Genomic DNA, 243,793 nt, shown 5'->3' on the forward strand with positions numbered 1-243,793 from the left:
TGTGTGTGTGGGTGTGGGTGTGGGTGTGTGCGTGTGCGTGTGCGTGTGCGTGTGTGTGTAGGTATGAGTGGATGTGGGGGAAGGCGAGGTGTATGGTTAACCATAGACTCTCTCATAGAGCGCTCTGTCTCTTTCACACACACACAAACCAACCAATCACTCGCATTGCACTGCAGGCTTGAAATCTAGGTCACGGTAACACACACACACTCAGAGACACACACACACACAGACACACACAGCATACACACACACACACAGTGTTTAAAGGCTCGACAGAAAGAGACAGAGAGAGGGAGAACAATCAGATGTGATGAAGACGAGGCTCGATCTGTCAGCTCACCACAGAACTACTTCAGACTGCTCACCAAACCCTTAAAGCAGAAACTCGCCCCTCTCTAAAAGCACCGTTAGATTTCATCAGCGTTACGCCGCTCGCAGCTTCTCACAAGTTGTTGTTGGTGCGACTTGATGCCTTTTAGTACGAGACAGTAAATGTGTGAACTTGTTGCAGTCAGCTGTGGGTTAGAAGTGTGAGCAGGCAAAGAGACGAGTTTCTCTAACTGAGAAAGAGTCGCTCATGTCTTAATGGTTACTTAATGTAATCATCATTATGCTGATGATACAGTATTGTATCTATCATTTATAAATAATAACTACTAATCAGACCAAGCTGAAGTTTAATTTCTATCAAGAATATTTTTTAGATATTTCCAATGAAACCTGGAAAATCAGTGTCACAAGTACTGTATGTGCTGCAGAAATAATCGTCATGGAAACAGAAAAGCTCGCTTCTTGTAGAGAGTATATAAAACTGTGTAAATATAGGATAATATTACTTAAATACAGACAGCTAATATAAAGCATTTGTATATTGCTTGTTTCGGGGCCCCCTAGTGGCAGCAAGTCCTCAGTTTGCACATGCCTGGGGCCGGCTTTGATGGGCTGTGTATTGGCAAGAATCTGGCGATATGATATGAATATATTACAATATATTGCGTTACTGTAAGCAAGGCGATATATTGCAATTTTTTAAAAATTTAATTTTAAGAAACTGTCTTTGTATAAAGAACACACCACCATATGCATCAAATCTGAGTAAAGAAAAGTTTACTTTTTTATGCAATCCAAGTATTTACTGAGTTAATCTTTGCATGTAAACTATTAATAAAAAATCAATACAGTGATTTTGAGCATTGATACAGTATCAGAATACTCGAAATTCAATATTTTCGTTTTTTTCTCACACCCCTAGGCTTTGATAATGATAATTTAAATTAAAGCGGGTATAATAGTGAGAAAACAACAAAGGAAATTCAATATGCTGGTAAGTAGGTACTTTCTCTCCACCTGCTTTTATGTGCATTTTCAATTTGTGCATTAAAAAGCCTGAGAAAAAGCAAAAAAAGCACAAATATTGAAGAAAAAAAGGTTTCACATTTACTTGAGGTGTGAAAGTTGTCTTATAAAAAAGAGAAATGTGATTCCACTCTACCAGAAAACCCCCGAAAAAAATAAAGAATCAGAAGACATGTGTTGTGGGGGGAGAGTTATAGTGTTCAATTACGCATGTAATCTTGTCACATCCTCTTAAATGTAACTATATAAATGTAGTTGATGGAAACATGCATTTACATTTTGTTTTGAAGAAATTAGCTTAAAACTAGTAAAATAACTAGTGTTTGAGCACAAAGCACATTATTTACCTTTGGGAACAGTATATTAAAGTAGAGAGCGGGTTGCTGTAATCTATCAATACACTTTTTGTAAAATAATTAGTGAACTCTTCTTCATAACTTGTTTTTTTTTTTAGAGTTGTGAATAAGCATAATTAATGAAACAATATTTAAAGGTTTTCTGAATCTGCTCTTTTGATTTACAGAATATGATTTTACAGGGTAAACATTTCCAGAAGAATTAAATCTTCACACGAAGGCTGTGATATATATGAATAATAAAATAATCATTTAACTAAAGCAGGTCTTCTTTTTAAGCTTTTTTGGAGGGTTATCTATATTTGAATGATAATGGTCCAAAATTATGTAAAATTGCATCGTTTTAAGTCAAAAACCTTCAAATTTTCTTGGGGGAGAATTTTCTTTGCAACCAGAGGAGTCGCCCCCTACTGGCCAATAGAAAGAATGCAAGTGTAAGGCATTTCTCTTCACTTTTCCGACCTGGAGGTTGCCACCTGGTTAAAAATCAGAGCTCCAAACGACAGCTCAAATAGGAATCCCTCGGTGTTTTTCTACTGAGGGACGAACAGTAAAAACCTCACATTTACTGCTGTTTCGCAGTAGACTGTGAGCAAGCTGCATAATTCAGTAGCTGCAATGGAAATCTCTCCATGTGATCCTCTACATTTGGCCTGTATCCACAGTCAGGAATATAAAAAAAAAATGGTCCCAGAAATTCAAAGAGCATCCCCAGCATTTTTTAAACTTCCATTCCTGCATCCCAAACTTCCCCACATTCTTGCCCTCTGGGAATAATCTGTCTTTATTTCTAATGAATTGCACCGGGAGATGCATGTATCTCCCGCATCAACAGATCGCAATCTGAATCCAGCAAGGCATGTCTCATAAATTATGCGCTCCCCGAGCTTTTGATAAGCTAATAGACGTCTGAGTGGAGGCAAATTGATGCCGCGCTCATGTGATTCAGACAGAGAGACACGATTCACTATTGATTAATGTTTAGCGGCGGCTGAACGGTGGCCTATCTTGAACATCACACCTCTGTTTATACGACGGAGCACTTTCCTCTCTATTGTTCATTATTCATTAGTCATCTGGACTGCCTGTGGGACTCCCTCCCATCTGCTACGGCTCCATTTCCATATGCCTGGCTCGACCAAGCGAGGCATACATCTGATACGTGAAGAGAGAGAGAGAGAGGGAAGCTGAGGGAGGGTATAAATTCATCTCTTTTTGCTGCCTTCATCTCTCTTTCAAAAGGTAATGCATTCATTGATGTTATCATTGGGGGAATTGATGAAATGATAAAAAACTGGAAATAAATTGCAGCTTTGAACAGAGACAGGAGAGGACTGGGACACAACAGGACTGGTGTGGGAAGAAAGAAGTGTGTTTGAGTGCCGCGGGTGGGCGGCAGGGGAAGGGAATTTAAAAAGAAAGAAAAAGAAAATGTATAATTAGGAGTTGGCCGAGTAGTCTGCCTACATGGAAATTCACATTGAATGATATGACACAGGAAATGCTAAAAAAAGATCCACGCAAGTTTTCTCAGTTTGCAATTTCAATGTTGGTTTTACACCTTTATCTCAGCTTACTGAAATGTAGGCAAAAAAACACATAAACTGGAACAATGGAGCCACTTTTGTGCTTATTTTTAGAAGCTGTAATATTTAATATATTCATGCAAAAAAATAGAAAAAACAGTAATTGAGTTTCAGTGTTCCTGCAGAGTTTGATACTTGTGCTAAATTAACTAAATTTGCACCAGAGCTTCTCAACATGGAGCAGCTGGATATGTAGATAGAGCTGGGACTTCAGTGTTTGATATCATTTGTGATAGAAAACAGATTTGATTTTCTCCTGCATGCTCTGCAAAGTCTGCAAAGACATACTCAGATTCACATGACAACTTGACAGCTACCTGAGAGCTCGGTTGTTGTTTTTGTAAATGTAAGAGATAACTAGAAGTGTTATCGCCTTGTGGTTTTATGCCTCCGGCAACCAGTCATGTTGCAGTTTACAACCGTGTCCGTCCAAAATGTCATCACTTCATCATTTTATCCTGTTAGACATTTGTGTAAAATTGTCATAATTAAATTATCTAAACAATTTCATTCAAATCCATCACAAACCTTTGTAATAATCCTGCTAACAGACAGACAGATAAACAAACAAACCAACGCTTGTGAAAACATAACCTCCTTCCTAGTCCTTCGGCCTTGGCGGAGGTAATAACTATGGTGTGATTTTTTTGTGGGTATGTATAAACAAAGATGTTTTCTTAAGTCTAGAATATGATGTGTAGGCCAGGACATCTCTGCAGCACAACAATATTTAATTTAAAATGGTATTTTGACACACATTTCACCTTTATTGCAGCAGGCCATGGTGCGATTTCAATAAAATGTTGATTAATTCAGCAGCCCAACTAATTAGCACATGAATTCTTGAGTCATGGCCAAAAACATGTTTTGTGAGGTCACAGTGACCTTTGACCACCAAAATCTAATCAGTTCATCCTTGAGTCCATCCAGGTGTTCCTGAGATATCGCATTCACGAGAAAGGTGGACACTGAAATGGACGGACAACCCAAAAACACAACACAAGGCATGAAATCTGAGTAGAAATATGTATTAAATGCTGACTTAGATTATGGGACACTGAACACTAGAGAAATCCTGAAAGATGTTTTCAAAAATAAAGTTTATAATAACCTGCCTGGGCTGGCTTGTTGACTGCCTGAAGTTATGATCATACTACTAGTGACAAAAGCAACAAAACGGCAAAGCATTGTTTCCGAGTCGCCATTGAAGTGAAGTTCAAGCACTCGTTGACGTAGTTATGTCGTTAAACAGCACCGGGAACGGCACAAGCATATGATTTGTTGACGCTTCACAGCATCATTAGAGCGCTGAAGAGTTGAAACCAGCTCAACTTTATTTGTAGCGCGTCACGCAGCGACAAGTATCTGGTGTCAGTTTGTAGCTTCAGGTCACTGACTCCCATTAAAAATGACTTGTAGCCTGTTGCTGTGTTGCCGTAGTGTGAACTCAGCATAAGGACTCATCCCTTTGCTCGGGTAGCACGTCTGCAACTTCATCCACATTCAAGTGTGAGTTGCCGGGGAAACGATCATCTTAAACTACTGTGAATTAACTTTGCTTTGTGATGACAGTGCATGAAAATGAACAGGATGTAAATGCAGATTCTACCACACACCTAATCAAAGATAACTGACATTTAAAAGACACCATTGTAAATGTGTTTGAGTTAGCTCAACAGTCTGTCTGTTTTGAAGCAACATTGCCTGTATTTGTAGTTGTATAAGGTGGAGAAATTATTGTGTTGTTAAGATGTAGAAATGCAAAATCTCATCAATGGCCTCAATAATTTTAAAGTCGGCCCTGATACTGTAACAGTTTCTGCACACTTGGGTGAAACTGCATTGACATTTCTAATGGGAATTGACTCCAGGTTACGTTTTTTTCCTTTGCCTTGCGGTGTAATATTGATCTGTATGATACATACAGCATGTAATCAATCAAACTGCCTCATATCCATCATATCAGAGGCAGATGACATTGACTGACCGACACCAGATTTTTAATCAAAGACCAAATTGATCCCACATATTGTTGTCAGTCACCCTCATCTGAATCTGACATCCTTTTTCCAAAGAGTAAATGGTAAAATGAACAACACCAAAATGGAAAAATACTGCATTACAATGGAAAATTGATCATGTGTAAATGTACTCTAGTAAAAGAAAATTTGTGTTAGCGGTTAAAGTGTACATCAATAAGGAAATTTAGAATTAGAATCAGAGACGATGACATGATACCACGAAAATCCTACAGCAGTCACATAAGTGTAGTAAAAAGTATTGGTAGAGTATTTCCCTCCATATTTGAGTAAAGTACAGTATCTAAAACTGATCAAAGCAGATGTACTTATAGTTACTTCACACCTTTGGACCTCAACAATCACCAAACCAACACAAAGTCACAGTTTGACCCATCAGCCACCTCACCGGTTTGTAAAGAACCTGAGTGGATTATCACAAATGTTAATCTCATGTCGTCCTGTCACAGTAAACTGCCCCATAGAGGGGGTTTATGTAGCGCTCAGTGTGTGTGTGTTCAGCCCTTAAGGGCCGGGCTGTCAGTAATGTGAGACCCGGCCCGTGTTGATGGTCGGGGGGTTCGCCTCTGGAAGGTCGATGAAACGCAGCTCTCCTCTTCCTCAGTGCGTCAGGGAAATTTAAACCCTCGCCGGAGTCACAGACGACACGTTAACGTGCATTAGAAACTAAGACCGGGCCGACATATCTGGCTGATCCTGGACTTTTATTCAATATCAGATATCGGACCGTCAGTGATATGATCTAAGTTTCTTTCGGCACAAAACTGCAGAAAAGTCACTTTTCTTCTTTGCACTCTTTGTGTTTTAACTCTTCATGTGGACACAGTATCTCAAACATTATCCTCAACTTTAAATAAAAAATTGAATGTGATTACCAATAGGAAGATTTTTATTTGTCCCATTACATGAGATTGAACTGCACTGGTCCCAAATTAAAATTGTCACAGCAGCACAAAGAACTACAAAGTATAGATAAGTAATCTGAACAATTTGAATATTGGATTGCATCTAATGATTATTTTCTATTCTCCAATTGCTCTGTCAATTCTTTCTAATTAAAATGTTTTTATCAATTCACCATTTATGCCCATTATCTAGTTCCTAAACCTTGAGTTGACTTTCAAATTCAAATTACTTGTTTGGTCCTATCAACAGTCCAAAACTCCAAATCATCCTTCTTCATCCCACCAGTTGTTCTCTTGAATTATATCACCCTGTATTTCACACAGCGAAGACTGTCCAGATGTTTAACGCAAGGCAATTATCATGCTCTATTTGTGTCCACATATGCACTCATACAGTCTATGCACTCAGTGTGTATTTGTGTGGTCTTAAACTGGCCTGTTCTTCACTTGACAACATTTAAATTAAATACTTATCCTCCTCCTCCAGGCAGGTAAATTTAATTTTCTACACTTTGGTGGATTTAAACGTTGCGGTTATCTTTTTGCTCTCAAATAAGCTGACTCATTTCCTGTTGTGTATCAGCGCCTGCTGCACAACCGTTGTCACAGTTCAGTTATGCATCAGCTCTGTGCACCGCAAGTGTATGCAAGGTGTGTGTTTTAGTTTCATCTCTTTTTTTTTTTACCGTAAAAACACTCATTGGTCGGCTTATAATAATCCATGTGCTGGTATGCAATATGAATGTGCAGAGAAGACGGGGGGTCGTGTGTAAAAGATGGTGGAGGAAGAGGAGTGTGTGGGGGGGGGGGTTTCTCTGGATTGTTGCAGCAGCTGGTTGGCTGCTGGGCTGGTTTCCATGGCAACGTGTGTAAAAAGAGTACAGGCTCCGTCCCTCAGTCCCGTATTGATGTTCTTGTACAAAAGAATTACGTTTTACAATTACATCTCCACTCTTCTCTGTCTCTTATTAATCCTCCTCTTAACTCAAACACCCCTTTAAAAAAAAAACATCTAATTGAAAATGTCAGATATTAAAATGTGGGTTTTATTAATAGACAATATGCAGACTCTCGTCATCAGTCTAAATCAGTGTGCAGGGATAAGAAGATTTTTCCGACTGATCTCATCATAATTCATATTCTCCACAAAAAATGGTAACTGATTAAATTTTTTTTTTATCTGGATTTACTGCTGCTCATATTCAGCGGGAGGATTAGTTTGAAATGCATGTGGAAACCCACCAAAATGACTCTTGTGGTTCTGCTCTCAAAAACAGTTCAGTAGGTGTGACAAAACCACCTACAGAGGGACTCTGCAAGGAAGTGATATCACCCACAGACCTCCAGAAGTAATATCATCTGCCTACAAAGACAGAGTTTGATGGTTTGTGTTGAAATGTTTGATTTTATCATTCAGACTTTGACGTTTCCTGCCTTAAAAACACAGAACATGAATTTAAATTCTACCAGAGAACCATAGACTGTATAAAAGAAGCGGTCGTAGTCACCATGACGTCACCCATTGGTTTGTGGACTGCCGTTTTGAAGGTTAGGATAGGTTGTCTGGCAGCGAGTCTCGCAGAAGTTTTTGCAGATTTCCGATCAAGTTTTGCAATTTGCGGGTTCCCTTCTAGACACGACCAGAACCAGCAGTTACAAGAAAGGGAAGAGCTAAGTACAACCGAACACTGAATACGACATTTTAAGGCGACCCAAATTAACTTTCATGAACTGAAAACACAACTATAACACTCCACGAACCCCTCTGGCGTCAGGTTTGCACGTGCAGGGCTGCCTCTAGTGGCTGTAGTAATTATGACAGATGTAAAGAAGGAAGTTGGGTTATGTCGGGGCGTGTGGATGGATAGACGGGTCAAGCAAACACAGGACTTTAATCCAGGAGACCGTGTTCGTGTGACATGCATAGAATGTATATAACAAGTGGACGTAGTCACAGTGACGGTAATAAATCAAGTGAGAAGCAGGGTCATTCTCTCATAGACTTCTATACAATCAGACTTCTTTATGCAACCAGAGGAGAATTTAGGTTTAAGGCACTTCAGCATTGGCTTCACTTTCTAGACGCCAGAGTTGGCCACTGCAGAGAATCCATCTTTTACAAAGATACTAAATATGCAAGCTGAAATTAAATCAGGAGTGTAAAGTGTAAAGTGGTGGAGGAAGCTCTTAAAAGAAACAAATGATTTATCTAATTGTGAACATACTGTACTAAGAGGAAAACTTGGGAGTGAACATTAAAAAGATTAAGGCTCAAATAAATTAGAGGATGTTGGGGTTAAAATGTATTTGGGATATTTTCCAACATCAAACCTGTTTTGCAGGATGGCGGTTGGCGTTCTGTATGATTAACTGAATGCAAACGCTTCTTTTAAAAAGTGCTAAACACAATAAAGGTTTAAAGGTTGAGCTGTTAAATGAATGAGACCAGTGTTGTGAAGACTGTCAGCCTTGAGCTACTTCTGCACTGCATGCAGCAGGTTGGTTTTGGCAGCAAATCTGATGGATTGTTTCACATTGTAGAAGAGAGAAAAAGGGGGACGCTGATCTTTGCAAACAAAGCAAACACCTGCAGATTTTTTTAGTCTAAGTTGGAAGGATTTAAAGGCTGAGAAAACATTGCTATTAACAGATTGTCTTCCTTGATAAAATGACAAAAAAGAAGGAGGAGAAACCAACTGGATTCAAAACAGAGACTACTAATACGGTTTCTGGAAAGTTATTCCTCTCCAAAACTATTTTACAGTTTTAGGGAAAAGAAATGCTGCCAACACGTAGATTTTTCTTGTACAGCTGCAATAAATTCACTGCCAACATTATTCATATGGTTATTCCTATAATCCCGCACATGGCTAAAACCACCAAAACAAAAAAAAAACATTATTTATTTATGATGTATTCAAAATTATTTAAATCCCAAAAGAAGTTTTCTTTCAGCTCATAGTTGAGATTTGGAAATTCAAAGCAAAACATCTAGTACACGACGGACTACGAGCCAAGAATAATATTTGGCTGCTAAAGGAACTACTGTTCTGTTCTACACGGGGAAATATAACTCCCACGAAACACTGCTGTAAGCCCACTGGTGCAGAGAATAGTACAGTAAAGTAGAAGACCGTAGAGAACAGTATAGGGCATTTTAGTGCAAGAAAGTACAGTAAAACATATTAAAGGACAGTACAGAAGCAAAAAGTACAGAAAAGTAAAGGACGGTATAGTGGAGTAGAAGACAAAACAGGACGGTAGGGCACAGTACGTGCCAGTACAGCACAGTATAGAAGACACTACAGGACAGTAAAGGACAGTAGAACACTTGCTCCCAACCTATTTGCATTGCGCCCCTTTATAGCAAAGCAATTCCTGCTGTCCTTGAGACGCCTCGTCACATGTTGCATACGTCTATGACATGTGAGCAGTAACAAGTGATGTTCCCTTCTCGGTTTGGCTCATTTGGCTCATTTAAGAGACCTGAAGTGGTAAAACTTTTCAAAAATACAATTTGTTTGTCAGAAATGTGTTATTTCTCTTATTTCCTATCCTGCGATCACCTCAAACCGTCAGGACAGTAGATGACAGTAAAGTTGAGTACAAGACAGTAGATGAAGAGTAGAGGAAGGTAGAAGATAGTTCAGTGAAGTAAATGACAGCACAGTAGGTGACAGTTCAGGACAATAAAAGACAGTAAAGGACAGTAGAAGTTAGTTCAGTACAGTAAACTACAGTAAAGGACAGTCGGTGACAGTTCAGTACAGTAAAGTAAAAGACAGTACAGTACAGCAGAAGACAGTACAGGAAAGTAAATGACAGAAGACATTTCAGTAACGTTAAAGATGATAAAATACAGTAAATACCAGTACAGGACAGTAGAAGACAGTTCAGTACTGTAAATGACAGTAAAAGGCGGTACAGGACAGTAGAAGACAGTACAGTACAGTAAAAGATGGTACAGGACAGTAAATGACAGTACAGGACAGTAGAAGACAGTACAGTATAGTAAATTCCAGTACAGGACAGTAGAAGACAGTACAGTACAAGACAATACAGGACAGTAAACAACAGTACAGGACAGTACAACACAGTACAGGACAGTAAACAACAGTACAGGACAGTAAAACACAGTACAGGACAGTAAAATATGGTACAGGACAGTAGAAGACAGTACAGTCCAGTACAGGACAGTAAAACACAGTACAGGACAGTAAAACACAGTACAAGACAGTAAACGACAGTACAGGACGGTAAAACACAGTACAGGACAGTAAACGACAGTAGAGGACAGTAGAACACAGTACAGGACAGTAAAACACAGTAAATGACAGTAAAACACAGTACAGGACGGTAGAAGACAGTACAGTACAGTAAACGACAGTACAGTACAGTAAAAGATGGTACAGGACAGTAAAACACAGTTTAGTAACAGACAGTACAGTAAATGACTTGACAGTAGAAGACAGTTCAGTACAGTAAATGACAGTAGAGTGGAGTAAAAGACAGTAAGTGACAGTACAAGACAGTAGAGGACAGTCCAGCACTATCAGCACGTGTAGAGTAAATACAATGTAACACACACCAACAGGACTAATATGGACGTCTGGTGTTTTCCTGACTGTTTATATCGAGTATATCATAACCCTTCTCAGTTTTAACTGTAACTAGTAATCAGGACGGTTTCTGTCCGTGTGTTTATGTGCAGAACTGAACAGTTACACTTGAAAAACTCACTTTAAAAAAACCCTTAAAGGTGCTCAACACTCAGCAGTTATAGGAAGTGTTACGTCAATAAAAAACACACACTTTGTTTCTTGTCCTGCGGTGAGTTTCAAATAAAACATGTAAATCAAGCTCCATTACTTAGTGAATGACACAGATGATGGATGTGATGTCCGGAGTATGGCTGAACGTGGCTGGCAGGCAGGCATCTGCTGCTGTTATCTGCACTTAAGAGCATCTAATCTCCTGATTTGTGATTGGCTGCGGAGGCCGGCTGCCTCTCTTGCTGCCTCCCAGCAGGATGGATGGATGAATAAATGGATAGATGGAGGGATATATGGATGGATGGGCTTTTAATCATGCTCGAGATAATGGCAACAGATTGGTGACAAGTCATTATGAAACATAAATGAAATATATATTACTTTAATTCTGAACATTTAATCTCAATCATTATTACTTTTCCCCAGGTTTCACTGGCATTGTTTCCCCAAATTCATCCACTTAAAAGTATTTTCCTGCAGACACAAAGGCCATTATATGAACACTGGCACCTCCTGGTGGAGAAAATACATCATATTTACATCTACTATGTCTTGAACTATGTGGTTATTACTGCAGAAAATATCCACGCTAGTACGTCAGTAATTATAACATTTTATTTTTTTTAATAAGAGAAAAAATGCCAGTGTGGTTGAGATTACTTTACCTGTTTTTTTCAAGCATTTTCCGACATTAAATGTAATTTTCTTGACACTAGTGCAGAAATATGTCTTGTTTTTTTGTTGTTCTAAGATGCAAAAAAATATTTAGTTTTATTTTTTAATGAAAAATAAGCTTTTAAAAAAATAAATACATTTTAATATAGCTCTTATCTTATTTTGACTGGCTGACTCATTAAGAACACTTGTATTTTAAAATATAACATGTCAGTTTTAATTTTATTTAGACCTAGTATATTTGGGCAGAATAATGGATTTATGGCATGTGAGATGTATTTCTCTCCATCAGCTAAATTGTATGACGCCATAAAGTTTGATTTATGTAGACAGAAATGACCATTAAAAGTGAATTTGTCCATTTGTACATGTTAAAGTTTATCAGTCTATGTGGAATTTATCCTATAATTATTATTACTGTCAATGTGAACTTAATTTTTTATTATTTATTTTATTTTAATTTATTTTTTAATCTTTTTTTTCTTCTTTTTTTGTATTTAATTTAACTTGTTTTTTATTCTTTGTCCTTTTTGCATCGGCTGTGGGTGAAAAATACCAAAATATGGAGGGACAGTCATATACATTTGTGCTCTATTTGTATATTTCTGTACACCTGATGTTACTGTTAAACAAAATAAATAAATACATAAATAAAAAAGAAGAAAAAAAGAAAGTATGATTTAAAGAAAAATAAATAAATAAATAAAAAGAAGATGAAGAAAAATTACTAAATTATTAAATTGAAATAAAGTAAACATTGACAGTAACAATAATTATAGGATAATAGGCTGATAAAATTGACCATGTACACATGGACAAATTAACTTTTAGTGATCATTTCTGTTCACATAAATCAAACTTTGTGATGTCATACAATTTAATTTTGTTATTTGATGGAGTCACAAATGTGTTTTCTTGAGAGAAAAAAAGGCAAATTTCCCCTCAAAACTGGTTTTAGAGGTAAGGTATGATATGTCATGTCAAAACTATCTTTAGCATCCAAAAGCATAACAGATCACTTTAATCACTGTGGTTAGTTGTTCTAGTTGTTCCTGTATTAGAATGGCCTACTTCTACTGGTAAATGCCACCATGTGGTTAATTATAATTATAATAATTATAATACAACACACCTGGTAAACCACAACATTTGACTTTCAACTTTTGACATCTTATTAACGACTGATGGTGAATTTTGCATCATACAGCTCTACAAAAAACCAACTATATGTCAACAAAATCTCCTATAGAGTTGTCTCACATTGCTCACTAGCACCCTCAACTTACTGGAAAAAGAAAGCAGGCAAACCTACTCTAAAAGTCAAATTGTGCAAAAATGAGTGCTATTTTTTATTTTTATGTATATGGAGAATTGAGAACACTCACACTATGACTCTCTCTCATTTAAACTCACTGAATATTTCCTATAAGGTCTACTTCTTTAGAAGTTTCACTTCGTGTGTATGTGGGTGGATAGATCAATGTCGCGTTCAATGTCTCCTCGGAAATTACAGCTGCTGAAATCAAGACTTGCTACTGCACAGAAAACAATTACTAAAACTAAATGTATGATTTACTTCTACTTATTTTCGTACATGTAAGATTTAAATCGTGTTGTTTATGATGATCATTTACTGAGTATGTGCATAGGTTGATCCTTCATTTAATTTTACTGTTATTTAGTTTTGTTTTTATCTTTTTTTTGTTTTTATTATGTTCGAAATAAAATATGAGCAAACTTCATTAAGGCAAAACAATCTTAATGCTCACTGCCTCCAAACATTCATCTTTTTTACTGACTTTGAGCAGACAATTACCAGTAGCATGGTCGTCATCTGACAACTTTTCTTGATAACATGTCTATAACATTGTCTATTTATCCTTAGAACATTTTAAAAAGGAAATTATCATCATACATTAATTATGTCTAATTATTTTTTGATAGGATTAGATATATTTTATTTTCTTCTGTACTGTTTTTTGTATGTATTTCATTGTTTTTATTGGATTGTTTTCCACTGTTTGGTTAGGTTTTTCTGCACATTTTGAGTACTTCTTGTTGTTGTTTAACTTTTGTTGTATTTTTAAAATTATGTTAGCTTAGATCTTTCTTCCTTTTTTTTTTTTTTTTTTTTTTTCTCTCCTTGGGTTTGGGGGGAGGTCCTTTGTATAAGCCTGTGGCTTCTTGACCTCTCCTGACACATTTCTTGTTTTTTTTTCATTGACTGGATTTTGTGCAGTTTTGTATGTGCAAATAAATAAAATAAAATAAAAATTCAAATATTTGCTTTTATTTGTCTTTTAGTTTTGGCCAATCCTGACTTGTTTAGCTTTATTTATTTATTCATTTATTATTTTAATTTTTTTAATTTGTTATTTTTCTTTTTCTCTGTCTTGTGTTGTTGTTTTTTTTATGATGTTGTTTTGTGTTGTTGACAACTTGAAATTCAATAAACTTTACTTCATAAAAAAAAGAAGAAAATAAAAAGCACACAGCCTCCTCAAATGTGTTGCATCTAGCTCAGATGATTATGGTAGGTAGTCACAAAATTCCAACAGTCATTGAACGTCTCATGAGATCACAGTTAAATGCACTGTCTGTGCTCCCTCCAGTCTGTCTGAGAAGTGATCTGATGCAGAGCAGCTTCTGTCTGCTAACACTAAACTTCAGTGGTGTTTTACAGGTCAGTACAACTGTTTTCAATATTTCTACAAAATTTGAACTAATTATAACTGAACTATTCCTGCTATTTACTGCATTAATGACATGCTGAGTTTGGATGTTGTATAATATAGCATGCATTTAATACTTTTTGCACTGTAATAAGAACAAAAAAAAAACAACATAAACAGCTGCATGTGACTTTGACATTTAGCCTCTGGTGTATTGTAGGCTGAGTGGTTTCTATTTTAGTTCTCTCTTTTTCTTTGAAACCTTCACTGTGAGCTTTTTATTAGCTTGTTTGGGTAAATTTAGAAACACAGAAGTCTTGTATAGTTTTATAGTTTCTGTAATAGATGACATATTTAGATCCTATATTTAAAAGTATCACATGAAAAAATACTCCATTACATGTACATGTAAAGGTCCTGCATTCAAAATCTTACTTTATTATCAGCAACGTATCAAAGTATCAAAAGTAAAAAGTACTCATTGTGCAGCAGAATGACTCCTAAAATCTGCAAAGTAACTACAGCAGTCAAATAAATGTAGTGGAGTAAAAAAAAGTGCAATATTTCCCTCTTAAATACAGTGAAGCACAGGTACAGGTATTTCCAATTTACACCAAAACTGTACAAAAGTATGGTACTTGAGTAAATGTAATTAGTTACATTCCAGTCTTGCAAATAAACTTGCTGCATGAAACTAATTTGAACTACTTTATATACATTTTGGTAGTTAAATCAATAATAATGCATTGTGTTTTATAACCTGATTACATATTTGTGTGTAAAATCTTGACAGTGCAAAGTAACTATCAAATACTGTAAATGTAGTGAACATGTTTGTCTCTCAAATGTTGTGAAGTAGAAGTAAAAAAGTAGCATATAAATGGAAATACTTGAGTAAAGTACACCAGAAATACAGTATATTAAAGTGCACGACATGAGTAAATGCAATTAATTACATTCCAGCCTTGCAAATAAACTTAGTAATGTAATGTAATTTTGTAAATTAGTAAATGTTCAACTACTCTGGAGATATTTTGGTAGTTAAATCATCAAAATGTAGTGGAGAGAACATGTTTGTTACTGAAATGTTGTGAAGTAGAAGTAAAAAGTAGCATATAAATGTATATTTGAGTAAAGTACACCAGATTTATATGCAAGTACACGACTCCTGTAAATGTAATAAGTTACATTCACAGCTTTGCGAATAAACGTAGCATGTTAGCTGTCTGAGAGGGAACTTATCTTAATAATTGTATGTATTTTTGTGAGTTTAGTCTATAATAAGGCATCATATCTCATAAATTGATTATATGTTTTGTGTGTCTGCAAAGTAAATAGTGACTATAGGTGTAAGATAAATGTAGGGGAGTAAAAAAGTACACTATTTCCCTCTCAAATGTTGTGAATTAGGAGGATAACGTAAAATACAAGTACTTAAAAAAAATTACTTTGCAGCTTATTTAAGTCGTTTTGCAACACCTGCAGTTACAGAAACAATAAGATCCAAACATCTATCCATCTTTTGAAGGAAAAGACTTTAAGCACTGCAGTTACGTTCGTTAAATGGCCTCTTTTCACTGTAAAATGTGTCCTAAATCTGAACTAATTTTACTGGCAAGATACTTCATTAATGAAGGCGGTTAAGGGTCACATCCTTTGTGTGTACTATGTTCTAAATCTGAATGAGTGACCACTTCAGGGACACTCGGAGAGCCTGTCAAAGCGGCAGCTATAGTCAAAGGCTTCTGTCACACACATGGACCTCCTGTCAATAACAACAAACATCTCCTCCTCGTCCTCTTCCTCTCTTGACTACTTCAAAAAGCTTTAGTCCACACACACAGTGCTTTGAAGGTGTCCGTTACAGAGGGGTCAGGTGGGAGGCTCGTTTGACTTTACACCCTGCCTCATGAAAGCTTTGTGAAAAGGTCTCACTGGTGCTTGACCTTCCCTGTATCTCCATCTGTGTGTTTGAGGACGGGTGGGGGTGGCATTTGAGCACCCGCGGGTGGTTTGAACCAAATCCACCGCCTCAGATGGCACCGTGATGCCTGCACACATAAAAGTGTGTGCTCAGAGAAAACACAATATAATAAAAGTCTGTAAATATCAGCCACAAGAGCAGACCGCAGAGATGTGACAGCTCCTGTTCAATATGAAATAAAAAAACGAGCTCACTACAATGAAAAATGAATAAAGAAAAGCCTGTGTTTACGTCATTATGTGTGGAAAAGCACATCATCATCAGCCGATTTACAACGTTTGAGCTGCTGTTTTACAATATAAAGCTTGTTTTAACAATGACCTCTGTGTTGCTGTGTACTTTTTAAATCCTCTTACATGTAAAGTACAGTTGCTTCATATGGAAGAAAGAGGGCATACACAGTAGATGGTGTAATCCTGTTATAGGACGTCACCACAGGTTTCATACTTTACATCACATCAGCTCAATGAGCTATACAGTATTTGGTGTCTTAACCTCACTTTATATTGTGCATTACATTAAATTATGTGAGCTTTTACTGAGCATCACATCAGCCCTCTGCTTCAGACCTGAGCCATACATATGTGCATGGAATATAACAAGTCTTAAACAAGTATATTAACTTGCAAAGAAAGCAGGAGCACTTAAGAATGATGGGTATGCAGCAGCTGATGTTTAAGCAACAGCCTGCCGTCTTCAGAGCTTGAAGGGAAAAGCCTGACGGCATCGTATTTATAGTTCTACTTCTTTATGGAGATGAGATAAGATCTTTATTGATCCCACACCGTGGGGGATTCACTTGTTACAGCTGCTCAAGAGTCAGAAAAACAAAGGAAAACGGTGCTTGAGTGCTAAATAAAAATGAATATAACAGCTTAATACTCTATATACACCTTTCGCTGTTATACACACATGGTGTGTAGCCATAGACTGTATATAAGAAGTGGACGTAGTCACTGTGACGTCACTCATTGGTTTGTGGACTGCCGTTTTGAAGCCTCGAGTTCAGCATTTTGGCCGTCGCCTTCTTGTTTTTTTGCAACCAGAAGTGACACGAGAGGGTGGAGCTAAGTACAACCAAATTTTTAGGCGACCAAAAAGGTTATAATTAGCTTTCATGAACTGAAAACACACTGTGAAAGGGTTAAAGTTGTAAGACGAAAACACGGACAACTCCCAGATCGGACAATGCTGCGGTAGCGATCTGTCAATCACGAGGTAGCCCGGCCCTAAAGCATCCGCTGCTTTATGGTCTATTTGCTACTGTAGAAACAGGCTAACGAAAACACAACAGTTCTTAGTTTCAGGAGATTATACACTAATGAAAACATAGTTAAATACTATATTACATTTCTGCTAATAGATCCCCGGAAACTCTACACACTGGACCTTTAAACCTTTGAATGAAATATTACTTTTTTAAATTGTATAAACTCCATTTCTACCCAGTTTCAACCTGAATAAATTCATTACACAGAGTTCTACGACACATTGACTTAAACATAATCATGCTTTAGTGTAACTAGTATCCCAATTACACTGAGCTAAGTTATATTTACACATGAGCCAGCCATGAAATCATATGAAGGGATATGGTCAAGGCTAAATTTAGTGCATCCAATCATGTCTCAGGCTCAGTCTATAGTTTTCTAATATGCAGTTACATACGTATGTAAGTAAAGTCACTTGAGTCAGATTGAAGTCGAGGAACTTACACTCTGCTACCACCATAAAGCACCACCCAATTTAAATAACAGGTCTTTTAATACAGAGAGAGACAGTAAATATGAATAAATCAAAGTTAATAATGTTGTTTGATGCTGATAAAGGTTTCAACTTCAAGCTTCTCGCTGCTCTCTGCCCACCTTCTCAAAATTTAGAGCAGCCGAGTTTTGTGTTGTTGTTCTATCTAGTGTTTGCGACAGCCCCACCTGTGCAGCTTCAAAAATGAAAAATAAAAACCGCCCAGAGACAGGAAGTGTGGTTACAGCGTCGTAACGTAGGCACCGGAAGTTGTACTCCTCCTGTGCATGAACGCAGCAGCGCTATACAACAGGTACAAACGGTACAGGAGGCTGCAGCGCTGCACAGTTCAAATGTTTGAATCTGTGTTGGTGGGAGGAGTGTGTGTGGGTGTGTGGGTGTGTGCGAGTTTCAATATCAAGATCAATATCAGTCTGTGACTATGTGTGACCATTACATGCAGATAAAGACATTTATATAAGTTAGATTTAATTGGAAAAAAAATAGATATTATAATTGAAAAAGGTAATAACTACTCATCGCAATTGGTCCGCACCAAAATTAACTGAAAGTGAGACGGACTATAGTTGATATGAACAGCTTCAGACTTTCTCTTTTATTCTACGTCATTACATTACAGTCAGTGCAGACTTCATGGCGAGAAAATGACACAGCAAGATAGGTGTTATTGCACGCTTTAGCCTCGCGCATTATCGGTTAATTCAAAGGCGTTTTCGTGAACACCTTTGAAAGACTTCTCTGTGGGTTCGTCTTTATGAGTTCTTATATTACACATTTGACCCATTGTCAATATAAAATATTGATCAGTACAGCTTTATACTACCCAGTAAACACAGAATATTTTAATTAAATTTAATAAAAAGATGTTTAATATCTGCCTCCACCAACTGTACTTTATATGTCTCTATGTCCATCTACTCACATGACACCACTGACTCAAGGTCAGCGAGGTTTACAGTAAAGGAGGTGACTCGCTCCTGACGATCATGACAACAAGTATTGCCGACTCAGCCGATATTCCTGAACTGCGTTTAGTATTTCAGCTCTATTAATAGTCACCACTGGGACTCGCACACACACACACACACATATTAAACACTCACAGCTCTCCGGCCTCAAATTTCACATCGACCGTCCACCAAGACTTTTTCCATCAAAACTGCTGCAGTAGAGGCAACACAAGAGATTACTACTTTGTGGTTGATCACACACAAAAAATATATTTTTATGAGGTGCTCAAAGGGTCTGCTACGTGTGACAGCCGGTGTTTACAGTCCTGAAGGTATGGGTGCTTTTATTTTAGCTGGTTTGTTGTCTTGCTTTGTGTTTCTACGTGCTCCTCAAACATTTTCCAGACACTTTTGGTTGGATTTGTCTCTCCATGTGGGGAGATGTTTAGCTGCTGATTTAGTTTGGCTTTGACAGCCAGCTGGAGCAGACAAAGTTTTGCAGGGAAAACTCGCTCAGAGTTGTGGTTACGGTGTCACGGGTGATGAAATATCTCTCTCTCTTTCTTTGTCTCTTCCTCTCACAGGTTGTTTGAAGCGTCAAGGGCGGAAAACAAAAAGGCAAAACCTCCTCCTCCTCCTCTTCTGCCTCCTCCTCCTCCCCCTGCCAGACTTATTTTTCCTCTGGAGGAAAAGGGGCAGTCGGCGTGTGCTGCGGTGGAGGAAAGGTGGTTGACAGCGACGCCGTCTCGCAAAATCTGAGAAATCTCTTGAAACTGCTCTGCAAAGAAGGCATCGTCTCAAAGGTTTCCTGGAGGTTGCTGTTTGGATATTTGCGCTGCGTTGAGAGATTAAAAACCTGCAGCCATGTCTCCCTTCCTAAGGATTGGGTTCTCCAACTTTGAGATAGATCCCGGTCTGGCCTACCATGAAGAGGTGCTGAACCCGTACTGTGCTGTTTACATGAAGGAGGCCATCGACACAGGTTAGTGACTCGAATCAATATTATATCGATATTGTGATATGAGACTAGATATCGTCTTAGATTTTGGATATTGTAATATGGCATAAGTGTCGTCTTTCCCAAGAACCCAAGGTGCCATTTTCAAATGTCCAAAACCAAATTATATTCAGTTTACAAAAATCAGCAAATCCTCACATTTGAGAAGCTGCAGCCAAAGAATATTTGGTGTTTTTGCTTGGCTTTATTTATTTTTTAAAATATATGCACACATAGAGACAGATAGGTAGATAAGTAAAGGATCAGTGGTTCTTCTGATTTAGTCTATAAAAATCCCAGAAAATAGTGAAAAATGTTTCCCAGAGCCCAAGGTACCATCTTCAACTGTCCAAAATCAAAATATGTTTAGTTTGCAATGATATAAAATAGAGAAAAAAAGCAGCAAATCCTCCCTTTTGAGAAGCTGGAACAAGAATAGTTGGTGTTTTTGCTTGACAAACGACTTCTTGTTGACCTTTTATTGAGAATCAGTTGTGGTCTAATTGGCGTCGTCCAATTCTAATGTGCTGATAATTGATTACATACATGTTTATAGTGGGATTGATCAACACGGTTAGATTGTGGCTATGTATGGGAAAACTTTAACCCACAAATTAATTGAATAGAGCATTTTGAGGTGTTGATAAGTATGTTTTAGTTGTGGTAATACCATCAAAATCATAAAGAGCTAAAAACGCTGCGTCGATAAATCAGTTAGTCAAGCCACAGAAAATTAGTCAACAACTATATTTATAATCGATTCATTGTTTGAGTCATTTTTCAACCAAAAATACCAAATGTTTAGTTTAGTCTCAGCTTTTTAGAGGTGATGATTTGCTGCTTTTCTTTGTTTTGTAGTTAGTAGTGTTTAGTGAATATCGTTGGGTTTTCAGCTGTCGCTTGAACAAAACAAACAATGTGAAACTGTCTACTTGGGCTCTGGAAAATTGTGATATAGACAAAATGATCAATCAGTTATTGAGGAAAATAATTGGTGATGAAAATAATCGTTGGCTGCAGCCTTAACTTTTCCATCCTAAAAAAAAAATACAGTTTCAAGTGGTAATACCGTAACATTTCAAAGCCTCTGTGCATTATAATGGACAAATATAAATACATTTACATGTATTTTGTACCGCCTTCAACATTAATTCCAGCTCAGGAAAGCTTGAACGTTTGCTCCTGTAAGCACCATATGTTCACTGGCTCTTTCTCAGAAAAATATTAAATCCTCTCCCACCCAGGAAGTGATGAATTTTATGTTCAGTTAAGCAACAACAGCGGGTGTTTGGAATAAATATAGAAATGTAGAAGTAGTATCTTTATTTCTAAACTATGTTTGACAGATTACAGTCTCATAGAGTCTCACAGATTATCTTTATTTCTTTAGAGGATCTGTATTTTTACTTTCAGTTTAAAAGACATATATTGTATGAGTACTGTATAATGTAACACAAGGAGATCTGAGGTATACAATACCAGGCTCCATATAGTCGGATGTGTTTAAGAACAGATAAAGAAAGCACTGTAAATGCGAGCTGGTCCACATTTTTAAAAATAACCTTCATTTTTTACTATCGTCATTGCAGTTGTTGATTCACGTTCAATGTCTCGACTTTGGGACACTTACCAGCGTGATAACGGACTCAGAGCAGATATCTTTGTTCTGCATCTGGCTATCTTTAACCGCTGGCGAATATGAGTGCAGGATGGAGCTAAAAACAGTAGAGAGTCACTGAGAGGAAAGAGGAGGGCTCTGATGTTTCTTTTCCTCTGCGAAACCACAAGACTGGTCCGATACGAGGCTGCAGAGACCAGAGAGGCCCTATGTATTTCATCTACACTACACTGACTCACTGCAGGCACCATGTCTTTTAGTTTCATTTCACTTTACATCAGATAAAAATCTTTTTTCATGCCTGTATAACACGGAATTGAGCAAGAAAACACTGGAGACTTACAGGAAATAATACTATCATATATTGATATATAGCTCGTATGGAGTGTGTACAATGAAACTGCCACAGTATTTAAAGTAACTACGAGGAACTTTCATGTTGTGTTGATCTCGGCGGTCCCTGTGGACAAAAGCAGAAGTGTTTCCAAGCACCAGATTCCCTTTAGAAAACCTCTAACTTTACTGCAGCAGGGTATTACAGTAGTCCTGGTCCCTCCAGTGGGCCTTGCAATACGGCCTGGGCCTCCAGCAGCGTGCCGTCGGTGTTGGCTCCCAGTGGGGACCGGCGGAGCACCTAGGTGAAGCTCTGCCCCTTCTGTTGAAGGCGGCAGCGAAGCTGGATCTGGGTCTGCCCGCGGTGGGCCGGTCGCTGCCGACGGCCACGCCGGAGTTTCGAGCAAACCTGCATGATTTTGTCTGATTACACGCGGACTCGGACCCGGTGGCACCGACGACAATCATTTCAAGAACTTAACTTAAAGTTAAGTTAGCAGGATAATTAGGGTTAGTCTGTTGCGACTTGTAAAGACAACATTCAAAGTTAGGTTAGGGTGTTCGCCAGCAGGTGAAACCAACCCCAGATTCACGCTTGTCTTGCAACGAGCTTTGTCTGCCATTTTCGTAGCTTCCTCTTGGATGCATGCTTACGATCTGGCACCTGGTCGGTACGTTTTCATAGAGGCTGACGTCCAGAAACGTCCCGAAAGTCATGTCAATTTGAAACCGTTTCAAATATTCATTATCGAAGAAGAAGAAAATCCAGGCAGAGGGCTTCAGGGTGCAGACACAGACAGATAGAGGGGTCATAAATTATGATTGAGAGGGATTATTTTTGAATGAGTCTATAAATTGTTTTTTAGGAAAATCCTACTCATTCCGCCTTTAAAGTACTGAAAGTAAAAGTCCCAAATATGCAGAATGGCACATTTCAGATTCAAAGCTATATATTATCTTACTAAATTATAATTAGTGGTGCATTAATGTGTACATCACTTTAGTGTAGTAGCTGGTAAAGGTGGAGCTAATTTTAATTATTTTATATACTGCTGGGTAGTTTAACCTATAATAATATATCTTAATTTATTAGTTGATTTATATTCTGTACGAATTATCTAAATCTGCAAAGTAACTATAGCTGTCAAATAAATGTAGTGGAATAAAAAGAACAATATTTGTCTCCAAAATGTAATGGAATAGAACAATAGAACGAACTAACTAAGTTGTATAAAATGGAAATACTGAAGTAAAGTACCTCAAAATTGTACTTAAGTACAATGCTTGAGGATATGTACTTTGTTACATTGCACCACTGGTTTCACTGGGGTTTTTGGGGTATTTTTGGCGGGCATGTTTGCTCGCAGGCACCATGCTGAGTTTGTGAAATGATGATGAGGCTGGCCAAAAAACAAAAACAAAACATATGTCCCATCAGGCATTCTGGCTCACAGCGACTGATTTCATCTTCAAATAAAAGTGATGGAAAGCTTCAATAAACAGCTTGTCTTTTGAAGTTGTCTACAAAGTGTTCTGGCGCTTTTAGTCTTTTTTTGACTCAGCTAAGCATACAGTTAGTCATATACAGAATGGCAGCATTAAAGGCCCCACAAGTCGTTTTGTTTTTTATGGTTTTCAAATATAAAGTAAGCGTCATGATTGGCCAAAAGCATCAGGAAGAGGAGTTGACTTGTCTCCGCATGTCTGCTGTTGTCTATTCCAGTACAATGAAGATTATTAGGGCTTTATATGATAATTATTTTAATTTTGAATAATAAATAGGCTGTTTCTTATAAATTAACTAAATGTTTAGTCTATAAAAGAATCTAATTATAAAATGACATTTATAGATTTACTGTAGGTATCAAGTAAACATAGTAGTTTTTATTAAGATGTGCCTTTTTATGCACATTGTACCTCTATAGCTGCACTTATATAATCCCACAAGCTTGTTCATAAACTCTTTTCTTAAAGAATAAGGCTGGAAACATTCTAAATGTATGTTGTTGTCAACAAATCCCATGAAAAGACCAAAAACCAATGATAAGTTAGTCTGTTTCTCAATACTTTTTGACTTCCTACGCGAGCCCATTGGTTCCTACTAAAACGTCCATTAAAAAAACAACTAACAAAAAGCTCACAAATATATAATTTAATTTTTATAAAAGGGTCAGTTATTTCCTAAAACAGCTGGTCACTGTCGTTTTTAGCAAACGTTACTCAACTGTTTCGTAAAACAGATGTAAATAGTGCATTTCTTAGGGACTATTTTCAGCGGCGGATTAATCCACATTTGGTGTTCTAGTGCAATTATTCTTAGAGTCGGGTCCATGGAATAATTAGCTATACATTATTAAATTATGCTGTCTGCATATCTACAGATGGGGACCATTTGCGCCAATATAAGATTCAAGATTCCTTTATTTGTCATTGTTATGCTCCACATAAAAACGAAATTGTGTTTCTTACATCCACCACTCAGAAATTTCAGTGCAAAACAATTGGTGAAAACTATAAAGTAATTAACTAATAATTAAGAGCACTAATAAATAAGCTAAAAGTACGCTAAAAATAGAATAGAATAAATATATAATTTAAAAATATTATTAAAGGAACAATCTCTTTAGTGCAGTTCACATACTCTATATCCATTACTACCACCCATGTCAGCTTTGGGCCAATAGAAACTCTGATATAAGTCGAGTCATGAATCAGTCACTGCTTAGCTTGGCAGCTGGCAATCATGGAGAAATATTTGAGTCAGTCCATATCCTCAAGCGACGCTAAGCCCAAACTAGCTAAACTGAGAAAATATGACGACGGTTATATTGAGCGACAGCGACGGTTGTCTCGTGTGTCTTCATGAGCTGGCGAATGAAGCTGGCTATCTGATTACAAAGCACCCACAATATCAGGGCAAAACAAAGAAGTGTTAACGTGATTCAAATTGAAATGTTTCAGTTTGTCACTATGAAACAAGTCTGAAGTATTTAGATTGGAAAGTTTTAGAATATAAATTGCTCCAATGGCATCAAGTACAAATAGCAGTAAGCATATGCTTAATCGGTATTACGATTAATTCAAATTTTCTACCCTGTAAAGGGTCTCTGGTCCCAAAAAGTTTGAGAACCCCTGAGTATTTGGGGCAGCAGGACGTGTATGTGGGATTGAGTCAGAATAAACTACAGTGAGTGTTCATGGTATTGAAGGATCATGTCACCCAGTCACACAGTGAGGCTTATTGATGTGTTTTTGGATAGCTTTTGACAACAATGGAGCTCTATTGCACAGAGGAAGAGGATATATCAGGTTTTGGATTACCAGAAACCCCCCATATGTTAATGGAAAAACTTGTTTGACAGTTTGTCGCTGTAGTCAAACAGTGTGTCATTCTGGGTTAACTTCCACTTTTACATTCAAATAAAGGCAAACCTGCATGCTGAGTCAAGGTGTTCGAGCTCAAATGCTGCCAATAAGACTAGTTAGTTTCAGATTTCAGATTTTGTTAAATTAGGATTTAGTAATCAGGAGCAGCTGTGGTGTGTATATGTCTATATTAATCATATTTGAATACACACCTACAGTGCGTAAAAAGAGGGAAATGTAAACTCCTTCAAAGCAGCAGACGCATGAGAGCACACTTAAGTCTAAATGCCACCTTGGTACGTTTTCACAGAATACCACAGGAACTGACTACCGAGTACTGGCTGACACCAAAACGTGTCACCTCTCTCAACGCCGCAAGGAAACTTTCTTTGAAAAAGTCTGGTGTAGTTATACGTGTCTGGGGAGAAACAGACATATTTTCCTCTCTGGGTGCTTTAATCGTCGCAGACAGCAGCTGGCAGAGCCGGCGGACAGACAGCTGATGAGCGGATGATGGGGAAGGCCGTGGATCAAGGAGTAAAAAGCTTAGCGGGCTTTATTGTTGAGGCAGCAGGATGGCATGTGGCGGTTATGCAAGTGTATATATGGGATGTTATTGCGGAGAAAAATGAGCAGATGTCAATTATGAAAGCCGGAGTGTTTTTGTTTTTTTATCCAGCCACATGATGTGATCAAAAATCTCTCAACACTGAGGCGATAATCATAAAGGTCTGCTGGCCAGGTGGTCAAATCCAACATGCTGCAATGAAAACTAAATGTGGCAACGTAAGAGAATAAGACTGTAAAGTTATAACATCTAACAACACTTGCACATGGCATGAGATTAACTATATGTTAATGTCAAGAAGTCACGGTTTCCAGCTGTTCAGTTTAGGACTGCAAAAGATCATAATCCCCTGAGAGTGACACGCTATACATATATCCGTTTTTCCCAGATTAATTCCTGGTGTCGGTTTTCGTCACTGGCAGGAAATCTCCTCCATCTCCCGAATGTTATTAATCAAAACTTGCGAGTTAAATCCTTGAAAGCTAAGGCTGGTGATAATCTATACTTTTGTTTTTATCAACAAATCCCAGAAAAAGTCTCCCAAAGCTTTTTTACTCTGTGAATCTCAACTCCAAGCATAGTCTTTATATAAGAAGTGAACATAGACCGAACGCTGAATAAGACATTTTCATGAATTGAAAACACACTGTGAAAGAGTTAAAGTTGTAAGACGAAAACACGGACAACTCCCAGACTGGACAACGCCGTGGTAGCGACCTGTCAATCCCAAGGTAGCCACGCCCTACAGCATCCCCTGCTTTATGGTCTATTTGACTCTAAATGGATCCATAATTTACTAAATGAACATCATGCTGTATTGAAGAAGACTTGAAACTAGCGATTGAGACCATAAACTCATGTTTACAATGTTTACTGAGGTAATAAATCAAGTGAGAAGTAGGCTCATTTTCTCATTGACTTCTATACAATCAGACTTCTTTTAGCAACCAGAGGAGTCGCCCTCTGCTGGCTGTTAGAAAGAATGCAGGTTTAAGCCACTTCCGCATTGGCTTCACTTCTCAGACCCGGAGGTTGCCCAGTGGCCCATTTGTTCATTCTGAAGACATAAATCTTAAATCATGTAATGAATTTATACTTTAATTTTTTTTTTAAATGCGAAATAATTTCCTAAATCAGCAGGGCATTGTTATTTTTAGAAGGCTTTACTTAAAGGCAGGGTTGGTAAAGATTTTCGAAAAAAAAAATTTTTTTATACGAGTTGAAATTCTCATTACATTTTGACAGCAATCAATAAATTAAATGCTCTGACAAAAAAAAGAAAACACAGTATCTGTGGCTGTCACAGGACTGTAATAAACCCGTACAAGCACTACATTTATATAATAAAATGATTGGACGTACACTCATTGCGCATCACCGGAGTCTTTCACAAGCAGCTAGTTTGACAGTTGTGAGTACTTACAGTAGCCATGTTCGCCGTTCATTATGATATGTTCATGTTCGGAATGATAATAGTGTGGGAGTGGCTTTGTAGGGAGACCTGAAGCGACGGGCTGTCAGTGTTGCAGACTCGGCGACTTTCTCTCTAGATTTAGGGACTTTTGGAGCTAGTGCTGCTATCTACTTTCATTAGAAAAGAGTTGTCAACACTGAGGTGGGTTTTTCTGTTGGAGCATTTAAAAAAAAAATCACAGACCCTGCCGTTAAACAGAAGTAAAAAGTGCATTTGTTGGGGACTATTTTCAGTTGCGGAATAATACACATTTAGTGCTCTAGTGCATATTTGGGGCAGCAGGATGATGTTTTTCCACTTAAATCTTTATGAGCAAAAGATCTGAAACATTAAACAACGACAGTAACGTAAACAAAAACTGTTTGGGAAATTCATTCACATATTTTCCATCAATTATAAAGCTCTGTTGCCATCATTTAGAGTCTTGTACAATGTTATTGTTCTTCCAGTTGTGCTTCTTGTAACCTCAAGACTTGTGTCAGTTTTTCCATTAAGAGGATTTCTTCATTGATTATCAGGCGTTTGGCGTTGGCGCGTCCTTCCCCCAGTTCCTCATAATAGCATTTTTATAGAAATACAGAACATACCCACTCATTCTTTAAGTGTCTGTCCAGAAAACAATGTGACTGCATCTTGTCACAACTTGTACCCTGCCAGTAACGAGAAGACGGTTAATTTGCTGACGCACAGGATTTCTAGGTATTGAGGTGAAACCCAGTGCAGCCTTTTTTCATCTTAGTTCCTGTCTGTTGCTGAGAAAAGGTCAAAGAGCCTTCCCATAAAGATGACTGTTGCTTTTTGCTTTTTCCAGAAAAGGGCCAAGTGTACAAGCAGAAGAAGCCCACCATGTACCCGCCGTGGAGCACCACGTTCGATGCCCACATCCACCGCGGTCGCATCATGCACGTGATGGTGAAGGACCGGACGGCGGAGCTGAAGTCGGAGGCCACGGTGGCTCTGGACTCGCTGGCGACGCGGTGCAAGAAGGAGAACGGCAAGCTGGAGATCTGGGTTAGTGCGTGGGATGGGTGTGTAATGTGTTTGTTCTCACGGAGCAGCTGTTTGGATGCAACGGGGAAAAAAATCCAGATGGGCTGACTCACTTCAGGGTCAAAAGTTTAAAACGGTAATCCCTTTAGTCATTAAAAAATTAACACACTGGCTTTTTTTTCCCCTGGAGACATTTTAACTTGAAATATTGCTTTATTTACATGTTAAAATAATAAAGAATTGGGGTGTACTGTGCCTTAGGGGTCCAGCTGGAGACCATTGTTCAATGCCTTCCCTCTCTCTGCCCTCATTTCTTGTCATCTCTCTATTGTACACCATCTAATAACTAATAAGAGCAGAAATGATGCCCCAAAAATACATATTTGGAGGAGGAGAACAGAAGTTCAGCTGTACAGAAGTTCAGTTTCACATCTTTTTCATCCCACTTTAGCCTGATTAGTTACAGCTTAATTATATCCAGGTTATGGAGGCCATCGCTGCTCATGCTAATTACCCAGTTCTTCCTCAATTTATTTTTAACTAGTCAGAAATTAGACACACATCTCTTCTCGTGCACCAGATACTTTCTTTCCCTGGAAAGACTTTGCTTTGAGTGACACCGGAGGCTTCACGCCTACTGTCTCTTAAACCAAACTAAGAAACCAAACTAACCAATAAAGTACAATAAATTAATGAAATCAAATATATTCTCCACAGTGTGGGCCTCTGTGTGCGTCATCATCCTGAATCCACATCCTTCCTTTTCATTCTCAGTGTCTTTCTCATGAATTTCTGTCCTAAAATCTGCTTTTGTTTCAGTTTCTCTTTTGACATTCGGTTTCTTTTTTTGTCTCAGCTGGACCTGAAGCCACAGGGTCGCCTGCTGATGGAGGCCAAATACTATCTGGAGAAAAGTGGTGAGTGGTTCAAACCTAAGATCAGTCATCAGTTAATACAACTACAATACATACTGCAAGACATAGTATTGCTATTAACTGCAAAAAAAAGTTCTTAGCTGTCAGCTGTAAATTGACCAAACCACATCTGTAAAACTGAAAGTGAAGAAGAGCTAATTATCTTGATGATCTGAAGTTATGAGGTAACCTCACTACTAAAAAAGGAAACGTTTTAAATGTACATGTAAAAACCAGAGGGCAACCTCGCGGTCAGAAAAGTGAAACCAATGCTGAAGTGACAGTATGTTGAACCATTATTATACCAAGAGAGCTGTAAAATACTTACAGTACTTTTTTACTTTAGCCACTTTTCCACATTTTATTATTTTAAATGCTTTAATGTGACTGTTCGTAGGGAATATTTTTGATATTTTTAGAGTTTAAATGATCAAATACTGTATAAATATAGTCAATGTGATCATAAAATACATCCAAATTGTCTGTATAGTCCTTAAAAACTCTGCATGTGTATTTTAATGAGCCTCAATCGTCGCAGCCTAATTATCTTTCCTCAAACTAAAAATAAGATCTTTGAGTCTCCGCCCGCTGCTGGTCCTTGTGGATATGTGTGTGAGCTTTGTGTTGGATCCCTTACTGACATTAACACCATGCCAAGGCCTTAGAACCACTGAGAACTAAAAGGAAGAAGCTAACTCACGTTTCTATATTTAGACCTTGTAAATAGGAAATCGTTGCTCAGAACAACAGGTGGCATAGCGGCTGGTACGCTGTGACAACCTGGTCCTTGAAACTTCCTCCTGAACTACATAGAAGCACATGAGAAATTCTCTTATAAATCTAATAAATTGCACATCTAAATAGATATTTAATCGCACCTTTTCATGCACACGGGTTGCTCAATGTTCTCGCACATAGTGCCAAAAACACTGTTTGCAAAACAAGGACAACAAAATCTAAACAAAACTTTGCAACCATAAACATATAACTATTACAATATGTACATAAAGATTTGACCAATTTATCCATCAACAAAAAGTTGCGTACTATTAAAAAAAAATCATTAAAGTTTAGAGCTGCATTTTCTCACACCCGAGTGAAACGCTGTAGCAAGAAATTTACTCGGGACGCATAAATGATTTGTGTTTTAAAGTCATTTCACAATACACTTGCAAGTGCTAATAAAAGCAGATTAAATCAATTAGACAGGAAGGCAAACCAGGCACTCCAAAATATTAAAACAAGTGACAAACGAGGAAGGAAATATATTAAAAAGCCTTTAATATAGTGGCTAAATCATTAAGAAAACGCCAAAATGGTTCGACCACTATGAGGCTTTGTCAGGGCTTTCAACGACGAATTTAAATTAAATCTATAGTCCAAACAAAATCTGTAAAAACAAAAGTGAATAAGAGCTAGTAGGCTAATCTTTATGATCTGAAGGCTGTAAAGTCTACTCAAAAAGATAAGGTGTTAAAGATGTTGTTGTTTCCTGTGCACCGTACAATGTTCTTTGACAAAAGTAAGATAATTCACACTGCCAATTTAATGTTTCTGTAAAAGATGTACAGTTTGTTGAACCACTATTATACCGAGTCATGGTAGAGAGCTGCAAAACATTTATACAGTAGTTTAGACACTTCTCCGCATTTTATTCTTTTAAATGCTTTATTAATTTGACAGTTTGGTGATTTCTGAGGGAATATTTTAGATTTTTAGGGTACAACTAGGCAAAGTTTTTATGTTAAACTGCAAAAATTAGATGACAAAGTGGGGCTGCAACAGAAAAGACTGACTCATCCGTATGAGATGGTTTACACAAAAGGAAACTCAGTCAGTAAGAAACACTTCTCGATCCACAAAAGGTGAGAACTCGAAGTCGAGGTGTGAAATCCTTTTTGCAGTAAGCAATCAATCTGCCCAGAGGAAGCTAAGTTCAACAACATTATGTCTTTTGAATCTTCTTCTTCTTTAAATAAAAGGTACTATGATGCGTTTCAGACGCTGCGGGCCAGACCGAGGGAGACCCCGACTCCGAACGAGAGAGAGAGGGTCTGTTCGCCCTCCATCATCGGCGAGGCGCCATCAAACAGGCTAAAGTTCACGTCGTCAAATGTCACGAGTTCAGCGCAACGTTCTTCCCGCAACCGACCTTCTGCTCCGTCTGCAAAGAGTTCGTCTGGTGCGTAACGAAGACCACCAAATGATCATTTTCTCCATCATCATATTAGTCATTTTAACCTGTTTTTTATCCGCCACAGGGGTCTCAACAAGCAGGGCTACCAATGCAGACGTGAGTGTTAAAGATTTTCCACTGCCGTTCTGGAAGTTTGAATGATGCCACGTGACTAACTGTCATCTTTGTGTCTTTCAGAGTGCAACGCAGCGATTCACAAAAAATGCATTGACAAAATAATCGCCAAATGCACCGGTTCAGCCATAAACAGCAAAGAAACGATGGTGAGTATTCGCCTCACACTGATTCAGACACTCCTTGTTTCACATAAATACTCTACAACATTGTCATCGTGACTTGTGAGCACAGTTAAATCTGCTGATGCAGTATGTGTAAGAGATTTGTGAACTTGTGGTTATGCTGCTTACTAATCACCTCAGACAGAGGTATCATTACACCAGATACTCTTGTCACGTCTCATATGCTGCTTTTATCTTCTCGCTCGTTTCACTTCCTCCTCAGCCACATCGTCATACCGGCTGAGTTCATGTGCATGAAACCAAAGGAAACCTCATAGTTGTAGTACGCTGTATAAACAGGACAGACCTGCCACCCACTGTTTGGATACAGGAAGTGTTTCTTCGACTGGTGCTTTAGGCGTTAAGTGTGTACTATAAGGGCCTCCATGATAAGCTTTATATGATGTTATGTTTGCAGATCCACAAGGAGCGCTTCAAGATCGACATGCCCCACCGGTTTAAAGTCTACAACTACAAAAGTCCCACTTTCTGTGAACACTGCGGTACTCTGCTGTGGGGGATCGCCAAGCAGGGGCTCAAATGTGAGGGTGAGAGGCGGGAGCTTTATGATTTCTGGGGTTTTATGTATCTTGTTCTGTTAACAAAACTGGACTTGTAAGGTTAGCGTTACACCTCGTACACACTGACTCGTTTTGTGTTAACTGATGACACTAATTGAACGCAGCGAGCCTACTGTTTTCTGGATTTTGCCGTTTTATACGACAGTACAGCTGAGCTTACTCACTACTAATCTAACTGTATTTAGACTATAATCTAACAGCCACAAACAACTACTATAATAGCAGATATTATTATGATAACATCACTGTCCTGTGAAACACAAAACAGCAACTTTTCACGAGACAAACAACCCCTTTTTCAGCTTTGCAACAACACATTCTTCAGACCAATTTCAGATCAACCCTTTAAAAATGACTGCTTCACACATTACATGTGAAAATATGTGTATAAATATACAATCAGTGACATATCGATCCTAGATACTAAACTATGTTCCGTTTATTTTATTACATGGTGGTGATGCTGTGTTTTCTATGCAGAATGCTGCATGAACGTCCATCATAAATGCCAGAAGAAAGTAGCCAACCTCTGTGGGGTCAACCAGAAACTGATGGCTGAAGCTCTGGCCATGATCGAGAGTAAACAGCAGGTCGGACTAACAAATCTTCTGCTATTTTAAAATGTTTAAATGTGTATATTTTGAGGAATTGCTATTGAGAAAAATGCTTTCACCAAGCTGCTAAGACACCTAAAATAATTGTTTTAGAATTTACTGGAGCATGGCATGTACTGGTCCATGAATTTAACGTTTAAGAAGGTGTATTATTAAGGTCTTTTGTTTCTCGTTGATGGATTCCAAGTGTTTTTAAGATGGTGTAGATGCAGTTTTCAGAGGCTTTTCCACCAAAAGTTTTGACTTTCAAACAATCAACAAAATAAATGTTGGATCAAACCCCCAAAACCAGAGTCTGATACTGGTCCTACCTTTTGCTTCTAGGCCAGAAGCGGGAGAGACACGGAAAATGAAACCATCGGTCGGGAAGGTCCGGTCGGTGTCGGCCAGCCGGGAATGGTCCGAGCCCCGTCTGGGTTAGTGCCAGATGCACCAGCCACAGCTACACCTGCAAACAAAGGTACACACACCCTCTAAAACCTCCACTCTCATCAATCAGTTCTTCTTGATCGTGTTTTAACATCATGCATTTGTTTCCCATTCCTGCTTCCTGACCTGCAGAGCCGCAGGGTGTCTCGTGGGACGGGCCGACCGACGGCGGCAGGTCGATCACGGAGGCGGTGACGGACGAAGAGCCTCTGTACGCGGTCCCCAGGAAGGATCTCCAACCCAAATTCACCGTCGATGACTTCGTCCTGCACAAGATGCTCGGGAAAGGCAGCTTCGGCAAGGTACTGGAGATGATCGTATTTAGAGAAATAAAGCAAAAGCACAGAACAGGATAGATCAGAAGATATTTTTATCCTAAATGCAGTACCTGTGAGGGTTTCTGGACAATATTTGTCATTGTTTTGTGTTGTTAATTGATTTCCAATAATGAATATATACATACATTTGCATAAAGCAGCATATTTGCCCACTCTCCATGTTGATAAGAGCATTAAATACTTGACAAATCTCCCTTTAAGGTACATTTAGAACAGACAAAAATGTGATTAATCACGATTAACTATGGACAATCATGCGATTAATCGTGATTAAATATTTGAAGCAATTGACAGCCCTATAAAAAATGCATGCAGATTATTTCAGCATTCTTATAGCTATAAGACTTTTTAATAGTTACTAGAAATAAGCATAACAGGGGAAGACTTGTTCCATTATATGGTCATCAGTGATATTCTAGTCATTCTCATCAACTTGAGGCTTTCATGCAGCACATTATGACTCTTGTGGTCAACACTTCTTGTTCTTCTGCAGCCAGTTTCCACAGAAAACCACCAATCACTTGTTGTTGCACGAGAGAGGGGGCGATATAAGTGGGTGTCAAAGAAAATATTATCTGTCAAACCGACCACTTGTTGTGGCACGAGAGAGGTGGTGTTAAAAGTGGGTGGCAAAAAAAATATTATCTGTCCAGCCACAGCAATTGTTTTTATATGTTCTTGCTGCAGGTGTTTTTAGCCGAGCTGAAAAAAAGCGGGCATTTTTACGCGGTGAAGGCTCTAAAAAAGGACGTGGTGCTGATGGACGACGACGTCGAGTGCACCATGGTGGAGAGGAGGGTCCTCTCTTTAGCCTGGGAAAACCCTTTCCTCACGCACCTTTACTGCACCTTCCAGACCAAGGTAATAATAACCATGACCACATCTGTAGACGCCCCTCCTCGGCTACAACTACAGCCCTGACCTCTCTGCATTATGTGTTGTGTCCAGGAGAACCTGTTCTTCGTGATGGAGTATCTGAACGGAGGCGATCTCATGTTCCACATCCAGAGCTGCCACAAGTTTGATCTGCATAGAGCCACGTATGTATCCCGTCAAAAGGCATGACATCTAATATGATGAATAATTGTCTGTCTGTGTGGGATGCTTCACTTCCTTCATACTTCTTGCAAATGAAACGAGCAGCAGGAAAGACAAAAGTGACCCATACCATGTTTTTTGTGTCTTCCTGCAGCTTCTATTCAGCTGAAATCATCTGTGGGCTCCAGTACCTTCACTCTAAAGGAATCATTTACAGGTAGAGTCTCAGTATAAACCAGAAACACAGAAGAAGAAGAAAACACAAGAGGCCAAACTGCTTTTCTTGCTCACATCCTCTTCTTCCTCTGCAGGGATCTGAAGCTGGATAATGTGCTGCTGGACTCGGAGGGTCATATAAAGATTGCAGACTTTGGCATGTGTAAGGAGAACATGCAGGAGGAGTCACGGACCGCCACTTTCTGTGGGACACCCGACTACATCGCACCTGAGGTGACCACACACACCACATTTTTATATTCATACAGGATTATAGATTGATGCATAAACCAACACTGCAAAATGTACCTTAAAGGTTGTACTCAACTTATTCATCAAGAAAAGAGCAATGAATATCAGACAGCATGTTGATATTAAAGGCAAATTTAGAAAAGCTACAGAGTATGTTTTAACAGTATGTGTGTGTGTGTGTGTGTGTGTGTGATTGTGTGTCAGATCCTGCTGGGTCAGAAGTACAACAGCTCAGTGGACTGGTGGTCGTTTGGCGTGCTGCTGTACGAGATGCTGATCGGTCAGTCTCCGTTCCACGGCCGCGATGAAGAGGAGCTGTTTCAATCCATACGAACAGACAACCCCGTTTATCCCCGCTGGCTCACCAAAGACGCCAAGGACATGCTGATCAAGGTCAGACGCTGGGTGTGCTGGAGAAGCACCAACAGATTATATCTACTTTTGTTAAACTCTAACTCGACTGCCTGTATGTGCACATCTAAAATCAGCCATCAGTGTGTAACCTGTGTTGTGTTTGTGCTGCAGTTGTTTGTGAGGGAGCCTGAGGAGCGTCTGGGAGTGAAGGGAAACATCAGAGAGCACAACTTCTTCAGCAGCACCGACTGGACCAACCTGGAACAACGCAAGGTGGCGCCGCCCTTCAGGCCAACTATAGTAAGTACATCCACAACTGATGCACAGCAGGGTCTCAATTTTCATTCAAATTTGAAGGGTATGATTTTTTTTGTGAGCTGCAGGTATTTATCTACAGTATATTACATGATGAAACAAATACTGCAACTTGCTCATGTACAGATGTTGCTCATCATTGCAGCTTTACATTAATTGGTGTATTACAACAGATTGTGAGACTGTTAAATTAGTAATGTTTTGTACGTATCATTGTGCGTATTGACATATTTTCCCTTCCGCCCTTGCAGACGTCACCCAGCGACTGCAGTAACTTTGACAAAGAGTTCATCAACGAGAAGCCGCGGCTGTCGTGCGCCGACCGGACGCTCATCAACAGCGTCGACCAGACGATGTTCAGAAACTTCTCCTTTGTCAATCCGGGGATGGCTGCTCGCAACGCGGCACGCTGACCGCCGGACCGACAACCTACTACCTGACAAACAAACCGCTCACTCACTCACTCACAACCAGCACTTAACTGTAACTGAAACAAACTGCAGAGACTTTAGACCGTGAATGTCACAAAACTCAACTGTGTCCGTATTAAAACATGATGATAACCACTAAGGGGGTGACCTGGGCGTTAGGCACATACTACGCAACTGTGACGGGATCTTTGACGCATGTATTTTCTATGTCTCTATTTTAAATAAAAACTAAAATATCCACAAAACTCTTTTTAAAAACAGCCAAACAATAAAAAACTTCTGGGCTGAGACGAAGACCAAGATATACAAATTTACATTTTACCTGAAGTCACATACGTAGTGGCATATAATTAATTCCATCTTAAAGTATTCAACCCCCTTTGCCTTTGTGCTCATTGGGGTGTTTATCAATAGAAAATGTGTTGTAATGAACTTATGGTGCCTCATATCAAACTTAGCTTACACCAAATTACATCTATTCTCCTGTTATCATTTTATTTCCTCTCCTATTCCATTGCTTAATGAGTCTTTTACCTCCACGTTGGGTACACGTGTTAAAAATATAATTTTTATTGTGTAAATAAATGTAATCTAATTCTGTTGATATGCTGTACTGTCAGTTGGATGTAGATGTGTTAATGTATAGCAGGTTTTTGTTTACGTTATTGTACCTCAGGAGTTTTATTGAGGCTGTAATTTGGATCAAGTACTTAGATCAGCTGTAGTTTTTATTGTTCTCTTCATTGTGAATCCTGAACCTGTACAATAAAATGTGTGTTTTTTTTAGATTGCTGTCTGTTTTGTTTCTGACTAAAACAAAACTTTACGTGTAGTATCACTCACCAGATATACAGAGAGAGTGGAGGAGGTGGAGACAGGAAGAGGAGGCAGCTCAGTTTTTCCACTTCTCGTTGCCCTTTAAAAATATATTTTCCAAAGTTAAAAGGAAATTCAAAAAGAAATTCAGAAAACATCTCAAACTGTTTCATGATGAAATAAACAGACAAATCAAGTTGCTTCATCACATTAATCATCACAACAATCCTATAAATCTTAGTGACTTGCAACTTTGCCCACAATGGCCCAATACAACCAGAGATACGGTATGAACAGCTGAGTAAAATCACTATCTGTTCACTTTTAGGCAAAAATAATAAAAAGAAATCTGTCTGGAGCCGCAAAACAGTGAGGGCCAAAAGGGCAAATGTATGACGGAGTATTAGGGCCACATTGAGGGAAAAGACATCTGAGATTTACAGAAAAATGTCATAATATTACCAGAAAAAAGTCGGAATATTACGAGAATAAAGTCAGAAGTTTACGAGAAAAAAGAAAAAATAACTCGTAAAAATACTACTTTATATTATGACTTTATTCTCGTAATATTATGACTTCATTCTCGAAATCTCAGATTTTTTTTTTTTCTCAAAGTGGCCCTAATACTCCGTTGTACTGTCGTACCATAGACCTACAACAGTGATAAGTAAAATTGAAAATGTAAACAAAAAAACAGTCATTCATTTCCACTAATTTTTTTTTATAAATCCACAGGGAGCCAATGGAGACGAGCTAAAGAGCCGCATGTGGCTCCGGAGCTGCAGGTTGCTGACCCCTGAGCTACTGGATCTGGTAACATGTTAACACTTGACATACAGTATTGCTAAAGCGAGGGAAATGCCAAAACTTGCATGTTGTCTACTGAGTTGAGTAGCTAGGAGTTGTCTCTCTGTGAACTTTGTTAGCACAATGTGTTTCCATTAACATTGGGCCAACTGCATTAGTTTAAAAATGACAATATGTAGTTTTCTGTAGCACCTGGTGGCTTAACCCCAATCAGAGCTAAATGTGTGTTTCACCTGCTAACATCATGATAAACCTCCTCTTTTACATATTCAGGTCAAATGACAACACTTACCGCGATTTAGAAGACATTTCCACCTTCATGAAACACTCTTCAGGTCAACTCGATTTTGAACTTGTTTCACAAGATGGTTGAGGCTGTTAATTAATGTAAACAAAGATGGCCACAGGAAGTGACATTCCGCCTCAGTGCGCACTTCTTCTTCTTCCCCCCCGTCTTGAGCGATGCAGGAAAAGGCGGAAAAGACTTTTGCATGAAAATTAAAATAATTATAAAGAGAATTATTGTAGACTGACTTTGATTTTAAATCAATTGAATATTAAACTTTTTTTTCACAATAATAATGCAAGCAATGATATGTCACTTCCTGCTACAATCTTTGGTTGAAACACAAATTTAGCAACTTGGAAAACAGGTTAAAGGTCCCATATTATGCTCATTTTCAGGTTCAAACTTGTATTTTGTGTTTCTACTAGAACATGTTTACATACTGTAATGTTAAAAAAAAAACGTTATGTTCCTCATACTGTTGACCTGAATATGCCTGTATTTACCCTCTGTCTGAAACGCTCCGTTTTAGTTCATTTTGACGGAATTGCAACAGAATTGTGTTGCTAGGCAACAGCTTGGGTCCATCTGACTTCCTGTCAGCTGATGACATTCACATACACCGCAACCAGGAATAAACCAGGACACGTTCAGAATGTTTACGTTTAAAATTGTGTCAAGGGTCAAAATATTGTATATTCGTGACATCACGAATGGGCAGAAATCCCGACAGCTTGTTTTAAATGCAGAGTTTCTGAATACGGGCTGTGTGTGTTTCCCTGTGGATTGAGTGTTTCGATACTTTCACAGTATTTATACAAGACTTAAGCCTGCTTTTTAATAAAAAAAACGTGAAAATCTCAATTTCTTTTATAATATGGGACCTTTAAAATGTATCTTCTTTGTGCAGCCTACTGAATATGTGTCACCGCAGCTAGGTAGTATCTTTGTGCAATCTGGAAATGTTAAAAAAGAAAACAGCAATATATGTTGTCAAAAGCCTACGCCTTCTGTTAAAGTTTGGCTCGTATTTGTCTTTTAGAAAATTTGATGTCCAAGTTTGATTTCCGTTGAGTCAAATCAATATAAAACCTTCAAATGTAAAAACAACATGACACACTGTGATTTTCCCTTGTATTACTGGACTGCATTTATAGCTCAGTGAGAAGCCGCAGCTTTGTGTTAAGTTTCCAAGTAAAAGTGCTTCGTGGTTGGACTTTACTGGGAATCATTGAGTTTTCCTTTTAAGTGTTGTGCAAGTTTATTTTATGTGAACACAGCTACTAATCCTGTTCTGCCTTTGTTTATAGATTTGCCACTTTTCATTTACACAGTATTATCATGTTCAACAGTGAAGTTCAAGACAGAGAGTAAAGTGCTTCAGGACATCAAACATTTTAAGAGCTTTTGGAGGGCACACAGACTTTTTATTATTATTATTCTTCATTTACAGCAATTCTTAGGTATCTCTTGTTTCTTGGGTTATTTATTTTTGTAATACTTGGCATAGAAACAACTGGATGGCTATTGTGTATTGTGATGTACTTCATCATGTTGCCATATATGGTCCCTACGAGTCCAGAAGGAAGCATTTGTCCAGGCCAGAGTCTCTTCATGTTTCAGTCTTTTCTCAAGGTTCACAAACCATTATTGAAGAGACACAGATGTCCGGCACAAATGCAACTCTTTAGAGAGTCTGTAAAACATAGTTCACATCTGTTTATCATGTATGCATTATGGTCAAGAAGAAAACAGCATAGGCCACTGTAAAGGGCTTGACACTTGGTCCTATAGTCCTGTGTTCCTTAGCTGTACAGTACCAATGCGGTTGAGACAATAAACAAAACATGAACAAGTTTCCTTCACACATAATAGTCAACTAATTCTTGTCTGAAATGGATTGTGAAATTTCAGGATGACATTTCTTCATCAGCTGAATCACATTCTTCACGTGACAACATCAGTGATTCAGCGATTTCTGCACATCTTTACATTTCTACAACTTTCATTCTACTTTAAATAAGATATGGGTTATTTTCTTGATATGCAGGAGGCAACACGGTGTAGTTAGAGAATGATTTTTCACATCATGTAACGACTGTTGTGTTTCTAGTATCAGTTAAGGAGTGTGGAGGTCTTCATCGGCTCCCGGTGGCGCCCGCAGCGCTACTGCGGTTGAGGTTGCGGCTGAGCTGAGGGAAGTGGACTGTGGGCGTTCTGGATGTGGGACCGTAGAGGCCGAGATTTCTGGCCGCTGTCGATTTCCTGGGCTGCTTGACGCTAGGGAACGGGGAAAAGACCTGCTGTTTGGGAGCGACGGTGGAAGACAACGCTGGGGTTGACGGGGAGGAGGATAAATGAGATTTGGAGGATGAAGAGATGGAGGAAAGTGAGGGGGTGGAGGGGGAGGATGTTTTGTAAAAGGTGGAGGATGCGGGAAGAGTGAGAGAGGAGAGGCTGTTAGCTGACGGGGATGACGGGAGGCAGCTTGGCGTTGGGGTGGAGGGTGGTGTTGGAGAGGACGAGCAGGACGGGCCGAGAGAAGTTAATGTGGGGACCGGAGAGGGGGATGGACTTAGGGTGGAGGGGGGGGAATGGTGAGGTGGAGGTAAAGCGATGGAGGGAAAGTTTCTGTCAAATCTTCTTTCTGAACCTGAGGAATCAGACTCTTTGTGTCTGTTTGAGGACGGCGGCGGAGGGAGGAGAGGGACTTGGGGTGCAGGTTTAGACTCTGGTGGTGTATCTGGGTTGGGGGAGGTCAGATCTGATTCGTCATCTAGATCCAGGGAGTCCAGCTGCACCACCACCTCTTCAACTTCTGCTTCTGTTGTCTCATCTTCCACCTGTGGAGCATCTTCATACACTGACCCTGTAGCGGAGTCACTCCCCTCTTTCTGCTCCTCATCATCTCTCTCATTTCCCTCAATCTTCTCCTCTTCACCTTCAAGTCTTGCTTCTTCCTCCTCATCTTCTTTTTCCTCTGAATCTCCAAACCCCAGCTGCGCTCGGGCCCTGGCTATATTCCTTCGATGTGCCCGGACATGAGCACGCCAGGGCGACCCCGCGCCTCCTCCACAGCTCCCCGGAGATCCGGTGCTGTTGGAGCCACAGCGCTGCCTGGCCGGGGAGCCCTGACTCTGGGACAGAGACGCAGGTCGGGACCCCGGTAGTGTGGATGTGCTAGTGGATGTGGGTCTGGAGCACCGGGGTTCTCCGCGTGGTTTCCGACCCAGAAGGAGGTGGTTGATTACTGTGCTAGAGGGGTTGAGTTGGGAGGGCAGGACACGGGTGGCGGGGCATTTCTCTGGAGGGGAGACACACAAAAACACATTAAAACAGGCAGAAAACAGTCTTTTCATGAGTGTAAGTGAATTTGTATACTGATTCTTTAACCTACAGTAAGATGGATTTGTCTTGAACTGAAGTTACAGTGACACAGTTTAGTTTTTTGTTCACTAACTACAGTAACTACCCATTAAGTTATCTTACTGTATATTACATTTAATCTAACTCCAAACTGTTTATAAACTTCTTTCCTGCTACGGTGTAAACTAGGTGATAACAACGACACAGCAATATTGTAACTAACTTAAAGTACATTAAAAATACTTTATCTAAATGCAAAATTGATCAGATATAACTGTTTAAATGATCGGTTTTGCCATAAATACTCATTGTTTCTTTATAAATTATCTTTTATAATCAATCAAATATTGATTGACTATAAAATGTAGTATATCCCGTTAGTATATTATGTATTTTGTCTTTTCTACTTGTGTGTATTGTATATTTGTATATGTTATCTATTGATTCCTGCCTAAAGACTAAGGATGGAAATTAGCATTCTTGCTAAATCCTGCATGTTTATATCCTGTATTTTATACTGATGTTCATTAACGTGATCTATCCCTATCAAATAAATCATATTTTAAAATTAAAACATTAAAAAACCATAACACATTCAATTTATAGAGATGTAATTGAAAAAATTTGGGAAGTTGTAACCAGGAAATAATTGTTATTTTACTTAATAAATGATCCATGAAAAATGTATCTATATTATAAAATTGTCAGATTGCTTCTCTTTTGATTGATAAAGAATATATTAACTGTATCGGCATTACAGTCATCACAGAAATTATTAAATATCTCTGTTTGATGGTGCAGATGCAACAGCTGAGTCACATTTAGAAACACAGTCAGCTGTTCAGAGTGCCTCCATCAGACACCAGAGGGCGCCGAAAGCTTTTACTCTTCAAGGATTTATCATCAGGCCTTTGGACCACTGGCCGAGTGCGTATTAACTTATCTCATATTGTATAATATGTACAGTAATATACCGTATTTTTTTCTGTTGTCCATAAACTATGTCAATGTAAACACATCTTTATAAAAGCTGATTGCTGAGCTTTACAGAGTGTGGTTACATGAGTGATGATTAGAGAGGAAATATAACGTGAGTGTACTTGTGCACAGATGTTTGAATCTGAAAGGGAAAAACATAGAATCTCATGGTAATACTGTTATACAATCTTCACAAGTCATATGTTGGCATGAGACGGAGGAGAGGAGCAACAAACTGAAGGAAGTAGAGCAAAGTGTAAGTGGTAGGAGGTCGCCCAAGCCAGAAATAAACATGACTCATTTGGAGTATCAAGTATAATTGGAGACATCTGTCACTACTGAAGACATCATCAGCATTGTGTTAAATTAAACATTAACTGGAGCTTTTTCCATAATTATAGATGCATCAAAGTGTTTTGTCATTATTATCAAGTGGAATGTGATAAAATGTACTTCAAAATATAATTAAAGTACCAAAAGTAAACACACATATTATGCAGAATTATATTATTGGATTATACTCATTGATGCATTAATGTGTTCATCACTTTAATATCACAGCTGGTAAATGTGGGAGTAATTTTAATTTATTTATGTATATTTTATATACAGTATTTTACTTAATAAACTGCTGGTAGCTTGTGGATTTCCCTGGGGATCAATAAAGTTGTATTAATTATATAATCATTTATTTGTTGATTATATTTTGTATTATTAATCTGAATCTGGAAAGTAATTAAAGTTATCAAATAAATGTACTGGAGTAAAAATTACAATATTTCCCTCTTAATTGTGGTGGAGTAGAAGTATAAAGTAACAGAAAATGTACTTCAAGCTAACAACATATTAACAACTGTAATTTTCTGCCATTCTAACTGATGTTTAAGTGATAAAAAAAAAGTTGATTTATGCATCTGATGGATCTGTCTAAAGTACAGTAGTGACAAGTGTCTCCAAATACATATTTAGATTATAGGTGGTTTAATGAATTTGCATATAGCACCTGCAAATAGAACAAAACCATCACCAGCAACAGTATTCCCTAAACCAAAGATTAGAAGTAATTTGTGATTTGGTACTGGACCATCCTCCTTAAATCATTCAATTACTTTAATTTAAACACGAATGAATCATTAGAGATGATCAAATCAGCCCCAGAACACCCAGTTTGAGATGATGATGACCCTTTGGTTCGACACCAGTACCGTCAGTGTGCTGGTCGGTAAGGTCGCTGTGTTTGTTGGGACGCTCCTGGAGAACCCCTGGACTTGTGGCCACTTCAGGTCCAGGTCCTATCGAGTCACACATCATCGTTAAACATCTGACTTTCTGCTGCGTTCATGTGTTTCTGTCCTTCTACCCAGGTAGAGCCTCATCTTTGTTTGATTTGTTTTTGTTTCTGTGTTTCTTAGGATATGTCTAATGGCATTAAAGCTATTCCCCACAGACATTAACGTGAAAACAATGAAGTGGTTATAGTTTGAAAAATAAATGGATGTAGTTATGATTATGACTGTCATTACTTTTCCTCCCACCTGTGCGTATGTAGAGTTGCATAGCCTGTTGCTGCTGCCGCCTTTTGATGCGTGCATATTGCTTCTTCAGGGCGTAGATGTCGGTGCTCATTCTCTCCGTCATCATGCTGTTGATTGCTGCTTGATGCTCCGCCCTGGCTCCTCCTCCTCCTCCTCCTCCTCCTCCTCCAGCTCCTACTGCTCCTGGGCTCAGCTCTCCGATGTTGCCCCCGTCTCCTCGCTGGTCTGGAGGTAGAAACATGTAGAAACAGGGATGTCAGGTTCTTTATCCCAACATTAATTTTTTTTTTTCTACTTTCCTTATGTGCCTAACCTTATTGTTACTTGTTGGATTTATTTCATGACTGTGATTTCGGCTTTCAGACACTAAGATTCAGAGATTAGAGTCGAGGGCTTTGGTTCAAAAAGCGGAAGGAAACATTCCAGCTAAACACACAAATCAGACAAAATCCAATGGGCCTTTTTAGGGACTTTTTAAGCTCCTTTTCTTACTTAATCGCTCACCCAGTTTTGCTTTCATCCCCTTTAATCAAGATCAGCTGAGACACCAAACTGTGCCACATAAAAAAGCCTCTTGGTGCTCTCTGAGGAAAATGACAAACAGAGTCTATGTATTTATTTTAGGGCTGTCAAAATTAACGTGATAATAACGCGTTAAGGTAAATGTGTTTTAACGCCAGTAGTTTATTTAACGGATTAACACAACTTGTGGTTTTTAAGTTGCAGCAGGCTCAGTTTTAGAGATTCTAGACTGAAAATACTGGTATAATATGAAACTAGAAAACTTAAAGAATCCATTGGTACCAACCATGTTATACTAGCTTTTCACAAAGGAGGCAAAATAACACTCCAAATTTAGGCAACATTTTGGCGAGGAAAAACTGGCATGTCTCCCCTTTACAGACATGCCCGCTTTATGATAATCACACGCAGTTTGGGGTCATAGTCAAGTCAGCACACTGACAGCTGTTGTCGCATGTTGGGCTGCAGTTTGCCATGTTATGATTTGAGCACATTTTTTATGCTAAATGCAGTACCTGTGAGGGTTTCTGGACAATATTTGTCATTGTTTTGTGTTGTTAATTGATTTCTAATAATAAATATATACATACATTTGCATAGAGCAGCAAATTTGTCCACTCCCAAGTTGATAAGAGTATTAAATACTTGACAAATCTCCCTTTAAGGTACATTTTGAACAGGTTAAAAAATGTGCGATTAATTTTGGGTTAACACCTAAATGTGTATTTTGGATATTTTCTAGTCTGAAAGAAGACATGTTAAAGAAGCTAAATAGACAAATCTCAAAATTTACCCGTGCATGAAAAACTCTTGTTTCTTGAAATACATACTGTACATGAGTGAGACTGTTCTGCAGACCAGAGTACTGCATTTGGTCTAAATGAAACCATTAGGTCTAAATGAAAACCATCCCACCATACTGAGTCAGTCCTTCCTGTTTTTTTCCGCCTCTGATGGCATCATCATTATGCTTTTAGACAAAATCAACCTCTGAATTTCTGTTTGTTTTCTGTTTAGCTCTACTGGAAAAGGTCAGTGTTGGGGGTTATATTTCCATCACTTTTACAGCAGCACTTCCTCATTTTGTGTTGCAATTAAAGACCAAATCAAACACGGCAGCACACAGTGTAAGATGCACTGTAGCAGCTGGCGGTTTAGTTTGTTTACTGTAATTATACTGTTGTCTCAGAGACTGTGGTGATGATTTATTAATGTTCATTTGCTGCACTTAGCTCTTAAGAATGAGCCGTGTTTCCCTTTTGAACCAGGTCAAAACGGTTCTACTGAGATCTACTGTTGAGGATAAATGAAACACTCATTTCTATCTGAAGTCATTCTTATAACTCTCTGGAGAGCGACGACTACTGCTTCAGATCTTAACCGATGTTTTTAACAAAATCCCTCCGGCTGTGTGCCTTTTTTTCATCTTTGCTGAAAGAGGAGGAAGTGAGGATTTGTCTGGAGGAAGCAGATCAGAGACAGTTTGTTCTTGGAGTCAAATCGAGGGCAGAGCATGAGGATTTAGGGCGGCAGTTTGGCTTGAGCTACTTGACTGCTGTTTCGGTACACTCTCCACTGACCTTTGAGGTGTTTATGGTATCTCTGCAGCTCGGGGGCCAGCAGGCCGCCCAGGGGACCCAGACAACCGAGCGCCGTCACCACGGAGTCTTCATCATCCATGTCGGCATCGTCATCGCTCTCCCAGCCGCCCAGACCGCCACTAAGAACAAGATAATAACGTAATCATCATCACCACCGCTGCCACTATAACATGTTCCCATCAACACCATATTCATGTAAACTATGTTTTATTTCAGATTTTTCTTGATTGTAAACAATTTTGGGGACAGAATTTGCTCCCTAGTAAATGTTGTAAAAGTCGTGTTTATTACAACCCATATCTGTTATTTGTACATATTTCATTTGTAGTAAAGATACGTGGCACATTTGCATTACCTCCTACAGTCAGCAGGAACATGCAACATGTCACCCACCTCTTTCTGTCTCCTAGAACATGATCTATAAATAAAACATTGCACCCTAGAACAAGTACAGAACAAACCTTCCACTGGATTTGACTGAGGTAGGGAACGGAGTGATGTTGTAGGTGTATTTCTCTCTCAGCTCAGCCAGTTGAGGGAAAGGAAACACTGCCATGGCGTAAACCTCCTGAAAAATAACGTCAACGGTACATAATATCAGTTTAAAAACATCTCTGAAGAGGTCGAACAGGTGTGAGCGGTTGTGTTTATCTCGTACCTGCATGAGTTCAGGAGGGTCGATGAGGTTGTGCTCCAGCATCTCCTGAGTCAGACAACCCATCGTGCTGTAAAACTCATCTGCTGTGTGACAGTACTCGATCCTCCTGGAGAGAGATGCAGGGAGGAAGAGGAGCATATGATGATGAAGGCATTTCTATCAGAGATTTTTAGTGCCTCATGGTCCAGATTTAATTTCAGGGACCACCTAGAACAAGACTGAATAGCACATATTTAATAATCAAAAAAATGAAAATGATCAAACATAAAATTAATTTATAGCACATTAGGACACACAAATGTTAATATTGTTCACCCTCATACAGGTCAAATAATGGTCCACTCACTCTCCCAGTCCCTCCCAGATGGCGAGGGCGACCCGAAACAGCACCTCTGAACCCTCAAAGAAAACCGAGTCCCAGATCTTGAGCACGGTGGGCGCCGGCAGGCAGGTGGCGAACATGGTGAGGAACCACTGCATAGTGAACACGTTGGTCAGCGGAGGCTCGTAGCTGCCTGAGAGGAAACAGATGTGTGTTATTTAGGATATTAGGGGAGTTATTTGTACATTTGGAAAACATACAAATGATTTACAGACAATGCTATTTTCTCTGGCATAATTTAACAGTTAAAGCTTCATCAGGTAGCTCTGGATGCTGTTGGCACCAGATATTTATAACCAGGTAGCGTTTCTGTAAACACAGAGACTTGTACCTCCGGCTTCTCTGTTGGCAGCTTTCTGAAGGTGGTGGAGATGCTGGGACAGTCTGGGCAGCTTCAGACGCAGCAGGTCTCTGAACACCGCCATGTCCACTAATAGAAGGAGACAGATTACAGATTAAAACTAAATATGTTTGATGATAATCTGATGGTATCAACCACGTCTCAATTTGGTAGGTACTGGATCTGTTTAATTGTGTCATTTTAATTAACGCTCAAGAATGATCTGTCTCAAATGTATCTGCAATGTAGAGATGACATATTTTACTGAAAATGGACAACAAATTCTGTACTTTTTTATACAAAATGATTGAATTTGTAGTTTATTTCTGGGCTGAAGTTGTTACAGTATGAACTGTGTGTTTTCTTCAGTTTATAAATGAATCAGCCTGTACGTGTGTCATTGTGTTTACCTGACAAAGCTCGGAGGTTGTTGGCAAAATAACTCTCAGGCAGTACTTTGTCAATCAGATAGATCATCACCTGAATATAGAAGAGCATAACAACAAGTTTAATCACTATTCAAAAGGACAGAAAGCAACGTAGAAACTCTACCAGGAAGTCAACGTTTTATTTATACTTTTACTCTCAATCTTAGCATGTTCATACTGTTAATGTACCTTCAATGCGTCGCTCTCATGTCCCTCTGTAACCTCCAGTATGAGTGCAGCCAGCACGTTGAATCCTTGGCAGTAGCCCACACTCTTATTCCAGCGTGCGTACGCCAGCAGCACCCTCTTCAGCACCACCCTGTCCTGCTCTCCCTCCTGGCCGCAGTAAGAACTGCAGCCCGTCCTGTGCAGGTCCTGAACATTAAGAGGATGTGTGCATGTGTATGGATTGTTTTATCATAAGTCAGTGCATTCATGCATTTAGGACAGCGACGGTGACGTAGATGACGGGACTTTGCCCTGTTGATGGAAACTCTGTTGAGTCAGTGAGAAACAGAAAAGGGCTGCAGTGTTTCCATGATGCTGTCACACCGTTCTCTGACGCACAGTCATAAGTAAACATCCTCTACCGGACACAGCTCCTCCTCTTATTAGTAGGACATGCTTATTTACACTCAGTAGGAAAACATCAATGATGGCTATTTGTTTCTATTTTTGTGTCCAATATATGAGGATCATATAAAACTATTAAAATTGGATTTTAGATGTGTCCCGTGTCAAAGACAAAATAATCTTAACACAAGGCATGCATGCACACACTGCACATACATGCACATTCATCTCACCCTCAACCCCTCAACACAACAATATGATCTGGTTACCTTGACGATTTGGATGCCGAGGGAGTCATCGTCAGGGTTGCTGCGCTCGTTAAAGGCGAAGCGAAGCGTCTTCTCCCAGTCAATAGAGATACTGTGGAGGTACTGGTCTGCTAGCGTTAGCCACACCTGCACAAAGAAACACATTAATACTAGAATAATATCAACAGTTGAACTAAACTTACAGGAGAAATGGTTCAAATATCAGGACAGATTTTCAAATAATTTCCCCTACTGAGTCATGAACAGATTCCTAGTTTACCATCCTCAATATTCTCAGGTTTCTTTTTCCTGCAGCACTTGTGTAAAAGGCCGCTTATTCACAGTTAGTTCAGGAACGAAGACAAGATTGCATTGTTCATCTCCCCTGACAAGATGAAAGCAATCACTTCCATTTCCCCCTCTCCCTCCTCCCGAGAGACAAAGTCATGATGAGCGATGAATGGAGCATTGTAGACAGAGTGCCTCTGCATATTGTTCTTGTTCTCTAGACAAAGCTGTCTCTCTCTAGACTGTAAAACTCTGCTCGCAGGTCGGCAATAATAAAGAAAACAAACTTTTCTTGTACTAGCACAGCTGGGTCATCACTTTCTTTTACTAAATGCCCTCTGGGTTCAAAACAGACACAAACAAAGAAGGTCTTATTTATCAAAATGTATTTTTATACGGGAGATATGTCTGGCCCAAACAGAAGAAACACCCAGGGGTTGAGAATCAGAGTTTATGCAGACGTTCACTGAACATGCAACAATTACAAGACTGCTTTTACTGTCTAAAAATAATCTACTGCCTACATTTTCCTTCCATGTGTGGCTCAGTGAGTTCAGCAAACTACTGCATTTTTCACTACTTGGGAAAGAACTGTGCCAACAATGCCATATGTTATACTTAGTATAAGTTACATACCCTCTTCCTCCATTCCTTCGGTATCCCAGTAGGGAGCCGAGCCACTGCTTTAAGGGCGTCATACCACTGTGGGGGAGAAAACAGACCGTTTTATTGACCCTTTTAATTAACCAGCACACTCCCACTGAGGCCAGTGTGACCCAGTAAGACAATATTAATACTTCATGTATAATACTACATTATTTATTGGCGTTAAGAGGAAAAGAAAGTCAGCATTATCACATTCATTCACACAGTAAAAACACATATACACACATTATATCAACAGCTAAAAACAGTAAAGAAACAGACATATTGGGGCATGTTGAATGTTAAACTGAAACAATGGATTGTACAGTAGCATATGTTTCTTACCTGCTGGAATCCACTCTTTCCCAGCGATGGCTCGATGGTAAACTTCAGCCTCGTGTCGACTCCTACAAACAAACAAGAGACACCTCGTCAGACTAGTCTATAAACCAGATCATCTGGGGGACTATCATTGTAGTCAACATCCCAAAGTTTCCGTACAGAGGATGTCAGACTGACATTTGGGAAAATGTGCATAAAATGATGCACAAAACTTCTATTATATATTTATCATATTTTACAATGCATGTGAAGATGATGCAACTGTGAAATCATAAAACATCTTGAGAGTTAACACACAATGTAAGCTTCAAATGTGTCACTTCTTGGCTCCTGCCAATGCTTCACTGATGCAGAATACATTGTGATATTGTCACTCAATCAGGCTCAGTCTGTACATCAAGATATTATGAACGAGCAAAATAGCAACCAATGACAAGACAGACTGAATTCAACAGAAGGAAATTTAGGACCCCAAGTTAATTTGTCTCAAACCAAAATTTAATTAAAAAAAACAAAACAATTTTTTCTTTTTACGGAAATCTAATTCCTCCTATATCTAATAATTTGACACTTTTCAAAAGGATCTAGACTCATTTCCCAGTGATTTTATGTCCAGTTAGCTAATACAACAGCCTAAACTCAATGATATTAAAAAAGGGTGGACAAAATATTAGAAACACTTCTCAGTCTCACTCGGTTTAATTTCACAGCACCACAAACTGCAGCTTCAAAATGACCATACGATTGAACTAACACCTCTCTGAAATAGTTTCAGTAAAAATGTAGATTGTATTTTTTACATACATTTTAATAAACTTTTGTGTTAACAGTAAAGCACTGTCTTTAGCAATAACAGGTTAATACTGTTGAAATCCTGCTGTAAATTAACAGCAATTGTTTACAGTGCAGATCACATGATCAAAATCTGAAACAAAAGCCGGAAGCTCTGTGAGTGTTAGAAATGTATGTTTAAGCTTCTTTAACCACGATATTATAAGACAAAACACGGGATTGAGTAGTTTTCATGTTAAATCGTTAGTTTTTTGCATGGAGTCTGGTGCTGTGGCTGTGAGACGCGTCACTGGAAGAGTCGCTGTCCGTCACTGCGTGGTGCTGAATCCGCGTTTCAATCACTGGAAAATCGTTTCAAATCTCTTTGCACGCAACATCTTTAGAGGATATTTAGCTCAGTGGGTTAAACCCTCGGAAATTAAACTTTGATGTGAAGTTAAAGAGGGAAGGTCCTGACATGTTTCAGGCTCTGGGCCAAACAGCAGCCATTTCCCTCCTCCTTCCTCCTCTCCAGCAGAGCCTCTAAGAGGACTGATCCGGCTCTAAAACTGCAGCCGATCTCACTACAAGTACGAACAACATCAATAAAAGCCCCTCACAAAAGGATAAAACGGTGTTTAACCTGCTTGGTCCGCCTCTGTGGTTATTTCCTGCGCCATTCTCTATGAAGCGTCGCTTTTATTCTGTTGTTTCCTCTCCAGAGCTTTGGGAAGAGGATTAACACTGAAAACCCTCCTACTTCCCTGTCACAGATTAGACCAACACGACTCATACAAAACCAGTATTAAGGTTCAGAGGTGCAGAGGCTGTTTAGGTGATGGTTTAATCTCTCCAGAGGTGAAATTAATTGAAATTAAACCAGCTAGAGGATGTATAGTCATTCAAGATGTACAGTCTTTGGGCAGAAACAAGAGAAAACACTGTTATAAACTCAGGCTAAAACAAAGGGTAACCTCTACTGTGTGTGATTTTATCATGAATAAACAAGATTAAAGCTTTTGTTGGGCTGTTGTGATGTAAATAACCAGATAAATATCTGGGAAATGGGTGGATTGTTGCTGTGTTGACAGTGTTTTAAGCACATTAACCATAAAATATAATATAACATTAAAGGTCCCATACTATAAAAATGTGATATTTTCATGTTTTTTAATTATAAAGCTGGCTTAAATCCTTTATAAATTCTGTGAAAGTATCGAAACACTCAATCCACAGGGAAACACACACAGCCCGTATTCAGAAACTCTGTATTTGAAACAAGCTGTCAGGATTTCTGCCCATTTGTGATGTCACAAACATACAATATTTAGACCTTTGACACAATTTTAAACGTAAACATTCTAAATGTGTCCCAGTTTATTTCCTGTTGCAGTGTATATAAATAACATCAGCTGACAGGAAGTAAACATGGACCCAAACTGTTGCCTAGCGACGCAATTACGTTGCAATTCCATTGAAATGCACTAAAACGGAGTGTTTCAGACAGAGGGTAAATACAGGCATGTTCAGGCAGATGGTACGAGGAAAATAATGTGGTTTTTGAACATTACAGCATGTAAACATGTTCTATTAGAAACACAAAATACAAGTATGAACCTGAAAATTAGCATAATACGGGACCTTTAATGGCAATAAAGTAAAAAGAAAGAAAACAGTAAACAATGTAAAAAAAAAAGTGCTCATTAATTTCAGCACCAGGCTAATGAACAGCACTGTCAGATGGGTCTCTAAAATTTGGATTTCCATATGGAGACATCTATTTATTTAAATTACTTGTCAAAAGTGGACACATTCCAGCAGATGTAGAGACATCTGGATGTCTTTGCCGGCTACATATCATGGTGCATCATCTGGTGAAGAAGTGAAGTATAACGAGTGAAAACTGATATCGATCTCCTCAGTTATTTGGTCAGAGTGATGCATGCATTATCAGATGTATGAAACCAAGCCTCACCCTGCTCTCATGATTTGATTTCTGAACTCAGTGGAGCTCAGATTATTCAGCCAGGTTGTTGAAGATGAGCTCATCAGACACCCTTAAGGGTCTTTTTTTGGAAAAATTGGATCATTGCTTTTAGCAATAGGATACATTCATGAAAATATGTATAGCAAAAGAAAATAATGTATCTTATATCAGGCCATAATCAATTAAAAATGTTATTGGTTCCAATATTTATCCATCTATCTATCTATCTATCCAATATTCAATATCCAATATTTATCTTATATCAGGCCATAATCAATTAAAAATGTTATTGGTTTCAATATTTATCCATCCATCCATCTATCCATCTATCTATTTATCTACCTACCTACCCTAGGAATAATGCAGTGTCTTTCTCCACCTATAATAATACTAGGTGTCACCTGGCTCTAAGGTGCAGAGCAGCCTGGGTGCGCTCCTGGAGATGCCGTTTCGTTTCTTCAGGACGTTGCTGATGATGTTACCGACCCCTCCCGAACTCTGCTGCCGCTGCTTGGAGCCCGCCCTCGGCCTCCTGCCGGCGGAGGGGAGCCTCTCCTGCCTCATCGGGAACCAACACGTCCAACCATCACCGCTTTAATAATAATAATAATCCTCCTTTATGTCTTCATGCGGAATTCATCCCGATAGACGCATCAGCTGTTCCTCCAAAGACGTTACAAATCAATCGATTAAACTGATTACCAAATCTCTTCCGGTGATCGATCCTGTTTCCGACTAGAAACAACAGACCTAGCAGCGTCCAGGAAGCCTTTTGTTAAAGCGACTCAAACATCTACTTTGAAGATGATTTATAAAATGTCACAAATAGCCGATGTGTTCAGGAGGAAATAAGGTTTCTTGAGCTCGGTGGTGCTGATGCTGCTGCTGCTCACCTCCTCATCCTCCTCCTCCGGTTTGGCGTCACCAGGAGGAGGTGCGAGGATGGAGGGATGCGGTAGGATGGAGCGAGGAGTGGGGAGGAGATACAGTAGAGAGGGATGAGGTAATGGTGGAGGAGAGCGGAGAAAAGAAAGAAGGGGTAGGTTTTTTGTTTCCTTAACCCACAAAGTGGGTCGGCCAGCTAATAATTAAATATATACACATTTGCATAAAGCAGCATATTTGCCCACTCCCATGTTAATAAGAGTATTAAATACTTGACAAATCTCCCTTTAAGGTTAATTTTGAACAGATAAAAAATGTGCGATTAATTTGCGATTAATTGCGATTAATTATTTTAATCGTTTGACAGCCCTAATATAAATATATGCTGAATGATGATGATGGTGGTGATGTTTTGGTTCTTAAAGGTCCCATATTATGCTCATTTTCAGGTTCATACTTGTATTTTGTGTTTCTAATAGAACATGTGTACATGCTGTAATGTTCAAAAAAAACTTTATTTTCTTCATACTGTCAGTCTGAATATGCCTGTATTTACCCTCTGTCTGAAACACTCCGTTTTAGTGCATTTCAACGGAATTGCGACGAAATTGCAACAGAATTGCGTTGCTAGGCAACAGCTTGGGTCCATGTGTACTTCCTGTCAGCTGATGTCATTCACATACACTACAACCAGGAATAAACTGGGACACGTTTTAGAATGTTTACGTTTAAATCTGTGTAAAGGGTCTAAATATTGTATATTTGTGACATCACGAATGGGCAGGAATCCTGACAGCTTGTTTCAAATGCAGAGTTTCTGAATACGGGCTGTGTGTATTTCCCTGTGGATTGAGTGTTTCGATACTTTCACAGTATTTATATAGGACTTAAGCCTGCTTTATAATAAAAAAAACGTGAAAATCTCACTTTTTTATAATTATTAGGACCTTTAATGCTGTTTGTATGCTTGTGTGTATTCTTATATTTATGTAGCTTATGCTAACTATGTTCTTATGTTTTATACCTATATCTTATATTTTGTCTTTAAATGTAAAGCACTTTGAGTTTACATGTAATGAAATGTGCTATATAAATAAAATTGCCATTGCCATCCACTGACATACAGATTATTGGGGACACCTCAGCTGCTGTTCTCACTATGAGGTGGATCCAGGTAAGATCCGTTATCACTTATTGATTGTCCTGATTACTTAGGGGCGGAACTTAAATCAGAAAGTATGTTTAGTGGAGCTAAAACGATTGGTCGATTGTCAGAAAATGAATTGGAAGCCATTTTTTTTATAATGGATGAATAGTTTTGATTATTATTTAAGGATAAATGCCAAAGAATCTCCTTACTCTATCTGTTTTTAGATGGAAACTCTGACAAGAAATGTTACATCAAAAACATTGTTACTTTACCTATAAACTATCCACCAGACACAAATCAGCAAACGGAAATTCAGAAAACACTGCCTACTTCACCAAAAATGGAGAGCAATTTCCGAAACGACGTTGGCAAGCTAAATGGATGATGCATCCTGACATTATGATTCAGTTTCACAGGTGCAGTAAGTGCTTCCTGAATGGAAAAAGACATCCAGTCTTAATGACGTTCAGAATCAATACCTGCAAACAGCCTTGATGATTATAATAAAAAAAACGGCCTTGATGATGATGTTTCATAACCATCATGATAAATGATCTCGATGTTTCAACAAGATGACTGCTCTCATAACTCTAATTTGTTTTCCATCATGAAAATAGAGGCTCGCTCACTCCATCTTTACTGTTGATGTACAGTAGCTGTAATTCCTTCAATAGATAGAAGTCAATAATAGATTAATGTCCCTTTCAAGAAAACAACAAACATTACTGAAAGTAAAATTATTGACTTACGTTTTATTGAATTGTTAAAGAGGACCTATTATGCTTATTTTCAGGTGCATACTTGTATTTTGGGTTTCTACTAGAACGTGTTTACATGCTTTAATGCTTTTTTAACGCTTTTTTTTTCCATATCGGCTGTGCTGCAGCCCCTCTTTTCACCCTCTGTCTGAAACGCTCTGTTTGAGCTCCGAACACCCTCCCTCCTGAAAAGCTATTATGCAAATGTGTTACTTGGTGACATCACCACGTTACTGAAGAAAAGGCGGGACTTCAATCAAGGCGTTTCAGGCAGTTCAGGAGCAGTGGACTTTGGGCTTTGTAACGTTGCAGACATTTTACATGAACAAAAAAAAACTATATAACACACTAAAAGTAAAGGGAAAAGAACAAAAGGTCCTCTTTAAAACTCCAATAGGCCTCATTACAATAACACTCATGTATGATTGCATGCTCTACCTCCTAATGAGCCATCATGCTGCATGTTAACAGAAAAACAACAGTCAACAATCAACAATCAAAGCAAAAATAACCGCATTAGATTCCTTCAATTATGTTTAACTTTGTGCTCTTTTTTTCTTCATATCTGGAAAAAATTCACCAACAATCAACCACAAAAACTGAACCAGTCCAACCACCCATAGAGGTGATCCTTTTTGTGATTTCATTATGAGAATAAAAGGCTGATTATAAGGCAAACTGTGCGAAGAGATGTCAGCTCTTGGACTCCTAATGAGGCATTTCCACCAGATCCGGTGACGGAGGGCGTCTTAACCCTTTCCATTCATTTACTATGGAAAGCAGGAAAAGAAGTCGTCGAAGTGCATGGTGGGAGTGTTGGGATATGAAAATGACCATAATTACTCCCCCATAGTCGTGTGCTTTGAGTCTACAGTATGTCTACAGTATGTCTACAGTATGTCACAGTCTATTATGTAAATTTGAGAGCTATTTTCATACTACAGATGATATGACAGCTACGACTACATAGTGTACAAACCTGTTTATCTACAGCACCTTGCAAATGCATTCACCCTTCTTGAAATGTTGGACATTTCATTGTTATTTCCAAATGTGTTACTCTGGATTTTAAGCCTGTAGCACCTGATTGTATCAAAGATTTGTAGAAACACATTAAAGCATAAAAATAAAAGATGTAAGGAATCTTTTTTGGATCAGACCACACAAACTTTTGGTTTATGAGACTATTTTGCTCCCACAAACAACATGAATAGGTCTATTGTTTTGTCATACAACCAAAACTAGTTATAGAAAATATAACTAGTTGACTTGAAAATGTTCAGGCACCGGTTGTAAACTTACTGGATGATGTATAGGTTGATCAATCAACTTCACTAAACTTCCAGCCTCCAATAGCACTTGTGAGTGTCTAAGAATACCTCCTTCTGAAAGTTAATACACACTCATCCTGTGATACCATCTACTTGAGACTGGTCTTTTTTAGTATTAAAGCAAAGAAAGAACTCTGTTTATTCTTACGTCGTTTCTGTGAGACCGCCTGAAGGCAAGCTGTGATGATGTCGTAGTTCTTCTGCAGTTTGTGACACTGTCGATCCCGTCTCTTCAGCTGGCGAAGCAGCTTGGCCGACTGCAGGCCTGTGCGATATTTGACCTCCTGGATGATTGAACGCAGCTCCTCCGGGGCTGAAAAAGCACAAAACACAGAAATATAAATGTGTGAAATAATTTGGAAATCCTAAAACTCTTTTCAACCACAGAAATTCCACATGAACGAGCTAAAACAGATGGATGTCAGACTTTCAAAACCATCACTCATTTGTGGACTCACAGGATTATTTTATTACAGTGAATAATATCTCAAAAATCCACAAATACATGCAACTGATTACACATGTGCCTGGTTGCAACCCGATCTCATGGGAAAGTGTATAAATTAGGGCTGTCAAAGATAACACAATAATAAGCCGGCTTAGTTTTAAAGCTAGAGTGAAGATACTGGTATCATATGAAACAAAAACAACCTAAGGAATTCATTGGTACCAACCATGTCACACTAGCTTTTAGTGAAGGAGGTTAAATAACGCTCCAAACAAACGCTAAATTTTGTCAAGGAAAAAACTGGCAAAGCCATTTTCAAAGGGGTCCCTTGACCTCTGACCTCAAGATATGTGAATGAAAATGGGTTCTATGGGTACCTACGAGTCTCCCCTTTACAGACATGCCCACTTTATGATAATCACATGCAGTTTGGGGCAAGTCATAGTCAAGTCAGCACACTGACACACTGACAGCTGTTGTTGCCTGTTGAGCTGCAGTTTGCCATGTTATGATTTGAGCACATTTTTCATGCTAAATGTAGTACCTGTGAGGGTTTCTGGACAATATTTGTCATTGTTTAGGGTTGTTAATTGAGCTAACTTTCTCCTCTCTATAAAAAGGTACAGTTCTATACAATGTTTGTGATTCCCATATTACCTCAGGAAAAGATTAGTGCAAAAATATTGTGAAAAAAATCTGTTTAGAAATTAGGTTCTTTGATAAAATATAATTCCGTTTTTCACATCTGTTTCAGAAGCACAGCACCATATTTATTGACGTCCGTGCTAAAATATGATGTCTTCTAAATAAAGCTACTTAATATAGTTTGAAACAACATGTGATGTCTGCTCTGCACTCCTCTGATGGATCAGAATATCACAGTCACTTGTTTCCACGCTGCAGGCGAAGATTAAATAAAAACCAGAACATCTCTGCCCCACATAAACACAAACCCTCCTCCCAGTTATGACACTAAATGTTTTAGGCTGAAGGAAATCTGATTTTCAACTGAAGGTGACACAGATCTGAGACATAAACAGATCTGTGGGACAAAGTTTATCCTTGTTTTTGTTATATTTCTTGTAAAATAAAAGACTCGATGTTGTGAATGATGATCAAATTATTAAACATTTTGAGCTCTGATTTTTCTGGGACAACTTAACTAAAGAACCAATGATTCAAACAGACAAAATAGAAGAGCAGAAGAGCATAAAAACTAACACCAGTAATGACAACAATAAAATAAAAATAAAAAACTTTACAGTAAAACTGCAATCCACTACAAATCAGGTAGTCTGGGCTAATATCAAATTTTATATCTCTGTTTTTTGACCCATTATTGTTGCTCTCACAGAAATCAATGGACTTTATAATTTGTTAATCTTTGGATCTTTTTTTATTTTCAAGTGAAAATACAAAATATTTGCTCGTAGTAGCTTTGAAAAAAATTAAGATTTGCTGCTTTTCTTCATTTCACATTAGAGCTGCAACGATTAGTTGTCAACTATTACATTAATCGTCAACTATTTCCATAATTGATTAATTGGTTTGAGTATTTTTTTAAGAAAACAAAGTCTAAATTCTGATTCCAGCTTCTTAAATTTGAATATTTTCTGGTTTCTTTACTCCTCTATGACAGTAAACTGAATATCTTTGAGTTGTTGCAATGTGATTGCATGGGCATTTGTCATAATTTTCACATTTTAAAGACTAAACAATTAATCAAAACAAGTGACAGAATAATTAGCAATGAAAATAGTCATAGTTGCATGTCTATATCAATATCTAATGAATCTTTTCATCTACATTCCCACCTTCCTTGGAGGTTGATCTTTCATATTATCACTCTTCTACCAGGAGGTCAAAAGTCATAATCACCTGCAGACAATGCCAAGGAGGTGACAAGGTTTCCTGCGCACTAAGAACTTAAATGTTTACCAAAGGGCCCTAAACCTCACCAGGAACCATTACTCCCTGACTAAACCCATTAGACACGTAATGTTTTAGCGGAGGCATTATCAGAGCGTTTCCTCTTCCTGAGTGGCAGCCCTCTGCATTGTTTAACTTGACCGAGCCTCACGTTAGTAGAGGGCAAACACTGAGCTCACAGGCCCGGCTGTGTTTACAGTAGAATTCCACTTTAACAGAGGAAACAATTGCAGCGTGGCACTCACAGTAACATGCCTTTCAAGACTCCGAGGCAACACGCTGAGTAGTAGTAAACGAGCTGTCAACACACTCATCAGCCCCTGCGTCGGTGTGTGTTTGTCTATGTGAAGGTCTGCATACTGTGAGGATACCTGTAAACAGTCTCCAGACTGTTTGGCTTCTCACTGACAATAATGATGGCAAACGAAAACATGTACAAAAGGCCCTTTGTATCAAGCGCAATCAATATTAGGTCTAGAAATAAGGATTATTTTCATTGTGGATTAATCTGCGGATAATTCTCTTGATTAAATTGTCAGAAAATGGTGAAAAATGTGGATCAGTGTTTCCCAAAGCCCAAGATGACGTCCTCAAATGTCTTGTTTTGTACACAACTCAAAGATATTCAGTTTACTGTCATAGAGGAGTAAAGAAACCAGAAAATATTCATATTTAAGAAGCTGCAATCTGAGAATTTAGACTGTTTTTTCCCTCAAAAAATTACTCAAACCGATTAATCAATTATCAAAATAGTTGGCGATTAATTTAATAGTTGGCAACTAATCGATTAATCATTGCAGCTCTAACCAATATAATGAACTAACAACATATACACACACATATATATATATATATATATACACATTCCTGGTTGACGTTTATCATATCCATTGTCACTTTTAAACATATTAGATTATCATGTATATTTTTTAAAAGTATGCCTTGTGTATTAGACCAAAATAAAGCTCATAAGCATGGTGTAAATATCCAAAATATCACAATTATTGCCATATATCTATGAGCTGACAGATATATTAATTGAAGAACAATATGAAATAAAAATAAAAAAATAGATATATATTTATATATATGCTAAACACAAACGTGCCTCAAATAGCTTTACAATACAATCTGTACAACATGTAAACACCCCTTAGACCCTCAGATGAGTAGCCTTAACACTTCATTAACAAACTGGTTAAAGTACATTGGGCTTTGAATATTTGTAAAGGATTGGTATAATTAAAAACTATTTAAATTACCAAAAGCAATTTTTTTATTTAATTTTAGGGCTGACATTTGGATATGATATTGGTTTTCAATCAATACATCTGTCAGCTCATAGATATATGGCAATAATTGGGATATTTTGGATATTTAAACCATGCTTGTGTGTTTTATATTGGTCTAATACACAAGGCATACTTTTAAAAAATATATATGATAATCTAATATGTTTAAAAGTGACAATGGATATGATAAACTTCAATCAGGAATATATATATATATATATATATATATATATATTATATTGTATATATATATATCATATATATTATATGATATATATATATATATATATATATATATTATATTATGATATATATATATAATGTTACTTATGAATAATGAATAAAATAGACCAGTATGTCAAAGGAGAACCAGGACATGTCATCACCCCCCACCCCTCTCACCTTTCTGGGCCAGGTAGTTGACCTGATGCCTCCTGGTGTGCTTCTCCTGGAGCTCCTGGAGGAAGCTGGAGCCGGAGTTGCTGCGGCCGAGGAAGGCATCGGATCCGGACGCCTCGGTGGAGCTGTCCCCCCAGCTGTCCAGGTTCCTCCTGCTGCCTCCACTGTACGTGTCATACAGCTCCACCAGCAGACAGTCCACTATGGAGGACCTCAGAGACTTCACTCCACCTCCACCTCCACCATCACCATCATCTCCATGCTGCTGGCACTCAGAGTCACTGTCACCGGCCGTGCTGGTCCGGTGATCCGCGGCAGGTGGAGGTGGAGCTACGTGCTCGCCGGTGGTTGCGCCGTCACATATGTCAACTTCCAAAAGTTCGTTACCGTTTAACTCAACCTCACACGCCATTTTTGTTTCCCTTTTAACGGTTAATTAACCGTCTTCATGAGAAAGTTGACATTTTTTTCCAGTTTGAAAAGTTTTTACCGTTTGAGTTCCTGGAGCATTCCATTCCTCACTTCAGAAAAAAAGGGTAGAGACCCGTTTGACAGCTTTTAGTTTCCTTCCTGGACTTCCCACTCTAGAGTTCCCTGCCCCCCCCTTCTCCAGGATGAACAATGGGCCAGCCCACACTCTTTGGATACATTTCTCAACGGCTGGCAAACTTTTCTTCAGGTCGCGCGACAGGTGCTTGGTGGATTGGACCAATCACAGAGGAGACAAAAAGTAGCTGGTGGATCGACCAATCACAGAGGAGATGAAAAGTAGCTGGTGAATCGACCAATCACAGAGGAGATAAAAAAGTAGCTGGTGGATTGACCAATCACAGAGGAGACAAAAGTATATCGACCAATCAGCTTCCTTGTTTTTAGCACTAAACTAGCAGGTCGTTTTGTACGTTTACATTAGATAGATAGATAGATAGATAGATAGATAGATAGATAGATAGATAGTAACTTTATTGATCCCGAATTGTTTTAGATCTCCATTTCTATAGCTTTTGGTGATAGAAGGGCTCTTTCTTTATTTATTTGTTTTTTAAATTAGAAAAAGAATAATTAAGTACAGAAATGCAGTATTAAAACATGAAACAAACAGCATGGAGAAAAAAAAGATTATAACAGAAGAATCACTATATTAATATATAGTTATTATGTAGACTATATATTATATATATATATTTATATATATATAAATATATATATATATATACAAATAATATATATATATAAATATATATATATATTATTTTTTTAAACAATATTTTGATTGAATTGTACATATAGTCATACTGTATATACATATATACACATATACACATACAGACAGACTAACAATATTAATAATCAAATTATACAATGAAATGTTTAGTCAGAATTTAAAAGAATGGGAGACATGGCATTTCATGTATTTCACATATCTAACATAGAAAACAAATAAAATAAAAGATAAGACTAAATAAATAAATACCTCAATAAATACCCCCTGGGGGGCTTTACGTCATCAGATCAGCTGACTCGGACTTCCGTAGTCGAGCATCACGTGACCAGGAACCCAGGAAGTGTAGTGTGTCAAACAGAAACAGGGCCGAGTCTGTCTCCTGTTTTCTCTCCGGTCTAGGACTCAATAACAACCGTTTCACGCTCTTATAAAGGCGCCGAGCTGAAGGGAGGAGACGGACAGCTTCAGTAGTTCAGCATTAAGTTATTAAGATGGGTTTAAATCGCTCTTTTCGGCTGGTTTTAGTGAACTTTCTATTAATCTGCGTCACTTTGTGGAGCAACCTGGTGGTCGCTAAGAGACCAAACATTGTCCTGATCCTCACCGACGACTTGGACATCGCTATCGGGGGTCTGGTGAGTGCATTTATTATGCTTTTATATGCTTATGCTATTGTTTTAGTTGTCGTGACTGTGTTTGCAATTGTAAAGTGATGTCATGGTGGATAACATGTGGTTTAATTGACATTTATTTTGAGTCCAGTGGTGATTAAAGCTGACTGCTCACATTCCTCCTGCTTGGACACATCATTTAGGCATCTCACACAGTCAGCAGTCTTTATCAATCTGATCCAATCTGATCCACACAAACGCCCTCCCTCCTATAACATGATATAAGAAGGAGTTACATATATAAAACACAAGATAAAAACACAAGTTAAGGTATTACATATATAAAACATGTAAGATAGAACATATAAGAAGGTATTACATACTGTATAGAAAACATAAGATAAGGTATTACATATATATAAAACGTGTAAGATAAAATATATAAGATAAGAAGGTATTACATATATAAAACATAAGATAAAAACATAAGATAAGAAGGTATATAAAACATGTAAGATAGAACATATAAGATAAGGTATTACTTATATAAAACATAAGATAAAAACATAAGTTACAGTATTACATATATAAAACATGTAAGATAGAACATATAAGATAAGAAGGTATTACATATATAAAACATGTAAGATAAAACATATGATAAAAAGGTATTACATATATAAAACATAAGATAAAAACATAAAGTAGTACATATATAAAACAAAACAAAAATATAATATAAGAAGTTATTACATATATAAAACATAAGATAAAAACATGAGGTATTACAGTAAAAGGAGAATAAGATAATATATTATTATTATTAAAAATGGAATAATAACAATAATAATGATTCTATAATAAAAAAAGAATTATCCATTAACCACACACTAAGTTGAGTAATTTAAAATACATTATCAATTAAATATTCTGCCATTTTTATTAATTATCTGCATGCCAAATGTATATATAGGTATACTTTATATAAACATATATAGGACAAAGCTTTTCAATTCATGTTAGGTACTGATGCAGTGGTCTGTCTTTGTAGAGAACAAGCTTAGTCATGATGTCAGTAAGAACAGGGCTGCAGCCTCGTCACTACGTCCTCATTAGATGATGAAAAAAGGGAGCTCGTTGCCCAATTTGACTGCGACGGGAGGCTAATAAATTATTAAATCTGTCTCATCACACCATCTATTCCCCTTCCAGAGTCCACTCACCAAGACGAAGAAACTAATTGGTGATGCAGGGATATCATTCACAAACGCAGTAAGTAGTAGCGGCATCATTATCGTCACATTTCGTCTCATCAGGGATCATTTTAAGGCTGAAAAAAAAGTGGATATTAGAGATATCAAAACAGAGTTGTTCTCCATCTTCCCTGTCAGTTTGTGGCCAGCCCGCTGTGCTGCCCCAGCAGAGCCAGCATCCTGACAGGTAAATACCCTCACAACCACCATGTCATCAACAACACGCTGGAGGGAAACTGCAGCAGCAAGGCCTGGCAGAAGAGCGAGGAGGCCCACACCTTCCCCGCTCTGATGAGGACGTACGCCGGCTACCAGACCTTCTTCGCCGGGAAATATCTTAACCAGGTAACGGACGATAGGACGGGTACACATGATACATGATTTTGGATAGCATCAAAGGCCTCCTTTTTTTGCTCCTTATCTGCATTTTCCGTACTGGTTTAGTTATGTTTACATCTGCTAATTGCACAACAAAGCAGATTGACTTCCTGTTGTTCATTAACCCGCCCTTACATGTGGTTCTCAGTGTATCAGAGGCTTTAGTCTGTCGTCCAAGATTATGGGAAATGATGAAGGACCTTTGCCCTTCAGAGTCCGCCTCATCAATACTAGTGTGGTCCATATTCTGGTTTACAACTACTCATTTGTTTCCAGTCGTAGAATAGTTGTCAACTAATCATCATCAGACTAAAATTCATAAAAATAGAAGATCTGTGCAGCATTTTTCCTCCAATTGAGAAAAAAAAATTTAAATTCCAGGTAATTGTTAATAGTTAAACAGTCACAAGATCTCCTGTCATGCGATTTTAAGTCATGATAAAGTCCAAAAGTCGCATCTACCCTTGTGATAAACAGATGGTCAAATGGGGAACCGGGACATCCACTTCACCTAAATAGCAAACAAACTTCCCCTCCTCCCTCCCAGTATCTCAGGGTTTCTTAACGTTTTTCACTCATGACCCCTTAAAGTTAAGCAAAGTCAACTCGTGATCCCTCATCACAGGTCAGAGCATGGCTCTAGCGATGGCAGTTTCGGTCAGTTCCCCACTTTGGTACAGACTGAATGAAAAAGCGATACTGGATGTGGTGGCGTTGGCTCACTGAACATCTGATGTGGTGTGCACAATACATTACATTTATGCACACTTGTCTCCAGTAACTTACTGTATAGTTTTCTAACATTGATTTTCTATTTATCTCTATCCTGTTTTTCTTGTGCTGCTGTAACACCAATCAGAAGAAGCTTACTATACATTTTTTGTCTGTAAATATCATTAAACAAATACACATTATGCTATTTGTGTGTTTCAGTACGGGCACGCAGATGCTGGTGGAGTGGAGCATGTTCCTCCAGGCTGGAACTACTGGGTCGGACTGGTAAGACTTCTTTAACCTTTCACCTACATCTTTGAGTTGTGGACGAAACGAGACATTTGAGGACGTCATCTTGGCATCTTGACATTTTATAGACCAAACAACTAAATTGATTAATCGAGAAAAACAATGAAAATAATGGTTAGTTGCAGGCTTAGTTTTAGTGTCCCATGATGCACTAAAGGTTGTGTCAGAGGGTTTCTGCCACCCTTTAACAAAATATAAGTCTGGGAGGAACATATAACCCTTTCTGAAAATGCTATTAATACTATTTAATATCAAATGCAAAAAATGTCAGGATCATTTAACCCACTTCTTGTACACAAATGTTTACAGAGGAGGTTTTGGCTCACTGACATCTCTGTGGGATATTTCTGTTTTTCCTAACAGTGCGTCAGTGTATGTGGTCATGTGAGTGGAAGGTCCCTGCAGAAGGAGCCAGACTAATGAAGAGGCCAAAATTAGATTTTGTTTACGTCTCTAACTCGCCCTACAGAAGACCTGAAACGAAAGAGGTCACGCCTGTAACACGACTACAGTGCAGACTAGGTTATCTTCACCGTTACTGCACAAACACTGAACTGGTCTCATGACCCGACAGCTTTTCATAAACACAGAGAGAGTCATGCAGGTTATATAGTTTCTGCAGAGACTTTTACTTCTTTAGTATCACTTTCTTACTACCCCTCTCAGTGTTAGTATGTTTGATTCTCAGAGAGAGGACACCGTGTCCAACATCTACCATGAAGTTTAGAGAGTCGTGGATCGCATGTCGGTACATGTGACCGTGATACATTTGAAATTATTGACGCTTGTAATCTGCTAGCTTGCTTTCAGAAAATGTACGAGTCAAAGGTCCTACACTCTGTGAGGTGCAACCCAATAAGTGCTGACCAGCTAAAGCCTTTTGGCATTATGTTTGTTTGTGAATTTGTTCTTATTCTGAATCCATTATCTGTGGCTTTTTGTGATAAATGTCAGGTTTTATAAGCACCCTCACTCAGTCCAGTGCTTTCTGCACATATTCTCAACAAGAAGGAAATAAAAAGCTTTACCTTGACATCTAAGTCACCAGACTCCATTGACAAAAACAGTAATTTTACCTCTCAGAATATAGGAGCTGCTGGTCTACTGCTTCCTCCATCGGTGAGTTTGTTTGTATTGTGAGACTTTGGTGAATCCGAACTAACCCTTTAAAACACCAAAGTCTCACTGTAACACAAACAAATAACCCACAGGGTAGACCAGCAACTCCTGTGTTCTGAGAGGTAAAATTACTGTTTTTGTCAATGGAGTCTGGTGGTTTTGAAGAGAGCATAGATGACAGCTTCAGTTCCCCGTCGGAAAGGTAAAGCGGTGAAAATATTCTAAATATAGCTTGCACCTGGAAAAAAAAACATTATTTTGCTTTGCTCAATTCCAAAATAAGAGTATTTCATAAAAGTTGTTTGTGTTTTCCAGGAGAAGAACTCTAAATACTACAACTACACTCTGTCAGTGAACGGAAAGGCTGAGAAACATGGAGAGGACTACAGCAAAGACTACCTGACAGACGTCCTGGTGAGACCTTACATTTTATGTTATGTCCTATAAAGGTGTTAAATTGTTATAACTGTCATATTAATCAATAACTTCAAGTATTATTCATTCAATTCTTGCCATTCTTTTTCTTTTAAGATTGAAAATAGATTTTTATCTTTTTTGGGGGGTTGAAAGTTAAAATCATACAGATGAGGCTGCACTGAAATAAAGGCCTATTCTATATAAATGAAATGGGAAATATCTAGAAAGCTATGGCCTTTTTAGAGCAACATTTAATATAACAAGTTACCTTTTAAGCTCTTTAAGTAACTAGAAGTAATGATTTTGGTACGACTCCCTTGCTTTCTCTCAGGCCAACAGGTCTCTGGACTTCCTCCAGTATAAATCCAACTACCAGCCGTTCTTCATGATGGTTTCCATCCCGGCCCCCCACTCCCCGTGGACAGCAGCTCCTCAGTACCAGAACAGCTTCAACACCACCAAGGCTCCCAGAGACCCCAACTTCAACGTCCACGGCAAGGTGAGACATCTCTCCTATCATTTAGGTGATCAATTCATTCATTATCAATCACAAAAAAGTGATTAAATGCATCTCTTTTGTTTTTGTTCCATCTCTCTTCAGGACAAACACTGGCTGATCAGACAGGCTAAAACCCCGATGACCAACTCCTCTGTTCAGTTTCTGGATGATGCATTCAGGAAACGGTCAGTCTTTGCTGCTTCTCACCTTCCTCTTTCTCCCCTCGTCTTTCTACTTTTTAAAAATATTTCTTAAGGTCCTTATTTGTTTGAGTATTTTTGCTAAGACAATTCTTTTTTTTATGAGTTTCTATGTAGTTCAGTTTCACTGCAGGTTTGTTGTTGCTCCTCCCGGTCTGTAGGTGGCGAACGTTGCTGTCGGTGGACGACCTGGTGGAGAAAATAGTGAAGAGGTTGGAGGTCAGAGCTGAACTGGACAATACGTACATCTTCTTTACCTCCGACAACGGCTACCACACAGGTATGCAACTACACACAGGAGGAGAGTTAGAAAGGAATGATGCAGACATTTTTAGAAGGATTTCTTAACACTGAGATTTTGTGGCATTTTGAACACAAAGAAACTAATTTAGAGGACTGTGGCGCCTCGATGGAGGTTTATTATGTCTTTACGTCTCCGTCTCTTTCAGGTCAGTTCTCACTTCCTTTGGATAAGAGGCAGCTCTACGAGTTCGACATCAGAGTTCCTCTCATGGTCAGAGGACCGAACATCAAGCCCAACCAGACCAGCCAGGTACAAACTCACATCTTGTTATTCTGCCTCAGCTCAGCGTCTCCCTGCAGTATGAGTTGAACTAAATGAATTCATCTCGTTGTTAGATGCTGGTGGCGAACGTCGACCTCGGTCCGACCATGCTGGACATCGCCGGCTACGACGTCAACAAGACGCAGATGGACGGCATGTCCTTCCTGCCCGTTATGGTGAGATCACTCAGCTAATGGTTTTCCTTTTTAGTGTCCAGTATAGTAATTCAGATAATAGATAATAGTAACTCAGTTAATGCTCATTGTTTTTGTTTTGTTAAAAAAATTTAACCAAAACTTTAGACGTCTGAATTGCCGTTTACGTTTTTATATTTTTCAGTGTTTCAAATGATATCAAATTCAATTTCAAATAGTCATTATGAAGTGAAAACTAAATGGCAGTTGAGTCTGACAACCAAACTACAAATACCTTTTTTATTTTTTAAGGAGAAGATTGTTTAAATTGTGTTATTGTTTTTCATCCCAATTTTTGTGGGAAAAAAAGAAAGAAATCCAATCTAAAATATTCAACATATACAGATTACCATGGCAACGGTCAAAGCTTTGAAGCATTCGGGTCAGCCCTCGCGTTATTAAATGTTTTCCATATGAAATATTTGTTTACACTGCATATGTGTACATACCTTTTGTATTGAAGTTGTTACCAAATACTTAATTTTGCGCCTTATAGTGTCTGAGATATGGACATTTAAATTCAGTTTCGAGCACAAATGGGTTAAAGTTGAAGTGCCGAAGTTTAGAAAATGAGTGACGATAAAGTAAATGGTTGTAACAAAAATATGATGATTATTAAAGTATCTAATTTGTGTACCTGTGTGACCAGGAGGGGAAGATGAACAGCAGCAGCTGGAGAACAGACATCCTGGTGGAGTATGAAGGAGAAGGAAGCACCGTGTCCGACCCGGATTGTCCTCTGCTGGGACCCGGAGTGTCGGTACGGGATGAAACTTTTTATACTATCCATTAAAGGGAAAAAGACGCAGCAAAAAACCCTCATTATTCTCCTCCTCCTCCCATCTGTCCTCTTTCTCCAGGAGTGTTTCCCAGACTGTGTGTGTGAGGACTCGTACAACAACACATACGCGTGTGTGCGCACCGTCGCCTCTTCTACCAACCTGCAGTACTGCGAATTCGACGATAATGAGGTTTGTTTTTCTAACGTCAGTGTTCATTTTGTAGCATATTATTATTTGTTTTGATCTAAAAAAAATAATAATGTTTACAAAAATGCATGTTTCAATGAGCTGCAATTAATTTTGATACTTAAAGCCACTATGTGTATGTGAAGATTGTTTACTGTGGCGCCATCTGGTGGTCGAATGCATCTTTTTTGAGGCGCAGAGTTTGACAGTAACATTGTTTGTGGACGTGCGCCCCCTGCAGGTGTTTGTAGAAGTCTACAATGTGACAGCAGACCCCTACCAGCTCACCAACATCGCAAAGACCATCGACCAGGAAGTCCTGGAGAAGATGAATCACCGGCTGATGATGCTGCAGTCCTGCTCCGGACAGTCGTGTCGGACGCTCGGCGTGTACGATAGGAGGTCGGTACAGCGCCACCGTGCTCGTTTGTTTCAATCAAGATGATGATTAACTAACTTTAGAATCAAAAACATATTGATGTGTGAATTAATAGCACAAACACAACACCCAACGGTGCGTGAACGGCCTTCTCCGTCTTGTGTTTTCTCAGGTATAAATTCGACCCTCGACAGATGTTTCCGAGCCACGGCTGGCGGCTCAGCAGACTCAGACAGAAGATGAAGTAAGAAGAGGTGGTGAAGGACGGAGGGAGGAAGAGAAGGGCTGTATTGTGTTTAGTATTCAGCCTTTCCTGCTGTTGTTGTTGCCTTGTTTTCACGCCTCCTGAGCCAGTCTCTGTGTAGATGGATGGAGAAGGGATCAGGTGGGAGGAGTGGAGGCCTCTCTGGGTGCAGGTGGACTCACCTTTAAAGCATCCAGACTGGGCTGCTGTTTAGTGAGTTTGTCAGTAGGTGGGCAGGGAAGTTATTCAGGATGGATTTACACTCACAAGCCATTAATTCCTGTTTTCTTATAAGCGTTATTGCGTCTGCTCGGTCAGTTCAAAAAGTGACAAATATCCGACCCAGTTCTTATTAATTCATGTCTGTCCATGTCATATCAATGATCGTTCATTCACTCGTCTAAATATTGTTCAGGGTGCTGTGTGTTTTTTGTTTTTTTTGGTGCATTCGGATGGTCCTCAAGAATTTGTCAGAAGGTGGAAATTTCAATCTTCATCACAGAGAAAGTGATAAAATTGACTTCCATGATATGCAAATGTAGAACTTAACATTTGCTGTCACATGATGGACTGTAGTTACATTCTAGAGATCATTTCATTTATTTATTTAATTAATTTGATGAGGACCAACCAGCTGCAGCAAAAAAAATCCTGTGTTAGATATCGTGCTTCTGTGATATAATGAACTAAACACGACGATGATAAGTTGAACGTCTTTAACGTCGTCTTCAGTAGATGTGAATGACGGCGCGAATATTCATAGGATGGAAGTGTAATGTGATCGTACCTGAAGCAAACAGAAAAAGAACTGGGTTGTAAAGAAAAGAGCGCCACCTACTCACAGACACGAGTGCCTACTGACAGACCTACAGCCCTATATTTACCCCCAGATATCACTCCCACAGTCAACACTATATAATGGATAAAATGACTGAATAGTTATTATACTCTGAAAGCAGCCAGCATGTGATGTGATTGTGGCTTTAAAAAGGAAAACTTAACGCCAATTTTGGACAAAAAGTTTCAACATATTTGTCACAATAAATCAGAAGAATCACGACTGAATATTTAACAAATAAAACGAACTTAAAATGGTCAGACCCTTAACAAGCAGTGGTAAAAAAAATGTCTCACGATTTCATAAAAAGCAACTTTCTCGTGATTTATCTCGACTGAGCAGTGTTAAAGCACCTTTTTCATCCACAAATGTAAAATGAATCGCCACTTGTTGTCTTTTCTTTTTACACATTTTGTAAAAAAAATGTAGTCTTTTCTTATTGATTCTATAGAAGCCCTGAGAGGCAAGTGAGAAAACAAATCTGGTGATCTGAATTGTTTTTTATCTAAATTTGTTTATGACTTAAGAACAGGTGAAAAAAGGTTTGTCATGATAATCTTTCTTGGAACATGAGGTAGTTGTGCACTTCAGCCTCTTGTGGCCGAAATGAGTATTACAACAACAAACACTTGGAAAGATTATCCGGCAAAAAAATTTCACCTGACAAAACTTTTTTCACAGATGAAAAAAAAAGTAACTTAAAAAAATTATCCTAGCAAATTTTTCTTTTTTCACCTGTCAAAACTTTTTTTTATTCACCTTTTTCACAGATAGAAAAAATTAGAAAGAATATCCTGGAAAAACTTTTTTCTTCACCTGTTGAGAAAACAATTTAGATCCGACTTCGAAAAATGATATATTTTTTTGATTTTTTTTTCACTTGCCTGTCATTCATCACGTCTTGTTTATTTCATACAGCGTTTATGTAAGTCACTTTAAATGGACAGAGAAACATACATTTCTATGTTGGGGAGGACAACTTTCAAGTATTTCACTAATAACTTTAATGTTTTGTAGTGATTCACTGAGCCAATTTTGAAATATTGGTTCATACAGATATTCATTTCCTACTGCGAAGGATGAAGCAGTAATTTTAGAAAGATAAAATATATATTTAAAAAACTTTTCCCCCCCATCATCAGGTTTTCAGTCAGCACAGTTTTGTTTTATTTATGTTTCTTTCTCATTTCGTTTTATGAGTTAGATGTGAGAACTTGTAATGGCCAAATAAAAATAATCTATATTTGATATATTTTTCGATGCGACCTCCTTCAAACTTTAAGGGAATTTTTTTTTTTTTTTCTTTGGATCACATTTGTTTATTTATGCCATAAACTTCATTTAGACAAAAAAAAAAATTCCAAACCATTTCCTTAATCCTCCTTATTCCTGATCTGTGGGATTTTTTATTTCAAAAGGTCGATATATTTCAAATCAAAGCTGCCTAAGCCAGCATTTTGTGGCAATAGAATTGAGATTATTATCATATTATTAACATCCAACCAAAGATCTGATGTATTTTGAGGGAACTGACATTCAGAAAGTCTCGTCACATCTGCATGACATGTGTTGTAAAAGACTTCATCTTTTTTTTGTGTGTGTCAATTTTGATTGTGAATTATTTTCTCACTGACAAGCAAAGCAAACAAACTTGTGAATCAATGATTTTCTCCCACTGCTACTGTGTGTTTGTTATTCTTGGACTAATAATGCGTTCATACAGCTCCTTTCTTCCTCCGTAGTTTATTCCGATGATTCACAACTGGACTGAATTAATGTGACAACACTGAGATCAACATGTGATTATATTTCCTCTTGTTTCAATTCACTGATGCACTTTCCAATCTGTCAGAGCGGTATTATTTTGGAACCCTTAGTTTTTATTTTAATTTTCTAGAGTAGTTTTTGATGATTATGTATTTTTGGCTTGTGTTTTTTGTCCAAATAAAGAGATTCTCAAAATATCACAGAAGCTCAGTTTCTAAATATTCTTTGACCATCTTACATATACAGACATATAAACATCCAGTAGTTTTGTACGTACCTGTTGTTGTACGTACTCTCGTAATCTGCGTTAGGAATCAGCAAAGCCTCTCCTGTTCAAAGCGTAATCAAATGCAAAGTTTAAGTTTTGACACAAAAACTGTTGTAAACAAAGATTATTTTGCAACTTTTTTCTAGATTAATTCATATTATAATCATTTAGTCTATTAAATGTCAGAAAATAGTTTAAAAGAATACCTGTCAGAATCTGAGGAGAGGTCTTCAAATGTCCAAAAGATATTTAGTTTTACAAATTATATAAAAACAGAAAAGCAGAAAATCCTCAGTCAAGTGTTAAATGATTCATTGATTATCAAAACGACTAATCAGCTCTTGTTTGCAACACATTTGTTATTCAGGAGTCTCACTGAAATGTTATTTTTATATAAAATATTTATTTTTAAATCTAACTTTCCAATATGGTATTAATAGTACACATTCCCACAGTTGTTTTTTTTCAGACAATCAAATTAATATTTTCATGGTTAATTTAAAAATCCACAGACAAAGTTAGATTTTTGACGATCCAGGCCGGGTCTCTTTCCACACTGCAATCAAAAAAAAGTTTTTATTAAATAAAGTAAAATAAATTTGTCAGTAAAAATGTATTAATGTGAATCAAAGAGTTTAGTTTACGAATCCAAGTTCCCAGTTTTGTTTGCAATTCCAAAAGTTTTTTTTGCAAATTCAAAAGTTTTTTTTTTCAAATCCAAAAGTTTTTTGCAAATCCAAAAGTTTTGTTTGTGAATCCTATTCAAAACAGCAAACTAAACTTTTGGATTCCCATTAATACATTTTTAAAGTTATTTTTTTTTGGGGGCATTTTTTACCATTTTTTATTGACCGTGGATAGAGTCTTGGAAAGGGGGGAGAGAGAGAGAGTGGATGCGGAAAGGGCCACAGGCCAGATTCGAACCCGGGCCACCGCGGTCAGGACTGAGGCCTGTTACATGGGCGCCCCCTCTACCAACTGAGCTAACCAGGCGCCCCCATTAATACATTTTTAATCACAAATTTATGTTACTTGCAATAAAACATTTTTTGGATTGCAGTGTGGAAAGTATTTGCTCTCAAACTTATTCTGTTCGGTTGCATAATAAAGACATTTAAAGTAACTCCATACCTATGTCGCTTACTAACAAACTGAACTATTAACACACTAGTAGGTGAAAAAGTGTCTCTCTTGAAGTTTAATTCCGGTTGGAAAGACGGTTGATGGATCCAGTGTTTCTTCTGCTGCTCGTCTGCAGACGTCCAGTGCGATGACAAATCGGTGGATTACTCCTTTAAATTATCTAATTTAATTGTGCAGTATTTGCGGTATACTATATAACGTGGTTTCAGTTCACCATTTCTGGGAAACTTCAAATGTGGGCATTTCATCACTTTGTTTGAGCAGATGGAAGTTTATATCTACGTAACATCCACTCCTCACTCCGGAGGTGAACGCTGACTAAAAACCCTGAAAATGTAAAAAATCCAGAAGCGCCACAAACCTTCCTGATAGCTGCTCGATCAGAAGCTTAAACTGTCCAAAAATTAAAAAATGAACAAGCCTACGTTCAGTTCAGTCCATCATCAGCTGTCCCCTCCCTCCAGGACGGGCAGGAACGGCATGTCGGTGCTGCCCAGGTAGGTCCTCCCTCGGTGCTGGAACACGTCGCTGATGGCCCACGTCAGCCGGCCTTCGGGGTCGTGCAGCGTTCCCACGATCTCGCCGTCCGATCCCAGCTCCAGGACCAGAGCGTAGCGCGGCAGCAGCAGGCTGTACCAGCTCAGAGGGATCACCTGGAAACACAAACGTCTTACGTTTAATATAGTTACAGTTTGCTGATAGACATCTGAAGAAAATTATTTCCAACTATTTACATAATAGATTCATCGTTTCAGTCATTTTTCAGGGGAAAAAAATGCCAACAAGTATGTGTAGTTTGCTGATAATCCTTCTGTACTTGTACTTGTAATGGAGTATTTTAACATACGGGTACTTCTTAGTTGTTTTGATGTCATCCAGGCAATTTAGTAGTCACATATTTAAATGTAAAACATGTTTTTAATAAAGTTTTTCTGTTTTAACTGAGCTAAAAACTGTTTCTCTCTCAGCGTGACCTCAGATTACATTTCCCAGAGTTCACTGGGAGTTCAGACCTGTTCCTTCCAAGTGTGTGTGTGTTACAGAGAAGTGCATTCAACTAAAACCGTGTGTGTTCGTCTAACAATTCAATGTGTGTGTGTGTGTTATTTAAGTGGTGCTGCCCCTGTCCTGTCCCGTCAGATTTCACACTATCTATTCTCAGTAATGGAACAAAGCCGGTTATTCTCTCCTGACTGACAGACGAGATAATTGTGAATCACACAGCGTTCCAGATGCATCATGGGAAAAGTAGATTTGCTTATAACTGCTGATAAAACTGCTCTTATGAAACTGCAGCCTAAAAAATGTTGCTCTACATTCACAGTATTTTTAACAATTTAACAATTTTTCCCAGCAGTACTTCTCTAAATATTTTAGTTCTACTTGCTATCTTGCCATCAGAACTCTTTCTAGCTCTCATCTGCAGTAATCTAATATTGATTAAGTACATTTTTACTACTCTGGGTTGCAGTTCACAACCTAAAAAAGCTCCAATTTTAGTGAATAACATTATTTCAGGATGCATGTGTCGCTTTTTTCTTCATTCAGACGTATATATTATTGATTCTTAAATTATATAAACTGTAAAAACACACTGACCTTGGCCAGGAAGCGTTTGACAGCCGGGTACGGGGCGATCATGTCCAGGAAGGGAGGCGTGACCTTACGGAACCGTGTCGTTGTTATGCCAACCAGGAATGTTCCACGGTCGCTAAGGCGTATGTTGTCGGGGTAACCGATCATGTTGTCCATGAGGATCTCCTTGGTGCCGGCCTTCGGGCCCTTCAGCCAAAATCTGAGAGTGGACAGAGACGCAGCTGAGTGACTGATGTTCATCTTATAGTACTGTACTTAAGTACCGTTTTGACATACTTGTACTTTACTTGAGTATTTCCATTTTCTGCTACTTTATTCTTCTACTCCACTGCATCTCAGAGGGAAATATCGTACTTTTTACTACATTTATGTGACACTTATAGTTACTTTTTACATTAAAAACACAATATTATTTCATGATATGATGCAATACTATACTTCCAATCTACCCAGCAGTACACAAAGTATCTACAATTGTCTTCATGTTGAGGAACTACAACATTAAAATACTCTTAAAACAAATAAAAACAGAATAATATTAGATTCTATAATAATTTAACACTTTGAAAGGATCCATTCTGCATAATGAGTACTTTTACTTTTGATACTTTAAGTACATTTTGCTGATAATACTTCTGTACTTTTACTTAAGTAACATTTTGAATTCTGGACTTTTACTTGTAACAGAGTATTTTTATTCTGTATTATTTCTACTTTTACTGAAGTAAAGTATCTGAGTACTTCTTCCACCACTGATCGTGTGTGTGTGTGTGTACCTCAGCACGCGTCCGATGCTCGTCTCCGCCAGCAACAGGAAGTGTTCGTCAGGCGACAGGGCGATGCCGTTGGGCATGTAGAGAGAGTCCAGCAGCACCTTCACACTTCCCGTCTCTGGATCGTAGGAGAGGAGACGGCCGAGGCTGTTCAGCTCGATCACCTGAAACATCAAACAGTTTGCTTTTAGTTTCATTTACCTTTTTAGGTAATTTGAGTTTGGATCCGTTTAGATGATATGTGGCTTATTTTATGAACTTCGGAGCGTTATTCAGCCTCCTTCCTGACAAGCTAGTATGACATGGTTGTTACCAATGGATTCCTTTGGTGTTCTAGTTTAATAAACCAGTATCTCTACCTCTAGCTCTAAACCTGAGCCTGCCTCAAACTCTGAAAGACAGTAAAGTTGGCCGAGGTCGCCTAAAGGAGTTAAAGAGGTTAAGTTCATGTAAACAGTGTCTCTCCTCGAGCCTCATCAGCAGCACTCAGCAACTTCCTGAACTGAATGGACTCTAATTAGCATTCTTATTAGTATTCTCTTTATTGGCTAACCGGCCGGGTTGACGGGTTAAAAAGAACAAGTGTCCTCATGTATTTGGAGGACTGCGGTTGCCGAGCAACACTGAAAAACACCTTGAAGGACCCTGCTTGCGTCAGCTTTCCTCTGCTCGGTTAACTATTAGAAGATACACACCTGCTGCTTTACTTCACTCACTCTGTTTACAACTCTTTCACATGCTTCATGGTGCTTTTACATTTAAAAAGAGGTGATTGGATTAGATCTCTTTAAGGCCATCTTTTCTCCTCGTCTCACCTCCAGTTTGACGTGTCTGCGTCCCCAGCGACTGGACGAGTCGGTGAAATAAATGATCCCAGTCTGGGGGGAAATCTCCAGGCCGTTCAGGAAGGCAAAGGGAACGCCATCAGCACCTGAGGAACACAGAAAGGAACGGTCACAGACAAAGAATTTATTTGCAAATTACAATTAAGTTTGCACCAAAACACAGACACACACACACACACACACAGACACTCTACCTTGTGAATTAGCGAGCAGCAGAGTCTTCTCTCCAGTTTTGGGGTCGACGCTGTGCAGCCCAAAGTACGAGTCAGCAACTATCAGCTGACCGCGACGATCCAGACGAACGCCGTGAGGACGACCGCACATGGGCTCGTAGTCTGTACTGCTGCCTGCAGACACATAGCGGTGTGATTTTTAACATATTTAATACATGACTACATGTTACCAACCAACCCCTATATTCTAATTTGCACTAATTTATTTCTTATATTGTCATTTTGTTTTTTTACTTGTGTGACTTTTCACATCAATTAGCTGTTGGAATTTCATATCAAATGAACTAATGAAAGCTGGGATTAAAAAAATTACTTTCTTCATCTATTGAAACACTAAAAGAAACATAACTGCTGATGTTGTGGATTAACTCAGCTCATTTGGAGTCTCAACAGCACCAAAATACTGACTGCAATAGTCAGTTGAAGTGCAGTGAAGTGTTGAAAGAAAAGAGGAAGGATGCAGGCGTCCCTGAGAAAACACACAGATGTTTTAAAGTAAAACACCGACCGCATTCTGGTAGATCCTGTCCCATGTGTGTGATGAGGGTGAGGCTGTCATCAGGACCGATCCTCCACAGCTTCCCGTCCACCGTTCCTGTGTACACGTTACCTGGAACACAACACAACACTGAGGATTCAGGGGGAAAAAATCCCACATTTTGCATTCGGACCATCATGGGACACTTCAAATCTCCATGGAAACTGGTATTATAGCATATTAATTTATCTATAAGGTATGGAAAATTAGCAATATGTAATAAATATACAAATGTTAGATGGTAATCTGCATGAGAAATGATGCACAACAACAAAAAATGTGTCATAAAACCAGCTATCCAAACAGATAATTCAATGTGTCACATGACCAACACAGGCAAAGGTCAGAGGTCAAACCCATCCAGCCCTAGATGAGATAACCTCTGAGAATCAGTTTAAAAATCACGCTTAAAATCCAGCACGCTCACCCTCATCATCCGCAGTGAAGGATTCTGGTCCGTGTAGTTTCCCAGTGAACAGCCTACGGCCCGTCTGCAGCCGGGTGTTGACAGCCAGCGGCCCCTCGAGGAGCGGAGGAGGGCCCTTCAGTCTTGAGGAGCAAATTTGGATTAAACCGTTAGCGACAACCGCTGTAGCCATTTGCTAATATAAAATGTCAGTAAATTTAGATCGTTACTCCTTTAAAAAGTTGTTAAAGTAGTTTCTGCTACTTACACGTGTGGTTTGGGGTCAATGGGAGAAGGCAGTAGGTAAACTCCAACAACCACAGCGAGCAGAGCTGCTAATAACGATCTCTTACCCAACCTGACAGAGGGCAGAAATGATTTAGAAACGCAGAGTGCAGCAACGTTGATTATTTTAAATTTTCTCGTGAACAACATATTTTTCAACATACTTTGCAAAATAAAGAAAACTAGGGATGTAAAATCACAATATTATATTGATTCTTTGGACAAGGATACGATATTTGCTGATATCAAAAAGTCTGCGATGATAAAAAACAATCTATTCTTGTTAATAAAAAGAATAAATGTAGTGTGAATTTCCAAATAAAGGCGTATGTTAAAGATGACGATATGTATCGATATTTTCACTTGATGATTTTGGATTGTTGACTATTGAATCGATATATTGATTCGGATCGATGGATCATTACACCCCTGAAGAAAACTTGACACTGACCCTAGAGCAGGGGTCAGCAACCTTTACTATCAAAAGAGCCGTTTTAAAAAAAAATCAAAAATCTGTCTGGAGCCGCAAAACAACAATCTGAGATTTCCAGGATATAGTCATAATATTACGAGAATAAAGTCACAACTTTACGAGAAAAAAGGTCGTAATATTACAAGAATAAAGTCACAACTTTACGAGAAAAAAGTCATAATATTACGAGAATAAAGTCATAACTTTATGAGAAAAAAAGTCATAATATTACGAGAATAAAGTCATGACTTTACGAGAAAAAAGTCATAATATTACGAGAATAAAGTCATGACTACGAGAAAAAAAGTCATAATATTACGAGAATAAAGTCATGACTACGAGAAAAAAAGTCATAATATTACGAGAATAAAGTCATGACTTTATGAGAAAAAAAGTCGTAATATTACGAGAATAATGTCATTTTATTATTATTTATTTTTCCTCAATGTGGCCCTAATACTCCGTCGTACCATAGACCTACAACAATGATAAATAAAAATGAAAATGTAAACAAAAAACAGTTGCTAATTTCCATTTTTAAAGATCCACAGGGAGCCACTGGAGAGGAGCTAAAGAGACGCATGAGGCTCCGGAGCCGCAGGTTGGTGACCCCTGCTCTAGAGGTACTTATTTCATGCACATTTCACTTTTTTATTTAAATATAATAAACTTTAAAGCTGCAAAATTATAGTTTTATGTTGTCTCTGCAGTTCCCAGTCTGCAGTTAATAAGTCAACAGTGTTGTGTCACACATGGTGAGGTGAACTTTGACATGTATAACATGTTTCACACAGGATCTATAATGTGCCACACAAAAGGTGAACCCACTGATCCAAGACTCTTGTGTGGCTGAATCAAACTACAGATCAATGTTCAAGTAAATCAATAAGATTGTAGAGCATGTTCACTGCATGTATGTGTTTGTTTTGTTTTTTTAAATGTGAAGGAATTCCTCTGGAGATTGGTTTCCTCCCATCAGAAGCTGACGAGAAGCAGCCAGACAGAGGTACAAATATGACATTTAGCTTTAGACATTCAGCTACAATTAATTCAAAACTCTGCTGCACGAGCTGAAAATATTGATATTTTTAAACGTAAACTAAAACCCATCTATTTAGTCTAACTTTTTATGTAGTGTTTTATAATTTTATAATTTTATGGTTTATACTTCTTTTATTTATCATCATCATTATAGTGTTTATTTTACTATATTTTGTTTAATCAACATTTTATTGTTGATCATTATCATCTCTTTTATTCTATTTTATTAAAATTTCATTATTTGAATACAATCTGCTTATTTTGTGTAGTTTCATAATGTTTTTATTTATTTTTATGTTTTGTTATTTTTATTTTCCTTGTATTTTATTTATCTTTTATTATCTTAAATACCCATTTTTTATTGCTTTCTTATTCAATGAACTTTTATATTGGTTGTTTTTGGGGTGCATTAGTCTCTAAATCCATTTTTAACATTCTACATTTTTGTCTGTACAGCACTTTGAATTGCATTTGACTTGTTTGAAAGGTGCTATATAAATAAAGCTTGATTGATTGATTGATTTGTAGCATTATGCATTGATTGTTCACAGAAAATAAAAGAAATTTAGACTTTGTCAAAGATTTGCATTGAAACAACAGTGTCCCATACAGATGCATAATCTAAAAAAATAAGACTTTTTTATTATGCAACCTGGCACCTTTGCAGTAAGCCAAACTCCATTACAAAATGTGCAAGTTTCACTCTTTCAAGGAACTTGCATATATTATATACATCATAATATATTTCACAAATCCTGATGTAGCTAAAAGGATGATCAGAAAGTAGGAATCTGTTTAATCTAATTTAAACTTTTTTGCATAACCACAGCTGTGTATTATTATGATTACTTAACTAGTTGGGGACTCACCTGAAGCAGCCTTTGACCTTTGTTTTATAAAAAATAAAAGAAGCTTTTGGCATTTTATTAAAGCCGAATAGAAGTATGACCCTTAACAGTTCAGAACATATCTTTAATTTATTTATTAGTTTATTAATACGACGCCAAACTGCGTTTACAACAACAATTAACAGATTTATGAATGAAGTCTGGCGACGCAGATATAACCTCCATACTTGTGGTGTTCACAGAGACAGACAGTTCTAGTCTAATATATTAATAAATATATATTTTAGTGTGAGATTAAAATTATTAAAAGTGTCAAACTTACATAATTGAGTTTTGAGTTGTGCGTCTTTTCTTCCTGCTGGATCAAACACATCTGACTGAGTTCAACGTGAGACGGAATACAAACTGTGTAACACACCAGAGTGTATATATCAGAGCATCCGGTGAGCTCCTTCAAAATAAAACACATTTACATAATGTAACTTTTGGGGCAGTTTTGTTTAGACATTTCATAATTCAGATTTTTTGTCCTCAAAAATATGTATATTATTTCCTTCAAAACCTCCTCCACAAACATGAAAGGATAACCAAAACATAAAGGAGACAGTCTAAGCCAGGGGTCAGCAACCTTTACTATCAAAAGAGCCATTTTCGGGAAAAAAAATAAAAATAAAAATCTGTCTGGAGCCGCAAAACATTTGAGCATTAGTATATAGTTTATATATTATATTAGTATATAAGTCTAATGCAGTGAGGGCCAAAGTGCAAATGTACTAGGAGTATTAGGGCCACATTGAGGGAAAAAAACCATCTGAGATTTCCAGTATAAAGTCATAATATTACAAGAAAAAAGTCGGAACATTACGAGAATAAAGTCATAACTTTACAAGAAAAAAAGAGAATAACACGTAAAATTATTACTTTATAATATTATGACTTTATTCTCATAATACTAAGACTTTTTTCTCGTAAACTTATGACATTATTCTCAAAATCTCAGATTTATTTGTTTTCCTCAATGTGGCCCTAATACTCTGTTGTACCGTATAATAAATTGAATTGAAAATGTAAACAAAAAAACAGTTATTCATTTCCATTTTTATAAATCCACAGGGAGCCACTGGAGAGGAGCTAAAGAGCCGCATGTGGCTCCAGAGCTGCAGGTTGCAGACCCCTGGTCTAAGCTTTTACTTTGAAGGCAGTATTAGCAGGTTCCCTTCTGCAGCTTCACACATCACAGAGTTGTGTGTGTGTGTGCGTGTGTGTGTGTGTGCGTGCGTGTGTGTGTGTGCGTGCGTGTGTGTGTGTGTGTGTGTGAGACAGCAGGGAGGGGGTTCCCCTCTTCTAGACTGTGAGGTCATTGGAGTTGGGGTCAAACAGAGGACAAGAGGAGGAGGTGCTGCTTCTCCTCCAGACTACAATACAGTACTGACAAAATACTGACAAATACCCTTTTTCTCCTGGTAACCGTGGTAACCGTGTCCGGGCTGTAGCTTCATATTTAGTGAATCAATCTTCATCTAACTCTCTGCAAGAAAGCAAATATGCATATTTCTCAAAATGTTGAGCATAAGAATGGACAACTTTTGAATCTTTTGTACATGAAGTGTCGTATTTTGTTGTTTTTTAGCCACAATTTGTATTTTTTGGCACAAAACTGTACAGGTTTTGTATTTGTTGGGCAATAAATTGACAGATTAGCATGAAAGTTGTCTAATTTTATATTTTTTTGGCATGGAGACAACAACAATTTAGCATTTTTTTGTGCATGAAAACGATTAAATTTAGTATATATTGGGCATATAATTTGTCAACCTATGTTTTTTTTCGTGATGTAAAAAATATATATAAATAACCAAAAGATTTTTCTATAAGTTTGATTTGATTTGAATAACTGACTTTTGTCAAATTTATCTGTAGATCCAGTAAATGTTTTTGATCTGTTAATGCAGTTGATTTGGGAAATATAAATAACAATTATATTCAAAATCCATTAATCTGCTGATTGTTTTCTATCGTTTCTGTCTATAAAATGTCAGAAAATTGAAAAATGCCCCTCATAATTTCCCTGAGTGAAAGGTTATGTCTTCAAATATTTTGTTTTGTTTGACGACCGTTTTAAACCCCAAACTCTTCAGTTTATAATTACATAAAACAAAGAAAAGTAGCAAATTCTCATACAGTATATTATGGCATTTTTCTATGCAAAGTATATATTCTTTTTAAAAATGAGTTTGTTTTTTTTAGACACGTAATTATCTAAATAGTTGCCAATTAATTTTTCTTTCAACCGAGTGATAAATTTGTCAAATATATTAAAACAATCCCATTTACGGTATCTTAATTCAACTACAAACAGTGTTGTGAGGTCACAAAACCTAATCAAATCAAAATCAAGAAGAAAACAAAAGAAAAGCTGCAATAAAACAAACATGAAAACACTCCTTTGTTGTTTTAATTTCACCTTTAATAGATGCAGCCCGCCTCGTGTGAAGGAAAGGCCACATTTGGTAACGATTCAAAGAGAAACCACAAAATACCGACACGAATAAACCCACCTCGAGTTAACTGTTCGCCTGCAGAGAGAGCTGCAACGTGTGATGAAACCCTCCGTTTCTCCTGCAGGTTTGTTTTTCTGTCAGACTTTTAAAAGGCACTGCTGAGGTCCGAGCTTTCAGACCGAGCTCAAAGGCCAAAATTCAACTAAATCTTGCACTAAAATATGGCTTCTATTGACTTCCATCTTCCGTAGACAGATTAGTGAATTGAAAATAAGATCATCTTCTTTTCATCATTTTGGATTTTGCAGCTCAGGTCTGAAATTAAAACCTTTTTTTCTTCCTCAAGTGTAAAAGTTGTATTTCAGATGCTTACGAGGAACTCATCATGTGAGATAAACCTGATCTCTTCTCTACAAAGTCAACAACAAAACAGCATAATTGGAAAATAATAATATCAGTAAATGGCAAAAGAGCTACACACAGATCTTTGGCATTTAACGTTACAGTTTCTGGATGTTCAAACTAGAGACACAGATCGCACAAAACAGAAGATCTTAAGCTGATAGGTCAGTTAACTAATTTAAGAGAAAACAGTCTCACTACAAGGTCCATTTAGTGGCCGTTCTGGAGCTTTCGATCACATCAAAGGATGAGTTTGTTTCCTTAACAGTTTGAGCGTCAAGAATAAACTTTTGAACCTCAGTTTTGGATGAAAAGTCCTTAGAAGTGCTCAGAAAAGATGGAAATTTGAACTTCTAAAAGGTCCGTTTGCTGATGAAGATCATGTAATGTGATCAAAAGCTCCAGAAAAGCTTCAAACAGTGAGGATATGGTGAGATTGTTTTTTGTTTCCAAGGTCAAAAATGAGCTCCAGCAATTTAATAGCTCTAAAAATGATCTAAATTTGTGATTTTTAAAACCGTAAATAAATATTCTTGTATGGAGTATTATTCCAACGGTCATTTTACACCACATAATGCAGTTATATGTAAGATTCATATTCACTGACAACATCTAAATGTTTTGGGATGCACGAAAATGTTTTTGTTAAAGGATCATCTTTTCAGGGCACCCATGGGACTCCATACAATCAGACTGACAGACTAAAAATAAATATTGTAGTCTATATATCTATACAATACATATTATATATATTGTAGAATGGAAAAATTCACATTTCAGAGGCTGGAAGCGGTTAATTTTTGCCCAACAAATGTCAGAAAACAGCAAAAAATGCCCACAATGACTATTCAAATTGCTTGTTTTGTGCGACCAACAGTCCTAAAACTCAACAATATTCAGTTTATCAACATATAAAACAACGAAAATTAGCTAATTTTAATATTTGAGAAGCTGGAACCGGAGCATATTTGGCATTTTTTGCTTGAAAAATGATTGAAATAGTTGCAGAATATTTGCCTGTTGATCGACTAATTGATTCATCTCGACTAATTGTAGACAAAACTAAATGTATAAACAAAATTCTAGGAAAACAAAATACTACTAAATCTGAATATTTTAGATTTTTTGTCAAGGTACTTCATCTAAAGGTAAAAAATTAACCTTAAAGCTCAATTGTTTGTGCGCTCTGTGACTCTAGTCATGATTAAGATCTCTGAATACATAGCAGGTATCACATAATAAACTCTGCGTTCATTAACACTACTGGCCCAAAAGCTTTTCATAATAGATAAATTGATCAACAAGCCTAATTTATATAACCAGCAGATCTGAAAGCATTTGAAAAACAGTATGTGTTCACCCATTTTCACTCCAAAAATTAATTTCCAAATGCCGTCTGACCGCCCGTTTTTATCTACGATGATAACGCATGCTTTAATGCTGAGCAGCCCAGTAGTGTGTACAGTAAGCATGAATGTATACAAAGAGACAAACAGGAACACATGCGAGATTTCACAGTCTACAGCTAAACTTATACGGAAGCTCGTTGAGACCAAAACATAAAATAAAATTAGCTTAAAATAACTTCTGTCACACTGTACTTCCATTTGTAAAAAAAAGAAACATTATGAGTGGAGCTTAACAAGATCTTTCAAAATAAGATTATAGTGAATTAGATGTTAAGATGAAGTACAGACTGTGATGGCGGAAAAAAAAATAAAAAAACCCGTCTTCCCTGAATTCAACGTTAAAGTGCCCAAAATTAATTGATACGTCTAGTCTGGTAATGATGTGTTTAAACAGCTAAAGTTGTTTTTCAAATACACAAACAACAACAACAACATGGCTTTAAGATTCATCAACTGTTTCCATGCAGACTTTCGTATCATATTAAATTATATTATAGGGAAGCAAAAAGAGGCCAAAATAGTTTGAGATTTAAAAGCGACTGAATACCTAATTTATGTGAATTATTTGAAAAATCCAGTAGTTAATTTCAAGTTTTGCAAATTGAATTTGAATTTTTCATCATGAATTTTGGTGCTTAAATTTCACTTTTTAAATGTCAACATTAAATATTCAGGGGTACTCCAGTTATTTATTATTGCACTTCCATAAAGTTAGGGTACTTCTGAGAGACAGTTTAAAAAAGTAATTGTCAAAATCAAAGCAGCAGAGGCTGAGATATCCTGACTTTTAGTTCTGAAATGCTGAATCCTACATTTCCCATAATGCAACGCAATGTAAACTTCCGTTAGCTCCTCTCTGCCTCCAGAGTCACAGAATTATACAATATTTTACTCACGAGTATTTCTCCTCATGACGAGTAAAACTGAACTTGAAACTAAAATTAATAGAGTGTCCCTTTAAATGTCACAATTAGGCATTCAGTTGCTTATAAGACCTTTTTTTGCTTCCATACCATTAACCCAGTGTTTGATAGTAGAATAAACGAGGGTTAAAACCCCTTTAAATAAAACTATATATGTTTTCCCTCCGGTGGGAAGAGGCCTCTAATATATATTTTTTGCTCCAGGCAACACCACAAAAATATCTTTGGTTATAACAAGAAAAAAAATAAATCTATAAAGATAGTTTGACACAGAAATGAGAGAATAGTTGCAGTATTTCTCCACTAGGTGGCGATATTGTACTTGTATTTAGTAGCTGCAGCTCAAGCATAGAAGCTTTTTTTTAATGACTTGTGATAAATTATAATAATCTGATTTGTAGTATGTCTAAATGATTGTCTTTGTTTCCTCAAATATCTGAATAATTGCCGATTCAAAAAAGCTGATTTTTCTACAAAACTACACTGAAAATAAGCCTCTTTGGTCTCTAAGCCATAAATGATAAGTTGCATATACTAAACATTGCATATATATATTTAAGGCAGCTATTTACTTGCAAAATCGTTCCATCCTTTACTTTATACATTCTTTCCTTGTTTCCGTCTTTATTATTTTCCCCATTTATCCACCAGAGAAAGAGCTGAAACCCGGGCTGACAAGGAGGTCAAGGGTGCATGTTTTAACTTGAGATAAAAGCACAAAACAGGCGTTTTTAAATGAATGCCTGCAGACTGACAGACGGCACAATGCAGCCATTTCTCTCTCCCTTGTTCTCTGCAGCTATCAGCACTTACAGACCTCCTTTTCTCTCAGCTGTGAATTACAGGAGCGTTCTTTAAATCACGGTGACTTGTGGTTTGAGGAAAATCACGGTGACTTGTGGTTTGAGGAAAATCACGGTGACTTGTGGTTTGAGGGAAATCCCTTCATTGTTCTCAAGGTCACACTCCTTTTATGACAGTCATGTCTTCTGTATTTTATCCTTCCTTCCTCTATTTAATGTTTCTCTTCTACTTCCTCTAAATGGCTCAGTCAACTTCCGGAAACCTGTCGAATCTCACTCCTCCTTCCTCCTCCTGTGACCATACAGGGTCAAAGGTCAGGGGTCATGTCTATCCAAACTACATCAGGTCAGGCTTTCAATCCTACCATCTCATGCCCACTCGCCAAAACAAACAATCTTTACAACCAAAACTACATTTCTTCCTGTGCTCACACGCTTCTGTCTTTCAGTAGAAACCTTTCCTCTGCTTTCTGTCTGTTTTCAGTCACATTTAACCTGAAATTCACCTCTTTTTATTTCTCAGTACGTTCGTCTACAACATTTAGTTTCTTGCCAACTTATTATGGAGTCTGAAGTGTGCCAATAATAATAATAATAATAAAATATGCAATATAATTATGTATTAAAAATAAAATGTAAGTAAATATAACATTTTTTAAACCTATTTTTAAATTTTATTTCTATATTGTATACATAAAAAGAGATAAAAGCAGGAAAATGACAGATGCTTATTTGCTTTGAAGATATGTAATGGAGGCTGGTACATAAATATGTATCCTGCAAAAAATTATTATGAATATATGCTAAAAGAATTGCATTTGCCAATTAATCAATTTTTTTAAAATTTATAATTGACTTGCTAAATTAATTTTAAAACTGTCGTTTAAATTGTTATTTTTTGTTTTTCCATTTTTAATGCCCATTAAATTAAAATTGTAAATGCTACAGCAGGAGACAAAATTTGATTTATGAAAAAAGAGCAGGCGCATTAGTAAATAAATGGCATACAAAAAAGTTTTTAAGGGGCTTTAAAAAAGAATGTCATTTTAAACATTTAATTATTAATCCTTTAAAAAAGAAAAAAGGAAACATTATTAATTGATAAATGTAAAGATGTTTTTTTTTTTGTTTTACTTAATTAATCAATTTATAATAGTGTTTACGCGTTGTCCCATGTGACCTCGTCTATTCTGTTATTTCACTATTTATTTTACCATATTTATGTTTTATTAAAAACCATTAAAAAAGATATATATATCTAAACACAAAAAAGTCTTAAATTTTGGCACACTTGAGACTCCATACATATATATGCAGGCTACTTGTTCCTTTCTCAACTTTCAGGGTAATTCAAGCAATAAGCAACAAAGATCGAGACCTCTTTACTTCCAGAGTATTCTCTAACTTATCTAGTATTCCTGTCGTGTATACGTAGCTACAGCTGATGCTCATGTTGTGTATTTACCTCTAGTAGCAAAACTATTAAAACTATTAGTAAACTATTCTCCGTGACTGTGTCAACAACCAGATTGGTGCTCCGCCTCTGTACAAAAAAAACTAAAATAAGACTTTTTTTTTGTTTCAAGAAAACAAAATAAAACAATAAAACGCTTCACCCATATAAATTAAGAAAAAAAAATATGTACAGACCTTTAAAACAAAAAAAATTAAATAAAACTAACTCAACGTATGGCCTCGAGTCTTTCACAAGTTTAAAAGGGGAAACAAAAAGAGGAATCGGATAAATTATGTGACAGCGGGACAGAGTGAGAGGAGAAAAAGAAGAAGAAGAAGAAGAGAGGGATGGAGGGAGAGAGGATGAATGGATAAATATGGCACGATTAAGTGAATCTTTGGTGTTTGCAGGCAGCAGTTTGAAGTCTTTAATCCAGGCTGAATCAAACTCCAGCATCCAGATTTTGTCCGTTCATCTCTTTATCCGCCGTCTGTCAGTTTATTTTCTCCTTTATATCATCCCTCTTTTTGTCTGTATCATCCCTTCTTCCAGGCGATGGATCCTCTCCTCTCACTCTGCGTTCACATCCCTCTCTTCGTCAAAATTTACACTATTTTGCTCCACCGAGGAGGTAAAAATCACCTCCTCCTCCTCCGTCCCTTTAGGGCGCAGCGGTCCTGTTTTATAGAGGTTAATCCTCTAAGAGGGCACTCTGACCTCCCTCAGCGCCTCTTCCAGTCTCCGGCGGTAAGCCTCGTAGCGGCGATTCAGCGCCACCTTCTGCTCGTCCTCCTCTTTGTCGAGGATCCGCAGGAAGTTACGCAGCTCTGGGATGGAGAACGCATCCCACTGGAGAGAGGAGCAAACAAGCTTTATTTGTATGTCACGTTTTTGTTTCTTTCAGATGATATTTACGGATGGTACTTGATCATATAGTAGGTGTGGTCATTCCTTCTTTTTATTATTCATATTATATATTATGAAGGATGAAGTGAGCACAGACGAGGAGAACAAAGAGTGAATAACAGGAGTGATACTGTAGATGTAGATAGAGGTGTAGTGTTACCATGACTTCTCCAGTCTGCTGTTCTCTCAGTACGAAGCCGAGAGTGTCGCCGTCGGGTCCCGCCACCAGACGAAGGAACAACGGCTGCTCGCCATCCGCCAGTTTACACACATACACTGCAGGACACACACACACACACACACAGATTAATTTAGGCAGTACAGTATGTGCGGTGCTTTAAGCCACATGCATGCAGGCACCACTGCGGTCGCTGCAGATGCATTTAGTGTGTGTGTGCATATAAACAGGCATGGCAGAGGATGAAAGGATGGGCGCGGCACATTAACGACCACAGTAATTTACAAAAACAGAGTGAGAGAGAGAGAGAGATGAATGTTGCTGGACTGAGCTGAAGTTATGGCAAACAGACCAACAACGCTGGACTTTTAGGGTCAATACCGATATTGATAATTGAGTAATACGGCTGCAAAATCGTTTTAACGCAATCGATCTGTCAGAGGTTGTAGCGGGCTCAGTTTTAAAGCTAAAGTGAAGATACTGGCATCATATGAAACTACAAATCCCCAGGAATTCATCGGTACCAACCATGTCATACTAGCTCGTCGTAAAGGAGGCTAAATAACGTTGCAAATTTGAGCTAAATTTTGTCGAGGAAAAACTGTCATAGCCATGTTCAAAGGGGTCCCTTGACCTCTGACCTCAAGATATGTGATGAAAATGGGTTCTATGTGTACCCACGAGTCTTCTCTTTACAGACATGCCCACTTTATGATAATCACATACAGTTTGGGGCAAGTCATAGTCAAGTCAGCACACTGACACACTGACAGCTGTTGTTGCCTGTTGGGCTGCAGTTTACAATGTTGTGATTTGAGCATATTTTTTATGCTAAATGCAGTACCTGTGAGGGTTTCTGGACAATATCTGTTGTTGTTTTGTGTTGTTAATTGATTTCCAATAATAAATATATACATATATTTGCATATGGCAGCATATTTGCCCACTCCCATGTTGATAATATTAAATACTTTATTCGATTGACAGCCCTAATTACAAGTTAATCAGACAGATTTAGAGATGCCCAAAGGCAGATTTCTCTTGTTAAATACGGACAACCGTCTGCTGGCTATAGCTTCACATTTACAGAAATGTTGAAGTATTCCTTTAAGAGACCAAAGCTACTGTTGTAGGCTGTTGTAGTCTCAAACAGGTTTTTAGAACAAACAGTGTATATTTTCTTTTTTCTTTCTTTCAGACAATCATCAACCTCAACTGGAGTCTGTTTGTTTTGTCCTGAGACTGAAGGACATTTCTACATTTCTAGACCAAAGTTCATCCAACACTTTTGATGAAAGAGCAGCACCACGACTCTCCAACTGGTTTTTAATTACTGTTCAATGACAGCTTTACCCAACTATTGTCTGGGAAGTTTATATATGTAGCTCAGTCTATATACATCTGCTGTCAGACGTCTGTCTAGACTGTCTTTTATTAGGCTGCTTCTCACTGTACGTCTCCAGTAATGAGGTAAAAACCAGACCAAAAGCTTATATGACAACAGGCATCCTTCGAAGGGGGAGAAAACACCCAAAATCTCTATAAAAGTTTGGGGGTAAAATGTTTCACAGACTTCAAACAAGATATAAAAACAAATTCAATAGATTTACAAAGTCTTGTTTTATAGTATAAGGCCCATAAACTGCATCTTGTTTCTGTCTTGGAGACGCTAAAGATGATATTTGAAACCGAGCGACCCGGCGACAGCTGTTGATTCATAGAGGGAAAGAGTGTGTTTATATATACATGTGTGGGGTGTTACTGCTGATAGTAGGGAGAGCCCGACATGAGGGCGAGGCATTCAGAAATACACACTCACACACGCCCTTCACACACAAGCATATGATACCGAGCTTGTGGCATGAGTGGCATTTAGCACACTGTCTCCAGGCCTGTCGCTTTCACTGTCTCACACACACATACACATTAGGCGTCAGTCTCACCCTGCTCCTCCCTGCGATAGCGTTTGTACAAGGCGTATTTGGCCGGGTTGTCTGCGACCGTGAACTTGCCCAGCAGGGCGACGATCACCTGAACACACAAGAAAAGAAAAACACTCAAATATAAAGCAGTAACGACACTAATGTAAACTTAGTCAGCCGACAACTAAACCCTGAATTTAGGTTAAACAAGCAAAGCTTTTAACAATACTGTTAGCTTAAGCAAATGATTATTCAAGGCACCTGAAAACATAAAAGACTTCTGAATTGCCTCTTAGTTTGAAAGGGACTATATACCTTTCACCTCCTGTTAGTTAAATGATTTTATTTTTAATTAACAGACACCTGGCAGCCAATCAGAAACAATATATCCTGTGTCTGTGGTAAACTGATGTACTCAATCACTTTAAGTTAATCAACATGTCAGAAAACTGATTTAATAAAACTTCAACATCAGCCGGCGTCTGTTGAACTCTGACTTCAACCCGTATGTCATCAGACCCTAATTAAGTTGTGTTGACGCGTTAGTGTGTGTCTGTGAGTGTGTGTGTGTGTGTGTGTTTCAGCCACCTGTCTGACGGTGTTATTGGAGCTGATGTGGAGGGTGTTGGAGACTCCTCTGGGCAGATAGAAGGCCTCCTCCACCAGCGCTCCTCCTGCTCCTCGCTGACCTCCTCGCACCGTCACCGGCCGCCTCAGGTCCATCTGGACCTTGATGAAACCGGTATACACACCACTAGGATTCTGGGAGACAGACAATAGAGAGAGAGAGAGAGAGAGTTATGGTACTATGTCATAATGGGTACACCATTTGTTGTCTATTTTGTTTTATTTAAAATATTCAAAAATATTATACTGAAATATAACAACAATAACAAACAAATAAAAAAATGTAAAAATAATAATAATAACAAAAACAATAATAATAATAATAATATTACTGTACTCTGGCCAATAAAGAACATTTTAATTTTAAAGATTTTATTTATGTATTCTTGTGATGGAAAACTAAGAAAATACTTTCCTGAAACATTTATAAAAAACAATAATAATTAGATTTGTATGTAAAATTTTAACATTGACAATTTACATGTATTTAAAAAATAGTAACTGGCGACCTTTTTACGAATATAGTGTATAAATTTAATGAATGTAAAAAGGGTAGGTGTAATAAGCTTACACATCAGCCTACACCGTGTCACTATTTCAAAACTAATTACTTATTATTGTTTTTTATTATTTCTATATGTGTATTTGAGTTGTATAAATTGAAAACAACCAAAATAAACTAAACTAAACGATGAAAACAAAACTGAAACTACATCAAATTTAACTTTAAAACTATGATGAAATATATTACAATAAGAATATTAACAACTTCTTATTGGAGCTGAGACTAAGATCTAAATCTAAACCAGGAGAACGCACATTTAAACAAAAGTAAAGTGTATTAAAATCAGAGTTGCACGTAAAAACAATCACCATCAAATCAGGCAAACTAGCACACAACAAGATCACCTGGTGTATGCTATACACAGTATACGAGCTATATGATCTCTCCAGATGAGACCAGTTAACCCATTAAACCCAGAGTGTCATCCTGCAGGACAGATGGACGAGCATCTTAATCTCATTACTCTATGTGGGCCTGGACGACTGTCACGTGTGTGTGTGTTCAGGTCATAAGCTGACAAACGAGATCAGTATGACCAGAAGTCAGAAAACACGGAGCTGAAACTAGACAGGACGACCACAAAGAGAAACCATCACAGATGAAGTGATGAGAACGAAGGAAGTCAGAATTACAAAGAAAGTTGTGGGTGAAGACGACGTGTCTGCAAGCTTCACATCGTGATGATATATCAGCTCTAACAGGTGTTGAACAGCTGGTTTCAGTCTTATCACTGGACCTTTTCCATCTTATTTGAACCTCACGACCTGCTGACTCAAATAGTTTATTTAATAGTTAATTTCACAACACCTGGGCTGGTTTATGTTTGACACAAAATGCAAAATATCTTCTTGTCATGAATTTATTTACTTGCTTTTTACGGACTATCCAAGGAACTCTCTGTATAGAAGAAACTTCTGACAATGACATGATGAAGTGAATATTTTATATTAACAAAGGCCTTCAGTTACTAGTGTACTATCGATTTTATTATATCTAATTCAGGGCTTCAACTAACAATTATTTTCATTATTGATTAATCGTTTGGTCTATAAAAAGTTAGAAAATCGTGAAAAATGTTCATCCCAGTTTCTCAAAGTCCAAGTTGATGTCTTTAAATCTCTTGTTTTGTCCAAAACCCAAAAGATATTCAGTTTAATATGATATAAAACAGAGAAAATCTCCATATTTGTAAAGCTGAAAGCAGCATTATTTGACATTTTTATGATCGATTAATCGATAATCAAAATAGTTGTCGATTGACTAATCGATGCAGCTCTTATCAAAATGTTCTCAGCCGGTAGATATTCCACTGCTTCTCCTATAATCCTTCATTTTCACAGGATTTATCAGGGCGTCATGTTTCTGAATACAACATCAGACACCGTTCACGCTGCCAAGGGAAACAGTGTGGGGGAGAACAATAGCAGGAATAACATCACATCACTCTGATGTGACTGCTGAGGAATGCTGGGAGCTGGAGGACGTTGAAACATCAGCACACCTCGAAATGTGGAGATTAAAAAGCCTGCAGGACTCAGCGTGTTTTCACAGCTGTTATTTATATTAACCTATAGTTTTCTGGTAGTAGGAAAAGAACAGTTAATTAATCAGGGTTTATTATTTATTCGGGAAGACAGAAAGAGCATTTTAACAAACAGCTGTTTTGTAGGTTTCAATCACATAATGTTCTTCAGCAGATCAAGTTTGAACATTTTGCATGAGATTGCAGATTTTGTTCTAAACATTTTAAGGACTTCTTATTGAAGTTGGCAGTTACTAATTGAACTTATGGTGAGATTTGCTGTTTCCAAGGTCAAGAATGAACTTCCAGTCTCATTTTTTGAACCTCCTTCCAGTGAAATCTTTAACTAATAGATATCACCACGAAACTTCCCAAATTGATTTCTTACATTAAGACACTTATTTTTTGTATTACAAGTTTTCTGATATTTAAATATGCAAATAAAGCATTATCTAATGCTAACTGTTGGTGATTTTAGGAGAAATCTACAAACACAAATAGACAAAGTGTAGTAAAATAAATGTACCACTAGTCTGAAAGAAGATATGTTATGGAAGCAAAAAAGACCAAAATTGATCAGTGCATGAAAAACAATGTTTTTGCCTGGGGTGTCTTGCCTAGTAAAGTATCCGAGTACTTCTTCCACCACTGACCCCGTGGTAAATGTCATATAGCATTTTAATGGTAGCGGCAGCAGCTTACAGAATATTTACATGTGATGTAGATAAAAGAGCTGTTCAATGGTTCTTCTGTTTTTAAAGGGGAAACGAGCTCCAAGCCAAATACAGTAACTCACTGACTCAGCCAGTGTGTGTGTGTGTGTGTGTGTGTGTGTGTGTGTGTGTGTGTGCGCTCCACTCACGAGTGTCATTTTAAGGTGGTCTTTGGTCAGCGTGTTGTACTGCTCGATCTTCTGCCGGATTTCCTCCCTGCTGAACTCCGTCCGCAACTCTCTCTCCTTCTCCACATCCTGACGGAGAGAATTAAAGGAAACATGACACGATAAGTCACAAGTCAACCAAGATCATTAAAACAATACAGCCTCTGTTTAGACAATAGCAGCGGGACGCGTGGACGAGTTCACAAGTAGAGTTCTTCCTCATCAGAATCAAGAGTCGTAGATTGTAAAGTTAGCATATGTACTTTGTTACTGAACGGTGCTTTAGGGTAAAACAGGTGGTATTTTTCATGTGACCCAGCCGACTTGGACTAAGTAGTTAGGAGATAACTTAATAAGTTCACTGAGAATAAAACACAACATCCAATTCTCAATTTTCTGGCGTCTTTTCATTTGAAAATACAACTTCTATCAAAGCCTTACAGCTAATGTTGTCACAATACTGGAATTTCTAACTTCAATACAATACCTTGTAATATTCAGTATCAATATTTATGAATACTTAGATATTTTTGACAACACTAGTTGCACTAAGACCATACTAATCATGTCTTGCTGCCTTTTAATCTGTGTCTATTATTTATGTAGATGCATGAACATTCATTTTTACTGTCTAATGTATTGTTTTGTTTTTTATCGTGTGTGTGAAGACAACGTGCACTCGACGTTTGCTGCCTTTTTTGGCCAGGTCACTATCATAAAATATTGTATCTCAATTGTTTTGACCAGGTTAAATAAAATAAATAAATTAGCAGCCAGTGTATTTCCACCTTTCCCCCAAAAAAATCATCTCAGGCTCGGACTCACAAGTGTGAAAAGGCCCTCACTGCTAGAGGGTCAGCGCATGACAAAAACACATTTCTAATGAGCCTGGGTCCCATACTGTGTGACTGACTTCTAATCTTAGATAAAACATATAAATCTCCTGCAGGAAACTCGACAATGCAAGAAAAAAAAAGGCTAAAATAGTGATGAGTTGAACTGACATGAGGCCATTTGGACTTGAATAGTGTGTTCAACTGATTCAAACAGCTTGTGATGTGTGTGATATGTACTGTATGCACACTTGTGTTTGTCAAGTCAGCTGCACAAGAGGCTTTACTGTATGTGAAGTCAGCAGTCGTCACTGTGTTTGTGTATAAATAACCGTAGAGGGTGCAGCAGGTCAAAACAGACGACAGCTGATAGAGAGGGGTCTAGATAAAGACGATACTTCTGTAAAGTAGAGAGACAAACATCTGCACGTGAGCTTTAACAACCAAGAATAAACACTGGTGACACCAGGTCAAACACACACAGCCCAACCCTCCTCTTTTATCATTTTACAACAGCACACAGCTGCAACTACAAAACTATAATTTAGGTCACATGACAAAGCCAAATATGTTACATAATCTGTTGTAAAGAGCCCGTCCGCTGACCTCGGGGACGTTTAAATGTTTTCAGGCAGACTGATTTTCAGGAAAAAAAGTGGCACATAGACCCACCCTGACTGCTCTGCTACAACAAATCAAAAAAAATTATATAAAACAACTTTAAAACTGTTGCGTAAACTTGAAATAAGTGCATAAAGTGACTCCTGATCAAGGTTCAAGGTCGCTTTTATTGAGTCCCGACAGAGAAAATAGTCTTAGATTAAAGGATTTGCTGCACAAAAAAGCAGACGTCACATAAAAGACACTTAATAAGTAAGTCAATAAGTAAAAAACACTGGAAATAATCACACTATTCACAAATAAATCATGTAAACTGTTACAGATACAAGATTTCTGTTGAACAGAACTAATTTTGATTAATCAGCAACCTTTTTTCGTCATTGTTCAAGCAATAATGCCAAATATTATCTGGTTTTATGTTCTAAAATGTGAATATTTCTGTGTTTTTTTTGTCATGTATGATAATAAACTGATTATCTTTGAGATTTTGGACTGTTAGTCGGATAAAACAAGACATTTGATGATGTTTTTGGTCATTGTTCATGCAAAAATACCAAATATTTTCCGTTTCCATCTTCTAAAATGTGAATATTTGCTGCTGTCTTTGTCATGTATGATAGTAAACTGATTAATTTTTAGTTTTTGGACTGTTTGTCTGTTTACTAGTGAGCTTTCCATTCAACTAACTCAGGTTTTGTTGTGTATCAGCGTCATTTAAAGTTTTTTTTAAGCCTTAAAACTACCGATTCCAGATGTATAAAACGGGACGAAAGCCCGTCCTGATGTTTTCTATCTTCTGTCTATATGTGAGTGTCAATACAGAGTCTTCAGACTGACTTTAAATCTCCAGTATAGTGTGTGTGTGCTTACATGGGCATAGTGCAGCCTTCCTCTATGTCTATTAAAAACCACACACACACACACACACACACACACACACACACACACACACACACATACAAACACACATAGTGCACGATCCAGGGAGGCTTTGAAGGCTCATACACCCTTATATGGAAAACACACACTGCTCAGGGGAAAGACAAGGTGCCAATGCAGCATGTGCAAACACTGCAAACACACACACACACACTGCAGCTGCAGAGTTTCTAACATTGTAATTCCAGTCTGTGTGCGAGCTAAGGGGAATTACGTTTACTCATTTTACAGTACATGAGCAAATCTAATTTTGACAACCTCAGAGTAGACAAATCCTGGTGCAGCCCCATTTATTTGTTAATTATTAACATCCCTAGAGGTAATATAATGTGGTGCAAAACAACAGCTACAGACACACTCATTAAAAACTCAATCAGTTTTCAAAAATCAATATTATTTAAACCTTATATTGGTGCATAAAGCAAATCCCTTAGTGGCGGTGACCTGTTTATCTACATGTGACACAGACAGTGACTCATCAGGATTAAAAGGGAGGACACTCAGGAACATTGGACCTCAACAAATCTGCACAAAGACACAAATGACATCACAACACACTGAATCTGAGGATATCAGATTCCTTGTTTATTTCTAAAAACTTCTGTTTAACTGTCGTGACGTTAAGTTTGACCTTTTCCCCGTTCAGTCTTCTCTGTAAGCGCCTGCCGGGTCAGGTGAGTCAAAGCTTATTATTACCAGGAAGTGACAGGTAAGGAGATTATCTGACATCTTACCTTCCACAGACAGTCAGAGGGGGAAAGAGAAAGAACTAAAGACAAGTAAAGAAGTAAAATAGAAACATGATGAATGACACTCCCTCGGGGGAATTCTTCCTCTCGTGACTCTGTTAATATGTGTTCAGTGAGGTCAACAAGACTTCCAACCTACATTAACTGCCTTTAGATGCACACCACTCCTTGAGAAGTAAAACCAGTTGTTCTTCTTATTCATACATTTATTTACTTACTTTACTTATCTAATGGGAGTTTCCCCCTTTAGGGCAATACTACTGAATTTAGTATTTAGAATGAGCTTTTACAATCGATTTCAACACAAAAGTTTAAGCCTAAAATGTAAATAACTATGTTCATATCAGAATACAGGTGATGGATGGAGCAATCTGTTTACCAACTAGGAAAACAGTGACCCAAAAAACATCTTTAAAAAGGCCTCTAGATTTCATGTCTCCATTTGGTAGTATTTAAGAATTTAGGAGACGCGTCAGATGACAAACTAAAACGCCAAAACAAACTTGATATTATTAGTGTGTCCTTGAGGCAAAATGTTGAGGTTTGTGACAAAAAATAAAAGCCTTAAATTCAGCTTCAATCACCCGTTCATGCACAGAAGTCCATCATCATTGAACTCTACACCTTTTAGCCACCTATCGATATATTCATTCAGGCTTTGGAGACGGAATAAAAGCAACATCGTCCACACAATCAGGATTAAAAATGTCATAACATATCGACCAGCCACATTTTACACTTGGTAGCCGAAGCATCAGAGCGGAGAGATGATGATTATTTTCTCATTAATCGATTAACTGCTCTTTCTGTAAAATGTCAAAGAATTCAAATTTCTGGCCAACAGTCCACAACCCAAAAGATATTCACTAGTATATAAGATAAAGAGAAATGCAGCAAATCTTCACACTTTTAAAGCAGCAAATGCTTAACAAAGTCATTTTTTATGTGTAGCCTTGAGATGCAAAGTTTCCAGTTCACCTGCCATTGTATTTGCATCTTGAATCAATGGTTTTGCAACATGTAAATCGCCCTGAGCTCATAAAGGAGTTTCTAAATACGTGTGTCATCATCATATGTTACACTCAGACACGCTTATTCAGGCCAATATTAATATTTTTGGATTGCAACAGCTGATGCCTCCAATTCTGGTAAATTTTATGCCAAAAAAAACCCACAAGGCTCCAATGTTTCCTTCCAGAATTTCATTCTTGTCGGGATAAATAAACAACTTTTTGACCATTATGGGACACTAAAACTCTCCATTGAAAACCATGATAATAAGTCTTTATGGCAGGAATCACTGATAGTTTTAAACTGAGCAAAATCCTCCTATTTGAGACTCAAACAATTCCTCAGAAAAACTGTTAACCAAGAGCTCCTAATACTGACCCATGGTGATGTTATTGACCCAAAAATGGCATTCTAGCCCTCGTGGGTGTGCATAGCAACAGTGTCCAGTCCAGGCTGGGAAGTGTTCAGGATGGACAGGGTTAAACAGGAACTGGGAGGGTGAGAGCAACCAAATCCAAACAAACAGGAGAAGCAGAGCACAGCGGAGCTACAACACAATGAGGTCATGGTCCTATTTAAGAGCACAGCGAATCCTCCCACTGTAGCTGGAAGATCAACACTGGACGGAGGTTAGAAGGGAGGACAGAAGGAAAAAGACAGTAGCTGGGTTTCAATAATTAAGGTGAATAAAGAAGTTGAGTTGCACCAGAAACAGACAACTATCTCACTTAATATCCATCCATCTTTAAGTTGACTAACACTGAAGCTGAGGCCTGAATCTTGCACTCTTGTTCTGGGTAGGAAACCACAATATACTTTGTATTGTCAACATATAAAATTGTCAAAAATAATAAACATTGGCAAGTCTGTCATATTTTAAAAAGGTGCTGCCTGCTTTTCCATTATTGAGCAATTTTTAGAGAAGGAAATTCTGTACGTCAGAGAGCAACATCATCTGCATAAAGTCGAATAACAGCACACTGGATTTATTTAAGAATCAGGACACATTAGGAAAGAACCATTGCACTAATTACTAAATGAAGACATTCAAAATGTTTTGTATGCTATGCCTATGATGACTAACAACACAGTACAGTAAACTAAGACGGATAGCTAAATGTAAGAAGAGCAAATCATGCTATTCTCACTCTCTTGGTCCTTTAATGTTCCTGATTTGTAGGCCTAATTTCTCTCATTTTAGCAAAAGTGGCAATAATGAAGTTAATATCCTCATCTACATCCAGGACAATTGACCCGGTTTTCTCCCGCTGTCGGCTGCACTGGTGGCTTATTTTATGTAAACTAATCAGTCGTTTTTCATCCATGAATAAACGACCGCGAGCGACAGGAAAAAATAAAAACAGGGTGTACGACAAAAGCGCAGCTCAAAACGTTGCATTGCGCCTCGTCACTCGCTTCCAGTTAGGACACGGTGTCAAAGCTTAAAAGTATGTTTCATGACATGCAATGATTTGTTCTGACGTTAGCAGAGGCCCTCTTTATAAGACCTCTTTATTTATGTGATAATAATGTGACAATAGGACTCAACTGTAAAGCTCTGACTAATGAGCTCTGAGTAATGAAGCTTTATGTTTACTAAAATGATATTATAGAGGTGAAGTTTGATACCTTGAAAGCTAAATAAGAAGATATATTGAGGCACTTATTTTGGTTATTTAAATCAACCAAATACTCCTGTTATGACAGCAGATTTTTGTCCTCTAATTGCCCAGCTCTAGAATGGGACTACTATAAGTATAAAAACTGCCAGTTCTAAACATTTGATTTAATATTTAAGGCAATTAAATTAGATTTCCTGTCTCCATACTACACTTGTTGCATAGAGCAGACGAGCATTAAAAAGCAGAACAGACTCTGCTCACCAGATCTACCAGTAAACGCTGGAAAAAGCAGAAGAAAAAGAGAAAATAAAAAGTTACAAGATAGAAACAAAAGAGAAAATAGACAGAGATAAAGTTTTATCAGAGTCTCCCTGTTCCCTGACTGCTGTTTCAAGAATAACCCTGGTAGTTAAAGTTTAGTCTGTCTTTTATTTCTTCAGACTTTTATCACACACACCTGCAGCATTCCTGCCTTTGTTAAACACTGTCACACTCGTCTGCATCCCCTGTCTGTAAATAGATGACATCACCATGTAAGTGTGTGCAGACAAAACAAGTCTAGCTCATCTCAATAGACCCTAAAGCAGTGGACAGTGTGTTTGTGTGTTATTGGTAGACTAAACACGGTGGTTTGTCTGTGCTAACTATATCTAACCTACATTTTAAAGGACAAGAAAGACATTTTATTTCAATCTCTGTGTTGACTTACTTCCTCTAAGCTATGTATGATTGAACTGACCAAAGTAAAGGTCATTTTATTTAGCAAAACATTAACAAGACAGTTTATACTGGTTAGATCAGCGGTTCCCAAGCTTTTTCCTTAAGGTAAAATAACCAAATTTCCTTCAGCAAAACCTAAAAAAATATTCCTATAGAGCCTTTCTGCAAAATCCTCAAACATAAGCACCTTACATAAAATCTCTGGTGACATTTTTAATCCATATACGATCAACTTTCTTGGTTTTTCCATCCTTTAAATCCATCTTATGTCCATTTTTCTACCCTCCTCACCCTCGCTCCCTTTCTATGTTACTTCCTGTTGAGTCCACGGGGGGAAGTCGAGATCGGCCACACCTTTCCTCCCAGCATTCCTGCACTAATGGGTACACAGTACTACACACGCATGCACGTACAACGCCACATACATGTGCTGCTGTACAAGTGGAAGTGCTCACACCTTTCCTCTATAATCCTCGGCTAATGGACAGAAACAAACTCCTCTTCTTAAGTGGACATTCCCGAGTTAATGGAAGCTCATATACAGTAGACACAGTGCAGCCTTGTTAAAGCCTTTTATAGATCTATCCATCCGTGTTATGCAGTGCCAACTACTTTATAAGCCTTTCAGTAACCACAGCTGTCTATTTTCTATAACGTAACTTTTGTAACCGCATTTTAATTTACACCTGGGTGACATCACGGGATTCAGGGCTGAAACAGACAACTGTGTTTTTGGTTTGAAGCTGTCTTTCTCTTGTTATTCACAGCGTTTTCAATATGAAACATCAGTTAGAACACTAAAACTAGCAAATAATGTATCGTAAAAATACAGATAAAGTTAATAAAATTCTAAATACTTATATAACATTTGATCAACATGTCTTGCTTGTAAGAATTCAGCATTTATGCTCCCCGTTAATAACAATGATCAGTTAAGCAATACGTAACCAAACACACCTGATGGCCTGATCAAATATTAGTATAATTGTTGGAATGGGCAGATATGAACGACAGTTTTAGTTAACATTTTATTGCATTTTATGTTTATTTGCTACTTATTTTTCTTGCTGTTTGTTTGCATTTTAGTTAGTTGTCATTTTAATTTTCAACAAAGTTCACTGTTCAGAACGTACTGTTCTCTTTTATCTTCACAGTCTTTGACAATGACACTTTTTGGTTTAACTATAAAACATCCTGCATCTGTAAGTACATTGTCACAGACTTTTTCTAACAACATTTGAGGTAGAGGTCTTCACAGGTCAAAATTTTTTGCACAAATCGAAAACAAACTTGTGGAAAACTCATCTAAAACTAATCTGCACGAAATAATCTTCAAAAAACAAGATCTAAAAGGGACCCAAGGAAGTATAGATCCTCTAATTTGAGGTATCCTTGCAAAAATATGTATCTTAAAAGTGAATATAAGCTATTAATACACTGTTATTTGATTCTTGTTACTCTCATATATCAATATTAGCAGTGGTGGAAGAAGTACTTACTTAAGTAAAAGTAGCAATACCACAGTGTAGAAATATTCCTGCAAACAAGATTGTACTTGGGTAAAAGCATGGCCCATTTCATAATAATTAAAATTATATTATTGTATTATAATTATTGATGCATTAATATAAACATTACATTAATGTTGCAGCTGCTAAAGTCTCATCTTTATCCATCATAATTAATTTGTTGATTATATTCAGTATTTTCAATGTGAATCTGCCAAATAACCAAAGATTTCCAAACAATGTAGTGGAGTAAATCTCACAATATTTCACTGTGAATTGTAGTAGAGTAGACGTATAAAGTAGCAGAAACTGGAAATTACGGCTGCCGGTAGTTTTGGCGTTAGTTGACTAAGATTTCTTTGGTCGATTAGTCATTTTTTATGCTTTTTACATGCTGAATGACGTATTTCTAAGAAACTTATGAGCACATCTCTGGTAAACACAAGATTAAAGTGGTGCTTATGTGTGATTCTTTGTGGAGAAATTCAACAAAATCGTATGTTAGTAGAGTGAATTTCTTTGGAAGAAGACACTCCTACTGGGAATACTGAAGCACAAGTACCTCAAAATTGTACTAAAACTGTCAGCTTTGTCTTCAGAAGAGAAGAAAAGAGGAAAACGATGCTATTGTCTTTGCAAACAGAGGAGTGAAACCTGTAGACTAAACCAGCTGGACCGCATAGAGACAAGAAGCAAGGCTTGACACAATGATGTGAACCCGAGAGGACTGCTGACATCAGCCTGCAGTACGGTCTGTATGTTTCCAGAGTGGATCAGTAAGTACAACACGGGAACATGGACGGCACAGAACAGGACGCACAGTTACGGTTCAGGAGTCTGAGAGGAGACCACAGACAGGCTTGTTAGGAGGGCTGGGTGGTCCTATATCAAGACCTGTACCAACAGCAACAAAGACGAGGTAAAAGAAGAAGAAGAAGACACAAGCAAAGACAAAAAAGTGGGAGGTAGGAGGATGTTAGAAGAAAGAGGAAGAGAAAAACTAGGGTGGAAAATGTGAAGAAGGATGAGGAAGGAAGAGAAAAAAGCAATAATAAAGAAAAGACTGATTACAAGTACAGAATGAGTATGTGAAGACGGAGAAGAAACATACAGGAGAGAGGTAGACAAAAGAGAAGGAAGAAATATCAGGAAAACTTCTTTCTCATAACCAAAACGGATTTTCTATCTTTAGTAATATTCTGACATCATGTTTAACAAGTGTCCCTAGCTGCCTCTTTTCAAACGCAGCTGCTAGTCGTGCAGTTAATTTGGTTGCTTTGGAGATAAATATAACATTAAAAACATGTCCGACCACACTGATGGTCAGCTCACACTGGAGACGCTCTCTAAACTGCCTGCTGAGAAATGTCCTCATTAAAACTGAAAAATGGCTTTCATTAAAAACAGGGCAAAGACACTGCTTAGCCAAATGTCTCCCACAAACACAGTGAATTCATGTTTGATTATCAGTCGTTCCTGATTGCAAAATACAAACAGTAAAAGAAAAGGTCGAAGAAATGAGTCTGTGCACACATTAGTTACCAGCAGAAGAATTGAGCAACGGTTCCAGAGAGGTGTGTGTTGTATCGTGTGGGAAGTGAGTAAGAATGAGTGGGTTGAGATGATGAAACTTCGTGACTCTGACCTTGGTGGAAGAACAGAGGTGTGTATATTTGTATAAGTGTGTTTGAGAACAGTGAGCCAACAACAAGCCAGACTTCCTCTGGTGAGTTTCATTCCTCAGAAAGCAGAACAGCAGTAAATACAGTACATTCATGTTGGGTAATGATAATGACTGTTTTTCATATTAATCTTCCATCATTTAGTCTATAAAGTGTGGGAAAATACTGACAAATATCTTCAATATAGCTTGTTTTGTCTGAGCAACAGTCCAAAACCCAAGGATAGTTAATTTACAACAAAATAAAAGAGAGAAAAATAGAAAATCCTCACATTTGAGCCAGAGATTGTTTGGAGTTTTTGCAAGATAAATGAGCAAATGGGTGATTAATCGAGTAAAAGCACTACATAATTATTATATTCTACCTCTGTAATTGTGTAGTAGGACATAAATCCTGACATGTCAAATACAAAGAGAGGGAGTCACAATATTCTGATCAATTAATGGACAGTTACAAGCTGCTATAGCACAGGATAATGAATTTTCTACAATCTGTTTCTGGGCTCACAGTTGTAAATATGCATCTATCTACAGACCTAATAATGAGCAGAGTTGTACATTGAGAACGTCACGTACACACACATGTACATACAAGCCTGTGGGGATTGCTCAACACTTAAAAACTCACTGCGTTTACTAAAATGACTTCTTAAGATTAATGTTATGTTACAAAACTACAACAATCCTGAATCCAAAGACTTACATCATCAACTTTCATGTCAAAAAACAGCATCGTTAACAGTTTTTTTAATGACACGGTTCAACTCCTAGGAAACCACAAAAAGACTAAATATGATTTAAAGAAATTCAGCCAAAGAAAGCAATAGGAAACAAACAAAACTGTAGTAATGAAAACAAGGTTCACTCTACCGAACAGCCTCCATGAGTCAGTTATGAAGCAACGGAAGAAGGAGCCAGTCACCATCAATCACATCTGACAACTTCATTACTAAATGAGCCTCAGTCTATACAGAGCCACTGTAGGCTGCTCAAACACCGCAAACAGATATTAATGCATGTGTTTACAACACTTTGTCAACTCTCTGTGAACATATATACACATCCCACATATTACTACACTTTTATACTCCCCCAGTCTACATTATGTCACATGCTACCATAAATATATAAAACAGTTTTATATCTATGACTCACTTTATCCCAACATGACACCACCATATAAAACAGTTTTATATCTATGCTACTTTCACATGTCAAGTCAATTTCATTTATATAATCCAATATCACAAATTTGCCTCAGGGGGCTTTATAATCTGTACAGTATACGACACCCTCAGTCCTTTACGACCCACACAGCGTATACGGAAAAACTCAAATACAAAAACACAACACATAACCACAGCTATTGTATTTTTAGTCAGACAAGTAGCACGACTCTAGAGATGGAAATGTTGGTCCAGCAGTGTGAATGGAGTGAAATGTCTCAACTATTTAATTGATTGCTATGAAGTTTAGCAGAAACATTCGTGGTCCCCAGAGGATGCTGCTAACATGCTAATGATTAGCATATTCCACTAACAAGCTTATGGACAAGGTTTCCGCAAAGTGTATAGCAAGCCGCCAGGAAGTGCGCAGGTCGTCGATCTGGACTTTCGTAGTGGCCAAACGGCGGTACTGCAACTTCCGTGTCAGTGACGTGATGCATTGGGCCCAAAAATACTTTTTCCCATAGACTTGCATTGGGAAAGAGACGTCTATAACTCAGCGGATCATTTTTTTTAGGTGAATCAACTCCCCAGTACGAAAACTCTAATAGTCTGTTTTTAAAGTTGTAAAAACAAACTAATAGCTGAATCCAGAGTTATTTCCCTTCCTCCGTTCATGTGAGTGAGACCCAGACCGAGGCCGGAGCGCAAGCCGCGACGACGGCGTGACGTTGGGACCCCGTGACCAAGTCATGTGACCGAGCGGATGCTACTCCGCCAAGATCTGGGTACTTTTCCAGACGGAAGTCGAGCCATTTAAGCTTTGTGCGCCAATGATCAACTCTCAGGAATGACCGGGGCCCGCCTCCAACGCTGTATCCAGTTCTTTTAATTCATCCATTTTGACATGTAATTGCTGGCTAAACACAGGTGTAATTGACCAAATTAAGGTTGGCCAGGGCCATGGTAATGTGCATGCTGGCTAAAGCATGACTCGAAAGCTTGCTTATAATTATCCTTTATTTTATACAAGGCGTTTTAGAACGCCTTGTATAAAATACAAGGTGTCCATAGTTTTAGTACTCTTAGGCGTGTGAAAAAGTGAGCCCTAAATTACATAATGTGGTATCAGAGTACCACAGGTCGTTGCTGTGATACAATGGACACAATGAGGATGTCAAAGGCAGGTGTGTCTGTACGAGGCCTGATAATGGAAACAATACCTGTGAGATGTGTGGGTGTAATAATGACTATAATGTCGCTCTAGTCACCTCTCTGCAACAGTGGAAAATCCCATTAGAAAGAGAACACACACCCAAACACAAAAACACATATTCCCACATCAAGCTAACCAAAACAACAGATATCCAACCACCCTAATGTTCAAACCCACCACACACATCAACATAATGATCAGCCAGCACCGTCCAGAACCAGAACCCGCAGACCTTCAAGGTTTCTAGTTGGAAAAGTGTGTGAGTTCAGTGTGGGATAGTTGCCCCATTTTAAGTGTCACATCATGAAACAACTAATGACACACAGGATGATGGTTATTTGGCACGCCAGTCTGTCAGTCTATACGCCGTCATTATGTGTAAGCCTAACATTATGAATGTTATGATGGGATGAGTGGGGTGTGAGGAATGCTGCAATAACACTGACTGCTTCACATTGTTTTCGAGTCTGAATACATTGCCTACATATAACAACAATGTTTATAAATTAGCAAAGTTTCTCCATTTTTATATCACAATAAAAGGACTAAAAGTCGTAACTTTAAAGTTCTGTGTTTTAAATTTTAATTAAAAATACCTCTATAAGATCGCCAGACCAATACTGAATTTTTGAGGCAGATATTTGAGACTTAAATGATGATAACACCCAATAAATAACGATAAACAAACTAGGGCTGTCAATGTTGATTATTTTTCTCATTTAATCACTCTATAATGGTTCTAATTGGTCTATAAAATACCATAAAATAGCAAATGATGCCCACCACACAAGCTAACACATTCAATAAAAGTCCAAAAACCAAATATATTCAGTTTACCACATAAAAAACTACGGAAGTGTATGCTGCCACCATGACAAAATAATAGTTGCTCAGTTTGTCATTATAAAAATATTTTTTTCTTGATTTTACAAGATATATTTAATATTATTCTAACATATTTTCTCATTAAATATTATTATTACTACTTTTTTGATAAAATTTCATTGGTTTTAAAGATGTACATTGGAAATTATTTATTTTTTTAATTGCATAATTCAAAACAAACTGAAAAAATAAAAAACAAATTAAATTAATAAAATTATTACTAATAATGATTTTAAAGATGTGCATTAAAATATTTGTTTTTAATTTACGTAATTCAAAACAAAACTGAAAAAAATCAAATGAAAATGATTAATAATAATGATAATAATAAATACCCCCCAATAAAAGAAAAAAAAACGAATGATCAATATCATTATTATTATTTGATACCAAATGATTCATTTTTTATAAGAAACTTGTCTTGTTATAACAACATATCACTATATCTTGTCACAAAACCGACAGATCTTGTTAAAACAAACTTTTCTCGTTATAACGAGATAAGTTGGTATGTTATGACAAATTTTTTTTGTCGTGGTTGCAGAAAAACGCTGCTGTACAAGAAAAGCAAAAAATCTTCACCTTAGAGAAGGCAAAATACTGTTTTTTTCTTGAATCGATTACTAAAATGATTATCAAAATTGTTGCGATTGATTTGCCGTTGATGAATTGATTTCATGCTAATTTTTTCAGCTGTAAAACAAACATTTTTGTCTACTGTATGTGTACTGATCCATCTCTGGTGGACAAACAGTATAATGGAGACAATATACCTCAAACATATGTTTGACATTTCTGTGCTGCAGTTTCTTGTTACTAATCGGCCGACATATACGATAATACACTTTATCTGAAGTGCGCAAATATCAGATGACATCTGTCCGTCTAACTCATAGGTCTACCTCTGATTAATAACATGTTGAATTAAGTAGGAAACATTGCTCACACGTTCATAACAACAAAGCATTTCCAAAAACCTCTTCCTCTCCAACCACAACACTGACTCTCACACCAGAAATCTTTCGAGATGGTGGTCTTCAACACATCAACGCACACGTTCAGTAAACCTGTCTTGTTATTTATCATCATTAGACTCTCACTTTCTCCTCTGCACATCAAGCAGAGCACCAAACCGCCAAAGAGCGCTGTGGTTTGGTGATAATGGTCTGCTCGGAGAACACAGCCGGTCTAAACTGCTCCCAGATGAGCTTCTAAGTGAAGACTGGTATGTGACGGGATGCCTCACAGAGCATGAGACCAACCAACACAACACATGGTTCATTACTGATCATATAAACTCAGAGGAGGCTGGGCAGGAAGAACCACTCACTTTTATACAAGCACACTTAGATAATTACACATTGTCAGCATCAAAAAACATTTAAACTTCTAAACTTTGAGAGAAGGATGATCCACTGCTTTTACTAAACAACACTGAAACTATTCAGAAAAAGCATACTGTATTCTGTGGAATACATCTTTTCTATATCAGGTTTTAGATACAGGGAAGTACGCAGATACCAATCCTTGATTTTACCAATATAACGTAACTTAAGTAACGCTACTTCCGGAGTTATTTTAACTCAAACCATGATCTTTTCCTAAACCACCAACCAAGTCGTTTTGTTGCCTAAACCTCACCAAGTGGATCCATTCCTAAACCTAACTAAGTTGTTTTTGTCACGTAACTTCCGTACTTAAGTTACGCCACAAACCACAATCTTTTCCTAAACCTAACTAAGTAGTTTTGTTACCGACGGAAGACGGAAGTTTACTTTGAAAAGACCGGAACAGAAATTGACATGTCCCGTGTTGCTGGATATTCATAGGAAAATACACGAAAAATGAGGAATAACTTTTTGTAAGATATCATATGAACCGTTGTATGAGGATACATTGATGTAATATACTCTAATTAGCAGTACCGACATATTTCTGCATTTGGAGGCTGTGAAGTCCTGCCATGTCAAGCAAATATATTCAAACAAAAACAAACTGTAAATCAAAATAAAGAAAAACACCACTAATAGCATGATGAACTTAAAGGAATGTCTGCTATTGCTGGTGAAAAGTAAAAATACAGTTCTTTAGTGCCCTTACAAGACAGGTTACGCCTCCCGTCTGGTGCCCTTTGACCTTGTAATATGATGCTACAGGTGGTCAGTTTCTCCAGAGAAGTAAAGCGAAGAGGGGGAAGGAAAAGAGGAGGAGACGGGGGGACGGTTTAGAAACCAGTTGACCACCTGTTCACAGAGTACAGTACAGTAGAGAGTCTGTTTAAAGCAGCTGGTTGTGTGATTCATCAACACTGTCCACAAGACACACAAGGCCAGTAGGACTGTATAAATATAGACTATTATTGTAGTGCTGAAACGAATGGGTATTTTAAGTGGCTATTAATCTGTCTGACTGTATCATTTGGTCTATAAAATGTCAGAAAATAGTGAGAAATACAAGGTGACCTGTTGAAATTGCTAGTTTTGTCCAAATTTAGAATGACATAAAACACAAAAGCAGCAGATTTTCACATTTGAGAAGCTGGAAGAAGTAAATGTTTGGCATTTGTGCTTGATAAAAGGACAACACTTTGATTAATTTACTTTTTTATTTGACCATTCCAAAGGCATTATAGGCCGATATACTGTATCTTGAATGCATCCTTATAGATATACATCCTTTCCAACTTTCCCTTTTCCCCCTCACACACACACATTAAAGTCCTGACAAACACCTCATACTCTCCATGACGCAGGTGCCTCTCAAAGGCAGATTTATCTTATTATACAACAGCCCAATGCTGTGTTACAGGAGGTGTGTGTGTGTGTGTGTGTGTGTGTGTGTGTGTGTGTGTGTGTGTGTGTGTGTGTGTGTGTGCGTGCGTGCGTGTGCGTGTGCGTGTGTTTCCAGGCATAAAAGCACTCTGGTTCTGTTTGAAGAGATAGCGAGGGCCGCGCAGTTTAGAACAATTCCACTTAATGTTTCCTTTGGAAAAGCAGAGCGAAGGAGAGACGGGAAAGGCTAAAAGAGTCTCATAAAAAGCATTATGTAACCTGCAGACAGTCAACAGGGACACCAGCAACACAAATGCAGACACATAACTGTGTTGGCTCAAGATTGACTGATATCATACAGTACGTGCAAAGTAATGAAGTAAACCTGTGTTTGATATTTGACATTCATTCTTTACTTTTTAGTTGATTCAATTTGATATCTACAGTTAAGTAAGTACAATGCAGAAGGCCCTTGTAAATATTTATTCCCGTCAGTGTGTGTTAAAGCCAAGCAGCAACCTTTGGTCCTGAGAAATGAAGTCAACACGGAAGTGACTTTACAGCAGAAATAAACAGGTTTACAGCCTGGTACAAAAAACGGTTTTGGTCTCTATAGCTAATTTCCTCGTTCTTGACAACAGTACAGCGGGTGAATATTTATATAATTCACCTGTTTAAATCATATCAAGGCTGAAAGTTAGGCATAATTTAGGGGCATGGCCACTTTGAGTGACAGGTGAGTGCCGTCTCAGGTCGCTACCTGGTAGCCGTCTGCTCTGCTGCGTCACCCAGCCCGACCGACTTTGCCGTCCACTAGTATGGCATAAGAGTTAAACCACAGCATGCCTTTTCTTAAAGGCTTTTTAACCAAAGTATAGCCAGGCTTCACCGCAACTTCTCATGTTGTAACCTAGATGCAAAACCCACTTTGTAGCAAACTATGCAGATTAAATGTAAATTAAATTCCTGTCATAGTGTAAAAAAACTTCTGAAGCAGCTTTACGACCATCGATGGACACAAAAAAATTAATGTCAGAGCAATGACGTTCTTCTGGGCAGGTTGAGGCAAAGTTCACCTACAGCTATAATATAGACTGACACCATTGTGAGGAAAGAGAAGGAGGAAAATGTTTCCATACAACACTGCAGGGATGTTTTTTCTTCATTTGCTAAATGTGTTCTTGCAGGTCAATTAAACTAAAACTACTTTGAGCAACCGGTTGATCAAGGTTCATGCAGTATAATCGGCCCTCATGGACATCGAGACAGAGAGAGATCTAACACTGACTGTGTTTATGGTTGGCATGGTAGTGTTGTGAGTCTAAACACTGTAAAGGTTGACTGAAAGGACTTTAAACACAACTGTAATTCACATAAAGACACATACACACAATGCTTGATCTACCAGACAACCAACCTGTGGCCTCTCACTGAGGAAGCTATAATCACAGACTAAAGACGGACTCTAGTTAAATCCTTTTTTGTTCCCATTGTTTCCAATAAACAGATGGACTGCACATTACGTGTTCTTTAAGGAAACTAAGGATACGTTTGAGACTTAATTCACAGGTTTTAGAAAGAGGTTCAATGTGTAGTGGGTCATGAGTTTAATCTGCATCAGTGGATGTGGCCTAATAGTCTTTATAAGGTCAAAGACGGCCAAGGACAACAACTCAAACTCACATTCGCAGGCTTATAGATACAGTATCAGACAGAAGGCTGCTGCCAAGACAAAACTGGAAATTCAAACTAATTGAACTGAGAAGATGTTGGACAAAAAAAGAGTCATAGATTGAATCAATGCCTCAAATCAGCAAGGTGCACTACTGAGAATCAGTATGGCTATAACAACAACCAGACCTGGGTGGCCTCGTTGGTGTTGAGAGAACAGGATGGAGAGCTGAGAACAGACAGGAAGTGACATAACAATGGAGGAGGAACCAGGATGAAGGGAGGAGAAAGAAGAGGATAGAGGATGCGAGGGTGAGGTTGGACAGACAGAGGAAGGAAATCTAGAGAGGGAGAATGTGAGAAAGGGCAGATGTGGATTCAAAGTGTTCCCGAGGTGTTTTAAATCAAAATACATTTCCAGTTTTCCTTCTAAATTTATTAGATTAACATCAAAACTCTTTGCTTGATGTAGTCATAACCCAAGAACAAATGCAAACAGTGACAAGCTATAAACCTTGTGCAACAGGAGATGAAACATAAATGACAAACACGCGATCAAAGCTCAAATTGTGTTTGAACAACAGTTTCAGTTGGCAGGTAAAAGAACGTACAAAGTCTGCAGAGGTTTGCTCAAACATTAAGCTGGTTGGTGAGGTCATACAGTGGTTTACTGAGCAAGTGAAAGAAACAGAGGTTGTGATAAGATCTGAATCCGTCTACCACCGTGGTAGTCAGTCTGTCTATCAGTTACCCTTGGAGATAATAAACCATGAGGTCCTTTTCCCACAGCGACGGATAAGGAAGCTGGAAATCTTAGCTCAAGAGTGGAGAATGACCTCACTTTAATGCGTGCAGAGATTACATAAATATGCCGTAAAAAACTTATCAAGAAGCACACAGACTCACTGTAAATATGTCTAAAAACAAACAGAAGTGACATAATGGAAAACACCTGGAGAGGCTGCAGGGTGCAGTCAGGTAAACACCATAAATCTATCAGCTCTGGGAGGGACTTAGCAGTCAATAACCTCCCGTTATTACTCTACATTATGATGACAGTTGGCTTCAAGTCTTTTTAAAGCAAACAGCCTGCACTTCATTTCTTTTACTGGGAAAACTGGAGGAAATACCACTTCCTTTTTCCAGATTGACGCACGCAAAGTTCCTGTGATGGGCCAACATTAATGCTGTCATATAATACTGCAGCTAAGCTGATTTAAAAGGCGGTGATTGAGTGGTCGAGACTGATGCACTGAGAGAGTGACGGGGTTAATGCTTCATGATATAGCTCATACCCTCAAACTGAACGTTTGAATTTAATCTTTTTTTACAGTAAGTGGTATATTGCATAGACTGTGCATATAAGATGACGGTTTAGACTGAGATTCTTATAGGAATATGGACATGTTTTGTACAAAAACATTTATTTAATTTCAAAAGAAGCCAAAGCTCTCAAATGGTAAATGTTGTCCAAACACTTAGTAGCCGTACACAATCATCAGGCCCGATAAATTATCGGCCGATACTAGGAAATATATATTATTATGTATTATTCCGATAATGAAATTATTGCAGATAAACGATCGGCTGACAATAAGAAGCCAAATTGCTTTCATTGACTTAACAAGCGCATCATCTACACACTCAGATACAGTAGAAGGAAGAACAAGAACAAGAACAAGAACAAGAAGAGGAATGAGAGAGAACAAGAAGAACAAGAAGAACAAGAAGAACAAGTCGAAGAAGTTTGTAAACAAGGCTAGGATCATGACCAGGCATTCGATGCCAGTTTTATGTACTTGATACTCAGAGAAAAGAAACTAAAATACTGCAAGTGGAAGATGGAAAACACCTTCATTTCCAAAGATTCAAGCTGCCAAAACAGTAATTTGCCACATGTGAGGAGGTGCTTTGGGTTTCATTTTGGTAAAAAGGTAAAATAATTTCAAAAATATCTCCATCCTGTTGAATGTATACTGTTTTAAACTTGTCACAGATTTTTTATACCAGGCTGTAGACAAACGTCCTCCTTGCAACTATTTTTGCACACTTTTGAGCACTATCTGAGCTGCCATATTAGGAATACTATGCAAGTATATTGATGAATGCATAAACAGTGATTTAGACATAGAGCGCGAGTCCAAACTTCTCTTTTAGGAATCAATAAGTATAATTGAAGGTTTCGTAATGTGTCCCTGGTTTCTAAGAATCTGGAAGAAGTTCCAGATAAGGACACAGCTCTAGATACCCAACACTAGTATACTGTATATTAACTTATTCATGGTCAGCGGACACTGGTAAGTGAAGAACCAACTGCTGACAGCCATCCATTACACAGGCACAACACAAGCACTGTCAGAGCAAACTCCGTTAAATTTTCTGTACAGAAAACAACAGCTGCACACAGCCAACACACACTGCAGCAGCAAACTGGGATTATTGATGGTACTACTGTAAAAACACATGGACTTTATTCAACTGTGCACTGGAATAATTTAAATGTGAAGTTTCTCACAGTCAGGACCCCATGTGGATGAATATTTTTGAGGTAAAAATAAACCAAACCGCTTTGAAATACAACATAATTTCTATTATCTAGTTTGAGCTGTCTCGGTACTCATGAGAGCATAATGAATATTCAGCCCAGTCGCACAGCAGTTCGTGAAATAGTCTCGAAAGTTAATGTATTGATTCGTGTACTGTACATAGACACGAATGTCATATTTTTTTCGTGATGGTCAGCACGAAATGTATTTGTATGTAATCCACGTAATTGTGAAACAGGAAGTATAAAGAGTGGCGAACGCCGCATAGGGATGAGGTCTGCTGTTTGTGTCCCGTGTGAAATCACAAGTTAAAGTTGATGTATTTGTCATGTAACTTCCAGCACTTCCAGAGTTATTTAAACCCAAACCGCAATCTTTTCCTAAACCTAAGTAGTTTTATTTTGAAAAGACTGGAGCGGAAATTGACAAGTGTGTCACAAGTTGCTGGACATTCGTAGAAAAAAGCCCGAAAAATAAGTTGTTGAAAGTCATGCCGAGCATCACGAAAAAAGGGGAAACTCGTGTCGATGTACACAAATCAAATAGATTCAATTTCGTGACCTTTTCACGAACTGCTGCGAGACTGTGTTCTCAACATAATACCATACTCCATATAAAAACTTACCCATTTGTTGTGGCAATAATTTCTGCGTTTGTTTTCTTAAATGGAGTTATTTATTTTCAATCCACATGTTGTGCCATTTAAACTGGAAATTCTAAATAGGTGTAAAATTGAGTATGTGTGTGTGTTTGTCTCTAAAATAACACTAGTGATCTGTCAAGTGTGTATTCCCTACTTTGTCCCAGTGCATGCTGCCAGACACCCTGAACAAGCCTTAATATTGATGCATGACTGGAGGGATATTTGTCGATTTATGTCGTAGTGTTAAGCACTTTCTAAAATAAGTGTTATGTGACTACATTTCATCATTGTTGTTGTTAAAAATAAGACTAATTCAGTGTCAGTGGAAGTGGAAGCAACGTGGCTATGAGCTCCAAACATCATGTCTGAAAGATGATGAATACAGTAAGCCTTCAGTCTGCCGGCAGCATGATTTGAATTGAAGATGAGCTGCTTTAGCTGTCCAGTGTGTGTGTGTGTGTGTGTGTGTGTGTGTGTGTGTGTGCTGGGGGTTGGGTGGGATTACCCTTTATTTCAGACACACAGACCCACTGGTCAGTGTGACATTTCCCGACAGAAACACCATTCACACATTTAGAAGGTGGATGAGTGGGCGAGCGAGGGCAAGAATGTGTCTGCGTGTTGGTAGGGAACGACGGGTATAAACCCTGCTTCAGTCACCACTGAAACACTGTATGAGTGTGTATGTGCGTGTGCGTGTGTAGGATATGGAGATAAATCCTCTTCTGGCCAGTCTGCTACATCTCATTTCACTGTTTGACCATCCACAATCAGTCTGTCTGCCTTGTGTCTGTCTCTGTTTGTCCTCCATCTCTCTCTGTTTACACTCCAGCTTATTAAACTTCACTTTCACATACAGTAAGACGTACTAGGACTACAGCCTGGTAACATAATGAGAAATGTCTCCTCTCTCCTGGGAGACTCTGTGATTAAAGTCCCTTTTTCTAGTCAAAAATAATGTCAATGTGTTGCCAGAGTGCTGGTGTTAAGGCCCTGACACACCAAGCCGATCGGCATAATCAACAGATAATGGAAATCGTATTACTTGCAGCCCTGATCTCAACATTGCGTTGCCTCTAATTAACGATGTCTTGCAATTGAATGCAATGTGCATAAAAGCAAAAGAAAGTTGTGTCTTCTTCCATCTTGGACATCTTTAAATGACCACCAGTCACAGTGGGTATGCTGGTGTTTGCTGACACAACAATTTCAGTTTCATTTCCTGCCAGCTTTACTACAGTTACCATTTCCTAACTGTAGCCAACTCCGGTAGGTAATCCATTACTGTAGTAGAAGTACAACTCCGTGGCAAACATAAGTACACATGGACTCTCACGATAACCTCGCAATTTTCCGATAGTAAACCAGTAATTTCATACAGCAGTCCCACACGTTTTTTCCCAAAGGACACGTCTCTTCTCTAGTTGTAATTACTGCTGGCATGTTGGGAAACCACCATACAGGAGCCAGGGTCCCATTTCAGGTCCGGAGCCACAGCTTAAACCACCACAGGTCACGACCTCTCTCTTGCAGCACTGTATGGACCACATTGTGCATCCACTCCACACACACTGCCGTGAGGAATGAGGACCTGTGTTAAAGGGCCCGTTATGGAAAAGTGAAGGGTCATGCATTGCTGCAGAATCTGCAAGCAATCCACACACATACACACACGAAGTGGGCAGAGAAGAAGAATAGCTTGATTCTGTTACAGTATGCTGAGTATTGCAAGCGTGGAACAAACCAGCTGTGTTTGCACGACTGTCTGAGACACTGACTATGTGTGTGAGTGCATGTACAAGTACATCAGTGTGAGTGAGAGCCACTTGAAGACTGTAGAAGGCCGGTATTTAGTCAAAGACCTGAAGAGTGACCTAATTTTTTAGATAAAGCTGCATGTTTTGACTCAATCCAATACCCAGTCTAGACCTAATTCTCTCCGTCTGTAGGCGAAGAAAGCGTGATTTTATTTAGGCTTGTTTAAACTCTGGTTTGAGGCCAAATTGGGTCACAAGGTTGGGGTTGTGGTGGACTCATGTGAGTCTCTGGAGGTAATAACCACTGGCCTGCTGATCAAAGTCTCCAATTTCTGTATTTTAAGATGTTTTGTTGTTGATTCATCCATTTAAATCTTAATATTAAGCCCCCCATAACTGATCTGCAACAGACACTTATTGTCAAATGCAATGCTAATCCTAGCAACTGTCAAAAGGGGATTAACTGGTTGTTGTGCAAATATTCCTTTAACTTGCTCCAACATCTGCCTAACAATTCTGTTGATTTAAGGTTTCCTACTTGATAGGCAAGCAAATGTCAGAGGTAAAACAAAAAAATACAACTTTACAAATCCTTAGGCTCCTCTGCTAAATTCGGCATGGAGAACATCGCCAGAAAATCATTTTTCAACTAGCTCTACCAACCTGCATGTTTGATTTTGCAGGTTGAAGGTAACAGCACACAAAAGGTGAATCAACACTAAAAGTGCTCATTTAACAAAATGGGTGCATTTATTTAAACTAAATGTATGCCGAACTCAAGTATGACTACTAAACAATAGAAAATGTGCTTCAGTTAATTTCTATCTCATATGTGCTTTTGTTAGTAAGCTAATGAATATTAAATTAACCAATTTTTGAATGGAGTTCTGCAGGACGCCCCTTTCTGATTGAGACATTTAGACTTTTAGTTGTTCTACTCGTCTTAAAGACACAAACAGCTTACAGGAAGGTTGTCTTGAAAGGAAATAGCATGTTTTACCTTGCTCACTGTGACTTTTCTGAGGGTTTTTTACAACTAGCTCTGCCAACCTGCATGGTGGATTTTGCAGGGTGAAGGTAACAGGACACAACAGGTGAACAAACACTAAAAATGCTAATTTAACCAAAATGGGTGCCGAATTCAAGTATGACCACTAAACAAGAGAAAACGGGCTTTAGTTAATCTCTATATCATATGTGCTTTTGTTAGGAAGCTAATGAATATTGATTTAGCAGATTTTTGAATGGAGTTCTGAGAGACGCCCCCTTCTGATGGCGAAGGTAACGGGACACAACAGGTGAACCAACACTAAAAGTGCTAATTTAATCAAAATTGGTGCATTTTTTTTAAAACTAAATGTATGCCGAATTCAAGTACGACTACTAAACAAGAGAAAATGTGCTTCAGTTAGTTTCTATCTCATATGTGCTTTTGCTAGTAAGCTAATGAATATTGAATTAACAGATTTTTCAATGGAGTTCTGCAGGACGCACCTTTCTGATTGACACAACTTGACTTTTAGAGTTGTTCTACTTGTCTAAAAGACACAAACAGCTTACAGGAAGGTTGTCTTTGAAAGAAGCAATGCGTTTACCTTGCTCACTGTGACTTTTCCTGAAGGTTTTTTGAAGAAAGAGGTCCTGGCGGTGAAAAAGTACTCTTCTGAGTCCTCCTCCAAGCTACTGTAGCCACTGCTCATCGTGCTATTCCACGTCATTTGCAAGAAAAACCCCTCGATTCAAATTCGGCCACATCCAAACCCCCGATAGTGAACAGGTTTTAGCTTGAAACGACCTCCAAACCAAGCTACCTCCGTGTGTCTGAGCTCGCATTAGTCGCTGTTTGCTCAGTGTGGGACCTCCTTCCTCTTCTCCTAAACACTCGCTTTACTCCACCGGTATGGCACCAAAACTCATTTAAACGTTTCCATTTTACTCAAGTAAACAAACCGATCCGTTGTTAACGCCACCTTTATGAAAACTCTTCAATTTCGAGACAATTAACGAAGGAAATCCCACTTAAAACTCCGGTTAAACGACGCCTATCCCTGTTCACTGCTACTGTTGAACGTATGTATGGTCTTAACTTCTCTGCTGTGTGACAGCCAGCACAGGCTACAGTAAGGCCCCGCCCACTACGAGCAGCTCAACCAATCAGATGTATGACACTTAATGACGGCACGCCCCAATGCAACTCGACAGCCAATCAGCGCTCTCATGGCAGATTTGAGTGGTTTATGTTGATTAATGAGGATTAAAAATTGTGAAATAAATAATTTGTTTTAGTTATGTTGAATAACATATATTTATTTTTCCTTTTATTTTTTTCTTTCTCAACAGTATTTTGTGTATCTTAACCTTAATTAATGTTCTCTTTCTTTTTCTGTAAATTGTGAACTCTTTGTATTACTTGTATTGTTGTTATTATTATTATTATTATTACTAGTACTACTACTACTAATACCAATACTATCATTATTATTATTATCTTTGTATTGCTTGTATTATTATTATTATTATTATTATTATCTCTTTGTATTGCTTGTATTATTATTATTATTATTATTATTACTAGTACTACTACTACTAATACCAATATTATTATTATTATTATTATTATTAATAACAATAACAATAATAATAATAATTATTATTATTATTATAAAAATAATTATAAAAATAAAAATAATTATAATAAACATTGAAAGAAAAAAATAAAGGGGCTGGATAGTTTTGGTTGTTTTTATGTGATTTTTTTATCATGCAAATTAAAAGTTTCTCAACTCTAATGTGTAATATTTATTTAATATTCTATATATTTAATATTTTTTATCCCAAGTAGATTTTTACATCAGTAATTTTCATTTTCATCAGTAAACTTTCAGCAAAGCAAAGGACCTACTCAAGCATATTGTATTGTTTTAATTGTCTTGAATATCTATCAACATATATTTATGTTTATGTTATATATGCTTTCTTTTTTTCTTTCTCTACAGTATGCTAATATTTTGTGCCTGTTTTTTTTACTTCAATTGTTGTTCTTTTTCCATTTCTGTAAACTGTAAACTCTTTGCAATACTTGTATTATTATGCTAATAATTATTATTATTATTATTATTAAACAGTGAGAGAAAAAAATAAAGGGTATGGGTGGTTTTAATTGTTTTTATGTGATATTTATTATGCAAATTAAAAGTTTCTCAACTCTTACATGTGTAATATTTGTTTCTTGACATTCTGACATTTATTTTTACATCAGTAATTTTCCTTTTCATCAGTAAACTTTCAGCAAAGTAACGGATTTCTATTCGAGCATATTGTATTGTTTTAGTGGTCAGTTGTACTCAATAGTAAAACCACTTTCCAGCCTGTAAATCTAGGTCATTAAATTCTCCCTTCTATTGTTTTGCCTCATAAACAACAGAAACACACACAATACCAGATGAAAACAGACCAGAAAAAGCATGAAAGTTCATTCTTTAACTTGTATTTTGGCGAAACAATGCCAACACAGTCCATTTCAACAACATAACACATTTTTTATGAGCAGATGGAGTTTGCTCAGTTCAATCATGGAGGTGGACTGAGATCAATCCATGATTTTTGGCATGTCAACAATGAATAAAGATGGTGTGATACGACTGAAAGCTCCGAGGTCCAACTTTTACACCAGATTTATCCGCATTACAGCATATTTCCATGAATGCTGAGCACACAGAGATTCAAGTTTGCAGTTTTTCTGCACTTTCTGCTGACATTTGAAGCGCCCAGAGGCAAAATGAGAGGCGTGGAGTCGCCCTCAAACCTCAGGAAATTCAAAACAAAGCTTGAAAAACCACAGACAAGAATACAGTTAGCCACATTTCTAAAAATAAAAGGTCAAAGGTCAGTTACAGAGCAGCAGCACAATGTAAAACAGTAGTGTCTTACCTCGATCAACAGGCAACAAACTAACGCTAACTTTCTGAGCTTTTTCCTCTGCAACATGCTTTTCCTGCCACTGCTTGCATCAAGTAAACTAAAAATACAAGACACCAAAGGGATTTAATAGCTACTGCTGGACTGACGCAGTTTGTGTTTAATTGCTAAGGCCAATGTGTGCACCCTTTTCATTGGGTGGAACAGATATTTTAATTTCCAGGAGGTCTTAATGCTGCTGTTGGTCGGTGGGAGGTTGATTGCATACATCTTTTTTAAATTTGAACTGGTGAATAGTGTGACCTTTTTCCTTCTTTAATAGTCTCTACCTGCAGTGAATGTTTTAATGAGCACATAAGCGCTCCCATCTAGAAGGAGGATAATAAGGAGTTAGCTGCAGCCTCCAGGGTGTTTGTTAATGGTCGGTTTGCTTTGTCTCCACAAATGTCCACTCTAATTCACTAGATGAACCTGAAATGAGGCCTCAGGCAAGAAGAAGCAACTAATGCCAACACCCAACAAAAGTATCAAGATAGAAACCAATAGATAATACAGTTAAAACAATGATTGGATGATATTATCATACAATACTGTAAAAAACAAGGCTTTAAATCTCTTGATCTGGGATGTTTTTTGGGTCATGTTTGCTCTGGACAATGGGAGGCTCTGGATGAAATCAGCCAAACCCAAATGAGAATTCTCAATGTGGTTTGGTTTTACCATACGGCATGGGTTTTAGTTAACTTTTTATAGAGGAAGACTAGCTACTTTTGTAGCAAGACATGGTGAGTAATATGCAAAGGTTAGGCTGTCGGGGTGACGCAGGCAGTTTATAAAACAAGAAAAAACAACTCTCCATTTGACATTCTTAAGATTTAGACGTGCTACCTGTATGGTTAAAAAAGTGGCATCCCACTTTGGACCAGACTGACATATTTCAACAACTATGGGATGGATTGCCGTGAAATTTGGTTCACACATACATGTTACTCTCAGGATGAATCGTAATAACTTTAGTGATCCCCTGATTTTTCATCTAGCGCCATTATCTGGTCAAAGTTTTTATTTGTCCAACACTTTTTATGACCAAATACAATAGACTGTATATAAGAAGTAGACGTAGTCACCGTGACGTCACCCATTGGCATGTGGACTTCTGTTTTGAAGCCTTGAGTTTGGTATTTTGGCCGTCGCCATCTTGTTTTTTTGCAACCGAACGCTGAATAAGACATTTTTAGTCGACCAAAATGTTCTAATGAACTTTCGTGAACTGAAAACACACTGTGAAAGGGTTAAAGTTGTCAGACGAAAACACCGATAACTCCCAGACTGGACAACGCCGTGGTAGCGACCTGTCAATCACAAGGTAGCCACGCCCTAAAGCATCCCCTGCTTTATGGTCTATCTGACTCTAAATGGGACCATAATTTACTAAATGAACATCATGCTGTATTGAAGAAGACTTGAAACTAGCGATTGAGACCATAAACTCATGTTAACAATGTTTACTGAGGTAATAAATCAAGTGAGAAGTAGGCTCATTTTCTCATAGACTTCTATACAATCAGACTTCTTTTTGCAACCAGAGGAGTCGCCCCCTGCTGGCTATTAGAAAGAATGCAGGTTTAAGGCACTTCAGCGTTGGCTTCACTTTTCAGACCCGGAGGTTGCCCACTGCTTTTTACTCATTAATATCAACAACACCTGCTTTGACTTTTGTCAATGTGTTTCTAATAAGGTTTAATATGACCGTCTCCAACTTTCTCATACAGAAATGTACATATTTGCAGCATTTGCTGCCGTCATACAGCATCGTAAAACATAAATAAGAAATAAAAAGCATACCTAACCCCGTAAAATAATACAGCATGTTCAGTAGAGCAGCAACCTGCTGAGTTTATGTGGTCGTAAAATGGATCAGGGTTTAATCATGTTTTCAGCGGGGTGTGTTAAGTCTCTTATATATCGGCCCTCCATGGGCCAACAACTGTAAACCATTACTGAGCTCAGAGATAATTAAATGTGTAAGAGGTGGTGCACCTTCTGTTTTCAGCTACTTCCAGGACCTCCTTCCTACTACATGCAGGGTTAAAGATTTTTAACATTATATATTTAATAGCCCACCCAGCTGCAAATAAAGGGCCAAAAAGCATCAGCTTCAGGTTCAGCTGCAGGGTGAAATCTACGCTACATCTGCACCAAATCATGCCGAACCCACACACACACGCACACACACACACACATGCAGCAGCACTAGGAACAACTAGTGGACAAGCTTGGAGATTTTTAGACAGACAGGCTCTAATTTAAAACCAGCAGGGTTAGAAAAGAGACCAAAAATAAATATGGCACATCTAAGGGCAGCCAAACCACCGTCATGCCCTTTAAAGTACTGCAGAGATCCATCCAAAACACACAGATAAGACGCCACCATATTGTCTCTGCAGCAGGAGGGCAGAGACACAAATACACATGCTGATGCTTTTTTGAGCTTTTATGATTGTCATTTTAACCAAAACAGAAATGATTTGCATTCTTTAAACTTCCTCTGCCTTTTCACTGTAGGTTATATCTTATTTTTGGCCACTATCAGACAGTAAAATTGTGCTTCAAAGCTGATACCAATGCTGTTTTGTTCTGACTGAAACTGTCAAAATTACATTGCATTATTACACATAAACAGCTCTGAGGACACAATTCATATTCAATTATTTGGTTCTATTTGCAAACTGATTCATGTACTGATCCTATCCATAACGTTAGTTGTATGTAGACACAGTTTAACAGGCATACAGTGAACACATATGAGCTCTAGTGTCTTGGTTATATTTGGGTTTTTGGGGGGTATCCCAGTTACGTGTTACACACATGTAAACATCATAAACAGTATATATATATATATATATATATATATATATACACATGGAGATGACTGGGTTGGAGCGTGTGAAATGAGCTCTGCAGGTTTCACTCTCTGGTGTTAATCTGCTGTCCGGTCTCTTTGGCTCGGAGCCGGTCTGGTTAAACATTACTCAGATTCCAGTGAGGGCAGCAGCTCCGACAGTAACTAACACGCTCACACTCTACTGTAACTCTGGAGGCACAAAGAGCTCAAACAGCAGGGAAGATTCAAAGAGTAAAACTTTCCCATGGCACCAACCTACACACAGATATGTGTATAAATATAAATATATCATGTCACGCAACGGCTGAATTAGGGTACTTGCACCTTTTTTGGTCCGATTCAGACACTGATTTCAGAGATAATTTGCAACAATAAAGATATAAAGAGCAGTAATGTGACTAAGGAGTCATAAGAATGAATGAGATATATGCTAAATTCTGAGTTATAGCTACTGAGTAAGAGATATGTAGAAGGAGAGACGTTGTGGTAGAGGAATGTGGTCTGGTGGTTTCGGTGAGATGGATCATTGTAGTTATACATACATTCCAGAGCCGGGGCTGGTCTGAGGGTTTCCTACAAAAAAAACTAAGGGCAAATGGTCACTGCTGACTTATTTTAGATATTCTCCCAGAGATTTTACCTAAGAATTATTCCTCACACTTAAAAACAACCAATGTGACACATTGTTTGGACTGTATAGGCCCCCTGCAAACTAATTATTTCAGTTATTTATTTAAAAATGAGCAATTAAGTTGGTTACATGTCCAGAATAAAACAAGCAACTCCTGTGAGCCTCTGCAGGAGGACTGTTTCATTATGTTGTCAGTATCAGACACAATAAGACACTGTAAAGGATAAAAATAAAGATTAATTTTTCTTTATTAAATTAAATAAATAAATCACTTGATGATCCTTTAAATGAATCCCAAACCTCTGGATTTTTTCCGAATGACTCTAGAAACAGTAATGTACAGATGATTAATGTCTTAGTACTTAGCAATCAAAATCATGACTGCATGTGGTGCACCATCTCAAAGTATTTAATCAGTTTCATGGAAGTGTTTTAGTCTCGTGTGATGTCTATTTTTACTCCCTCCTGGTGTGTACCTGCAGCTGAACGTCTGGTTAAACATTAATCTAGTTTCAAAGCAGCAACAAGCTCCAACAGACCTCTGATCCACCTGATATCTACATGAATCCTGGGAGGTGATGAGACAGTGAGAAACATCAAAGCATCAAAATCCAGGTGTAAAGATGAATTAAAGCTTCATCTTTTACCGTCCATTGAAGTCATGTTGTTATTTTTTTATTTAGACACATTTATGAATGAATTTCCATGACATTAAAGTTAAAAGTTAATAAGGATGTTTTCTTTTCTCTCTATACTCGTCACCTAAAGACATTAATCATATATAAATGAGTCATTTTGCATAATAAGTACTTTTACTTTTGGTATTTTAAGTATATTTTGATGTTAATACTTTTAACCGTGGGCTTGTTGAACCGTTGCACCGCTATTAAATACAGGCCTGCTAATTATTTGATGAGGTAGCAGAGACATGGAAGAGGTAATTATCTGAACATAGGCCTACTGGACCATTAAGTAGCCTGCCTTATTTCATGTATAAAATCCGCGTTATGGCTTCATATAATATAGAAATATCATTTATTACTATCAATCAATCATTCAGTCTATCTATTTACATGTTTTAGAGTTCAAACATGTTGGAAATGGTTATGTTTTCTTCAATTTCTTTACATTTAATGTACAGTTCTGGCTGTATGTGTAAAGTGACTGTGGCTAAGTTAGGGTAAAGTTGTTGGGAGAGGTTGGGTGAAAGCTCAAAGGTCAAACTTTGAGGAATGTGTCATATTTAGAAAACTAAGAACGACAGAAACAGACAGAAGAGACGACGAGAGAAAGAGAGAGAGGGGTGTTAACAGTTTCCCCCTCAGGCTCGATGACCTCACTGAGCAAAGATGCTGTCACCTTGTGCAGGTAAGTGTGTTGTTTGTGCACGGGACCAGGTGTGGGTTTATAGGTGGGGTGAGTTTCTTTGTATTCTGCAGGTGGGTGTGAGTCTGTTCTCTAATTTAAAGGCAGTAGAGATAGGGGTGGGTGGGTGGGTGTTTTAAATCTACTTTAAACATGGGAACCAACAGTGATTATTTCTTTAGTGGGATGTCAGTTTTACAGCTCAGCAAGGAGCTTTTTCTGGTGGTATTTACCCTAAAATGTGAATTCAAATGATAGGAAAGTACTTTACAGCAGTGTTTCCTAAACTTTTTTTCTGGGGACCAACTTTTTAAAATGACAAACCAAGAGGGCCGGAACCATTGCAAAAAAGACCTGCAAGTGAAAGTCTGCTACAGATGCTTAATGATTGCCAAAAGGTGCTTTGGTGCATCAAGGCCTCTTTAAGTTTTCAAGTTAGGGTGATTTATCAACTTTCTGACTGGTCTGGGAACACTCAGACTAATAATATACAGGAGAGAATAAAGCCCGAAGGTGGGAACATCACACGCATGCCTTGAAATGCTAAGCAGAAGACAGGAAACAGACGTAGATGATCTTGCAGCAGCAGCAGCGTGGGGCCCATGCAGGTAGTCACACCTGTTAGGATGAGTGTGTGTCCTTTGTTTTGGTCCTACAGGTGTTAAATATCCAACCTGAGCTCCACGTTGCCTCAGGGGATGTAAACCTGATCCACAAATTACATGAAAGCAGTTGTGTCCATGCAGATTTTACCATGTGCAGGTTCATTTTTGGATTTCAGATAGTGATGTAGAGTATTTTGAGTGTGTCCCAGCATCCTGTGTCCCCCCCCCATCACCAGGTGGCCCACTGTTTCATCCAGACAGACAAAACACTGTGTGATCAAAGAGCAGAGGAATGCCGTCTGAGGATCACACACTGCCTCGCCGTATCACATAATCACAGACAGACAGCGAGAGCACGGATTCAACCAACGCAGCCCTGAAGGGTCACAGTGCAGCTGCATGGAGGAGCCGAATTACACCTCTATTGATGGTTATGTGGGAGTGGTGGTTGAGGGACGAGCAGCATTAAAAGGAGCTACAACGTGTGGACTTTTTCAGACTATATTTATCATGATAACTTTAATTAGTCAGGTTAAATCCTCCCACAGAAAATACAGATGTTACCAGAAAACAAACATTTAGCACAAGTTTAAAAGCATCAGTGGTGGAAGAAGTATTCAGATATTTTATTTCAGTAAAAGCACCAATTTACTACAGATATTCAAAGTCCTCAGAGGATGAACCCTAACTTTTTATTTTGTTCCACATTCACCTCTAACTTTGCTATATATTTGAATGAATATTGTTTTGCATTTCTGCAGCCAGGCTCTCTGAGATATTGCACGAGGCTATAAATAGAGATAGTGAGAGGGAAACTACAGCGGTGCAGCCTGTAAACTGATTCCGCCCACTGTGATAAGCTGGCTAAAGACAAACAATAAAGAGACCAACTGTGTGCTCATATCGAGCCCCTGTATGCATGCACAGTACAGTCCAAGACAGCAGGAAATGTGACTGAATCCACCCCTGACGGGGAGGTGCTAAAGGTTAAATTCAACCTTTTTATATCCTGCTCAAAGAGCGCATTATAGTCGTATTTTCAAACGGATGGGAGTTTTGCGAGCTCGAGGTCATTTGGAGGAAATTGCCCTTTCAGAAAATAATAATAATACTCTTTCTGCTGAATTAAATTACTCAAAATCCAACAGGATGAGGGGAAGCAGCTGGTCTGGACTCAACACACAGTTGAGAGGAACACACACGTACACACACAGTTTAATTCAATTCAAAGAGATTTATTGGCGTGATAACATTTTCTACCCTGCCAACACAATCTCTCTCCCTCGGCCTAAAAAAACTCCAACATGAGCAGACTAGAGCCAACGGTGCGGGACACACCTCAAAAACTAGTCCGACAGCCGACCATCGGCTTGGCATGTCAGGGCCTTTAGTTAGGTTTAGGAAAAAACATCATTGTTGGGCTTAAAATAAGTACGTAAACTAAGTTAAATTACGGAAACAACATAACATAAGTACGGAAAACAAGTCACAAACATCACTAAAAACATGTCACTAATGTAGCTTACAAAGCAAAACACTGGTCTCACACTCCCCCGCCCGCCATAAGCAGTCTTTTTATTCTGTCACTAGCTCATGACACGCCATAAGCAAGAACGGCGTTCTCATTACACGCTTTTGCCTTGTGCATTATCATGTCATTCATACGCCTTTTCTTGCTCTGTTTGTTGTTTCAATCTGAGGTCTGTCAGCGTGCATTCAGCCAACAGCGTATCGGTGTATTTCATTTTGCTGACAGTCAGGTCAGTGTGTCTCTGCTCCGTTTGAGCTGTATGTATGAATAGTGAATTGTGTCATTTATAGTGAGCTTTTACCTCAACCGGTTGGTATCTGAGGCTGAGATTGTTCGCCTGGATAAGGACAGGATCCAAGATAAGAGCAAACACACACACACACAGAGGAGTCCTGTAGCGCCCCACCCTGATACAGATCTGTGTTTTCCTTTGAACCGCCAGCAGAAAAACTACCTAGAATTTTCTTTTGCAGAGTTCATTTTACCTCCTGATACACGGTTTCTAACTCCTGCACACCTGCATTAAATTAAACTGGGTTTTATTTTGTGATGAGTTTCATAAATGTGGCCACAGACCTGCAGACCTATAGATAAACAAATCCTTTCCTGTGTTAATTCACACCGAGCTGACATTTTCCACTTCCATCTTCCAGTGGGTGAATGTGAAAACACCAGTCTCATGTTGTAGAGTGGATGAAGAAATACGGGCCTTAAAAATGCTGCTGTTAACAGATATTTTTGAGCACTTTCACATCGGAGCACATGCGAATACAAGAGCAGGTTTACAGGGTTATCTCGATAACTTTTACCCCCAGAATCACCTCAAATGAAACATGAAACATGGACTGATGTCAAAGAGCTGCTCTGGCTTTGAACCCAGTAAAGCTGCTTCTTGAAACCAGCACCTGTTGTTGCCACTCACCTGTATTTAAAGGGATAGTTTGGGTGTTTTGAAGTGGGGTTGTATGAGGTACTTATCCATAGTCAGTGTATTACCTACAGTATCCACAAAAAAAATCAGTATCAGTTTAAGTGTACATTTACCTTCTATGTAAGTCTATGTTTCCGACAGGGAACTGAAGCGGTTATCTACGCTCTCTTCACAGCCACCAGACTCCATTGAAAAAAACAGTAATTTTACCTCGCAGAACACAGGAGTTGCTGGTCTACCGCTGCCTCGATCAGTTAGTTTGTTTGTGTTATTGTGTGACTTTGGTGTTTTAAACCTTTAGTTCGGATTCACCAAAGTCCCATAATAACACAAACAAACTAACCGATCGAGGCAGCGGTAGACCAGCAACCCCCATGTTCTACAAGATAAAATTACTGTTTTTTTCCAATGGAGTTTGGTGGGTTTGATGAGAGCATTAATGGATAAAACGGCTCTAGTTCCCTGTTGAAAAGGATTGTCTGACGGCAAGGTAAAGCGGTGGTAAATTTGGATAAGTAGCTCATACTTCAACTTCAAAACACCCAAACTATCCCTTGAAAGTTTATTTTGTCACATGACAACGCAAACATAAAATAACGATTTGATCACCTTTATTATTATTACTTCAACATGCACATTCTTTCCACAGAAAAAAAAGGTATAAAAGACAGATATGAATCATAAACCTTCTAAACATAAATGCAACACAACAGAAACTGTCCCCTAAGGACTCCTCAGAGGCGACGCGAGGCTCAGCTGGCTGTTAGCTGCTCTGTTGGCCATGTTGGGACATGTCAGGAGCCAAAAAATGAAGGAAATCAATGGGGCTCGTCTGCTGGTGGGTCTCTAAGCCGTCGGCTGGTGTCCTGTTTCTGCAACAGGCAGCTGATGATGGGGGAGCTTTTGTCTGTCAGACCCGCATCTGACCGCGGAGTTAATCCTTCACAATCCACGAAGATTACAGTGTTATTCTGGCTGCTATAATTCAGCTCACTGTTACAGCTTTTGACTCCCTTTGTCTCTCAGTGTGTGTTTTTTTGACAATGCAGATGGATGAAATTATAAAAAAACTCATCAAATGTTTCTGTAGCTGCAGGTTTTGTGACACCATCATGCCTCTTTGGCCTTGGAAAGAAGCTGTAAATGCCAGTTTTGTCTGAGGCTTTGAGGCCATAAATCTTTGTGGTTGTCTGATGTTCATGCAGCGACTTAAAAAACTCTGCTCCTCTTTGCAGCCCGTCTGTGTTTGACATGTGTTATTGTGATTTTCGCTATTGTTTTTCTTACCACTTTGGAACATTTTTCCTCTTGAACACTGTTTTCTTTCTCCGTGGTTTTAAAGTTATTGAATACTGTTTGCAACCCGGTCTCACGGGAAGGCGATTAAATAGCACAATATTACATTCTACGTGTCATGAGTACACATTTGAACCTTTTCACGTGTCATTTGTACGCCATGCAAACGTTTGCAGTTAGGTTCAGGCAACCAAACATCTTAGTTTGGAAAGAAAACGTCATGGTAGGGCTTAAAATAAGTACGTAAAACTAAATAAACACATACGGAAACAATGTAACATAAGTATGGGAAACACGTCATGTCTTAGGAAAATGCACAAAAAATGAGGAATAACTTTTCGTAAGATATTATATGAACCGTAACATGAGGATAAATTGCATATTTAACCTATTTGGGTCTCCAAAACTTCATGATGTTTATGTTGAGTTGAGTGAATATTTTAAACCCACTATGTTTTTGTGGCTGTATTGATTGATTTTCTACACATCCAGCAGACAAAGAGCAACATTAGTGTTCATTTAAAGTTTTGTTTTTGTCCAACTGACCAATATAAGTCCAATATTCTCTCTCTTTTAGCTCTGTTTTTGGTCTCCACCAACACTTGAGGGAAATATCTGGCTCTTTCGTTGCTAAATGCTCCACTATGTTCACCAGCTATAGTTGCTAACTTGATCTGTCTGCTGTTTGGTGCTGAGCAGGTAGTGTACAGTGAGTTTATGAGCGCTTTTTCACTGCAAACAAGGCTACGAGAGCAGTGAGAATGAACCTAAACAGCAGCTACAATTGCGCAAAAATTAAAATAACGAGCTGAAAGGAGCTAAAAAACTCCATAGAGACGATGGGAAACTGGTGGTTGCGACATTTGACTTTTATATAAACATGTTTTATCTTTGATTTCCTCTCAGACTCGCCCTCTGTGTTCGGCAGGTAAGCCTCCACACTGTTTGTGTTTAACACAATAGGCGGCTGATTGAGAGGGCGGGAGGAGAGGAAGATTAACAGAGATACACGAGGAAGAGGAAGACAGGGATGATAAGCAGATGGCGATGATGTTTGTTTACAGGAAGAGAACACTATGGAACCAGATGTTTGATAGTGAGGAGATGAGATGTTTGAGGGATATCCATAAATTCTGATCCAGGATTATTTAAAAAGCTGCTGCAGTGTCTTTAATGTAGGTAAGTAAATCAAGTAAAACATGTACGGAAACAACTACGAAAATCACGTCACAAACGTCAACAAAGAACACGTGACAATCGTCACTAACGTAACTTACAAAACAAAACACTGCAGATGCGTTTACATTGCAGTCAGTACAGGATGTACAAAAGACACGCAATACTTATTGCACGCTAAACACCTTGCACATTATCGTGGCATTTATATTCCTTTTCATGCAAACAGGCTGGGACACAGCTAACCTAGCTCTAAACAATAGTCCAATTAGTCAAAATCAATCAAAAAATCATCAGTGTTTGTTGTAAAAACCTATAATGGTATAAACCTTAGTCTTCTTGAGAAACAGTAAAGCTTCTGCACTGAACTCTGACTTTTATTTAGAGCACTGGCAATAAAACAGTGTGAGCGTGTGTTGTGAGGTTGTGTGGAGGTGAACCATCTAGAATAACATTGTGTGTGTGCTCTTTCTTACCCCCAAATGATTTAGTGCAGCAGTTGTGGGATTTAGCCTGACTCAGGGTGTGTGTGTGTTTTGGTGTGACAACATTTGATATTTTTCTTACTGAGTAACTGACGTTGAACATCTGTTTATTTATGTCTTGCAACACATAAAACAAATGTGAATGAGCAAATACAGGAAAAAAGACTAGAAAGAGAAATAGGAGTTCCTGTTTAATCACTTGAATGCTGTTTATCGCCACAAGACAGTGAGCTAATGCTGCTAATGCTGACTCAGACCCAGAATCAACTTTCTAAGAACTGAAAAACTGTTCTGAAAAAGTGTCTCAACAAGTTTTTATCAGCCAGGAGTTCTGCTTGCACCATTGTCGAGAACCACGGTATGGCTGCTTGTACCCGCCAAATTTGAAGTTGATTGGATGAACGGTTATCGAGATATGCAAAGGGCAGTCATACATATATACACAGACAGACCGACAGACAGAATACTTCCTTTATAGACAGATGATGCTGCTACAGTACCACTTATTGGCCAAATGGCACCAAATGTGTCATGATCACTCAGACATCATATCCACACATTTCCACCAAATGTGGTTCCAATAGCATGAAGCGTTCAGGTGATATGACATTTTTTGTAATATAAGTCCTGCCCACAGCATTTAAGCCAACTTTGAGGGCCAGCCATAGCAAAACTGTATGGAACATCAAAAATCCAAAATAGTAACTATTTCCAGCTTGGTCCAGAGATGTTCTGTACCAAATTTGGTGATGACTGCTCAAAATTTTTAGGAGTAGTAGCAAACAAATCGGATTTGGACAAAATTCGGATACTCACAGTTCAAAAGTTACAGGCCAAAATGTAAAGGTCATTGTTATAGCGCCACCATCTGGCCAAATTGCACCACATTCGACACTGCACTCCCTTGGGTCCTGAGCAATACGCCCACCAAGTGTGAAATCAATCAGATGACTGATTCTAGAGATATGCGAAGGACACACCCACATACCCACAAACACAGATACCAGGCTTTATAGTTAGATATTCAACTATATTTTGCGTTACCAAGTTTTGATAAAACTAATACCACTAGAATCTTTTCTTCAATATATCACAAAATATTCGCTGCCAGTCGGTTTGCAATATGTGGCAACTAAAGTTTTCATTCATATAAACATAATATTCCGGTTACAGAAACCCACATAAGCCCCTATCTCTGCTTTTAAAACTTCTTAAAACAACCCCCAAAAATCAGCTTTGAAACACCCCGATCAGTCCAACCCTCCTCCTAATGACAGGTGACATAACAGAGCTGAGTCATAAACACAAAGTAAAGGGAAACCATTAACTACGACTTCAAATAGCAACCATACTATAGTGAAAAGTCACATTTCTTCAAAGAGACACAAGAGAGAGAAAGAAAGAAAATACTAGAGAAGGAAAGTTTGGACAGTTTGGAAATAAAACAGCGGACAAAGAAGAGAAAAATGTTCCCACACTAGAATATGTTTTCTCAAGTTTTACAACAGTTTTCCTTCCTGCTGAAGTGTGTGTTTGTGAGCGTGTATTTACTATAGTGTTACCCCACCCTGGCCCTAACCAAGCCAATAGCTGTTAATGAGTAGCCATAAAACCTCAGAGGGAAAACACATTAACATTCCTCCTTTATTTAAATTTACTTTTCTAACTTTTAAAACTCTCTGCCCTCCTTCCCACTGAGTTTCAGTAAATCGTAAAAATATATATTTATTTAAAACAATATTTGCACATTGAGATAAACAAAATATGCAAATCTGAGGAGTCACAAGATTATTGAAGGGATAATAAAAAACATCAAATGTACAATTTTTTCTGTTTTTTTCTCAAAATGTTGTCTTTTTCCTTGAAATACTGCATACTTTTACCTCTTAAAGGGATAGTTCCTCGATTGCTTAGTTTGTTTGTGTTATTATATGACGTTGGTGCTTTAAAGAGTAAGTTTGGATTCACAGTATGTTCCCTTATATCAGCAAACAGAGCACTTTAATTGATGATAACAGTGAACTTTACAATAACTCCTGCTGTTTTCTGTTGTTTTCCTGAAAAGCCGACGAGGTCATTAATGTGCCATCAGTTATCTGACCCGGTGGTGTTAATGAGTCTCCATTAGAGCTAAAGAGAAAACATTCCTCTACATATTTACTCTCCCTACCTCTGTCCTCTTTGTTTTCTCTCCTCTCTCTCTCCGCCTGTGTTTGTCTTTCCCAGCAGACAGGAAGTGGACCGGTTATTCTCTGTCAATTATTCACCGCCGCTCCCTTTAGCTGAGCCAATCACACGGCAAGAGAGGAGGATGAACTCTGACTCATATGCTGTAACCGTACAGGCGCTCGCAGTCATAGTTATATAGACGTAATGTCCAGTTTACTACTGGGAAATTAATAATTAATAACTCATTAATCACTCCAAAAGTAATGGTTTTACTGTTATTTACGGATGCCCATAGGGGACTTCTCCGATTTGCATTTGCATTTTCCCATACTCGTATGGGCGTTCTATGACCATATTAAAATGAAAATGGAAAAGCTGTTTGACATTTAACTTTCAAAGTCGTACCCCGCTGTACAGGGGAACATATTCAAATCTTAATTCATAAATTTTAAATAAAATGCAAAATAAACGATGTAACTTTAATGATTTTCTATTTATGCAACCAATATGGAAGTCAAAATGTAAACAAAAATGCAATTTTCGAACTATTTGAAAATTTTAAAAAAAGACTTAACTTTCTGTACGAATTAAAACAGCTTTTCCATTTTCATTTTTCACATGCTAATAGAACGCCCATACGAGTATGTAAAAATGAAAATGGGATTATTGCATTTTCATTTGAATCTTTACTCAAATAACACATAAAATTATAATGCTATTGTGAAATTTAACATTATAATTTTAATAAAGTCCCTTTTGGGCTTCCATAATTGTGCATATTTTTGAGGGAATTTTTCAATTGTTGCCTTTTTCTTGTGAATTACTGATTTCTTTCACCTCTTTGGGTGAAAAAATGCTTCAAATTAAACAATCTGTGTGGGAAAAAGCCAAAATAACTGAGGTCCGCTGCTCTAAATCAAGACTTGTACTGTCCAAAGAAAATGTAGGTAAACTAAGTAGGGTCAGACTGATACCTATAGGGATGAAATTAGTCTTTAATTAAAAAAATAAGGATCATTCTATGGTTTTATGATGGCTTATGATACTTGACACAATGATAATCTAATTTAGCATAAAAAAAAATTGGAATTCAGGAGTTCTTGTGTCCATGTTTCAGGCCAGCTGATTGAATAACTGCTGATTATATTAGTCAGTCAGTACTTATCGTTAAATAAAGAGTCTGAGGTTTGTCTCTGTACTGACACTAACTATGTCTAATGGCCCAGATTGACGTCAAACTTCAAATTTAATCTCCGTTCTGTCTCTGACGTGCAGTGTTGGATTGTTACAGACAATTTATGTATTCAAAACTGCATTATGGATAATTATGGTAAAATGAGAGGCCGATGGTGAGTAGTTGTTTATTTATTGGTGCCTACTAACCTACTTCCTCTGGTCGCCAACACAAACACAGTCACACTCACTTCCCTCCACTAGTATTACACTCCAGCAGAGTAAATACCTCCATGCTCTGGCCGGCTGCCACGGGAGATCAGTTATAGCACTCAAAGATGTACTCACCTCCGCCCTACATGTCTATAGACACAGGAGATCTATAACACAACTCAGTGATTCACAGACATCCAACCCAATATAATATCATGTATAAGAATAACAAGTTTAAAGGTATAATATGCAGGTATATTTTCTAAGTTACTGTGAGAAAATACTGCAAATCTGTGAACTTCTTAATATGTAAACATACTGTATACGTCCTGCAGCTGACATGCAGACATCCTGCACACACACACACACTCTGACCAAACACACCAAAACTGTATTTTTATTATTAAATAACTAACTCAACCTAAAAACCCACAGTACGACTCAGCACTATCAGAGTTGCTGAGCTAATCCTTCTTACTATACGCTGAGTGGTGAAAGAACCACAGACAGACTGAACCAGCGTCAAATACGTCCTCACAAGTATCACAATTCAAACTATTTACGAGAGTTTGATCGCGTTACACATAAAGGTAAATAACTCTGCACCAACATGCTCAAACATGAACACACTCACTGGTAAAGTACTACAGAGATACAGTTATTTAATATCATAATACACTCTAACATGAACCAGACCTGCTGCACACCCAGCTGTCTTCTTAGGAATTACAAAACACACACACACACACACACACACAAGCCATTCTTGGTGAGTGATGCATTATGGGTGTGCACACCGACTTGGGGTCCAATGTTTTATCGAAGCAGAAAGGAATTTGAAAACACATTTTATCATCTTACTATGTCACAATCATTTTCATTTAATCTACTGATTATTTTCTTGATTGATTATTATTTAATCATCATTTACTCCGTAAAATGGAATAGAAAAGAGTGAAAAATCGGTCTGAAGTTGATGCTGTTTTGTCCGATTAACAGACTAAAACCCCAAAATAACAGATTTATTAACACGTCAGACGAATAAAAGCAGCAAATCATAAAAACCGAGGAGCTGAAAAGTCTTTAAAAAGATGAGTTTTTGGGTCATTGATTATCAAAATCTTCAATCTATCTCAATCTTTTATTGCTGTCACATTACACATATAATCATAATGTCATTCATATAATTGTGCTTTATACTATGTTTTTGGAATTGTCATTTTGTTATACATATATGCCTATTTTTTAGTTGTTTAATAGTGTTTTTCTCACTGTTTTTAGTATTTATTGCAGAAAAAGCCCTAAATATTATAGTAGATATTGGAGTGGATATTATTCCGAAAATAATACGGAAAATACTTCACAGTTATTGTAATAATTTTGGCTGCACTCTGCCTGTAATGTTGACCAAGGAGGAGTAAAAAACAAACCACAGACTTCACCAGCAGGCTAAACGTTTGACTACAGCGCCCTCTTATGGTGACGCACTCTATTACACTAATGCCCCTCTGAGTTCTCCAAAATATTAAGTGGTGAGACTGAAATTTAAACTGATCCTGATCCAGGTTAAACCATAAATACAACATCCGATATTGACCCAAAATTCAGAATTTATTTCACAATATTATTCACTAATATAGTACATATTATTATGCAGCATTATACAGCGATAACACTTTTTAATTGGTCAACAACTGATTCCAAGCTCGTGATTTAAATATTAATTGCAACTTTAAACCAACATGGATGAGGAATCCTTAAAGTGTCACTGTTACTGTATACCATTTTCTGTATATTAATCTTGTGTTCTCTATATTACTGTGAAATATTAACATTATTTAGGTGGAGGCTTTCAAATAAGCCCAGTTGTTTTTTCTGCCTCTTCCTGCACTGAATATTATTTGATATTTTTGTTATGTTTGTGTATTCTGAAATTGTGCAAATACAAATATATAATTAATATATAAAAAATAAAAAAATAAATATATAATATGAATAAAATAATAAAATATAAATAAATATTAAATAAATAACATATAAATAAATAAATATTAAATAAATAAAATATAAATGAATTAATTAAAAATAAATAAAGTGCTCAGGGTAAAAAAAGGGAATTTGAACATCTACTCCATCTGCTGAGGAAGATCATGCGGTACGATCAAAAGCTCTCGAACAACTACTAATTGGACCATGTGGTCAAACACTATTTAAATATAACTAGAACTCAGAGGTTTGAGGGTAGAAAAGGTTCTTATTTACAGTATTTGGACCATTATTAGACGCTAAAATCTTCTTATCAAAGCCACAATGATAATGTAAAAAATATATAAAATGATATATATTCAGGCAGAGTGTAATATTTTGATTGGATGGCACAAAACTAAGAGATTCAAATTCATATTAGTAGCATATAGTATTAATTAATTCTAAAAGTCTATTGGGGCCATGCTCTAAACCTAACCGGAAGTCGGCCATTTTCAATTTTGAGTGTATTTTTTGTGCATTTTTGGCCTTTTACAAGTTCTGTACTTTAACAAACCCGTCATACAGAAGGAAACCTCGTACTTCATACAATAGAGGAGATAAAAAAGAGGATGCACTCACTCTCACACACACATTGCGTGATATTGTGTACTCACATGTGGCGGTGTGTTGTTGTTGTTGAGCTGGTCCTGACTGACGGGTGAAGCTGCAGGATGACAGTCCAGAGACACTCTGTCCCGACACGCCGTGTGACACGCGTACTTACAACCTGCAGAGACATGAAATCATTCATTAATTGCAACACAATTAAATGAAAAGACAGGAAAAGGTTTTATCTTGATGACACGTTTGTAAAGTCAGACGTGAGGTACGTGCGTGCGTGAGTGTGTCTGTAACGTATATTCAAATAACCTTCTGATATCGACACTCTGTCAGTTGAGGTCAGAGCTCCCGTTTGCAAATGAAAACCAACAACATGCAAATTCTGACAGGATTAAAATATGGAGGAGGAAAATGTTTCAGAACAAGGTCACACAGGGTTTATGAGGAGGATTTATAACTTTAAATAATTTCTCCTGCCAGAATTTTCAGAATCACATATTTATATATAAATATATATATACAGTATATATATTATATATTTGACATACAAGGAATTTGCCTCGGTCACAATAAAAAGAAAAATAAACAAGTACTGCAAAAGTCAAGAAGAATCATAAATATATAATAGATATTTACAATAAAAAAGAAATTAATATATAAGATGGTGAATATGGTAAACATTACACCTGCTAAAATTTAGAGTGGTAGCCTTGTCATTTTTAGTATGTTGAAATTAGCATTTATACAGCTCCTTTAAATAAATTGACAAACAAAACAAACAATAAATAAAACAATCAAACGGTCAGAGAAATGCTGGGAGACGAATACATGATTTAAGACAATTAAACGACAACATTAACACTTCGTACAGAGAATATGCAGGACTTTTAGTATTTGCACACTGTAGTATTGCTACTTATACTGAAGTAAAAGATGTGAATACTTCTTTCACCTATGTTGTTCACAAAAACAATCAATCTGAAGACTTGTGATTGATATTTTTCACAATTTTCTGACATATCTAATCTAAAAGTTTAATTAAAATAATAATTGAGGGATTTTTCAATATGAAAATTAAGTTGGTTTAGTTGCAGCCAAAATCGCCAAAATTATTATTCAATAATTTTGCCCATGTTAGCATACTAACATGCTAAACTAAGATGGTGAATTGGTGAATGGTGAATGACATTATACCTGGACTTTTAGTACTTTTATACTGTAGTATACTACACATATACTGAGGTAAAAGATCAGAATACTTCTTCAACTGCTGACATTTTTCACAATTTCCTGACATTTGTAATCTAAAAGTTTAATTAAAATAATAATTGAGGGATTTTTCAATATGAAAATGAAGTTGCTTTAGTAGCAGCCCTCATTGCCTGAATATTTCACAACATACTGGTATTATACAATACTTTTGTCCATATTGGCCATCCTTAGTTCCTGAATTACACACACACACACACACACACACACACACTTGTGGCCTGAATCCAGCAGCACCATTAAGTATTGAGATAACTCCCACTGAAGAGAGTACGTTCCCTACCTGGTGACCTCCTTTTCACGTGCTGTCCGACTTTATCCGACAGTTTGCACATGGCTGCTCCCATCTCCCATCTTCATCTCACACACAACTCACCATCCTCCCACCCACACACACACACATATATAAACACACACACACAGAGGGAAGTAAATCACACTCCCTGCAGTCTTTCCAGAGTCTCTCGGCCGTGTTCTCAGCCTCTAACCAGACTTCAGATGCTGATTTACGTATCGCCGGTGCTCTCTCTCTCTGTTTCCCTGTCTGTCTGTGTGTGTTGTTGTGCTGAGTGGGTGATTTAACAGTCAAATGGAGGCCACAGTGTGATGGACACACAGACAGCAGAGAGGAGGGGTGCTGCTGCTGCTGCTGCTGCTGCTGCTGCTGGATGTAGGACTGCTGACTCAGTCATCCACTGTCACTCCTCTCTCTGCTCTGTTTCTCTTTGCTCACTTACGTAGCTTGTTATGACTACAGTGACTCCCCAGTTTCCTGCTGTAACTCTCTCCCTCCATTCATCCGTTCACCCTCTCATCCTTTTGACAATGAACTTGATCCACAGAGGAAGAGAGAGGAAGAGCCTTCTACATCCATCAGTCCAAACATCCATCACCATTATGCACACGGCATGGGGTTTTTATTTTTGGATGATTCATCAGAAAGTTGGTGAAATATCTCAACAACTATCAGGTGGATTGACATAAAATTTTGCACAAACATGCATGATCCCCAGAGGATGAATACTACTGACTTCGTGAGGTTGACTTTTCAATTATTGGATGGATTGCCTTGACATTTTGCACAAGCATTCAGGTTTCCAACATGGTAACATGTAACATCTAAGTACCGTATTCACCAGTAAAATGATTGTTCTGCTTCATCCCTTTCTTTCTCTTTTCTCTCTTCTTCATTTTCCTCTTTTCTTCCTCCCTTTCTCTCTCTGCTGTCTCAGGGATAAAAGCTTTTCCCAGACGCCAAAAATCGATCTGACTCAATCAGTCGGGCAGAAGACAGTCAGACACAAAACTCTTTAACCTTTTACTGTAGAAGCAAGATTTATGGTACAGTGTTTATATAACTTCTAGTCTGTACATATTAAAATAAAGACTGATCGATAGACGGTTTGAAGAGAGGGGAGTTAATTTATGTATTTTAATTGTCATATTAATAAATTAATTAAATGATAAACAGAAACTAATCCTGACATGTTGACAGCAAACGATTTTATGTTTGTGTCATGACTTTATATAATAATATTCCCTTTAAGAGGCATAAATCCTAAGTAGGACGGAACCTGCCAAAATCAAAAAATAAATGATCAAATAAATAAATGACTCAATAAATAAATAAATAAATGTGTCATTAAATATAGGAAAAATAATAATAAAAATAAATGTAGCAATTAATTAATTGAAATGTGACATAAATTGATATTTCTGTTTTAATTTGCTTCTTTATTTATTTATCTTTGTATTAATTCCCTTATTTATTTACTCTTCTGTTTAGTTTTCCCTTTTATTTATTTATGTATTTATTTTTATTTATTAAAAAAATATTAATTAATGGCTACATTTATTTTTAATATTATTTTTGCTGCATTTAATGACATATGTATTTATTTAGCGAGTAATTTATTTATTTATTCATTTTATTTTTTATTTTGGAAGGTTCCGTCCTCTATATATACCTGAAAGCTTTGTTAAATATAAATATTTTGCTTTCTTATTATATTATAAATAACCACAACATTGTGATTTACAGGTAAATGTTTGTATATATTGAAACTGACTGATATGAAATTATTGATAAATTAGCCGTTAAATAACAGAAATTGCATCAAAACCTCATAATTTTCTTTATAAAAAATAATACTAGTCTCTTTAAGTTACCAGATATTTATGTAATTTTGTTGAAAAACAAAAAAATTAAGAAAAAAAATTATATTAAATCATGAGAATCACTTGTATCCAATTTTCTGTTTCTAGTTAATTTGTTTGTTTGTTTTCTGCTTTATACATGATGTATTGTGTGTAAAAATGATGATTTTAAAAAAGTGACTGATTCAGCCAAAAACAACAATTGCATCTCTACCACAACACAGAGAGCTCTTATTGTGAAAAGGTCAAAGGTCAGAGAGCACAAACTGGACAGTTTTTCCTCTCCTGTGTGTGAAACTTTTTTTTAGCACCGACTCTCTAATCAGGTCTGTGTGTGCAGAGAGACGCACAATGAACCTTCAGCTCCTCTAACACACTCCTGCTGAAACACACACAGTCCATCCCACCGACCGCCCGCCCAGAGGTCAAAGAGCGAGTAACGTTATTGACTACGGCTTAACAGGAAAAGTTAACAATGTTTGGTTTGTCCGTTCTGGGCTACTGTAGAAACATGGTGGACTCCGTGAAGAGTCCCTATGTAGATATTTAGATGGCTCATTCTAAGCTAACGAAAACACAACAATTCTTATTATCAGGTGATTATACACTAAAGAAAAAATATTGTATTGAAAAAATAATTGTAATATGACTGTATGTTGTGTATTGATATAGTAGTAATATGTTGGTGCTATCTTGGTTTATTGGTGTTTTTTATGTATTTAATTTGTTATGTGTGTTACATTATTCAATAAAAAGTTAATTTGCAAATACAAACAATTCATAAAAACTGATGTTTAACTTTATATCGTAAAGCCATTACTGTAGCTGCAAATGCTCGTACAGTAGAAGACAAAGACAGGTGTGTGTGTGTGTGTGTGTGTATTTGCATGTGTTTGTGTGTGTGTGAGGACAGGTGTTTGCTGAATAGCGTCCATCTGTTCTTTTCTGTTTCTTTATAAAGTTCTTTCTTTCTTTCTCTCTACATGTCTGGACATGTGCTCCGGTGCTTTATCATGTAATCAAACTGGAGCTGGTCAGAATAAAAAGAGTTATCAGATTACTACTGTACACACACACACACACACACACACACACTACAGTCTACACGGCAATTAGACACACTTAGTAAATAGCTACAGACACAATGCAAGAGGCTGAAACTGGAGACCTTGAACACCATGCACTGCAGGATTGTTTCCAGTTTTTCATCAAATCTAATAAAGTAGCAGATCAGTTTAAACTGTTTTTATCTGCTTGACTTAATATTGTGAAATGTTTTCGGCTCAGTTTACAGTAAACAGGGTTGCGTCTTGGTGTCTTGGTTACAGAAGGTGAAGTAGCGCTGCCTCCCTCTTAGTCAGTTAGTTGACTAATCAGTCATTTCGGTCTCAGTCGACTAAGATTTCTTTAGTCGATTAATCGGTTTTTTATGCTTTTTTCATGCTGAATGACTTATTTCTAAGTAACTTCTGAGCACATCTCTGGTAAACACCAGATTTAAAGTGGTGATTTTGTGTGATTCTTTGAGTGTTAGTCGACTAAGAACTTATTTGGTCGAGGAGCCGTACAAATACGCTGCTGATTAAAAGGAAGATCAGATAAAAATGTTCCCTCCTGGATCATCAGCTGGAAACAAACACTCAGGACTCACCAGAGCTCCTCCACAGCAGACTGACCTCCAGCCGTCCGGAGCGTCGCATCACTTTGGGAAAGCGATAGAAAAATCCAGACACTCTTCTCAAAGTTTTGCCAAAGTTTTTGGCAAAGCCCATCGTTCATACACACACGCACACACACACGCACACACACACACACACACACACTGATACCGAATCCAGATGTTTGATTTAAATCCAGAGATAACTCCATGTAGATCTAAAATCATCCTTCACTGTCACCATGATGTGTCTCTGTGTCTGTGCTCAGGTCTGAACTGGTCCCTCCCATCTCAGCCACCCACACACACACACACACACACACACACACACACACACACACACATACACTGACCCCCGTCTGCCTGCCGTCCCTTGTTCTTGTTTGTTCAGTCGCTCTGACAGTTTGGTGCTACAAGAGACAAGATACATTCATCTGTGGCAGCTGATGCCACACACACACACACACACACACACACACACACGCACACACACACACACACTGTAGGCAGTTACAGTATTTTGCACAATGGTTCAAAATGAGCCTCCGTCCTCTACAATGCACACACTAAAAATCACTGGGACCCAGTTTGGGTGTAGTATATACAGTATATAGTATATAGTGATATTTTGGGTGATTTTCCGAAGCTAACTGTCTAACCGTTAAATAAAAATAAAGATATTTTTAGCTACCAAAGATCTTCCTTGTTGCCAGTGTTTTGATTAATTTTGTTAATATGATTTTTTATATTTTATATTAATTATATTTAAAGCTGACGTAGGCGAAATTGGAGCAAATATGATTAAAAAGAGTTATTTTTATAAAACGGTCGCTATATTGTGACAGTAGTACATGAAACAGGTAACCTGACAAAAATCATGTGCCTCTGTGTCCTCCAGTGCTCCTACCGGCATCTGCAAGATTTCACAGACCGGAGGAAAACAAGCAGTCAGAGCTGATCTGAGGTCTGTTGTCCATCTGCCGTCTATGAGAGCCGGCTGTCAATCACTCGCGAACTCCGACCAAACGGTCAAACTAGGCCGCGCTGATCAAATATGAATCAATATTATGTTACGTTAATGCCTATTTCTCGCCTCAAATGTTTTCAGAATCATCTTGTAATACATTTCTGAAATGAATTTACATTAATTTTTAACTTATTTTTATTCTTTTTTTTAACCAGGCAATATCGTTTCTGTTTAGTTTTTCTTTAAGGATATCGTTTTTATTTAGTCTCAGTTTACGAAAATATTTATCACGCTGCTTATTTTTGTTTAATGAACATTAGCCCACATACATAGTGACCATTTTGCTATTCTGAGATCCACAAATATACAAGTCTGCATTGAAGCTGCAGCCGTTATATGTAGAAGAAAGGAGTTCTGTCCCACTGGTGCTGAGTAAAGTGCTTGTTTTTCTGTTCTATTATGTGAATATCAGAGAGAGCAGATGGAAATCAACAGAAGCAGAGAGCTATTAGAGATAGTTTAACGGCCCACGACTAATGAACACACACACACAGTGGATCTGCTGCAATATTAAACCCCATCAGACAAAGACGTCCTGATCTGTGAGGCAGGTTTCTGTTACTTCATTTGGACGAGATGGACACAAAGAGACGACAGGACCAGAGACCCACCGAGAGAGACAGAGTCCAGGAAGTGTCCTCTTCCAGGCTCATCTGACCCACTTAACATATCCTGAATACATTAATTTACTGGGATGAACTACTGGGTTTTTATCCTGTACCAGTATCCATGTCACTGGTGGAATGTAACTAAGTACAATTACTCGAGTAATTACTTGAGTACAAATTTAAGGTACTTGTACTGTACTTAAAGAGTAAATGCTACTTTCTACCTCTCCTCCGCTACATTTCAGGAGAGAAATATTGTAGCTTCAGTTACTTTAAATGCGCACTAACACATGAAAATGTACAGCTGAAATGAGTGCTATATGCAGAAATTGTGCGTTTGAAACAAGCCGTTAGGATTTCTGCCCATTTGTGATGTCACAAATTCACAATATATATAGATCATTACGCGGTTTTAAACATAAACATTCTAAATGTGTCCCAGTTTATTTCCTGGATTCAGTGTATGTAAATAACATCAGCTGACAGGAAGTAAACATGGACCCAAGCTGTTGCCTAGCAACGCAATTCTGTTGCAATTCCGTTGAAATGCATTAAAACGGAGCGTTTCAGACAGAGCGTGAATACAGGTATATTCAAACAGACAGTATGAGGAAAATAAAGTTTTTTTTTTAACATTACAGCATGTAAACATGTTCTAGTAGAAACACAAAATACAAGTATGAACCTGAAAATGAGCACAATATGGGACCTTTAAGTCCAATGGAAGCCAGAATTTACTGAATATCTTTAAAATCATCCAAAAATATCAACATTTATAATGTACGCTGGGTCAAATCAACATGTTTGCAGCATTAGAAATTAATTTTTAAAAGAAATAACTGAACTGTGGCTCCACTGACTTATAAGTGACTGTTTTCTATGTGTTAATAAGTGAACTAGTGGCCAGCTCTCCTCTGCAGAGCTACAGGACGTTAACAACGACATGTTTCCCCTCCAGCTTTAATCTGAAATATTAGTTTCGTCCTTTTGAAGGTTGTTGGCATTCAGACGGAGTAATGGGCCTTTAACAGGCTTCCTGAGTGGCAATCAACTGCATTTTAAATGAGCCCACACACTTAATATATATACTCATAAAGTCCATCAGCTGCTGGTAAAACTGACGGGAAACACAGAGCTCATTGTGCAGCAATATTGTCTGTAAACATAACCAGGTTAAAAGGTTAAAAGGACGACAGCAGAGTAAGAAGACGGTTTGTTTTCTGTCTGTCAGCCTAGTTTTTATATTTTCTATATGACTTGGTGCTGTATGTTTTTGTGTGTTTTAGACTAAAATATCACAGTAAATTAAGTTCATACTGGTATTAGAAACAGATCTGGTCCAGTCAGTCTGTCTATTGATCTTAATTTATATTGATTAATATATATTAGGGTAGAGTGGCGTCGGTTGGGATACGTTTGTATCAACACTATATAACCATCCATTACTAACAGACTACTTTAAAGGGACTGTTTGTAAGAATCAGAAATGGTAGTAACAGTAAAACCTGTGGCTGTTAAGTCAACGAAAGTCAATGGCTTCCATTGGACTTAAAGGTCCCATGTCATGCTCATTTACAGGTTCATACTTGTATTTTGTGTTTCTACTAGAACATGTTTACATGCTGTAATGTTAAAAAAAACGTTTAATTTTCCTCATATTGTCTGCCTGAATATACCTGTATTCATCCTCTGTCTGAAACGCTACGTTTTAGTGCATTTCAACGGAATTGCAACAGAATTGCGTTGCCTGGCAACAGCTTCGGTCCATGTTTACTTCCTGTCAGCTGATGTCATTCACATCCACTGCAACAGGAAATAAACTGGGACACATTTAGAATGTTTATGTTTAAAACCGTGTGATGATCTATATATTGTATATTTGTGACATCACAAATGGACAGAAATCCTAACGGCTTGTTTCAAACCCAAAATTTCTGAATATGGGCTGTGTGTGTAATTCTCCGTATATTGAGCGTTTTGATAGTTTAACAGTATTTATATAGCACTTAAACCTGCTTTATAATATAAAAAACATGAAAGTCTCACTTTTTCAATATGGGACCTTTAAAGCTGTTTTTTTTACAGCCATCATCAGGCGTGACTGAGATTCTTCTTCTGTTGTTGTTGACATATTTAAATCACATTTAAAGCTACATGAGGGGACAGACGTGTAAAGAAAAGGAGGAAGTATAGGAGAAAAATATGCGACAGGTGTTTGAATATTCCAAAAATTCTCATTACAACACTAACAAATGGCATCCGCGTTTGGAGCCTCAACACACGAGGAAGAAGAATCTTTTTTCTATTTCCTCTTTCTATTGTTTGTCGGAGAGAAGTGGACACAAAGGAAGGTCCAGATTGTACTCAAGGAGACATGATTAGACCTAAACCGGTCCGTCTGCATAACCGACTGCATTCCAGCTCAGAGCCCTGCCTGCTGATGTCATCAAACATGTGTTCTCACCGCATGTCAGAGGCTGCTACCATTAAAATGTCAACGTCACTTAAGAACTAATTCAAATGATTAATGTGGTACTGTAAAAAGGTCAGCCAATCCCATTGTGAGTGAGCAGCAAAGCAAGGTGACCCAAAAAAACTCCAATTATATATAAATATATATAATTTACTTACTTACTTACTTTATATATAAAGTATTTATTTAGTTATTATTTTCATTATAGATTAATCTGTAGGGTATTTATAGTTTGATACAGTCTATTAAGTTAACAGTGATGTAAAACTCAAAAAAGCAGCAAATCCTCACATTTATTTCTTAATAAAATGACAAACAGCTGCCGTTTATTGGTTAAATACAATCTATTTAGTTAGAAGACCAAATTTTAAATTTTAAATATTGTATAATAATATTGTTTCAGCACTAAACTTCTAACCTAAAAAGGTGAATTAATACATAATAAATAAAAGCAGCAGGATCAAGTGGATTAATCTCTGCCAGGGTTGTAGCACCGAGGTCACCAACCAAACTCTGTTCAATTTTTAAAGTATCTTAGGAAATCAATAAAATCAACTTTTATTTTAGTTAATTTTAATATTTGTATTGTAACATTATGTTATGATCTGGTGCCTGGCATTTAATAATTGTGGAAAATACTGATTTATTTTCATATTCATGTAATTAATATAGTTTTCCCCATTAAACAGTCACATTTTGTCTTAAAAAAAAAGACTAGAATAATAAGTTAAAATCTAACATGTAATATGTCTCATCATGGAGTGTTTAATTCCTCTTTGTGTCAATATAAACCTCCCAAATTAAAACAAAAGTCCAATTAGACAAGGACATTGACCTATATTTATGCTCTTTGCTCTTAGGCTCAAATACCAAGATATCCAATGGGGTCAATATTGGATTTACACTCAAAAACACTGCTATTGATTACTGATTTATTGTAGAAATACATTTATGATCCTTTAAAAGGTCCCATATTATAAAAAGTGACATTTTCATGTCTTTTATATTATAAAGCAGGCTTAATAGTCCTATATAAATACTGTGAAAGTATCGAAACACTTAATCCACAGAGAAATACACTCAGCCCGTATTCAGAAACTCTACATTTGAAACAAGCTGTTAGGATTTCTGTCCATTTGTGATGTCACAAATCTACAATATTTAGACCATTCAAAGTTTTAAATGTAAACATTCTAAATGTGTCCCAGTTTATTTCCCGTTGCAGTGTATGTGAATGTAATCAGCTGACAAGAAGTACACATGGACTCAAGCTGTTGCCTAGCAACGTAATTCGGTTGCAATTGCGTTGAAATGTGCTAAAACGGAGCGTATCAGACCGAGGGTAAATACAGGCATATTGAAGCAGACAGTATGAGGAAAATAAAGTTTTTTTTAAACATTAAAAGGGACTGTTTGTAACTTTTTAAGCATATAAATTTACCGGGTCGGGATCCCACGCGCGCTCGCATATGCACGCTCGCGTGTGGCCCGAGTCTCTGCTCCTCTGCCTGCCTGCCTTCACTCACACACCGTGCGCGTTCTCGCTGTCTCGCTCCACATCTACACGTGAACGCGCGCACACCACACACTGCAGAAGAGTTAGTTTAGCTCTGAAAATATCTATTAAATGTACAGTGGACGTTTGTGCAGAAATAACTGCTGCAGCTCCTCCAGACCAACAGAGGTTTTCCGTGTCTTGTGAAGTGACGGGGCTCCGCAACGAAAAACGTTATCGCCTCGTTACCGACCGGTTGCCGGTGTCTTCCTGTTCCCTCCGGCCGCGGTCGAAAGGCTGAAGGAGGAAAAGCCAACACTAGGATCAGCATTGATTCATGGAGAGACCTTCGTCTGGTCAGCTAACATTACTGCCAAGCAGGTGAAATATAGAGTGATATTGTGGTTTTAGCTGACGTGTGTCGCCTCACTGTTTTGAGCGATGCTCGTTCATGTCTATGTAGAGCGAGCAAGCGTGAGCCCGACGCTGACTTTCGTTGACTTTACGGCCACAGGTGTCGCTGTTAACAAGCATTTCTGATTCTTACAAACAGTCCCTTTAAAGTATGTAAACATGTTCTAGTAGAAACCCAAAATACAGTATGAACCTGAATATGAGCATGATATGGGACCTTTAAACAAAGTTTGACACCCAGGTGAGTCTTCCTCTGAAGGGTCCCCCCTCCCACCAACCAACACACCAACCCATTCAGTCTTTACCTGCACAGGTGAGCCCCTGCTGGAAGATGTAGTGGCAGCACACATCACACCAGGTGTCCTCTCCTCCAGCCTCGAAGGTGTGTCCCTCTCCGGACTCCTCTTTCATCCTGGGGTCCCTCTCTCCAGGTGTGAAGATGGTCCTCACATCTGGAGGTCTGAAGCCTCTCTTCCTGCTCCTCTGTGGTCCACCTGCTCCTCCTCCTGCTCCTCCAGGCTCTCCGTTTCTCCTCACATGTGTCGGTGAACCCTCCGGTGACTTCATTTCGCTCCACGCCGCCTCCAGGCTCTCCAGGCTGGCCGGCTGAGGAGACACGTGTCGCCGCACAGCTCGCCCCACCACACCGCCCTTGTTGGCTTTGGAGATCCGCATCTTAGTACCTGGAGATGTGTTGACGTGAACAGTCCGCACGGTAGTCGGAGGGTCATTGGTGACCGGGGAGCGCGTCGGGACGTATTTGCGACCCTGGTGAACGACGTTAAACATTACGTACGCTTCTCATGCTCCACTGAGTCTGTACAGGTGAGTTAAACAGTGACCGACAGGTGCAGCGTCACTGATGACACCGACTGAGGAGTCAGTGTTTGTTGTCGGTGAGCAGATTGAGGCAGTCTGAGGTGTGCAGGAGAAACAGGTTGGATCTCATTTCACAGCAGCAGAGGCGGCGCGTTCTAGAAACAAGGACACGCCAGACTCCCTTTAAAAAAATGCTGATTTAAAGATTATTTTATTGTCAGGAAGCTTTTTCACTTTGCAAACTTGATTTAATTAAGTCACTGAATGTTTAAGATTGTCCTCTTTAATTCGGCATAAGTTGCATCCAAAATACAGAGTTTAAAGTAAAAAAACAAACAGTCAATGATCAAGTGTGTTTACTCTATGCCAGATCCCCTGGTTGGGTGCCAAACTACCTTTGAAAAAATGCTGATTTAAAGATTATTTTATTTTCAGGAAGTGTTTTCACTTTGCAAACTCGATTTAAATAAATCACCAAATGCTTAGGAGTGTCCTCTTTGATTCGGCATAAGTTGCATCCAAAATCAAAAAAAGTTTAAAGTTAAAAAACAAAAAAACAGTGAATGATCAAGTGTGTGTTACTCTCTGCCAGGTCCCCAACCAAACTCTGTGCAATTTAAAGATTATTTTATTTTGAGGAAGCGTTTTCTCTTTGCAAACTTGATTTAAATAAGCCACTGAATGTTTAAGATTGTCCTCTTTGATTCGGCATAAATTGCATCCAAAATCCAAAGTCCAAAAAAGTTTAAAGTAAAAAAAAAAAAAAAAAGTCAATGATGAAGTGTGTTTACTCTCTGCCATGTCCCCAACCAAACTCTGTGCAATTTTTTAAAACTATTTTAAGTCACTGAAATCCCCTTTTTTTTGTCAATTTACGTTTGTTGTAACAAAATGTCATATTCCCTTCTTTATGGTTGTGTGCCAAACTCCCTTTGGAAAAATGCTAATTTAAGGATGATTTTATTTTGAGGAAGCGTTTTCACTTTGCAAACTTGATTTAAATAAATCACTGAACGTTTAAGATTGTCCTCTTTAATTCGGCATTAAATTGCATCCATTACAAGCCCACATATAATTAAGTTTTAACTTTTATTTTGGTGTTACCTGTTGCATACTATGCAGAATTAGCCTTCCTCTGAACTCAAAGTTGAGATTTAACTAAAGCAAAGTGCTGTTACGGATTCTATTTATATGCCGAATTAATCAAAAGATAATATATGGGAGAAACATTGGTAAAGTAATTACAGAATTGAAAAATAAAAAAAACATTTGAATGGGGTTTTGTTGTGTGTACAATGTACAGTTCCTCATTTGACCACAAGGCGGTGCTGCTTTCACTTAAACAATTTTATTCAGCAAAATCAAGTCTCCAGAAAATAAGGCATGTATACATTATAATTAAGTCTAATTTTAACAACTCAGTTAATGATATCATATTATACATGTATTATATTATACATACATGGCCAAGACTTATCTTTGCAGCCTTGTACTTAAAATGTGTATAAATACATTAATATATCATGATATAAAATGGCTTTAATTGACCAGTTTATATTCCAAAAGTCAATTTCTTTCTGCTGCACTTACAAACATTTTGATAAATATTTTAGAAGTCATGTTAATATTTATTTGTAGCAAAATTAACACATTCAGACATCACACACACACACAATTTCATTAGCACATTCTTACAAAAGTTTAAAAAAAGATAAGCTACTTGATGCATCACTCAGAAAGCCCAAATTTTAATTCATTTTCATGAAAAAGTGCAAGTGCTAAAAACATATTTTTGGCTTAGGAAATAATTTTTTTTGTCCAGCAAACTCCAGCATAAATAATGCTTATTTTAAATTGCTACAGTTACCCTACATCTCCCTAAAAAACACGAAATACATTTAACGAAATGACACTTAAAATCACGTACAACTGTAGTTATTAATAGCATTAACATAGTTTTGTCTTTGGCTTAAGCTCCTTGTAAGACATCTGGCACAAAGAAAGACCTGAATAATATAATTATTTATGAAAAGAATACCCAGATAAACAATTAAATATGATTCTAATGCATGCAGCTACAGATATGTTAATGCTCGTCAGGTCCGGGTTTTATGTGCATGTAAACAGAAGTGGCAGAATACAAAATATGTGTGTCCTGAGTCTGATTTTGTTCCTGTTCGTGCCGCGACAAGAGCACTTAATTCTGTTCACTGTCGTCTTCATCCTCACTGTAAAAGGCTTCCCCCTGTGAAAGAGAAGGGAATGTTAATATACATTTTTAAAGGTGTTATGGGTCAAACTAATTGTTTCAAAAAGATATTTGTGTTTTACGTACGTATCCGCCATGCTGCTGCGCCCAGGGTGAATAATAATGCTGCAGATATCTGGCTCCGTGGTCAAGCAGTCGGTTCCTGGGCAGCGTGATCACGTCTGACAGACGACTGGTGACCTGAAACATGTTCAACAGTTAGTCAGCTGACCCAACCTCTTTAGTTTAGGTTTTAAGTAAGTAAGTAAGTAAGTAAGTAAAGCTTTATTTATATAGCACCTTTTAAAACACACCATTACAAAGTGCTTCACAAACAAGAAGAAACATAAAACAATGAAAAAAAAAACAAGGACAAATTACAATATGACACACAGAAACGATGAAGAACAGATCAAACTAAAACAGACAAACACACATGTGGATGAGGCCTATAGAAAGGGTTGCCTATAGAGATGGGTTTTTTAGAAGCTGCTTAAAACAGTCCAGAGATTCAGCAGCTCTAATAGATTAAGGAGGTGAATCCAGAGAGTTGGGGCTCAGACAGAAAAGGCCCGATCACCTTTTGTTTTGCAGTTTGAGCGGGGGATGGATAAAAGGCCGAGATTAGAGGATCAAAGTGTTCGACAGGTCGAATATGGAACAAGGAGATCAGCAATGTAACTGGGGGGAGAGGTCATGCAGTGCCTTAAATGTAATTAGCAAGATCTTAAAGTTGATTCTGAATTTTACAGGACGCCAGAACAGGGGTGATGTGAGACCGACAGCTAGTTCTGGTTAATAGCCTGGCTGCTGCATTTTGAACCACCTGTAGGCGATTTAAAGCAGATTGACTGATGCAGGTGTAGAGGGAATTACAATAGTCTAGACGGGAGAATATGAAAGTGTGAATTAAAAGTTCAAGATCAGATTAAGGTTGTTCTCACCTCACAGGTGACGGCGATCTGGGTTTCAGTAGCAGCTTTTGGCCCCGGAGAGTCGGGGTTGGGGGACCTGAGGCCCATCCTCTCGAGGAGGGTCGATATTAGCAGCTTGAAGAAACTGTAGTTCCAAAAAAGCTCTTTGGCGATAGCAGCGTTTTTCAGCTCCTGCGGGAGATAAGAAACATTTTCTTTAGGTTTAGACTCACAACAAACACAAAGAGAATACAAAGAGGTGAATAAACCTTTCGGCATCATTTCGATCTGTTCATACTGCTGTAACGACACGTGGCTTTGCTAGATAAAGTGAATACAGCCGCCGAATGATGTCATGAACCCAGCCACGACGGCGTTTGGTTTTCCGAGGTATCTGGGACTTCCACAACATGTACAAAACGAGCAACAGTGGTGTTTTTGGTCCCTCCTCCTCCTCCTCGACTAAAAAGTCGTCTATTTGTGAACTCTAGAGCTACCAGATATGGTGGACTGATTACAAACAACTTCCAAACTTTTGCCATAAAAGACTTTCCTCGACATGATCCAAAAAAAAAGGTTGAAGGGAACTAGATTATTTATGCAGGTTTTCTCGTCAGAGGAAAAGTAGTTTCTTACCCTCTCGTTCAGTCTGTCTCCACTTTCCCTCAGCAGCAGGGCGATCATTCTCTCCACGTTATCATCTATTGTACACAACAGAACACATGATTATCTATCAACATCCAAAACAACAGGGATTAACGGGTTGAAAGGGTTGAAAGAGCTCAATGTACCATGAGCAGCTACAGTGCAGTAATATTTCATATTTTCCAGTGCTCCTTATGGTTTGAACGCAAAAAATCGTCAAAGAATATTCTGTATTTTCGTTTTGTTTTCGTCCCCGGTGTAAAAAAAGGCCTGAAGAATATTAAAATGTTCTTGCATAAAGCCCGATATATCAGCGTCTTTGTGTTTTATAGTGTAGGGAGGAAACAGAAACTCACCTTCCGGCGAGTCCGTCTCTACTTCTGGTGGAAGAAACTGGATTTCATCAGCGAGCTTCGCCAGCCTACTCGCTGCCTCTTTCAGCTCGTCCTCTTCTTTTACTATAGCTGGAGGAAATAATAAAAAAAACACAGATAAAAAGTTTAGAGAAAAGAAAACAATTCCAAGCTTGTATCTTAAACGGGTTTTCCCAAAGAATAAAAACACATCATCCTGAAAAATTCCCCAAAATGACCATCTCTAAAACGTCACAGTGAAACCACGAGGCCTGACTCACGGCTGGTAACAAACAGGGAGAACATGTGGCAACACGTTTATGACAATTAAACTTCTTGACTCAATGTCAAAAAGCTGAATGTTATTGCATATTGGCAAAAGGTACAGAAACTAGATGACGTAGATAGTTTTTATGACTAACCGGGAGGTGATTGGAAAATGTGTCATGGAAAGTAAAAGAATAGTTTCATCCTAATTTCTGATGTGGATCATGTAAAAATAACTATTCATTGTTAATTAATCTGTTCTCAAATGTCTTGTTTTGTCCTAAGATATTCAGTTTACCGTCATAAAGGAGTAAAGAAACCAGAAAATATTCACATGTGTATACATGTACACACTGTATATACTCATCCAGTCCATGTATATCCATTCAGTATTTATATATTTGAACTATTTGTATTGTTTACAACTTACAGAACACTTCACCTGTATATAGTTATTTTATTTTATTCATATTTTATTGTTGGTCATTGGTGCTTTTTATATATATTTATATAATATTTATATATACGCCTATTTTTTCACTACTTGTGTACATATCAGTCTATTTTTCACCTTTTGTCTGTCTATTACTTATGTGTATGTTGTTGTCAAATAAATCTGATTCTGAAACGATGGTTCATGGTGATAAATTAAAATATGACCTGCAGTCCTGGGCGTCTTTTGTATTGTGTTTTTATTGAGTTTTGATGTATTTTTTTTTTTATTGTGAACACTTTTATTGCTTCTATTCTTGTGCTTATTGGATTTGTGAATGCTTTTAAGGACATATAGATCGGAAAGAAAAAAAATATATATTATTTTTGTGTGTTTATCATCTTAGGGATTATGTGTGTGTGTTATGTGTGAATGTCTGTCTGTCCTGTTTTCTATGACATCAGGGACCATGTTGGAAATAAGTGTTTACATGTTGTCCCTGGACTGTTTTTTATCTTCTATATTCATGAATCAAATCAAAAAATGTGTTAGTTTCAGATCTGAATGTAGTGGGTTTATCTGAAGTTGTATCTCAACACTCACCAGGTGTAAAACCACCAGATCTGTTGTCATCATTTGGCTTCGGATCCATTTGGTACGGTTCGTCGTCTCTTGTCCGAGATGGGATGCAGCCGAAAATTCTCCGCAGATGTTTCAACCCTTTCCTCTTCCTGTCCTTCTTCGTCTCCCCTTTCTCAGTCTTGTCCGGCGTCTGGGGCGAGGATGATTCGTTTGCGTCCGTGCCACCGTTTACTAAAGCCGGTGTGTCCGGTGTAGGTGACTCTTCTGTGGTCCGTCTCCTCTTTGCGTAGGCCATGAGGAGCTTGAACTCCACCGTGTTCTCCATGCTGTCTGTGTCTGAGGTAGATTTGTGGTCACAGTCTTTGCTGCCGGCGTGGCCGTTTTGGTTAGAGAAGGGGTCGTGGATTTCCACGTTTCCGTTTGCCATGTCAGTTTACTGAAAAGAAAATATATAGATAAAATTAAGATAAGATAGAACTTTATTAATCCCGAAGGAAATTCTTGTGCCAGAGATTGCTCAAAAATACAACAAAATTACAACAAGTTCAAGTGTATAAAATAAAAAGTACTATTTCTAGCACCAGTGCCTAATAGAATAACAATTAAGTAAGATTAATTTAGTAAAATGAGTAAATAAGATAAGATACGTAAAATAAAAAAGGTAAAGTAAGCTAACAAACAAGAAAAATAAGTAATATTTGTTGTAATGTTGGACATTAATATTGCACACAATAAACAGTGATATTGCACATGAGAATGTAAAAAGTAGTATTGCACATGATATTGATATTATATTTGTACTCAGTGTCCGGTGTTTTCAGCTGTCCAAGAGATAGAGCTCAAAATCATGAATTTTAAGCTAAATAAGTGTTAATTATGACGCGATCTTGCCATCATTTGTTGCTCGCATGTTGTTTTTTTAACATAAATTGTCATTATTCTGCAAGAAAAGTCAGAATAAACAATTTTTTTTGGTTGTTATTGGAGATTGTTTTTTGTCAGGTCTCCCATGGAAAAGAGATTTTAACCTCAAGAAAACTTTTACCTGGTTAAATAAAAATGAGTTGGCCGAAAGAGAATTTGGTTCCAGCTTCTCAGATTTGAGGACTTTGGGAACTCCCTTTGATTTACTGCAGACTTTTTCAGACTTTTCTAGACTTAGCAATTAGCCAATTAATAAAAAAAAAACATAGTTACACACACCAATAATGCTGTGATAAACATTTTCATACATTATTATCATTTCTTTGGTCTATTTTGGTTCATATTTAGGACTGCAACTAATGATTATTTTAATTATTGATTAATCAATTGATTATTTGTTCTATAAAATGTTAGAAAATAGCCTGATTGATCATGATAAACAATCAAAAGCCCAAAAATATTCATTTTATAATGATATAAAACAGGAAAAAAAACATAAAATCCTCACATTTGAGAAGCTGGATGGATTACTCAATCATCAGAATAGTTGCTTATTAATTTTATGTTTATTACCTAATTAATTGTTGATTAATTTATCTCTACTGACTCTGATGTGTTCTCTTTTGTGTTTATGTTATACTGCCTGTATTTTGCAAACCTTAATAATTGTGGAATAAACCTGTTTTCATACTGTATGTTATTAATTGATCTAATCTATCAATATTTATGCAATAATTGTCAGTTTTATGTTTATTTTAGGTCATTTTTCTTTTAAAAAAAAAAAATTAAATTGTGAGACAAAAGGTAAAATTGAGACAAAGTAAAAATTATGAGACGAAAAATTCAAAATTGAGACAAAAAGTAAAAATTACGAGACTAATAATTGTGGAATAAACCTGTTTTCATACTGTATGATATTAATTGATCTAATCTATCAATATTTATGCAATAATACTTCAGTTTTATGTTTATTCTAGGTAATTTTTGTTATATTTATGTCACTGTTTCACCTCATTTTATCACCCTCTGGTGATAGTAAATGGGAATTACACTACACAAGTAACTTGGATCATGTAAAGGCATGTTCGCATTAACTATAAGCCTTATAACAACCTGTTGTTTCCCCTAAACACACAACAACATACAGCCAGGAGTTTAAGAATAAGTAAATTAACTGTTACACCATATGTTTAATTCCTAAAAACACAGTTTCAAAAGTTGCCAAACTAATTTAGTTTCACTGTAAAGTTTGAAAACGTTATGTTACGATTGTTTAACTGTAACAGGTCAACATCTGTAAAAGCACACTTTACAAAAAGCATAATTAAGTTTGTTTGACAGCACTAAATTGGCCTTAACTAGATTTAATCCATTCTACTTTTAAAGTAGTATTTTATGTATGTGTATTATTGAAAAGCATAAAAAAAAAAGTACTTACGGTCCAAAACGATTAAAAAGAAACTAAAGTATCCACCAAAAGACTACTTCCACGTCCACTGCTGGAAGCTCACTACTCTCTTCCTCTCTGCTGTTTGAGTTTTAACACTTGTGTGTGCGTCGTCGCGTCGTCGACGTCTTACGTAATGACTAGTGATGGGAATTCCGGCTCTTTTTATTGAGCCAGATCATTTGGCTGAGGTCACCAAGAAGAGAAGAGCCGGTTCTTTCGGCTCAAAAACGGCTCTTCATTTTACCACATCTGCCTTTTATAATTCAGCCAAATTTAGCACTGTTTTGACCTATGATTAGTATGTGTGCACATATATCACTTAAATTATTCAATATAATTATACTAAACCTTTTAATTTCCTGAATACCATAATTTTACATGCTGCTTCGTTTCCGACTGTCACTCATCTTGTCTGCTATTCGCGCACCGGACTGCACCGCAACGCAACAGAACGCACCACACCGCATCGCAACGGAATGCACCGCATCGCAACGCAATGGAACGCATAGCACCGCGCCGCAACAAACAGCACCGCACTCCTCTCTCTTTCTCTCCTCCTCTTCCTCCTGCTCTGTACCTGTAGACCGTCATCACGCCGCACACCCCCGCCCCTCCCTGCTTGATGGTATGATTCTTGTCTGTCATCACCTGATTGGTTGCACGGACATCAGTAACACAACATTCAGTCACAGGCAGTGCATGGAGTGCCCGTTGCGTGGAGAAGATTGTCCTATCATTCTGCCTTGAATTAATAAAAAAAAAAAAAAAAACGGCTCTCGGACGGGAGAGCCGGCTCTTTGAGCCAGCTCGTTCGCGACTAACACATCACTAGTAATGACGTAGCTAGAATCTTATGTGAAACTATGCTAATTATGTGCTCGTTTTTACAGTTTTGGTTTAATTTTCTGTTAAAAATCAGCAAAAAAATCAGCATCTTTTTTGTCCAAATATCATAATTTTTTAACACAGCCTAAAATATAATAGATGTTTTTTAAGTTTCTGTTTCTAATAAAACACAAATCTGAAAGTGAAACTGAAACGTGACACAGCAAATAAAAAAAAAAAAGTGTTTCAACTTTATTTATTCTAAAATGATAAGGTTACTCAAATGATGTTACAACTGTACAATCTGGCATGCTTTGTGATTATGCCTCTGAAATATATATATATACATGTTTTTATTTTCTTCCCATAAACATTTTTTTTAAATTCCCCACAAAGTAAAAAGGTGGGGATTTTTTGTGATGGAAACTTCCAGAACCTCTTTGTGTTGTTTAAAAGACAGAAGACAAAGCCTGCTTTTGTTTTGAGTGACGTGTCAATATCCTTGTTCAACATCAAAATACTTTCTTTTTGGCACTAAAGTTTTGACAAGAGAAAAGGGGAACTGAAAATCCCCAAGAGGAAGTTTACATTCTTACTGACATTTAACCCAGTACAGTCATGATCAATAAACCACGTTGGGCTCCTGCAAAGAGAACCTAAAATGACTTCTTGTTGAAATCTTCACAGACATGTAACCTGCACTTGTTTTGACGACAAATATCCTTCCTCCTTTTCCCAAGAAGTGGTCCATTTCTATCCATTTACTGATATTACACATCGCTGCAACGTCTGACGCATGAAAAGAAAAGTGCAACGCAGCAGTTCAGTCTAACTGTAACGTGACTCATCACCAGCATGCTGACTCAACAGTCACGTTACACCTCACTCATAGGCTAGTAAAATAAAAGAAACACCTAAAGATCTTAAATTCAAGTTTGATGTTTCTGTCTTCCAAATATGTATTTCTTTGAATTTATTTATGTGGTGGTTCCAACAAGGGGTCGTGGGATGAATCTAAGGGGTCACCAAATAATTAAAATGAGAGAACAACAAAAAATATATATATTTCTGCCTCCAAAAATCCTCTATTTTTTCCCTCTAATCTCCTCAGGCTGCTAAAGGTTATTCAAATAAAGAAAATGTATGAAACTGGTCAAATGGTAGACATAATGCAACCGTTGATAAAGGGTTTGTCCCTTGTGTTGTGATGTGTATGTAGCGTTTGTGTACTCAGATAAATCTGAATGTTCCAGGAAAGCACAGATTGTCCTAATGTGTAGTTACATTTCTTATTCCCCTCACACCTGCACTCTGCTCAAACTAGCTAATCACAAAGTAACTCACTTGTGTGAATAGACAATGCTTTCTCACACAAGCAGGGTGGAAGGTGTGGGTCACAAGGTTAAATCCAGGTTATAAAGAATGCCGTAGTGAGGGAGCTCTTTGTCTTTTACACTGACTTTGTCTGCTGTATGGACCCAAATGCATTTGCTGAATAAATTGTAATGCTTCTTAACTGAATGACCCGAGACTTTTATTAAATAATTTCTCCAACAGGTTGCAAGATTTTGCTTCTTTTTACGGGGTCACAAGTTAAAAAGGTTGGGAACCAATGATCTAGAAAATGCTACTGAACCCCATTTCCACCAGTAAAATGAAAGTAAAAAGATGAAAAGTTAATCATGATATAAAAAATGCACTTGGTAAGTCAACATTTTGGTTTACAAAGTAAAAACTGTGAGACAAAAAGTCAAAATTATGACACAAAAAAATTAAAAATTGAGACAAAGTCAAAATTATGAGACTAAAAAATTAAAAATTGCGAGACAAATGCTAAAAATTGAGACAAAAAAAATTAAATTGTGAGACGAAAGGTAAAAAATTATGAGACAGTCAAAATTATGAGACAAAAAGCAAAATTATGAGACGAAAAATTTAAAATTGTGAGACAAAAGGTCACAAAATTATGAGAAATTCTAAATTATAAGACGAAAAATTAAAATTGTGAGACGAAAAATTTAAAATTATGAGACAAAAAGCCCAAATTATTGGACGAAAAGTCAAAGTTATCACCATTATTATTCATCTTGACTAACTTTTCATCAGTTTTTTTCTTTTACTGGCAGAAACGTGCTTCCATACAACCCTGTAAACTTGAATTATAATCTAAGTGCTGAAATAAACCAGCTGATTTTGTCAGCTTCTGAACTGTTCGGCTCTGGTTTTAGATTTATCTAATTTGTTTAATTATTGATTTTCAAAGTTTCGACCTTTAATAACGTGATCTGAAACTTGAAGCCACGTTCGGCCGATAGACTCAAAAAACTACAAGTATGTTGAGATTGAAAGTTTTGGAAGAATTAACTTTAACATGGAAATTTGAACATCTACAGTTCAGTCAGCAGAGGACGATTAGGTGAAATGATGCTGCTGATAATGAGTTTACTCATCCTACCGCAGGTATGCTTGACTTTAGTAAACTAATGGCAGTCAACACGTCTAGGGAGTTTCCAGCTGTGACTCTGCAAACCGTATTTGACTTTACAGCCACCTGAGAAATCTCTCAGTCTCGTGTCACATTCGGGTTATTTTTTAACTCCGTTATATGGGTGACAGTTCATTTCCTGTTGCATACTAAAGTGTTACAAGGAATTATAAGAAAAACCAGCAGGACACAGTGAACTTGTGTTTCAGTATGCCGGTAAATGCAGGCTCGTCATTGTTTATATTCTAATGGTTTTATACTCGGGTTGAAGTTTAGGGACAATAAATAGTGAAATATTCTGCAGTGTGAATTTCTGTAGCACAAGACGAGAATGTAAAAGAGATTAAACTGAAGTAGAGTCTCATGTGTGAACTTTACACACCCTGTATTAACGTCTGATAATGATTTACAGAAACGCGTTGTGTACTTAAAAAGTGATCAGATATTAAGAAACCCAGTGGCTTGTAAATACTCGATGCTGATGTACATGTTCAAAGCATCTTTCCAAACTTCATATTAATCATTTGTGGCAGGAACAAAAACATTTAAAATCAAGATACTGCATATTTTGACTGGTATGTTTTGGTTGGGGTTTCAGTTTGTTACACTCTACTGTACATTTTACCTGTCGGCTTATTATTTGTAATTTAAAATTTAATAGTTTCTGTTACACAAGGTCTTAGTTGAATCATCTCTTGTAAATTTAGATGTGTTTTTGATGTATTATTGTCTCTGTACTCCTGCTCCTTTGGGATTTTACTGACATTTTATTGTGTAATACTTGAATTGTTTTGAGATGTTTTATCATTGTGGCTTGCTGTTTGGGCTCAGCGTGCAGATATGATGCAAAAGATGAATAAAAAAACACATTATAACTGCACATATGAGGCATCTGAATGTTTAAAATGTGCATGGAAAATGATTTCTTCATAATGGCAGTTAGTTCCCAGTTTAAATAAATGTTTTTGGCTTAAAATAAAGAGGAAACACAGTTTGGTAACTGTCCAATAGTGGATTTCGCCACAAATCAGTCAAACAGGAAATAATGTCGGAGGCAAAACAACAGCATCACATCTTCTTTTAACAAATGAATAAAATAAAACAATAAACTTCAAGTAATCCATCCCATCATCATCATCATCATCATCATCAGCGGCAGCAGCAGCAGAAAAATAAGAAATACAAAAGCAAAAGAAAACCACATGTCCAACCTAAGAGGAAACTCAGGTAGAAATCATTTAAAACTATAATAATTTAATAGTTTAAACAACAATAATGCCATCTTTTATGCCATTACCAGAAAATAATCCCAAGGAAGGAGGTAAGAAAATGCCATGCATAAACCAACGCTGATGAGAGACACAATTTAATACAAAGTTCCTACTCAACAAAAAGAGTGATGATAAGAAGCGTGTCGTTCAGAGCGGGCCGAGCTCATCGCCACAGTCACTTCATAGAAAAAGTCATTCACAGAGTTCAGTTTTGATGTCATTTACACACATTTTGTCTGTTTTATCGTCTCCAGACACTCAGAGGAAGGTCTCTGTGTTGGACGTAAACGGTGGTAGCCATCGTAGAAGTCCTGCTTCATAAACATTTGCGGAAAAAAAATAATATTTTGACAGAAAAACTTAATCTGAGAGGCGTGAAATGTGGATTTAATCGAGGAATTAGTCAGAAGTGCAGCAGAATATCTCATATATCGGTAACAAAAAGATGTAAGTAACGATTGTTGTGTAAATTTTGGATTGAAATAAAAATAAAAACATAATTCTATTTTTTATACTGAATTTAACACTTAAAATACCCCCCCAAAAATTCATTATCTTAATTTATACCACAACGATGGAAACAAATTCTGACTGGATGGAAAGTGTCTATTAAAATTATTTTTATGTCTAATTAATTACGTAAATCAAAGCCATGTTTAAAAAATGAAAAAGTAATTTATGATTACTGTCATTTTTTTTTATTAAATGTTTTTCTTTTTAGTTTTCAAGTTTGATTGGCATTAATATTTTCTTTTTTTGTTTTCACAGACTTTTTAAATTTAATTTAATTTGTTTTTATTTGTACTTTTCATAGTGGCTTCTGATGCCACTGATATTACATGTATTTTCAGCAATAATGTCTCATAATATGAAAACACTGTATTGTCGTTTACCGAATAAAAATTTGAATTACAAAAAAAATAAATGAATAAAATTGGATTGCCCCTTTAAAAGACAATTTTTCCAATGTTAATTAGGTCATTTAAAAATTAGGTCATAAAACTTTCCCTACGCAGGTTTAAAGCCTGACGGCAACAGATGAAATGTGTCAAATGACTCATAGAAAAGTCTGTTGATTAATACTGAACAATAGTAGCAGTTGAAAACGGGATTTCCAACCAGATTTCAAACATAAACGCACATGACGTTGAAGCCTTCGGACTTCTACGATGGCTCCAATCGGAGTCTTTAAAACACTTTGGGGGGAAAGCAGCTCCTACTTTATATAAATTAATTTAGTTGACAACAGCTTATATCAAAAGAGACCTCACAGGGTTGTTTTTAAAAGTTCAATCCATCGACTCACATGCAGCAAACAAAACAAAAGAAAACATAAAATAACAAGACAATCATAAACCCAACCAGCACTGAAGTAAAATTGCACATTCAATACTCCTCGGTGCCAAAGTGGTCGACTATGTTAAAAACATTAATGTAATGTAAACGATTAATATAGAAATGCAAAAAAGACGTCATCTATTCATATTGCATTGAATATGGCTCAGATTTTTCTCTTCTTCTTGGATAAATGCTGCAAACACACGCACGTACACACACAAACACACGCACACACACACATCTGTAGTCTGTAGTACATGCTGCACAGAGTGAAGACAGTTTCTGTTGCAGCTGTACTGATTCTCTTTTCAGGATTGATATGGAATGAGGAATATTATCTCACACACACACATACACTCACACACATACACGCACACATACACAAAAGCTGCATGTGAAAAGCCTCGTTGGGTCAGGAGTACCAGATACACACTATGAAAAGTAAAATATGTGTTTGTGACGGCAGCTGGAGAGTCAGACGCTTGAAAATGAACAGGTTGGTGATTGTGCGTTACAACGCCTCGTTTCTAAACAGAGTCTGGTCTGTCCTCCATAATCAACTGGCTGCTTTGTGGTTACAGTTGAATTAATGTGTTGCTTTTTTCCTCCATACCGGGCCGATACTGTATATTTCTGATTTTTATAAACCATATCTGGCAACCAAATGCTGTGATCAAGATTAAAGATGAAAAGGGGAATTGTGTTTTTCCTGTTTTTAGCTCCAACGCTGTGGAATAAACCAGTAAGTTCCCAACCTGTTTCAGCTTGTGACACCTTAAAACAAACACATTATAAACTGGGAGCAGTTTTGTAATTTGAGGTTTTTTTTAGAGGCCTGAAAAGTATTTCACAAGAAAAGAAAAAACATTTGAAAAATGAAATATATATTTTTCTTTCTATATATATATCTCAAACTTTTGACCACTCCTGTAATTGCTGTGTTCCTGTTTCTGGTATTTTTATGTGCATGTGTGAAGCAAGGTGCTATAAAAAAATAAAGTTTCCTTCCTTCTGTACTTATATTATACTTTATAATGTTATCAAAGCCCTCCGTTGACCCATTAATGTGGACGCTGAATGAATCATCATGATGGAAACAGAGATTTAAGTGAAAACAAAACCACTGTGATAGATTCTGGGAACATTACTGAAACAGATACGACACTACATCCGTGTAATGTCTTTGGCACACAGGTTTTAAGGGGTAAACACATATAAAACTTTAGTATTCATGTCATTTTGATTAAATTTCAACATAAATAATCTGCTTTGAAATGCCTTATCAACACATTTTTCTTACTGAGTGAACCAACTCTTCAAATATGAATTGTGACCAACGTGTTTTCATGAGTTCGGCTCCCAAACGACGCGGCGTGAACTCGCGGCGGCTGCTCAAAGTGCACTTTGCATCCTGAACCGTTAAAAGTCTTACGATCAATCAATCACTCCGTCAATCAATCAGCACAACCAATAAATAGAATAAATAAATACAAATAAATAGTTGACCATTAAAATCTCCACTGCAGCGCTGCTGAAGAGCCGAAGCAGTTCACTCCTCTGGTCTGTCTCGTTTACGTCTCCGTCTGCAGAGACGAGCCGGACTCGGTTCCTTTTTTAACACTTTTTCTCTCCCAGGTTCGTCTCCACTACGAGTGTGTGAGAGTCCAGAGAGACTGAGTGAGAGTGTGTGTGAGTGTGAGAGTGTGTGTGTGAGCGCCTCAGACAGCCGTCTCCAAGTCTTCGTGGGTGGCAGAGGAAGAAGTTTGTTGGGCGTTGAGGAAGGTGGCGAGCTCCGAGTCTCCCTCCGCTTGGTCCGCTGCTGTCTTCCCCTGGTGGACACACACACCGTCACTACGATAAAGAAAGAGGAATGTAGGGCTGCAACTAACACTTATTTTACCAAGTTTTTAACAACACAATTTACCAAAACTCAAATTGACGTATTTAAATAACTTGTTTTATCTAACGAACAGTCTAAAACCCAAACGTATCCAGTTTACTACATAGAAAAACAAAGAAAGTCAGAAAAACGTCACTTATAAGACGCTGAATCAGTACATTTTGGTCATTTTTGCTTTAACCTATTAAAAATCTGACTTAATTAATACATTAATTAATGCGCCATTTGAGGTCAGACTTCAGAGAAAACACAACCTCTCTTTCGCCTCTCTTTTCCTGTCACTCCCTTATAGCTACTATCAAATAAAACGGACCTCAAAGGAAGGAGTGATTGTTTCTGTTTATTTATTTTCTGCACTCTGTGGTTTCCAATTTAATATTTCCTTGTTTTAACAGGGTGGGAAGTGATTGTATTTTGACAGCTGGTAAACCCAGAACAAGCAAACAAACAATAGATCGGAGACAGATTAAATTCCTTTATACAGATCAAGTCAGGTCGGGATATCCCTGCACTGAGGCAGAGAGACACACCCTGGCAGCCGTTAAAGTATTTGTAGATCATTTACATGTTGGTCCTCTAGATATGACTCAGCTAGACTTACGGGAAGTGTTTGTGTGTGTTTGTGTGTGTATTTACCTGGAAGTTGGTCTTCTCGAGCGACGCCCCGGCGTCTACAAGCAATCGACACACGGCGTGCTGCTTCTCTGAGGCTGCTTTGTGCAAGGCAGTGTCACCTCTATACCACACACACACACACACAAACATAGATGGTGATCAGATAAGCTGTGAGGATGTGCAAATTAACCTTCTCTTGAAAAGTGTGGTTGTAATCTACAGTTAGAGATTACTGGTACACTGACCACACTGACATAAAACAGAAAGCAAACTGACAAACAGAAAACCACACCGCAGATAAAAGAAGATTTCTCACGCTATCAGTGCATGTGATTCAATGATGATCTGATAATATATACAGTATATACACACAGAGAAAAAAAAACACAATTAAAAGTAGTCAACATACTTCTCTCTGTCGGTCAGATCCAGAAGTACCTTAGAGCCTGATGAGGGAGAACATGAGCAGATTTTTACACAGTGATTATTCAAGAAAACACACATTTACTCATGTTAAAGGAGTACTCCACCAAGTATAGCTTTGCACTCCTATAACAATGTCAAACTCATGATGAACGGTTAAAGAAACATGCAGCAAAAACAGTCTTTTTTATTCCACACAGTTTTCTTCCTCGTCAAAACCTGGCGCCTACATTACCCACAATGCACCTCGATGGCTGACAGTTCGGTTGGAGATTCAGGTGTTGTGCTAGTAGCGGCTAATGTAGCCTGCAGTGGAGATGAGCAGCGATCTACAGAGGTCTCACGTCTTTCTAACTCCACGCCAACAGATTTTTAAATATCAAAACTTGTAGTCTTCCGCTCCAACCGACGCTGACTCAAGTGACATCACTTGAGGACATTTATCAGACTTTACTCAGCTCCTTCAATGTAAAATTACTGCTTTTGTGAATGTAGTCTGGTGGCTTTGAGTCGGAAAACTCGCCGTCAGACAGCCCTTTCTGACGGGGAACTGAAGGCGTTATATCTCGGTCTTTAAAGCTACCAGACTCCATTCACAAAAACAGTAATTTTACCTTGCAGAACACAGGAGTTGCTCGTCTACCGCTCCATCGATCGGTTAGTTTGTTTGTGTTATTGTGTGACTTTCTGATATAAACTAACGTGGCGTCCACAGCAGTACATTATTTAGCTTCCGTTCCCAGTACACCTGTCTGCTTCTCCAAACTGGGAGCACGCCGACCACCATCTAAGTTACTGTATGTAACGTGCATACACTGACTGTAAGGATGTACTGTACATGTATCAGCGTCATCATGCAGAAACCTACGTCAGGTCATGTGGGAAAGCGATTTTAGAAGGGCTTGAGAAAATAGCATTTTTAAGAAATCACATTCTCACCCTGTTGCAGAATGAAGCTGACCAGGTCTGTGTGTCCGTTCTGGGCCGCTATATGTAACGCTGAACAACCTCTGGAGTCTCTAACCAACAAGCTGGCGCCTCGACGCACACACTCCGTCAGCTGGAGACAGAAACAGATAAAGAAAGAAGCGGATTAGGTTTGTTTTTTATAAAAACGAGGAATATACAGAGAGTCCTAATTTGTAGCTCTGGTGTATATACAAGAAAGGGGTGAAAATATGTTATAAAACATTGTCGTTTACAACACTGTGATTTATGTATTTGTTATTACATAATTTGGTTTACGGACAGTATAACTTTTAAAGTATATTCAGCGTTCTATCAGAACTACAGAAAGCACTGGCACTTAAGAGTTGCTTTGGGAAACCCAAAAAGCATTTGTAGGAAACACTTTATCAGGAAACAGGGCCCTCAAAGAGGAAATGTGTGTCAGAGCTTTTTGCTGAATCATTGTTGTTTTTTATTATCAGCTGGTGAAAGAGAGTAGCTGAACACATTAAACTACCCAGGCTTTTATAAATCCCAGTGAAGTGCAGCAGATACAAACAGGTGAAACCGGTTTTAATTGCACATTTCTCGACAGTCTGTGTTTGTTTGTGTGTGATTGAACTTTACCATAGAAAGGTCTCCTGTACTGGCGGCGTTCAGCAGTGCTGTAAACACACAAACAGACAGAAACATCATGTGAGATCGACACGTCAGAACAAGACTTCAATTGACTACTTATATGACTGTTTGTCTGTTAACATCTTCCTGTTTTTCTAAACACATCTGCCTCTGTGGTGACACTGTCCATAGTAATGATGACTAACTATAAATATAGGTCAGGGACTTTACCCAACCAAATCTCTGGGTTTGTTTGTGTCCCAAATAATACATGTACAGTATTAAAAGGGAAGCATTGTTTAGGAAAAAGGAAGAGAAAATAAAAATAAACATGATTTATGTTATCCCGCATGGTCTTTCTGCACGGACTCTTTGAACTCTTTGAACTTTTAGTTTCACTTTCCAAAAATCCACCGTCTGTCTGTGTTTTGTTCAGTCAAGTGAAGGCTGAGCTAACTTCCATGTAGCAGAAAATCTCTGGAGCCTGGATGGATTACTGAACGGGCCTACACGGCACAGGTCCAGGGGCCCAAAGTGTCAGGGCTCCCCTGGCCTTCACCTACATAATGTCACTCAAAGAGACACGTACCAACCAGGAAGAAACTCAAAACGACCATGAAGAGCTTCAAAAGGACTACAAAGATACACAAAACGACTACAAACAGACCAAAACAACTACAAAGTGATGCAAAACAGCTGCAAAGAGACCACAAAGAGACTCATAACGACTATGAAAAGGGACAAAACAACCACAAAAAGACACAAAAACACTACAGAGAGACACAAAACCACAACAGGCTAAACAACTGTACAGTATGTAGGAGATATGGTGGGGCCTTTTGCATGTCCCAGGGGCCCATTGTCTCATAATCCACCCATGCTCTCTGTACTCCGGAGCCATCAAACGGCTCTAAATAGCACATCTAAAAATACTTAATGATAAAAATGACCTCAAATTAACTCATCTACTGTACCTGCCTCGACTTTGCCTCGTGTGAACCTGTACTGTGCTAGAAGCATTTATAGTCCAGGATTTCAGAAGTCATCCGCAGAGAGTTAGAGGCACCAGAAAAGCTAAATGCTTGATCTAATTGTACTCGTGCAAACTGACAAAACACCAGTGACTGTGTGGTTTCCAAAGTTTCCAAAGAAACTGAGTCACTTCATTTTTCTTACGGAATATGAGTTGTATGAAGTTATAATTAAGCAGAACAAGAACAACAATTTGGTTTTAATCTAAGAATGTGGACTGAGTTCTATATTTTCAGTGTGGTGTTGATTGCTGTTTGAAGTGGAGACAAAACTGAAAGTGGATAAACATGAAACATGTTGGGACATGTCAGGAGGAGGAACAACAGGTTCATTAAACTGGAGAGTCCCAGGATTTACAATGACTTATCACTGACACAAGATCTGCTAACCAGGTCACAGATAAAATTCTCCAGAACAGTCTACAGGGAACGTTTCTGAAGAATCATCACAAGCTGACAGCTGTTAAAACCAGTTTTTACACATTTTTAAAAAGGGATGTGTGTGTGTGTGTATTCTACCTTGTTCCTCGGCTGTCAAGGAAACACTGGAAATAGAAAGTACAGAAAATTAAAATGTGGAGTTATGTAGAAAACTTACTTTCAGTGCAGCAAATAGCGATTATTTTTTTACTTTAAAATAAAAAATATGGATGAATTTTCATCGCACGTTCCTCCTTTTGAGCTGTAACAACTAGTTGATTAATCGCTAAATCAATCGACAGAAAATGAAAAATGAAACTATTTTGATAATTGAATAATCATTTTAGTCATTTTGCAGATTCCAGCTTCTCAAATGAGAGGATTTGATTCTTTGCTTTGTCATATTTGATAGTACACTGAATATGTTTGCCTTTTGGACTGTTGGTTGAATAAAACAAGACATTTGAAGACGTTACCTTGAGCTCTGGGAAATTATAACCGACATCTTTCTGATATTTTATAGACAAATCGATTAATTGAGAAAACAATCTGCAGATTAATCAATAATTCAAATTAGTTGCAGCCCTGATGACATTAACGCCTTTTTTTTAATTTCTTCACAGTCCATGCAGGCCTAAAAATATAGTATATGTGTACTGTACATATATATATAATTATTATCTATTAATCCTTACTTTTATAAAACGCCAGAAAACACAAAGAGATGTCCATCACAACTTCCCAGAACCCGACACGATCACTTCAAATGTTTATGTCTTCAAAAGATCTTCAATTTAATATGATATAAAAACTGAGAAAAGCAAAAAATCTTTACATCTGAGAAGCTGGAACAAGAAAATAAATGACTGATTGATCACCAAAACTTGGTTGACTAATCGTTTCAGTATTACCCTAAGATGTAATTAAACAAAATGCATGTAGTTCATATCTAATATTTAGTAAAAACGTATGCAAGAGCACATATATATCATTCTGTTTATGTAATCATGAATTACTGCACATGTGTAACTGTCTTTGTGAGCACAGGCATGCATACATATCTAATCTTCAATGGGTTAAATAAAGGTTAAAAGAATGTAATATAATGTAATATGATATGATATGATATGATATGATATATCTGCTGTGTGTCTGCTGACGTACCCAGCAGTCGGCTCCACCACCAGGTCAGGCATCCCCGTGGACGTCCCCTGGTTCACCACGGGTCCTTCGTGGTCCAGGATGAACACTTCGTCCTGACAGATCTCTGTCACAAAGTGGAGGTGCTCCTACACACACACACACACACACACACACACACACACATACATTCATAACAGAGGCATGTAAATATATACTGTATACGCAAACATAACATGATTTTTGAACTGTTGGAGAAGCAGTGTTTACCTGAGCCTTGTCGATGCGATAGAAGCGGTCAGCTGACGTGGCTGCAGAGCAGAGAGACAAGAAGTCAACAGGAAGCACTAATAAAACATGTTAAAGACTGTCTGTCTGTCTATCATGCCACTTTTACTGTTGATTGGGATTAACTTTCTTTATAACATCAACTAAAAACACACCTTTTTAAACTGGCTGTTAATTGATTTGTATGATTTTATATCACCTGGACAATATCATATGATCTATTATTTTATTTTCTACTGTATAATTGTATATGTCAGGGATAACACCCGATGAGGTGTCCAATATTATCATATAATACAGCAACAATGATAAAAAATGACTCTGTCTCTCTGAGGTTTGCTAATATTTGGTAGTTTAAAAAAATACAGGAAATTAGATTTATTTGGGATTTTTTTTTCGGTGTAAAATCTTTATAAAGTACTTTTTCTATTAAGGTGACGGCAAAGTCTGGAACTGACAACTACATTTGAGACTTATCTGGATGAGAAATTCCTCATTGGTCAACATGTCTGAGTCACTCACAATCCAAGAAGCTCCAGTTGGGAGAGAGTCTACTGGTTGAACTGGTCCGGGGAACGCCTCTATTCTCATCCTGAAAACAAAAGAGATCGGCAGACACTTATAATATTTATCATCCCTTTATTGAACAATATGAAAAGTTTGCATGGAGGGTTATTTGAAGAAAGCACAAGAGAGAAATCCAGACAGAGAAAAGTTATTATTAAGTGCTTATTATTGAGAAGTTGAACAAGACAGAGACGATCAGGACAATGAGGCAGAGTAGAGTGTAGTTTAGATTAGTGTTAGACTCATCACAGCTAATGAATGTGACTGTTATATTACTGTTTATATGTCCATAAATGTTTCTTTTCCAGTGTGGTAGGAGAGGACTTTACTCAACATGGGTGTCAGACTGTAAAACCTACATTTAATTTACTGTATTTAGCTTGTTTTGATTGGTGAATTCCTCATTTTAAAAGGGGTGTGTAGTGCAACCCACTGCCAGCACTGCTAAAAATATCATAACTATCATATAATAATTGTGAAAAATCCTTTAAATTATGACACAGATTTGAGCTATTGTAAAAAGGCGGATTTTAGAGATTTTAAATATTTAGCAAAAACCTTCTTCACATCTTTTCCTGCAGAGAGACACCCAAAAGTGAGATACCTGATAGTGCACTCTGTGGCCAGTAGATGGTGCCTGGTGTAAGTCCTAGCAAGCACAGCAGACAGGTTTCAAGGTTAACAAACAGCCAAAGCATTTACATCCAAAACTTCCACACATGTTAGTTTCAACGTGAGACACGAAGAGCAGCTCTGCATTCCCACGGGTATACCTCTCTCTCTCTATATATATATATAAATATAAAACGCTGCAAGCATCATGAAATAATGATGACGAGGAAGAAAGAGAAGAAGTGATGAGGAGCATTAACGATGAAGATAAAGGGGAGAACTTGCCTCTTGTAATCTGTCAATATAGAGTCTGCATGTCTCCAGGTCACAGTCGCCTCTCACCACCACGATGCCTACTGGGATGGCTGCAATACACAAACACACACTTTAGATAATAATGCATTGAAAAAGTAGGTTAAACTGCATTTTTTTGGCTGCATTCATTGACATTTTGGTTGATATGGCGAACGTTTGCTTATTTGCACATCCAGCAGTTACAGAGCAACATGATCATTCATTTGGAGTGACGTTTCTGTCCCACCTGATGAATGTAAGTTTCAGGTCCCTGAGGGATATATCTGGCCCTTTAGCTCCTAAATGCTCCACTATGTTCACCAGCTAGTCTCTATCTGTGTCTGTCTGCTGTCTGGTGATGAGCAGGTAGCGTACGGTGAGTTTTTAGAGGTTTGAGAGCAGTGACAGTGATGATATAAAAACCTAAAAAAACAACAACAAAATAATGGTCCTGCCCTTTAATCATGGTGAGTTTATATCTAAAATATTGATTATAGCCACTTACAGATGTCTCGTAGTCGCTCTTTGTCGTACTGCAGTCTGTCGTACTCCTGGAGGCTGATCCGATTCACTCGAAGACGCAGACGATCTGGAACGGCGTGAGGACTGGAAACAAACACACACCGAGTGCATGTACACATACACACACAAACAATTCAGACATGTCCAAACGTACAATGATAAGAACACACACATATGCATACATGCACGCACAGACACACATATTCACACACATCACAAACCAGATTTTGCAGCTTTTGCAACATAATGACTTTTAATTCCTCATCTGTCCTGTTTCGTTGAAGTTTTTTCTAACTGAGCTCAAGTTTTAAAAGTCAAACTTATAACTGGGAGTTTGAAAAAAGAGTATTAAAAGTAATAAGATATGAGGCTTTGCTATCCTCCCGCAGCATGACCATGATTCTGTGTTTGAGTTTGAGGTGGGCCAACACATTTTTAAGTCAATGTTTGTGGGCAATATTGCCTTGAGCGATGGAGGATGGAGGTTGAATGTTGACTTCAGAAACATGGTGGGTGGTAAACAAAACCACAATGAGAAAACACTGTTGGCAGAATTACCCATCTACCCAGCCTCAAAAGCTCAAAATCTTACCTGTAAAGGAACAGAAAGGTGTCAAATTAAAGTACGTTAGCACCACTTTTCTTCACAGCTGAAGCAAAATGATTAAAATTTCTGGGGCAGGGCGTGGACATCAAGTGAGAGCCGAGGAGAGGTGCAGGTATAATAAGCTCAGGGTGAAGTTAAAGGTAAAAGGACTACAGCGGGACAAACATCAAGACGAGAGGCAGAAGCACATTTAGAGGTGGAGAGGCTTCAGCATGCGGCCATACTCTCTTTCTCTGTCAGGCCACATGTAACCAAAACTCATTCGACGCGATGCGACTTAACGTGGGTTCGACCAATACGAGCTTTTGAAGCAAAGCTGACACAAGTTTGTCGATACTGCAAATCGTATTTACTGTGAGTCATATTTAACATTGTTAAATTAAGTTAGGAGTGTTCATGTACAGTAGGTTGCACAATATACCAAATACAAATGTTAATTTTGGCATTTTTTTTTACATCTAAATAAAAGTTTGCGTAATGACTTTGGTCGAAAAACATAAAAGTTGTGAAATTGTGAATTATGTCTCGTCATCAGGACAAAAGAAATCGGACAAATGCAAACTCATTCAATTCGTAAATTGAACCTGCAGCGATTTTATTAATCAATTGATAGTTCAAGTCATCTTTTAAAGCAAAAAAGCCAAACATTCGCTGGTTCCAGCTTCTTAAATGTGAGGATTTATCCCTTTTCTCAAAAAAATTATAAATAAATAAAAATAGAAAAAAAATTTAAATAAAAATTCGAGCAAAGGAAATAGTAGGAAATAAATTATCATTATAAATTATCAAATTTTAATAGTCATTATTTTGACATTTTATAGACTAAATTATTGATCTAAATAAATATTTGATCGTCTAACTGAAAAATAAATAAATAAATAAAATTCGAGCAAAGGAAATAGTAGTAAACAGTGCAATTTTTTAATTTTCTGTCATTATTTTGACATTTTATAGACTAAATTATTAATCTAAATAATAAAGTGAAATTCAATGTGGTCGTGCTAAAACACTGGTTAGAAAAAGGAAAGATCAAAAATACTATATGTGTATAAATAAGTGTAAAATGTGCAATAATATAATAATAATAATGATGCTAAATTTGAATTCTGTCACAAAAAACTATGTTATATAGTACAAAATAGGTCATTTAATAATTATAAATGTTGGTAAAATGCCAATTTATTTATTAGTGGTTGACGACTGGTTTCAGTATGAAGGAATGAAATATTGGTTGAACCCAAACAGACGAACGTTGACACCAACAGCAGCGACTCATTCATTCATTCACGTGTTCACTCACAGTTCATCCGTTCAGTGACAGAGGGCTGAGGTACTTACACAGAGAAGGAGTCGGGGGGAGCAGAGAGGCGGCGCAGATCAGCTGCACACACCTTCTGAATACTACGGCCGCACACACACACACACACACACACACACAGAAGAGAGGAGGAACGTATGGCGTAGAGGAGAGGAGTAGGTGAGGAGGAGAGGAAGAGAAGAGGAAGAGAGGAGGAGGTGAGGAGAGGAGAGGAGAGGAAGAGAGAAGGAGGTGAGGAGAGGAGACAAGGACATGAGAGGAGAAGACAAGAGAGGAGACAAGAGGAGAAAAAACAAAGGGGGGAGGAGACAAGAGTAGGGGATAAAGAATAAATGAAAAAGAGGAGGGCAAGAAAAAAAAGGAAAGAGAGAAGGTGAACAAATGAAAATAATAAATATTAAAGAGATTTCAGACATGTGTTGTCAACAGGAAGAGGAGGGACAGACGGAGAGAAGCCCAGAGGTGAGTAGACACACACTGATAGCACAGAGTAACATAGATAGCACACTGCTGTTAGCAGAGCACACTGCTGTTAGCAGTACATCCAGCAGAGACACTACTGATACTCATCATTATCTACTGTAGCTGCTAGACTTTACAGAGAAAATAGACCCACAGAGATAAACATGGAGAAGTATTAGTGCTACAGGGGATGGAGGAGTGTTAGTAGCAGATAGAAGCTTTGATCTATACAGCAGATGACTAGTGGTGGAAAGTAACTAAGTACATTTTTGACATACTTGTACTTTACTTGAGTGTTTTTGCTACTTTATACTTTTACTTACCTACATCTCAAAGGGATATATTTAGAGCTGCAACGATTAACCGATTAGTTGTCAATAGGACTGTCAAAGTTAACACGATAATAATGCCTGTTGGGTTGCCATGTTATGATTTGAGCATATGTTTTATGCTAAATGCAGTACCTGTGAGGGTTTCTGGACAATATTTGTCATTGTTTTGTGTTGTTAATTGATTTCCAATAATAAATATATACATACGTTTGCATAAAGCAACATAATACTTGATAAATACTTGACAAATCTCCCTTTAAGGTACATTTTGAACAGATAAAAATGTGGGATTGATTTGTGATTAATCGCGATCAACTATGGACAATCATGCGATTAATCGCGATTAAATATTTTAATTGATTGACAGTCCTAAATAAAAACATATGATATGATGCAGTACTATACAACTAATCTACCCAGTAGTATACAAAGTATCGAACAATTGACTCCACATTGACGAAGTACAACATGAAAATGCATTAAAACACATAATTGTAATTATTATTGAGTATTTTTAGACAATGATATTTCTACTTTTGCTTAAAGTGGCAATCTTGAAGATTTTTATCTAAATAAATGTCTGTTAAGTCACTATCTATCGCCAAATGAAGTAACATTATGGTGATGAGCCGATGGCCCGCTGATGAACGTATTGCAATATTGATATATTTGTAGTGTTATGAAATGGGTGTCTGTGTCGACATCTAAGCAGGTATATTGCCAAAAAGTGAAAGTCAATTGTTCGTTCCATTGCAACGTCAGCGCCAAGCAGCAGAGCTATGCTTCTGCTATTTTGGACTGAAAGCGACTACCGGCAGCACTAAAACTTTCGCCTACAAAGTGTCGTACAGAAGTAAAATTAAATTATATCTATTCTATTGTCACATACTACCGAAATGGCCTGTGTTGAACAATAAAATATTATAAATAAAATAAGCGTTTTCAGTCCAAAATGGTGAAACACCGGTGTTTCGTTACTTTGCTTCTGTACTCCTTGGTGACATTCCTGGAAAAAATGCTGTTCTATACATATAAATAAACGGAGCTCTACACACAACTCTAAGAACTTGAAGCTCATGTATATAAAAATTTATTTTTCTATTCTATTTCTATGTACGTGTCAACAAAAAGACTCCAGACTGTCAATCTCTGAGCATAATTCTATTGTTTTCAATCAAATAGAAATTGTAAATCAAGCAGGACTGAAATCTTTAGGATTGCCACTTTAAGTAAAGTATCTGAGTTCATCTTCCACCACAGTCCAGCAGCCCGGCTGCTTCATCCCCGATACAAATCAATAAGCGTCTCCTTGCCTTCTTCTTCTCCTCTGACATAACCGCATACAGTATCACATGTCAGTGTGTTTGTTCTGATTAAACTGAACATAAATCTCCCTCCTGTGATTGTGGTTTGGCGAGCTGAAGGGAGATGTGGGACATGGAGAGGAGTGAATGTCAGCTCCCACTAAACAGATTGTATGACTCACTCAGTGCAACCCGGGCTTTTACAACACTGCTGGCCTACTTCCACTCTCTGTGTGTGTGTGTGTGTGTGTGTGTGTGTGTGTGTGTGTTGGTTTGTGACTCACTCGTTGAGTAGGGGCACAGAGGTGCGTCTCTTGCTCTTCTGGACCATGTTGGCCTGATTTCGGAGGGAGATGCGGAGGGTGGAGGGAGCCAGTCGACACGGCTCTCCATCCACCTACAAGAACAAAATAAACACACACAAAGAAAGGTCAATGTTTGGTCATTTTCTGTATCAATGTCAATACACACTTATATGACACAATACAACACTTTTTTCTGTACCTTACAGTAGTTTGAGGAAAATAGACATGGTTTTCCAGAGAAAGAAAAGGTAAAGACATGATCAGGAAATATCATTTAAAGGTATAATATGTAACTTTTCTGCATTAAAATGTCTAAAAACGACTATGTTGTATATTTTTCTGAGTTGTGTACTTCAACCCCAGAGAAATCTAATTATTTTTATTAATTAATTGATTATTTACTTATTTATTTATTGTTTTGTTTCTTGTTCTCTTTTTAATTTTGTTTTATTAATTAATTAATTATTTTTTTCTCCTTTCTTTTCCATTACGGACATTTGGGGGTGGCTGATGCTGATTTTATTGTATATCTTGTTCTAAATAAACAAGAAATCCGTAATCCGTAAAAGTGTCACGGTCTGTTCCATTTGGTCGCCTGTCAATGGCGTCATATCCCCTTTGTGCATGTGTCAGCGTTGTGGCCGTCTGCCAGAGGCCATCATAAATTGACTTTTTATCCAGTTTTAAGCCACATTTTTACCATAGACTGTATATAAGAAGTGGAAGTAGTCACCGTGACGTCACCCATTGGTTAAGCCAGTATAAGACACAGGTTTTGTGAGTGTTCTCAAATCTTCTGTTTTTTATCATCATTAGTGTTTTTTTTAAGGTGGACAGACGATGCACAATTCTGTGTACACATTTTATACATGATGAACACTTTTTAAATCTTACTTTTAATCTTTCTATAGTTATAATCTGTTTATAGTGACAGTAAATCCAGTCACTCAACAGTCTAATAATTAGTAATAACTGTACTCACCTGAACAGGTACAGTCTTGAAGGTAGTAAGGACGACTTCTCTGCACTGGTGCAATCTCTCTCCATGACCGCCGACCTGTAGCGCCGCCTGGTGGACGAGAGGGAGATTTACACCAAAGACGACCACATTAAAACACACCACAGTTTGTTTTTCCTGGTCACCTCGGCTTAATTCAGTATTCATATATTTATATTTCCTCTCTAATCCCCCATTTCTCTCACCAATGAGGCCACGGTGAAGCCAATGACCTCGATGCAGCCGTCGTCATGGCGCTGCGGTTCAAAGTCTCGGTGGTCGCCTGTGTTTCCCCACGGCATGGTGCCAGCACAGTACCTACACATGTAAAGAAATTAAAATATACACCATCTGGTTCACCAAAACTGTTGATGATTGACAGTTAACCAACATACTGGATGGTTTTTTAACAACCCAAATATCACTTTCCACATATCAGATCTATCAGATCGGATGCTTTCCAGTCACAATCATCTTCCTCTATTATTCCCAGATCATAGGTACTGAATTTGTTTGCACTATTTTGATGTCTGACCAAAAAAATATTGTAACTCGAGAGTGGTGTCAGAGTACAGAGACCACTTGTTCCTGCATTAAGGAGCCACTAACCCACTTTCATTAGTCCTGTATTCACCAGAGAGCCGTAGTGAGTGACTCATTGTTTTTAATGCTATTTCAAAAAGCTTTTTCACTCTAACAGGAAACACTGAAAAATTATAATTAGGTCGAATTTTTTGGCATGAAAATGATCCCAATGAAAGATGTTGCTTGTTGATGCAAAACATCAGATATAGGCTTCGTCCAAAATCTCATAATATGCACTACATAATCAATATGTGTGCTATCGTTCAACATACTTTTGTGTGAATAAACAGCAGTATGGATCTTTTTGGACACACTGAGCAGTAATTTATGTCGAGAGCCTCCTTGCCGATTGGAGACGTGTATCCATGGTAACCTGTGCCTGTGCCAACCTCATGTGATCAAAATGACAGTTTGTGTGAATCATAAAGTCTGAACTAATTTAAAATATATAATGCACCTAGCAAAGTGAAATCTTAAACTTACAGTTAAATTGAAGCGTTATTGACATTAGAGAGCTGTCTGTCAACGTCTGTTATGGACATTGTCGTCCCTACCGCATTGCATTGTGGGATATTTATGCTGTCCAGCATTTACATACTGTAATATTTCACCGGAAATAGTATGCATTCCACGTACTATTGGTTTCATACTAAGGTTTTGGACATACTAAAATATCTCACATACTGTTTTAGCGTACTAAATAGTATGTTAGTGTGGAATTTCGGTCGCAACCATACAGTATATCGGTCCAACCCTTATGGAAATTAAGAAGTGTGGAGGACACATTATAATCACATCATACAGAGGAAACCTCTTATAGTGATCACGTCTGTCCGGGTGAAATTGATCACTATAAGCGGGTGATTTTTATACAATTTCTTTCCTCTTTTTCTTAATTTCTCATGCAGATTACCATCTTATTGATATTTGTATAAAGTAATGAAACGGACCGCAGAAAGACCAAAACAAGATGACAACCATTAAGTCGACTAATCGACTAAGAGGAATCCTTCCAACCAAACTCCACTCAGCATCATGGACAGTGTGTAATCACCTACCTGGGAATGTTTAGAAACACAATGCACTGAAATTTCAGCTCCTGGATCTTTGGGGTTAGATCGGTACCATCACACTGAGAAAGACAGAGACAAAGAAAGTTTAAAATACAGTTTGTGGCGTTGACCAGCGGTTTACAAAATGGGGGTAAATGCCCTCATGTATGAAGTATTAAATTGAACATTTTGGGGTTTTGGACTGTTAACTAAACAAAACAAGTATTCTATATTTGTTTACTTTTGGAATTTGTGACAGGCATTTTTCACTATTTTCTGATATTTTGTAGACCAGTGGTTCTCAACTTTTTTCATGTCCAGGACCACTAAACTGATGCGCATTACGTCTCGGAGCCCCATTTGATAAGATTTCTCTTCAGGGACCTCCATCTGAAAAGATTTTGGTTGTTAGATGATTAAGACTAGAATTATATAGTTGTCAACTACCGTTGAAGAGATAACCGTGGAGAAAGTGATCAGAATAGTCACTCTTATGACTCTTATACTCACATTGGACTCACTTCTATAGTGAATTAAATGGTCAAAATAAACTATTCCCCATAGTTTATTTTGTGGTTTCTGAGAACCACTGAGACGATTAATCAAGAAAACAATCAGCAGAATCGATAATGAAATGATAGTGAGCTGCTGCTCTAATCCTACAGTAGTACAGAGGTCAGTGGCTCTGGGAGGGATTCAGTGTCTGGCTGAAGGACACTTCAGCATGGCGGACGTTAACAGAGGAGTTGAAGGACGGACGTTTTAATCACCCGGCCGACCTGTTGCCCAGACATGTCGACATGGAAAACGATACAGACCGACAGAGAGAGAGAGAAAGAGTGTTAACACTCACCACCACTCTGACGTGCTTAGACAAATCCCTCGAGCTTCTCTGGAGGAAATCTGAGAACGCAGCCTGCAAACACACAACAGCGCACACACACAACAGCGCACACACACACACAAAGAGAGAGAGAATAGGAGCCAATCAAACAGAATCACAGTTCATTACGTTTCCCTCATTAAAAAGAGATAACTCCTCTGCACGCTTCCTCTCCAACTCCATCAGTTATTCCTCACATCTCTCATCCTTCGCACAATATCTGCACGTTTCTAAAAAGTTCTTTAAAGCTTTAGATTTGAATCAGACAAAGTCAAAACCAGCATAAAGAGGAAGCTGGAAAAAAAATTCTGATTGACTGACAGTTCAACAAACTATACGATACTACAAGTGCAGAATAAAATGTCAAAATTAATCATTCTAATAAACCAGGACATCCAAATGTTTACTAAAGCACATGGGATGCAGATTGCACTTGTGACACTGTTCATTATGAATCTAAAATGACTAGAAACTGCAATTAACTTTGGCATTACATGGAGGCAAGATAACACCACTTCCAACTTTTGAAATGTGAATAAGGCAAATAAAGTCGGCTACAGCTTAGTTTGGTCACAAGGAAGTTTTATCGAATATTCCGTTTCCATACAGCTTTTCTAATGCGATAAATATAAAAATATGCGAATGGAAAAACACGGCTATTAAGACTTAGAAACACACACTGCTGTATCGGAACCTCCTCCCTCCTGCAGTCTATTATAATCTTTATCTGTATTTCCTTTGCATGATTTGTATGTCCTCCAGCCGCTCCATCTCTCCTCATCCTCCTGTCTTTCCCCTAATTCCCTTCCTTCGCTCCAATCTTCCCTCTCAGCCGTCACTCTTGAAGAAACCTCGACATGTTTCTTTCGGTGTGTCTTGTTAATACAGACAGACAGAGCAGTGGAAACCAGAAAAGTTTGCGCTGCATGAGTTTCTGAGTGTGAATGTGCAATAAGTCAAGTGGGACACTCACTCCTGCATAGAACATCTTGTTGCGGAAGCGACTGTTAAACTTTTCTGGGTTGGCCTCTGGAAAAGATACAATCAGAGAGGCAGAGAAGAAGAATACATTAAATACGTTGCGAAACAACACAGAGGCGTAGAGTAACACTGTTTAAATCTGACTCATTGGTGCATGCATGAATGTGTCCTTTTTAATATTTGATTTCATTCTGCTCGTCTTTCGGTGGAGTGCGATGCGTTCACGGGAAAGAGAAGGACTTAATGGAATATAAATAGAGTTCATACAGGATGAAAACGGACGTTAAAGTAGATTTCACCGACCTCTGGACTCGTGGAACTCCAGGGTGACATGAGCGTCGAAGCCCAGGCTGAAGTAGTTGTTGAACACATTCAGAGGCAGCTGAGGACAAAATGTTAAAGTGAGTGTGTTTGCATAAATATTACAGAATATATTCACATAGACAGCTCATATTCCCACTCTATTTAAAAGGGAGAGTTTGGGTGTTTTGAAGTGGGGTTGTATGAGGTACTTGAACATAGTCAGTGTATTACCTACAGTAAATAGAGTTTGAATAAGCAAACAGGAGCAAAGCAATGTACTGCTGTGGACGGGAGCAGCAGCTAAACAGATTTTAGACCCCTAAAAAAATTAGTTTAAGTGTACGCTATATTTAGAATATTTTCACTACCTCGCCGTCAGACAGCCATTTCAGACGGGGAACTGAAGATGTTATGTATGCTCTTATCAAAGACACCAGACTCCATTGACAAAAACAGTAACATGGTTAATGAAAGGTCATTCGTGACTGCATCTGTTGTGCAAACTGCAAAGTTACTGCTAATTCAGAGACCACTTCCTGCTGCTCTTGTTCCGTATTAAAAGGTTTGCATAGGCGAATCACAGTGAGACTTTTACTGTGATGCAGCTACACTTTAATCCAGTGTAACAGTTGTAAATAATGCAGGGAAGAATTGTGCAAAAAGAAACAATGTGCTGGTTAGATGAGCTGCAGGATATACACTGTGATAGACAGTAATGCAATGACCCGTTATCTCTTGTAAGATGCTGTAACACAAGTTCTGCATATAAGGGCTTTAACTTATTCTAATGAATAAAAGGTTAATCTTGTAGGCACTATCATCTTTTTCCTCTATCCCCACAATGTGATTAATCCAAGTACATAGACACCGCCTAGTTGACTTCTGACCTTCTGTGTTCCCTCCTCCGGCTGCGCAGCACCTTTCTCTACTAGAAGGTTCCACCTGTCCAGCTGCACCACCGACCCGTCCTCCACATGACACAGAACCTTGGACACCGGCTCGTCTGTGTAGCCCTGCGGATACACAAACAAATATACATCACAAATAGAGTAAGAGAGAAAGAAGAAGAAGAAGAAAGTAGGGAACGTATGACTGGAAAACAGAAGAGAGAAAGCAGAGAGCTGCAGATGGATTATGGCCTCTATCCTTCTTTCTATCTGTCCAACCAGCAGCTCTCTCTCCTCCTTATCATCTATTTGCTAACAAGAGCTCAACACACACACACATGTCCACATGAGAAAGAGTGGGATAGACAGAGAGAGCATGTAATGATTGGCTCTGAGTAAGTGGTCATTGAGGCTGCTTCACTGACACCATGATCACCTTAAGAGCACAGACACACACCAGACCTCATGCATAAAAGAGTGGATTTTACAGATAACACACACACCTCACTCTTCCCTTTCATCCTGCCATCAATCCACGTCTCCCTACCCTCCGTCACAGTACTCATTCGGGCCAGCTCTCTCTAATGGACAGTACACTTTGTCTCTCTTTCATTATTCTCTCCATCCTCTGTGTCTGTGTCGTCTGCTTTTTATTTTCTGTCTCCCTCTGGACAGGGTCAGGGAATCAGTGTACCAAGGACTGCAGACTGACACACACACAAGAACACAACAATCTGATGATAGTAGCGCTCGTCAGCAGGGCCTCCTCTGAGACACACACATACACACACACACACACACACACACACACACACACACACACACACACACACACACACACACACACACACACACACACACACACAGCAAGTCACAGGGTCATTCACACTCACACAGAGAGAGGTGGGGCAGGAGCAGCGGTGAGTAACATGACAGAGTGTCAGAGAAGAGACAATGAGAAGGAAAGAGAGGAGGAGGAAGGAAAGAAAAATGTCAGCAAGAGGAAAGGAAGTAAAGGAAATGAGAGGAAAGGAATGGGAAGGAGAGGGATTGAAAGGAAAGGAAAGGAAAGGAAAGGAAAGGGAAGTGAAGGAGAGGGAGGGACAGGTAAGGGAAGGAGAAGGAAGCAAAGGAAAGGACAGGAAAGGGCAGGAGAGGAAAGGAAAGAGGAGGAGAAGGAGGCAAAGGAAAGGAGAGGAAAGGGCAGAAGAGGAAAGGAAAGGAAAGGGAAGGGAAGGAGAGGGAAGGAGAAGGAGAAGGAGAAGGAGAAGGAGAAGGAGAAGGAGAAGGAGAAGGAGAAGGAGAAGGAGAAGGAGAAGGAGAAGGAGAAAGAGAAGGAGAAGGAAGCAAAGGAAAGGAGAGGAAAGGTATTGAAAGGAAAGGGAAGGGAAGGAGAGGAGAGGAGAGGAGAGGAGAGGAGAGGAGAGGAGAGGAGAGGAGAGGAGAGGAGAGGAGAGGAGAGGAGAGGAGAGGAAAGGTATTGAAAGGAAAGGGAAGGGAAGGAGAGGAGAGGGAAGGAGAGGAGAGGAGAGGAGAGGAGAGGAGAGGAGAGGAGAGGAGAGGAGAGGAGAGGAGAGGAGAGGAGAGGAGAGGAGAGGAGAGGAGAGGAGAGGAAAGGGAAGGAGAAGGAAGCAAAGGAAAGGAGAGGACAGGGCAGGACATGAGAGGAAAGGAAACAAATTGAAAGGAAAGAAAAGGGCAGGAGAGGAGTGGGAAGGAGAAGGAAGCAAAGCTAAGGAGAGGAAGGGATTTGAAGGAAAAGGAAAAAGAAAGAGGAAAGGAAATGAACAATAGAGACAAAGTGGATAATAAAAAACCCTGCAGTGAGAAACACCCAGTGAAGTAGAGGACAAAAGGACACACTAATTACACCCATGGTAGATATGAATGTTCATCTCTCTCTCTCTGTATCAGGACTTGATCTGCTTTGTACTCAGGAATCTCTCAAAGTCATTCACACGTCCTTGTCCTTGAAATACAGGTGATGCAAATAATGTATATTTAAATAGATTTTGATTACTAAATGAATGTGGAAACATTTGATATAATCATAAAAAAATAACTGAAAACTCATTTCAGGTTTTGACTCATGCAGAGAGATATTTGATGTATTGTCATCGCTACAATCCCATATATAACTGGTGTACAGAGAAGTCAAATGAAAGCATGTGGGTGCTCGTAAAGGTCTCTTCTTCTGTGTTGCAGTACAGTTATGCAATATATGCTTCAGCACTTTATTATTAGTATTACTACTTTATTTTAGTAATAAGCTGTAAGAGCCCAAAGTGTCCTCGTACAGAAGGATGGGTCATCAAATTTGACTTGTATAAGTTTATGCCGCCTTTTCTGGGTTAGTCAGCTTCGATTTCCTAGCTTTTTTTAGCTGTGATTTTGCCTTACACTAATGTGGTTTTAATGCATAAAGGAAGAGTAACTGTTATATGCAGCACTAATGCAGAACAGAGACAGGATAGGATCAATTTAAAGGAACTGTGTCATCTTTACTTGACGTGTTGTGCCTCAGAGAGGTCAGACAATGGCTACATGTCGGGTTTAGAGGAAGAGTGACGCAGGAAGTCGTCTGTCGTAGACTTCCTGGAATGTGGGTGAGTTTTTCTGTCACTCCCAGTGGTGTCTGAGAGGGAAATATTGGATTTCTTTTTTACTACATATCAATATTTGTTCATATTTTACACTAATTAGACATTTATTTAAATTTACTTATTAGATATTTTCATTATTTTATATGTGTCTAGGTCATAACCTTGTTTTTTAAGATGCCTATACCTCTATTTAAGTATGTTGGAAGTGCTGGCGTTGTTATGTTATTTTTATTATCTGTATCTTAATATAATGTCCCAGCTGCAATGACTGCAATGACTTATTCTATTCATGATGTGGATAAACATGTAAACATATGAATAAATAACTACAGTCAGGGAGGAGAAGCCGCTACGTCCTGCCGCTCAGAAGTCAAGGCTGGGAACTCACCCCACCCCAGTTGAGCGTCCTGGCGAGGTCATTTCCTGTTCCCAGAGGAAGAACAGCGACCGGAGGCTGGGGGTTCATCTGCAGCTCATCTAGAGTGGACAGGATCCACCCCACCTACACAGAGACATGCACAGAAAGTATAAGATTAACAATAGAATACATAGAAATACATTATCAGGGTTCGACATTGAGCGATGGCCCCGTGGCCACAAAAAAGTTACTCTGTGGCCACCAAATATCCGCTGTAGGTGATCCCCTGTGGCCACACAGTATCAGGTCGCTTTTGAGAATGAGACTGAGTGTGAGATTACGGTGTCCGTGTTTTAAAATCTATAAACTGTGTACTGAATGCGACGCTCACTTTGAAAGCGCTGCAATGGATGAGGAACAGCTGATTTGTGAATTTGAAATGAGGGCATTATGATGCGTTCAGGCTCTATTCAGTAAAAATTTGTATTGGCTAAAGGTAAATTATAACGTTATCATAATGTGTTCAAATGTAATGTTTTAAAATGTAGTTTTTGGTGAGAAACTTGAATAAATCCAGTTGTTTGAAGGAGATGTTTTCACAGCAATATAAAACAGATAATAGAGAGAGAAATATGACCTGTTTATCTTCCTAATACAGCTTAAAATCCAAATAGATACATAAAAATACAATCATTTATTTAATTTCTAATTTTTTGAATTGTGTTTTTTTGTGCGAAAAAGATAATAAAGTCTGTATCTTTCGTAGTGTGTGCACTGAGAGATTGTGAGAGAACACATTTAAATAAATAAATAATTACAGATATTCATTCTGTTAATGACACAGTTAAGGAAGGCTGTGTTAAGTGGCATTAAATTGCCTTTTCTGTATTGTTTTTATATAAGTTTACACCAACAATGTACTTTGGCGACCAAATTTAGGGGCCCGTGTTGCCATTACTTAAAAATATTCGCATCTGTCTCTGGATTATAATAGAATGGAGTCTTACCGTGCCGTCCCCTCCGCAGGCAAGGATCCTCAGATTTGGCACTTTCCGATACAACTCCAACCTGACAAATCACACATAAAGCAGAGAGAGGTTGTAGAGTAAAAGAGGCTGATTGGTGTTGAGTGGGTGTAAGTGGTAAAGTTTAATGAAAATTGCTCGACCCATGAGCAGATTATTAGAATAAAAGAGGATAATGACAGAAAATTAAGGGAGAACATACAGCAGTGGATTGTAATAATAACAGTATGATGTGAAATGAAGATCTAAGTAGAAATGTGGCTATAAGAAAAACACAATTTCTCTAGTTAAATAAAGCAGAGTACAAAAGTTAGTCAGTCTATTTCAAACCAATGTCACGTTGACCCAGTGTGTTAAGGAGGGTGGATTTTAATAAAAGCCCAACTGAAGGGTACTTACGCCTCTCGCAGCCCCCCCTGTGACAGGTCAAAGACTTGTCGAGGGTTCAAGATCCACATGAACATCTGTAACACCTTGGCACCCTACAGAGAGACATTTACAGTCAGGGTTTTCCTACAACTACTCGACAAGGACATTAAAGAGGATTTATTATGCCTATTTTCAGGTGCATACTTGTATTTTGGGTTTCTTCTAGAACATGTTTACATGCTTTAATGTTCAAAAAACTCCGCTCCAGCTTCACCCTAACTAGCTTTGTTTGAAGGTGTGCCAAACTAGCCGCTAGGCAGGTATTATGCAAATGTGTTACTTGGTGACATCACCACGTTACAGAAGAAAAGGCGGGTCTTCAAGCGTGGCTTTTCAGGCAGTTCAGGAGCAGTGTTTCTGTGGGGGAGAGTAACTCCCTTTGGCGTGGACTTTGTAACTTTGCAGACCTTTTACATGTACAAAAAAACTATATAACACACTAAATGAAATGGGGAAAAGGCACAAAAGCATAATAGGTCCTCTTTAACAACTGTACAATCTTAAACCGTATTAGAGCTGCATTGTTTTTGTTAGAGCAGCTTCTATAATTGTGACCAAAAATCTCCAGCATGATATTATAATGATGATAATGACATTAACAAAGGTGATAAAACTAATCCGGTTTTAACTGACATCTTCCCAATTAAACGTTCTGTCGTCGCAGATTGTAATAACTCACGTAGTGACTGGCTCAAACTGGCATTTATATCATTACATTAATTAAACAAATCAGCCACTGACACTCTGTTGAGACCCGTACAGTCAGTGGAGGTGTAAATTAATAAAAGACATATTAGAATCTGATAATGTCATCATGCATGTTGATATGTCTTGTATGGTAGTCTTCATTAAAGGCTGTTAGGTTGTTAAACGAATTAAACTATTTATAGACATACAGAAAGTAGTGCTGGTTGGTAGAGCTGCAACAATAAATGGATTAATAGTCAATTATTTTGATAAGAAATAAATTATGTTACAGGAACTTATTCACTGATACTGTTCCGGTTCAAAGTTTGAAGGTATCTCAAACAGATAAAAATAAAACATTTCAAAGTGTGCTGACCTGGTTGCCTCCACTCTTGGGATTGACAAAAACCAAGATGGGCTTCATGAGAGGTGAAGGGAGCGGCTTCAACATGAACGGACGCCATTTAGACTCCTGAGGGAAGAAAGAGACAAAGAAAGATGTGCAAAAGGTGGAAAAATAAATAAAGTATGTGATACATAATGCTGATATGATTAATCGATTAGTTAATGAACAGAAAATGTATCCCCGACAATTTTGATAATCAACGAATTGTCATTTATCAAACAAAATTGCCCAAACATTCACCTTCCAGTTTCTTAACCTGTTAAGCTTTAGGAGCACTATCCTTTGGAAAAAACGCCTAAAATGACATACCCAAAATGAATCAGGAATAGCTCCTCGACCATAAGGCTTACATGTATAAATCTGGTCTCCATGTTTATACAGGATGAAGATGCCAATGTAGCTGATATGCATCTGCTAATGTTATATGTTGGTCACCAAGCATCAATTTTGGGGTCCGATTAGTTTATGTATTGTGTAGTAAACGTTTACCTCTTATCTAGCCATTATCTGTCTGTCAAATAAAACAGATTAATGATGATTAAAATTAGTTGTACCCCTGGTAATACATTTACACAAACACTAATCCAGGTTCATTGATCTGTGTTGTCAAAGTAGGTGGCTGACAAACCTCATATGGTCAAAATTCATTGCTTAGATTTGGTGTTGGGAGTTAAATAAATAAATCACTCAGACATAAACAAATGTGAGCACATGATGGGTCAGTGAAGACAAGTTGAGTAGGTCAGTAAAACGTATTAATCTGATCTAAATCTGAACCTTCTGTATACACTTAAAAAGCACGTCGTACACTAACATTCAGTCTCCTTCATAGTGTTACTTACATCCAGTCCCTTCTTGCTTGTCCTTCGTTTGAAAGATGTCCGCTTTTTTCTCCTGGCAGAGTTCTTAAGTGAGCTCTAGGGTAAACACACACACACACACACACACACACACACACACGCACACACACAGAGTTCAACGGTTAGTTCACTGTCACCGTGTCCCTTGTGATGGTAATTAAAAGTGCAATGAAGCATGTGATGTGACTGAGGGATATATGTGTGTGGTGTGTGTGTGTGTGTGTGTGTGTGTGTGTGTGTGTGTGTGTGTGTGTGTGTGTGTGTGTGATGACAGAGACACAAACCCAGAGTTCCCTCAAACAGATCAGACATGTGTCAGCTCATATCACATCATAGCCAAAATCACACACACTCAAACACACACACACACACCCACACACACAGTTTTGACACACGTCTTCATTTAGAGTTTTAAATTTAGATCCAACAGAGTCGTTTCTCATTACCGTCACAAAATGACAGCTAGTGAACTTTATCAACCAGTGGACTGACTGGTGATGGACGTCTGTAATGGGAGTGTGTGTATGTGTGTGAGTGTGTGTGTGTTTATATGTGTGTGTGTGCACCTGTGGTTTCCTGACTTTGATGATCCAGGAGGGTGGTATTATGACTCCAGCGTGGGCCCCCAGTGAACACGGCTCCTCGATCTGGTGCAGCATGAAACACGTCACCTTGTTGTGGAACTGCAACAAAAATGCGCCTTGTTATTATTTATCACATTAATCAATAATTTCACCAAAGACGAAGTTCACATCTTAAGGCCCTGGCACACCAAGCCAACGGTTGGCCGTCGGACAGTTTGGGGCCGTCGGTGAGCATCTGTCGGCCTAGTTTTTGCGGTGTGTCCTGCACGGTCAGTTCTAGTCTGCCTTTGTCGGAGGTTTTTCAGCTGATTTATCATGTTGAATCAGCGGCGACGCATCTGATCATTCTAATACACGGATATTTTCACAATGACATGGCCATCTGGAATGAAGCTAAGTGGTGAGAGGGGAGTGAAAACGGTCAGCAAACGCCGCTTTGTTTCATGTACATATCATAACAACGGCTTGTATATCCGCCGTCCTCGGTCTTCCTGTTTCCCTTTTTGAATGATGAATACAGACTAACACTGCCTGCTGGTGTGGAGAGTCATTTCTTCTCACGCAGGCGCAGAACGTACGTGCTAACTGGTCGTCGGTTGTAGTCTTTGTGGTGTGTTCGAGTGCAACGTGGCGAACAGTCGGCCTTCAACGTCGCTAATTCTTTGATGTCGGCTTGGTGTGTCTGGGCCTTGAGAGACGGCTGTCCGAAACTCTTAAAGGCTCGTTTGACAAAATGACAAGTGGGTAGAATACACTTTTATTTTGAAATATTAGGTCCATCCCTAGTTTTCTGGTAACATACAGTGAGAGTTGGGGGCTTTTAATTTGAAAAACAAACATCATCCGGAGATTCCTGATAACATACATGTGGACTGAAGCACAGAAACTTCCTATACATGTAGTATATGTATGTATATTTAAGATTTAAGGTTATTAATTAATGTAACTAAACAGTATTTCTTTATTACATGAGACTTAGACGGTTACTCATATTGTTCATACTTGAAGTCATATATTTCTAGTAAAGTGTTCTTCACAATGTATTCATTTCACCAGATACCATTATGAGTGCATCTTTTCATTAATCTACAGTGATGAATTATTACAGAGGATGAATGACTCACCGCCTGTTTACACCAGGAACAACTGATGGCGATTATTTCTTTACTGTGGAAGAACTTCTGTTGAAAACTCTGCAGAAACGAAACAGAAATACACTGAAGTCAGTCTGTATGAACAATAATAACTGTGAACAACATAATGTGTGTGCCTGTTTGTGTTTACCTTTCCACACTGTCTACATTTCCCCTCCTGTCTCCGTCTGTGAACCCAGTGATGTCTCAGTATGTTTTGCTGTCAGAGGAAGAAATGATAATCATGTTAACGTTTTCTCTTCACACACAGTAAACAGGACACGTAACAATGATTCTCTCACTTGTATAAAGGCACATATTTACACAGACACACACTTACATCTCGGAGGCAGCGGGATCCTCCCTCTCTGAAGGTCGGCTTGCATCGGAAGTTAATCTAGACAGAGACGAAATAAACAAACAATGAATACCAGCACAAAATACTAAATTATGTCAGCTCTATTCCAAATAATATTATTACCAGGATGGCATATAACAACATAAATATTCAACAGCTACATCATCTATACTAATACAAACCTTGAACTACAGTATATTGTTTATTTTTACAGACACACATCTTGCTGTTTTAGTCACTGTGGTGAAATTAAATCAATACTGTAGGTCAGGACGTGGGCAGGACGACTGTGACATTTTCACAATGTCTACATTTAATAAAAGGAATAAAATCAACACTGAAAACATCTCAATTATTATCTCAAATAGTGTCAAACTAGACACAACTTTCAGATATTTTCGGAGACAGCGCACATTTTTCTATTCAGTATATTGCTACATGTATGTTAGTAGGTCGGTAGTTTGCGCATACATATATATATATATATATATGCATAAGTATATACAGTATATATATATATATATATATATATATGGGTACCGTTCCCAGCATGCATCTGTCCTCCGTAAGCTGTCATCAAGTCATTTTAATCCTAAATGTGGTTCAACAGGAACAATGCTGCAGAGAACTCCCTCGTGAACATGTTTTAGAAATTGAATTATCTTTAATGACAGTGGGTAAAGTCTGCATTAAAATGTAAGATTAACTCTGTATGTGTGTGTGTGTGTGTGTGTGTGTGTGTGTGTGTGTGTGAGAGATACCTTTTCTAGTTGCTCTATGCAGCCGGAGTGAACAACGATCTTACAGGCAGCACATTTCCTCCTGGGAGCCGACTTCTTAAAGGAGCAAACAGACACACAGCACAGAGAGCCGTGAGATACACAACAACAAACACACAACACCTTATAGTAATGTTTATAGATGTTTTAAAAATAATTTCTTAAAGGTTTACAAATCATTTTGTAATCATGATACAGATACTTATATATATATATACAGTATATAAAATGTTGTGCAACAATAAACTGTTAAAATAACAAATTATAGCATTACTAATAATTAGTAAACATTATTAATTATCATTTCTTGGTTTGTTAACAGTGAATAAACAATAACTATGCAGGTGTAAGATGGCTAACCCCAGCCATTTATCACACAGTGTGACTGGCATCTCTAATGCCTATTATTTTTCATTGTCAAGGTGCTTCAATAAATGATATTGCCCTGCTGCCCTTCCTCTTACAACACATAAACTACTCCTATAGTAATAGGTAAATAGTGTAATATGACAGCTGATAATAGTGCGGTGTCAATGGGTTCACTATGAACTGTCACACTGAGCAACACTTAATGGCACAGAGCTCCTCTCTCACAGCCTTTCACTCTCATATCTCATTGTTTAGCAGCTCTGAATGTCCTCACAGTGCAAAAGTCCCACCACAAAAACCCTCTTTTAACAAGAAACACATCACTTTAATGAAGCAAGATGCTCTGACTGACAGCATGTAGGGGAATGATTGGTCTTGGACAACAACGTCGGTGGAGGAACTTGTCGACCACACGTTGGCTGATAAAAATCTTTATCATCTTCTTTTTGTATTGAGGGTTTACATAATCCTACAATCATGGTTTTAAAAGAGTTTGTTAGCAGAGAGTTAAGCAATTCAAGTAATTCAAGAAGTCTTTAAAAGGCCACTTTTTTGAAGGAAAGGAAAGTAAGTATCCCACATTACATAATTACCTAAGGGCCAGTGGTTTGCTTGTTTGGCTCTAGTGTTACAGTTACAGTCTCAGAGGGTGAGCACGGGTAGCAGAGACATTCAATACACTAGTGATAGTTTACCGCTTACAGGAAGAAGCAGACTGTGGGAGAACATTTACTCAATTTACAATTTTGAGGTACTTGTACTTTACTTTATTTACTTACTTATTTAATTTATTTCCATTTTTAGCTCTTTATACCTCTACTCCTCTCTATTCCAGAAAGGACTACTGCACTTTTTACTCCACTACATTTATTTGACAACTCTAGATACTTTTCAAATGAAGATTTTCACATGAAAACAATTAGATGAGTTTATATTAAAACAAGATACATTGATAAAGACTAAAGCTGTGGTTCCCAACCTGTCTGGCCAGTGACTCCTTACAAATAAATCAGTGTCTAGTTGAAGCTTCCTGTCATGTTTCAGATGTCTAACAGTTCCACCAAATAGGTGAGATATTTCCCCTCTAAACTTTTCAGATGGTTTCATTTAGATTTCACTGTTTGAGGCCCAAAAGGTCAAATTGATCATCATTGACATGATCAAATGTCTTGTTTTCTCCGGTCAATAGTCCAAAAGCCAAATATATTAAGTTAAAGGCCTAACTTAAGGGAGGTTGGCTTCTTTTACATTTTTATCTAGTTAGTTTCTCTCACAATCATCGTTTTGACATCTACAATTTTTGCATTAATTCCAAGAGAGAGATAATGTAGCTTTTTTTTAAAATACATTAACACAACAGGTTGATTAACAAGCTTTACCGGAATTCTTCATTTGCTAGAGAGTTCAAATTTTCAAAACACTTGAAAGCACTTCTTCACTGAGTAGAAAAGCTAGTATTACCGCAGAATAGTCTACTGACTCACATTTCTCCAGCATGAATCTCACATGACTTTCAGTGCTGAGTTTAAAGCCTCTGCAGCATCCTTCAGACTGACAAGCGATGATGAAGACTAAATCATATCCAGCTGAGCGCAGGTAGGAATGACTTGTCAAAACAATCTCCACCGCGGTCACGTTGTCCTTTTAAGAAGCTGAAAGCTCTGGCGGAATATTTATCTAATTAAACGTATGACAGAGAGATTATAGGGAAGTTATTTTGGCTGCAACTCCGTCTTGCTGGCAGCAGTCTCACCACGGTACTGTAATTACATACCATCAGTGAAAATGTCCAGATATGTCATTATGTTATTAGTATGAAAGGTTATTTCTAAGTCCTCCAATTCCAGGTGCTGTTGTTCCTTGTAAGAGGTGTGAGGATTCAGAGAGGGTCCGTGATAACTGTAATTTAAACACTTTCTACATCGCTGTGAATACTTAATTGAACGTTCACATTCTCTGCTTTCCGGGTGATTTCTTCTGCTGCTTTGAAGACATGGATCATCTGAATGAGAGTCTGGCATCCTGTTTAAACTAACGCTAAACTACGAGACTGCATTTAAGACTGGAAACATACAATACGCTCCATTTCCAGAGCGCTGGGGCCACCTGCTCTCTTTATGAACTGTGAGGGACCATCATTGGACTTTGTGAATCATGAAGGGGGGATGGAATAGACCGAAATTTATGCACATTATCAAAATATTGAGATATTGATATGTGAAAAAAGCATCTAATCCAAAATATATCCAACCATAAATGAGTTACTGGCATATAGATTGATAGCTGTAGAATATGGAACACAAAATTGGATGCTAAACTGATCAACACAGACCAGCTATAGGATTTTAGGATGAGGTTAAAGCATAGGTTCCCATTCCCAACCATAGACTGTATAATAAGCCTGCTGGCTGTTAGAAAGAATGCAAGTTTAAGGTACTTCAGCATTGGCTTCACTTTTCAGACCCGGAGGTTGACGCCTGCTCCCAACCTCCCACAGACCAGTACCAGGCCTCAGAACACGTAGTACTGGACCACAAGGAAACCATATGATTCAGCAATCTCTCTCGCACACACACACAGGAGAGGTAAGTGTGTAACTACTCACTGCGGTCTTTAGTAGGCAGGTGTCCTCTCCGAGATAACAGAGCTCTCCTGAACAACTCGTCTCCATCCACAGGTGATCTCCGTTGGCTGCGTTCTCCTGCAGAGACACCGACAGAGAAAAGAAAGAGAGACAGAGAGAGAGAGAAAGAGAGAAAGGAAATAATGATATAATAACTCCCATTATCCCTCTGCATCTCTCACTCACATTAAACTGCAACCATATGCACATAAACACTCGGCAGTGAAAGCGGTCAACAAGTGTGTCAAGCACATAATTGACGCTGCTGAGGAGGCGGGTAATTTCGCAGTGCATGTTAATGTAAGGTGCTAATCAAAACACTACAGGAGCTGCTGATTCAAGTGCAAACACACACCTATACGCATGTAAACATGTACGCGTGTGTGACTGCATGTATGTACAGTATGTGTCACTACAGTAGCTTCATCGTGCAGCTTTCAGAAACAGCAGTAAAGATACTGTAGGTAACAGATCAATCAATCATAATGGTCTGCATCAGGCTACTGCATTAGTATTAGTTCTTTGGTTGGTCTGTCACATCAGTTTTACATCTGTTTTATGCTGCTTTTAATGAATGCAAGATAGCAGAATAAAATATTGGTTTTAGTATTCAGTTCGGAGGCTCCACAGTCTCATGGAATTACTTGTTAAAGTCTCCAAAGCTAAAATAAAATAATTAATGGGGGGTAACGAAGGGATAAAAAGGTGAGAAAACTCCTGAAAAATAATCATTTTGCCTTGTTTTTTATGTGTGTTAAACAAAAATGTTTTACTGTTTAAAGTGCAGTTCACATTTCTCCTAATTGGTTGCATTTTTGCAGATGTATTTCTCATATAGTGATTACTGAAATGTTGATGATTAGTGACCAAACAGAGCTGGACTCAGATAAGAAAAGAAGCTGTCTGATCTTTTCTAATCTCTCTCTCACTTCTCTCTGACGGTAAACCACAGTCATAATCGCCTCTGCCGCAGTACAACAAATCACTTTCATTGGCCATTTGTATACTGTAATGGCAATTTTCATATCTGCAGTTTAACACTGTACCTTTAGATAATCTCAGGGCCTCACATGTTCAACTTTGTCACCATAGGACAATGACCTGACATTTTAGATCTCTGTAACTGCAAACAACAGATTGCTGAAATACTTGTTATGTCTTGTGATGCTCTGTTGTCTGCTGTGTGCTGACGCATTGATACACTTTCTATCCTTCTCTTCCTTTCTTCTTTGCACTTATCTTCATGTCATGCTTTAAATGTATAAATACTGACTACTCTTTGTATTCGGGGCTCACTTGCCACAGTCCACAACAGGTGGCTGTGCTCGTGAGTCCATCTGCAGTCCATCTGCAGATGTTTTAGTTATTAATGTATGCCTTTTTATTAAATTCACTGAAAGACAAGTTGTTACGTTGGTTTGTGTCTTGTTTTAACAGAAACTGCCACCACAATACATTTGCATTTCCTGCTCCTATATCTTGTGATCCTACATACTGTAAGAATGGAAAAAATACAAAAATCAGTTCGCAGTTATGCCTCTTTTCTGTCATTTTGCTAAAACCTTGGCAAACAGTGAGTACGGACAAACACTATCTGACTCATTAGCACCTGAAGGGGCCATAACACCGTAGTAAACCAACTCCTAAGTGTATATTAATGAGTGATTAAGTAGAGTGATTATATATAAGTGTGTCGTGCAGAGAGCTAAAGGCCAGCGATGACGTGGTGGAAGTGTCCCTGCAGACTGAGCCAGAGGGGAACCTCAGATGTGGGTTTGTCTACTAACACCTTCCAATTAATAAAACAGCACGTTTTATTTAATATTCATTATTGATGGATGAGTCACTCAGTGTGTAACTTTACAGTCTAATCCAAAAGTGAGACTTTAAATCTCACACACTGACATCCTTGTTCTTGAACTGGATTACACAGGATGTATTTTTAGCTGATTCTTTTAAATGAAGTGTTTCTGAGGCTGTTTTTGATCCTTTGTTTGTTTCCTTCTCTTTCTGAGTTAAACCTCCCTCTGTCGCAATCATTCTTTTCTTGTTGAATCAGATAAAATTAGAAGCTTTGCCTTTCTTCCGTTGAGCTCATTGCTAACAAGGTACAGTTGGCAGCGGTTATTTCTGGTCAGACTATCAATAAAATCAGTTCTAAGAGGATCTTAGATTGTTTTTGTGACTGCAGACCAGAATGACTGAATGTGCAGTGGATTTCATGAAAAACTGTGGTGCAATATACAAATATTTTGCATTATTTTGCTAGAAAAAATAGTTGAAAAGTTGTTTACAGAACTGGTTTTACCCTCTGAGACCCACAATAGACCCATTTTTGTAATTTTTAGGGGGGTACAGGGGGTCTTTAGGGGGAGATAGCAGGTCAACAGTAGATGTCACCTAGAAGTGGTGTACATTATCTGAAAACTGGGGACTTGAAGATTGTAAAAGTAAATAAGGGCTAAGAACATTATGATAGAAGTATATGATAGTCATCCCCATGCTCTATTATGTCTCATAAGTTGTTGCAGCAATTTTTGGGTTGATGCCATTTGTTACACAGATTTGGTGCTAAATTTAACCATTTTTTACCACTCGAGAATTGATAAAAATTATCAATAATCCCTCCAAAATACCACATTAAGACACCAAGACCTTGAGGAACACCATAGAAAAAGCCATGCTGTGATTTGGTATCAAAAACTTTGACATTTTGAGATTTCTGCAAGAATTGAATTTTTTTCAGCGATTAGATGGCGAGCCCTTCTGTTGTGTAAACGACTCAGAAACCCCCTTATTGTCAATTTACCTAGGAAAGCCATCCATCCTCTGAATGCTGTAGGTCTCTAGTTTGTGGCTGTAAAGTTTCATGAGGCTGGGATTATCCTAGAGGTCACCACAGGTCATTTTATACAATAAGGTCAAGTTTCAAATGGTCTCACTACAATGAAATGGCTACTATGGGGACTAACATCATCACACATGAAGACAGTTGGTCTCATTGGATCCACAAGAGTCTCAGCTTTACAGTGATACCCAATGCATGTAATTCAAGACTGTTTAGGGACCCCAGTATGCAGAAATATTCAAATACCTAATTTTAGAAAAGGTAAAAATAACACATTTATACTGCATTCAAAAAACAGCATGTGATTATCATAAAGTGGGCATGTCTGTAAAGGGGAGACTCGTGGGTACCCATAGAACCCATTTTCATTCACATATCTTGAGGTCAAAGGTCAAGGGACCCCTTTGAAAATGGCTATGTCAGTTTTTCTAGTTTCATATGATACCTTAGCTTCACTCTAGCCCTAAAACTGAACCTGCTAGATTCTCTGAAAGACAGTAAAGTCGGTCAGGATCGCCCGCGATCTAATGTCTTTACCAATGTCCTATTTTTATCACATGGATTTCAGTGGATTTCAAAATGTCTTGTTGCACTTTTTGACCTTTGCTGTGTAATTTACGGAGTTGTTTCATAAAATTTTTTCTGAGTGCTTTCCACATCAACTTGGCATTTCCCTAAGCGTTGGGTCTTTGCTACACGTGAAAGTGTTTTAAATTGTCTCTTTAGTTTTGTGAAGCAAATGAAATCCATTAAATTCAAATAAACTCAGAAAAAGTCACATTTCATAAAGTCCTGACTCACAAAACTTTTTCCCCCCCACGCTCAGTTATCAAGACATTTTCTTCTAATGATCAAAAAGCCAAAAAGATAATTTGATGCTTTGCATTTCCACATGAACATACGGCTGTAGAAACCAGTCTGCTAACAAATCTGCTGGCTTTAAAATCCAAATGTCATTCAGTGAGTCAGCCAGAGAGAATAAAGACAGCTGAGACGTGGGACAACTGTCTTTTTGTGCAGTATTTGAACACATATTAATGTATAATATGCATGATGTATAAGTCTGTATGTGTAAAATCTAGCAAAACGTAATGCAATAAATACACATAAACAACAAGAAGTGTATGTGCATGTCTGACCGTCCAGTCCACGCCGGTATGCAGGTCCTTGTTGGGCCCGTTGGATGCAGGAGGCAGGGAGGGTTGAGGGGGACCGAGGTGCTGAAAGCCTGAACGGGAGATCGCTTTCCTAAAAACAAACACAAAACAAACAAGAAACCTTATTAACAATCACAAACAAAAGCCTGTAAAGAGACAAATCCACCCTGTCATCCTCGTGTATTATGACACAGCTCTCTCACCACAGAGAGAACTAGATTTCAGCATGTAAATTAATTATTCACAGTGGTTTGAGACCACATTTCAGTGGGTTCAGCTGCAGATATTTGGTGGAGGAGAAGTGGGAACAGCTTGGAGGAGAGACTGCCAGCAGCACTTTGTGGGGTGACGGAGACGGATCTGTTCTGTCGGAGGATGAGTCAGCAGTTATCTCTCTCTGCATGTTTCAGTCTTTGACTCTCGCCCTGTTATACTTCCTCTTCTCATTCTCTGTCATCTATATGTTTATTATCTATTTCTCTGATTTATTCACCATCTCCAACTTCTTCATCCCAGTTTGTACCCATCACATCACCACCTCTCTATGTGCATTAGCTCGTAAAGCTATGCAAGGACATTAACCACCAAAGATGGGGAATGCAACCTAAACAAAATTACGTTCCAGATCTGTGTGCTATTAGTGAGACAGTAGAAGAAGTTAGCAAGTGGCCCAATATACTGTGGCCAGATATAATTTATATACACTTATTTGGTGGAGAAACCTAGCGTGTAACTTTACACGAGCGAGAAATTACGACAAGTCACTAATGCTTACAACTACGTTATCTGTGGTCATGCACAGAACGTAAAAAATACCATGAAACACCCAGAGTTGTGAGTTTATTGAGTTCTAATATGGACGCTCAACACGTTAACAGCCATAGCGATGCTGTAGTTTTGGTTTAACGAGTGACCGTGTTAACTGATGACTCTCAGCCAAATGCGTAGTTGTTGCTCGTAGCGACGGCAGCTATTGAAAACACCAAAAGGACATGTAGGTGTCCTTGTAAATTTTAAATACATGTAATGTATTTGTATGTAATGTAATGTAAATTAATTAATATAATTAATAGTAATATTAAATACATACTCATCTGCGTATATTATCTACGCCAACCATTTACGTAAGTTTCCACGAGCAACCACGAACACATTCGGCTGTAAGTCACCAGTTAACACGGTAACTCGTTAACCCGAAACATCTGTTGCTCTGAAACGGTCGTAATCCTGACGGAATTCAGTAGAACTCGAGTCCGCTGTTGGAATATCGATTCTGGAAAATGCAGATTTCCTGAATTAGAAGACACGACTTTTATAGTAAATTGGTAATTCTAGGAATGAATGGATGTGTGTGTCTGTCAATGGAAAAGGCTGCATCGTAGCATCTGACCCTCCTGTTGAAAGTTTCAGTGGCCGTCGGTCTAAAATTATCAACCAGGACAAAGAGGAGTCCACTTACACACTCTGTAACCTGATGACACACCCTGACACACACACACACACACACACACACACATATATTTGCATGTACTCACCCTCACGACTCTTGGGATATAAATAGTATAGCGTGGGTGACAACAGAACAAATGCAAGGACGTATGGTGACTGGACATATGCCACATATAATGGGATCACACACACACACACACACACACACACACACACACACACTGATAAAGGATGTCTTATTGTTGAAGTGTTTTGTAGTCCTCATTTCCTTTAGGTTTTGATGACTTGCAGTCATAACCGCTGAGATCTGATGACATGACAACATGCTACTGTGGCAGCGAGTCCATTAAGGGAAGTAACCCGAGCGGTCAGACGATCAGACAGGTTGTGTTAACGAACCCACAGTTTTATTGAAACCACTTGTTTGGAAGTGAAACCAAAAGACAGAAACCGAATCTACAGAATGTGTGAAGGTAACAGGATGTAAAAGCAGACTGAGCTTGTGTGTGGTTTGCGTTGTTTTGTTGTTTATATCAAAAACTGTATATAAGACATAGTCACCGTGACGTCACCCATTGGTTTGCGGACTGCCGTTTTGAAACCTGGAGTTTTTTGGGGGGTTTTTGGAACCAGAAGTGACACGAGAGGAACGCTGAATAAGACATTTTTAGGTGACTAAAATGTTAAATTAACTTTAATGAACTGAAAACGCACTGTGAAAGGGTTAAAGTTGTAAGACGAAAACACGGACCTCTCCCAGACCAGGCAACGCCATGGTAGCGACCTGTTAATCACAAGGTAGCCCCGCCCTAAAGTCATCCCCTGCTTTATGGTCTATTTGACTCTAAATGGGACCATCATTTACTAAATGAACATCATGCTGTATTGAAGAAGACTTCAAACTAGTGATTGAGACCATAAACTCATGTTTGCAATGTTTACTGAGGTAATAAATCAAGTGAGAAGTAGGCTCATTTTCTCATAGACTTCTATACAATCAGACTTCTTTTTGCAACCAGAGGAGTCGCCCCCTGCTGGCTGTTAGAAAGAATGCAAGTTTAAGGCACTTCAGCATTGGCTTCACTTTTCAGACCTTGTCTATTGCTGGTTGAGGTTGAGCCCATTTCAAATGCATTAATACATTTTTGATAGTTAAATCTATATACTTAACATTACTTGGGTTAATGTTAGTTGCTTTCCACCACTTTATAAAAACAGGAAGTGAAAATGAAGGTAAACGTTTTACTTTTCTGATTCAGGTTTGACCTTCTGCACTTCCTGTTGTGGGCACACAGTTTTTCCAACACAGTGGATTACAGAAATGGATATTTTAGGTGTTCATAAATACAACTGGGGGTTTGTTTACAACCTGTCTGACTGACTGTGTTGCTGCTCTCAGCCATTAAGTCGTTGAGTTAACTATGATCACAACTAGTAGAAATAATGGCCAAAACTATGGAAATGAGATCCTGATTGAACACTCAACACACACACTTAAACCTGCTGCTTATTGCCGTGTCTGAATGTTGAGCGGTGAGGATTATTATAACCTGATTATGGTTGATCAGATATGAATGAATAGGCTGTGTGTTGTTGTGTGCATGCACGTCTATTCATAATGAAACAAGTGTTTTTTTGAGAGGGAAAGTCAGAGCTTCTAAAAAAAGACTCAGCTGCATTGATGTACTAGACCAGAGGTGCACACACTTTTTCAGCATGCGAGCTACTTATAAAATGACCAAGTCAAAATGATCTACTGTAATGGCAATTTTCATATCTGCAGTTTAACACTGTACCTTTAGATAATCTCAGGGCCTCACATGTTCAACTTCGTCACCATAGGACAATGACCTGACATTTTAGATCTCTGTAACTGCAAACAACAGATTGCTGAAATACTTGTTATGTCTTGTGATGCTCTGTTGTCTGCTGTGTGCTGACGCATTGATACACTTTCTATCCTTCTCTTCTTTTCTTCTTTGCACTTATCTTCATGTTATGCTTTAAATGTATAAATACTGACTACTCTTTGTATTCGGGGCTCACTTGCCACAGTCCACAACAGGTGGCTGTGCTCGTGAGTCCATCTGCAGTCCATCTGCAGTCCATCTGCAGATGTTTTAGTTATTAATGTATGCCTTTTTATTAAATTCACTGAAAGACAAGTTGTTACGTTGGTTTGTGTCTTGTTTTAACAGAAACTGCCACCACACTACCTACTATAAAAATGCAAAACATATATTTATTTATAAATATATTGAGTATTCTTTATATGTACAATATATGTTGGTGTACCTTGCATAACTGCATGAACCCATATTGTACAATATAACTCTGTAAATTTGTTGTCATTACCTTACTCTGATGACTTGCACTGAATGGAATCAGCCAGGGATGCATAGTCCGGACAGTAGCTGCTGATAGCCAGCCTCAAGCACACTTCCAAATGATCATCAGTCAAGGTGGAACGGTATTTGGACTTAATAATCTTCATGTGGGAAAAGGCTGACTCGCATAAATAAGTGGAGCCGAATAATGCAGTCAAGGAGGTAGCACATTTCCTCATGTTGAGGTACTTTTCCTCTGTGAGTAAGTTCCAGAACTGTCCATGAGCCCTGGACTGAATGTCAGCTTGTAGTGTCAAAATCTCATCCTCCACTCCAGATGAGTTCAGGTGAAACAGTGTTGCAATTTTTGATGCAAGTGAATCAGCCTCAGCATCTTCCCGAAAAGGGTAGCACATGAATGTAGCGACTGGCTCCAGTAAAACAAAGTCTTGAAAGCGTCTGTCAAACTCTGACAGACAGTTCTCAAGCTGCTCTGATAGGCTGACGTCTATTTTTTAATTTTTTGATTTATTTATTTTTTTTAATGCCATGCGATCTACCCACACTACCTTTGCGATCGACCGGTAGATCGCGATCGACGTATTGGGCACCCCTGTACTAGACGTACTCATCACAAATCAAGGTAAATGGGAATACACACTTAAAATATGCAAACACACACACACTCTCATTCAGAGGTCAAAGGGCAACACTATATTTGAGTGAGTCCTAATCTACTAAAAGCAGACAGGATCACCGGCATTACGGCTCACTCCTAAAATCTAAACACAAACAAAATCTGCAGTGTGGTCTGCACACAGCAACCACGTTAGCGCACACACACAAACTCACTTTGACTCAGAGTTATTTTAAGTAGATTTGTCCACAAAAAAAGGCAGTAAGAGGCAGCATGAATCTAAAAATAAATGTAGTTTAAAAGCATGTAGATGAAGAGGAATGACAAAGCCAAACAAAGCAAATCACACCACATCATCCAGGAATAGTCTGTGCTGTTTGTTTTTGTCTTCTTACGTAATACTTCGTCCAAATACAGAAAAAACACTTTACATGCAGAGTCAAGAATGAAATGGAAATAAGAAGCCGAGATAAAGGAAAGAATGAGAAATGAGATGCTGAGAGATCGGCATGTACCAAATTAAAAAGCCATTTCATCAGTGTTGCAAAAGGTCGGCACATTCACTGGAGGTGTTATAAGCTGTTATCAGTCCAACTTGACTTCCAAGAATGTTGTAGTAGTAACTTGTACATACAATTTCATAAAGGTTAATTCGTCTCTATTTCGAGTCCGTCTCCTGAAACCGTCTCCTAACCCTCCTGGATCAACGGGTCGACAGAAGCGTAATTCCAGCTCCAGTTGAATCATCACAACATTATCAAATGTCTTGAAAGCTTGAAAAATATGCCACCAACTTTCAAGCCGCTATATATAATGTAGAATTTTAAATTTTCCAACTTTTGGCACCAACATCAGAAGTATCAAAAAGACACTGTGGTATACAGCGCTGCATGTCAAAATCCGTGATACACTGAAGTGATAATTATAGGCTGAGAGCTACATATCTTTCATCTGGGTTCTTTTGTTTTTCTACAAACAAAAAGTTGTGACATCAGAATAATTTTATATAATTTTTTGCTCCAACCAGTCTGAGAGAAAGTGTGGAACATACTCCATAACTGGTTGTAACACACATTAAATGAGCGTAGGGAACAGAGACTCAACAAACATTTGGGGTATCAAACCCCGTATGTCACGTAACGACCAGTGATAGAAGTATTCAGATTCTTTCTTTATAAAACAGCATATTTGTCCACTCCCATGTTGATAAGAGTATTAAATACGTGACAAATCTCCCTTTAAGGTACATTTTGAACAAACAGAAAATGTGTGATTCGATTGACAGCCCTATTAACTACCCATTCGTGAAATGAAATCGCACACTTTAGGATCCTCCTCGCTCCGGGAATATGCACCAAAATTAATGGTTGAGAGAGAGGAATTTAACAATGTACGAGACGCGCAACAGAATACACCACCAGAATCATAAACCACAGAGCAGCACATCGTCCATTGTAAATAAATAGAACATTTTCCAACGACCACCAAATCACACTTCAGGATTTTCTCATACTAATGATCAAATTCAGAGTGATAAAAAACGTATTTATTTAAAACGGCGTATGCAACAGTAGCCGACTAGGCTGCTGCAGAAGTAAAGAAGATATCAACCAATTATACAGCTATCTGCTTTTTCCTGCTCCAAACTATCGTTATTATATCGGCCTTTAAAAACCCACTCTAGGTCGACCTCTAAAAGAGGGCATCAAGACTCGACAAGATTAAATTAATTGAAGTCAAACAGTCGAAATAATGGATGAATACTCATCTGTACAACCAAAACTGACATATTTTTACAGATCTTGACATGAATGGAGTCTCCCGGCTAATGTCACATTTAAACATGTCAGGTCGGGAGACAGAAACACACTCGGTGTGTTAGAGCCTCCGGTGCCGAGATTAAACTGAACCCTGAACAGTGGAGTTGAATGCAGCTGCTCCCAGTTCAAACACCTCTCTCTCTCTCTCTCTCTCTCTCTCTCTCTCTCTCTCTCTCTCTCTCTCTCTCTCTCTCTCTCTCTCTCTCTCTCTCTCTCTCTCTCTCTCTCTCTCTCTCTCTCTCTCTCTCTCTCTCTCTCTCTCTCTCTCTCTCTCTCTCTCTCTCTCTCTCTCTCTCTCTCTCTCTCTCTCTCTCTCTCTCTCTCTCTCTCTCTCTCTCTCTCTCTCTCTCTCTCTCTCTCTCTCTCTCTCTCTCTCTCTCTCTCTCTCTCTCTCTCTCTCTCTCTCTCTCTCTCCCCTTTCCCCTTTCCCCTTTCCCATTTACTGTCTCTGGAACTAATCGCTCTCCTCTTCCTCCTCTCTTGTCTCCTTTTTGTCTTCTCTATCACCATCACCTCGTCCCCCTCTAATCTCCTCTCTTTTCATTCCTGCTCCTCCTCTGCTCTTCTTTTCTCATCCTCCCCCTTGTCTCCTCTCCTCCTCCTCTTCTTCTTCCTACTCCTCGTCCTCCTCCTCTTCTTCCAGCAGAGGTGGGTTGTCAGCGTTGCCATGACGACGGCACAGCGGGAGCATCGGCAGCTCATCCAGTAATTATATTGGTAGAGAATCGTCTGTGTGTGTGTGTGTGTGTGTGTGTTTCAGCAACTTTATCAGTAAACTGTAAATGCGGTTACTTAGACAGAAGTCTCATCACCCAACGTGGGATGACACATATACTGTATACTGTATATACTCGCAGCTCATATACCGTCTTCATTTCACAGCCTACACACCGAGGATGATGCAATCTGAGTTATTCCTCAACTGTTCTCTAAATACAGATCCTCGGTAACTATGTAAGGAGGGATCAACCGTTACAAACTGTTTATGCCGTATTCAGGTGATTAAGGTGGAAAGAAAACAGGCTTCTGGTGGCGGGTAACAATCCCACACTGGTGCAACCTCCTCCACACCAGTCATTTAACCAGTTCCTGTGTACTCGGCGTGCCTTGACACAGCCAGGCAGCCAAACACTGTTTATGATTAATGATAAAGTAAGAACAAAAGTAATAGGCACACAAAAGGAAAGGCAGCTGCAAGTGGGAGGAATGGAATTGAACATCTTCTGACTGGTGGAGCAGAGGATGTTGTGATTATATGTGGGAAGAAGTTGGTTGACAAAGGACACACAACTGCACCAGTGTGGGTTTAGTGTTAAACCAGCTTCTCTCTGCAGGCAAATCTTTGCTCAACGGAAAAAAGAAAAATTACTTCTTTAAAAACTCTTTTTTACAAGAACAGAAGTTGAACTATGTGGTTAATTGCAGTATGCTTTGCTGTCATAAGCATTATTTCTTGTTCGTTAAAAGCACTGAGTGGGAAACGTGTGTTTCTTCATCAGAAATTGTGCAAATACATCTTCATACACAATCTCTGAAGTGTTTCTGCAGATTATGAAGTTTTAAGCAGCTGTCAGATGTGCATATTCAATACTTTAAGAACAACTTGCAAAGTAAAAATTCTACTTTTGTTCTATAAATGATTATTTATAAAGTCAAACTTTTACTTTCTTTGAGGAGAGTTGTGAATACCATTCTACTGCTGGTCATGTTACTCAGAGAGGTAGGGAACAACTAGTCGATCAATCGATTAGTCGTCTGACTAAGCAAATGCCAAAAATACACTAGTTAGAACATGTTAATTGTGAATATTTGTGAGTTTTCGGAGTCATTTATGATTGTAAATTAAATATCTTTTGGTTTTGGACGGATGATGATCGAACAAAAAAGCAATTTGAAGACATCAACTTAAGCTTTTTCAGACATTTTACTGATGGATTACTGAACGATGGCGAACGATACACGATACACAGGGTGTGGGCCAAAAAGTCATCCTTTTTCCATGTCGTTTAAACCAGTTTACTTTAGCTGAACTAAAATTGATCTTCAGTTATGAAATGAGTAAAAAACAAAAAGGTCAAGTTTTCAGAACATCCCAGTACTTTTGTATGATGAGTAACATCTATATCAAAACATGTATTCAGCACCAACAGAAGCTGAACACCTGCACAAACACCTGACACCAACAGAAGTGAGAATCAGCCTTGAACAGCCCGCAGCGGCAGTCAGAGCCATTCAGCTCCAGCCTGACATTTAGACTGGGTCACATGAAGCAGCAATCTCAAGAATTGATTAGTTTCACTACTGGTTAACAGAGAAACGCTGCTTATAAAAGACACAGTTAACAGCCGCTCTCATCACTCACCTGAAGCCGAGAAGCCGGTGAAACCAACGCACCTTTTTCACCCTCCCTCTCCTCCCTCCCCGTCCACCTGCTCCTACATTTATCATTACTATCCTCAAAGCTTCTTTCTCTTATTCTGCTGCTAACATCCTCGTCTCCCGGACTGAACCAACCTACAGTTATCTCCCAGCACACTCGCAGCAGCACGGGTCAGGTAATTATGCCAATCAACGTGACAGGCAGCGGCGACCTGACACCAGACATCTGAGCTCCGCGCTGTGTAACAATGTGCGTGTGTTTTTTGATTCGGGTTGAAGTTACGTAGGTAGTACAGAGTTACGATTTAGCTCGAGATTAGGGCTGAGGTTATACATCAGGCTTGAGGATTGGCCAAAGCACCGGTGAGATTCAGGTTATGGTTTTAGGAAATGAATGCGGTCAATGAAACAGTAAGTGAGAGAGCAGTGGTGTCCAATGAACTATGACACTAGATCCACTACACCTCACCTCCATCCTCAACTCTCCCCCACCTGTTGTTAGATTAAAGTCTGGTTGCAAAAAGAAGTCAGATTGTATAGAAGTCTATGAGAAAATGAGCCTACTTCTCACTTGATTTATTACCTCAGTAAACATTTTAAACATGAGTTTATGGTCTCAATCGCTAGTTTCAAGTCTTCTTCAATACAGCATGATGTTCATTTAGTAAATGATGATCCCATTTAGAGTCAAATAGACCATAAAGCAGGGGATGCTTTAGGGCGGGGCTACCTTGTGATTGACAGGTCGCTACCACGGCGTTGTTCAGTCTGTGTTTTCGTCTTACAACTTTAACTCTTTCACTGTGTGTTTTCAGTTCATGAAAGTTAATTGTAACATTTTGGTCGCCTAAAAATTTCTTATTAAGCGCCACTTCACGAAGATAGTGACGGCCTTAAACGCCAAACTCAAGGCTTCAGAACAGTTGTCTCCAAACCAACGGGTGACGTCACGGTGACTACGTCCACTTCTTATATACAGTCCATGATCTTACCTCGGAAGTCCTCCTAAAAGTTCCTCACATTTTTTCCCATTAACATGTTTTTTGGGAGAGTTTTTTCTTATCTGAATTGAGGTTCTAAGGACAGAGGGTGTGTCGTATGCTGTACAGATTGTAAAGCCCCTTGGGGCAAATTTGTGATTTGTGATATTGAACTATATAAATAATATTGACTTGACTTAACTTAACTAAGAGTTCCTCTTAAGACCTATTCAAAAAGCTGCTAGGAGCAACTTTCACTAAGTGACTACTAAGAGAAGAGAAGTTTTCAGTTCATTAAAGTTAATTCTAACCTTTTTGGTCGCTTAAAAATGTCTTATTCAGCGTTCGGTTGTACTTAGCTCCACCTTTCATGGCACTTCTAGTTGCAAAAAAACAAATGTCGACTGCCAAAATGTCGAACTCGAGGCTTCACAACGGTAGTCCACAAATCAATGGGTGACATCACAGTGACTAGGTGCACTTCCTAGAGTCAACAATATTGATCAATAATCAATCTGTAATGTGAAGGTACATTTTCTGACAATTCAACAGACAAAGCAGTCTGACACACTGATGCACAACACTTTATTAACCTGATAAAAAACAGACATTAAAGCAATAGCTAACTCGGTATTCAACCAAAAATACCATCACATTATCAATACCATGATATTGATTATAAACGTTGCCCTATAAATCAACAGTATATAGTTCAATAAAAGGAGAAAAAGGGTCTCCTTTCACCTCCATCCTTCTATTGCTTCCTATTTTCTGCCCCTTCTCCTCTACGTCTCCTTCCCCCCTTTATTTCCTTACAGGTGAATCTGCTCTATTTTTAGAACATTGCGTAAGACAGATAACCTGGCAAAGGCAACCTGAGACACACATTCACACACACAAGCATGACCTCATGCTTTTACACTCACGCACACACACCCACACACACATGTATCAGTTGTATTAAGCGAGGCATTTAGCTGAATGTTTGTGCAGCTCAGAGGCTGATATGGGGATTTAAAGGCCAAGAAGACTTTTTTAACCATTTTATTCTGATGGGGAATTTAATTCTTGACAGTGCAGAGAAAAAAAAACTGCGTTCCAGTCGGATTAGACATTTAAATGTCTCCTTGTGACCAAAAATTAAATAATATAGAAGAGCAGATGGAATTAATACACATTGTCAAATAATAAAAAGCTGTTTTGACACATGGATTTCAACAAGAAAAGAGTGTGATTACTCAATTGCGTCGCCTTGTACACATTATTTTTCATAGAACAATTTTCTATAAGGAAAGAGGACAGTCAGTTTAAATGATTTGGCATGAAGTTGGAGAAAGGGAAAGCACTTGCCAACGACTGCAGATACCTGCTGCTGTATTCACATAACATCCTGAGGCCAAGTGTAGCTCCTAACTGGCTGAGTTAGGAGAAAAATAAATGGCGTGTCAGTTTCTAACTAAGACTTATAATAATAATAATTCACAAAGCACTTCAGTCCTAAAAGTAGGTCCTATAAGTTATTTTGAGATGTGAGAGACTTTCAAGCTTGTCAAGCTATAAAAGAATGAATTAATGACTGATAATAAACTTTAATCCACATTTGATGGTGATGACCATTTAATAAATGGATTCAATCAACTCACCAATGAATGGAAACAATCCAATACCACAGGAGATTTTTCACAATGCTACTATGACACAATGGTAAAACAGTTTGCAGCACTGATGATCTCAGCCTCAGTCGTCTGACACAGTTATTCATCAAACCAAAAGAGGCCCACGCTTCATTAAGTTCACGTTTACAAATCACTGGCTGTAATAAATCCAAAAGTAAAAGGTGATATCATCACGATTTTTTAAATTGAATTCTAGGAAAACTCTCATAGTATAAAGAACACGTCAGAAATACTAGAATAGGGCGGAAATGACACATTTATACTGCATTCAAAAAACTGCACGTGATTATCATAAAGTGGGCATGTCTGTAAAGGAGAGACTCGTTGGTACCCATAGAACCCATTTTCATTCACATATCTTGAGGTCACAGGTCAAGTGACCCTTTTGAAAATGGCCATGACAGTTTTTCCTCGCCAAAATTTTGCGGAAGTTTGGAGCGTTATTTAACCTCCTTCCTGACAAGCTAGTATGACATGGCAGGTACCAATGAATTCCTTAGGTTTTCTAATTTCATATGATGCCAGTATCTTCACTGAGCATGCTACAACCTTCGAAAGAACGGCGGGCCTTCTAGTGTTACTCATGTGCATCGATATTTTCTTACACTCCTACTACACACTGGCTCTGCTATTCTTCAAATGATCAACGCTTCTCTTACAACAGAGGGGCCATTCGCGTTTTCACGACGGCCACCGTAGTTCTTCTACACGCTTGGCACGCCGGAGAGGCTGCAATCTGCAACCTCATGGCTAGATGCCGCCAGATGTTACACACTGGACCTTTAACAAGTCAATATAGAAGCCAGTGAGGGATTGTGTCTTTGGACTTGGAAGTGAGAGAGAGAGAGTTACACCTCTCCAGGCGACAACGCCAGTAACATCAGTAGTCCGTGGATTTTCACGGCAAACCACCGACGACGAGGTGAAACGACTCTACAGCTGCAGTCTGAACGTGCAGAAAGTTACAGATGGCAGCCTCAATCTGAATATGGACACACAGATGTTAAAGCGTCATTTACATGGAGCTCAAACATCAGAGCTGACAGTTAAGGACACCTTCATTCAGCACAATCTAACGAACGCTCGCTCTATTCTTCTTCTTCTTCTTCTTCTTGCTCCACTTCAGTTTTCTTTATCTCTCTCTCTTTTCAATCTTCCCCTTTTCTTTCTATCTCAACCCTCCTTCCATTCTCTCCTTCTCTCGCTCTATGTGGGTCAGTGTGAAAGGCTCGCTCGTTGCCGCTGGTGACACAGCATGCCCAGGGTGTGTACATGTGTGTGCACGTGTATGTGTGTGTGTGTGCAGAGAGACAAGAGACAGAGTATGAGTCTGTGTCTCTACAGGACTCTTCACTGCCTCAGGTAACGAACGGGGTGTGATGGATAAAGGTTGATCACCACATGCAAACACACACAAATAACACACTCACAAAACTCAAGACTTTAAGAGATAGGAGTTAGGAGCACATCATGACGCCGGTTGTCATTTTTAACATACTATAAAATAGAAAACACACACACATCAACCTTCACACACCTTTCATGCATTGTTCAAACTAGGAACAAATTGACACTAAAGACAAACTCAATACTTTTTAAAAGCCCACTATGGTTAAACCATGACCCTGTGTGTAGAGCCCGACTGATGCTGGATTCTTGAGGTATTTGAGGGGCCATAATAACGCCTTAACACAAATTTGTTTTAACGCCACTAATTTCTTTAACGCATTAACGCAACTTAGGATTTTTAGGTTGTAGCGGGCTCAGTTTTAAAGCTAGAGTGAAGATACTGGCATCATATGAAACTACAAAAACTTAAGGAATCCACTTGTACTCACGTGTCGCAAAGGAGGCTAAATAACGCTCTAAGCTTGAGTTAATTTTGGCGAGGAAAAACGGTCATGGCCATTTTCAAAGGGGTCCCTTGACCTCTTACCTCAGGATAAATGAATGAAAATGGGTTCTATGGGTACCCACGAGTCTCCCCTTTACAGACATGCCATGTCATTGTTTTGTGTTGTTAATTGATTTCCAATAATAAATATATACATACATTTGTATAAAGCAGCATTTTTTCCCACTCCTGTGTTGATAAAAGCATTTAATACTTGACAAATCTCCCTTTAAGGTAAATCTTTTGAAGAGATAAAAAAAATATTTGCGATTCATTTGCAATTAATCATAACTAACTATGGACAATCATGCAATTAATCCCAATTAAATATTTTAATCGATTGACAGCCATAATAATAATTATTAAAATAACTCACACACACACAGCGAGCGCCGCCACCGTGTGTGCTAGTGTCTCAGTCCTCAGTCCAAAACTCTATGTCTCACTATCATTCAAAAAACTTGAATTGAAATGATATGCAGTAATAGATTATGACAGAATTTTTACAACATTGTCCGTCAAAATGACACGTTGGGCTGTCTACACATGATGTAAGGTTTGTTGTAAGGTTATTCAGACCGACAAAAAATTGCACATTTCCACAATGTAATGCAACGTCGAGCAGCAATACACTGCGGTGTTGGCCAATCAAATACATGCAAGCGCGAGTTCCTGGTAGAGTATTTTGTAACGTGAATGGTGTAATTGTTTATCTCACAATCGTCGGCGTGGAGGATAAAATTATTGCTGATGTGATAGAGCTGTAACATCCTGTCTTATTGTATTATATACTAGTGTTTCAGCACTTAATAAGCCTTCCAACTAATGAAGGTGATACTCAAACTGGACTTCTTGGATAATATTTCATCTTCTCAGTGGCAATAATTCAGTGAGTATATAATAATTTACTTTAAGAAGAATTGCGGAAAAAGTCACAATCTCAAAATGTGGAGATACATGGTTTCACTGGGCACTGAGTGCATTAGTTATGCCAAAAAAACTAGAAAACAAGCAAAAACAAAGTAGAAAATCAGAAAACAATGTGAGCAGAAGTAATCTATATATTATCCTGCAGCTGTATCACACAACACTGTGTGGCTTCAGCCTCAGTCTGACCTCAAAGCACACAAAAACACACACCGAAACACACAGGAACGTGACTGCACACAATAGCAGGAAGAAATCAACACACAAAAGACGCACGCACACATACACACAGTCACTATAGCGAGCCACAGATTCTTCTTCTTCTTGTTCTGTGGTAATTTATTGTCAATCTGCACAAAACAATTTCTTATCTGCAGACACGCTGCAATAATCACACACGGACGTTTCCCATCATCTCCCTGCCTCGGACTGGTCAATGTGTTGATGTGTGTACATGTGCGTGTGTGAGGGGAGGGCGGCAGGGTGTGGTTGTCATGGCAACCCCACTCAGACTTCCTTCCCCGTTTTATCTGAGCGTACAGCGTTCCCCTCTGTGTCTGTCTGTCTTCCTCCCCGTCTGTCTGTCTGTCTGTACAGTGTGTACCGCTCCCTTATTAGCAAACCCACTCTAACTGTGTCTGTAGGTGTTGGACACCAGTGGTGTTCCTTATGTATTCAAATCCAAACATTCAAATTTTGGTCAATGTACGTATGTTTTAGTGTCAAAATGCTATTTTCCCTTCAAGCCCTTCTAAAACTTTATCCCACGTGATCTGACGTAGGTTTCTGCATGATGACACTGCTACATGTACAGTATATATACATCTTTATAGTCAGTGTATTCACGTTACCGACAGTAACTTAGACGGCAGTCGGCGTGCTCCCAGTTTGGAGAAGCAGACAGGAGTACCGGCACGGAAGTTAAGCAACGTACTGCTGTGGACGCCACGTTAGTTCAGATCTGAAAGTCACACAATAACACAAACTAACTAACCGATCGATGCAACGGTAACCCAGCAACTCCCGTATTCTGAGAGGTAAAATTACTGCTTTTATGAATTTAGTCTGGTGGCCTTGAAGACAGCAATATAACAATTTAGTTTTTTATAATATAGCGTACACTTAAACTGATATTGAGTCATTTTTAGGTGGCTAAAGTACGTTTTCTTGCTGCTCCGTCCAGTCGCTTTACCTCCCCTTCCGACGGGGAACTGAAGCCGTTATATCGCTCGCTTGATTTGTCACATTGTTTATTAATTAATAGTAAATAAATTACCGAATTAATAAGTGGTGGCATGCTAATAAATAACGCTAAATCACAGACAAAGTAAATGTTTACTGAAAATGCGTAAGTAATCTGTTATCATGTAGGTTAAACACTTAAATATTTGGGTTTATTAAAACATGTTTTATTGATGTATTAATTAATTATTGCTACTTTAATGTCCTATATTTCTATACATAAGCTGGTGTTGAGTTTGATTCTAGCTGAGCTGGTTTTCTCTCTACTTTAATAAGTGTAATATATTTAATTACAGTCTACTTTTCTCTTCTGTGGCTGCCTCTGACAGCGAGTGGGTGTGTGAGAGCAGCTGCAGTCGGGTACACCATCAACTCTTATTAGATCACTCTCTCTTCACACACACACACACAAAGCTAACATGCGGGCACTTCTGGACAACACACTGTTCTTGTGAATGTGCAATGTGACCAATAACACACACACTTTCATGAACACACCGAGAAAAAGAGGTGTATAACAGAAATACTGAAGACATACATGCAAGCAAACAGTTTCCCAGGGGAGCAGATGTTGAAACAGCAAATGCGAATATAGAGTTTAACGGTAGAAAACAGATATATGGTGCAAAAAAACCATCTAACAGATAATAATCAACAACAATTTTAATATTGCTAAATTGTTTCAGCCATTTATCAAACAAAAATGCCAAATATGTGCTGCTTCCAGTGTCAAAAATGTGATGTTTTGCTGCCTTTCTCTGTTTTATATCTTTGTAAATTGAGTTTTGGGCTATTGGTGGGACAAAACAAGCCATTTTAATGGCATATTTAACTGTATCCTGGCCTTTTATAAGCTAAATGGCTAAATCTTGGATTAAATTTGTCATTAGTTGCAGCCCTAGACTGAAAAATATAAGACAAAGGAGAAAGAGGGGACAGAGGTAGAACAGAATAAAGGTTTTTAGCTGTTAATAAAAATGTATCCATTAAAACTGGAGACATGTAAACCATTTACATACATTTGTGTTGTGTGTGTGTGTGTGTGTGTGTGTGTGTGTGTGTGTGTGTGTGTGTGTGTGTGTGTGTGTATCCGGTGGTGAGGCTGGATACAGGAAGCCTGACTCTTTCCCTCTGACCTTCCTCCCTCTATTTATAAGCTTTCTCTCTCTCTCTCAATAACATTCAGTCAGTTTTACCCTCTCAACTCTCTGTGGCCTTATTCTCTGAATTTAATATTTATGACTACATTGTATACGCTACAGTAAGTACAAAAAATGTGATAGGGTAGCACATCCCAAATTTCAAAATCAAGGAGGAAGGGAGGACAAAATACTGGCATTTCACTTGTTTAATTGGCATCACAATAGGCACACGCTTACTAATTAAATGGTAGTAGGGCTGACCCGAATGCTTCAAAGCTTTGACCGTTGCCATGGCAATCGACCTTCAAATCAGGATTTGAATGCTTCATATTTTCATTTTTATGTAAGTATGTAAAAATAATGTATAAGTCCCAAGGTAGCACATGAAATAAGGAATAATCACAAAACATTATTCATTATTCATATTCAGCATGAATTATTATTAGTTATTCTCAGATGGATATCGCTGTTTGTTGTGTGTAGAGGTGCGTGTGTATAGTAGTGCACTGTCCCGAAGCTTCGAATACCCTACTCTAGCAAGTAGGGGAGTAAATCACAAGTTTCATCACAATACAATATTATGTTGATTCTTTGGACAATAATACCATATTTGCTGATATCACAAAGTCTGCCACGATACGATTATGATTCGATTCAATTCAATTCAGGAGCCTGCGATCGATATGAGATGATATCATATATATAAACTCACAAAAGGCAACTAAAATATTTTCCAGACATTTAAATGAAAAACAATCTATTCTTTTTAATAAAATTAATAGATATAAAGTGGGAATTTTCAAAGTAAAGGCGCATCTTAAAGGTAATGATATGTTTCGATTCACTTTGCATCGATGATATTGGATCGTTGATCACTGAATCGATATATCGATCCAGATCGATGTATCGTTACACTCCTACTAGCACCCAAGTACCCATTGTACCTGCTAAACATCAGCATGTTATAGCAGCTATAATTCATGTTTTTACACAAACAATGCTTGAAATGACAATGTGAAAGACTTAGTGAGGAACCTACAGAGAATCGCCGCTCTTGTGCTGTCATTTTCAGCCGCAGCAGGCAGCTTTAAACCAAAAAGCTCTAAAAACCTACCGTACACTACCTGCTCAGCAGCAAACAGCAGACAAACACAGCTAGTTGGTGAACACAGTGGAGCTCCATAACCCGCTGGATGTAATAAGCAACTGTTTGCCAACAGGTTTGGCATATTGGGTTCTCAACATGTTTCCTCTCCAGCCAAGTAGCCCAAAAAAAATCAGTTATTGCAGTTTGAACAAGCACGGTTTGACGCTAGACTTTATCCTCAAAGTACTGCTGTGTCTAAATACAGTCTCACAGAGATTGATCTTCTTTCGTTGTCGTGTGAACACACTGCAGACTCAAAGACGTGCTCAGTATTAGTGTATACTATGGAATTAGTACACAGACCACGTCTCTCTCTTCCTCTCAGTTCTGTTCATTTCTAATCTGCTTCCCTGGCATGACAAGACAAAAACGACCAATGCACCAATTTACCGAGTAATAATTCTAAGAGTAAAAAATCTCTCTCTGAATATTTCTACGTCTCTGAAGGACTTTCAGGACGGACCACATGATGCTGTCCTTCACTGGATAAGGTGAAGGTCTGGATGAGTGTGTGTTTTTCTGCCCTTCACTTCACTTCTCCACTGGCCTACATTAATTCTCTGGGGGAGGAAGAGGAGGAGAGAGAGAAAGAGTGAGAGGAGGGAAAAGTCAGATTAGAGAGGAAGGGAGGAGAACGTGAGTGTGAAATAGAGAGAGAGAGAGGACAAGAGGACACGAGAAGAGAGAGGGATAACTGTGAGAAGAGAGAGAGAGAGTGAAGGAGAGAGCATCTGTAGGCGGTCTTGGCTTTGCCCAAAGGCCTTGGCTTCTCTCCTCATCCTCCTCCTCCTCATCATCATCATCATCATCTCTCCTTCACACTTTCACTCTCTCCTTCCCCTCCTCAACCTCATCCTCTTCTACCTCTCTGCTCACATCTTCATCCCTCCATCCACCCACTATTCTCTCTTCCTTTTTTTCACTCACTCATTCACGTTTGGCTCAAATTCAAATTAAATTTTGGATTTATTCAATTGTAATAAAGCAGCAGCTCCATAAACCACATCCTGATAACATTGCATTAAAAATGTTTCTTGCAACATTCATAATACAGCAAATCGTGCTATAGTTCATCTAGTTTCTGTTTGCAGACAGTAAGAACAAAGTGGCCATCCACTGGAGAGAGAGAAAGGGAGCCAAGTCTGACATTTGAAATCAATATCAACTGACCTCTTCCATCATTTGAAAAGCAAAAAGCAAAATATGAAATGATGGAGCGATACATGTGACCATAAGCCTGCTAGCAGTGTCAGATGTACAGCCATTGTTGTGTAAAGCATTGCCCAACAAGCAAGCAACCATGTCTTTGTCTGTGGCTTTTAAACCCGAGAGAGAAGAATTTAAATGAGACAGAAAGTACATAAATCACAATTTATTTTTATAGCTAAAGACAGTTGTTTCCAACTTATGGGTCAGGAAGCAACCCTGTCTCCTAGAAATTAGATTTATATAGCACTTAATTGTTTTTCCAGTTATGTTGTGGTGCCAAATGTAATCGCTGGTTTATGCACCACACCAGAGTCACTGGGAGGTGCGGTGGTTAAATGTAGCACAACTTGTCAGATACGTTAATTAAAATTTCCTAATTTTCCTCATTATTAATGTATTAGCTGTAAGCTTTATATAAACGTAATTTTTAGTAGACGGGGTTACCCTAAAAAAACATTTCTGCTACACAAAAGTATGTTTATTTTTTGTGAAGTTTTTCTAGTCTTTGCTTTTGACTTGTGGACTTCTGCATCATTTAATATCTTCAGGCCCATAGAAAGTATTCAAAGAGCACAATTTGAATCTTTTTTGAACTGGTCAATACATTTAAGGGTTCACAGGGTTAAGACATGGTTGAACCAGCCCGTTCTTATTCCCAGGCCCTCAAATACCTAGGCTTTGTCACAGCCGTCGGCGTGTGATACCGCCTTGAGCACAAGTTTGAGACGCACTGTTCTTTCCATTAACTACAATGTAATCCCATCCACAGCAACAGTAAACGCTCGAGAACGTTCCATGGTGACGTAGTTTAAAGAACGAAAGAGACACAAAGGGGCGGGTGGAAGGGGACGTGGATGGGTTACCATCAGCTGTTCGGTCGTGCTGCATGTTCACAACATTCAGTTTCATATTCATTTTAACAAACGTAGTAGTTTTAGGCCCAAACATGTATTTTTTCCCTAAACATAACTAAGTGGTTTTGTTGCCTAAAGTGAAACCAAGGGGTGTGACAGAGCAGCAGTATGTGACGGGTTAGGATGAGAATGTCTCGACAATCTTTATTAATTAAAGTTTGCTAGCTAAATAATAGTTAACATCATGATTTTTTTCTTTATAAATATCTGTATTAAATATGTTCAGGCTTAACTCTATCAGGACACTTAAAACACTACAGCAGCATTATCAGATTATGTATATAAGTAAGTAAGGGATAATGTGCAGCGAACAGGGCGATGCGGCACATCGGGGTTTATTTATTTTATTACACGACTACTTGCTCAAAAAATCAATAATTTGACACAAAAACGGTCCAACAGAGTCCGACATCAGAACTGCGGCCATAGCAACGGTCTGCTATAAAGAAATAACAGACCGTAGAACACCATGATTGACCAATCAGAATCGAGTATTCAACAAAGCTGTGTAATAAATGCCAATAATGATCATATGGATTGATTATGTTATTGCAGTAATATGTTTGTTGATATATTGTACAACCCTGCTGGTTGATTTCTTGGTAACTGGTCAACAAAGTCCGACTTTGATCAGTTTTACTGTTTCAATTGTATCCAAATAAACACAAAACTAAAATGCATATGCACATTTTTCTTCTTTGTGATTCAACTATAATATGATATATTTTAGAGTGAAACCCTGCTGCTTAACTACCTCTCTTTCACTCGTTCTCTTTTTGTCCAGCACACTCAGCAGAGTATCTATTCCAAAACTCCCACTCAGAGAACCCACTCTGTTTCTATAAGTAGAAGAAAGAGAGGACGAGAGTGAGAGAACTGCTTATTGTCTGTGAACCGACTACCAACAGTCATAGTGGTGGAGCGTCAACTCACACACGGATACAAAGAGCGATCTCCATCGTGATGGTTGGGGAAAAGAAGAAGAATAAAGCCGGTAGTAGCCAGTGGGGTAATGTGGAAGTATTATTGTAGATAAAGGCAAAGACAAAGAAAGGAAGTGTTAAAGCTTTACGAACATTCATGCCCCAAAGAAGAACCACAAATAAGATGAAATGACACGTCCTCTCCAGAGGCATGAGGCTGATTTATGGACTAATATTAAACTGGAAAGCTATTTATAATTAGCCACATGTTGTACTTGCTTCACTTAAGTGTCAACAACAAGACAGGGGCGTAATGGACAGGTAATGTTCCAGTTTGTCAATGCCAGCCCCCGCGGGACACATTAGTGTCTGAATAAACAAACTGCACTCTCTAAATGAACTGTCAATAACAACACACACACACACACACACACACATCAGGTGATTACTGCAAACTTCAGAGGAACGAGGCAAAAAGAAAGAGATATTGATTTCAAATAACACAAAACAAAATGAACACACACACTCCATCATTCAGCGATCACACCTCGTCAAACGCCAGGACGGGACACCGACTGGATTTCTCACTTGTGAATCATTTTGCATATTCATGCCAAGCGTTTCAGTGTATTGGGATGATGGATTGTTTGCTTTTTTTAACACACAAACATTTCACAAGGTGTGTTCAGACTGAACGGGATGCAAACTTTAGGGAGCACATGTGTACACAAAGTCAATGGAAAGATACAAAATAGATGCAAATGGATGTTAATGGAGGCAAATTGAGGCAAAGACATCCATTTGTGTTGATGACTTCATGGAGACAGGATAAGAAAGAACAGGGTCTGGAAAAAATACATATTTCTAAGCTGTCACACATTAAATGGTAGCATTTTAAACTGGGAACTCACATTAAAGGCATAGTTTGGGTGTTTTGAGGTGGGGTTGCATGAGGTACTTATCCAGAGTAGGTGTATTACCTACAGTAGATGGCGTTCGGCACGCCCAAGTTTAGAGAAACAGAGAGTAGTCCCAGCACGGGAGTAAAGTAATGTACTACTGTGGACGGGGGCAGCAGCAAAATAAGTTTAAACACCTAAAAATATCTATATCAGTGTATATTTAGAGTATTTTCACAGCTTTACCTTGCCGTCAGACAGGCCTTTCAGACGGGGAACTGAAACCGTTGTATCCATCTATGCTCTCGCCAAAGCCACCAGACTCCATTGAAAAAAACAGTAATTTTACCTTTCAGAACACAGGAGTTGCTGGTCTACTGCTGCCTCAATCGGTTAGTTTGTTTGTGTTATTATGTGACTTTGGTGACTTAGAACTAACCAAAGTTACACTATAACACAAACAAACTAACCAATTAGTTCAGAACTAAACCTCAAATAAATGTAGTGTAGTAAAGAGTACAATAATTCCCTCTGAAAGGTAGAGGAGTAGAAGTATAAAGTAGCAGAAAATGGAAATACTCAAGTAAAGTACAAGTACCTCAAAACTGTACTTAAGTACTGTACTTGAGTCAATGTACTTTCCACCACTGTTCAGTTAGCATAGTGTCATTCCCCATCACTAATTTTCCTGTGACATTAAAGGAGAATTACACATACAGATTGTGAAGTATTATACCATATGCAGCAATAATAAACTGTATATACAGTATATAATCTGCACAACTATCAGCGAACACATGTCATGAACCACAGCCAGAACATAGGAGTGATACTACCCTCTCCTCACCCCCCCTACCTCTCTCACGTCTTCCTCTGACACCTACATAATTACACAGTCTGTCAGTGTGTGTGCGTGTGTGCGTGTGTGCGTGTGTGTGTGTGTGAGCGAGCATGTAATGTGGGGGAGGCATCAGATCTGCGCTGTGCATCTCTATCTGACCTTTACTGCTTAGAATAGACACACACAGAAGAGAGAAGAAAAGCTGGGAAACAGAGAGAGACAGAGAAAGAGAGAGAGAGAAAGATAAAAGGAGAAGAGAGAGAAGCTGCTGGGGGCAAAAGTTGATACAAAATACAGAGAGAGAGAAAGAGGAAGCAAAGCGGAGGCCAAGAGAGAAGTCAAGTTGGGAGAAGGAAAGACAGAGCAAAGTATAAACCAACAAGGTCTCACTCCCAACTTGTCAAATAACGCTGGGTTGGTCAGACAGCGCCCCTCGGCATCGGAAGCTGACGCACGGAGGCACCCTTTAGCAACAGTATGTGACGTACCGGGCTTTCAACTAACTCCAATGTAAACCCACCCGCAGCATTACTAAGTGGCTGTGTTACCTAAACCTAACTTCCTGTGAAAATGGAGGTTTATTTTGAAAGGACACTATGCATGTAACAAGTGTATATTGACACGCTGCCCTTGGTTATGGCTAGAAATGATCCATCTTGTGTAAATATGATATCACATTCTCGTTGTAATTGGAGCGACTCTGGGAAAACAGCATACAAACAGACGAAATCATGTACTTTCACTAGAAACTCCTTCAGCTCACTTCAACGGGGCCTCCGGCAGCGACCAGCCTGTTGCAGGCCGACCCATATCTGGCTTCCCGGCAGTCGGAGGTGGAGAGCTCGGCGCACAGAAGAAGCAACTCCTCCTCCGGCCAGGAGCTGAGATTCGCCTCGCTGCTCCACTGGGAGCCAACATGGCCATCACGCTGCTGGAGGCCCAGGCCGTATTGCTGGGCCCGCTGGAGGGAAGAGAGGCACGCAAGAACCAGAAGCCGGACTGCACGGAGCAGACTGTCAGACCCTGCTGCAGTAAAAATAAGACGTTTTCTTAAGGGACTCGGGTGCTCTGAAACACTACCGCTTTTGTCCACAGGGAACGTCAAAATAACTTTGACTCATGACTTCGTTACATTACTAGAACCTTAATCTAAAACAAATTACACACTGCATTCAAATCAGCATGTAAAAATGTCACAGAGAACTGCAAATGCCACCTTCCTATAAGTGTAGAGTTACAGGATGCCTGCAGTAGTAAACACGAACTCTCGCGAACACATGCAAACTCTTGCAAGCGTTTTACACAAGACGGATCCCTTCTAGATATAAGTCTGTCCCTGACATGTCCAAAAGTAACGCAAGAGGGTAACCCCGTGCATCGGTCTCTGATGCCGAGGGGCACTGACCCAGCGTTGGTACTTGACGAGTTTGGAGTGTGTTGGATAAACAGAGAAAGTGAGATAAATCAGGTATGAGTACTGTCTCTCTAACCTCAGGCTACAGTTGCCTAATAAAATTAATTATTTACTAATGACTCTCATCTAACCTGAGCAATTAGTGCACACACACACACACATAGAAAGAGAGAGCCAGATAAAGATGCTGTCTCACTAATTATAGCGTGTCTCTGCAGCTGAGGTCTGCTAGGTCGTGTGTGTGTGTGTGTGTTAGTGTGTGTGTTGGAGTGTGTGGGTGAGCTTGTGTGCGGGCATGTGTTTGACAAATGCAAAAACAGCGCAGGAAACGCTTAAAGGGAGAGAAAAACTTAAAAACAAAGATATTTAAGTATAAAGTTGTATTACACTGTATGTGTGTTAGTGTGTGGGCAAACTAGTGCGTGTGTGTGCATCTGAGTCAGGGACAAAATGAAAACCAGCAAAGGAAACGCTTAATTGGAGAGAAAAAAACTTAAAAAACAAAGATATTTAAGGGTAGAGTTGTATTATAATGTGTGTTTATGCAACTCTGCCTCCCACAAAATGACATTCCCATACAACTAAACTGCATTCTCAATTACGTTTCACAGGAAACATATTTTCTCCAGGATTACAGTCGCAGTTTTAAACACGTGGTTAATAGGGGTGTCACGATTTCAATTCTTAAATTGGAAATCGATCGGAAATAGCTTCCGATCTTGACCTAATAGGATTTTTTTTTTCTCTCAGCCCCCGGCTTCTCACGTGTTGGAAAGTAAAATACAGCTGGACTCAAGAAATGTAACAGCCTTCCCACTCATGTTTAAAACTAAACAAAAAAATGCAACAACATTACTTTGTTAGGTTTAGGCAACAAAACTACTGGGTTAGGTTTAGTAAAAAAAACAACATGGTTTGGCTTAAAATGACTACGTTTCACACAGGACACAAACAGCGGTCTCCTGAGGGAAAGTCCTGTGTTTGTTTGACCCTTCCACCACCACTCCCGTCCACCCGTAGCGGACTTCCTCCCTTGTTATACTTGTTATATATATACTTATTCCATGTAACTTTCATTAACTATTACTGAATATACTATGTCATCTGCTCTGCACCTCACTCGTACTACGTCACTCTCTGCGGCCTGCCGCGGACTTGAGAACGCAGTTTAGTTGTTCAGGAGCGTAATTTCTAGGAGACAGGGTTGGTTTATGCGTACATAAGTGCATATGTGTGTGTGTATGTGTGTGTGTGTGTGGGTGAGCTTTGAGTTTGAGTGGGGACTCATCTTTCTGAGAGCTGAGAGATGATCAGTGCTCAGTAATCCTACCTGCATAGACACACACACACACACAAACACACACTGCACAGACACAAGAGACACTTCCAAAAGCCCCGGGTTAATCCACGCAGCACATACATGTTTACAATCATCATAGTGTGTATTAATAGAGGTCTATAAACAGAGAGGGATGCAGATGTGTACAGTAACTGGTAGAGAAACAGAAAGAGAGAATAACCCAGAGTTTGGTATGTAAACGTTTACTAAAGAATAGAATAGAAAACTAGATAGAAACCCGGACAAATCTCTCCTTGATGGAGCTGATGGAGCTGACGGAGCTGACGGAGCAGCTGGCTGTGAGCTCCACCAAATTAGTCAGAGCAACCATTTGGCATCAGAGCCACAGATCTCTCTCTCTCTCATCCATCAAAAACCTTTGAAATACATTCAAAAGATGATTACAGCTGACAATAAAGAGATGAGAATGAAATCTAAAAATAAAATGCCCTTTATGTCAGTCCCTCAGCGGAGGAATCCATCTGGCAGAAGAGCTCAAAACAAGGAAACAAATTAGAAGATCAGAGGTCCAAAACGTGAGGTTGATCGTGGTGGGAAATTAAAATAGTGCAGGCAGACGAACAATGTCTTTTCTATCTAGAAATAAAAAAGACATTTATTGTGTACTTTTCCAAAAATACAAAAAGAATCAAGTGTTTCATTTCCAAGTTTTGTGATGGTGCTAGAAAATATAAAGCTTCCCTTTTTCTAGGGGAAGATGAAAATATTGCAAAACAGTAGTTTCGTTTGTCTCTTTAAAGCAAATCCCTTTACTTTCACACCTTTAGTTGGGTTCATTTGGCCCGGACCAAAGGGGGGAAAATTATACATTGTTGTGTTTTAGTTCTGGTTTCCTGTTCACACTGACTTTTTACAAACTAACCAGAGGAGTAAACATGAAGTCATACAGACTGTCAGGTAACTTGTTGATTGGACAGTTTTGGTGATTGTCATCTGCATCATCAGGACCTCTTGACATAAGTTTATGCAGCACTTTAATGCTTCTGATTTATGTTCTTTCATTAATCACTGATTTTAAGCATTATTAGAATTGTTAGACTGCAAATCGACTGCATGTTACGATGAATAATGGTAGAGACAAAAGCCCCTTTGCACTCCCAGTCGCATATAGTGCAAACGTCGGGTAGCGCACGGACACACGCATGCAGTGTATACAGTTGGTTCGCTGTCACACACTAATGGAGTTAATGAACTGACAAAGTACACAGAGTCAGATACAAGCACAGCAGTTTTAACAGCTTTTGACCTATTAATCAGGGAAAACACCAGCGCTGACGTGCTTCTATATATGGTCTTAAATACAGATCACAGATTAGATACAGCTTTCACAACCAGCAGATGGATTTATTAGTAGTTTAGCTTTTGAAATCATGTTGAAATCACATATCTGCTATTATAAAATCCTGTGGTTTTCACACCACAAACAAACTGCCCCAGAGTCCGCTTGTAAGCGGGTCTCGTTTCGGTTGTTTGGTCCATACCAGGGGTCGATTAACAGCTTTCACACCGTACTAACCGGCCAACTGGATTTGAGTTTGTTTTAACCGAACAAAAAAAGTGTTGTTTTTATTCTCTTTTCTGTCCATTCCTTTATCTTCAGCTCCCTGCTGTATATTCTTTGGCAACATAATTGTACGTACATCATGTCATGACATTAAACCGAGCTGGAACTGATATCAGAGCACGACAGAGAGAGTTAGAGTAGCAGTGATGGAGTCGGTGTCACCTCAGCGGTCAACTCCACAGGTTCATTATCAGCTCAGACGAGACAGATGGGCTGTTGGAAGTGAGAGAGGAGGTGCTACTTTAAGAGGACGAATGCAAAACCAGGAAAACATGGCTGCTGATTACTGGAGAGCACACGAGTTTAGAGGCCAGAGTTTTTTCTAGTTAGCGTTTCTTTTTTACATTTTATTTTCTAATCTAGATTTGCGCTCTGATTCGTCAGCTGAGTTACAAACCACATGTGTGTCCTCCCCCTGTCTACTGTACTATTTATGTGATGTACAGTAGACAGTGCATCAAAAGTTATAATCCAATACAATGATAAATATATGGTTCTGAAATGGTCCATTCTTTTGTTACTTTTAAGTATATTTTTATGCTAATATTTTGTACTTTTACTTAAGTAACATTTTGATTGCAAGACTTTTACTTGTAAGTGAGTATTTCTACACTGCAGTATTATTACTTTTTAAGGCTGTCCTCGACCAAAGAAATTCTTAGTCGACTAACACTCATACAATTTTGTCGCCTAATTGATTAGTTGATTTAATCGACAGATCTTTAAAACCGAGTTTCTCCACTCATAAGATTCTTAGAAATAAGTCATTCAGCATGACAAAAGCTTAATTAATCGCCTAAAGAAAGTCGACTAATACCAAAACGACTGATAAGTCAACTAATCAACTAAGAGGGGGCAGCCCTATTTAAAATCACTCATTAGTTTGCCAAAGTCCGGATGTTTTTGTAACTGCATAACACATTTTGGGTGTCCTTGAGATCCTCCCTCTTCCCCTAGATAGCCACAAGGCTTGGAACAACCTTCATCCGATTATACAAAAGTGATTAAAAGAGATAATTACTGCAGCAACCAGCCATCCAGCCAGACAACACACTAAACAGAAAGTGAGACTACCAGTCAGCCAATCATCCAACATCCCAGCCAGTCTTTACTACAGTTTGACAATTTTTACTGAAAACGGAAGGAGTTCAGTATCATGATGATAAAGTTGCATTAGCAGGTTTGACTTCAGAAGGGACCTCCAGCGCACTAACAGGTAGTAACCCACTCCTTTGAGTCTGTCACTCAGTCAATTAGCCATTCAATCACTCATTCAGCCAGCTGTCCGTCCAGCCACGTCTACACACAGTTAAATGTATGCTCCATCCAGTCTATCTTTGGTTGTTTGAATGAATGTTAACACAGTTTTATAAAAAAAAAAATCGAATCAGTTTACCTTTCAAAACAACTTGACGGATCAAAACCAGACCTCAGTTGTCACTGACAGCTTTTCTTAAGTTATGTTTAACACAGCAGCAGGTCAATGTCAATCATGAACATTAAAACCCAGCAGGTACAGCAGCTATGTGCTGTCATGGCCTTCTAACTGCTGAAAATAATCAATTTTCTCGCTTTATTTTCATGCAACTCAATCACTCTCCTACTACTACAACAGCATATGAATGAAAAAAAATGTCAACAAAAATCATGGCAACAAAGTCTGTTTTGTTTTTTCGTGCGATTAATTTGCATGTCAATATATTATTTCAAAATGTTGTTTTTGTCATGAATACGTTCACACAGAACGTGAATATTACGCAGCGAAAAAGCGTCACTTTTTTTCAGAACGAGCTGGATTTTTCTGAGCTTTCGCATCGCGAATAAAGGCATCAACTAATCACGTTGCGCGGAACAGGTTTAGTTGCATCTATATTTATAAAACAACAATACGGAGGCACCGTAGTCCGAAACAAGACGGCAAACTTTATTACTCCTCCTTATTCAACCCTGACAAAGGCAGCACAGACCGGATCCACTTCCGTTCTTACCCTTCACAATAAAAGCCCTTGGCGAGTATTTCACATTTTCTTGGAAAGGGAGGAGTGAGGGTTGATTGCAATCTGTAACCACACGACTAGATGCCACCAAATACATACTGCACCTTTAAGCGAAATATCTCGACAAGTGATGTATGGACTGCCAATAAGTTTCACACAGACATTCGTGGAGCCCAGAGGATGAAACTTTGTGATTTTTGTACTCCCTTAACTTTTCTAGGTAGCGCCACCAGCTGGTCAAAGTTTTCATTTAACATCTGCTAGATCGGCACAAATGTTTAGACGTTCATCAAGATTATATATCCTATGAAATGTAATAACTTTGGTGATTTCCTGGTATTTAATAAGATCAAATATTATGACATGTTACTGTATAAATCACCGTTTGTAAACTACCTCCTCCCCTCTATCTCCTTTCTCCCGTCAGGTCTAAAGTGGATTTAACCGATAAAATCAATCAGGAATGAGAGCTTTCACCTGAATTCACCTGCACACACTCCGTAGCATCCTGTAGAAAGAGCTGCTTCCTTATGTTTTATACAACCAGCGCATGAGTCGGTTTTGTAGCTCAGTCTGTGTTAAATTCAGTGGAACGCTTGGCTCGGAGTCCGGGCAGCTTAAAGACACTCATGAATTTTTAAGCAGACGATCAGAGCACCAATTGTTGATGAAATACAAGGCTCACTGACACAATTTCCCCCCTCTCCTCTCATCCTCGGGACGGATGAACAGATACACATGCATATTTATGATACTCTTTTCCCGTTAGGAGGAGGAGGAGGAGAGTAAGCTGTATGGATTTATGGATAATTCAAAAAATATCACAGGTCAACAGATACATTTTTTAAACCGGTGTAGTGTGTGCTGCTATATAAATCTGCTGTTGGATTTTTATCAACGGTCTAACAGTGATAGCAGCACATTTTAACAGATTATTCAAGTTTAGTTTAACAATGTTATCAGATGATTTTCACTACTGATTAACCTGCTGATTATTTTCTCAATTAATTGATTAGTTATCTGATCTATAAAGCTGGCATATTTAAAAGGGACTGTATGTAACTTTTTACACGTACGAACCGCTTTTCATACGATTCATACGTATGAAAAATGATTTTCTTTTAAACATGTTCTACACGTGATGGACGGAGTGACTGACCACTGAGGGTGAAGGTGAGGTCAAGCTGAATATAAGCAGCAGGAAGACGGATGCTGCGATACCGATGCATCTGTTCCTGGCTCAGTCAAACGTGGTGAATAACGTGTGTGTTCGTGTAAGCGTAAGCCCGTGTTAATCATGATGATGTGGCGTGTTTCTTATCTTTCTATACACACATCTTATAGACCGACAGTAGGCGTAGGTACATCCCTCCCCACCTGCTCTGAACAGCGCCGTTCCAGTTGGCTGGCGGCGTGTTTGTGTACGCTCATGCATATCAATCATTCCCCGCTAAGACGAAGAGGAATGATGATGTCTGTTTTAGGAACAGAAGTGAGATTTCTCCTCTCTCTCTCTCTCTCTACCTCTCTCTCTCTCCTTTCCTAGCCTTTTCAGGAGTGTTTGAGAGTGTGTGTGTTGGGGGTTATTTTGCCCATAATGCAGTGTGCTGAGGCATTATGGGGGATTGGCTGTCAGGAGCCGCTCCTTATTAGTCGTCTGGCTGGCTGTAAGAGGCTTTTCCTGCTTGGAAATAGAGCTAAAAAAAAAAGAGGAGGTGAAAGGAGAAACAAGAGAAAGGAGAAGTGGATCTTCCTGATGTAATAGAGAACAAGAGGAACCTTGTTGAAGAGAAACCTTGACGTGGTGATGATTAGTCAATTACTTCCTTCTCCATCACACACTTGTCCACTTGTGAAAGGAGGTTTCTCCAAAGACTTGAAGTGCTATATGTGGCTGGTAAATGATTTCAGAAGAGGCCTATAGTTAAAAGTCTTCCTAACTTCTCATTGTGATCGAACCTACAGTGTCTCTCTACAAAAGAACAAACTGTCTTCTTTACAGCTACAGAAAAAGACCTGAAAATACAGTATGACCAAAAAGGCAACAGCATGGTAACCAATATACAAACATTAGTCATCTAATCGCCCTGAATCTGTTGTAATGCAATGAAAGTCTTGTGATTTTGGGTTAGAAGGCAGGACACCGTTCCGTGCTACTTTATATACTGTAGGTGCTTGTTTACATTCCTCAGATGTGAAGGAAAGAGGCACAGTACAGGGGTAAGCTGTAAATTTAGTCAAGGTACAACACAGTGCAATGTTAAAATATACAGTCCATAGCAGAGGTTTCTCAGTTGAAACAGACACACTTGCAAATACTAGAAAGAAAAGATAGGAATAATTGTTTTAAGGCCTTTACACACCGGGGGCGTGACGAATATATGACACGAAAATGTGAAATACTCGCCTGCGATTATTATATGTCATGGGCTTTTATTGTGAAAGGTAACGGTGAGCCGCTGAGTGCAAAACCGTGGTAACGCCGTTCGCCTCGCTCAGAAGCCATCCTTACTATAACAACACTACTTTAGGAGCAACGGAAGTCAGACGGACACTCGGAAAATCAGTTTCACAAGCGTGTCGGAGAACTACAGTGGCCTCCAGGTAACATAAAAACGCTCTCTCTAAAGCCATTGTTTGGTTTGTCCATTCTGGGCTACTGTAGATACACGATAGAGCAACGTGGCGGACACCGTGACTTGCCAAACCTCCCGATTTTCTCTGAGACTCCCGTTTTTCATTGCACTCTCCCAGTTAATGGCAATTTTTCAATTTTGCCATTGGGCCCAAAAAGACTTTTTCCCATAGACTTACATTGGGAATAATAAGTATGAACACTCTAATAGCCCTTATTTAAATCACAAGGTCCTAAAAGTTGTAAAACGAACTAATAGCTGAATCCAGAGTTATTTCCCAACCTCTGTTCATGTGAATGAGACCCAGACAGGGATTCAGACAGTGATATCATTGATTACTTGAAATGTTTGAGTGCATACAGTTCTGATTCCTGCCAAATACATAAAAGCAAAACCTATTACAGGTTTCCTTTTTGTACCACGACATGAAACACATCATATGTGAGTACTCCCTGGGATGAAGTAAATGTGTTGAACGTTGCTCCCTGTTGAGTATAATGAGTGTTTTTTAACTGTGTTGGCCTTTCTAAACTTAATTTCCCCGGGGGAGAGCCGGCGCTATTGTACTGCACCGTGATGCATCGCTCTGTTAGACAATTACTGTAAGCAGCGTGGCATTACAGAGATTTCTAAATCTGAAATATCTGTTGTTTATATGAAAGACTCGGATCACAAGGTTAAGAATTCATGAGTGCTTTTAAGAGCCCCAAGATAAGTACGCCTATGAAATCTGACAAAGGGTCGACTCAAACTTGCTGATCTACCCAACACTTTCAAGTACAAAACTTAATTTGAAAATATTTTTTTTTCAATGCCATTATCCCATCATTATGCCTGATTACCCTTGTTATTTGTATAAACCTTTTTTTCTTTTATTTAATTTTGTGTATGTATGTATATATATGTATGCACAGTTGGAAATTTTATATTTTTAAATTTTATTTATTATTGTTTATTTATACATTTTTATTTTATTTATTGTTTATTTATATATTTATATTTTATTTATTGTTTACTTAAATATTTTAGCTTTTCATGAGTTAAAAATATATCTGGGACCATAAATGCTTTATTCTAATGCCCGAAGACAGTCTTGGAAGTCATACAAGTTATCAGGCTTGTTTTATTTTTAGAGTAACTTTTATTGCACCATCTAATGCATCAGTTCTCTATTGGGTAATTGTGTTATAATGCGTCAGCGCCAATCTGTCGCTATTCCTCCTTTTTTTCCGTATATATCTCGAGTCGCGACACACCTTTGACTTTATATCGAAAAAAAATTTCTTTCCCTCTGCCCATCTTTTTCATCCCTCGCTCTACTCTCTGTATTTTGTCCTAATTGAAGGCTGAAAAGAGAGTTTTATATGCTGGCAGCATCAGATGATGAAAGGCCTTTGATCACTGTTTACCCCTGCAGGTGGTACACAGCGGTAGCAACATGACATACATTTATATCTTTTTATGTTTTCCCTCTCTTCATGTCTCTCAAGTCTTTCTTCCCCTGTCCCCTGCTGTATATTATTGTCCCATATGCCCAAGAAGACATGAAAGTATATTGGACTGTGGTATGACAAGCACTTATTGTGATCTGTTGTTTGTGAGGCGGGCTGTAAATAGTGGAGGGATAATGTTACGACATCCTGTCCTGTGGCAGTTTGTTTCTGCACCATTTCCCACGAAGGCGGTGGTGAAATCTCACCACATGATAAACTGGGTGTTTTTCCCTCTTGGGCAAACAGGTCATGGTGGCATGTTTACCCAGCAGAGTCGTGGTCAGGGGCAGCTGGTTAGTGTGCCATGTGGAGGGTCTGGTAGAGGTTCATTAGAAGTCCCTGTCCATCCAGCTGTAACATCATGTGTGGTTCTGAATGGGCCAAATGTGAATCTCACCAGTGATTACTTGTCAAAGAAGAAGACAGGGGCAGTGTTTGACGGCGGGACAAATAAATATTTGTTCAGACAAACAAAAAGCCACAGATAGGAAACAACAGCTCACCACGCCTTAAAGTGGATCCATGTTCTACTAGATTGGTTTGAGAAACCTCTGGAGAATCATATACATTGATCCTGGTTATGTAGCAGCATAAGCAGGGCTCAACAATAAGCTCAACAATTGCCTGCTTTCCCAGGACAAGTAAAATGCCACATCGGGCTAGTAAATCTAGCAACTCACTCACCTGATCGGGCGTGAGCCATCTGTCTTCCTTCTCATCTCCGTTGAGAGTTGCACATGTGCAGCAAAGAGTACAGAAGCAAAGAGATGAAACTGTGTTTTTTGAGCCGTTGCCACCACTTTGGACTGAAATGCTTATTATATTTATAATATTTTATAGTTCAACTCGGGCCATTTCAGTAGAATATGACAACAGAATAGAAATAATTTTGTTTTACTTTTGTACGGCATTTTTTTAGGCGGAGGTTTTACTGCCGTTTGGTAGTCGCTTTCAGTCCAAAATGGCGGGCTGGGCTTGCCGGGCGCTGATCGTGCAATGGAACGAACAACTGACTTTCACTTCTTGGCAATATAGGTTCTTTGTGCGCAGTATCAATCGGGCACTTACGAGAAAATGGCGGTGGGTAAAGACAAAGTTTATGAGCTGAAGCGCAAGCGAGTATTTCAACTATCCAGGAAACAGGAGTTTAATTAGGTGGCGTTTAAAACTGACCTCCGAAAGATCGATTGTGTTAATGCGTTAAAGAAATTAGAGGCGTTAAAAAGGATTTAGCGTTAACACCTTATTAACGCGTTAACTTTGACAGCCCTAGTTTATATATTTTGGAGTTCAAACACATTAGATATGGTTATGTTCTTCTACTCCCTGATGTGCAAAACAAACCAAAACCCCAAAAACGTAATACAAACCGAACTGTCGCCATGTTAAATCATTGCACGCACCATATAATATCATCATATCTCCCACCACAAATTCCAGCCAAGTTGCATTGAATATTTTATATGTTTATCTTAGTGCAGCCATCAGTCAATTGTGACATTAGTAATAACGTATTCCAGTATAAGGTTGTAAAGACGTCTAAGTACATTAGGATGAGTGTTCAGGGATGGTGGATTGTTCAATTGTGACTATAATGGCCCATGTAGATTTACTGTAGATGAATACCTATCTTGACAGTTGGATCGTCCAAAAGATGATTAAATGAAGTGTTGACCAGCTGGTTGTCACAGATAGACAGGAAGTGCCTGGAAAAACAACTTTCTGACTCACTTACAGATTGGGTGTCCAGCTGGTTGACTGACTAGCTAATTGAAGTCTAACAGACTAACTGGCGTGCTGACTAACTGGTTGGCATGATACACGCACACACAAAGCAACTGTCTTTCTGACTGTCATGCCGGCAGACGGGTGAGACGTCTAAGAATAGATAAAAGGAGGGTTGGTATTCTGGGAACACACACAGACAAAGTGTGACGAATGTCTGGCCGATAAGTTACACGTGCCTTACGCTGCCATAAACACATAATACCGCAGCACACACACACACACGCGCCGTCTTTGATGTTCAACGCCATCATTTCTCTCTCTTTCATATTGCCACATATGGTAATTCACTTCTTGGCACTGGCCACTTCAAAGCTATGTAAACCACCTTCTTACAAACCATCTCCCTTGACCGGCTAATGCCATTTCCTCCACATGGCTGATCCCATGAAGAGGGAAATTCACAGATTATCCATAGCTTCATCCAATAAGGCCAAAGGTCAAGACAACGACAAGACACGGTGGCATGTAACTGTGTGTTCCTACAGTTGGCATGTATGGAAGAGAAGTGCAGTGAAAAAAAAGATCAGACTGCATTAATCCAGTCCATACTATTAACATACTGTGGAGGATTAAAAATAAAGCCAGAGTCTTATTTCCACTGTGGTCCAGATTCTCTCGAATGGTGTAACTCCATTAAAAAGGGGGGACTTCTTCAATAATAGTACAATGTTCTTCTTGTGTTTCACCCAAAATAAATTTTTAGGAACAATGGCAAACAATGGCAGCAGTTACATGAGCCAAATGTTCCCCCACAAAATGAAATTAATCCAAGTGGGGATTTCCAATGAGGCTGTTTACAGTACATGAGCACCGAATAAAATTACTGGGAAACACTACAAAGCAGAGGGTGACATGGGTGGAAAATATTCTGCCTATGTTGCACGGTCACTAGGAGTGGGAGAAAAAACATACAGCATAGTACAGCAAAATTTTGCGTCACAATATTGTATTTTATTGTACAAACTATTAACCTCTTAACAATCCGCCCACTATTCTGTCTTTCAGAGGTTGTAATGGGCTCAAGCTTTAAAGCTAGAGTGAAACTAGAAAACATAAGGAATCGTGTCATGTTAGCTTGTAGGGAAGATTGCTAAATAACGCTCCAAAGTTACACTAAATTTTGGCAAGGAAAACATTTTTTCCAAAAGGTTCCCTTGACCTCTGACCTCAAGATATGGAAATGAAAACTCTGAGATGAACAGAGAGAAAACTGTATCTAATTGGATAAAAAACAGATGTTATCAAACTGCATAATGTGTAGTTGAAAAAAGGTAATAAATCGCAATAAGATCGTATCGTGATTTATGTATCATGATAATATCGTATCATGGGGCCTCTGGTGATTCCCATCCCAACTAGTCACTATATTTTTCTTCTTATCCAAACTGCAGATTTCCTCCTATATTTATCACTTTGTCACTTTTACTCCAAATCCCATTTCAATCAAAAAAATAAATAAATGGCGTGATGGACAATATGGATAATAATGCAATTAATGGCGATTAAATATTTTAGTCGATTGACAGCCCCAATGTAGATATGTATATATATATATATACATATACATATATATACATACAATATATATACATACATACATACATTGGGGCTGTCAATCGACTAAAATATTTAATCGCAATTAATCGCATTATTATCCATAGTTAATCACGATTAATTGCAAATTAATCACACATTTTGTATCTGTTCTAAATGTACCTTAAAAGGAGATTTGTCAAGTATTTAATACTATCAACATGGGAGTGGGCAAATTATTACGAATTTGCGTTATTATCGCGTTAACTTTGACAGCCAAAATAAAAATATATTTTACATATTGAGCGTCTCCACAAAAAAGCTGGGATGAGCTAAATATAAAAGGCAGCACTTTTAAGTGAGTATCTGAGAAGGAATAGTTTGACATTTTTGGGAAATGTCCAACAGAGCATTGTCGTCATTGTAAGGTTGCCAGGCAACCAGCGGAGAAAAGAAATAGCCCAGCACATAAAACCACCAACACATACCACCGATTACACAAATAAAGTGTGTCAATTTGTAGGATTCACAGGTGTCAGTAGGCTGATTTTTTAAATCTTTTGAGAGAGCCAGGCTAGCTGTTTCCCTGTGCTTCCAGTCATTATGCTAAGCTAAGCTAACTGGTTGCTGGCTGTAGCTTCATATTTATCATACAGACATGAGAGAGGCATCTATCTCCTCATCTAACTCTCTGCATGAAAAAGACTGCTGCTCGACTGCACGCATTCAAACGGGTCCAACAGCTGTTACAAGAGCAACCTGACAAACGTCGCCCCTTAAGATGCTTTTAATGAACAAAACAAAAACCATCATACAGACAGAACTATGTCAGAATATCTGAAGCGTAGCTAACAGCGTCCCCACATGTCAAATATGAATGTTTTACCTTTTGCGAGCATTAATATTTGACTGGATTTGAATATTTCAGTCAGTGTTCACCACAATAAACTGGGAGACTTGGGTGTATCTGCAGCTGAAGATTGATCAGTGAAACATCCCAAATCATCTCTTGAATTTAAGTTGAATAAATAATAAAACATCATGACTTCATGCTGAAACTCAGCAGGTCAGATGTTCAGCCTTTACTCCAGATTACATAAATTAGAAAAGGGTTCTGACATGCACTAAATCCACCCCTTCACCAGTTTACTGCTGGTTTTTTTTTTTACTGACGCAACAGATTTATCAGAACAAACTACTCCTGCTGTTATAAAATTGGACAGAAGCGAACCAGCTGCGGCACAATCTCCTGGAAACCTCACTTAACCAAAGATGGTTTCCCCAGAGGAAAACACCCGGAGGAAGAGAGACTCTATAAATGACGGTACAATAAAAGTGAAAGAGTGGTGAGTCTTTCCTTGGTAATGGATTTGCCTCATAAGTGGGCGTTTTGAAAAAGACTATGGATGTTCAAAAAAAATGAACCGGACAAATTATCATCTATCAAATGGATTATAATACGATTAAACTGTACCATCCCTTTTTTTTAAAAATGAGATGAACTTCCTTTTCGAAATTGCCAGTTTATTCTGTTTAATGTGTTTACAAGATGCATATTTAATTGGGACATTAATTAAAGGCTCCATGTAATGTAATTTAATTTTAGAGAATACAGATTTCATTTTGACGCATAATTTTTTCAAATTAAGGTTAGGGATGCACGATCCGACTTTTTCAGTCCCGATACTCATAGTGATACCTGGGCTTTGGGTATCTGACTAGGATCCTTCTTTTATATGCAAGGTAACATCAGCCTCAATTTAAATATTACTTCATAACTTTGTAAAACAAAATGTGACAAATAATATATAGATATACATTTATTTAAGTGTTTATTATTAAAATAATAAATTGCAACTTGGTAAAAAATCTCCAAGATTAACAGGAATTAAAATTCAGGTGTAAACCTTTTTAATACAGAAACAAATTGGATAAAACTTAAACTGGAATTAAAATTCCAGTATATAATGTATATAGTAAATAAATAGAAAATTGAATTGAATAGATCGGCATCATTTTCAACTATATCCAATCCAGCTATTTGAGTCAATATCCGCCCGATATTCGATCCGGTATCGATATCGATGCATCCCTGATTAAGGTAAATGGATAAAAGATGGAGAGTGAAAACAAAAAATCTGAAATACAACCAGTCGAATCTGGCGATACGATACGTATCATGATACAGGATTTACGATTCAATATATTGCGATAAATTGAGATACTGTAAGCAAGGCGATATATTGCAATTTTAAAAAAAATCTAATTTTAGGGAAACTGTCATAGTATAAAAAACACATCTATATTTGCATTAATCACAGTCCCTGTAACATCCAACATCATAACACTACTTTTTGTGCAATCTGAGACAATATATGCAACGAACATTTGCATGTAAACTATTAATTAAAAATCAATATTGTCTAGAATCGACCACAAAACATAATATCATGATACTCAAGTATACCGATAGTTTCTTAAACCCCTAACAACCAGGCAGATATATGACCTTATCGCTTGTATTACTCTTAAGATGAATCAAAAATGAACAAATATTCAACTTGGATTTTGGCGATTTTACAAACACAAACTGTTGCTTTACTCTGCCATAATCCCCCCAAATAAACCAATCAGACACAGACAAGTTAAAGTTATTGATTTGACCTCCAAATGCAGATCATTTTGGTTGACCAGAGACCACAAACAAAGACTAAATTGACAGACAAATAGATGCCACACATTCCTGATGGTGACATTTGACAACCAAAACTGCTGTGTGTCTGTGTGTGTATGTGAGGAGTGAGTGTTTGGTCTCTGGCCAGTTTTCACTATCAACAGCAGCTGCCAGTCGCACCAGGGTGTCAGGCTGCTGCTGGCATTCACACACACACACACATACACACATATTGCCCAAAAATCAATAGTGTTTCTCCTCCCCATCCCCCCCTCTTCACATGCAACACACAACAGGGCTACACACACACACACACACACACCACAAACAGGCATTGTTGCATGTGTAAAACTGTTTTGATCCATCGCTTTATGGTTTAAGTTAACATTTTGACTGAGTATCTCATAATTTTGACTTAATAAATCAACATTTTTACTTAATAAGTCAATATTTTGACTTAGTATCTCATAATTTTGACTTAGTATCTCATAATTTTACTTGGTATCATATTTTTTACTTAATAAGTAAACACTATCTCATAATTTTGACTTAATAAGTCAACATTTTGACTTAGTATCATAATTTTGACTTAATAAGTCAACATTTTGACTTAGTATCTCATAATTTTGACTTAATAAGTCAACATTTTGACTTAGTATCTCATAATTTTGACTTAGTATCATATTTTTTACTTAATAAGTAAACAGTATCTCATAATTTTGACTAAACAAGTCAACATTTTGACTTAGTATCATAATTTTGACTTAATAAATCAACATTTTGACTTAGCATCTCATGATTTTGACTTAATAAGTCAACATTTTCACTTAGTATCTCATAATTTTGACTTAGTATCTCATAATTTTGACTTGATAAGTCAATATTTTGACTTAGTATCTCATAATTTTGACTTAGTATCATATTGTTTACTTAATAAGTAAACAGTATCTTATAATTTTGACTTAATAAGTCAACATTTTGACTTAGTATTTCATGATTTTGATTTAGTTTCTCATAATTTTGACTAAGTATCATATTTTTTACTTAATAAAAAAACGATTTCTCATCATTTTTAATTAATAAGTCAATATTTTGACATAGTATCTCATAATTTTGACTTAGTATCATATTCTTTACTTAATAAATAAACAGTATCTCATGATTTTGACTTAATAAATCAACATTTTGACTTAGTATCTCATGATTTTGACTCAAAACGTCAACATTAACATATTAACATAATCCCCCCCCTCTCTTTGTGCTCTGTGTTTGTGTTTACAAGCTCCAGCTAGCTCTCATGTCATCCTCACATCGCATTATAGCCTGTATATCTCCTCCAGCATCCTGTCCCAGCATCCATCCATCCATCCTCCCTCTATACTCACCGATACGAGGTCTGTTTTCTGAACGCCAGTCCTCTGAGTTTGTCCTCCAGCGTCTCCTGCTCTATGTCTGGTAAGCTGCTGAAGGTGTCACTACAGCAGCCCAGGCCAGCCTCCTCCGAGCCGGCTCCGGACTCAGAGTCGCCCCCGTCGGCTCCCAGAGATGCCAACCGCCCGCTGAAGCCCCCAACAGCCGCCGCCGACGGGCCGGTTCGCTCCTTCGCTTGGGGGTCCATGCCGGTCGGTCCTTGCTCGCTCTGGACCCCCCTCTCTGCGGGGACACACAGGTGCCGGTTGAAGGAGAAGAAACGGTGGCGGTTGATTTAACTTAACGTTTTTTTGGGGAGAAAATGCGACAACCGTTAATGTCTCTGAGCGGTTTGACCGCTGTGATTGTCTGAACCGTTGGCTGTCTTTATATACTGCAGCCAGGCTTCGGCAGCACGCGCAGCCGCCTGGACAACAGATCGAACTGCACTCACGAGCTCCCAAACCAAACCAACTGGAAGCGAGGCTACGTCAAGCTAGCGACGTCACACAGGAAGTGTGAACGTCAACCTTCAAAATAAAAGCTTAGAAGACTATTTGAGAACTGGCAGAGCAAAAATAATGTATAAGATAAGATAAGATAAGGTGAACCTTTATTAATCCCCGGAGGGAAATTCAGGTGTCAAAGCAGCAACATCAGCAAACAGAGTGAAACACAGGAGAGTTAATGGTATACAAAAGTTATTAAAACAATAATAGAGATATAAAAGATACAGAGTGAATGGGTGAACATAGTGTCTGTCAATAAATAAATCTAGTATGTGCAATAAATAAATGTAATATGTGCATATGTGCAGTCTATAAAGTGGTATATAGGATGTATAGTGTAAAGTGCGCCAGTGGTTAGAGTCCAAGATGGTTGCAGATAGTGCATGTTTAAAGGCAGATAGTTCATGTATAAAGGTAGATAGTGCATGTTTAAAGGCAGATAGTGCATGTATAAAGGCAGATAGTGCATGTATAAAGGTAGATAGTGCATGTTTAAAGGCAGATAGTGCATGTATAAAGGTAGATAGTGCATGATTAAAGGTAGATAGTGCATGTTTAAAGGCAGATAGTGCATGTATAAAGGTAGATAGGGCATGTTTAAAGGCAGATAGTGCATGTATAAAGGCAGATAGTGCATGTATAAAGGTAGATAGTGCATGTTTAAAGGTAGATAGTGCATGTTTAAAGGCAGATAATGCGTTTAAAGGTAGATAGTGCATGTTTAAAGGCAGATAGTGTATGTTTAAAGGCAGATAGTGCATGTTTAAAGGCAGATAGTGTATGTTTAAAGGCAGATAGTGCATACTATAGAGGCAAAACATATATATATATATATATAAGATAAGATAAGATAATATATTCCTTTATTAGTCCCGCAGTGGGGAAATTTGCAGTGTACAGCAGCAAAGGGGATAGTGCAAAAACCATGATGCATCAGCTAACACAGCAAAGAAAAAAGAGTTAAACAAAGTGAAACAAATTATGAACCATTTAAATAGAAGGAAGTATAAAAAGTAGGAGCAGTATATACAGTATTGACAATAAACAGACTATTAACAAAATTGCACAAGTGGAAAATTATATTGCACAGTGAGAATGAAATGAAATTCCACACGAAAATATCAGGTTATTGTCAGTTTTTGGTGTGTAAGTGTGTAAGTTTGGTGTGTTATCTTCTCTTAAAAAGGCTTTTATTTTCGAATACCTGACCGGAAGTCAGATATTTGATTATATGTGTAACATGACATGATTTTAAAAACTGCGAAAGCGCAAGCTGCTGTGAGGGCGGCGACAATTAACACGTTCAGTGTGTGCGGACTACAACTGACTGCAGCATCCATCATCCATCTATGAGCTTATCCTGTCTGTGTCTGCCTGTCCTCCATCCATCTGGCAGCAGGGCATTGTGGGATATTCCCTTTCCTCCTCCTCCTTTCTGCAGCATCATCAGTCAGAAAGTAGGGCAGAGGGTGAGCGTGCACACACACACACGCACACACACGCACACACAGTCCATATGCTGTGTGTGTGTGTGTGTGTGTGTGTGTGTGTCAGATCTGTCATGATGATAATATTCTCACATTTCATTATGTTAACTCATCGTTTGCTGCAGTATAGGTCTTTCTCTCTGTCAAAACATCAGGACACATCTGTCATTTTAGCTTAGTATCTCATAATTTTGACTTAATAAGTCAATATTTTGACTTAGTATCTCATAATTTTGACTTAGTATCATATTTTTTACTTAATAAGTAAACAGTATCTCATAATTTTGAATTAATAAGTCAACATTTTGACTTAGTATCTCATCATTTTGACTTAGTATCATATTTTTTACTTAATAAGTAAACAGTATGTCTCTCACAAACTAATCACACACACACGCACACACACACAGTCCACATGCTGTGTGTGTGTGTGTGTGTTTGTGTGTGTGTGTGTCAGATCTGTGTGTCAGATCTGTCATGAAGATAATATTCTCACATTTCATTATGTTAACTCATCGTTTGCTGCAGTATAGGTCTTCTTCTCTTCTGTCAAACATCAGGCCACATCTGTTCTGCTTCCTGTTCCGCTTCATTACAGCTGAGCCATCAGGTTTACATACAGTCATCATCACTGACCTCAGCTGAACTGTTTGACCTTTGTTTACTGTGTTTCTGCAGGGGGAGCATCTGTCTGCAGTCTCTGCAATTATTAACCATGAATAATTAAACGAAACACACATGAAACTACAGTGCAGTCATTCTAGTACTCATAATTGTCACGATATCATTTTGACTTACAGTAAGTCCACATTTTGACTTAGTATCATTTAATTTTGACTTAGTATCTCATAATTTTGACTTAATAAATCAACATTTTGACTTAGTATCATTTAATTTTGACTTAGTATCTCATAATTTTGACTTAATAAGTCAATATTTTGACTTAGTATCTCATAATTTTGACTTAGTATCATATTCTTTACTTAATAAGTAAACAGTATCTCATAATTTTGACTTAATAAGTCAACATTTTGACTTAGTATCATAATTTTGACTTAATAAGTCAACATTTTGACTTAGTATCTCATGACTTTGACTTAAAACGTCAACATTTTTGATTTAGTATCTCATAATTTTGACTTAGTATCATAATTTTGACTTAATAAGTCAACATTTTGACTTAGTATCATAATTTTGACTCAATAAGTCAACATTTTGACTTAGTATCTCATGACTTTGACTTAAAACGTCAACATTTTTGATTTAGTATCTCATAATTTTGACTTAGTATCATAATTTTGACTTAATAAGTCAACATTTTAACTTACAATCATATTATTTTCACTTAATTAGTCAACATTTTGACGTAGTATCTGATAATTTTGACTTAAATAGGTCAACATTTTGTCTTCCGATCACATGATTTTGACTTAGTATCATACGTTTTGACTTAATAAGCCAACATTTTGACTTAGTGGTTTTTCATTTTGATTAGTATCTCATAATTCTGTCTTAATAAGTCATTTTTTTTATCTTAGCATCTCATAATTTTAACTTAATAGCTCATAATTGTGACC

At 38.2% G+C, this 243,793-nt stretch overlaps 7 protein-coding genes across 18 annotated transcripts; 2 read left to right on the forward strand and 5 right to left on the reverse strand.

Moving 5' to 3' along the window:
* The first annotated feature begins 14,275 nt into the window (after positions 1–14,275).
* prkcq (protein kinase C, theta) lies at positions 14,276–37,151 on the forward strand. The gene is made up of 18 exons (XM_074625070.1): positions 14,276–14,375; positions 19,647–20,044; positions 28,230–28,429; positions 29,265–29,325; positions 31,324–31,504; positions 31,584–31,615; positions 31,697–31,782; positions 32,216–32,345; positions 32,859–32,968; positions 33,317–33,452; positions 33,554–33,723; positions 34,447–34,620; positions 34,708–34,799; positions 34,952–35,014; positions 35,109–35,247; positions 35,470–35,658; positions 35,791–35,919; positions 36,186–37,151. The coding sequence occupies exons 2-18, from the start codon at positions 19,927–19,929 to the stop codon at positions 36,345–36,347; spliced, it is 2,172 nt and encodes a 723-aa protein (XP_074481171.1). The 5' UTR covers positions 14,276–14,375; positions 19,647–19,926; the 3' UTR covers positions 36,348–37,151.
* A 2,528-nt stretch (positions 37,152–39,679) lies between these two features.
* Positions 39,680–61,822, reverse strand: tbc1d30 (TBC1 domain family, member 30). Of its 5 annotated transcripts, XM_074625064.1 has the most exons (15): positions 61,134–61,822; positions 57,211–57,375; positions 50,184–50,245; positions 49,830–49,895; positions 48,927–49,052; positions 48,274–48,459; positions 48,067–48,136; positions 47,648–47,746; positions 47,281–47,449; positions 46,935–47,040; positions 46,738–46,844; positions 46,256–46,395; positions 44,154–44,378; positions 43,824–43,910; positions 39,680–41,578 (listed from the first exon to the last, which is right to left on the reverse strand). In XM_074625064.1, exons 1-15 carry the CDS (start codon positions 61,540–61,542, stop codon positions 40,413–40,415), a joined length of 3,183 nt encoding a protein of 1,060 aa, XP_074481165.1. In that variant the 5' UTR covers positions 61,543–61,822; the 3' UTR covers positions 39,680–40,412. The 5 variants fall into 5 exon arrangements, with proteins under 5 accessions (XP_074481165.1, XP_074481166.1, XP_074481167.1 ...); XM_074625065.1 differs by lacking the exon at positions 43,824–43,910 and having other exon boundaries at positions 61,134–61,818; XM_074625066.1 differs by lacking the exons at positions 57,211–57,375; positions 61,134–61,822 and adding an exon at positions 53,340–53,878.
* Positions 61,823–62,688: 866 nt separating this feature from the next.
* On the forward strand, positions 62,689–73,007 carry gnsa (glucosamine (N-acetyl)-6-sulfatase a). The gene is made up of 14 exons (XM_074624920.1): positions 62,689–62,990; positions 64,179–64,238; positions 64,358–64,564; positions 65,531–65,596; positions 67,055–67,153; positions 67,488–67,655; positions 67,758–67,840; positions 68,017–68,135; positions 68,305–68,408; positions 68,495–68,596; positions 69,264–69,374; positions 69,475–69,585; positions 69,824–69,984; positions 70,134–73,007. The coding sequence occupies exons 1-14, from the start codon at positions 62,847–62,849 to the stop codon at positions 70,207–70,209; spliced, it is 1,611 nt and encodes a 536-aa protein (XP_074481021.1). The 5' UTR covers positions 62,689–62,846; the 3' UTR covers positions 70,210–73,007.
* A 1,073-nt stretch (positions 73,008–74,080) lies between these two features.
* On the reverse strand, positions 74,081–81,692 carry LOC141762076 (adipocyte plasma membrane-associated protein). Its single transcript, XM_074625918.1, has 9 exons — positions 81,581–81,692; positions 78,881–78,970; positions 78,634–78,755; positions 78,177–78,278; positions 77,630–77,782; positions 77,406–77,521; positions 76,594–76,754; positions 75,821–76,016; positions 74,081–74,874 (listed from the first exon to the last, which is right to left on the reverse strand). Coding segments are annotated over exons 1-9 (1,152 nt in total). The 5' UTR covers positions 81,583–81,692; the 3' UTR covers positions 74,081–74,664.
* A 2,011-nt stretch (positions 81,693–83,703) lies between these two features.
* rassf3 (Ras association domain family member 3) lies at positions 83,704–150,652 on the reverse strand. 3 transcript variants are annotated; one of them, XM_074626209.1, is made up of 7 exons: positions 150,084–150,652; positions 138,732–138,844; positions 95,335–95,442; positions 92,347–92,520; positions 91,780–91,867; positions 89,819–89,934; positions 88,411–89,601 (listed from the first exon to the last, which is right to left on the reverse strand). In XM_074626209.1, exons 1-7 carry the CDS (start codon positions 150,565–150,567, stop codon positions 89,452–89,454), a joined length of 1,233 nt encoding a protein of 410 aa, XP_074482310.1. In that variant the 5' UTR covers positions 150,568–150,652; the 3' UTR covers positions 88,411–89,451. The 3 variants fall into 3 exon arrangements, with proteins under 3 accessions (XP_074482312.1, XP_074482310.1, XP_074482311.1); XM_074626210.1 differs by lacking the exon at positions 150,084–150,652 and adding an exon at positions 143,756–143,986 and having other exon boundaries at positions 88,413–89,601; XM_074626211.1 differs by lacking the exons at positions 138,732–138,844; positions 150,084–150,652 and adding an exon at positions 119,287–119,773 and having other exon boundaries at positions 83,704–89,601.
* Positions 150,653–152,211: 1,559 nt separating this feature from the next.
* LOC141762217 (uncharacterized) lies at positions 152,212–158,530 on the reverse strand. Its single transcript, XM_074626212.1, has 7 exons — positions 158,402–158,530; positions 156,061–156,475; positions 154,761–154,862; positions 154,396–154,460; positions 153,790–153,951; positions 152,933–153,046; positions 152,212–152,842 (listed from the first exon to the last, which is right to left on the reverse strand). Exons 2-7 carry the CDS (start codon positions 156,464–156,466, stop codon positions 152,795–152,797), a joined length of 897 nt encoding a protein of 298 aa, XP_074482313.1. The 5' UTR covers positions 156,467–156,475; positions 158,402–158,530; the 3' UTR covers positions 152,212–152,794.
* Positions 158,531–165,288: 6,758 nt separating this feature from the next.
* On the reverse strand, positions 165,289–240,695 carry dgki (diacylglycerol kinase, iota). Of its 6 annotated transcripts, none has more exons than XM_074624878.1 (34): positions 240,196–240,695; positions 199,928–200,036; positions 195,923–196,018; positions 192,931–193,005; positions 192,152–192,208; positions 191,963–192,031; positions 191,803–191,871; positions 190,661–190,777; positions 190,077–190,151; positions 189,205–189,300; positions 188,112–188,194; positions 187,695–187,755; positions 186,718–186,831; positions 183,727–183,852; positions 182,840–182,918; positions 182,529–182,584; positions 181,526–181,588; positions 180,679–180,752; positions 179,242–179,353; positions 179,021–179,107; positions 178,018–178,130; positions 175,656–175,718; positions 173,694–173,794; positions 173,180–173,259; positions 172,887–172,931; positions 172,238–172,307; positions 171,698–171,738; positions 171,452–171,576; positions 170,387–170,412; positions 168,846–168,883; positions 168,210–168,330; positions 167,257–167,293; positions 166,869–166,968; positions 165,289–166,161 (listed from the first exon to the last, which is right to left on the reverse strand). In XM_074624878.1, exons 1-34 carry the CDS (start codon positions 240,426–240,428, stop codon positions 166,051–166,053), a joined length of 2,922 nt encoding a protein of 973 aa, XP_074480979.1. In that variant the 5' UTR covers positions 240,429–240,695; the 3' UTR covers positions 165,289–166,050. The 6 variants fall into 6 exon arrangements, with proteins under 6 accessions (XP_074480979.1, XP_074480984.1, XP_074480980.1 ...); XM_074624883.1 differs by having other exon boundaries at positions 165,289–166,183; XM_074624879.1 differs by having other exon boundaries at positions 192,931–193,002; positions 240,196–240,690.
* Positions 240,696–243,793: the final 3,098 nt, after the last annotated feature.

This window comes from Sebastes fasciatus, chromosome 23 (genome assembly GCF_043250625.1).
Source record: "Sebastes fasciatus isolate fSebFas1 chromosome 23, fSebFas1.pri, whole genome shotgun sequence".
Lineage (NCBI taxonomy): Eukaryota > Metazoa > Chordata > Actinopteri > Perciformes > Sebastidae > Sebastes > Sebastes fasciatus.

Coding starts and splice junctions, on each gene's coding strand:
- LOC141762217 (XM_074626212.1), bottom strand. CDS start 156,466: ATGGCAAACGGAAACGTGGAAATCCACGACCCCTTCTCTAACCAAAAC. Junction 153,952..154,395: donor GAGACAGACTGAACGAGAGG/GTAAGAAACTAC, acceptor TATCTCCCGCAG/GAGCTGAAAAACGCTGCTAT. Junction 153,047..153,789: donor AGATCGCCGTCACCTGTGAG/GTGAGAACAACC, acceptor AACATGTTTCAG/GTCACCAGTCGTCTGTCAGA.
- gnsa (XM_074624920.1), top strand. CDS start 62,847: ATGGGTTTAAATCGCTCTTTTCGGCTGGTTTTAGTGAACTTTCTATTA. Junction 62,991..64,178: donor ACATCGCTATCGGGGGTCTG/GTGAGTGCATTT, acceptor TTCCCCTTCCAG/AGTCCACTCACCAAGACGAA. Junction 68,136..68,304: donor CGACAACGGCTACCACACAG/GTATGCAACTAC, acceptor CGTCTCTTTCAG/GTCAGTTCTCACTTCCTTTG.
- rassf3 (XM_074626209.1), bottom strand. CDS start 150,567: ATGTTTAACGTCGTTCACCAGGGTCGCAAATACGTCCCGACGCGCTCC. Junction 95,443..138,731: donor ACAACAACACACCGCCACAT/GTGAGTACACAA, acceptor TCTCTCCGTCAG/GATGTGGAGAAGGAGAGAGA. Junction 89,602..89,818: donor AGCAGACTGGAGAAGTCATG/GTAACACTACAC, acceptor TCCTCTCTCCAG/TGGGATGCGTTCTCCATCCC.
- dgki (XM_074624878.1), bottom strand. CDS start 240,428: ATGGACCCCCAAGCGAAGGAGCGAACCGGCCCGTCGGCGGCGGCTGTT. Junction 190,778..191,802: donor GTTCCTGGTGTAAACAGGCG/GTGAGTCATTCA, acceptor TTTTTGTTGCAG/TTCCACAACAAGGTGACGTG. Junction 186,832..187,694: donor CCTGCGGAGGGGACGGCACG/GTAAGACTCCAT, acceptor GTCTCTGTGTAG/GTGGGGTGGATCCTGTCCAC.
- LOC141762076 (XM_074625918.1), bottom strand. Junction 77,522..77,629: donor GCTGCTCGCTAATTCACAAG/GTAGAGTGTCTG, acceptor TGTGTTCCTCAG/GTGCTGATGGCGTTCCCTTT. Junction 74,875..75,820: donor TCAAACGCTTCCTGGCCAAG/GTCAGTGTGTTT, acceptor TTGTGTTTCCAG/GTGATCCCTCTGAGCTGGTA.
- prkcq (XM_074625070.1), top strand. CDS start 19,927: ATGTCTCCCTTCCTAAGGATTGGGTTCTCCAACTTTGAGATAGATCCC. Junction 20,045..28,229: donor GAAGGAGGCCATCGACACAG/GTTAGTGACTCG, acceptor TGCTTTTTCCAG/AAAAGGGCCAAGTGTACAAG. Junction 29,326..31,323: donor ATACTATCTGGAGAAAAGTG/GTGAGTGGTTCA, acceptor GATGCGTTTCAG/ACGCTGCGGGCCAGACCGAG.
- tbc1d30 (XM_074625064.1), bottom strand. CDS start 61,542: ATGGCGTGTGAGGTTGAGTTAAACGGTAACGAACTTTTGGAAGTTGAC. Junction 49,053..49,829: donor CGAAGGAATGGAGGAAGAGG/GTATGTAACTTA, acceptor TTCTTTGTGCAG/GTGTGGCTAACGCTAGCAGA. Junction 47,747..48,066: donor CAACCTCCGAGCTTTGTCAG/GTAAACACAATG, acceptor TCCTTCTATTAG/TGGACATGGCGGTGTTCAGA.